The sequence below is a fragment of the Vipera ursinii genome (genome assembly GCF_947247035.1).
Source record: "Vipera ursinii genome assembly, chromosome: 2".
NCBI classification, from domain to species: domain Eukaryota; kingdom Metazoa; phylum Chordata; class Lepidosauria; order Squamata; family Viperidae; genus Vipera; species Vipera ursinii.
In genome coordinates, this window is record NC_139513.1 from 265802598 (window position 1) to 266012092 (window position 209495).

The following is a 209495-nucleotide window of genomic DNA, read 5'->3' on the forward strand; positions in this document are numbered from 1 at the left end:
ACCAGCTTACATTTCAGATATTTTTGGCACAACTGTCTGATGGATTTCAGCCAAGAGATCATATGGACATTTTATTCCTGGAATGTTAGGCTAGGCTAGGGAATGCATTCATCGAACAGGCTATCTCAGCTTCCTTAAGATAGATTTCATGTTTCCCAAACTTTCCCCAGAAAGGTTTTAAAGTGTCTGCTTTAAGTCAGTTTGGTATATTAAACCTACTGAACAAACATATGACCCAGCTTAGCTTATTTAGTGAGAGTTGCTATTTTTTATACTTACTTGAAAATTCTGTTATTTAAGAGGCACTGAAACATTCTCCTAAAAGACACTATAGGTGTTCCTTGACTTATGACTGGTTGCTTAACAACAGTTCAAAATTATAAACTACCTGAAAAAGGGCAAATATCAGCTGACCCTTGCAGTCATGTGATTTCACTTCGGGCACTAGACAACACAGCTGCGTTTATGAATGTTTGCAGTGTCATACAATCATGTAACTGCATTTTACTATTGTTTTGGTGAAAACCAGTACTACTGGTTTTTGACAAAACTGTGCCATAGTAAATAATGAGTCGCTTAACTGCCACCAAAAACCTCATAAAATTGAATTGGTCACATGACCAACCTGTTTTATGACCAAAATGATTTACAGCCATAATGGGCAAGCTCCATTTTGGTCATAATTCAAAGTAAATACTTCACCATGCAGTAAACAAACATGCAAGTAACACGTGCAAGTAAGTTGATCCATCAGTTAAGGAATATAATAATCTAGGAATCCCTTTATTAATAGTTGTAATAAATTAGCTGATATTTGATTTTCAACATTTCTTGAAAAATAATCTTTTCTTCCTTCCAAATTCAGCCTGAAGAGTTTTAATATGAAAGTTTAGTCACCTTTTTGTTCTTTTTAATTCAAACTTAACAAAGGTATGGTTCTACTATCATGTGTAGCAGAAAAATATCAAGCTTTTTTCTGTTTAATATTTGACTAAAGATAACTCATTATGAGAAGTAATTAGTTTTTTTTGAAGTAATTGACCTGTGGCTAAAGCATACCAGATAAACAATCTGGAAAGGTCTACATTCTACTTCCAAAATTAAGGTAGAAATAGCACTAGCAATAGCACTTAGACTTATGTACCACTCCACAGTGCTTTACAGAATCAGCATATTGTCCCCAACATTCTGGGCCCTTATTTTATCAACCTCGGAAGGATGGAAGGCTGAGTCAACCTTGATGCCGTTAGGATCAAACTCCAGGCTGTCAGCAGAGTTAGCCTGCAATACTGCATTCTAACCACTGTGCCACCCAGGCTCCTAAATAGTATGTAAAAAATTCTTTTCCACTACTACAGTTTCCCTGGAGTCTCCATATATTATCTAGTGTTTCCATATTATCTCAGAGAAGAGATTACAAAGAGATTTCCAATTTTAACAGAATGGAAAAGGAAATTGAAAGGAAAACCAAATGCAAACCATTCTGATATTCTTTTCAGATTAAGAGCAAAATCTGTGCTTAATTCAATATTTGAAATTCTGTTGTTAGGTGCATTAGTCCTTCTGGTGGAAAAGTAAGTTCTGACCAGTCTAACTTTCTGTTCTCTGCTGTTTAGATATCTGTTTCAAAGATGTATTTCCTATTAAGCCTAGTGTTTATGAAAACCCCACGTGTTCTTACTCTTAGCTGGCACATACGCTGTCAGCAGATCTTTTGAGGGAGGGGTTGATCAGTACTTGAAATACCACTCAGCACAATGGAGTGCAGACGAGGAGAAACGACACACAACCTGCTTGGCTAGCAGCCCATAATCAACTCACTACTAATGTACCTTGAATGCATCAAACAATCCTTTACAGTGCACAGGTAGTCTGTATCAAACAGGTTGGAATTTCTCTTTAGCCTCCCTAGAAAGAGTTCCCTATATGACAATATACTTGTTTCATCATATGGTATGATAAATATGAGTATATTTCTCACTGTGCTATCTTTGCTGTATTTGAGTGTTTCAATCTGAATTTTGTGATTGTGTAGAATTTTTCTATGAGCAAAAATAATGACTCATAATCAAGCATCAATTTAAAGAAAGAAGACTATTTGGTTATATTATTACACATTGGTTAGTTGCCGACACAGCAAGAAGTTCAGGGACAGAAATGGGTGATCTAGGGCCTTTGGATTATTTTCAAAAGCCATTTTGAAGCAATCTGTTCCAACATCTGGCATGAAAAAACTCTCCCTCTTACTCAGCAGCCACAGGGTAGAGAGAAAAAAGAGGAGGAGGAAGAAGAAAAGGAGGAGAAAGGGAAACAATGGTCAAAATGGAACTCAACAGCCACATTTTTGGAGCAGAGAACTTACTGAAGATTTAAGTTTCATATATCCCAAGTAGGACCTTAAAATACAACTTAAAAAAACAAAATTAATATTTATAATTTATTTAATTTTATTGTGTCTGTATAGAAAAGGATTGTCTAGAAAAGCATTTTGTTGGAGGTTAATAAGGACAGTGGTTCCTTAAAACACATGTTTTTACAATATCCGGTACTTGCTAAATTTTGGGAGAAAACAATAGACAAGATAAATGTGGCTGGGTGACAATAGCTAAAAGTTGTAGAAAATATTCTCTTGAATTACATACCTAGTGTCAAAACTCGTCCTGCAACAAGCAGGGCTGGTGCCGAACACAGGAACGAGAGACTTCTGCTGCAGTCTAGAAGCACTTTATTCTTCAGAGCAATAGCCGCAACGAGAAACAAAGCCAGCGTTGGCTGCTATCTGCAACCAACGCTGCTATATACACATCCAAAAACCCCACCCAAACTCCACCCAAACATGCCTCCGCCCTCCCATTCCCTATAACTTCCCCACCCCTCCCCTACAAGGCCTTTCGCCCGTCGCTCAGGCAGGTAAGGCCCCCCCAACGTGTCGCCACCACCGTGCCCTTTTCCCTCACCCACTCCCTGCTGCACCCACCCCCGAAGCCCCTTGTCACCCAGCCACCCGGACACCGTAGGGGGGAGGGACCCATCCCCTAACAGCGTTGCCACACAGTCCCGCGCAGGCATGGCGTCGGAGTCTGACGCAGCCCACCGTGAGGCCGCAGCTCCCGAATCCTCCCAGGCCGCAGAGACATTGAGCCGGCTCAGGCCTCCACCGGGCAGGCCGCAGGCCGGGGTCCGTTGCTCAAGCTTGCCGCCGGCCGAGCACAGCAGCCGCGGCGCATTCCGAGGGAGCAGAAGCCGCGGCGCAGATCCCGGAGCCGTCCGAGCCGGGGAGCCGCGCGCAGACGCGCCGCCGGGCGAGGCCGGCAGCCGCAGCGCGTCCGGAAGCACCAGGAGAGGCGACGCGGGCCCCGGAGCCGTCCGAGCCGGGGAGCCGCGCGCAGACGCGTCGCCAGGCGAGGGCTGCAGCTGCGGCGCGTCCGGAAGCGCCAGAAGAGAAGGCTCGGGACTCGGAGCCTTCCACGCCGGGGAGCCGCTTAACGATGCGCCGCCGGGCGAAGAAAGCAGCGGAGGTGGCGGGAGGGGCGTCGCGGGCCTCCGGTCTCTCCGGGCCGCGCTGGAACCAGGTGGGGTCGGTGGGAGGGAAGCCGGGTGTGCCGGGGGGGTGGAGGGGCCCCCCCTCGTGTGCCGGGCTGCCGAGGCCCGACATGCTGCCCCCTCTACCAGGGGCCCACCTGGAATGCAAGGAGAGAGAGGTGAGCAATCCGTAACATGATCAACTGTCCCCCCCGGGGTCTCCCCCGGCTTCCCCGGGTGTTTCCGGTGGAAAGCACGGAGAAGGCGTGGTGCACACACATCCTCATCCCACACCCAGGTGGCCTCCTCCATGGGGTACCCCTTCCAGAGCACCAAGTATTGCACCCGTCCCCTTCGTTTCCGGGAGTCCAGGATCTCCTGTACCTCATAGTGACTGCCCTGTACAGGTCCTGGGCCGCCCTCCCCTGCCGCCGCAGAGGCGGTCGTAGCAGGCTTCAGCAGGCTGCTGTGGAATACGGGGTGTATCTTTCCAAGTAGGGGAGGTAGCCGGAGTCTGACGGTGACGGGATTTACTACCTGTATAACTCGGAAGGGTCCGAGATATTTGGGTCCTAGCTTTCTACATGGCACCTGCAGCCGCAGGTATTTTGTAGAGAGGTAGACGAGATCACCTACTTTGGGAGGTGCAAACGGCCGTCTTTTCCTGTCCGCCTGCTCTTTGTATGACTCTGCTGCTCGCTCTAACGCCTTCTTAGCTACCCCCCACGCCTCCTCCAACCGGTGCATCCACGCCCCAGGTGTGCAGGATGCCGGGGCCCCCTGATCGCACCCTGCGATAGGAACGAACTCGTAACCAGATACCACTTTAAAGGGGGAGAACCCAGTGCTGCTATGCACTGCGTTGTTGTAGGCTACTTCCGCGAAGGATAACAAGTCCACCCATTCGGACTGTTGGTATGACACATAACAACGCAGGTATCGCTCCACCGCCGCGTTCGCACGTTCCGCGGCTCCATTCGTGCTTGGGTGGTACGCCGAGCTCAGACCCTGTGTTGCTCCAATATAACGCACGAACTCTCGCCAGAACCGGGCCGTGAACTGTACCCCACGGTCGGAGATGATACGTCGTGGCACCCCGTGGAGACGATAGATATGTTGGACAAACAGCCATGCCAGCCGACGGGCCGAGGGCAATCCCTTACAGGGGATGAAGTGGGCTTGTTTCGAGAACAAGTCTACTACTGTCCACAAAACGTTATATCCCCTGCTTTCCGGTAGCTCAACCACGAAGTCCATTGCAATGTCCTGCCAAGGTCGTACGGGGTCTGCCACCTGTTGCAGGAGGCCTGCCGGTTTCTTGGTAGAGGGCTTAGTGGTGGCGCAAACGCGGCACTTCTGCACATAGCTTTCAATGTCCCGTCTCATGGTTGGCCACCAGAACTGGCGGCGGGCCAGATGCAGGGTTTTCACGTACCCGTAGTGACCTGCCTGCCTAGCGTCATGGCATTGGTAGAGTGCCTGATCTCGTGCCGCTGCAGGCACATACAACCTGGCCCCGTGCCAAGCTAAACCATCCCGCAACGAGAGGGTGTCGGGGTGCGCCCGCATCCAGTCGTCAGTCGCCAACGCTCCCTTACATGTCCGCAGGAAATCGTCTGTCACGGTGTTGGCCCTGTGCTCCGTCTCCTCCACCGGGCGGGGCGGCGGTACCAGTGCCTGCACTACCTCCTCCTTCCGGCAATCGTACTGCGGTAGCCGAGACAAGGCGTCCGCCAGGAAATTCCTACCCCCAGGCACATACTTGAGGCGAAACCGGAAGCGTTGGAAGTACTGGGCCCACCGTACGTGTTTCGGGGACAGTCGGCGGGGTGTTTGCAGGGCTTCCAGGTTTTTATGGTCTGTCCAAACCTCGAACTCCTGGCTAGCCCCCTCCAGAAGGTGTCTCCAAGTCCCCAGGGCCCAGCGGACCGCGAAGGCCTCTTTCTCCCAGATAGCCCAAGCCCTCTCCGCGGTCGTTAGCTTCTTGGAGGCGTACGCGCAGGGCCGCAATCCTCCCTTCGCATGCCGTTGCAGAAGAACAGCTCCAACAGCCACGTCGCTTGCATCAGCCTGTACTACGTAGGGCAGGTCAGGGTTCGGGTGTTGCAGAACGGGCTCCCTGGCAAACTGCGCCTTGAGCGCCTCAAAAGCCCGCTGGCATATAGTGGTCCACGCAAGCTTCTGCCCTGGCCGTGGCGACGTTGCCATCTGTTTAGTCCGCAGTAGGTCCGTGAGCGGCAGGGCGATGGAAGCGAAATGTGGAATAAATTGTCGATAAAAGTTAGCGAAGCCTAGAAAACTCTGCAACTGTTTCCGGGTCCGTGGGGCTTGCCACTGTTGGATAGCCTCCACTTTCCCCGGGTCCATCTCCACCCCGCTGGAGGACACCCGATATCCCAAATAGTCCAGCCGGGGCTTGTGAAACTCACATTTAGAAAGCTTCACATATAACCGGGCGTCCCTCAACTTGGTCAGCACACTCCGCACTAAGGCGACATGCTCCTCCAGCGTAGACGTATATATGAGGATGTCATCAAGATAGACAAGGACCCCCCGGTACAAATGGTCATGCAGGACTTGGTTAATCAACTGCATGAATACCGCGGGGGCTCCTTGCAGGCCAAACGGCATTACCCTAAACTGAAAGCTCCCCAACGGGCAGTTGAAAGCCGTCTTCCATTCATCACCAGCTTTTATCCGGACACGGTAGTACGCCTCCCTTAGGTCTAACTTGGTGAACACCCGGCCCGTAGCCAAATGAGCTAAAAGGTCCTTCACCAAAGGGAGGGGGTACAAGTGCTCCACACATACCGCGTTGACCCCCCGATAATCAACGCACAGTCTTAGGGTCCCGTCTTTCTTCTCTCTGAACAAGACAGGGGCCGCCATCCTAGACCGAGCGGGCTGGATGAACCCCCTCCGCAGGTTCTTGTCTATGTATTGACAGAGCTCCTGCATCTCCCGGGGTGCCATTGCGTACATGCGGGGTTTCGGCAATTTTGCCCCTGGCTCCAGTTCAATAGCGCAGTCCGTGGGGCGGTGGGGTGGCAAGGCGTCACACTCCTTCTCATCGAAGACATCTGCGAGATCGCTGTACTCCCGTGGTACCTGTATCTCAAGCCCGGTACCCACCCCTGCGGCCCCCTCTGGCCCACCAATCCCCTCCGGACCCAAGAAGGAATGCTTTTCAGGAGGCTGGGGCCCTGTCCCGAGGCGGAGGTGTCGGCATCCCCCCTCCCACCAAACCGTGGGGCCCCACCTGTCCAACCACGTAAGCCCCAGGATGACTGCCTCCGTCATAGACGGCACCACGACAAACCGGAGAGTCTCCCAGTGTGTACCCAATTCCATCCTCACCGGTGCCGTTACATGCGTAATGGGTGCTCCACCCAAAAGAGACCCGTCTACCTGCTGAAATCGGATAGGTTTGGGGAGCCGCTGAAGGGGAATACCGGCCTCCCTTGCCATCATCAGGCTAATAAGGCAGCGTGTGCTGCCTGTATCAATCAGAGCCTTACACTCCCTCCTCTCACCCGTTCGTGGGCTTATCAACACCACGGGCAGCACAAAAGGGCACACCGGAGCGCTTACCATCGGGTCCTCCTCGTACTCGTGATCCTCAGAGCCGTCGGACGTGTCCGTTCGTCCATCCGCCGGGCCCACTGGACGTATCGGTGTCGACGTTCGGGGTGTCTTGTCGGCCACCTGGTACGCTGTTCTGGAGCGTTCTGCAGCTCTTCTGGGGGTCGGGACCCGCGCCTCCGGGGGGTTGGGACCCGGTCGCGGCGGAGGTAACGGGCAGTCCACCGCCCGATGGCCCGGTTGGTCGCAGCGGAAGCAGCGGATTGTTGGACGGGGCGCCGGTGGGGGGCCGGGTTGTGTCGCCGCCGCCACGGGCTTCCGGCTCTCTGTCTTCGGCCCCTCCGGGGTCCTCCAGGCTCCAGGGGCCGCTACTGGTCTGCCCCGGGTGTCCTGCAACCCAATGTCCAGCTCCACCGCCACCCGGAACCAGTCCTGAAGCCGTGCAGGAACCCCCCGCACCACACATGCCCGCCGGAGAGCTCCATCAAGACCGGCCCGGAAGTGGTGCACCAGCAAGCGCTCGGGCCACGAGCGTAACCTGCCCGCAACCCTGCGGAACTCGAGCACGTACTCCTCTGCCGGTCGTCCTCGCTGCCTGATGGCTAACACTTCCGCTTCCGCGCGATGTAAGCAGGATACATCCTCGAAGTGGACGCGTAGGGCTTCCAAGAACAGCCCCACGTCCCCGAGCTCGCGGGCGTGGTCACTGTAGAGGTCCGCTGCCCAGGTTGCAGCCTCTCCCTGAAGGCACGCGGTGACCGCCACCACCATCGCCCACTGTGAAGGATAGGCATGGGCGTACCCATCCAGATGGTTAATCACCTGCCCTAGGAACATAGCCAGGCGGTCGGGATGCCCATCATAGGTTGTAGTGAGCGGTGGGGGTCCCCACACCACGCCCGGTCCCCAATGCCCAACAGGTGGACGGGTCTGAGCCTGGGACACCCCCACCGACCTGGGTGCAGGACGTCCAGGGCCCCGATCAGGCGTTGGCCAAGCTTCACGCCCCCCTTGTGCTCGTGTGGATGGGCCCCGAACGCCTCCCTCCCCAGGCACCTTGAACTTTGGGCTAGCCAGTCGGAAACGGGACGTTGCTGACTGACTGGGTGCCCCCCCAAGAGACCACTGTCCCGTGTCTTCTTCAGGGGCCATGGCTCCCCAGGAACCGCCGTCACGTGCCCCGACTTCTCCGAACCTTTCGCGCAGCACGTCCATAGTTTGGCTCCCGGGTGCAGTTGAATAGCTGTATTCCTCGCCATCATCATCGGTAAGCCGACGCTCCCTCCAACCCAGTGGAGCCCCACCGGGCCGGGCCGTTCATCCTTGCTCGAGCCCCGTGCGCCCCAGGATCGAGCTCAGCCACCACTCCCCCCCCTGGGTTTGGCTACTAGCGCCCTGGGACTCCACCGCAGGGTCTGTTGGTTGCACGTCCCGCACTTTGGGCCTCACAACAGGTTGGACGTCCTCCACGTCCCTCTCCACAGGGGTTGTCACCTCCGCCCCGGCCACGCCAGCCTCCTCCGAAGCAGTCTCCAACACGGCCCCTTGCACACCCTCCGCCATGGCGCACAAACGGAACACAGCTGAAAGGCAGTAGGGCCGCAATGCTAGTGCAACGCTGGCTTTCTGTCAAAACTCGTCCTGCAACAAGCAGGGCTGGTGCCGAACACAGGAACGAGAGACTTCTGCTGCAGTCTAGAAGCACTTTATTCTTCAGAGCAATAGCCGCAACGAGAAACAAAGCCAGCGTTGGCTGCTATCTGCAACCAACGCTGCTATATACACATCCAAAAACCCCACCCAAACTCCACCCAAACATGCCTCCGCCCTCCCATTCCCTATAACTTCCCCACCCCTCCCCTACAAGGCCTTTCGCCCGTCGCTCAGGCAGGTAAGGCCCCCCCAACGTGTCGCCACCACCGTGCCCTTTTCCCTCACCCACTCCCTGCTGCACCCACCCCCGAAGCCCCTTGTCACCCAGCCACCCGGACACCGTAGGGGGGAGGGACCCATCCCCTAACAGCGTTGCCACACAGTCCCGCGCAGGCATGGCGTCGGAGTCTGACGCAGCCCACCGTGAGGCCGCAGCTCCCGAATCCTCCCAGGCCGCAGAGACATTGAGCCGGCTCAGGCCTCCACCGGGCAGGCCGCAGGCCGGGGTCCGTTGCTCAAGCTTGCCGCCGGCCGAGCACAGCAGCCGCGGCGCATTCCGAGGGAGCAGAAGCCGCGGCGCAGATCCCGGAGCCGTCCGAGCCGGGGAGCCGCGCGCAGACGCGCCGCCGGGCGAGGCCGGCAGCCGCAGCGCGTCCGGAAGCACCAGGAGAGGCGACGCGGGCCCCGGAGCCGTCCGAGCCGGGGAGCCGCGCGCAGACGCGTCGCCAGGCGAGGGCTGCAGCTGCGGCACGTCCGGAAGCGCCAGAAGAGAAGGCTCGGGACTCGGAGCCTTCCACGCCGGGGAGCCGCTTAACGATGCGCCGCCGGGCGAAGAAAGCAGCCGCGGTGCGTCCGGAGGCGGCGGGAGGGGCGTCGCGGGCCTCCGGTCTCTCCGGGCCGCGCTGGAACCAGGTGGGGTCGGTGGGAGGGAAGCCGGGTGTGCCGGGGGGGTGGAGGGGCCCCCCCTCATGTGCCGGGCTGCCGAGGCCCGACACCTAGTACATGGAATTTGACAACTAGACAAAGTAAGTGGATTTTCTGTGCCCTTATTGTAGCTAAAAATTGACACTGCAACATTGGAAAGATAAATGTATGGTCCCATTTACTCAGTGGATTGAAGAGTTGGTTATACTTGCTACCTATGAGCCGATTGCCTACAACAGGGGTAGGCAACCTTGGCTCTTTTATGACTCGTGGACTTCAACTCCCAGCACAGCTGGCTCAGGAATTCTGGAAGGTGAAGTCCAGGAGTCATAAAAGAGCCAAGGTTGCCTACCCCTGGCCTAGAAGATGTAGACTTTGTATGGCTAATTATAATGAAATATGGGACTCATTTATATAAAATACAGTAATTTTTAATTGCTACACATATGCAAAATATTTGCATTAGACAATTACATATAGAATTGCAACTGTTCACTGTTGTAACAACCTACTGTACTCAATATTTTTTCTGTTCTATTTTTCCATTTTTAAACATTGTTATGTATCTCTTTAAATAATGCCTATATCTCTGTGTTTTGTTCCTGTTTTGTTATTATTTTAAAAGCAATTAAAAATGTATATAAAAACACATGTGCCAAGTAGTACCTAAGTGGAAGCTGTTGGTTCTTGAGGGGAAGACACAACTTATGGACTTGTTAGGATAGTCTGGTTTATATGCACTGTAGCACTCAGCAGCAATTTCTTGATTCAAGCAGCTGAGGAGCATGTGGTTTATCAAATCACATTGCTCATCTCAAAGGAGGGGGGCATATAAGAGGAGGAGGAGGAGGCAAGAGGCAGGAGCTCTGTTCCAAGTCCCATAAAGCAGTTTGGGACTGAATGGGGCTGAGGCCATTGTATCAAATTACTGAATTATTTTGTCAAACATGCAGTATGCTTCAAGAAATGGGAAGGGGGCAATAGGATACATGGAATCCTCTATAGATTTCCTGCAATAGCTGATCAAGGACATCTGATTCCCATTTATTGTATCACAGCAGTTAACATGGGCTATTTGCTGCTGAAAACAGGGTAACCAGAAGTGTGATTTTAGTGTGAAAGTATTGTGAACCTAATTATAGGACACATCACAAAAAACCTTTTGCTAACCCTTTACCAATTTTTTGCTCATCCATATTTTTATTTTGCACTTGGGTTATTTCCAGATTTAAGTATTCTTTTTTTAGTGCTTACAGAAATACAATGCCACACCCATCATTATATTAAATGTTTAGTGGAAAGAAATTTGCAATATCCAGTCTACATCCATGTGCTTGCATTACAGCCTTTCCCTCACAACATGCACAAATTCACCCTTAGGCATTTCCTTATTAACTGTGTAGGTTTTTCTAGCAGCCTTTTCAGCTGAGGAACAGTATAGATATGTTTTAAATAAATTATATTGCAACACATAACAGACATCACATGATGGAACAATTACAGTATTGGGCTGGACTTTGAATCCCCACTCATCCAGGTACTTTACTGGGGACTTTGGCCTGCCGTCTTTTCTTGGGCTAAGGGTTCCTTTAGGATTCTTGCAACCCTAAATAACATCTATGAATCTAGGGAACTGTGGTGAACAAGATATAACTAGGGACTCCTACAAAAAGTTAAAATGGGTGGTCCCAGTATTACAGCATTCCCATTCCCATAGAATTCATTGCCTTCTTCATCCTGGAAGGCTGATATGCTGGCATCACAAAAGAGCATGTTGTCTTCAATAGCACTACAGATGTAACATTAGCTATCCACATTCACTGTCTACAGTTTTGTCATACATATTATGAGCTTCCAAAACAGGCTCCCCAGCAGTACTGAAAATCATGAGTGGATGAGATCAATGCTAATCTAAGAAGACACAATAAGCCATGGCTCAAAAAAAGGCAGGGTGCAACCCATTAAGCTGCTATCCTCAATGTCAAATTCTTTTAAGAGTGATACATCTGAAAACATGCAGCCTTAGAACTGAAGAAATTGAGACCATTGTTGGAAAACCTATTTTGAAAGGGAGAAAAGAAGGAGTGAATATATACAGAAAGAGATCCATTTCTTACCATGCAAGTAGCATAAGAAGCCAGGGCAACAAAACTGAACAAAAGAGGGCATGAAGAAGCAGGGTGGTGATCTAGCATTACATGTAACTTCTAAATTCAGTTCTTTCAGCAGTACAAGGATTTTCTTCATAGCTTTCTGGGAATTTTGATGATATCACTGACGCAGTCTATGGGAAAAATTGTTCCAGAGCTCCAGTAAACAGCTAGCTGATTCATACTGACATCATATCAAGCCTACCATTTACTTCCCATTGTTTATGTTATAAAATGTAATGTAGAGCTCATGGTCCATTAATGCTTAATTATATTAAAAAGTGCCCACTCCATTTTATGTACTGTATATACTTGCAATAATACGTAAAGAAATGCAAATATTTACCCTGCATCTCCTATGTATCCATGATAATACATTGTAAAAAACTAAGGTGGGATGGGGGAATGATTCATAGTAAACAGTCCAAGGATATCTTATGAACTTTACAACTGAGGAAGGATGGGTAGCCCTCCATACACAGCTAATCTAATTCTTTGACTTTACAACAGTCAGAACAAAGACACTGTTATATTTGCTGGACATAAATGATTTAATTAAGAACTCCATCAGACTTCTACCTATTGTAAATCTAATTCAGAACTTTGATCATTTTATTATTATTATTATTATTATTATTATTATTATTATTATTATTATTATATAATTTAATACAATAATATAATATATAATTTATATGTTTGCCCTGTTCACCACCCTGAGTCCTTTGGGAGAAGGGTGGTATATAAATAAAATTATTATTATTAATAATTATTATTAATATATAATTATATAATTACAATATGTGCAGCAGCCAAAAAAGACAATGCAGTCCTAGGCTACATTAACAGAGGATAGAGTCATGCAAAGCAGTACTGCTTTATAATACCATGGTAAGATCACATCTGGAATACTGTATCCAGTTTGGGTCAACACAATACAAAAAAAATGTTGCATCTAGAAAGAGTGCAGAGAAGAGCAACAAAAATGAGGGAGATTAGGGTGCTGGAGGCTAAAACATATGAATGGTTGTAGGAACTGGGTATGTCTAGTCTAAGGAAGAGAAGGACTAGGGGTAACATGATAGCAGTGTTCCAATATTTGAAGGGCTGCCACAAAGAAGAGGAAGCCAACTTATTCTCCAAATAAGGCAGGACAAGGAGCAACAGATGGAAACTTATCAAGGAGTGATCCAAGCTAGAAATAAGGAGAAATTTCCTTAGAAGAGTTAATCAGTGGAACAGCTTGCCTCTGGAAGGTGGGTACTCCATTGCTGGAGGTTTTTAAGAAGAGATTGGACAGTCATTTGTCTGAAATAGTATAGGGTCTCCTACTTGAACAGGAGGTTGGACTAGAAGACTTCCAAGATCCCTTCCAACTCTCTTACTCTGTTATTCTTTCATTATTTGTTGAAGAGAAAAAGATAGGTAGTCCTTGACTTACAACCATCATTCCAGGCTCAATTATGGTTGTAAATCATAGTGATAACTAAGTGGGTCCGTGGTCCTCTGCAAACAGCCCTAAATACAAGCTGGCTGCCAAGCACCCAAAATCCAATCATGTGACTGCATGTGTGCGGGGGGCGGGAATGCAGACATTGGAATTTCACAAAGTAACTTTGAATGGTGGCTAAGCAATGAATGTTACAGTAAGCAAGGACTACCTGTACTGCTTTGCAAAGCAAAGCAAAGAAACTAATAGACAATCCCAGCAAAATGTTGTCCATTGGGTCATGAAGAATCAAAAGCAACCAAACAACTGAATAATATATAATAATAAGATAGAGAAAGCATGTAAAACATAGTTTATGCAACTGTTTATGTACGTTGGCCACAGGAAACATCTGAATGTTTGCCTATAACAAAAGAACATGTTATAGCTCTAGAGGTGCTTCTGTTGTATGTATGAAGGCAGACAAAGGTGGATAATACAGTATATGTTATATACTCTGGGTATACTCTGCATCACACATCCAGGAATGGCACAGCTAGGAACATTCTGAGCCATTGACCGAATGCCTGTCCCAGCAGGCTGAGCTGTTGAAACTTTCTCTGGAAAGTTTTTCTCCACCACCACTCCTGGTCAGAGAGAACCCATTTTCAGATGAGACTTTTCGTTTGCCAGCTTCTCCTCATGCACCAAATTCTGATCCCATTCTGTCCAGTTGAGGGAGAATTCAAAAGAGAAAATACCTGTCCCTTTTACAGTACATATTTCTTTTTCAGAATTCTGGGAAAAATAAACCAAGTGTTAAAGTTGTGCAGACCCTGGCTCCTGAAATTCTTTCCAAGCCTTAAAAATATTTTCGTTCTGGGACCTGCGACCAGGAAGAAGACAAAGGATGGCTTAGAATGGAGAAGTCAGCATTTGGAACTGCTGCCCAATTGCTTTTGCTATAGACAGAGGGTAATTTTTTAATATATTTTTTATTCTTTGCAGCACCAGCTGAATCTTTCCTCATGTCAACTTTCACTTTTTTTTAGAAGTTTATCCCTCTCCCCCTCAGCATGCACACACCCTAAATGTGATCCTGTTTGGCTCGGGTTGCTTAAAGCGAACCTACTGATGGAGAATTAGAGTCCTGAGTCCCCTTATATATATTTTTTTTCTAACACTCCTCTAGGCTGGAAAGAATGAGAAGGCCATGTTGCAACTTGGAAACTGCATTTCTGCACAAGCCAATGATAGATGATTGGAAGGAAATATAATAAGGACTTAGTTATAGAATTCTAAGTGGTTCGGCTCTTTTGTTGGGGGCCCTTTTAAATTTTTGTTCCTGTCACAGATACTAAGATCTATCCTCACCTGATAAAAATCTCTTTTCACCTCCCTTTCTGCAGCCTATTATGCATTATAGAGCTTCTTTTATTAGTGGAAATTTCCATAGGGCATCACTAAGCTACAGTGCCGTGCTCCTAATGAGACTGTTTTACAGTCTCATTCCTTTTTTGAAAAATTTGCCCTCTTTAGAGGACAAAAATCAGGATAATTTTCCAATTCAAACAACCCTCCCTTTAACCTTTCTCTTGCAACTAAAACCATAGAGAAAGCCAGAAAAATTTGGTGGTATCCATCATGAAGAAGAGTTGTAGGAGAGGCTAACATTCAACCATCCTTAATTGTTCCTGAATGGGAGATTATCGGGATATCTCAGAGCTTCAGTTTAAACAGACAAGTTAAAAAAAAATCCATACCCATGAAAGAAGGCAGTGGCCAACAACTTCGCAGAAATTAAAAAGCAAAAGTACATTTTGACTGCTTAGAGATTGTCTGTAAAATGTAAAACCATTTGAGATGGTTCTGTAGGACAGCTACTAAATAACAAGCTTCTGTATCCAACCAACCAGGGCATTGGGGCAATTTGAAAGGCAAACAAGCAGGTTACCCAATGGAATATTACTGTAGTTTGAGGAGTATTTTCCTAACCAGACACATCCACTTTTAAATGGCATTGTGAATTGCACTGCAGGGTTATTACTTCAATAAAATGATAGTGAGCTAAATTGTACCACTAGGCAGTTATTACCCAACTATAATAAAACAAAAGTGGATTCAAAGTGGATTTACTGGAATGTGTGTTGACGGGTCACTCTATTTTGGTTTGCTTTAAAAATAAATATACCCTCATTCCTATTGGCAAGATATATTTTGAAGTAGCATCTAATACAAACCTGGAATTTCTTTTTCCAGTAATGACATAGCTTACTTTATGAGGTCCCTTGTGATGTTCACTGGAATACTCAAGTAGAGAAATTCCAGTAATGATCCCTAAGAGGAATGCAGAATCACAATTATGTTCATTTTAGAGTAAGATAATTAATTTCCAAACAATTTTTTAAATACCAAACTTATATTTTAATGTTGTGCATCAGGATAAATAATAAATAAATAAATAAATAAATATCACATGAATACTTTTTAACAATGTAGTGTTTGAGCAATGTGACACTTTTGCCAAATTTAAAATATATTTCTACTTATTTATGAAGATTCCTATTATATTACGGTAGTATGCCAGATTATTTTTAAATATAAAATCATATATGCTGAATCTGCATAACACACCCTACTGTTTGTCACTACAAGAAAAAAATGTTTTAAAATTGCCTCAAAGAAAGTGTGTTCTATCAATGGAAAAACCAGGTCAAACTATTTTAGTCTCCAGTCATAGCATTGTTTTGGATTTTTATTTTCTCTTCTAGATAACTGGAGGCAATCTGAGCAGAATTTGCATTATGTAAGCTAGTTTCACACCAGTAAGATCAGATTCATCTATCATGCTCCAGTAGGGGTTATAATTTTCACTTATTTTCTGCCACTCTGCAAAAAAACCTGCTGCATGCTATTAAACAGTACTTGCAAAAAATTTGGCTTCTACAGTCACCAGATATAAGAAGCAGATGCTCAATTACCACTAATGAAGGCCAGGCTTAAAATTCAATGTGTTATGTGATCCTATAAAACAAATCATATTTTTCTTGCTTCAGTATGGGTGATTTAGTTATTCTGGAATTCTTCTGAACAACTGTCAAGTCATTCAGAATTTTTATTCCTGAGCGGAATCCCCTGAACAACTGCTGTATTTTATTTTTAATCAACCTTATATAAAAAGGTAAAGGTTCCCCCGCACATGCGTGCTAGTCGTTTCCGACTCTAGGGGGCGGTGCTCATCTCCGTTTCAAAGCCGAAGAGCTAGCGCTTGTCCGAGGACGTCTTCGTGGTCATGTGGCCGGCATGACTAGACGCCAAAGGCACACGGAACACTGTTACCTTCCCACCGTAGTGGTCCCTATTTTTCTACTTGCATTTTTACATGCTTTTTAACTGCTAGGTTGGCAGAAGCTGGGACGAGTAACAGGCGCTCACTCTGTTACGCGGCACTCGGGATTTGATCCACCAAACTGCCGACCTTCTGATCGACAAGCTCAGTGTCCTAACCCACTGAGCCACCGCGTCCCTTATACAACCTTATATAGCTGCCCCTAAATCTGATTTTTTTTCAAAAAATAAATTCAAAACACAAAACATGAAGATTAGCCTTTGAAACATGGCTCAAGTAAAATATTTGAATAAAACCAGCCAAACAACAAGCAATTCTTCACCTTATCCCCCATTCCCCCCAAAAAAGTCTTCTTGAAGTTTAGAAATCTTTGAGAAATCCCGGTTCTCAACCATAAGGGAGCCTTCCTATCAGAGTTGTGATCTGTGACAGTCATAAATCAGATTGTCATATGACTGGACACATTTTACAAGCTTTTTTGTGCTAGTCGTTAAACACTGCAGTAGTTAAGTGAACCAATGGTTTGCTGTGGGCCAGTTTTCAACAACAAAAAATAATAAGACACTTAAATGACCGTGGGATGCTGCAAATGGCTGCAGATGTGGGCCAATTGCCAAAGTTCAGTCATGTGACCTAGGGAGTAAAACCAGCCATCATAATTTCAGCACAGAATATAAGTGTCCTTAGAGGGGTCTGATGTAACTTTGAATGGTCACTGAGCAACTGGTTGTAAGTTGACAACCACTTGCAATATATTTCAGTTTCAGTGACAGCTTACTCTAAAGCACTCTGATTAAAGCTAGTTAAAGTGGTTTTACTTAGCATGATGGTTCAGTGGTTCAGAGTACTCAAAAGGACTTATCAATGATTCCTTATCAAACTGGAAGGAGGAGTTAATCAGGAAAATACAGGTTTTAATTCTAAATTTCTCAATATTTTTATAATTACCTTGGATTAAAAAATAGAGAAAATCCTTATCAAATCTACAAATGACTCAAAATGTAGAGGCATTGCTAATATTTTAGAAAGCCAAGAGAATTAAAATTGTAAGAGGTAAAAGAAGAATTAAGAATTCTTAAGAATTAACATTAAGAATTAAGATTCTTCACTTATGGTACAGAAATCAAACACATTGGCATAGGATGGGGGGATTCTCTGGACTGTGAATAGTACTATGGAAAGGATTTTTAGTATATTTGATGAATGTGAATGTGAGCACTGTGGTTTGGTTGCAAAAAATGTAAATGTGGTTGTTCAACATTTGCAGGATTTTATATTTTTTTATATGATTTCTTTTGTGGGTGTTAAGTCATGGGCTCTGGTGAGCAGGAATGAAGACACAAGGCTGAGTACATAGAAACTCATTATTTTATTCTTGCTGGAACTGTACTTGGGCCACTCCCAGCCAAAATATATAGCCAAACCCTATGGTAGCAGCCAATAGGATTGAACCCGCACTTGCCGCCTGGGGCCGACCAATTGCAGGACCAGAGACGGCCTGTCTGGGTTGCTGGAGAGCTGTTAGCTCTCCAGCAATGCACGTGGTGTGGTACCCCAAAGCCCAGTACACAGTGGCGTAGCGTGGGGGGTGCAGGGGGGGCCGGCCGCACCGGGCGCAACATCTGGGGGGGCGCGCTCACACTGAGCTGCTCAGGGAGCCCCAAGGGCTGCACAGAGTTGGCTTGGCTCCGCTCTCGAGCTGCTCTTTCTTGCAAAGCGAAATGAGTCCGGCAGGTGAGATGGGCGGCCACATAAACTGAATAAATAGAAGCGGCCAACTCTCCGCCCAGGCTCAGGCCAACCGCAAGCGCCCCACAGGCGCCCTGGCAGGTTTGGCCGAGCGAAGACGGACCCGCTGGCCGGCCGGCCTAGCTTCGTGCGCATGCGTGGCTTTATTTAGCGGGGCTCACGTGCGAGCTTGAATGCAGCGGCTCTTGCAGGTCGGAGCCCCGCCCAGCCGCCCTCGAGAGGGACCTGGAAGCATCCCGCATGCGCGCGACTCTTCTTGGAAAGTCTACGCCGCTGCGGGGCGCGTCTTTTCAGCAGTGCCGTGACGTCACCGCCCGCCCGCCCCTCTATTTCCGCTTTCGGTTGCCTTGCCCCGGGTGCTGACAACCCACGCTACGCCACTGCCAGTACATAACACCCCTCCCTCCTAAGATAAGGCTATAATCCCCTTAATAAACTTGACATCAGTCAAGACTTATGAATCACTCCCAACAACCAAAATACACAATAACAAAATAATAAAAAAAAAATAAAAAATAATGCTTATGAATTCAAGGTGGCTAGAATGACATTACGTGACCTTTACAGATGTGCCATTGCAGTAGGGACTACAATAAGATTAAACAACAGCTAAACGGCTTGCCAATGCAGTAAGGTCTACAAAGAGATTAAACAACGTCTCAATGAACATGCTTATAGGCAGTTTCAAAATGCCCCAATTTCTGTAGGTAGTGGTACAATTGTCACAACACTATGCATCACTTTATTTTACAATATAGTCTGTGAGATATGCTGGAGGTTTGTGTGGCCTGGAGGAATGCCTTGGAGTTCTTCTCACTTTGTGGTCTACCAGCTTACCCGGTGGGCTGGGTAGACCCATGTCCCCTTGGATTGAAATGCTCCGGCTGGCCTCACCAGGTTGGCCCACCCCAGAGTCAGTCTGTTCTGCAGAGTAGGCACAGCAGTTGCTGATATTCGGCTGGTTTGCCTGTTCAGAGGTCCCATGTTGCACTTCCGAGCTTCCTGGTTCTTCCTTGGAATCAACTTCTGCTGCGAAGGGGAAACCCTGGTGGTTCTGGTGTGGGCTGGTTTGGGTGCCAGTTTGAGGACCTCGGGAGGGACTTATGCCACAGTCCTCACTTAGTGACCAATCTGGAAACCTCTTTCTAAGTTGGTCGATGTGTCTTCTGACCAGTCACCCTCCCTCCAACCCCACTTCGTAAGATAGGGGTCCGGATGCCTTGGTCACCTGACCAGGAACACACAGATTTCCAGGCCCATAGTTTCTGGCCCAAACCCAATCACCCATTTGCAGCCCCCTTGGGGGTTTTGGTCTAGAGTCTTCTGATGCCACTCTGTCTGGATGCAACCTGTCCAGTTTAGTAATTAAACGTCTTCCCCAACGAAGCTCAGCAGGACTTTTACCTGTAGCAGTGCAGGGCGTAGAATGCTGGCAGAGCAAAAAATCTGCCAATCTGTGATGCCAGTCACCTGTGATAATACGCCTGAGTGCCTCCTTTGCTGTCCTCACCATGTGTTCGTCTTGTCCATTCGAAGAAGGATGAAACGGTGCAGACGTAGCATGTCTGATGAGGTTAGCTCTAAGAAAAGCCTGAAACTCAGCAGCAGTGAATTGAGCCCCATTATCAGAAACTAAAACATCAGGCAACCCATGTGTTGCAAAGAATTTTCTTAGCACCTGGATGGTCCTAGCAGTAGTTATATTAGGGACTGGAACTACTTTCAGCCATTTTGAGTGGCTATCCACTACTACCATAAAAAGCTGTCCTTGGAAAGGCCCAGCATAGTCTATATGAACCCTGGACCAGGGGGTATGCATTTCTTCCCACCTGTGAACTGGGGCCTGAGGCATTTCAGGCCTAGATTGCTGGCAATTACAGCAACCACGAACTTGATCCTCTATAGCCTTATCCAGGCCAGGCCACCAAAGGTAGCTTCTAGCTAAGGCTTTCATTCTTACAATGCCTGGATGGCCTTCATGTAAAGAGTGTAAGACTCTGTCCCTCAATGAAGTGGGGATAATGATAGTTGCCCCATAAAATACAGCCCTTGTGTGTAGACAACTCATGTCTCCTGACAAAATAACTTTGAAATTCAGAACCTGGACTTTTTTTCAACCAGCCCGTGTATACCCATGACAGCACTCTGCTCAGAATTTTATATGTGGCATTTTCAGCAGCAATATCCCCTGCGTGGAGGGGAAACTCAGGTAAGTCCTGAATGGACAATATTTTAGCAGCAGGAGCTGGATCAGGATCCATTAGTGGCAGTGGTAGTCTGCTGAGGCCATCCGCATGGCCTATTTCCTTTCCTGGTTTATGAATTAACTTAAAATTGTATGCAGACAAAAATATAGACCATCTCAGCATTCTTGGAGATAGTATGTGGGAGTTTCAATCTTTGAAGGTTTGGTGGGCTGCACTGTCTGCACTGCACCCCCAGCGGCTTCGTTGGCCATGACTTCGTCCTGTGCCTTGGAGAATGTGAGATTGGGTCTAGCAAACAGTCTCTGCTGGAGGGTTCTGTCTCAAAGGCCACAGACGAGTCGGTCTCTCAGTTGTTCCTCTAAGTTCGAGAACTTGCAAAGGCGTGTGGCCTGCCTTAGGCCCGCGATAAACTCTGAAGCTGTCTCACCAGTTAGCTGCACACTTTGGTCGAATTTAAAACGCCACGCCATCTCCAACATCTTGGGCTGAAAATGCCCGGTCAGTTTCTTCTTAAGGTCTGCGAACAATACTGCTTCTATGGGCGTCAGCACGAAAAGGTTTTCTGCTAGGTTGAAAGTTGCTGGTCCACACACAGACAGCAACGTGGTGGCTTTTAGGCCTTCCTCTGCAATTTAGTTTGCCCGTAGATAGTTCTCCACTTGCGAGAGGTAAGACAGCCATTCTTCTGGATGTTTTACATTGAACTCTCTGAGCTTGCCGACCTTTGGCATCTTCCTTCAATTCCTGCATTCTTGGATCCTGCTTCTTAGGCTCAGGGAATGCATCCACTGAGCACGCGGCCACTAGTGTGGCTTTACTAGCCGGCCTAGAGAGGAGGGGGAAATGCCTCTTCCCTCCAGTGCGTATTGCTGACCCCTCGTTAACTTCAACCCTTTTAAATTGTGAAGCAGGATCCCACCTTCGTCGTCACTGTTAAGTTGTGGGCTCTGGTGAGCAGGAATGAAGACACAAGGCTGAGTACATAGAAACTCATTCTTTTATTCTTGCTGGAACTGTACTTGAGCTTGGGCCACTCCCAGCCACAATATATAGCCAAACCCTATGGTAGCAGCCAATAGGATTGAACCCGCACTTGCCGCCTGGGGCTGACCAATTGCAGGACCGGAGACAGCCTGTCTGGGTTGCTGGAGAGCCGTTAGCTCTCCAGCAACACACGTGGTGTGGTACCCAAAAGCCCAGTAATAACAGTGGGCATATATAATCCGTTCACTTTGTTGTTTCTCATTTTTATAGTATAAATCTCCCAGAGTCATTTAGAGTTGAGTGATCTTTAAATTGAGTAAACAAGCAAAGTCATTCATAGCTAACCCAGGCTAAGTTGGAAGTGCCATAAAAAGCATTAACCAGTGGCTTGAGGCTGTCAGGATCTGCATAAGTAAAACAAGCTTAGATTAAAATCCACCATGACTAAACTGTAAGAAAGCATTTCAACTTAATGCCAGACAAAGTTCACTAGATTGAGTAGCCAATGTTGGTAATATACATGCAATTCTTAAGGGGGAAAATAAGATTTTTTCTCCTTGTATTTGCAGTATTTTTATAGTGTCAGAAAAGAGAGAATACAGTACCAAGTCTAGTAGTATCTTTGTCTCTGGAAGATCTTCAGTCTCATTTAACCCAGTCTAATATAATACATCAGAGTCTTTTCTTTATTTGTTCCAAGACTATTGAGTCAGACTGGATCTCATCTATCAGTTATGATTAAAGAGAGGCAGAAATTGTGGCTCTCTGCATACCCGTAACTCAGCTGAGATCATAAGGCTGTCATGCAATACTTAACGCAACAAAACAATCCATAGCAAGACACTATAACAATAGGAAGAGTACACAAATACATATATTCTGTACAATTGTTTTACATAGTGAAGGGAAGTGTTCTAAGTTCCTGCTATGTATCTGATTTCCTTGGACAACTGACATTTTGATAGCAAAATGAGCCAATATGGCTAACATATTTCCCACCATTCCCTCTCCACGCAGGTCCAAGTGAACCAGAGCAAAGCATTTATTTTCCAATTTGTATCACTGATTTTTCTATATGGAAGTTAGAAGTGTATGTTCAAAATGAGATTTTAATTGCTGCTTTACCCCACCCCACTCCCCACTTTGAGTCATTGTTGACTCGATGACTGCTTGGCTAGTCCTTGTGCAAGGTCACCAGCTGGCTTTATGCCAAAGGCGGGACTAGAATTCACAGTATCCCAGTGTCTTAACCACTATATCAAAGTGCCCTCATTTCTTCTCATTTTATTCTTATTTACAACCGTAAAAGATATGTTATACAGCAGTATTCAAGCAGTCTAAATATGATCCACATTCTATGCATTCTGTATCTATTAAAAAAGAAGTATTAAATAAATCTATTCAAAAACTAAAACCCTCCCTAGTGCATTCTGCTTCTTCATGACATCATATCTTTCCACCTTCAGTAAGGAAGCTGTACCAAAGAAGAAAGAGAGTTACCACATTTTTCCTCCTCTTATTCAAAGGAAAGGCTACCAAAAAACATGACTTCTGCTCTGAGGTAGGTTTTCCCTCCCCAGAATTTCACTCCTTCACGCACCCAGAGAAGTTTGAAGAAGAGTATTTGGCTCTCAGACTGCGTGCAGTTGTCCAAAGACTGTATCATGGGCCACACATGTGTGTTAAATAGTGAGAAAATGAACATATTTCTTTTCAATGCTGATGATCTAAGAAGCCCAGAGCCAAATCTATTCAATCCAGTATTGCCAAGAAGCATTTTCTCAGCTTTGTTATCTCATATCCATTGAGTTTTAAAGGGCATAATATGAGTCACTGATATTTCACAACATGCTCTGTTACTCAGCTCTTGCCCTTCCCCAGAGTACATGAAAGTTACCAAATCATAAGTTATTTTTAGAACAGAAAGAGTTGATGACATTTATGACAGATCAGACATATGGGAGATAAAATTTAGGTTTAAGTCACAGAAATAAGAGGCTGAGATTCGACGTTTCTCTGTTATGAAAGTAAATATGACAAAGGTGATCTGCTGCAGATTCTCCACCAATTGTAACTATTTAGGAGAAACCCAGTTTAATTACCATATTTATTATGCATACTCTATAGAGGTAGTCCTCAACTTACAATCACAATTGGAACCAGTTTCCATTGCTAAACAAGGTGGTTTTTAAGTGAGTCACATTTATTTTATGATCTTTTGGCATGGTTGTTAAGCAAATCACTGCAGTTGTTAATGAATCATATTGTTCTTAAATGAATCCGGCTTCCCCAATTGACTTTGCTTATTAGAAGTCAGTTAGATAGGTCTCAAATGGCAATCATGTGACCCTGAGGCTCTGCAACTGTTGTAAATACTTGCCCATTGCCAGGTGCCTGATTTTTTATCATGTGTCTGTGAGGATGCTGTGAAGCTTGTAAATGCAAGGACTGGTAAGTAAGTCACTATTTAAGTCACTATTTTGAGAGCTATTGTAACTTTGAATGGTTGCTAACCAATGTTGTAAGGTGAGGGCTTCCTGTATTATATGTAATTATAAATATTAAGTACATAGGTAACCTAAATAGGAGTGCAATGAAAGTATAGAGACACAAAGTTTGACCATGGAACACTGCAACTGGCCATAAAAGTGAGCTGGTTGCCAAGCATACAAAATGGGGCTGTGTGATCATGGAAGGAGGGGGTGTTGTTCGAATTCTGGAACTGGGTCATGTCCATCAAAACTTACCTAAGTGAAGACTACCTGTACTCTAACTTCTTGAAGCTGACAGTGATGACCATGTTACTTATATAGCATTTATATAGTTTTATCCCCAGTTTTAAATGGCCAGGAAGGAAGAGGAGCCATTTAACAAATATTTGCATGAAGACTTGCAATTATTTACTCAGGTATAGGCAAATTAACTAAAAATCAAAGGCAAAATAACTATACTTTGTTGGTCTCTTTCCAAAGGTGTAAATCTTTAGCACAAAGCATTAAGTCTTTGAGATCCTAATTTATATAACTGATAAAGATTTGTATCTTAGGCTGAGCAGCCTATTCATGAGAGCACCTACCTTTTTGCCTCTATCATGGAGTCATCTGGATTTTTCTTGCTATAGCAGTCCAAATATCTATATAAGATTGTCTTTTAAAATCTCCTATGGAGGTTCTCTGCAACTCAGAAACATCTAAGCTATATTTTGTTGTGATATAGAAAATGCTTTTTTTTGCTCCCAAACCAACATTAAGGAAATTTATTTTCTAATTCTCACCCTGTTTACTTCCACTTTGAAAGGATATTTACATTCAGTACTATATTCTGTTGCATACTAATTTTAATTTCCTTATCTGCCATTTGTTCTTTTTGTTTATTATAATACAAACATACACACACACCTGCCAATCCCATCTCTCAAAATCCCTTTAGTGAAAAAGTCATATAGGTTTTAATGTAAATAAGCCATCAGATGTTCCTACATGAAGAATTTTTGCTGCAGTTCCATTTCCTTTAATGAAATGAGAAATTACATTAAAAGTGTAGTAGGAGGAACAATTTTAGCAGCAAGGTAAAAACTATATCCCTAATAATTTGTTTAATTGACTTGGCTTGGCACAGGCAACATTACTGCCAAGAAGCTTATTCCTAAGTAAGGCATTCACTTTTACTTTAATACTGCAGGTTTTTTTTATCATGAGGACAAAGGCTGCAGATTTGCAAGGGAATACATTCTCATCATAAGGAAATAAGATATTCTGGTGTATTTTATTCAAAAGAATGGATATTAATTTTAAATTTGTAATAAACTTACTGTTTTATTGGTCAGAAATTGGCAGCGATAAATTTGAAAATTATGAAATATATTCATATTCACTCTGATATATCACTGTTATCAGAAATGTCTTGATTTAAAGAATGATGGCTGTTTTTCCCCATGTTTTCTGTATGTAGAAAGGTATAATGTGTTCCTTTAAAGACCAGGCTATGGGAATATCTTATGTAATCATTGCCTCCTTTTTAGTAGAATTCTGGAGTAAATACTCGTTCATTACATGTGTGATAATGCCATGTGAGGCACAACTGTGTCCCATTCTGAACTCAGGAAAATTTATATCTATAAAAAATTGAAGTAATTTCCACAATGTCAATAATACTTAGACTAATTTTATATAATTCTTGGGCCACTCTAGTAATAATCCTTCAGGTGACTCATACTGTATATTTAAAGTGACAAGACCATCCCATGTAATTTTATACACTATGCCACTTGAGGTGACTTCAAGATGATTATACGTATACACACAGATATAAGTCCATTCCATTGAAGACATTTTACTTTAAAATATATTATCTCAAAATAAATTTTAGGATTTCTGTTGGATATGCATTACGTTCTGTCAAGTGCACATGTCTAAAGCTAAAGGCAGATGACATGCCAATAAATAATACATTATTCTTCCTAGATGCTGAGAAGAAAAAGGGACAACAACCCAATAGTTCACTGGAAAAGCAATTGCAGAATGTCTAGGTTCAACCCAAACCGAGGTCCTATAGCTGAAGATCCTTCACCAGCTTCAGCGTGACATTATATATCCAACTTCGTTTCTAGGGTTTCATTTTGGCTTAGGTGATTGGACAAGGTGGTGATGGCCTTTTTGACCCTTAGAAACAAAATATTGCAGGTAAGAAAAATATTGGGTAACGGGAAGCCAGAAGTAGAACAACTGCACAATATCAACATAAATGCACATGTGAGAACAGAATGGGGTATGGTAGGAGGATGTTGTGGCATTTCCAAACCTTTGGTAATTTTGCAGAAAGTGAGGAAAAGCAGATATAGACCCCAAAAAATTGGACAATCCAGAGAACTTTGAAGAAATAGTCAACAGTAAGTAACAGTTACCTATGCTCTGCAAAAGAATTTAATATCCAGAAGGTATGGCATTATTTTTTTGCTGTCTTTACTATCTTTTATTTTACCAATAATGGATTCAACACTTTTTCACTGTTTGCCCCCCAAAATTAAATGCTGGCTATACAATGTGGTCACCCAAGCAATCTGTCTATAATTGTGTGCATGTGTGTCTGCACTCTGACATTTCAAAAATACACAAATTAGTCTGTGATGGAATCCTATTATAGAATGACTATGTCAATGCTGCTAACATCGGATGTTCTTGCTTTGACAATAAATGGAAATGGAGCCATTTTTCCTCTGTCACTTTTAGAGTTAGTTGATGCTGGGAGGGGGAATGTGGATGAGAGTCCAGCTAGTCATAACAATAATAGTCATAACAACTCTGCCGTGGGAACCCAAGGTTATTAGGTCCAAAGCTGATAGAGATTTGGTGGGCTGGAGAACTGGGGAGAAAGCCTGCACTACAAGTTAATTGGGGAATGTGATTTTTCCTGGTCTTACTAACCTTTTGGAATCTAGTCTGTCACAGACAAATGTGATCCTTGGCCTAAAAAAATGGTACATACTTAAGTGCCCTGTTTGCCAAAAATGTGGAATGTTGAAAAACTTGTATTTCCTTGGATTAGGTGGAATGAGGAGAAAGGGTTCTTCAGAGAACCATTTTCTGAAGATAACCAAAGTACATAGCCCAAAAAACATTGTGCTCTAAGCACTCTGTACCTTATTGCCCTGAACTACAAATGGAAGGTTTCTAATTGGGATGATTCTGAAAAGCAAAGGAATATTCAGAGATTTGGCTGTCCAAAGCCCATAGATCCACAGATACCCTGTCCTTGATAGTGGGGATCACCATGCTATGGTGTCTTTTTTAATGAATGTAAAAAAACATTGACAACACAGACTCTTTTGTAATATACTAGCGGGTAGTATGTTTCTTTCTGCTTTTACAAAAACATTTTCCTTTTTTTAGTGCATTGACTACACCAAATACATGTATCAGTTGTTTTGACCCTCTTGAAAGAGGATTGATGGCTACATGTTAACAAAGAAAGTAGCTGTCATTAATCTGCAGACATTGAATAAAGATCTATTACTAGAAAATATTGGGTGGCATATATTTGACTGACTTTTTGATGTGCAAGTGCATTTCTGGAATCTAAAGAGCTGATCTGAACATGTGGTCTAATTGATTTGACTTTAAATTTGCAAACTTATCAGATGTTCAAGAAATATGAGATTTAAATTGTTTCAGTTTTTATATAACTTCTTGGTTACTGTTTTGGATGGATGGATCTGAGGATATGAGCATATGATACTCTCAATCCTGGTAAGTGGGTCCCCATAACAAATTACATACGGGATCTTAAATCTCTCCTTCCAAACCTGGAGTTAGGCTGGCAGACAGATATGTATCTCCCATCCTTATCTGTTCATAGCGGGACAGAGCCAGCCCTATGAACTCAACAGGTAGCAGAAGCTGGCCAAATCAGGGTAAACTGAGCACCGGCTGGATAACATCTATTGTGAAATTGTTGTATTTTCCTACTCTAATTGCAGTACAAGCCTTTTCTGTTCCATTTCTTTTGCATCTGCTGCTTCCTTTTATCAGGGGTGTCAAATTTGCAATGTCATGTGACGTGTCATGATGTATCGTGACTTTTTCCCCATTGCCAGCAATGGGGTGGGCGTGGTTTCGGCCCAGGGGCCAGAAGTTTGACACCCATTTTAGGGGACTGTGATTAGTAGTACCGAAACATGGGACTTATACGGGCGGTCTTGTCGATTTAATCTGGGAAGAGTTCGATCCTGTTACCCCTGAAGAAGTGGACAAGATCATGGGGAAGCTGAGCTCCACCACGTGTTTGTTGGACCCGTGCCCCTCCTGGCTGACTTATGCAGCCCAGGATGGGACACGAGGCTGGCTCCAGGCAGTGATTACTGCTTCTTTGAGTCAGGGTAGTTTTCCCGCCGCCTTGAAGGAGGCGGTGGTGAGACCCCTCCTCAAGAAGCCGGCCTTGGACCCAGCAATTTTAAACAACTATCGTCCGGTCTCCAACCTTCGGTTTTTGGCGAAGGTTGTTGAGAGCGTGGTGGCGCATCAGCTCCCTTTGTTCTTGGAGGAAGCTGACTACCTAGACCCGTACCAATCGGGTTTCAGGCCCGGGTACAGCACGGAGACGGCATTGGTCGCGCTGGTGAATGATCTCTGGCGGGCTCGGGACAGGGGTTGTTCCTCTGTCCTAGTCCTTTTAGACCTCTCAGCGGCTTTTGATACCATCGACCATGGTATCCTGCTGCGACGTCTCAGGGGGTTAGGAGTGGGAGGCACGGTTCTCCAGTGGTTCTCCTCTTACCTCCTGGGACGTTCGCAGTCGGTGTTGGCAGGGGGGCAGAGATCGACCCTGAGACCTCTCATTTGTGGAGTTCCTCAGGGATCGGTTCTCTCGCCTCTCCTGTTCAACATCTATATGAAGCCGCTGGGTGAGATCATTCGTGGTTTTGGAGTTGGGTATCACCAATATGCTGATGATACCCAACTTTTTATTTCCACCCCAAACCACCCCAGCGCTGCCCTCGACGTGATGTCCCGTTGCCTGGAGGCGGTCCGGGTCTGGATGGGGAGGAACAGGCTTCGACTCAACCCTGACAAGACTGAGTGGCTGTTCGTGCCGGCATTCCGGGAAATTCCGATTATCCCATCATTGGCCATGGGGGGTGAGCTATTACCCCCCGTAGATAGGGCTCGCAACTTGGGGGTCCTTCTAGATTCACAGCTCTCTTTGGAAGAGCATATTGGAGCTGTGACTAGGGGGGCCTTTGCCCAGGTTCGCCTGGTGCGCCAGTTGCGGCCCTATCTAGACCGGGATGCCTTGCGCACAGTCACTCATGCGCTCGTGACCTCTCGTCTAGACTACTGTAATGCTCTCTACATGGGGCTGCCCTTGAGGTCCACCCGGAGACTCCAGCTGGTGCAGAATGCAGCCGCGCGAGTTGTCTTGGGAGTTTCCCGATACTCCCATGTTACACCTCTGCTCCGTGAGCTGCATTGGCTACCGGTTGCTCTCCGGGTGAGGTTCAAGGTGTTAGTTATGACGTACAAAGCCCTTCATGGCATGGGTCCGGATTACCTACGGCAACACCTGCGACCGGCGTCAACGTCCCTCCGTCCAGTGCGCTCCCACAGAGAGGGCCTCCTCAGGGTGCCGCCGATCAAAGAATGCCGATTGGCGACCCCCAGGGGGAGAGCGTTCTCTGTGGGCGCGCCAGACCTTTGGAACAGCTTACCGGTTGAGCTCCGGACGGCCCCCGACCTTCGCTCCTTCCGGCGCGATCTTAAAACATTCCTTTTCAAAAAAGCTGGCCTGGTCTGACGGGGTGGGGTTGGGTTTTTTAAAATTAGTTTTTAACTTAATATGTATTGATTTTATGGGCATGATGTTTAATTGGTTTTTAATGGTTTTTTAATTTTTGTATCTGATTTTTATTGTGTATTGCCCTGTTCACCGCCCTGAGTCCTTCGGGAGAAGGGCGGTATAGAAATCAAATTATTAAATTAAATTAATTAATTCTAAAATAAGGATTGCAATTGAGGCTCATAACAATTGTAGACTTATCAAGTATTTTAGACATCGCTATTATCTTTAACACCTGCACACTGAAAGCTTCACTTGCAATTTGTTTTATATAAGGGTACAGAACTCAGAACTAAGTCCCCAGAGATGAGCTAAAACTATCACCATCCAATAAATCTTAATACTAAACAAGCACAAAACAAGAAACAAAATATTGGGAACCAGTAACTTAAGATCCTAATATTATCCAAAGGCTACACATTACATCTTAAGATATATTAATATATGGCATATAATAAATGAATTAGACATATGTAAAATAGGCTATTTTCTAGCCTATTGGAGATGTTCCAGAGACACTAGGACTTTGTTGCCATATTATTATAAGAATACAAACATGAGTTGCTTAATGTGCAGATAAATTATTTGTAGGATAATGATGAGAAAAAGTCTGAGCAAAAAAAGAAGAGCCCTATTGTCAGCCTAAATAGGAGGACATTACTTCCCTACTTCTGATATAGAGTCAGCTAGCTAGGGAATTCTGGGACTTGAAGTCCACAAATCTACAAGTTCCTATGGTTGAGAAACACTATACCAAAGGTAAACAAAATCCTCAAGCTTTCTTTCATCCAGTACCACAAACCTGCAATAGTTCTATAAACAAGCAGATGTGACCTCTTCCCAGTTGCCTCTCTCCAGCTAAGATACAGAATAATACAATGAATCGAAATAACCACCTGTGGCAAATCTGGCTATATTTGGCCAGAAGTGTCACAAGTTCCATGCCCAAAATTATTCCTAGCTCTCATAGATTCAGACTATTATGAAGAATTAACACTTTATTGAAACAACACTGAATGAACAATACAGGATATGCTATTAATTTTTACAAAGGTACATCAACAAAGTTTGTTGCAAGTATTGGCAGCATCTTCTTTTCTTCCATATTAACACTCTTCTCTTTTCCTTCTTTTCTCACTCAAATCTTTCTCTTCTAATTTGTCCTTCAACATCCTTTTTCTTCTCTTTATGTAGAATTGTAGACAAATAAAATGTTTGTCTATTGTTTTGTCATATTGCTTATTTATGAGAAATCTAAAATGGGACTGAGAAAGACTGCTCAGAATAAGAACAGTAGGGAAAATAATTTAAAACAGCAATGCTTCTATTGCTGAGGGAGTCATTTTTGTCCTCTCTTATCCCAGAGTTATTATTGTTTTTATGCTATTTACTACTGTGACTTTTTATATTTTTATCAGTTTTATTTGGGCTATTGTATGTTGTCCAGTTCCCCAGAACAGTAGGGAAAATAATTTAAAACAGCAATGCTTCTATTGCTGAGGGAGTCATTTTTGTCCTCTCTTATCCCAGAGTTATTGTTTTTATGCTATTTACTACTGTGACTTTTTATATTTTTATCAGTTTTATTTGGGCTATTGTATGTTGTCCAGTTTCTTTTGGGGATGTTGTTGTTGTTGTTAGCTGCGAAGTCGTGTCCGACCCATCGCGACCCTATGGACAATGTTCCTCCAGGCCTTCCTGTCCTCTACCATCTTCTGGAGTCCATTTAAGCTCACGCCTACTGCTTCAGTGACTCCATCCAGCCACCTCATTCTCTGTCTTCCCATTCTTCTATTGCCCTCAATCTTTCCCAGCATTAGGCTCTTCTCCAGTGAGTCCTTCCTTCTCATTAGGTGGCCAAAGTATTTGAGTTTTAGCTTCAGGATCTGGCCTTCTAAAGAGCAGTCAGGGTTGATCTCCTCTAGGACTGACCGGTTTGATCGCCTTGCAGTCCAAGGGACTTGCAGGAGTCTTCTCCAACACCATAGTTCAAAGGCTTCAATTCTTTGGCGCTCAGCCCTTATGGTCCAACTTTCACTGCCATACATTGCAACTGGGAAGACCATAGCCTTGACTATACGCACTTTTGTTAACAAGGTGATGTCTCTGTTTTTTAGTGTGATGTCTAGATTTGTCATGGCTTTCCTCCCGAGGAGCAAGCGTCTTTTAATTTCTTGGCTACAGTCCCCATCTGCAGTGCTCTTTGGGGATGTGGATGACTATATATAATTACTAAGCCTGTGGTTTGAACGACTGGCTTTGTCATAGGAATGTATGGCTTGCCTTCTGAGACACTATACAAATACCTGATTTATTGGTGGTTTATAAATTTCACTTGCCTGTTGTCCTGGCTCATTCTTTCTGTTTTGGTGCCCTGTCTGAACTCTTCACCAGGCTACAATTGACTGGGAGAGAATTGGCTAGAAAATGAAACTATGCTCCTGGCTAAGAATTGCTCACTGGCACTTTTCCAAAAATCATTCTAATTTGGCTTGGCAAAAGTTTCTCTTTTTTTCTGCCTGGGTTTCCTTCTCACAAACTTTCTCTCTCAAGACATCCTGTGGAGCTTCTTGGCTGCTATTTTTCAAGAAAAGTAAAACTCAAAGGGGCTGTTGCTTCTTTACTCAAGCACCCTGTTGAAAGTAATCTTAAAATTTTGCAAATAATTTTAGTACAGTATACCACTACAGAATGAAATATGATCAACTCTCCAATTGTTTTATTTTGTTCCAATGCTAGGAATTTTTGTGTTCATGAAGTATTTCATTAGTTTGCTTGCAATATTCCACAAGTGCTGATCATAAGTGTGGCCACTGGGGAAAAAACAAACTATGGCAAATTGGATCACAAATCCATCTATTTTAGTCAAGCAACAGGTAGTTTTTTCTCACACTCCCTGGACGTGGCAGATGTTGAACCCAGCACCTTTTGCATGTATTCGCTTACAGCTCAGCAAGTTCCAGGACACACAGCAAACTGTTACCTGGTATATTTTTATTTTAATTTGCCTTTTAATTAAACTTGTGTAGTGTTCATGATGGCATACATGTTAGGGAAACTGGGTCACAATTTTGCATTTCTTCACAGAATGCCACAGGAAACTATACAAGACATGACATGTATGCATTCATATAAAATTACTGAAAAGGGTTTCCCAACCTTGGCAACTTTAAGATTCAAGGATATGAAATCCCAGAATGACATAATGAAGTTTAACTCAATTTTTTTTTCTATATTTAAGAAAGAGAAGTCAAATACATATGTACTGGAATAATATATGCATATGTTTGTGTCTTTTTTAATGCACATTTTAATATCTTTGGTTTTTTGTTCATTTCTATACGTTTTTCTCAGTTTTGTATTTTAATTTTTTGAATAAAATAAAAAAATAATAAAGAAAAATTTCTGCCTATGCATATAGTTAATTAGAAGCTGGACAGTCCCATATAACTGGATTCTTGCATTGAAGAGAAGATTGGACTCAACAGCCCTTTTCCGTTCAATGTTTGTATGCTTCTATCCTCCAAGCATCCCTTAAACGATGCCAACCATTCTACAATACACAGGTCTAATAAGATAAATAATATAGAGGTGACTGTGGAATGGAATGGGGAAGCAATGCCTGTCATTTTTTCTTGTCTAATGGAGATAAATTTCTGGGATAATAATTAACTGGAAAAAGCATAATATTTATTTAGAAAAAAACAAATTGTTATAAAGCTTTTTCAAGCTAGATATTTAAAAACAATGATTGAGGAAGGGAAGAGATAGGGGCAAAAATCTACTAAAGAGGAATGCTTGCTCATTTGTCCACATTTATTTGGATGTAATGAGAAATAACCACTCTTGCACTTTAATTCTTAAAAATATTTAACTATTATGGTTGCTTTTAATGGTTAAGGTAAAAGAGGGTGTTGCAGCTTTTCTAATAGCATGGGTTGTGGTGATTCTTGTGATCAATATGAAAGAAAGCATTTTATTCAAACTTACTGCATTAATTTAGTAAAATGTACTAATTTTTTCCAAACATTAGCCCCATCAATTTTCTATCAGCATCTTTTTGTCTGCTATTCCTCTAGTCCAGGGGTAGGCAACCTCGGCTTTTATAACTCATGGACTTCAACTCCCAGAATTCCTGAGCCAATTCTGGGAGTTGAAGTCCATGAGTCATAAAAGAGCCGAGGTTGCATACCCCTGTTCTAGCCAGACATGTCAAACTTGCGACGTCATGTGACGTCGCATGTGTTGTAGCTTTTTCCCCATTGCTGGCAATGGGGTGGGTGTGGTTTCGTGATGCGTCTGGCCCGCGGGCTGGCAGTTGGACACTCGTGGTCTAGCCCAAATACATTCTCTTCATGGAAAGGTTTCCCTCCTTTGGAAGCTTATTTAAATTTAAGAAAAAAAAACAATATCATCATACACCACACAGTTTGTAGAGAAGCCTAGTCCCTTTGTCCATGATGGTTGAGGAGGACATTTGGGAAAGGCTGTGTTGTAGGAGAGGAAAAATGATTATTGCTAAATTTTTATTAGAGGTTTTAATATATCTTGAGACATTGTAAAGATTAACTGTAAGTCCTTTCAACAGTTCCAAGTCTTCACACCCATTTGCACTACTCAGGTGAACCTGGAGACACAGATAAGACTCGCTAAAAGAATGCAAATTAGCAGCTGTCTGCAGGAGTAAATCTTTCCATTCCCCACCATCCACTCAGAGCTAAAAAAGCTTCTTGGATGAGAAGCAAAACGTCTTCAAAGAAAAACAAGTAAGTCCAGTTACCTCATGAAAAAAGCATCTTTGGGATAACTATGATATGGATGGCTGAGAACCTCCATAGATGATTAACTATAAGATTAATATTCATCAGATGAGTATGTATTTGCCAAAATAGTGACCAACCAGATGTAAACAAGTATGCCCAGGATCACATGTAACCACTTTATCATGGATACATTCTTAATTAAGGTAGGCCAGAGGTTGAATAGAAAACTGTTAATACTAATTATGAACACATACCATTTTATTACTTTGTCACAGCTAAATTCAACAATTCTTCAACTCTGAAGCCATATCTCAAGGCAAATATAATATTATGAACTTAACCAATCTATTTCCTTCTTTCTCAAGCCAGTTTTTTACACGGTGATTATCCTGCTCTCTTTAATATTCCCTTGCCTGGTAATCCAGAACCTGAACCACATGGAGTTTGCTCTGGCACTGCCTAAAATCCAAAGCTATGTTTGCCTTCTGTTGGCTCTTTTTGAAGATTCTTCTTTGGTTTCAGCTGCATCAGGCTCCTTCCTGGTTCTTCTCTAGGCCATGGATCATCTGGCACATCTGCTCCACTTTCCCGCCTTCTTATCTGCTGAAGGTTCTTTAAAACCTACAGTCTGAGTTAGCTTATAGTGATTCTAAGGAGTTTTACACACACACACACACACACACACACACACACACACACTCTTTCTCTGCAAGCATTTAAGACAGTTGACAGTCAAAAACTTTACCTTTGAAAATCATGTGTAATTTTTTTGTTCTTTCTTCCACAATTCTGCAGTTTATCTTCTATGTAAAAAGGCCCATAATAAAAGTATAGAAAGGCAGGTGACAGGCTACAATAAGTTCTTGGCACAATGACAAAGAACATGGAACAGGCTGGCTTCAGTTCCCATGAGGAACACATATTATAGCAAAAAGAAATTTCTTTACATTGGAATAGCAGTGTGTGAGGAGGAAAATATCCCGTGCTTAGGAAATTGAACCCAGTTTCAACTCTGGAAAAGCATCTATCTCTTCACCCAGTACTTTTGTTTTAATGTAATATCCTTGGATTCTGTATTGCTGATCACATCATAATTGAAAAGAAGCATTTTGGAAGTTGTTTCTGTGACTTTGAGCCTGTGTCCATGGAAAATAATTGAGTATGTCAGGATCTGATGAGTCCTTCAGGACAGTAGGATAGAGTTCTTTAGATTTCAAAAAGAGAATAAAAACGTTTTGATAAAATGTGCTATGAAGGCTGAAATGTAGTGATTATTTTGTTATTCAAATCTAAAAATGTACAAAAGCTTAATCTTATGGCTCTTTTAACACACCTACCATGTAAAATTACAATATTTTTCTTTAGATTCAACACTGTGCACAAATATTGCTAACAAGTAAAAAAAAAAACCACGGTATCATGATTCTGTGTGAAGTCTGAGATGAAAATGAGAATTATAATTTTGAAAACTGGTAAAAAACATTTAAAATCCCAAACAGACTTTCCTAACAAAGTCTTTTTTAATTTTCATGATAGTATTTTAAGATGGTCTCCTAGGTGACATCTTTTGCCAAAGAACTCATAGTTTTACTAAGTACATAATCCTTTACTCAATAAAAATGCTTTTTGGTTTGGCTTACGACCTAAAAAGTTTTGGAGCATGTCCATCCCATCTAATGAGCCTCCAGGCTTCAAGATAAGATTTTTGTATTTCATTCCAGCCTAAAACAATAAAAATAAAATGAGAAGGTTAACGTTTATATGAATTTTCTAAATGTACAAAAAGTAAAGAAAAAGGAAATCTGCCTGCATGGCAACAGTTTGTAGCTCTCTCATGATTCTATTCTATTCTATTCTATTCTATTCTATTCTATTCTATTCTATTCTATTCTATTCTATTCTATTCTATTCTATTCTATTCTATTCTATTCTATTCTCATTCTCATTCTCATTGTCTTCTTATACAAGCTATTTTTTTCTACTGCAATCCAGAATGCCATTCCACAATGTGACTGGCATGGACATGATGAAGTCTCCCATGCTCATAAGTTTCCAGGTGACAAGATAATCTTTTAAAAGCATCTTATACTGACAAAGAAGATCAATGGACATTTGGCTGTCTGAGAAGAACAAATGAATGTTTTTATCACAGTCTCATTTTGTGGCCACGTTTTATACTTAGCAGAGTTCACAGTGCACAGAAATCTCTCCTGATCATTTATTACAAAAAATTACCTGGCACTCAGTCAATCTCTGCCTCTACTTCCCCAGGGTTCTCTGTTACATAATTATGGGAATATGCTTTGTGTTTCTATAATCCTTTTGGAAGATTGTTTTCCTTTGGCATGTTTTCATAGTCAGGGATTGTTGCAATAAAAAAATCCAAAACTATCTATGGCACCTAAAAAAATCTAACAGATTTAACAGTATAAAATTTCATAGACAAGTCCCTGCTTCACTAAGGCAGATTGTTATCTTCTAATGGCAGTGTATATTTATTCATCTTTGCCAGTTGAAAGTTTTAACCGCAAGATGTTATGAGGAAGAGGGAAGCTTTATATGATTACATGTACTGAGCCCTGTCTTTGTGGCTGGGCACGGGGTAGAATCTATCCCAGAAACCCACATATTAACATGATTACCTATCTTGAAACCTCAGTAGCTAAGATAAAGGGTTTGTCACTATAGTCAACCTATACTATACTGTACTGTACTGTACTGTACTGTACTGTACTATACTATACTATACTATACTATACTATACTATACTATACTATACTATACTATACTATACTATACTATACTATACTATGGATTCAGCAGCAGGCTTTACTACCCAATGATAGTCTTTCATGAAGGGAGGGGCATGAAAGGAAGCTAATGGGTTTGGGTATTTTCCTTAATAGTACATCTCCATTGCATTCCCAGTATCTTTCCACTACATATACAAATATCTGAAAGTGTTCTTCCATTCATCCAAACCTTGGAAATCGCTTTCATGTGGTATTTTGCTGTTATCTACCTTCCTCTGAAGACTAACCCATTTGAAATAATAGAAAATACTTGTAGCTCAGGTTTTAGAGTTTGGCAGCGGTTTGCTCTCCAAGCTTATTTCAATTTAGTTTCTGAACATTTCATTACCAGACTAGGTAACATCATCAGCAGATTTTCTTGTCTTATTCCTCTTTAGCTTATATATGTCTTGTGCCAGTGGCAAACAAGATATATATGAGCTAAAGAAGAATAAGACAAGAAAATCTTGCTGATGATGTTACCTAGTCTGGTAACGAAATGTTCAGAAACGAAAATGAAACAAGCTTGGAGAACAAATCATTGCCAAAAAGTAACCTATTTTACAGATAATTTTCATACCAGTCCTGAATATTCCTGGAGGCATCTAATGGCGATAAAGATAAGATTCCATATAACTGGTAAAATTCAATTCATACTCAAGCTTCATGAAGATAGCTGGGCGTGAAATAATGAAATTATTATAATAGCCCTATTACTGGTTTTCCAATATATCACTGATACTTTGCAAATTAGCTCTACAGTTTTATCCATAATTATGACCTTGTTAGTCCTCTTTTAGCTAAACCAAACATTACTTCTATTTCTCCATGACTCCTTCTGCTTTTCTGGCGGTACTAGAATTTACTTATTGCCTCATGTATTAGTAGAATCTAGTCCTTCCAGCTCTTCAAGAAATCTTTAAAGATTTGTCTATTATTCCTCCATTATTTTCCTTTAGCATTTCCTCTTTCTCATCTGTCTAAACTTCTAAATCTTCAGTTCTGTTTCAGTTATTTTCCATCTGGCACTATACATACCGAATTTCATAAGAAGCCAAGAAAGCTAATAAAGATATTTTATTAGTATTACTTACAGGAACTACTGTTTATTTAAATATATAGTTCATCAGGACTGAGCAGCTCTCACAATTAAAACAATAAAAAAGTAAAGCATATTAAATTTTAATCAAATATTAAAATATCTCAATATAAACTTTATGATTTATTATAAAAGTAAGGCCTTGGAACAAACATAGCAGCAAATGCATGGCTTTAATAAAAATGCCAAGATTGTCTTTAGCTATTTTATATTAAACAAGCCAGATGCAATCTTGAAATAGACAAAATATGTTTTGTTAATTCCTTTCTGCTATCATATTGTCTTCCTATACTTAGAAACGGGTGGGGACGAAAAGGATAAGCAAGAATAAAACTAGCTTCTTACCTTGGGGTTCATTATCCCTTCACATTTAAAGCAACTGTAAAAAATATCCATAGAAAACACTTCACTCCAAAGGTATCCATAATATTGACCATCATACCCACTTGCCAAATGACCAAAGGTAGCTGGCATATTTGTACCTTAAAAGAAACAAGTAATAATTCTGTACAGCTTGTGTGAAATAAAACACTACAGAGAACAATCTGAAGATGTTTAATTATGTTACTGAAATTCTTATTATGTTTCAGACTGGCTAGAATCAATGTACGTATTGACAAGAATGCCATGTGCATCTGGAAATACAGTATATCCTCTTTATGTTCTATGGCTTGAAGCTCACTGAACTGAATCCAAACATGCCTTAAACTTAAAGCATTTTCATCTGAGGTTTTCTCAGTCTAAACTATTTTATAAGCATTGTGTTCTTTTAAAAAAGAATGCCATTATGTATTTATCAACAAGCACACTTCTCTTGATTAGTGACAAGGAGTAGATAAAAGTTTTGAATTTCCATACCAGGAGTTGCAGGTATGCCCAAAATTTCTTCACAGAATTTGGCATATTCTTCAGCAGGATCAGCAGAAGACTGTGTATGAAGAGACTGATCAACCTTGCTCAAAACAATCTGACGAAGAGTCAGAAGACCTAGTTAAATAAGAACACCAAAAGGAATATCAGTAGATTTTGTTTTTACAACTGTAACTATGAAAGCTGCTCTGGGTTCAGTATCTAGCATCTCAAGTCAAGGTTAGCAGAGAATCTTCCCTGTAGTCATTTAGAGGTGCTACCAGTTACCTTTGATCATTCTGAAGTAGGTTGAACAACTTTGTTTCAATGTAAGGTAGCGTTCTACGATTCCAAGTTAAGCATTTCTTTGGGATTCAATAATGCATTCAGTGCTCATTAAACTCTTTTACTATCTAAGTACGGTATAATGCAAATCACAGAAGATAACCTTGACTGATCATGAAAAAGCTAAGTTAGCCTGGTTTTTAGATGGGAAACTACTAGGAGAATCCAAGATTAGTCTGGAAAGTAAGACATTCAGGAATGGTAAACTACTTCTATACTGTTAGCAAAGAAGCAACATGAAAATATTGACCTCAGCTTGAGGGAGAATTAATCTTTGGATGTTTCAAGATATATTTCTTAGATTTCATTCATAAATAATCTCATTTAAATAATATTAAACAAACTATATACGGTATATTCTCTCCAAGTGGGCTTCAATCTTTTCTCCTTTTTGGGAGAATAAAGAATATATTCTTTATTATTCTGCTTGACTCAGATTACAACAATTCTTTCTTAAAACTATCAAAATCAAATTAATTAAAAAAAAATAAGGAAAATACCTGTATTGGCTAGCCTAGAAGCTACTAGTTTCTCAAGGAGATCATCAGGGACTTGACTTCCATCTTTATAGTGTCTGGACATTTGTTGTAGAGGTTCTTTTTCCCAAACCCAGTTTTCAAACATTTGTGAAGGTACTTCTACAAAATCTGTTTCCACATTAGTTCCACTAAACCTAGCAAAATCAGTCTATGAAAGATGACAACAATATAAATAACAAAAATTTATGTGAATCAATATAAATGATAAAACTTTAAATTGTAGCATAGCTTGAAAAGTAAACATTCAATATTCTTTACCATAGTTTCAATGGTTAGGAAAGGTTTGGGCAATTCCTAAACAGAAATGCAGCAAATTTCCCAAAAGAGCCTAGATATTTGCATCTACATTCTATTGTTGCTGTCTGTTATACAATGGGTTGGCATTGTCCAGGCCCCATCATTTAAAAATGCCATCTCATGTGAATCAAGAGTCATGCATTTTTTGATATCATGCCTATCCTATGGAACAGCGTCCCTCCTGAAATACAGATGGCCCTAATCTTGCTAAAGAAAGCCTTGAAGACTTGGTTCTTTCCTCACAATATTGGATGAACTTGTCTTAGATTATGTCATGGGAGTTACAAGCCCCCAATGCAATTTATTTTTATTGATATATTACTGCAATTTTTAACCTTCTCTTAACTAGCTCAGCTAAAATCACATGGAATGAATGAATGAAACAGACAAGTAAAGTCTGTTATCAGCTGCAAAATGTGTAGCATGGAATCCACCAGCATACTATTTGCAGTCTCAGAATAGACAGGGACAATAATTTCAGCAATTTGGGTAAATGGTTGGAATTTTAAATGGATGTAAGCAATACAAATGGGTGACATCTACTTTAAGACATCAATTTAACCCTTTGAAACTTATGACAATCCACTTTTGGAGTACATCCCTGAACATGTTGTACCCTTGACCTGATACTATGGCTCACGTACATGAAATAAAATTGTTCAATCACTATTTACCTTCTGGGAACTAACTGACAATTTTGTTCAACACAAATTGACTATGTAAATCAATTTACCAAACCTACCATAGCTCATACCAGACTTTTCAGGTAACATTCAAGCTGGTCCAGTTTAATATTCTAAAGTACTAATGAATCAGGATCAAAAGTAGACTTTATGAGTACAAATAGGCTGACTCTAAATGGCTCAATCAACAAATGCACAAGCAGGTTTAATCCTCCAAGGAACAGTTCCTAAGTTAACAAATTAAACTGTAATGTATGCTTATGGATTAGCATATTGGGAACCATCATATTTGAAGAAGTAAAGTTTAGAGTTTAGCTTGTAAGAACAGAACAAATAATGGATTTAGTGAACACTGTTAAATAAACTATAACTTAGCACAATGTGTTAATTCAATCAGTATCTGCTAAAATCACTGACAAGTCTCACTGACTTTTATAAAATCAGGGTTAAAGGAACTATTTTAATTATATTTCAGTTGAAGAAATTTGCCATGCAATTCTTTACTGCTGTTCCCTTTAAGCACAGAAGTTACATAGCTATAGTAGAAGAATTTCAGAATAAGGCAAGTACTTACCTGAGCGCATATCTGATGCATTACATGCCCAAACTCATGGAAGTAAATTTTCACTTCATTATGCTGCAGCAGTGATGGGCGATCTAAGGTTGGTTTTGTGAAATTAGTTACAAGAGCTGCTACTGACATCATTCTGCTGCTGTCAGAAAGAAGGCAGCCAGGCTGGAGACCAAAGCATGCAGCATGCCCATACTTTCCTTCTCTGAGTATTAAAATAAAATAGATCAAAACAGGAAAACATCACAAAGAAAGAAAGTGAATCGTTTGGCACTTCTTAATTAATATCTACATGAATGACTCATCCTTTTCCTGGAATAGTCAGGAACAATACATTTGTCTAAAATTTCATAATGAGCTTGCTTTTGGGGTTGTATCACTGTAGTAGTCAGATGTATTTATTTATTTATTTATGTATTAATGGGACTTATATCCTGCCCTATCTCCCGAAGGACTCAGGGCGGCTAACAACAATAACATATAACAGAAATTATATGTATGTATGCATTGCATCTTTTAAAAAAATCTTAATGCTAAACAGTTTCCTTTTTAAAAAAATCAGTACAACTCTTTTTGAGAGAGAGAGAGAGAAAAAAAAGAATGTTTTTGTGAGATGGTTTGACTGGGCGCTATGTTAAGTCACAGCAATTACACAACAGTTATTCTATTGCTTTCTACCAAGCTTTTGGAACTGGGAAGTAAAATAAGGACAGCAAATGGTATCACTCCATCTCACCATATTTTTGACTACCACACTTGCACTAAACCAGTCTTTTTCAATCTTGGCAACTTCAATTGGAGTGGAGTGGACTTCAATTCCCAGAATTCCCTAGCTACAAAAAAGTAGTAAAAGTAGATGTGATCACATAATAGCCTGCTTAATTAGTGATTTATGACTGTAATTCCAGGCTCAATTAAGTTCTTGCTAGTCAAGGACTACCAATAAATACCTCTTTTGTCGGATATAAGCAACTGTGTATTGTTTAGATGGCAGTGTGTGAATGCTTTGAGTAAAACAGCTTTGCTTGTACTTCCGGCATATTAGCCAAATAAAATAAAATGAACCAGTACTCTCCATACCATTGCCAAGGAATGTTGCATCTACCTCAGAGATTAAGTCTGGTAACTCAGTCAACCTGTTCCTTCTTTTACTAGAAAGTATTGTTTCAAGTGACCATAGCCACCAATGACAAAGGAAATCAATATCGGTGAGTCTGTCTGGTGATAACAATGCTATATGAAAGGTGGTGACTTGGAACGTGAAGGGAATACACGGTAAATCACACGAATTCAGCAGGTTTCTGAAACTAGGTGAATGGGGGAAAAGATAGTGGGTGTAAATGGTTGGGATCTGATGATGTTGTGGAGAGAATAAACACATGCATAGAAATGCAGATGCAGATTTAAGCTAAAATGTGTGTCTGGCAGAAAGTATGAATTCTGCCTTTTAAACCGGTATGTGCATATACAATCACAGAGTTGGAAGGAACTTTAGAAATCATCTAATCAAGGATCTTGCTCAGTATAGGATCCTTTGCACCACCTCTGACAAATGACTATCTATTTTATTTATTTATTTTATTTTATTACATTTATATACCGCCCTTTCCCGAAGGACTCAGGACGGTTTACAGGGTGATTAAAAACAAAAATGCAAAAGTTAAAAACAATTAAAAAAAATTATATCCGTCCCTGAACAAATAAAACCCGTTAAAATTAAAATTAAAATTGCTGAGAAAAAATCAACAACCTCGGTTATGCTGATGGTGCCACTTTAGTATCTGAAAGCAGACCAGAATTAAGGAAATTCTTGTTGAAGGCAAAAGAAGATAGTCAAAGGCCAATTCTGCTATTCCAATATTTTGGGGAAAAATATGATTATATAAGTCAAGACCAGTTTTCCTACTTGTAGTGTATAAAGGCTAGATGATCAAAAAGGCTGAATGAAATGTCAAGGGAACTCATCATTTCATGTGATGTCTGTTCTTGTTGAGTACATTAAATGTAACAAGATCCTTCAATTAGTTTCAAGTCCCCTTATCATCTTAGTACTCACCCACCCCAGAACCTACCAAAATTTGGTTTTGCCTTTCTGAACAACAGTGCCCAGAACTGGACACTGTATTCCAAGTGAGCTCTAACCAGGATAGGATAAAGTGAAACAATTACTAATCAAGGAGAGAAACAATCTAGAACTAAAGAGAAACTTCCTAATAGTGAGAACAATTAATTAGTATAACGGTTTGCCACCAAAGGTTGTGGGGGCTTCATCACTGGAGGTTTTTAAGAAGAGATTGGACAATCATCTGTCTGGAATGGTATAGGGTCTCCTGCTTGAGCAGGGGGCTGGACTAGATGACCTCCAAGGTCCCTTCCAGCTGTGTTATTCTGTGTTTTCTTATTAGACTTGTTTTAGCAGTTCCATCATGCTGCTGGCTCAAAATCAATAAGGACATCCAGATCATTTTTAGTAGTATTACCAAACAAGATGTACCTCATTCTTTTATCTGTGCCTTTCATTTCCCTACCCATATGGAGAATTTTGCATTTCTCTCTGTTGAATCCCTTCTCTTTTCAGGCCATGACAGTCATATCTGACTTATCTTTCTGAATCGTGAATAGCACAAAGAACAGGATATTGTGAAGATCTCTGACACTCTACTTGATACTTTCCTGCAAGCTGAAGTGGAATTATTAATGAGCATTCTTTGGTTGCAATCATTCAGCCAATTCTGAGGTCATCTAATCTAACAGTAGTGTTATCAGTTCATGTAACCGTATCATAATGTAGGATAGTTCATCTGGATGTGCTTGTCTGGATTATCTAGCAAGGCTCACAATGGAAAAGGATTACAATACAGATCAATCTACTAAAAGAATGAATGGAAAGGGAAAGGAAAGAAATAGGAATGAATTCTGATGCAAACTATCACAGAAATTAAGGGCTTATACTAACTGGAAGTAGAAAAAGGCATGCTTGATGGAATAAGGAAGAGGTTGTAGATGAAAAAATGCAGGTAAGAGAAATTATTGCTGCAAAATGAGAATGAGAAAAAAGAAATACAATAAAATGTATATGCACAAAAGCACAGCTGTACAGGGCTTTTTCAAAGACAGCAAAGAGCATTTCATTTCACAGAACCAGAGGAAATACACATGAATTTTGATTCAATTGTAGAAGTGAATTAAGAAGGTTAAACCAAGAATCTCTAACTCTTTTTCTAACTGAAAAGGATTAAAAATGAAAAAAATGAAATGATTTGGGAGAAAACCTAAGGTAAGGATATGCTGTAAAATATATTTTAGAGATTTCTGTGGGACTAATAAATTGAAAACTAGAATTAGAAAGCCATAAAAATAACATCTAAGGAAAAACAATAAAAAGAAAAGAAATGTGAGAATTTTGAAAAAGTTAAAGAGTGCAGGTGATGAGAGTGTAACTGGAGAAATGTTATAGAATGTTTGTGTTTGAAGTCTCTAATCTGTGTTCCCTTATACAAAAGGAACAGTAACAAAAGTGATGAAAAATCTATAGAGGGGTTACCTTAAACCATCCTGGAAAAGTGTCTGGCAGAATTCTGACTGAAAAGGTATGAGAGATGACAAGCAAATTTGGAGAAGTGCATCCATAAGCTGAATGGAGGAGAAAGAAGATTCACTGGATTCTTGTTGATTTAGAGAAAACATGATAAAGCGAATCTCTTTGAATTATGGAATATTCTGTATGAATATGGAACCAACGGTTGGCTGCTTAGTGCAATAAGAACGTTATAAACAAACAAACAAGTGAGAATAAATGGAATGCTGAATGAATGGGTGAAGTAAAGGTAAGTCTGTATGATGCAGCAAGAAATATATATCTGAAAATTAATGTATTAAAGACCAAGATAACTATTTTGATTAAAATATAGAATGAATGTCTGAAAATATATTTCAGTAATAATAAGGGACAAATAAATAGATGAATTTGTGTACCTTGGTAGAATGTTTACCAATGATGAGAAAGTGGATGAAAAAAGATGTTTAAAGGGTAGAAAAGCTAAGGAGGTCTTCTGTGCTCTGTGTCATCACCAGTCAGGCAGCTATTAAATGCCTGACAATACAGGCAGTCCTCAACTTACAACCCCAACTGGGACCGGAATTTCAGCCATAAATTGTTGTGATCATAAGTCAAGGCTCCCATGTAGCTGGATCTGATTTTGAAAGTGTTTTTACAGTAGTCATGAAGCGAATTACATGGTCGTAGGTCTGAATCACACGACCATTAAGTGAATCTACAGACATGTTACCATGGGATGCTGCAGCTCAGTGCAAGTGTGAGCCAGTTGTCAAATGCCTGAAATGCAGTAATGTGACCAGAGTTTGTGTGTGTTGCCTGGCAGTGTGATGTTTTATGATGACCAGAATTGCTTTACAGACAGTAAAACACCCTTTCTGAGGCCATTATAATTTTGAATGGTTGTTAAACGACTGTTGTAAGTCAAGGACTACCTGTATTAAAACTTACACATTACTTATCACAATCAACAGAAGCAGTGTGATTTAACAATTAGAGATGTACCATAACTAGGATGCTCAGAAAACTACTGTTATTTCCCAAAAACATATTGTTTGGAAAGATGCGAAAAACATTGTTGTGGAATAATTCTTATTCAAATCTTCACTGATTCTCACTGGATGACCTTGCATCAGTGCCCATCTTTCAGTCTAACCCTACAGGGCTATTATGGGAATACAATCAGACTTGAATCATGTCTACTGAAAGAGTTCCTTGGATAAAGAGAAAGATACAAATGTAATCTTTGAAAAAGTGTGTTACCTTGGGTATAGGTCTAAATAGAACTGCCCCAGAATTTCTCCTGTTGAACTGTCCTTTACTGTGTAAAGAGTAACGCTCTCATGCCAAACATGAGCATCTTCCACTCGTTCAAATACAAGTCCCAACAGCTGCTGATAAATTTTCAGCAAGCCTTCTGTGACTGCTTCAATAGGAAAATACTCCTTCAGCTTCTCTTGGTCTACAGAATATTTGAGCTCTTCTGTCTGATTCATGTAATAATGTAGATCCCATGCATTAATCTTGCCATCATATTCAACACCTATTTCTTCACATTCCTTTTTCTTCAGATTTAAAATAAATGCTCTCTCTTCTTTACCCAAAAGTTTTAGCTTATTACTTAGATCATCTGCAAAACAGAAATTAAAAATTACTTTGAGCGCTTGTTACATACCATTTCAGATTACATTCAAGATTAAAAGAGAAATACTTCTCATGATCTAATTATTGGATGCTAAAACAAGATACAGTTTTCAAAAATATTTTCCAACTGCTTGTACTGCTGTTTCCTGATTTGCTCTATATATCATATAATCCCAAAACAAATGTATTCAATTACAGCTTAGCATTATGAGCACTGGGCCTCTTATGTGAGTGATACTGATTGATAAAGGAGTCAATGTTTCAACATTTGATTGATTCTTCCATAACTAAAAGCTAATATTAATGATACTGAAGAAGCAATTTCACTGAAAACAATAGTGAGAGTAACTTTGTGCAAAACAATTCACTCTTTTCCAAATATTATACATCAATTGGACCAAACCAGTTTGGAATTATATGATCTTGATAAGATTTTATTAGGTTCAAAGTATACATTTTAGAACTGGTAGAATGGGATTCCATAGTCTAAATCAGGGGTGTCAAACTCAATTTCATTGAGGGCCGCATCAGCATTGTGGTTGCCCTCGGGGGGCCGGGTGGGTATGGCCAGGGTGGGCGTGGCCTACTGGGTGGGCATGGCTAGAGTGCATATGGCCTACTGGGTGGGCGTGGCCAGCTCTACATCGTTGGCATCAAGGGTGCCTATGGGGGCCTGGGCAGGAGTGGGACAGATCTGAGGGTCTCTGGCAGAAGGAGGGTCTCTGGGCCAGGGCCAAGGCAGTGGGGGCCGTTCCCTCACTGTTTCCAGGATGGCTTCGCGGGCCACACGAAAACACTTCGCGGGCCGGATCCGGCCCCCGGGCCTTGTGTTTGACATGTCTGGTCTAAATCATATAACACTGGAAAGTTTTATAATGTGTAAAATTCAGGAATATTAAGTTCATGTTCTGGCAATTACTCTAGTAGTTTACAAACTAAAAATAATGAGTTCAATTTTGAATCACTCTTCTTAAATTTCATGCATTATTAAATACACAAAAATGTGAAATCATAGCTGCCAGCTCTTTAGCTGGTATTCGTCTCCATATACATCAAGTTGTTTCCTTAATACAATATTATCATAATATTATCTCTAAATGAACATACAATTACTACTATTTTTTTTAAAAAAAATGAAATACTGTACTTCAGATTCATCTTGTCCCTGGCAAAAAGCTCTGTTATTTTCATTATAAATATTTTACTATGACTTAAATTACTCTGATAATATTTTACATGTTAAATGAAAACTGACCTAAGAACGTTGTAACATTGTTTGTTATTTTTGCAGTGTTCATTTCAAGAACAAAACTTGTATGTGTGCTATACCCCAGAAGTTCTGCTAGTTTTGCCCTCAAAAGAAGAAGCTGTCGAAGAATGTCAGCATTTTCCTAGGAAAACACATTTATTTTCAGTCATTAAATATAATTAAATATAATATAAAAACTTAATTAAATATAATATATAAATATAATATAAAAATATAATTAAATATAATATAAAAACATAAACTCAAGTATATTACAAATGTAATTGAAAACTGCATATTCAAATTTTGAATGCAACCAAACTTAATTCTTGCCTGAAATAACAGATTTTTAAAAAGTTTAAAGTTCCCTTTTATTTTGTAACAAAGAATTTATGAGGAATATTTGCACTATTTAGGAAAGATTTTCAGATCAAATGTCTGGATTGTATGCCAAAGGTTTCAGTTCCAATTCTGGCATCTCTAGAAAAAAGACAGCAGCAGGATAATACTGAACAAAATGACTTAACTTAATACAAAGCAAACCATTGCTTGCATGCATTATTCTGGAAATGGTATGAGTACGTATGCAACAAATAGAACATTTCATAAGTTTTCTGAAGAGAGGGGAAATGAATCAAATAAATTTAGTATGAAGTTGGTATTAATTAGTCTGGCTTGTCATTTATATTAGGATAATTATGTTACTCAGTTCCGGAAATGTTATAATGTCCTGGAATTTTAAGAATTATCAACATACCACATTAGAAATGTAAAATGACAATACCATAATTTTCTTGTGACATAACTGCTTTAACAATGTATCTTTTCCAAGCAAACCTATCCATCTGTTTTACTCACTCATTGTTCAGCCTGTAATTAATAACTTGAATTTTATTCAGCTACATCTGAGAAATTTAGACCCAACATATCCAGAAGGAATCAAATTTGGAAGGCTAGTATAAAATACATTCGACTGCTTATATGACAAATGTAATTAAATATATCAGCAGTAACGTTTATGAAATTCTGCTTCTGGAAATAAAACCCCTCAATTACAGACAGAACTTATGCAAAGATGAGAAAGCCATATTGGTATCTTTCATGCCCAAGAATACATATGGCTATAGAATTTATTTATTTTGAACACTTGTATTTTCTTTCAAGGGGCTTTATAACATCCTGCTCCAAAGTCTCAATCTGTAATACTTCTGTCAATTTTAAATATTTTCATATTTGTATTTAAATTAACAAAAGCTAACTGTTCATAGACAGAATGGAAATAGCTGAAACTCACATTGTGCTTTCACATTTTTATACCACACTGCTGTTTTATTTTTCATTGTATGATGTCTACATGATACATTTTTAAAATAATCCACAAGTTTGCCTTGGAGACCTCCAGTTACAGAATTGCTAATATTTTCTATGTTGTATTTGTGGCAGACTGGCAAAAGCAGAACTGAAAACAGGCAAAACTTCCTTGCATTATATATTTTTTTCAAGCAAAGAAACATTTATCATTGTTTATAATGGGTGATAAGGTAAGAATTTTTTGTAGAGGACGGTGTACTGGAAAGGCTGACCCAGTAGAGAAACATGAAGGTTAGTGGCTTCAAACCCAAGGACCCTTTCTTCTTATTTTAATTTTAATTTAATTTAATAACATTTATATACCGCCCTTCTCCCTGAGGACTCAGGGCGGTTCACAGGGCAGAATAAAATAGCAAATACAAACATTAAAAAAAGATTAAACAATTGCCCTAGTTAAAAACAATATAAATACAACGCTAAAAACCCCCAGCAAAATTAAAAAACGAAAGATAAAACAACCCCAACACTCCCCCTCAGGCTAGGCCGGCTTGTACAAACAGAAATGTCTTGAGATCGCGACGAAAGGAGCGAAGATCGGGCGCCGTCCGGAGCTCTACCGGTAGCTGATTCCACAGCTCCGGAGCGCCCACAGAGAAGGATCTCCCCCTGGGGGCCACCAATCGACATTCTCTGATCGGTGGCACCCTGAGGAGGCCCTCTCTGTGGGAACGCACAGGGCGCAGGGAGCTTGATGCCGGCAGCAGATGTTCCCTGAGGTACTCCGGCCCCATGCCATGGAGTGCTTTGAATACCGTTACCAGTACCTTGAATCTCACCCGGAAGACAACTGGCAACCAATGCAGCTCACGGAGCAGAGGTGTAACGTGGGAGTATCGGGAGACTCCCAACACCACTCTCGCGGCTGCATTCTGTACCAGTTGGAGCTTCCGAGTGGTCCTCAAGGGCAGCCCCATGTAGAGAGCGTTGCAGTAGTCCAGACGAGAGGACACGAGCGCATGAGTGACCGTGCATAGATCATCCCGGCTAAGATAGGGCCGCAACTGACGCACCAGGCGAACCTGTGCGAAGGCCCCCCTAGTCACGGCTCCTATATGATCTTCCAAGGTGAGCCGTGAATCTAGGAGGACCCCCAAGTTGCGAGCCCTATCTACGGGGGGTAATAATTCACCCCCCATAGCTAGAGGTGGAATGTCCGAATAAACCCGGGATGAAGGTATGCAAAGCCACTCAGTCTTGTCGGGGTTGAGTTGAAGTCTGTTCCTCCCCATCCAGACCCGAACCGCCTCCAGGCAACGGGACATCACGTTGAGGGCATCACTGGGGTGGTTTGGGGTCGAAAAGAAAAGTTGGGTATCATCAGCGTACTGATGATACCCAACTCCAAAGCCACGAATGATCTCACCCAGCGGCTTCATGTAGATGTTGAACAGGAGAGGCGAGAGGACCGACCCCTGAGGAACTCCACAAATGAGAGACCTCGCGGTCGACCTCTGCCCCCCTGCCAACACCGACTGCGAACGTCCCAAGAGATAGGAGGAGAACCACTGTAAAACTGTGCCTCCCACTCCCAATCCCCTGAGACGCCGCAGCAAGATACCATGGTCGATGGTATCGAAAGCCGCCGAGAGGTCTAATAGGACTAGGACAGAGGAATGCCCCCTGTCCCGAGCCCTCCAGAGATCATTCACCAGCGCGACCAATGCCGTCTCCGTGCTGTGCCCGGGCCTGAAACCCGATTGGTACGGGTCTAGATAATCCGCTTCATCCAGGACCAGAGGGAGCTGATGCGCCACCACACTCTCAACAACCTTCGCAAGAAAGCGAAGGTTGGAGACAGGACGAAAGTTGTTCAATACAGCCGGGTCCAGGGCAGGCTTCTTGAGGAGAGGCCTCACCACCGCCTCCTTCAAGACGGCGGGGAAGATACCCTCACTCAAAGAAGCCGATATAACTGCCTGGAACCAGCTGCGTGTCCTCTCCCGGGCTGCATAAACCAGCCAGGAAGGGCATGGGTCCAGTAAACATGTGGTGGTGCTCAGCCTCCCCATGATCCTGTCCACTTCCTCCGGAGTCACAGAATCAAACTCCTCCCAGATGATATCGACAAGACCACCCGTGTCCTGATCGTCAGACTCTGCCCAGTCAGAGTCCAAACCGGTCCGAATCCGAGCGATTTTGTCCGACAGATGTTGGTTAAACTCCTCGGCACGTCCCTGCAAGGGATCCTCCCTCACCTCCTGATTTAGGAGGGAGCGAGTCACCCTAAACAGGGCAGCCGGGCGATTATCTGCGGACGCAATAAGGGTGGCGAAGTGGTTAGACCTCGCCTCCCTAATTGCAGCGAGATAAGACCTAATATAGGCTCTTAGTCGCAATCGGTCGGGTTCGGATCGGCTGGACCTCCAACCGCTCTCTAGGCCCCGTCTCCGACGCTTCATCTCCCGGAGCTCCGCAGAAAACCATGGAGCCCGGCGGGATCTGCACCGGGTCAGGGGCCGCAAGGGTACAACTCGGTCAAGGGCCTCAGTGGCCGTCCTTTCCCAGGCTTCCACTAAGGCCTCGGCCGAGCTGTGAGCGAGGGAGGCAGGTGGGGACCCCAGCGCCGCCTGGAACCTCTGGGGATCCATTAAGCGTCTGGGGCGGTACCATTTGAGTGGTTCCAAACACCCACGGCGGGGGGTGGCAAAACGGAAGACCAGCCGCAGGAGATGATGATCGGTCCATGACAGGGGCATAATAATTGGAGAGCCCCCACCAAGATCATCTAACCACCGTCCAGACAAGAAAACAAGGTCAAGGGTGTGGCCTCCTTCATGAGTCGGTCCCGTAATTACTTGCGTCAGGTCCATGGCCGTCATGGAAGCCATGAACTCCCGAGCCAACTCAGATGATCCTCCCAGCGATGGTAGGTTGAAGTCCCCCAAAACTATAAGTTTCGGGAACTCAACCACCAGCCCAGAGAGGACATCGAGCAGCTCAGGCAGGGCTGCTGCTGCGTGACTAGGCGAAAGGTACACCAGCAGCAAGCCCAACTGCGCACCAGGGCCGCATCTCAAAAAGAGAGACTCACACCCGACTGTCTGGGGAACGGTGGCCTCCCGTGGACACAAGGTCTCCCTCACAACAACAGCCACTCCCCCACCCCTACCCTGAGCCCGAGGCCGGTGCAGCACCCGGAAACCTGGTGGGCAAAGATCAACCAGAGGAACACCGCCCTCTGGGCCCAACCAGGTCTCCGTGATGCAAGCCAGGTCAGCCTGCTCACCCTCGACCAAGTCTCGAACGAGAGGAGCCTTATTAACGACCGACCTGGCATTCAAATACACCAGCCGGAGCTCAGGAGGCTGCACATCCTCACTCCCGGGACCTCGGGGCGGAACCAGAGGGTCGGAGTGCCTCACCGCTTGTAAGCAGCGGAGAGGCCTTCCCTGAGACCGATACGGCCCTCTGTTCCTACACCTGCTGCCATTCCCTATCGTCGTGGGAATGGACAATCCCACGACTGGCCCTGGAGCCCCAGAAGCAGCCGACCCCCGCTCCTCCCCACCGCGATCAGCCTCAGCACTAGCCTGAACAAAGGTAGTTGGACTGCCCCCCTCGTCCAAACAACCAAAAAAAGAACCCTCCCTCCTCCCTAACCCCCAAAAAAATTTTGACAAAAAACAAATCAAGGACTTCCTGTTAGGTTTACGTCGGAGGCCCATAACCGTGCCCGGCCATCTCTCAGGATCCCAATAGATGGGACCTTCCTCGAGATTATACTCGGCTGGAAAGGCGGGCCGCCTCCAGGAAGGGGGAGCACCCCTGAGGGCGAGCAAGTCCGTAGAGGAGTACCTAAAACAAGGCATAAAGCAGTCCAGATATAGGCAGTCCATAATCAGTTGATTTAAGGAGGAACCAAACAGAGAGCAAATAGATGTCCCGAGCCTCCACCCAGCCACTGCCACTCAGCTGGGTGTCACCCCAGGACAGGCCAACCACCGCCCTCTCACGACAGTTGGAAAGCCTATACCAGGGGGGAATAGTCCGAAACATCCATCCTGGGTACAGCATGTCCCCTAGAGCTCTCACCTCTAGGGGCAGCAGATGTAAGTTCAGGCCACCCTCTCACTGTGGCCAGTACCCAGGGAACTCTGAATCCTTTGGGGCCGATATGTGAATGGCAATAGAGAACAGTCCGAAGGCAGGGATGAGATAGTGTATTACATCATCAAAGTCTGCACTACTAGGTGGCCAAATCCTCCGCTGCTCTGTCCTTCGAAAAAGTTGATAATGGCCAATTCTGCAATCATTGGGGTCTTCCAAATTATCTAGTTCTTTTAGGTCCACAAATCCAATGGCACCAACCAGAGTCACAACTGGTGTCACGGGAAACATAGATCTTTCAAGGGACCACTGGGCTCCACTGGGATCCACCGGCATTAACCGGCTAGCCCAGGAACCCTCGAGGCCACCAACAGCAGCAAGAGTACCAGGCCATCCAGAAAGAGCAAAGCAAGCAGAGGAAACAATAAGTTGATTACAGCGTCGCCGCTGAGCCACCAGGGCTATTTGCTATTTCTACAATAACAGTTTTAAGCGCCATTAAGCTACAATCTTCAAAAGCTGGTTAAGAAATCAGGAAAAGTAATTTAAATTCCATTCTCCTGAGATGGGAGTTTCTCCCCAATTTTGGAATGGCAATCCAGGTAATCATAAGTTTCCTAAAGTTTTCTCTTATCATTCATTTTGTGGTTGAGATGGGCTAAAATTAATGTAATAAACAAAACAAATATTAATAAATTAAATAAAATTTAACACAAACAATTGTATTATCCTAATTTGTTTCATCTTCATGTTATAACTTTTAAGACTGTTTGAACATGTAATTACATATGATGATGTATTTATCACAGGAAGTATATTATAATTATTTTACATAATATTAAAATAGGACATAAATCTGGAACATTCAACTTAGAAAGCATGTTTCCGAATTTACCACAGCCCTTCACATATCTAGCTTTGTTAGTACAGTCCTTATATTTTATTTTGACATATTATGAATGGGAGAATTTTTTCATACCTCTCTGCACCTGCTGTTAAAAGAAGCTTCCATTTTTCGTCTGGTATCTGGAATGCTGCACTTCTTCATAACAGGAAAATAGTGGGGATATTTTAAGGTAACTTTATACTTGTCAGCTTCAATCTTCTCTAAACTACTGATAAAATCCTCAGGCAGGGCACCTGAGAAACACATTTCACTACAGGATTAATATAAGGATACATTTTTTCGGGCATGTCTTTTAACAAATCATTTTATACGTTTAGTGGTCAATAGATTTCTACAGACAAAAGGCATTTAAGGAACTTTACCTCTGAAATATAAGTTAAAACTGCCTGTACATACAAATGAGTAAGCAATGGTTTTATCAGTTAATTGCCATATTAAAGTAATCATGCTTATTTTATTATTAACGAAGAGCAAAATTCTAATATCTATTTAAATGCATTGTTGTGATAACAATAGAAATTTAAGCAGGCATTTATTTTCTGGAGTTAAATAATAAAGTATTTAAAATCAAAGTAGAACCTTGTCGAGAACACAGGAACAAGTAGCCAAAACCTGTCAAAGCAGTTAAAGTTGATCACCGTATGAAACAATTTCAATATAGCATGAACACTTTCTGTATTGTAGTGTTTACTAATATGATGGTATTATTTGAAATATAGACATATCTCAAAAATAGCAAACAGAAATACTCACGAAGTTCATTTTGAGAAAATATCAGAAATGTGTTATCTTCATTGAGATTTTTGCTGAAATCTATACATAATTCACTCAGCTTCTGCTTGATTGACTTGATTTCCTAAATTTCAATTCATATATAAAAAGCAAAATGTTACATTAAAGCAGACATGTCAAACACAAGGCCCGGGGGCCAGATCTGGCCCGCGAAGTGGTTTCATGTGGCCCGCGAAGCCATCCTGGAAACAGTGAGGGAACAGCCCCCACTGCCTTGGCCCTGGCCCAGAGACCCTCCTCCTGCCAGAGACCCTCAGATCTGTCCCACTCCTGCCCAGACCCCCATAGGCACCCTTGATGCGAAGGATGTAGAGCTGGCCACGCCCACCCAGTAGGCCATACACACTCTAGCCACGCCCACCCAGTAGGCCATGCCCACCCAGTAGGCCACACCCACCCGGCCCCCTGAGGGCAACCGCCATGCTGATGCGGCCCTCAATGAAATTGTGTTTGACACCCCTGCATTAAAGGTATCACTGTTCATTACTGACGTTGTACAGAACATTCAAAACAAGTGCTTCTCAAAGTGTGCTGTCCCTAATGTTCTGCATGAACATGGAACAGTCTATGAAGAAGATGCTATGTGCTTCCTATGAGACACAAATGACTTAATGTTTCAAAGAGAGATGCTTTCCTTATGCTAACATGCTTTGTGAACAACCTCCTTCCATTGTTTTGCTTTCAAGGACATGGCCCAGCTTTATTCTTATTATTCTCATCTTTGGCACACAGTTTAAAGGGAACAAGAATAAGGAAACTACTATCTTTTAAGCACTTTTCTGAACTATGGTGCCATAGTTGGATAAGGCAGATAAAAAAATAAACTTCTTTATTAAAGTATACAAAAAATTCCCAGTATTCATTTAATACGTATTCATAAATTCAGAATATAACACAAAAAAATGAAGGTACAGTTAGACCATAAAATTATATCACTTGAAATAGTCTTTATCACTTATTCTACAGAATTTGCAATCTTAGAGTAAGTAGGAAACCAAGGGCACTTTTGTATAGGATTTCAATGTGTTATTTGTAAGCCTTATTTTTTAATTTTTCCCTTTTAAAAAGTATTGAATTATGCTACACTTACATTCTGGACTTCTGCAGGAAGGTGAAGCCCATTCCTTTCCCCCATTTTTATTGACTTCTCTAAGTATCTTTTAGCTTCTGGTCTTAAAGTCTCTGGGTTACACGTTTGCTGTAATGTAAAGAAATAATAACATATAATATATTCAAAGTTCAGTATTAATACATGAGTCATATTTCTATATAAAACATGAAATATTTTGCCTGGTATCAGAACAGTTTGAATTTTTCTATTCAGTGATGCATGCCTATTCAACAGCAAAAAACAGTTTTGGCAGAACAGATTCCTTATCCTCCGAATTCCTCTTATTTCCTAAAGTGGATTAAGAGCGCCTTTTCCAAAAAAAATAATATTACTTAAGAGAGAACTTTTACAAAATGTTTTATAGGTGGCACTTAGATCCTAAAAAATTAGCAAGTATGTATCCGAACTGCCAGCCCAAATGTTGGAGGTGTGGTTGTGAGGATGCAATGTATTTTCATATATGGTGGATTTGTAAAAGGGTTAAAGCTTTTTGGATTAAAATTTGGTGGAATATGCAAAAAATATTCAAGAAAAGGATAAAGTTTTGTCTGCAACTGTTTTTATTGGGTATTATCACAGATACTACCGTTGTGGACACTAAGTTGATGTTGAATTTAATTACGGCAGCGAGACTTTTAGTAGCGCAATATTGGAAGAAGGAAGAACTGCCGACAATAGAAGAATGGACTTTAAAAGTTTCCAATTTGGCGGAAATGGCGAAGATTTCAGCGTATTTGAAAGACCAATCGCAACAGAGATATATTGTGGAGTGGAGAAGATGGACTGATTATATCCAGAATAAATATGGGACTAAAAAGTTTCACTTAGCATTTGAATAAGTAGTGGATTTATATGATGTATAACTAGCTTGTAGTTATTTTATTAAGAGTTAAAGTGCGATAGAATTTAATATTTTATTGTTGTTTGCATATTTTAGATTATGTTTGTTTGCATTTTTATACCCTGTATTTAGCTCTGGGAAGTCGGGGAGGGGAGGGGAGAGTTGGGGAGGTTTGGGGAGAGGGGAGGGGGATGGGTGGGGTTTTGTATTCAAAAATGTACTGTAAAACTTTTCAATTTAAAAAATAATAATATGTGGTATAAAGTTGGTGTTAAACAGCTTTAATTGTATACTAATAACAGTCTCATAAACCTGAAGACTAGATGTATAGATTACAGCTAGAAACCAAGAGTAAGCTTGCCTTAAATCACCTAGTAATTTGTGCAGATGGGGACTGTAGCCAAGAAATTAAAAGACGCTTGCTCCTGGGGAGGAAAGCCATGGCAAATCTAGACAGCACACTAAAAAGCAGAGACATCACCCTGTCAACAAAAGATTGCCGGAAGAAATATCAACAACCTAAATACGCAGATGATACCACTCTAATGGCAGAAAGTGAAGAAGAACTAAAGAGCCTCTTGTTGCAGGTGAAGAAGGAGAGTTCAAAACTTGGGTTGAAACTTAACATTAAGAAAACCAAGATCATGGCATCTGGCCCTCTCAATTCCTGGCAAATAGATGGGGAAGAAATGGAGGTAGTGACAGATTTTATTTTCCTGGGCTCCAAGATCACTGCAGATGGGGACTGTAGCCAAGAAATTAAAAGACGCTTGCTCCTGGGGAGGAAAGCCATGGCAAATCTAGACAGCACACTAAAAAGCAGAGACATCACCCTGTCAACAAAAGACTGCCGGAAGAAATATCAACAACCTAAGATACGCAGATGATACCACTCTAATGGCAGAAAGTGAAGAAGAACTAAAGAGCCTCTTGTTGCAGGTGAAGAAGGAGAGTTCAAAACTTGGGTTGAAACTTAACATTAAGAAAACCAAGATCATGGCATCTGGCCCTCTCAATTCCTGGCAAATAGATGGGGAAGAAATGGAGGTAGTGACAGATTTTATTTTCCTGGGCTCCAAGATCACTGCAGATGGGGACTGTAGCCAAGAAATTAAAAGACGCTTGCTCCTGGGGAGGAAAGCCATGGCAAATCTAGACAGCACACTAAAAAGCAGAGACATCACCCTGTCAACAAAAGTGTGTATAGTCAAGGCTATGGTCTTCCCAGTTGCAATGTATGGCAGTGAAAGTTGGACCATAAGAAAGGCTGAGCGCCAAAGAATTGAGGCCTTTGAACTGTGGTGCTGGAGAAGACTCCTGCGAGTCCCTTGGACTGCAAGGCGATCAAACCGGTCAGTCCTAGAGGAGATCAACCCTGACTGCTCTTTAGAAGGCCAGATCCTGAAGCTAAAACTCAAGTACTTTGGCCACCTAATGAGAAGGAAGGACTCACTGGAGAAGAGCCTAATGCTGGGAAAGATTGAGGGCAATAGAAGAAGGGGACGACAGAGAATGAGGTGGCTGGATGGAGTCACTGAAGCAGTAGGCGTGAGCTTAAATGGACTCCAGAAGATGGTAGAGGACAGAAAGGCCTGGAGGAATGTTGTCCATGGGGTCGCGATGGCTCGGACACGACTTCGCAGCTAACAACAACAAATCTGTGCCAGACTGGAAAAGGAGCTGATCTGTCTCTTATTTGAAATAGTGAACTAATTAAGCCAGCTAGCCATTTTCTATTGGTATAAACATCTTAATTTGTGCCCATATGTCTCACAAATATGCATGGAATTGGTGCCAGGTGAGAAAATTTAGCTAATACAGAACTCCTATTTATCAATTAATATTCTTTCAGAAGTATAAAAGGTAAAGGTAAAAAGGTAAAGGTTCTCCCGCACATGCGTGCTAGTCATTTTCAACTCTAGGGGCCGGTGCTCATCTCCGTTTCAAAGCCGAAGAGCTTGTCCGAGGACGTCTCCATGGTCATGTGGCCGGCATGTCTAGACGCCAAAGGCGCACGGAATGCTGTTACCTTCCCACTGGAGTGGTCCCTATTTTTCTACTTCCCTTTTTACGTGCTTTCGAACTGCTAGGTTGAAAGAAGCTGGGACGAGTAACAGGCGCTCAGTCTGCTTACTATCAAAATAATGTAAACAAACATTAAAAGAAAACATTACATAATATATAAGACAGTATATTATGAGGATCCATAGACTTTTTTAAAAAAACAAACAGATTTGTCTCAGTTAATTTGCCATTTATAGATATTACATGAAACTACTGTCAGCTGAGGAGTAATATCAAACCACTTTAACTCAGGATGCTGTAAAGTGACTAAGAACAAAGAAGATTTATGCTTTTAAAAATATCCCATCCTTGTTTTGTTTAAACTTGTACCTACCATCCTTCCACATTCATTTAAATTCAAAATTTGCCACTAAACTTTACTTGACATGTCTCACAATATAGGCTAGCTCTAACACATCAAATTAGCAGCATCTTTGGGAGGAGATTGTCCCCCTATTTTCATCTAGCTTTGGTTGAAATGCCCTTTATTCTACCTCCTGAGGAATTATATGTCCAAAATCTGAACATATTGATGTATGCATAATAATAATAATGGAGCAGACTTTCTCCCAAGATGGCTGCTGAATGGTAGGAATTTTTCTTTTTCCTTCCAAAGATCTGCTGATTTTGCTGCCAAAGCTGGTTCTTTGGCAGTGTTGTTTCCTGGATTTGACCGGGAGTACTTAGGAAAGACCAAAGATGGCTTTCAGTTGGCTGCGGACCCACCTAGGAAGGGGAGCCTTGAAGATTCCAGTTCCCCATGGGAGTAGTTGGAAAGTCACTGGTCATCCATCTCCTTCTCAGCAGTTCATTTTCTTAAGCATGTCTGGGTTTTAATTTCACTTTTGAATCTTTTGATTCACTTTGCTTTTTATCTTTAAAAGTTGACCGGTTGGCTGAATGCTGATTTATTTTAACTTCTGATTTTTTTTCTTTATGTTATTTTGCATAACTTTTGCTTTTCCGTAAGGAAACATGGTGGTTCTAGGATAGTGAAAGTGCTTTTTTGTTTGATTGATAGAATAAGAACTCTGTTGGTTCGAATATGAAACAGCATATATTACGGGGGAAAGAGAGGGAATTAGTTGTTGTAATACTTTGAGATTTGTATTGATGATATTTAAATTTAATGGAATTATTGTACTCAGCTGCCATGTTACTTTTCAAATATGTAAATGTAATATTGGAAAATTAATAAAAAAACCTTGAAAAAATAAAAAAGTGCTTTCATTTGATTTACATCCAATATTGTACTTTCACCACAGGGTTTCTGCATTTTATTAATTTGCAAAATATTTGGAATTTAGTTTTTAATTTTTTCTTTTAATTTTGGATCGAAATATCCAGAAAATATCTTCCCTACTTCTTTATTTCACTTAGCTTCAGCATTCTTTGTTCCTGGCTGTTACACAGCAACAGTGTATCAGATTACAAGACAAACAAATGTGACTGATATATTTGAAAAGAAATTTTTTGGCAACATGCATTATTTAGTTGAAAGCTTTTTTTAAAAAGTTTGATGACAATTTCATCCTCTTTAGCACCGGTGGTTGGGACATAGACTTGGATTACCATGATATTGAATGGTTTGCCTTGAATTTGCTCTGAGATCATTCTGTCATTTTTGGATTGTATCCCAGTATTGCTTTTCCTACTCTTTTAGTGACTATGAAGGCAACTCCATTTCTTCTGAGGGATTCTTGCCCACAGTAGTATACCTGATGGTCATTTGAATTAAATTCACCCATTCCTGTCCATTTTAGTTTGCTGATTCCTAAGATGTTGATGTTCAGTCTTGTCATCTCTTGTTTGACCACGTCCAGCTTGCCTTGATTCATGGATCTTACATTCCAGGTTCCTATGGAGAATAAATCTTTACAGCATCGGACTTTCCTTTCACCACCAGATGCATCCACAGCTGAGCATCCTTTCGGCTTTGGCCCAGTTGCTTCATTCTTTCTGGCACTACTAGTACTAGCCCTCTGCTCTTCCCCAGTAGCATATTGGACACCTTCCGACCTGAGGGGCTCATCTTCCAGCATCATATCTTTTTGCCTTTTGGTACTGTCCATGGGGTTTTCATGGCAAAGATACTGGAGTGGTTTGCCATTTCCTTCTCCAGTGGAGCACATTTTGTCAGAACTCTCTGCTATGACCTGTCTGTCTTGGGTGGCCCTGCACGGCATAGCTCATACTTCATTGAGTTACGCAAGCCCCTTTGCCGCGACAAGGCAGTAATCCATAAAGGGGGGTTGGTGGGTAGAGGAGTTAAACTATTTCCAACCATAACAGATCAGGAGTGTTGTTTCTCTGCAGCTTTGAAGGTAGGAGGGAGATTTCTTTTCAGCTATCCACCCTGGAAAGCTTAATGAAGACCAAGACTAACAGGCTGCCTTCAACAAACGCTTATAAACACACCCTGGTTTTGGAACTGCTTCTCTATACCTAATTATGCTCTTCTTTATAAATGATGCTTTTTATGTGCACATTTGACATCTGAAATTCACCCCCATTTGAGAAAGTGTTTTCATCCAGTAGACAGAATATTTAGGGTTATTCTGTGGCCATATAACAGCATCAAATGCTGCAATTCTCAATGAATGTGCTTTTTGGACATGTGATGGAGCAGTTCAGAATATGGAAGGACTGATTCAGAAGATGTGTGCTAAGCAAAGTTATATCCAGGTCTTCCTCAGTGTATGAACTCTTGCCTATTTCTTGGATTGTATTATTACATCACTCTTTAGAATATGTCCCTGGATAGAATATAGCCCTATAGAATATAACCCTGAATAGACTTTATCTTTAATTTTTGTGTGGTGCATTAAGGCTTAAAGTGATGGACAAATGAACCCACTGGATCACTCCAAAAATACGGAGAAATGTTGGTAGAAGATGATATGTAAAAGGACTTTTCACCATTCCTTTCTGTTCCTTACAACCTCAAGGTTTTTTTTTAAATGTTTTGAGACATGCGAGTTCAGAAATGGAATGCATTGTGGCAGAGAATCACATGAACTGAGTGGAGGCATTTTCTTTGAGCAGAACTTTCATTCAACAAAGAGAGGCTGAATTCATTAGCTGTACAGGCCAAGCCGGATGCTTCTTTTCTGTTCATCAGCAAAAATGGAATCAAATTGCAGGGCAACACCTCTAGGCAACTGAGTGTCTTCTATTGAAAATCATCAATTTTAGAGACAGGCTTCCTGACGGAGCATTGTTTATACATATAAAAGGGAAAAACAAGGCTCCAATGAACAGCAAAGGAATGTGCCACAGAAGTAATTCAGCTGTCATCAAGACTTGAAGAAGCCATTTAATTGGCTGTCCTTTTATGTACAAAAACAATCATACAATAATCGTCAGACAAGTAACCAAAGAAGAATAGATTCTATGGAAAATGTTAGACATGGAATAAAGGTTTTATACTAGTGAAGATCATTAGGTAGTTTTACAAATTTAGTTTAAAGATAAATTGAAACAAAAAAGTAAGATTCTTGTTGGCTTATTAATTAATAGTTTCCTCAGTGTACAGATGCAGGTGAAAGTATTAATATCCATCCGCCTTTCCCTCCCCCAAAATCCCAATTTCCTGTTAAATAAAGTTGAAACTGATATAAGGTAGTGACATCCACTATTCTTATTCCAGTGTCCATACAGCAGACACTTTGCTTTTGATGTATGACTTCATATATTCTTGTAAATAATAAAACAAATGAAAATGGTATTTCTGAGAAAATAAAATCATTATTGGATGCTAGTGATCTCTCAAGCAGGCTGTTTTCTTTAATTAGTATCATAGATATTTTCAATGTCATAATAAGTCACTGATTATGTATAAAAATAATCAGGCATTTTGGGTCATTATGTGCAGTATAGTGAATATGGACAAGAAAAAGAAAAGCAGAAGGTTTTCTGAGGAGGAAAGGAAGAAGACAAGGATCAAGACTACAAAACTATTTCCATAGAAGTTCATATTCCTAAAGCACAACTGCTAGTATCAAAAAGTTTAAAGTCCACAGGACCATAGCCAACCTCCCTAGACGTGGCCACAAGTGGAAAGCTGACCCCAGACTGAACAGAAGGATGGTTTGAATGGTATACAAAGAACCAATGAAATGTTTCAAAGAGATATTGTCTGACATTCAAAGATCAAGATACAACAATATCAATTTGCACCATCCATCATCTCACTAAAAGAGGCCTCCATGAGAGAAGACCAAGGAAGATTCCACTTCTAAAAGGCAGACATAAAAAAAGCCAGTCTGGAGTTTGCTAAAATGAATGTTGACAAGTCACATTTTCTAAGAGAATACCCTCTGGAAAGATGAAAACAAATTACAACTTTTTGCTAAGTCACAGCATCTATAAGTTCACAGAAGAAAAAGTGATGCTATTAAAGAAAAGAACACCATTGTTTACTGGGTACTTTGAATTTGCTGGAGTACAAAGAAATCAGGAAATTGTTAGGACATTCTGGAGCGAAATGCAATGCCCACTGTTAGAAAACTCAGTTACAAGAATGAAACTGTAATCTATACATTGTAAAGAATGGGACTGCATCTGTAAATGGGACTGCATGATTTGTATAAGGTTACCTGATTTATTCTCAGTTTGATTTCCTCTTACATGTTTAAATCATAGAACTATAGGCAAAGAATCGGGCCTCAAGTCATTAAGCGCTCATGTCCATTTAGGTATTGGCCACCAGTGCAGAGTTTTCACTATAAATTGTATAATTTATAAACTCCCAGCTTCACTTTCTGGGCATAGCCTGACAAGAATGAAAGAACCATCATATACTATGCCCAAATTACCCCTACCAAGTGATCCAGAAGGATACCACAGATGTTAATGCTGCAATCCAGAAGAATTAGCAGAGATGCACTTTCCTTATCCAGTTTCATCAATTCACCCATCAACTAAAGTTGTTTCAGAATCGTAATCTGGTTGAAACAGAGGAGTGAAATAGAAGAAATCAGTATAGGTAATCCTTGAGTTACAACAGCAGTTGGGACTAGACTAAGCAATGAGGTTGTAAAGCATAATGCTACATGACCACATCACATAGTGAGGGCAATCCTGGCAGTCCCAGTTGCTTTTATAACCCCCAGGACTACATGGGTTATTGTGGGAAAAAGCTGGGGTCCCAGCTAAGGAGCATGGGGGAGTGAGTGGTTGTGGGCAGGTGCCTATGACTGCAGACAGGCCAGCAGGGGTTGCAGGCCAGTGCTATGGTATGCACGGTGCCAGCAACGACCATGGGTAGGGAAGGGAGTGCAGATGCACACACACTAAGAGTAGATAGGAGGTGCTATGCAGTACACAAAAATCCTGGGATCTTGTACTCCGTAGTATGGCTCCTTGGTAGAAAAAGTAGCAAGATAAAACTTTTAGCAAAGAGTTGTGACTTTCCCTGTCAGCTTTCCCATTGTCTTTGCTTGTGAGAAGCCAAAGGGAAGGTCACAAATGACACTCACATGACTGTGGGATGCTGCAACTATCAGAACTGTGAGGCAATTGCTAAGCGGCTAAACTGCATTCATGTGACTGCAGGATTGTTGCAATGACTGCAACTTCATTGACCAATCATAAGTACCTCTTGTTCAGCACCAACTTTGAATAGCAAAAGAAATAGCACTTAACACCACTTCATAGTGCTTTACAGTATACACTAAATGGTTTACAGAGTCAGCATATTGCTGTTTGATAATAATATGAACTGTTGGTGGATTTCTTTGTTAGTTTTATTTCCCTCAACAATCTGGGTCCTCATTTTACCGACCTCAGAAGGATGAAAGGCTGAGTCAATCCTGACCCGGTCAGGATCAAACTCCTGGCAGTGGGCAGAGTTCTAACCACTGCACCACCATGGCCTTTGAATGGTTGCTGAATGAGTGTCATATATCAAGGACTACCTGCATCAGTTAAATCCATTTGGAATTGTCAGGGCATGTTCTTAATGATTTGTCCCAGAAATGTAAAGTTTGCAACTGGCCTACAATTGCACAAATTTTCCAATTTGAAATACCTCTTTAGGCAACTTGGGAGTATATCTCTTCTGTAAGGAAGCAATGATTAGTTTCTTTAACTCTGCAGCTTGTGCCAGGAGGGGCAAAGGTTGAAAAAATAGGCAACGATGCTAATTTATTCATATGCACACATTCTTGAACTGTATAAGCTGGAAAGGATCCAAAATTACGGGACAAGTGACTGCTGAAGTTACATCCCAAAGATGGAGTCTAAATCAAGGCAAATCTAATCAATTATGTTCATAAAGAATGGTATAAATTGTTGAAAGCATGCCATCAATTATTCTGGCTCATATTGCATATTATGGGAGACCAATGCCAGTCTGTTCCAGGCAGCACAATGGAGAGAAAGAGAAGTGTTCCTAACTGCCTCCTCTGTCATAGAATAGAAATTTAAATGGGCATTGACATGACTCCCACATTCTATATAATCTGATCCATCCATTTGTTTTACCCCATTCAACTAGAACAAGTAGGATTACTATAATTTGGCTTTATAAAGGTACTCTTTAGAAGCAATTGTAGCCACATTCCACAGGTTAACCAGGCATGAGCACTATCACAATGTAGGAAGTATCTATTTCCACTAACTTATTCACATCTACCAGACATTTAGGTTGAACATTTAAGTATACAATCTCCCACCCCTGAAGACTGAAGACATTTATATGAACTGTCAGTCTAAAACTGACTAAAGAATGATTTGACACAATGACAAGCACATACTAGGCCTTCCATCTTATAATTTCTAGTTCTATGCAAACTAAAAAGCAGTGCTCCCATCTATCTCAGACCTGCAATTCTTTAAATCCCAGACCTAGGTGATGCAATCTTAAGTAAATTGACGTTGTTGGAAGCAAACAGTGAAAGGTCTGATAGCGAAGAAAGAAAAAAAAAACACTTCTCTACAGGAAACAAACAGACTGACAGATGCATTTTCCTTTTCCCTCACTGTCTGCTTGGGCTTAGCAGTGGTGGTCATCTCAATTTCTATTCACAAGGAAGGTTGCTGATGCGGCTGCATACTGGCTGGCCATCACCATCAGGCGAAGAGGAACAAATTTTTGCCTTAGCAGAATATATATGTGTGTGTGTGTGTGTGTGTGTGTGTATGTATATGTATATATATATATATGTGTGTGTGTGTGTATATATATATGTGTGTGTGTATATGTATATATGTGTGTATATACATACATACATATACATATACATACATGTATGTATGTTTGTGTGTATATGTATATATATGTGTGTGTGTATACACACACACACTGTATGTATGTATGTATACACACACACACACACACACACACACACACACACACACACACACACATACTGCTCACAGAAAAGCAAATTTCTCTGTTATAGGTGTATACCAACCAAATACAATATATCTCTAAGCAGCAACATAAAGGATCAGATTGGGAAGCAAACTGAAATCTGGGCAGTAAGCTATCTGATTTTATTGTAAGGAGTAAAAAAAAGTAGCCCAGCCCAGCATGATATGCTGGTTGTGGCTGCAGGTTGAAATGACATCTCTGCATTTTAAAAGGGCTGCATGGAAACGACCAAGGTGGCTGCTGCCAGCTCAAATGGTGCCTCCCTGACCTTCCCAAAGTTGTGTAGGAAAAAAGGAACTATCCAGCTGGGAAAGTTATATAGAAGAGTCCTGTATCCCCTGTCAGTATTTCCAGATGGCTGTTTGACCACATGCAGCCTTGAATTCTTCTATGATGTGACTCATTTGCCTAACCTGAGAACTAAAGTTAAAGGCAGAGCCAGGCGTGGAGGAAGGGTGGGAAACAGAAAGACAGCTAAGGAAGGTTCTGACAGCAGAAAAAAAGCCAACAAAGGAGTCCACCAACAGTTCTTACTATTATCAGACAGCAAGGCTTATCAGGATCAAGTATCATAGAAAAGCGGAAGAGAAACGCCTGCTTGACGTCTTTCTCCGTAACGGCTATCCCAAAAACTTCATATTCCAACACACAGCACCCAAACCACAACATTCCACCCAGCCAACCACCACACAAAAACTAACCTTCCCATACACAAAAGGAGTGTCGGAAATGACAGCCAGAATTCTCCAACACCTAGGAATAGCAATAGTCCATAAACCCACAGCCACACTCTGACAGGAATTATCCAGAACCAAAGAGAAGATACAGAAGGATGAAAGAAACAATGTAATTTACAAAATCAACTGTAAGCATTGCAACCAATTATAAGTGGGAAAAACATCATGCCAATTAAAAACCAGGATCCATGAACACCGGCTGGCAGTCAAATGCCACAATCCCAAATCCTTAATGTCTACCCACAACGACCCCAAACAACACCAGTTCAACTGGAGTAGATCCCAAATCCTTAAACTCTACCCACACCGACCCCAAACAACACCAGGTCAATTGGAGTAACACAAAAATCATTGCCCATGCTACTACCCACCACACTCGTGAGTTCATCGAAGCCTGGCACTCCACAAGCAATTCCATCAACAGACACATTAACCTACAACCAGTCTACGAACCCCTCTGAATCCAAATCAACTGCACACCCAACCAGAGACAGCACTGACCTTCAACCAGCCCATGCAAGTTCTAGGTAAAGGGACCTAGAGCCTTGTATCAGGTACATGCTCAAACACAATAAAGTGCTTAAAAAAACACCTTCACCCAATCTTTCTCTACGTCACCTATAATGGCCAAAAGAACTCACTCAAAATAGAATTAAGAAATCCAATCTACTTTAGAAAAGTCCACAATTTTCCAGAAATTATATTGATAGCTTTGGAGGGTTTTTGAATGTGACTTTGCTTCTGATGATCACATGGCAGTAGTCATTGAGTGCATTTTTTATCAATTCTATTAACAATTTTACCCAGTTTTGTGGTGGCTTTTTTTTTTTAGGAATGCTAGCCCTAGCTAACTCACTTATGACATACACACCCCTTCATTTTGTTACCAAAAACTAACTAAATAAGCTAATGGAGACCAGAACCATTAACAATTAATTTTGTTGGACACACGTGAGTTCCTGAATTATAGACTGTGTACTGTAAAAAACAAATCTAGGACCACTGTTCCCCTATTGTCAGCATGTTTTATGAACTTTAAGAATGTACCTATGCAGCTATTATATAGTTTTATGTGGATTTTAAACCTAATACTGAAAGGCTCTTATGTTTTTCAACTTGGTAACTTCCCCAGGTATTTAATAATATTACTGTAGTGCCTGTTCTGTCATTTTTAAAGAGATAGCAATTGACAAAGATGATGAAAACACTGACTATCCAAACTGCAATGGTTTTCATTATAAGGAGTTCTGCAAATATCCAGTAATCTTTATTTCTATTTACCTGTAAATGGACAATCCTTTGGAACACATCCTTTCTCATGCTCATCTCAACATCAAAGTGAGAAAGCTTTTTATCAGCTTCGGTACTTGCCGCACGGACATCGTTATCAGGGGATACGTGTTGTGGGAAATCCAATATGCTTCTTTCCACTATCAGAAGAAGGAAACAAAAACTTTCAAAGAAAATTTAACAAATAACATAGATTGATTAACTTTAAGTATTTGAAGGGAGAGAGTTTCTCATTACAAATATATCATTTAAAGTTTTTAAGCTATGGTTACTAAGACATCTATTAAATAAACACTGGAGACTTTTGTAGGATATTGAGTTGCTACAAAGACAAATACATATTTAATAAACAAATGAGTTATGAGAACAAGAGAAGCAAGAATAAAAAGGCTTTAATTTATGAAAAATGCCATACAAAGTAGTCAGCATTTAATATACGGTATCTAATTTAAAATCAGTAATGGCACTAGAGTAGAGAAATGGTGAAAAACGAGTATCCTTCCACCTAATGAACTACAACCCCCAGCATCTTTCCTCACTGGCCTTGCTGCCTAAGTTTAGGGTAAGTTTAGCGTTGAGCAGCTTCTAGAGCACAATAGTTTCCCATCTTTAGAAGACAATTTTTCAAAATGTTAAATCATTTTTTTAACATTTTTGGTACATTTTTTTTTACTGAATAACCTGAGAAGTGTGAGAAAGGGAAAATATCTACCTGCAGGGAGTTATTTCCAATTACTTTATATGAAGTAGATAATGAAAATAATGAAAATAATGAAATTCAATGGTGAAAAAAGTAAGGTTCTACATTTAGGCACAGGTATAGTATAGGTCAGGGGTAGGCAACCTCGGCTCTTTTATGAGTCATGGACTTCAACTCTCAGAATTCCTGAGCCAGAATTCCTGAGTCAACTTCTGGAAGTTGAAGTCCATGAGTCATAAAAGAGCCGAGGTTGCCTACCCCTGGTATAGGTGGTACCTTGCTCAACAGTAGCAACTGTGAAAGGGATCTTGGGGTCCTAGTGGACAATCACTTAAATATGTGCCAGCAGTGTGCTGCAGCTGCCAAAAAAGCCAACATAGTGCTAGACTGCATTAACAGAGGGACAGAATCAAGATCACTTGAAAAGTGTCAATACCACTTTATAATGCCTTGGTAAGGCCACACTTGGAATACTGCATCCAGTTTTGGTCACCGCAATGTAAAAAAGATGTTGAGACTCTAGAAAGACTAGAGAGAAGAGCAACAAAGATAATCAGGGGACTGGAGGCTAAAATATATAAGGAACAGTTGCTGGAATTGGGTATGTCTAGTCTAATGAAGAGAAAGACAATGGGTGACATGATAGCAGTGCTCCAATATCTCAGGGATTGCCATAAAGAAGAGGGAGTCAAGCTATTCTCCAAAGCTCCTGAAGGCAGGACAAGAAGCAATGGATGGAAACTAATCAAGGAGAGAAGCAACCTAGAACTAAGGAGAAACTTCCTGACAGTTAGAACAATTAACCAGTGGAACAACCTGCCTCCAGAAGCTGTGAATGCTCCAACACTGGAAGTATTTAAGACTGGACAGCCATTTGTGTGAAATGGTATAGGGTTTCCTGCTTGAGCAGGGGGTTGGACTAAATGACCTCCAAGGTCCCTTCCAACTTTTATTATTATTATTATTGTTGTTGTTGTAACACTAAAATATAAATATCTATTTTATCTGTCCCCTACCATCATCCAAATGTTCTCAAGCACTGCTTAATGAACTCTTTCTTTTTTTAACTTTAACAACCTTGTGAGGCAAGGTGGAATAAGATGAAACAAAGTGACTTTAGACTTCTAGGCAAATTTTCAAGGCTGATCAGTTTTTTTAAAATGCCAAAAAAATCACATGATTGTTTGGTTCTATATGTGATCAGACCAATCTTTTGTCATAAGTACTTTTACTGTAAAATTACATTACACAATTTTTTCTTCTGATAATTTTCTTCTGATGAAGCCAATTAAGACTGATACCAGTTATCAGTCTAACTATACTGATTATTATACATACCTGAATATTCCATTTCTAAATCTGCTAGCGCCTGTACGGTATTCTCATAAGTGATTTCTTGCATATCAAGTATGCCAACACTGTCATAAACCTGCTTTGCTTTCTTGATAAGTTCTTCAGTTCTTGTTCTAATCTGCTCTGGTGAGAGATCCCATTTCAGGAAATTTTGGTCAGCTCTGCTGTAAGAAGACACCCTGAAAAATGATGCAATCTCTGTTCCTAATGTCATTTTGAGTAAAATCCTTGGGCTTCTAGCTCTGCAATTTAAAATAAAAGGATAAAACAAAAAATTAATACTGCAAGAAACACAATTACAAAAGACCAAAGATGAAAACAGAGAAAACAGATGTAACTGTCCATTAAGGGGAGATGAAAGATCATGGTATTTTACGGATAATTATTTTGCTAAGAAATTATATTCAAAATAAAAAAGGAAAATAGGTATTCAGACAATATATCCAGAAGAATGTTACAGATGAAACTAAAAAAGAAAAAAAAATCAATTTGAGGAACTAAAGTACAAAAAAGAGAGAGAATAATTGAGTTCACAAATCCTTTTATTAGCTACTATTTTTGACTATGAGACAATTTGCCAAGAATGAATGAATGAATGAACTTTTATTGTCAAAGTACAACCATGTATACATTGAGATTGGCTGAGCCTCCCTTCGTGCCCCCCACCACAACTCACAGTGGCAACAAATCCACCATCTTATTAAACCATGTGAGCTAACTGCACACAAGACACCGGCCTCATAAGTCAATCATACATAAAGTTATTTCCCGTTCAACAGCCTGACAGCCCATGGATAGAAGCTGTTCTTCAGCCTGTTGGTACGGCTGGCTATACTCCTGTATCTCCCACCCAATGGTAGGAGAGTAAAGAGGTACCAACCAGGGTGTGAGTCGTCCCTGAGAATTTTCCTCACTCTTCCAAGGCAGTGAGCCCTGGGGATGTTATCCAGTGGTGTCCCACGATGTTTTGTGCTGTGCTCACCACCCTCTGTAATATCTTCCTATCCACGGCTGTCAGGCCAGGATACCAAACCGCAATACAGTGCAAGAGGACGCTCTCTATAGTAGACCGGTAAAAGAAGGTCATTAGCCGTTGTTCTACCCTGTTCTTCCGCAAGACCCTGAGGAAGTAGAGTCTCTGTTGGGCCTTTCTGGCTAGCTGGGTTGTATTGACTTTCCAGGTAAGATCTTCACAGAGGTAGACTTCCAGGAATTTAAAGGAGGAAACTCTCTCGACACAGCTCCTCCCGATGTAAAGTGGGGCAGGTTCCTCTCTTTTCCTCTGGAAAAGAGTCTTGGGCATCCACAGAAGCTTCTTGCTCTTATCAAAATGATGAAAACAATGTTGTGATGCAAACTCAACTATTCAACTGGTTTCCTGTGGGACCACTCTTTCTCTGCAAACCCAGCTTCTGTTGGCTGGGAAAGAAATCAAAATCCCAGCTTCTGCAATCACGTTTTATTTTAATGAGTTGTGAAATGGTCAACCTAGTGCAAAGCTTTGAAATTACATTAATTTTTAATGCATATAATAGAACATTTCATCAAAAAAACCATGCTCTTCTACAGCTTGACAGCAAGAAATTTCCTTCTCTGTGGCTGCTGTTGTCCTGAATTTCTTAACAACACTTTATCCAATAGCTGCATGTCACCTATGCAAATTATCATGATCACTAGGTGGCAGCCAAGTGATACAATAATCTTTAGCTCTTTTCTGCCATCTAGTGACTAAAAAAGGCTACTTGTTGATCTACAGTTTACAAAGCATTAATGCTGATGAGCTCATTCCTGGTTTAATTCCAATTATGAACATGCCATTGAAAGGACTTGTTGCTGCTATTCTATCACTAGTGTAGTTGGGAATTCCCTTCCCAGTGGCTGCTGCTCCCAGAAGAGTCTTGGCTTCTTGCTTCCTTTCTCCACAATGTGTCCTTAAGCATGTTTACAGCTTCTCCTTCACTCTCTATGGCTAAACCCTTTTCTCAAACTCTGAAGTGTACTTTTCCACTTGCTGCATCATGGCTGCACAAGCCATTAAATGGCAATCAATTTGCCATTTTTTAAAAAAAGGGACAACAGGGCAGCATAGAATCCATTCCACATGTCCATTAAGAATGTGCAGTGGGGATTGAATGATTTAGAGTGAGATTATTTCCTCTCAGGTCTACAATGGGGTGGGAGGATAAAAATGTAGCTGTGTGGACATAGCCACAGACACGTTTTCTGTAGGACAGAATGGTAACTGACATGGGCAGATGGTCTACGTTTCATTCTTTTTTTTTCTAGGAAGCATTCTTTGTTAAACAAAACAAAACACAGCCTATTGGGCAAGACCTCAAAATGGTTTGCTATGTGCCCCATCCATCAGGGTCCCAGATTCTCTAAATAGGTGTGAGAGAAAAATGAGAAGTCGCCTTTCAAAAAGGTGAACCCAACATAATGTATTTAAGATGGGAATAAAAAATAATAATGGAAGCCAGGGGAAGATCTTAGATAATTATATCATATGAAGCAAGTCTGAATTCAACAATAAGCCTCTTGACAGACAGCATGATAAGCCATGATTGCTTTCTTCCCTAAAATAACCAGCTGGCTTCATACAATAACTTCCCTATAAAACAGTTAACAAATCACAATTGCTGGTTAGCATGAAAGTTTATGGTAAAACCAAACATATCACATTAGGCTTAGTTTATAATGTGAACCAGATTATTTGTTGGTATGAAATTCTGGAACTGAAATCCTGCTGCAAGCTAGTTTCTTAATATTCTGGCTGGGGAGCTATTTGATAAAAGCAGAAAGCTTTCTAAAATACTATATTCTGCTATTTAAAAAAGTCTTTTCTCTCTCTTCATTGTATTCTTGATCTCTTGTTCGGTCTCAACATACTAAGTCGAAATACTTTACAAACTCTTTTCAGAATTTTCCTTGAAGTGGCCTTTATTTGAGATGAAGAAAAAGTGCCCAGATATTTCATAGGGGGCACTTTTTTCTTTTTCCAGAGTATAAAATTCTTCTTCTAATTGCAAGACAAAAAACATCATCTGAACAAAGCATGCTGTAAGGGTGGAATGCCAGGGAATATTTCCCTATCTGCTAACCATTAGAAGACCACACCAAAGAAATACAGTCATGGTTGGAATTCTGACAACATCAGAGAAACATAATAGTGCTAAGCTTTATTCTTGTCTTCAAAAGAAATGCTGGAGTCCTGGCATGCCTAAGACACAAATGATTTTTTTCCTATTACTGTATCCCACATAACATAACAGACCAAAGCCATTTAAAGCCAAATTCTCTGGCATAAATTTCTCAAGCTGACATAGCTTTAACTCAGCCTTCAAAGGCAAACATAAGAAGAATCTTCTTCCTGTCTAATGTCCATTAATCAGGCAACGAATCCTCCTGAGATTTTCATTAAGGAATAAATGAAATCCGAAGGTACTCTCAAGAGGCTCTATGAGCATACATCATGGTAGCAGAATTTGTTCAAACAAGGATGCCAAACTATAAACCCTCTATTTTCAAACCATAGTGGCTTAATGCATTGTGAAATTGCACTTCATATAAAAAGCTTTTATCCATTTATCAGCTCAAAAGTAAGTATGAGAAGTAAACAAGAACATGCAGTTAGATAAATGATTATTGGCTTTAATTCTGCACCATTTGCAAATAAAGTTACACATTAAGTAATGGAACTGTTTCTATAATTAAGCTTGAATATCATTACTCTTCTGCTTACTTTAAAAGATCCAGCTAAATGTTTCTATGTGAATGCATTTAACATTAGTAATAATAGAACTTATTTCTGTTATTTTCCAGCAGTAACCAACAATATGGATTAGTAATACAGTTTTTAAGATATAGTGGTAATATTACTTTCCAGACACTAAGCAGTGCAAAATCCATTGATCTGGGAATGGAGTGTTACAGAGAAGAATGGCATGTCATACCTCCCTCTCAGACTACATCTTTCCATGGAAGTTGAGCAATTTTCATAAATAAGTCCTCAAACCAGAAGCAGGTGCTAAAATAGCACAGTCCAGAAGCAAGTTCAGCATGCACTGGACAAAAATAGAATGTTCCTGGGTTTTCCACATTTTATTCCATGTATCTGTTCCATTTTATACTTTAGGTGTTTTGCAGAAATCAAATGTCAACTAGGGATCAAACTCAAGGATTTTCTGATTTTATATGTTTTCCTATAATATACTCATATCAGACATTTATCAGACATTCAGCTTGTAGCTATCAACAATTTGCTGCTGGATATTAAGCAGATATATAAATGTAGATGAATTTAAGCTTGGTAAAAATTATGCTAATGTTTTACCAATATTATCTGTGAAGGTAGCAAAATTGATAAATTCTGTCTGGGCTCTGAAGCTAAGCTGGGTCAATACCTGAATGGGAATCATTCAAAAAATACTTTGCAGGAATAACTTCCCTGAAGAAGTCCAGTTGGCACCCATTGTAGGGTCATTCCAATTGGCCATCATAATCAAACTTTTCTATTGGGCCTTTGAAGTTTACTTACTGCTAAGTTAATTGAGTCTAATATCTATCATTTTTATTTTATTGCTTTACTTTTGTATTTTGGTTTCATCTATTTATTTATTTTTTAATCCCATTTATATCCCGCCCTTCTCCAAAGACTCAGGGCGGCTTACAATCTAAGGCACAAATCAATGTGCTTAGCAATAGCCTTCATCCTATGTATATGCCTGCTTATTAGGGCTTTCGCCCCCCCCCCAAGTGGCATTATTACAAAGTCAGCTTATTGCCCCCAACAATCTGGGTCCTTTATAAGCAATTGTGAGTTGATCTGATGCAGTGGTACACAAATATTGATCAAGTGCCATTAAATTGGTGTTGACTCTCAGTGACCATACAGATTTTCTCCAGGAAGATCTGTCCCCAGTCTGGTACTGTAAATTTCCCCACAGTGCACCCTTCACTGCTGTAATTCAGTCCATGTACTTGCTACTGATACTTCTTTTTGTCTTTTCTTTCATCCTTCCCAGCATTACAGACTTCTCCAAAGAGCTAGATTTTTTTGTAATGTGTCTGAAATATTTGATCCTGGTAGTTTGTGCCTCGATTGAATTGTTCATTATTTGTTTGTTTCCTTGGCTATCCATGGAATTCTTAGGAGTCTTCACCAACACCAAGTATCAAAAGCATCAATATTCTTTCGATCCTACTTCTCCAACACACAACCTTCACTACCTAGAGTGTCATATAAAATACCATTGTCTGCATGATTCTCATCTTCATGAGCATAAATATATCCTAGCATCTAGGTATCTTGCAAAGCCTTTATTGCTACTCCAGCAAATACTAGCCTGCAGTGTATTTTTTGACTGCTGGTTCTTTTACTGATGATAGTCGATCCTAAAAGACAGAAGCTATTTACCACTTCAATATCTTCAACATCTAATGAAGGTGTATCTGTTGTAATAGAGTAATAGAGCTGGAAGGGACCTTGGAGGTCTTCTAGTCCAGCCCCCCAAGTGACTGTCCAGTGACTGTCCAGTCTCTTCTTAAAAACCTCCAGTGATGGAAACCCATGATTTCTGAAGGCAAGCTGTTCCACTGGTTAATTGTCCTCACTGTTGGGAACTTTCTTCCTTAATTCCAGGTTGCTTCTCTCTTTGATCAGTTTCCAACCATTGTTTCTTGTCTATATACGTACATACATACATACATACACACATACACATTTAAAAATGTAATAAATAAAATATAAAATTTTCACCATGCTCCTTGACTTTTATTACTAGAGTGTGCAAATCCTGTGCCTTTTCAACAGAATAGTATTATGACCATAGCACAGGTTATTTGATGTTACTACCATTTTCCAATACAGCCTTCCTCAATGTATATTCTACGTATAGGTTAAATAATGTACAAATATAAGCATCAAATATGGAAAGCAAACAGTTACAGTCCTGAAGAAGACACCGGTAAACTAATTTTTTATAAAAAAAAATTATAAATTTTTTATGTAGAGGAGTAACTCTGAGCAGCATATAACAAACTACTTATATTATGGCCAAGAAATTACATGAATGTGTGCACGAAGACAGCAGATTTCCAGCAAAAATCAATTTGAGATATTTATTTTACTTTTTATCAGCATGCCCATGGATTCTTGAAATAAAATAGGATTTTGGTTGGTTTCCCATCCTAAATAAGACAGAATATTAAGTTTGAATCTGGCTTATTGTATTGAGGTATCCAACCTATATCCAAAAACAAGTACCTTCATTTCAATTAAAATTTAAAACATTAAATTTATATGCACACAGAAAAACAGCTGGGGTATATATACCAATTATTTAATCTTTTTTACCTTTACCATTGCCTTAATAATATACCACTTATAATTATCAATAGATAACTTATTCTTGTGACTATTTTAGCTGTGAAAAATCACTTCTTGAAACAGCCAAATATCTTTAGTTTAGAAAAAAGCTTTTTAAATGACCTTATCAATTACTATTGGCTATTTTATTCTTTGTCACTGATCTGAATCTTGATGATCAAAACTGTATGATAAAATAAATTATTATAGCTTAAAAAACAATTTTAGTTTGAATTACTTTAGATGCCATGCAACTCCAATCTTCCAACTGCAATGCAATACACATTGATTTGAGAGGCATGGATTTAATAAAATATTTAATAAAAATTTATTGCAACAGAAACAAGTACTGGGTTTCTTAAATTAATTGAATATCTGTTGTAATGTTTACTGCCTAATGTCACAAGAGATGACATCCAACATTATGAAGCTGCAGAATATTGTCTGCATAATTCTTTCATTTTCTAGAAAATCAAAGCTTTTTTTGCATATTAATAGCGACATCCAAGTTCTGTTGACAACACAGTACCCATCAGAAAACTAATCAATATATTTCACAGGGAATAAAAAAGACAAGTTATAATTCTTGCTGTGGATTAACACCATTGATCATTATTACGGCTTGGGGATTGCCCCATCCCCCCGAATTAATTGACAGGAGGAAATCCAGGTGCCGAACAGTGTTTAAAAGGCGACAAGCCTGTTCACCTTCTTGGCAATAGGCGACATTTCACGCAGAGAGGGATTTACAAAACTGTTTCATACAAAGCTACCTGAGTCCGGCCTAGCCATTTTTAACGCCTCTCCTTTTGCTAACGCAAGCTGCTGCTTTAGGGAATCGAGGGAAGATGCAGATGATCTCACACTGCAGGCGTCGGAGGGCCACTTTGTGCGATCCCACCTGAATCTGTATCTGGGCGACAAATTCCGTGCTGGTGAAACGGGTGTGTCTTGCACAGAATACCTGCTCAAGCTTCGGCCCGCCGAAATGGCCAAGGACAGCATAGAGCGAGGAAAAGGAGAACGGACAACCGCGTTCCGACCGGCCCGAAGACAGACAACCGCTCCCCACGAGCCTTCGCAACCGCCACGGCGGCTTCCCCCCACGTGCAGCCAAGGAGCCTGGCCGGCGACTCCGGGGAAGGAGCGGCAGAGTCACTTCCGCCCAGCTGAGCCTCGGCGTCGCGCGCCCTCTACAGACTCTCGCGCGCGCTGCTCACGTTGCCCTCCCTCCCTCCCGCTTCCGAGAACGCCACGGGAGCCCGCGAGCCAGAGGCAGGGAGAAGTTTGCTGCGCCCGGACGCCCCGCGCGAGTCGGCGAAGGAAAGCAAGCAGCCCGCCCGTCTGACCAGCCATTACCTCCTCTCCTGTTGTCACGGTAAGCGACTGCCGCTGGCTTCCCTGGGCGCGGACGGTTGCTGTCCGCTGTGCGGCAGAATAGGAGCCCTGGCCGTGGCGCTGCAAGAAGCCGCCGCCTTTACCTATAAACGCTGAGTGGAACCCGCATCTGGCTCCGGGGTTTGTTTGTGCGAGAGCCATCTCTAGTGACTGGCCACCGTCAAGGCAAAGCACCTGGCTTGCCTGCTTCCCCGCCGCCCCGCCCGGCCGTCATCTTTCCCTCTCCAGCATCCTTGAGAGGACTCAGGGATGCTGGAGCCCGCGTCTGGTTGCGTTTGAGGATTCAGGGGATGGGATGTGAAAGATGGACGAGCGGATGCTGTTTGGGCCAGCATTTGTTTTGGAGTGCTGCCTGGCTGGTGTTCTCCGTGTAAAAAAAAAATAAATACGATCGCTCTCATTTTACGTGCTCGGACCATTAAAGATGCCCATCTGCCGCTGATTGCCTAGTGTGGGTCCCAAGGTGTGACATTTCAAAGATCAGATTGTCCAGTTATATAACCCCATAAAGCATATCGCTGGGGTTGAATCGCGCTGTATCTTCGAATGGGTTGTACCATCATTCGGACAAAACATGCTTTAATATCATTATGTGGCCACAGCTTCTGCCTCCAGTGGGCTATGCCCCTGTTAAAGAAAAATATGCTGATATAGCCACACTTGCATTTCCCTTCTTGAAAATCTCCAATCACTGCTTCACCACAAAAACCCTTGTAGTCTTTTCAGCAATAATTTCAAGATGTGTAAAACTTATTTTTCAGGATAAAATGTGAAAAAAATGTCATAAGAAAATTGAGAACCTTGGGAGTTGGGCTAAAATACTTTCTTTAAGTTATATATAATTCTAATAGGCACAGGAGATGTTGAATGTAAATTAAGCTCTGACTCAGCATGTGGCACTAATCACAAGTTGGCATTGAGGTCACAATGTTCTAGATTTCATTATAAATTGATGTTTTATGAAAAGTTGGACTGCTTATAAGTCAAATGGAAAATAATACATTTTCATGGGTGCTCATAAAGGGGTGGTAAATAATGCACCATGACTTCATTGTGGAAATGACGAGAGTTTATAGTTTGTGTCATTTTTGTTAGTATAAATAAGATGTCATCTTGCCTTCTTTGGGATATCTTCAGAATTTTTTTGTTTTTTCTAAATACATTGTTAAAATTAAACCACATAATTCAGTTTAGATGACACTGAAGCCAATTCTGAATTTGCAATCACAATTACAAAGAATAAGGAGACAGAAACCTATTTGGAGAAGTATAGTTCATCCATTGTAATAGAATATGCTTTTGGTTCAGTAATAGGGCTGGCAAGGGCATGGTTTTAGTTTTAAAGTTTATTAAACATTTAGATTGTACAGATTATAGTGCACAAATATCTAAGTGCTATATTGTATGCCATACAGCAAATTACTTAGCATTTGACATCACAAAATGCTAAATGGTTCTTAGCTATGTATTTACTGTTATGGCTTTCTGTATAATGTGCAAATGGGAATAGTTACTAACTTTATATCCTGCCTTTACTATTTTTATAAATAACTTAAGGCAGTGAATATACACAATACTTCTTCCTCCTACTATTTTCCCTACCATAACAACTTTGTCAGGTGAATTGAGCTGAGAGTGATTGGCCGAAAGTCATCCAGCCAGCTTTTATGCCTAAGGGAAGACAAACGGGGATTTGGTCAAGAAGCTACATAAAATTTTCTTCCAGCAAGATTACTGTACTCTGTTTCACACTGTCGGTTGTGGATTGTTTGTGTGATATTCAATAAATCACATTTGCTAGACTCATGCAGTATGATGAGTTTTTTGTCTGAGTTCATGGAAAAATTGCCACTGAGTTGTTGTTCAACAAATCATTGTGTATATAAAGTGGGACTTTGAGATAATGAAGAACCCAAGTAGAAGCAAAAAGAAAATCTTTTTGATGATTATGTTTATTTTGTAAATTTCTAGTCAGAAGTGTAGCTGTTGAATTTAGTAGGGTTTACTCTCAAGTAAGCATTTTAGGATTGCAGCCTTAAATTTCCTAGATTATTGGGCCCAAAATGTCAAAGAAAATGGGTTTGGAAGGAAACAAGACAATGTATTCAGGGAGAAAATTGCAGCATAAGGAGCAAGCATGGGAAGGGGAGAGGAAGGATGGGGAGGGAAGAGGAAGGATGATGATTGATATTTGAGGGAACTGAAAACTTTGTATGACTGCCAATGATAGAACTGGATATATGCAAAGATACATCTTGGATAGAGAAAAATAAGAGGCAGGATTTGTGTCACAAGTACATAAAGCTAAGGAGTTTATCCTAGATTGATATTATCCACACATTGGCAGCTTGTATGTTTGAAACTGGCAAGTTTCCTGTTGTAGATTTAATTCCTTTTTCCCTTTCTGCCCATTGCCAGTATGCAATGAACCTGAAGCCTGACTAGAATGTAAAGATGAACTGGGTTAATTTGGCAGAGGAGTTGAATTGTGAACCAGAAGCTAAACTGTGAGAAACAATCTTTTGAAAAGAAATCCTGTCCACTTTGGATTAAGACATCTAATAGCATTCTAAGTATGGCAGAGATAAAGAAATCATAAACGGTTTCTATATTTTAGAATAAGGGAAAGAAATTGGGGAAGGAGGAAATCAGACCTAGAAACAAGCAAGTGGCACAAAGAAAAGACTACTCACAAAATAAAACAATGACAGTACAACCAGCAGATCACTCAAATTACCTCTCTCTCTGCTGTTCTGCATTACAGTGCACCATTCATGTGTATTGGTTTTGTTATGATTCATTGGAAGGAACCACTTAGGTCTGCCTCAGCATAAGATGGATCCAGATATATTTAATTCTGAGTGATTGGCAGTAGATTGCTTACAGCTAATGTTATGATAATTGTGTTTCCCAAATTATGAGATTGCAGGAAGAAAGCTTGGAAGAACCAAGAGTGGATTTTGAGTCCTAGTACTCAAAATACATTTTTTTGTGCTTAAATTCTTTGAGATCTGACACTTTTCATCTTAGGTATATGCATTTTACAACAGGTGATGAATTTGTGAATTTTAGTAAAAAGCAAATCAAATTTTAGTAAATTTTAGTAAAAAGCAAATTTTAGTAAAAAGCAAATCAAATCATGCATGCCTCAAGTGTGCCCAACCCTGGTTTGGGTAATGATATATAATCAGAAATTCAAACAGACAAGTTTGGTGCCAATGTAAGACAGGAAGCTAGGATCAGGAAGGAATAAAATAATAATAATCCAGGATGGATATTAATGTATTAATTGACTTTTAAAAGTAAAAAAAAAGATAACCCCTCAAACTTTTGTACTACATTAGAAATTGAAAAGAACTTGATAGATAGTGGTATAATGTAGGCTGGAAATTAGCATTCTTTAAAGGATAACTGACAACCACAATATTTTTAAAGCAACAGAGAAGAAAGGATATGGTAGAACATAGGAATAAAGTAACAAAATAACAACAACAACAACAACAACAATAACAATAATAGAGTTGGAAGACACCTTGGAGGTCTTCTAGTCCAACCCCCTGCTCAGGCAGGAATCCCTATACCATTTCAGACAAATGGTTGTCCAGTCTCTTCTTAAATACTTCCAGTGTTGGAGCATTCACAACTTCTGGAGGCAGGTTGTTCCATTGATTAATTGTTTTAACTGTCAAGAAATTTCTTAGTTCTAGGTTGCTTCTCTCTTTGATTAGTTTCCATCCATTGCTTCTTGTCCTGCCTTCAGGTGCTTTGGAAAATAGCTTGACTCCCTCTTCTTTGTGGTAGCCCCTGAGATACTGGAAGTTATGAAATAACATTTAATTTTTTAATTAATAGAATATTTAATATTATCAAAGAGTGACACAGATTAGTGTGAGGGCTGAAGCTGATGAGTAAAACAAGAATTCTCAGGCTTTGTCAGAATTGTTGAATAAACATTGAACAGATGTTTGCCAATCTCAAGGCTGGGAAGAAAACAGCCCAATGTCCTTTTATTCAAAAATTGGGAGGAAAAAATATGATTTAAATTTTGAAACAAACATACATTGTATTTAATGCCTGATCCTTCTGCATTAAGTAGATCTTTTACGTATACATGATTTCTCTTGTCTGCAATAAAACAATTATACAAAACTGTAGTGTGCCAGTGAGCAGAAGCAAATTCCTGATTATGGATTTAATGTCTGGCAAGTCAAATTTTATTGCCATACCTGACAAGAAGTTTGACAATCATAATAAAAGAAACATTAGAATATATAGATTGGGGAACTTTTGCTTCTCTTATAAGCCAGCCTTTTACGATTTCCCAAGGTACATAAACCGGAAGACCATCTAAAAATGGCTTTTTATCTTAATGCTACTTTGATATTTGAATCATTAGCATTAGATTGTACTCTACTGCTTTAGTGAAGAGCATCATTGCTTATGTAAAAGATTTAACACCCTCACCCCAAATTTTAACACAGTAGGACATGGCTGATGAATATAAAATAAAACAGGTTTGGAGAAAGAAGACAGGGAAGAGCTTTTCTCTTACTCTCAAAACATTGGGACCATCCAGTGAGGCTGGTAGAAAATTTTAAACAGAGAAAAGGAAGCAATTTTTCATACAGTGTGTAATTTACCTGTGGAATTCATTGTATGGGTGATTGCTACCAATCTGAATAGTTTTGAAGGGCATTGGAGTTATTCTCACAATGCTTAGCCACATGCAAATGGTCAGCCATTTGTTGCATATCTGAGTATTTGTGTCATCGGTGTGATGTCTGCTGCAGTTTGTCATCTCTCCCAGGTAAATCAGACAGGAAACATGATCAAAGTGGATGAATTAATTCTACTTTTTTGTAAGGCCATGTTAACAGAATTTTGCAAGCCTAGAAGTACGAACCTCCTGCTGCCACTTTCAACTGCTTCATCCATTAGGATGGGTCCTTCCTAAGTTTCTTTCTCTGATTGTTCAGCCACTGAGGGCTCCTGTCTTTCTTGTCTGATTATTTCCTAAGTAGCATCTCTTTCCTTCGTTCCCCAAGGTCATCCACACATTTCATAACAACTTAGTCCTAAGCCTACAGTTTACTACTATATAGTTGACTTCGAAGTGGTGCCATTTCTTGTAATTTGTCTAAATCCAACAACACATCAACTGATAAACACCTTACTTTTCTATAAGTTAGTTTGGGTGTATAATACAATTGAGCTTTTTTTAAAAATCAATTTGATATTTATGGATTTTCACTAGGGTTGTGTTCTAGCTCCCATTTTGTTTAATGTGTGTATTAATTCCCTCATCAAAATATATAGCTATTTTGGCTCTCTAACTGGGGAATCGACATCTCCAATTGTAGATGATGCTGTCATTCTAAACATATACTGGTCATAAAAGAGCTATCATTGCTTTGGTCCAGCTTTACCCTAAAAAGCATTTGATGGTTTATTAAAAAAAACCACAAAATGTTAGTCAGTCATTAATGGTTACCAGATAGAACATGTTCAATATTTATATATCTTGGGTTTAATTCACGTCACATGCTAGATGAGGCTTTGATGCTGGTTATGTTATTGATTTGGCTCAAAGAACTACCACAGCAATTTTACAGTATTATTATTCATAAGGAAATAGATATTTATCTGGAACTATTAAACTTTGCTGACAAAGGCTTAGTACAATAACTGTTTGAGGTAACTGTAATCTAATTTTCTAGCCTACTGAGATCACTTCAATCTAGATTTCTCAGGTTTATTTTTGGTACTCCCAAATGTGGTTCAGATGTGGCTCAAGCTAGAAACAAGGCTGATTAGAATAGAAACAAAGCTTAGGAATATTTAATTAGTGGCTTAAATGTATTAATTAGCCTATTTGGGCTTCTCTATTGTGTTTTAAATGAGTCCTTTCAATCTGCTTTAAGAAGTCTCTTAATCAGATACTACTTTCACATAGTCTTTTTGAGACCATTTTATGTAATGCTGATCTTAGGCAAAATAATTCATTGCCCAATCATTATTTGGAATTGAATTGCAGTATAATTTAAACAGATTGTCCAGCTTTTGATTGATGCAAAAAAAAAATCAGAAAGGCTGGCTCTCCATCTAACTCACTTACCCAAACTATCAGTGGACCTTTACTAAGGGTGCTGTAATGCACTTACTACAACATTGTCAAAGAGAAAATATTGCAGTGTTCATGGTTCACTGTCACTGCCCAAGTTGCACAGAAAAAGTAGGTACAATCAATTACTTATCTGCTTTTACATTGTAAGTGTGATGCAACTTTGAGCTAAAATTATTTTTCCCATTTTAGGAGCAAATCAATTTATGCACAGATCTAGCTACTTCAGCACCCAGATGGCAGGAATGTCAAAGGGCGGATCCATTTGTGTATTAAGAGAATGTTATGAAACTTCTAGCAGTTTGTTAACTATATAAACAGAATCCCAGGACGAAAGACTATTTGCTTTAGACTCCATTTCTTATTCTAACTGTTGAAGATGAAGAAATGGGAAATAAAGTTTGTTAATCAAATTGGTGATTTAAACAATATCTTTAATTACATTTTTCTTTGAATTATTCTTTCTATTCTATTAATAGGTTAATAGGAGTAAAATAATATTTAAAATTTTTTTGTCCTTCTTGTCCTTTTCGAAGAACTGAGCCATGATGTTTAAAAGTGACTGAAAGGTTTTCCTTAAGAAAGATTCTCAGATAAAAATCTAATTCAAAATACAACTCCTCATTTGTCCATTTCTTCAGTGCAATAGAAGAAATGGACATGTTAACTTCATTAACAGTGTTTTGATTGTCTGTTTTTATGATTTAGGAAAGCTGCGCTAAATTTGAGAATGTCTTCAGTGAAACACCTTGTTTATGCTATCATCCATTTCCTGAGAGAACAGAGTCAGATGGATACTTTCACATCCGATGAACAAGAAAGCTTGGAAGGTGTGTTGAGATGGGGCAATTTGGTATTTAAATGAAATATTGCTGTTAAGAAGTGAATGCTTTATTGATTGTATTTCATAAACATATTTTAAAACTGACGATCGTTAGAGTCCCTTTACCTCGGTCATTCAGGGTCCGACTCATGGGGGAGGACACACTCTCGACCTAGTTTTCTTATCTGGGCAGTGGTTTGATGATCTGGGGGGGGGCTCGCCAACTATTGTCCCCCTGTCATGGTCCGATCATCACCTCCTGCGGTTGGTCTTCCACTATGCCACCCCCCGCTGCTGGGCTGCGGAACCGACCAGGTTGTTCTGCCCCAGACACCTAATGGATCCGGAACGGTTCCAGACGGTGCTTGGGTCTATACCTATCCCCCTCGCTCACAGCCCGGCCAACACCTTGGTGGATGCCTGGGAAAGGGCTGCCACCGAGGCGCTCGACCGTGTTGTACCCTTGCGACCCCTGACCCGGCGCAGATCCCGGTGGGCTCCATGGTTTTCTGTGGAGCTCCGGGAGATGAAGCGTCGGAGACGAGGTCTAGAGAGCTGTTGGAGATCCAGCCGGTCTGAGTCTGACCGGTTGCAGTTAAGAACCTTTACGAGGTCTTATCTCACGGCGATGAGGACAGCGAAGTCTAATTACTTCGCTGCCCTCATCGCGTCCACAGATAATCGCCCGGCCGCCCTGTTTAGGGTGACTCACTCCCTCCTTAATTAGGAGGTGAAGGAGGAGCCCTTGCAGGGGCAAGCCAAGGAGTTTAGCTATCATCTGACGGACAAAATCGCTCAGATTCGAGCCGGTTTGGATTCTGACTGGGCAGAGACTGACAGGGAGGAATCGAGCGGTCAAGAGAATGTTACCTGGAGTGAATTCGATCCTGTGACCCCAGATGAGGTGGACAGGATCATGAGGAGACTGAGGTCTGCCACGTGTTTATTGGACCCGTGCCCCTCCTGGCTGGTATGTGCAGCCCGGGAGGAGACACGAGGCTGGTTCCAGGCAGTCATAACTGCTTCTTTGAGGGAGGGTACCTTCCCTGCCACCTTGAAGGAGGCGGTGGTGAGGCCCCTCCTCAAGAAGCCTGCCCTGGACCCGGCTATTTTGAACAACTATTGTCTGGTCTCCAACCTTCGCTTTCTTGCGAAGGTGGTTGAGAGCGTGGTGGCACTTCAGCTCCCTCTGTTCCTGGAGCAAACTGATTATCTGGACCCATACCAATCGGGCTTCAGGACCGGGTACAGCACAGAGACGGCATTGGTTGCGCTGGTGAATGATCTCTGCCGGGCTCGGGACAGGGGTTGTTCCTCTGTCCTAGTCCTATTAGACCTCTCAGCGGCTTTTGATACCATCGACCATGGTATCCTACTATGGCGTTTCAGGGGGTTGGGAGTGGGGGGCACTGTTTTACAGTGGTTCTCCTCCTACCTCCTGGGCCGCTCGCAGTCAGTGTTGACGGGAGGGCAGAGGTCCACCCCGAGGCCTCTCGTTTGTGGAGTTCCTCAGGGGTCGGTCCTCCTCTCTTGTTCAACATCTATATGAAGCCGCTGGGTGAGCTCATTCGTGGTTTCGGGGTGGGGTATCATCAGTATGCTGATACCCAGCTTTTTCTTTCCACCCCGAACCAACCCAGTGATGCCCTTGACGTGATGTCCCGTTGCCTGGAGGTGGTCCGGGTTTGGATGGGGAGAAACAGGCTTCGTCTCAATCCTGCCAAGACTGAGTGGCTGTGCATACCGGCATCTCAGACTAACCAATCTTTTCCATCGTTAACTATGGGGGGTGAGGTGTTACCCCCCGTTGATAGGGCCTGCAACTTGGGCGTCCTCCTGGATTCACGGCTCAGTTTGGAAGATCATATAGGAGCCGTGGCCAGGGGGGCTTTTGCCCAGGTTCGCCTGGTGCGCCAGTTACGGCCCTATCTGGACCAAGATGCCCTACACACAGTCACCCATGCGCTCGTGACCTCCCGGCTAGACTACTGCAATGCTCTTTACATGGGGCTGCCCCTGAGGACCACTCGGAGGCTTCAGCTGGTGCAGAATGCAGCTGCGCGAGTTGTGATGGGAGTCTCCCGATACTCCCATGTAACACCTCTTCTCCGTGAGCTGCATTGGCTTCCAGTTGCCCTCCGGGTGAGATTCAAGGTGCTGGTGATGACATATAAAGCCCTAAATGGCATGGGCCCGGATTATCTAAGGGAGCACTTCTGCCAGCGTCAATTTCCCATTGTCCTGTGGGCTCCCACAGGGAGGGCCTCCTCAGGGTACCACCGGTCAAAGATTGCCGACGGGCGATCCCCAGGGGGAGGGCGTTCTCTGTGGGCGCGCCTGCCCTATGGAATCAACTGCCAATGGAACTCCGGACTGCCCCCGACCTTCGTTCATTTTGCCGGGACCTAAAAACCTGGCTCTTTGAGCTATCTGGTCTGGACTGAGGGGTTTAATGTTTTTAAATTGTGATTTTAATTTATGCGGCTAGACTTAATTTAATTTCATTTTAATTTTATATTGTATTGTTTTTAAATTTTGCCTTGTAAACCGCCCTGAGTCCTTTGGGAGTAGGGCGGTATATAAACCGAATTAATAAATAAATAATAAATAATAAAAAAGTAAAAGAGAATTAGAAACATTTTTCAACACAGTCAGTTTTCTCTTTCAGTGCATAGTCATAGACATAGAGGAATGTTTGGTATTCTAGAATGTGCACCCAGTTCACATGGAGAATTATGGTGGCAGGCAAGAATTCACAAACTTAGAGTAAATTTCATAAGTAGGCTTTATTTAGTAACTGGTAATGTTTAGCTTTCTATTTAATAAAAGGAAAGATACCATACATTGTTTTCTGCTGTATGTTAGACCAATCCTAATATGATTGCCCTTTGAATGCATCTTGATAGTAAGTTCCAGAATTAACCACCAGTATGAAGATACTTTGTGATGATAAAAGGTTTATCTATTAGTTGTTTTTTAATTCCATGTCCCAAGGAATTATAATAATTATATAGAAACATCCACGTAGTTTTCTTGATGGTAATAATGAAATATTTTGCCTTTATCTTCTTCAGAGCTTCCCCCCCCACTTCCCAAATTATTTATTTATAAAATTTACTGGCTGCCCATCTTACCACAGAGAAACTAGTCTGTAGTCCTACAATGCTGCAATAAGTACTTTCTCAACCCTGCTTATTTTTTGAAACCAGCTGGATGCTACCATCTCCTTAGCAGAGATTGCAAGATTATTATAGCATCCATTTTAATGAAATTGTTATAAAACAATTTTAATCATTAAGAGTTTTTTGTGTCAAGTTGAACTGGTGAATATATGGACAGCATGATCATGATGCTGCTAGCTGTAGGCTAACAATTGTGCTGATTTGTTAAATATATTTTTCCTACCATATGTTAAGTTATTCTTGCCGGCCAGGCTGTAGGTATTTGGGAATGTAGGCATATGATTGAGATTGTGAAGCTTATGTCTGAACAAATTTTGTTTACTGTTAAATCTAGATAACTGAATCTAATTTTAGAATATTCAAATAAAATTACATTTAGAGGCATTGTTGGTTGAAGTAATAAGTGTACTTTGAAATATTTTGAGATTTTCTATATATCAATAAAATGTTGATTTTTTTAAGAAACATATTTAATTAGGAAAGTATTTTGATATATTCTTAAAATAATTTTAAAAGGTATTATAAAACACTTGCTTCAAATCAAATGATAAAAATATTTCACTCTTTAGTGATTAAGAGAATTAAAATTCTAATCCATTATCATAACTTAGAGACTTACTGAATATCTTACAGAAATCATGCAACCTCACTTTTTATTTAATTTTTATTTGTAAACATAACTCCAATGTAGTAATTGAAACTACTGTAGTTTCCTACAATATATACCAAAATCAGTTTAGACTAAAGCTACTATAATCTGGATTTACATATGCTAAGCCACATTGTGGTTTCTTTGATTTAAGTTTAGCATAAAGTATGAGCCCAGCTAAATATAGCTTATTCTTTAAAACTGTAGCTAAACCTATGGCTTAGTGAAATGTGGAAATCCAGTGTTAATCCAAAGGAAATCAATTCCCTTACTCAGGAGAAAGTTTAATTAAAATTATGGAATTTCTGTATAAATAAACACAAAGCTTCTTTGCACTATCTTCCTTCCTTCCTTCCTTCCTTCCTTCCTTCCTTCCTTCCTTCCTTCCTTCCTTCCTTCCTTCCTTCCTTCCTTCCTTCCTTCCTTCTGCTTCTCTTCTGATGACTTTCTGATGACATTTAATTTATTTAGGAGAGGACAAACACCTTAGTAGCAATTTACTAGGTGAGTAGAATATGTTAACTAGAAAGGTAGGAATTAATTCCCTAGGAACACTCCACAGAAATGAGGTAGGAAAGAGATAAACAGATCTGCCAAATAAATCACTATCAAGGAGAACATGGGGAATATTGTATAGCAGTGAAATTTTTGAGATCTACTAGGGGAAGAGTGTACTTCATGTAGAAGAGGAAGAATTAGTGACCATTTAAGAAGACATGGTACAACAGGGAGTAAATAATCTACTTGGCAATGTAGATTAGGATGGATTACTGAAACTTCCTTTTGGATTTATTTTTTTACATCTCTTATGCATATATATGAAAATTTAGAGTTGCCTAATGCAGATTTTAAAACATAACAATTCCTAGGGTTTGCAGTAGTTTGGTGCAGCATTGTAAATGGAGACTATGTATGTGGATGAGTGTTCTCTTGCCATATTGTGATTTATTTGTTTTTCTGTTGAGCTTTCTGGTAAGAGATTATATATATTTTGCATATATCATAGGTTGTTAAAAATATGATTAGTTCCATGTTGAGTCTGGAAGTCAGGAATCATCCAAGAAATATAAAGATAATTGTTTGCTTAGTTAGCAATTTCTATAAAGTAACACAAATTTATAGAATTTTATAAAGTGGGTTAGTCTTGAAACTAATTCTAGACTTAAAAGTTTTCTTTCCCAAAATTTAAAATTAATATAGAATTGTAAAGTTAGCACGTTTTATTTAATCACAGTTGAAATCTTCATTCAATAATAAGTCTTAATAATGTTACTATCGAAAAAATAAAAAAAGGAAAAAAGATAGGGAAGATAAGTTTTCAAAGTTTAGCTTTTAAATATAGTATTAAATCTTCACTGCACAGACTAATATTGATCAGTCGTTATAACAGTTGAAAGCCGGTTCATAAGCAGATTATCAGTCTAACTCTAAATGTGGAATGAAGCTATTTTCCATTGGAACAGTGGTATAAATAAATAAAATTCTACATAAATTGTTTCAGATTTCCAGGATGTTTAACAACATGTTTAAATTTTATTAAAGATACACATTTTTTTAAAAAAATACAAATATTTGTCCAAAATAAAACAATAGTAATAGAAGCTCATAACATAGCTGTAAGAGTCTATCATTTTATCCATTCAGCATAATGAAGGTATCAGCTTTTTTCTGAAATGTCCAGTAAGCATGAAAACATTGTTGAGTTAGCATCATATTAATGTCACAAGAAAGATACAGCATTTATATACTGATTCAGGCTTTCATGATCAGTCAAATGGTGATGAGCTTCTGGTCTAATAGGCCACAGTCCAATTTTTTGGTATCCTTACTATGGCAACTATGGCTGCCATCTTCAGAGGCAAAGAAATAAAGTTGTTGCTTTCTTACGTTGAGATGGTTACAGATTGAAGTGGAAAACATCCGGAGAAGCTCAACTTAAATATGATTTACAAACTTACAAGAAAAATTCAAAAAAAAAATTTGATCCCCTAAGGATGGCAGAAATCCATTTTCATCATCAGAATATATCATACACTGTAGGCTTCTGAGAGACATATTGTGGAATTATAAAATGTTTCATTAACACTTGACTAAAAGAATATGAAAGTTATTGTTTGTTGGAATAACTTTGTTCAATCAGCAGTAACTCAACATGAAGATATAAATTCCATTTAAAGGAACACAAAAACTAGCAAATGTCAGATCATCATACACAACTGCATAAAGAAATGTTTGAGATTTCTACTGTAAATACTGTATACTATATTTACAGTATGAATCTCAACAATTTTGAGTTTGTGTGAAAATTAACAAAGACCATATTGGCAGGTTAAGGGCGATGCTTTATTACCGGTAACTTTTTTTCTCATTGTTGGCCTAGATTTATTGTCCGACACTCTTCTTGGATTTCTTGCAGATTCATATCTTTCTGAACTTAATTTAGGTACTGCCTATCTCCAAACTGACTCTAAACAGGTATAACAACAACAACAACAACAACAACAACAACAACAACAACACAGTAGATGGGAACTAATTGCATAAAAACATGAAGAAAAAATATAGCTAACAAGGGGCTTCATCCATCCTACATTCCAATCTTATTCCAGTTTATGGTCATCAGATGTTATTTGATAGCTGTGCATTATGGAAGTTAAATTCCCTTTAGGTTATCGGAATCAGAAACCCAGGTTATTGGTTTTTGGGTTTAAGATCAGATAACAATTATGGTATGATATTTACATTGTACATAATGATAAACATCACGTTATTTTTTAAAAATAATTTATTTCTCTCTAGTGGCAATTCAGTGTTTGGAGACAGTCTTCAAAATTAATCTAGAGGATACCCGTCTTGCAGTACCTTCACGTTTGATAGAAATATTTGCAGATTCCTGTCATAAGGTACAAATGAATTAATTTTTGTGTTATTGTATCTATATAGAGATTCAAACATTTAATAGAGTACACTTTTATATAGATAATTCTAAGTCCAGTTTGCTACCAAAGAATTGTAAGAATGTCTTTCTTATAGGTGATATTTATGAAATGTTATGATACTTTTGTTAGCTTGGCCCAAAGATTTTTATTCAGCTTATAGATTTTATCTTCATCCCTTTTTTTTGCAACTTCTGATAAATTTTGTTTTCATATAGATCAAGAACTATTGATAGATTATTGACAGACTATTATTGACAACATGTCACAATTTAAAAATATGGTTTGAAATGTATTTGAGATCCTGATTTGTTCAAAAAATGATAATTGTACAGTTGTAAATAGAATAGCTTAATTAGAAACGTACATTTTATTAGATATACCAATCAGAAAATAAATGTTTATAATTTAGTTTTGTATACCTTGATACAAACTTTCTGACATCAGATATCTTAGTTACACACTGCTGATTAATATTTAAACTAGGTTTAATTGGCATATTTCCTACATTCAGATCTGAATATATATAAAGAGAATGAGAAATGTTTCAAAAGAAGGCAATCAGATCCACTTCCTTTACATATAGAAGTAAGAAATGGACTCAGAGCTGACTGAATATGGTGAAATCCAGCATAGATCGGTGCATTGCTTATCCTAGTGCTTGTGTTCAAAATTAATATAGTAAATGGAACTCAAGAATGAAAGAGCAGACTTGAGTACTCCCAGATTACTATTTTGGATAGTGTCTCTGCTCTGACATACTGTGCACTAAAATAAAATTACTTTACAACATTGATTTCTTCCTGATATTACATTACTGATATTTATTGCAGAATAGGCCCCTCGTGGCTTGTTTAAGATCAGTGATATAAATGACCCTAAATAAAGGGATATAGAAAATAATATTTCTCTTTCTCTAAAATACCATAGAATGAGATTCTGCCTCTCTCAGATTCTTTGCCAGAGGACCTTGAAAAAGCTGATCAGCTCAAGGATGAAGGTAGGAAACTGAAAAGAAATTGAAAAAAAGAATCCTTTCTGCCATTGATAATGTAGTTTATTTGTTGGTCATGATGAGAGATAAGTGCATGAATGAATTACAGATGCTCAGATAGTGTTTAATAGATGATGTTGTATGGAATGAACAGCTGTTTAAAGTATAATGTCTCCTGGCTGCTGTGGAAGAATAAAAAAACACAAGAACGTAAAATGTACAGCAAATCAGTTTAAATGCTAATTCGGATTTAGGACTGGAAAGTTATATTGCATTTAAATCATATATCACATTAGCATAGTATGGCTTTAATTTTGGTCTAGTGTATAGACTAATTTAAAACTTTGTGGTTTGCAGCCTGTGGTTTATAGCATGTTGTATTGGTTATGGGGGGTGAACTGTTACCCCCCGTAGATAGGGCCCGCAACTTGGGGGTCCTCCTAGATTCACGGCTCACTTTGGAAGACCATATAGGAGCCGTGACTAGGGGGGCCTTCGCACAGGTTCGCCTGGTGCGTCAGTTGCGGCCCTATCTTAGCCGGGACGATTTATGCACGGTCACTCATGCGCTCGTGTCCTCTCGTCTGGACTACTGCAACGCTCTCTACATGGGGCTGCCCTTGAGGACTACTCGGAAGCTCCAACTGGTACAGAATGCAGCCGCGAGAGTGGTGTTGGGAGTCTCCCGATACTCCCACGTTACGCCTCTGCTCCGTGAGCTGCATTGGTTGCCAGTTGTCTTCCGGGTAAGATTCAAGGTACTGGTAACGGTATTTAAAGCACTCCATGGCATGGGGCCGGAGTACCTCAGGGAACATCTGCTGCCGGCATCAAGCTCCCTGCGCCCTGTGCGTTCCCACAGAGAGGGTCTCCTCAGGGTGCCACCGATCAGAGAATGTCGATTGGTGGCCCCCAGGGGGAGATCCTTCTCTGTGGGCGCTCCGGAGCTGTGGAATCAGCTACCGGTTGAGCTCCGGATGGCGCCCGATCTTCGCTCCTTTCGTCGCGATCTTAAGACATTTCTGTTTGTACAAGCCGGCCTAGCCTGAGGGGGAGTGTTGGGGTTATTTTATTTTTTGTTTTTTAACTTTTCTTGGGGTTTTTAGTGTTGTATTTATATTGTTTTTAACTAGGGCAATTTGTTTAATCTCTTTTTTAATGTTTGTATTCACTATTTTATTCTGCCCTGTGAACCGCCCTGAGTCCTCAGGGAGAAGGGCGGTATATAAATGTTATTAAATTAAATTAAAATTAAATTAAGCTAAAATTCCTTAGAGTTTCTTGTTTCATGAATCAGGCCTTTATTTGCATCTTCTATCATTGTCAGCTTCGTTTTAGTAACATGATTTGTTTCTTTTCAGATCATAATATACTGTATATTCAGTGACTCCCATACAAAAGAATACAATCTCATAAGTGGTTTATTAGAATGCAAGCAGTAACTATTTTTGTTGCTACTCCAATTAGCAACTCCCTGCTCAAATTAAAGCATTTTTGACAGATGGCTATCCATCTTCTGGCTGGTGCTTCATTCAAACACATTCCATTTCTGAGATTATTGGTAATTGGTTCCACTGTAAACTATTCTTTATAGTTCTATAACTATAATTTAAATCTGTTATTGTTCTATGGGTTAAATCTATTATTGTTTTTCCTGTGTTCTAAGGTAATTATTATTACCAACTTAAGTTAAAGGACATCCAAAATTGCCATCATTCATGACATGGCATCTGGACACAAAGGTTTTCATTTCAGCTATGATACTCTAGCTGTTGAACTGTAATGGATCACTAATTTGAGCCAGTTTTTCAAGGAATGTGCCACCTTGTGTGGTTTATTTTATAGCACTCCTATTGTTCAAAACAGCATTTCATCATTTAAATTATTCATGACCATTTTATTATGATGATTTATTTTAGGTAATAATCACATGAAAGAAGACAATTATGCAGCTGCTGTGGATTGTTACACCAGGGCTATAGAATTAGATCCAAATAATGCGGTCTATTACTGCAACAGGTGAAGTTCATATAAAGCATGTGAATATTTATTTCTGAATTATATTTATACTTCTCTCGGTCTATATTACCACTCTTCGGCAGAATGCTATGCCAAACTTTTGTTTTTGTTTTGGTCATTACATTTCACTGCTGTATTTATTTTCCTTCCTTAATTAGGCTCAGTCATCAACCATCTTCTTATTTGAAATTTAAGGCCCAGTAGAGATCAATGGAACTTCTTTTGAAAAAAACTTTAGTAGAGTTAGATGGGCAAGTCTTAGTATTAGGAATGTGCAGCTCTTCAGTTCTGAAGCAGGACAAATACTTTGGAAGGCATGTGTGTATTCTTGTAAGAAGCTGTTTCTTTTCCTGTCCTTGCATAGTAACTACATGATCCCAGGAAACGATATGTTTGAGTTAAGGAGACATTGAAGAGTTAGCAACATGATGCAACAATGATATTGTTATTGCTATTTGAGGACCCGACTCTCTTGCATGGTTTCTGTCTGTCTGGTAAGATCAGGCAGAGGTGATTGTTTCAGGTTGTAGCCATTTAAATCAATGTTTCTCAACTTCAGCAATTTTAAGATGTGTAGACTTCAGCTTCCAGAATTCTGTAACCACTATGCTGGCAGAGGAATTCTAGACTTCCACACGTTAAAATTATTGAATTTGAGAAACATTGCGTTCAACCATACCATCTGTCAGGACCTAGGAATTGTGCCTTCTCTGACACAGCACTGTCCTCTGGGAATAGCCTTCTGATGTTGTAGAAGTATTTAAAAACCTGGTTCTTCTCCCAGGCCTGGAGATTTGTTTATTAATAAATTCTAGAGTAGTGGGTTTTTTTGTATAGATTTTATTAGTTTTATAGGGTTAGGAATAAGGTGGGGTCAGGGTTGGGGTTGGGATTTGGTTTAGGGCTAGGGTTGGGGTTTTTCCAAATAACATTCTCAATATTTAGCGAACAGCATAATGTCTGGGTTCATGTGTTTAACAAACAATAATAGATAATAGTTAATTATCATAAACAATATGTTAATTAATCACTCAATAGCCTTCTTGCTAATATATATTCAAAATTACATATCACATTCCTTTCTCTCTAACTTGTTTTTCTAGCCATTGATAGAAATTATCCCATGTTCTAAAGTACACTGAATTTTCTTTCTCTTTTATCTTCAAAGTCAATCTATCCATTTCTGCACACTTTAAATCTAATATTTTTATATACTTTTGGTAAAATTGTTCTTGTTTATCATTTGGTGCATATATTGCTACCATCAGTATCTGTTTTTGATCCATCATTATTTCCACCATTAATATTCTCCCCTCTTCATCCATGTAGATTTGTTTGGGTTCATCATTTCTTTAATGTATAAAGCTTTCTTGTGAAGTGCTAATGCAAAGTGAAGTTTACCAATTTTCGGTTGTTCTAACAACTTGTAATGTTGTCTTTTAATATGTGTTTCTTGAAGACAAATTATATCCATTTTTAATTTTTGTAATCGTGTAAAGATTTTTCTCCTTTTTGAAGGAGAATTTAGTCCATTTATATTCATTGACAAAATCCCACTGTCTTCCATCTCTTTCCATTATATCTAGGTCTTAATCTTTTAGTCGATCTTATCTGTCTCTGATCTCTTGGTCTTGCTCCTTCTTCTGTATATGTGTTTTTAATTTCTTCCTCTTCTCTTGGATTGACTGCTCCTTCTACTGCCATTTCTTCCTGTTTCTTTGTTTCTCTCTTTGTACCGGATTCAGGGTCACCTCTTTCCAAAAATGTTCTATGGTTGTCGAAGAATTCCATTGCTTTAAGTGGCGTGTCCAGTCTACTGTATATCTTTTCATATCCCAGTAAATTAAAATCCCTTCTGGAATCAGCCATCTGAAATTCACTCCTTTTTCAATTAATTTCCTAGTTATAATGGTATTCTCTTCAGGATTCTCTTATTCTCCTAGGGATTTGTTTGAGGACTACAATTTCTTTTTCTTTGTATTTCAAAGGTTCGTCTCTTACTCTTCTCAAAATCTCACCTTTTGTAGATCTTTTAAGAAATCTAACATGTACTTCCCTAGGGACTTTATTTCTTCTAGCATAGTTTAAGTTGACTTGATAGATCTGGTCTAATTTCTTTCCATTTGCTGTTTCCCAGTTCCTAATGCATCTGCCAATAATTCAGTTATCAAGCCTAGGAGATCCTCTTCCTTATCTTCTATTATATTTTGAAATCTTAAAAAGTATGAGGCTCTCTCCATCTCCATCCCAGCTATCAAGTCTTCTAGTTCCTCATTTATTTGGATCAATTTCTGATTTTCATCTTTTAAAACTTCTAGTTTCTGGTCAACCTCAGTAGATTTATCTTCTATTTTTTGAATTCTTTGTTGATTATCTGTGATCATCTGTTTAAAATTTTCAAATTGAGAATCCATATTGTTAATTTTTTGATTCATTTTATCGAAATCACTTTTCAACTCCTCATGGTTTCTCAATGTGACCACCGTGTGAGTAGCAATTGCCTCTTGAATTGTTTGTAGGGTCGCTTGAGTGTCCTTTTGGAAGGTATTAGCCTTTTCTTGTTGAAGCATTGTATCAATTGATCTCCGATAGACTGGACTTGCAGAAGCCAAAGAGGGAGCAGAAGATCCTTTTTTCCCAACTTTAGATAAGTTAGATAGTGTTTTTAAAGTGTGGTCTGAGGACCCCTGGGACCCCTCAGAGATCCAAAAATCAAAATTATTTGCTAGACAAGATCACTCTTCTCATTATTAATTTTATTTAATTAAAAATATAACATTTTTCATGAAAAATATTTATGTTAATATCTAATGGGTATAATATTGTTATTTTGACATGAATCAATACATATTCTATGAATGCATCAACACACACACACACACACACACACACACACACACACACACACACACACATATATATATATATATATATATATATATATATATATATATATATATATATATATATATTTGTTTTCGTAGATTTTCACGTATACATACACACACACACACAGGGCTTTTTTTCTCATAGAACGCTCAGAACAGCGTTCCGGCCCTTGGCTCTTTTTTATGACTCATGGACTTCAACTCCCAGAAATCCTGAGCCAGCCATGCTGAGGGGAAAGAGAGAGGTTTCCAAGTTGAGCCATGTTGGCTCAGGAATTCTGGGAGTTGAAGTCCTTGAGTCATAAAAGAGCCAAGGTTCCCTACCCTGCACTAGAGGAGGACATTAAAATTATTTACAAGGTTACTTCTTTAGGAACTAAACTTTTAGAATCTAAAACAGCTAATTCAAAAAGGCCAACAGGAAAGAACCTCGCATTTTTCATCTGCTTCTGTCTTTTGGAAGGTAAAATTAGATAACAAAATAATCTATTTCCTATGTTAACATCTCTGCAATGAAATCAATAAAGGTAACAGGAAAGAAATGAAAAACGTTTTTCTCAATGTAATATGTCTAATTTAGCTGATGCTAGAAAAAAATAGTATCTTTTGTAAATACTCTTGAAAACTATTTTAAATCTATAACCATCTATTACAACTAAACCACTTTAAACAATTCTTAATGAAATATTCTTAATTTGGACTTTACTTTTACTGTTTGGACTGTTGTGTGTTTTGAAAAATAGATTATTTAGGATCTAGTTATGTTGCACTTCAGTCTTTAAATAATTAACCTAATATATACATAACAATATATGATGTTTTCCATGGTGAGCTTAACATCAATAACAACATTTATTAAAAAGGCTAAAATAATTTCTGGTGGTATTATCTGTACATTAAAATTTTGTTTAGTCACAATCTTTCAATTTTCACATTCTGGACAAGCAGTGGTCATGTATCCTAGCAAAAGATGTTACATATGTGCATAAGCGTAGTCAGTAGCATATACCTTTTTAAAAATATCAAAAATGCAATGAAACAAAAATAAGTCCAAAATATCTGTATTACATCCAGAAATGCCAACTTTGCAACCAATATTTCTCATCCATAACTATGGCACCCTAAGGATACCTGCATATATGCAAATGCTTCTCTGGGATCAGTAACGCAGCAGGGATTGCTTTTTCCTTCCAGTAACAGATTGCTGGGAAATATCAAACATGGCATTGAGAATTCCAATGGTTGTTACATATTTTTCTGGATTTGGTTGGAAAGAGGCCTACAAATGCCAGCACAAATACATCACACTTGTTGAATGTGCACACGCAACTAATTACAATCTTCAATTATATGTGATACATCTAAAATGAGATGGGCTGTCTCAACTGCAACTTGCAAACCATTCCGTTTTGCAGCAAAACAATCCAGGACAAGCTGATCAGCAGAGCTTAGAGAGGACTCATTAACACAATTTTTGGGAAGGAAAGAAAGAGTGCCGGTGCTGGAGGCCATCAACTGTTTGGTGCCGGAGACCACTGCCACGAGGAACACAGCTCTGGGTCGGGGTTCAGAGCAGCTCCGGGTGGGAGCTCAGGACGGGCCGCAGCATGGCAACTGCAGGGAGGGGAATCCCCGCGGCATGTGGCTGTGAGCCGCAGGGGCGGGGGTGCAAAGGACGGGCGGCAATGCCGTAGCAAGACACCAGCATCACTCCCAGTGACAGCACCTCTGAGTTCCGGCACCTTTTTTTTTTTTAGAAAACAAGCTGTGTGTGTGTGTGTGTGTGTGTGTCTTACAAAAAGAGGCACTTTTGGGGTCCTCCATAATTTTTAAAGGTGGGAAGGGTCCCAGAGCAAAAAGTATAAGAACACAGCTCTGAAAGTATTCTTAATATTTGTTATAAGAATGTGTTTTTTGACAAAACATAGAAAGTGACTTTGGTAGATCTTTTTTCTCGATATTCTTTTTATTCAAAAAACATGAAATTGGTGGGTGGAAAAACAATCTACAGCTTTTTTTTTCAAAGTGAGACAACATGATAAGTGTATTAATGGTTGGTGTTCAGATGGAGATCAGTTTGTTGACTTTTATATTTTTTGAGCTTTGCTCTTTTTTCACACCGTAGAGCTGCTGCTCAAAGTAAACTGAACAATCACAGTGAAGCAATAAAAGACTGTGAGAGAGCAATTGCAATAGATCCAAAATACAGCAAAGCATATGGAAGAATGGGGTAAGCAAATTAATGTTATATCTTGCATTTCTGGACCACTCATCTCCTTCAAAAAGGGACTTGTTCTATTTTTTGTTATATTTGCTATGATGTCATTCTCTGACACTCTTTCATTTCTTTTCCCCCTCCATATTCTTCTTTGTCTTGTTCTTTCTTTCCCTTCTTTCCCTTGTTCTCTATTGTTCTCCACACTTTCTAATCTCTGTGGTATTCTTCTTCCTCTATCTCCTTTTCTATTTTCTCACAAAAGGAGGAATATGAACCTCATCCTAGTAGTCTGAACCATGTTCTCTAAAATGGAAAAGCTCTAAATGTTTAAAATATTTGCCAGCACCTCAAATTACTAAATCTTTCTACCTGACTACCAAGAAACTAAAAGATTAATTTGAATTCATTAATCTGAATAACAATAATTTAATCAATTTAATTAATCTAAGCTCTTCAAATTAATACCCCCAAAATGAAAGGACTGTCTGGGTTACTGCATGACTTCATTCTGAAGTCATTATTTTAATTCAATTCAAAACCAAATAAATTAATTTTGAGGTTTTACCTCTTGGATTAATGAGACTTGTGGTGTCTCAGACAATTTCATGTATGTTAATCAATGCATTTTTAAAACATTTTTTACTTTCTATTCTTCTATCTTATAACTGAAAAATCAGCAAAAGCCAAATCAAGAAAGTTTTTCTTTGTACAAAATCCTTCCTTCCTTCCTTCCTTCCTTCCTTCCTTCCTTCCTTCCTTCCTTCCTTCTTTATTTTCATTATTTTCAAGATAAGCAAGATTTGAGCTTCTTAAAAGTAAGGTTTGATCTTACTGTGGGAAATGATCTTTGGTTTTAGAACCTGATGATTATTTTGTGTAACAAATCTATAAGCTACCGAAAACTATCTTGCAAATAGAAAAATGCTGTACTTTACATTCTTTTTCAAATGCTGTGTACCATTTACTAAGTGAGAAGTTAGTGTAATATGCATATAACCATATGATAAGCCGACTTCTCATGGTATCCTGTTACACAGAACTGAAATTATATACCACTCCCTATTTTCTAAATGTATGCAAATTGTAATAAAATTCTCCTTGTATGTGGTGTGGTACTGTTAGCTATACATTTACTATATTATATCATTACAAATTTATATATATGGTCCATGCTTTTAAAAGTATTTCTTGTAACTTTCCTTAGTCACAGAATTTGCATACAAAACTGTCAGATGCAAAGAATCAGACCATTTGTATAGGTTGCAGCATAAATGATTTATTTACTATATACAGCCTATAGCCTATATACAATAGCCTATACACAAGAATCTGGGCAACTAACGATCAACACTAAATTGGCAGTAGATAAGTGGCAAAGGAAGTCAAGGAGGGGCTAGGTTTGGATCACTTGTGATAATGCAAGGACTCCAAAATGATGATGTGTTTTATTCTGCCCCTATCCCCAGCTCTGGCTGCTCTTCTCCTACAAAAACACCTCAGCATGGATGAGTAACAATTCTACAGGTTGTGGGGATAAGGGGCAGAGGGAAGCTGGTATGAAATTGCAGTAAAACATTACTACTAGACTCTAGATAAACTGAACAATAAAGTAACAAATATAAATATTTGGTGAATGCTGTTTTAAAATAAAGCTATAGAGCTAGGAATATATTAACCTTTTTATTACTGTGTGGCATACTTTTAATGTATATAAATCGAAACAAACAAATAAATAAATAATGGATTTGAGCCCATTCTTTTCTCTACAATTTAAACTGTATTTATATTGTTAAAGAATAGATTTTTAAAAATAGAAATATTTGTTCAGATTGTCTTCCTGTTGGCTCCCTTTGTTCATATTAGATTGGCTCTGACTTCAATGAATAAATATCAAGAGGCAATTAACAGTTACCAAAAGGCACTGGATCTTGATCCAGAAAATGATTCTTACAAATCAAATCTGAAAATAGCTGAACAGAAATCAAGAGACATGTCCAGTCCTGTAAGTTAGCTTTCAAACCATTTGTAATAATACATTGTTTAAATGTTTTTGTTATCCAATGCTTCTTTACTTATAATTGACATGTATTTATTTTCAGACTGGAACTGGTCTGAGTTTTGATATGGCAAGTTTGATAAACAATCCTGCCTTCATTAGCATGGTAAGTGCACTTCAAAATTATTTTTTTTGTTCTTGGGTTCTACTGTTTCTCATATTGGCTAACTATTCCTTACTCATAATATTTTCATTGTTTATAAAGATGATGATGTTGATGATGTCACTAATTAAAATTAAATCCTGCCTTTCCCCTTATTCAAAACACCTTGTAACTGGAAAGCAAAATACAAAAACTCAGCAATCAAACCAATACAATTAAAATCAATGGAGACATGCAATTTTCTTAACACCAGGACGATTAAAACTGTTTGAATAGTTAAAAGCCTGGTGAAAGAGTGTTTTTGATATTTTGCTAAAACTTGGGAGACTGAGGGTGGGGTAAAGATATACTCTCTGGAAAAGTATTTCATAGCTTGGTCCCACGCTAGAAAAGATTAGATAGCTGAGCTTCTGACAGTTGGGGCATCTTCAAAAACCCCCACATATTACTTATATAAGTAGCCAGACTCATAATAGGGCTGTATTGAGATACCATAGTCTATAGATTTTAAGATTAATTAAATACCAAGAAAGTTTGACTTTGAAAGTGTACCATTACTCACAGTACTACTGGCCAATGAAACTATCCTGCCTAATTTTGGCTTCATCGTGGATGAAATTATTTCATCTATTTCAGGCAGCAAGTTTAATGCAGAATCCTCAAGTCCAGCAACTGTAAGTATCAACACAGGCCACCTGTGTTGTCATAGAGGTGACAAAGCAAGCATAACATAGAGGATTAGGGTGAGCACACATCACTTTCAGGAAACACACTTAGTACTGAAATCTCACTGAACAATTTTCTTTCTAGCAATGATTTTTCCATTTGTTAGGGTAGGATGAAGAAGGGATTATAGCTCTGCTTTTGAACTCAAGAAGAAAATCTGGCAGTGGAATCTGTTCTTCGATGGGTTCAAAGAAAATTCATGAGTTTCTGAAATTCAAAACCTAATACAATGAGTACATGTGTGTTATGTGACATCCAGTGCTTTTTTTGTAAAAGAAAAAGGTGCCGGAACTCACACATGTCATACAGACCGCCTTGCCTATCCTACAAGGTTCCATCCAAAAAAGGTGCCAGAACTCCATTCTGAGCATTCTATGAGAAAAAAAGCCCTGGTGACATCGTTTATATTCCACCACACTTTTAGATTCTAGGTGACTCATAATACTAATAGAGTAGAAAATATAAAGCTTGTAAGTAGTGTTGAGAGGTAGCCTTGAGCAGTATGTGATAAAGAGAGCATCAGTGACTATTGAGCAGAATATGCTGCTTGAAAAATTGTCACTCTGGTGCAGGGGTGTCAAACTGCCGGCCCATAGGCCGGTTTCATCATACAGAGGCTCTGGCAATGCCAAAAAAGTTGTGATACGTCATGACACGTCATGTGACGTGGTGAGTTTGACACCCGGGCTCTGGTGCATCAACTAAAGCTGAGTAAAGTTTTACTGACTAAACCTCCATCTGCTGTTCAGGATGTGTCAATAGTTTTGAATGTTGCTGAGAGGCCCAATAGAGCAAGAAACACTCCACTCTATCCATCTAGGTGATGATCAGGATGTTTTGATCACATGCCCAGGTTAAAATCCACTTCATCCAGGATGCTTTCGAGCCAAATCCTCATTACATTCTCAGCTTTTATGTAGAAAGGGATCACTTCTTCAAGGTAATTGATATTGTAGTCCCTTCCCTAAAAGAAGTATTATCCATCCCTCAAACCCAGTTGCCTGTTTCTTCCTTGTCTGCTTATATAAGTCCAGGAAGAAAAAAAAACTACTCCAAAAGTTTCCGCAGAGAAAACAGTTCGAGAACCTTACAAGTCATTGCATCAGCTACGTCATTGAATTCTGCCTTTAATTATGTGTCCAACTTGCAAATTAAAAATGCCTTAAAAACAAGTAGCAGCCTGAAGTTCTTTTCATCTATCATCCCCCAACAGCATGCCAGTCCATCTAAACAGAGCTGTGAGATGCACAGACATAATAAGGGTACAAATATACAGTAACTATTTCACATCTTAACCAGCAAAGTAAATGTTTAACATTGTAAGCCACCCAGAGTTGCCCTGTGGTAAGATGAATAAATTTGATAGATAGACAGACACAGACATCCAAAACTAGGCTCATGCCAGTATTCAGTGATATTTATTCTTCATTTTTTACTACCTAGAATCTGTAGAATCTACATTTAATTTCCTTGAGCTGTTCGCAAGTGATAGCAACCTTCATGGTAAATAGGCAACTGTGCGTTTAAAAAACTCACATTGTTCTTATTTGAATTTATACAAGTGGAAATTGTTTGTATTAATATACCTCATTCTCAATGTATATAGACTTATGAGAGCTTTACATTCACCTGTAGTCTCTTAAAGAAAAACAGTATAGCATGAGAGTTAATAACAGTGGAGTTGAAAATCTGTATTTCTCTCTATCAGTGTCGTATCTATTCCCTTTAGAATGTCAGGAATGATGACAAATGCTATTGGTGGTCCTGCTGCAGGTGTTGGTGGTCTCACTGATCTCTCAAGCTTAATTCACGCGTGAGTATATATGATTTAATCCATTTAGTTAGCACTTGAGAAAACGTTAGGCTTTAAGAGGTTTAAGATGTTGTATAGATATTTCTGGCTGTCAAAATGACTAGAAATTCTAGAAATAATTTAATGAAGGATTTGTAATTACAGTGAGTAAAAGTAGTATGGTGTTTGTTTTACTTTGTTTTGTTTAATTCTTTGAGTTGTTCTTGTCAACTGCCTGGACAAGTCCCTGCAGTTTTCTTGGCAATATTTCAGAAATGGTGTGCCATTGCCTCCCTCTTAGGGCTGAGAGAAAGTGACTGGTCCAGCTGGATTCATGGGTCCAAAGTTGAAAAGAGCTCCTTTAGTTTGGGTGTTGGCATGTGCTTATTGTATATATATGTTGCATGTATCTCCTTAAATAAGGCATTTTTTTCACCAACTTGCACAGTGCCATTTCTATAGTGCAGCGTGCCTGGCTGAGGAATTCTGGGAGTTGAAGTCCAAAAGTCATAAAAGGGCCAAGTTTGAAGACCCCTGCTATAGTGCGTGCTAACTCCCAGAAAGAAAACCTCTTTTTGGTTTTTACTTTTTCACCTTATTGTCCCTCATACTCATTCCATTAGTTCACTACTTTGAGAGTTCATTTGATATAGTATATTGTTGCAAATACTACTTGTAGTAAAAATATGTTAGACTTCCTGAAAGAAATTCAGCAATTCTTACCAAGGCTGAATTCACATACTGCTCTAAACCATATACGTAGTTTTATCCCCACGACTAGTTCATCAGGCATAGTTTGCTCTCACGCATATCAAATGTGGCTGAGTTTAGATACTGAATTAAGCCAAAGCCAACCAAAACACATTATGGCTTAATGTAGTGTAAACCTAAATCTTAAAAAAAAATTAGAAAATATAATGTACATTGACATATAACACAGAAATAAAGATTATTCTTTGTTGTTTTTATCACTTTTTATATTGTTTAACATAATAATCCTCGACTTATGACCAGTCACTTAGCAACCATTTGAACTTATGATGGACCCTTCCAAAATACCCTGGTTCTGACAGCAGCACCCGCCCCCCCTTGTTACATGACATTTCAGATGCATTCCAACTGGCCCACATTTACAGCCATTTTCAGCATCCCAAAGTTATGTGACTGTAATTTATGTTTTTGTCAAAAACCAGAATTTACTTTCAGTTTCCAGCAAAACACCTTATAGCAATGGGTTTGCTTAATGACAGTGGATTCACTTAATTACCATGATAATAATGACGGCTGCTAAAAAGGTAAAATAAAGTTGGTCATGTGCTGACCCGCTTTTCGGCCATCACAATTTATGACCATAATGGGCAGGCTTCATTAGTGTCACATAAGTTAAGGACAACCTGTACATCCTTAAATTAACATTAAGTTAGAGAAAATTTTCAAGTGCTTATGTATTTTTCTCTTAGGGTAAACAGAGTAACTTCTGTTTGAATAATATTATTTTTTACATCTTTGAATATTGCACAATATTGACTGTCTTTTTTTATCTTTGTTTTAAAAAATACACATTTTGTACAGGGGACAACAATTTGCCCAGCAGATCCAGCAACAAAATCCAGAACTCATAGAGCAACTGCGAAACCATATTCGAAGCAGATCCTTCAGTGGTAGCACTGAAGAACATTCTTGATTCAAGAAACATCAGTCAAAATATTGTTCCACTAACTCCAAAAGGCATATTGTAGCTTGTAGCAAATATCACCATTGTAATTCTTCTCAGACATGAGATAGAAAATTATTTGTGTGTATTCCTTATTGTCTGTTGAAAACAGATCATTGCACACAGATTTGAACATATCATGTATGTTTAGTGATGCCTTTGTACATGGACAATAATTAGAACTGTTGACTTATTACAATCTCTATGTCAGGGGAGCATCTTTATATTAATAAGCAACAGCATGTGGATTTTTCATTCTGAGAGAATGGATTTTTGCAGCATACTGTGCACTGAAAAACAGCTGGTACATGTCAGAGGAATAGAAGATGGGCTATCACTCTTGTATAAAGGTTATGTATAAATTATATTTGATAAGGTTGTTTCTTGCCCTCTAATACAAGGCTGTAGGGTACATATACAATTATGCATGTCTAATTGGCAATAAACATAAAGAGTTCACTTTTGACAAAGTATGGTTGATTATTGGAATTGTTGAAAGAAAAGACAGCCTGTTTGAATTGTTTCAGGATAAGATAATATGGCAGGAGAAAGAAAAGCTGAGTGAACAGAAGGTGGGGGAAAGATGGATAGGTGTGGTTATAGAAAGTGGACCAGAGATATTAAGCTGCATTTATAATGTAAGAGGGCAGCTAAAGCCAAATCAATTTGTAGAGTGATTGCTATTGATTAAGTGCAAAATTTGAAAAGAAGATATAGAGAAATGCTTGTTCTTCTGTATTGTTTAAAAAAAGATTAGCATCCAAATCTTCCATACTATGGGGATGGGAGAATACAATTGTGAATTCCATCTTTAAGAGGTATAATTAAGTAATGGAGTCTTCACATAACTTGCATTCAATGGTTAGTAGAAGGATGAAGTTAGAATGGATGTCCAGAAGTGGTACATAAAGGAATGTTAAAGAGAACACTCCAGAGAATATGGAATGGGGAGAATCTGCATATGGAAACTTTAAAGACCTTTCTTATGAAATGATACCATGTTCTATATTAATATAATTTTATATGCATGGTATCAACTGTATTTGTCATCTACCTGCTTGCATAGTCCTGGAAGGTTGACTGTACATTACAGATACATTTAAGAATTTGAGATGGCATACATAAGTACGGTACATTGTTTTAAACACTGACTAATATATAAAACTGCATTCATCATAGTTTTATCCCTCTACTATGAATCTGATTGCACCCCCGCACTATTATTTTTTCCTTGTTTCTTCCTTCCATTTTTTCTAATACAGAACAGAATTACTTAAATCATTTCTGCAGGAATAGAACGGTTCATTCAGGAGAAAGCTTTCAGTGTCACAGTATGTTATATTTAGAAAACCTTTCATGGGAGGATAGCCTGGAATATTGATTGGGTGGAAGAACACTGACAACCTTCTGCTTCCAAACAATTGGTTAAACATTTATTCTAAATATATGTGGAGAACCATCCTGACTGTTTCATAAACTTTCCTCCCGTCTGTATTTAACAAGTTTTGTTGGCACTAGAACAGACTAAACTCACTGCAGTAAGTGTATACTCTAAAAGTGGGAGGAACTGCTAACAAATAGTAATTTAGAATAGGTTTGTAGTTCAGATGTTAATAATGAACTCTAAAAACTGTTCTAAATTATACTATGTGTAATTAATGTTCTGAAATCATTTGGTAAATTTACTCCAGTGCTAACTTAATAATTGCTGCTATAGTGCTTACTGTTGCTAGTCTAATTCTAAAATGAAGGTTCCATGTTTTTCTTAGCTACCCCATCCCTTATATAAGCATGTGTTAAAATGTCCTGTGTATCCTGATTCATTGTCTTTCAAATTCAAAAAGGTAGGTGTATAATACAGCACTAACATTTCATATTCACAGTGGAGTATTTGCCAAATGAATGCGTATTTCAGAAAGTAACATTTAAATAACTATTCACATTCCACTCTATTCCTTATCTCAATTTTTCAAGGACATATACTGGATCAGTCCTCTGTTATTTGGAATAAGTTTAATAAAACAAATATGCCGTTTTCATATACAATTTGTCTGCAGTGATTTTTTTTATTCTTTATTTCAGTTAAAAGTCTATTCTCATGTCTCAAGCTTTTTTAAACCAGGGATATTTGTAAAGGTAACTGCACTTATAGTTACATATTCTATTTAGAAATTTAGCCGTAGCAGTTCGAAAGCACATAAAAATGCAAGTAGAAAAATAGGGACCACTACGGTGGGAAGGTAACAGCGTTCCGTGCGCCTTTGGCGTCTAGTCATGCCGGCCACATGACCACAGAGTCGTCCTCGGACAAGCGCTGGCTCTTCGGCTTTGAAACGGAGATGAGCACCGGCCCCTAGAGTCGGAAACGACTAGCACGCATGTGCGGGGGAACCTTTACCTTTACCTTATTAAGTGACAGACTTCTTCTTAAGTTTAATATAACTTGTTTCTTAAGTAAAGATTGCCATTAGGAGTAAAAAAAAATCCTATTTCATGTTAAGCTTTCATAACAAATGCCAACAATTGTGGCAACTACCAAAAATTACCACAGAAAACAGTATCTGATATAATTATATTAGTATCTGATATAATTAAATTTTCTTGTTATTCCCAGCTCTTTATACCCTTTATTTGGTCTACAAATCTCGTAAAGGTAAAGGTTCCCCCGCACATGCATGCTAGTTGTTTCCAACTCTAGGGGCCGGTGCTCATCTCCGTTTCAAAGCCAAAGAGCCAGTGCTTCTGCTTTTCTTTTTCTTGTCCATATTCACTATACTGCACATAATGACCCAAAATGCCTGATTATTTTTATCCATAATCAGTGACTTATTATGAGATTGAAAATATGATACTAATTAAAGAAAACAGCCTGCTTGAGAGATCACTAGCATCCAATAATGATACCATTTTCATTTGTTTTATTATTTACAAGAATATATGAAGTCATACATCAAAAGCAAAGTGTCTGCTCTATGGACACTGGAATAAGAATAGTGGATATCACTACCTTATATTAGTTTCAACTTTATTTAACAGGAAATTGGGATTTTGGGGAAGGCAAAGGTGGATGAATATTAATACTTTCACCTGCATCTGTACACTGAGGAAACAATAAGCCAACAAGAATCTTACCTTTTTGTTTCAATTTATCTTTAAACTAAATTTGTAAAACTACCTAATGATCTTCACTAGTATAAAAACTTTATTCCATGTCTAACACTTTCCATAGAATCTATTCTTCTTTGGTTACTTGTCTGACGATTATTGTATGATTGTTTTTGTACATAAGTAAAGGTAAAGATTCCCCCGCACATGCGTGCTAGTCGTTTCCAACTCTAGGGGCCGGTGCTCATCTCTGTTTCAAAGCCGAAGAGCCAGCGCTTGTCCGAGGACGTCTCCGTGGTCATGTGGCTGGCATGACTAGACGCCAAAGGCGCACGGAATGCTGTTACCTTCCCACCGTAGTGGTCCCTATTTTTCTACTTGCATTTTTACATGCTTTCGAACTGCTAGATTGGCAGAAGCTGGGATGAGTAACAGGCGCTCACTCTGCTACGCGGCACTTGGGATTCAACCCGCCAAACTTCTGATCGACAAGCTCAGCGTCCTAACCCACTGAGCCACCGTGTCCCTTAGACAGTTCCCTTACAGCTAAGCTAATTTGCATATATAGTGGAATTAAAACTTCTGTGCACTATTGGTTGAATAATAGTGGCTCAAAATTAAATGGCTAAAACTTCTGTTTTCCAGAAAGTTGATTTAATTGCTAAAGTAATAGTCTGGAGCACCCTGACCTGTTTCTGAAAGGCTTCAATGGATTCCAGTTTCCTCTAAGTATACATTATAGCTGGTGGCAATAACATTAATCTTTTATTGAAACTTGCTTCAATTCATTTTAGTGACTACAATCCTCTTATGTACTTTTTGCTGAAAAAAATTATTAGAAAGGGTAGATTATGAAAGAAGGAAACTTGAACGCAACACTATAAAATATATTTTTATAACTGCTGTTAAGAAGACCAGAAACCCCTTCCTCAATATTTTTTCTTTTTCCTCTTCTACCTCTTCACTTTTCTATTACTTTTATCTAATTCAAAATTTGAATCACAGCATACATATGTTGCATTTAAACCCAAAATTTAATTACCTATCAAAGTTTTCTAGTAATTTGTTGACAAATATAGGGACAAATGGAGGTTGGAAGGTATTTCTTGTCTCAGAGTTGTATAAATAAATTTAGCTGTGAAATGTGAAACAAATCTTGAGACTGCCAACTTCATCTAGTATTAAGAAAAACTAGGAACATGGAGCAGAACTTACCATGCCTAAAGATACTGGAAACATTCATGGGCTCACTTGAATTAACCTAGGTAAAGGTTAGAGAACCTGTGGTCCTTCGGTTGTTTTTGCACTATAGTTTCCAGCATCTTTCATCAATAGCTACAGAAGTCATGGTAGCTCAATTATATTTAAGAGTCACCTGGATTCTCCTAGTTTCATATACTAAGGACGAACAACCTAACATGAAAGAATTCCTACAAAATACCTTGCAACAGAATGTCTAATCAGTCTTAAAGGGCAAATAGATTACTATTCATCAAGAAGCCATCTAGTTCATAGGCAGTAGCTTTATTCACGCATAACCCTAAGCCATTATATGATGCATCTTGTTTTGAGTTAAAGCTACATATGCATCCATATTACAATTTAGACATTGTGATTTGTTTAGCAAACCTTAGTTATCCTTTCGTTAGCATCAGATGTAAACTCTTCCTGTATGCCGGTACATATGTACAGTTCCTAAGAAATAACAATGAGAACCTGTCTATTAATTTCAAGCATCCCTTGACTCCCAGAGACATCTGGTTACTTATTGGAAAAGAGAATGGTATATTAGATAGAAGTTTAATCAGATTCAGAATTTACTTTATTCAAATCTACATATTTGTTTCTTTCCCAAATCAATTTTTTTCCCAAACCACCTATTTCTCCAACTCTAGGTTCATATGTACAGTTGCAGGTTCACATATAAAGTTAGAGTCATGGAGTATATGTTGTATAATTCTATATAACATGGTTCAAACCACTAATCCTTTAATCTTAAAATATCATCTATAAATCATATGTTCCTACATTTATAGAATCCTGTTTTTTCCAATGAAGACTGGGAAAATTTTTCCAGTTCCCTTCCCATGTACAGAATTATTTCTCTAAGAATTACAAATCATACTGCAAGTATTAGAAAATGATCTGTACAAAAATGTAACACAAATAGTTGTGTAAGTTGCCTAAGTCTTTATTTTCAAATAGATTAAAATACACATCATTGGTTGACCCTTAGCAGCTATTTTTAAATGTTCCAAAAGTGTCATGTTCATTTATAGGAGGATTATTAAAGAAGAGCATCATTTTTTTTCTCTTGATACAGTTAGATGTACTCTGGATTCATTAGATTGTTGTCAGAGAATTGGTCCAGAAATCTTAAGTTTTTAAAAAAGATTTTCTTAGTTTTATTTCATTTTGAAGAAACCACACAGACTTGAGCGATATCATCATATTCATATGTTCTTTTCAAAAAGGTATCTGTTAATCTTAAGCCAGAGACACTCTAAAATGGAAAGAAAGGATAGACACAGTGATTAAAGTGATTGGAGAGAGAATAAGGCTAAAACCAGAGCCACTTTAATATCTTACTTGTAGTCCCTGCACTGATGATAGCAGCGTAAGTGTCAAATATAGAGATGAAGTAGGATGCAGTTTGCCCAGTTGTCTTCCTGACACACCACACCAGTGAATTGAATTAGTATTGCACATTTCCAAAACCAGATCCATGGTCCTTTCACTGCTAGATAAAATGTATACATATAATTTAATACAAATACCAGTTTTTTAAAGATCCAGTTCATATCACTTTTCTTACTATACCAGTTTTTCTTTTTGGCAATTTTAGAAGGTACACATCATGATTCATTCATCTTATGCACACATTTCTATGGTGTTGAATTTCAAATACAGGGGCAAAGATTGAAAATTTCCTTTTGAGAAGTCTTTTCTGGGAATCACTTTACAGTTGGGCAAGTGCCGCTAGATTCTCTTATGCATATTGGCCTTTCATAAATAATATTGACCTAATAATTCATACCCATCCATCTATACCTCAGAAATTCTGGTTTTTTTGGTTATGAAATTATAAATGGCATTACAATTGAAGAAAGATAGGATGCAGATGAATTAGAGATTCCCCAGCTTGGTTTATATGATATTCAGTAGTGAATTTTAGAAAATTTTAATTTTAATTGATTTAAATATGAAGTATTAAAGCAAGGTACAGAATGTCTTAGTTCATACAAAATGCTACTCTTGTTAACAGAATACATGTCACATATACATATTATGTCTGTGAAAGCTTGGTTCACGAAACGTGTCTAGATTCCTACAGCATACTAACCTACAAATATCCCTATCTTAGTTAATGGGTTGTACAAATCAAGTTCTAAATATTTATAATGGAAAGTTCAGCAAAAATACACATACCAACCTTCTTTATATTATGCTAAATCATACTGTGGTTTGTTTATTTTTCGCTTGTGTGTGCACCTAGCCACTATGTGCATATGTGGTGTGTGCACCTAGCCACTGTGGCTTATTAAACAATGAACCACAGTTAAACAAATGACTTGGTACAGTTTATTAGATAAGGTACAATCGCACTAGCTATGTTAAAAACTAAAGTTATCACATTAAACTGTAATTTTGAATCCAGTCAATAATTAAAACTAGAATACAACTTTATCCTTTCTTATTAATACATACACCTCAAATGTTGTGAAATAAATCACTTTTGATTCTAAATCTCAGTGATTGAAGGTAGGATTACTGGCAATCTATTTGTAAAAATATTTCTAAGAGCCAATTGCTTCAACAAAATAAATTTAACCATAATATTATGAATCTATTTTGTGAATTTCATATTAACATTAATATTTTAGTACAAACAACCCTCGCTTAACAATAGCCTTGTTTAGCAACTGTTCAAATTTACAATGGCACTGAAAAAGTAACTTTGGCCAGTCCTCACACTTACGACCATTGTAGGGTCATGTGATCGAGATTCAGATGCTTTGCCACCAGCAGGTATTTACAAACTCCACAGCATCCCATGGTCATGATAGCCATTTGTGCACTTTACTGCTGGCTTTTGACAGACAGTCAATGGAGAACCTGGCAGTAAAATCACAAGTCATGGACATGTGATATCTGATTAACTAGTCAATTGATTAGTGATAGACTTCTGGTTCTAATTGTGATCATTAGGTGAGGACTACCTGTGCATCTAAAAATAATGATCAAAACTTACTGAGTGAGCCATCTCTACAGAGCTTTTCCTTTGATTGAAAATAAAGATTCCATTCTGAAAATCCAAATGAGCAAGGGAAAGTATTGCATTACCTGCAGTTTGTTATTTTACAAGTGATGTTGAAAGGCTCTTCCAGGCTGACTGTGTCGGGTATTGTCTCCAATGAAAGCCTCACATCACCGTAACCTGGAGCCTAAGGAGTATTAAAAGCTTAGCAAAGCATGACTGATCATTCTTACAGTATGTGCCATCAAGTCATTTTCAACTCCTAGCAAAAACAAAGCAACATAAGAATATCTTTGTGCACCTTGTCTAACCTCAATGTACAAAGGATGAAAGTGTAAGCAATTAAATTAACCTTTCAAATGTCATTGAGAGACCATAATATCTTCCTTTGGCTAGGTATAAGCAGGAGGAATCTTCATGAGATTCTTTCTTTTTTTTAAAAAATACTTAGAATCATATATATTCATGAAATAGTGCATTAGTCACCAGTTGCAAGCTATACATTCTTACAAAGGGAGACATCCAATATAATATTTACAAATTTTATATTTTCTATTTATTTTAATGGCATCCTCCAGCTGCTATTATTCCTCATGGACTATGTTTTAAAGACAACATTTTTAATATTCTTTTTAAGGATATTAAGAGCCTTGGTGGAGCAGTGGGCTAATGCCTCCTTAAGTAACACCAGCTGCCTGCAATTAGTGCAGGTTCGCATCCCACCAGGCTCAAGGTTGACTCAGCCTTCCATCCTTCCGAGATAGGTAAAATGAGGACCCAGATTGTTGGGGGCAATAAGCTGACGTTGTAATAATGCCGCTTGGTGTGTGTGTGTGTGAAAGCCCTAACAAGCAGGCATATACATAGAATGAAGGCTACTGCTAAGCTTGTAAGCCGCCCTGAGTCTTCGGAGAAGGGCGGGATATAAATGTAATAAAAATAAATAAAAATAAATATAAATGGAATTAAAATTAAAAAATTAAAATTAAAAATATTGTACTGCCATTTGCATGAGACCACAAAAACATTCCTATTTCAAGGATGATTTCAATGGACTGGGAAACGTTAGGTTATCTAATGGTTTCTGGGAAACCTGCAAGCAAGGCACAAAGGTGATAGCTTTCTCCTACTAGCTGCCTCCTAGCATCTGATATTGATTCTATATACAGAGGCTCCGCTGAGACATCCATGCTATTACAGACTGATAATTCTATGCTTCATTAATCTGTCTAATCCCTTTTAAAGGCACTTAAGCAAATGGCCATCATCCTACAGGGCCATCTTGTGGAATGAAAGCAATGATATAATGAAGAATAAGGGATATGTTCATTCCAACTCTTTTAACAACAGATGACAAATGTAAAAAACCCACATATAACTTGGCTTTTTGGTACTTCTGAAAATTGTTCCTAAAAAGGTGTTTTCTGAAAAAAATATAGGTAAATATTAAGACACTAATTTATCATGTACAACATTCATCATGCTCAGTGTGAATTGTCAGCAGACAGATTCTTCACTATTTTTCCTTTTGTTCACAGCAAAGAAAATGCAGCTTAGCTTTCTTCAAAGAACATCATAAAAAAGGACTTGCCATTCTTTGAAGTTGGCTGGTTTGCAATCTTCCCTTTTCACCCAAATTTGTCTTCCATACGATATCGAGCTTCCCAATAACTGTTACACCTTTAATAACACCAACTTTTTCTGAAAATTCCTGCTTGGGTTTCAGACAATATAAATACTGGCGTGTATCCATTGGTTGTAAGTATGTTCTTGTACCAAATGTTGACACACTGGAGGGAAAGTAAAAGTTCACCTTAGTTTATACTTCAGATTTGGATTTCTAGCTAATTCATTTAAGAATCGGTCTACAATTATGGCAAATAAATTGACACAAAGAGAAGGAAAACAAAATCACTCAAAATTAAATTTGAAGCCCTTGTGCTTTAGGGGTTAAATTTTTGGGTTGGCATGAAGAAACCAAGGTTCTCCAGCCTAATCATGGAAGGTCACCGAATGACTTCAGGCTGGTCACTCTCATCCCAACTGTAAAGGTAAGTGAAAGTGCCTTGGGAGAAGTGGGACGGGACAAGGGGAGAAGAGATGCTGCCTACTAGGAAATGATAAGAAAGGGCATAGCCCACAGCCACATAATAGGTGGAGAATAAGGCTCAAAAGGAATCTTCCCCTTTCAGACTTGCTAGTTTCTGTTAAAGTAACCTTATAGTACAGCCTTACAAAAAGGAACATTACGTCATCTGGTCCTGTTTCATGTCTGTTCTACCTCAAAAAGCTAACACCAACCTATCTCAGAAAGGGTTGCTGAGAGAAAAAAATAGGAAGATGGAATGTTGTATAGTGTTGTGCTCCTGAATGAAAGGTAAGATAGGACGCTGAGCTTGTCGATCAGAAGGTCGGCAGTTTGGCGGCTCGAATCCCGAGTGCCGCGTAACAGAGTGAGCGTCTGTTACTCGTCCCAGCTTCTGCCAACCTAGCAGTTCGAAAGCACCTAAAAATGCAAGTACAAAAATAGGGACCACTACAGTGGGAAGGTAACAGCGTTCCATGTGCCTTTGGCGTCTAGTCATGCCGGCCACATGACCACGAAGACGTGCTGGCTCTTCGGCTTTGAAACGGAGATGAGCACCAGCCCCTAGAGTCGGAAATGACTAGCACACATGTGCAGGGGAACCTTTACCTATATATAACTATATATATAGGTATATATAGTTATGTACTACAATCTATGTGGCAATTAAGAAGTTTTTAAAAAGAATTCCAAGTTTTAAAAAAAATTTAAAAATCTTTAAAATACTAGTTTTCCCTCACATGTTAACAGATGCAGAATATTCAGACATAAAGTTTATTCAATTTCTGAATGAGGTACTGTAATCCAAAGAACAGTACTACTAATAAACTTTGTATCACATCATACACAGATAAAAAACTTAATGCTTAGGAATATAAAACACATTTCTATTTCTGTTACCAGTGAGAGACACTCTTCATCTTGCAAAAGCTTTTAATTAAATAAGCGGTTAGGGTTTTTACATAACAGTCCATTTTACGTAGAGCAATATCTTTTATAATCTAAGTTCTTCATAACTGCAAACCTAGGTGAGTGGGTGCCAAAAAATCACAACCATAACATTTGTGATTCTTAGCTCATAACCTAAGAAGGTTAACCTAGGGAAAGGAAGAAAATCTAAAGAAGAAATAGACAATTTGATGCTAAACTGCCCTCAGTACTCCTAATATAGGGAGGCACAGTACACAGAGCCTATGTATAGAAACAGTTCCAATTGGATACACATATTTTTGCTTTCTATGGGTAGATGTAAATACAGCATTCTCAAATAAGACTGGCTACAAACAAGTCTCTTACCTGTCCCTATCTTGACTGACTGCATTTAATTCTGCTACATTGTACATAATAGACGGTTCTAAGGATACCTTCTCCATAAACATTGGAGAGCTTGTGATATTCTGAATCTGAGCTTCCAAAAACACTTCATCAGTCTGAAAAATCAAGAAAAATGCTTAAATAAAAAATAGTCTGAACTGAGAAAAGTTCCAGCCCTTTAAAGGTTTGAAAAACATTCAACCACATACACAGTTAGTTTCATGCCTGAAAAATCAAGGTCACAGTAATTAAATGCGAGAAAAGTCTTCATCCCAAAGGAGAGCAATAGAAGCAAAAAAAGTTAGTCAACTGGAATTGTGCTGAACAATGGGTGTGGGGCAATTTCTTACATTATCCTGCCTTAGGATAAGGTCTGCATATTGATCTACAATCACATCAATTCAGAATTCGTCAAAAAAGGAAAGTATGTTTAAGAAATGAGAAGTGACTGCAATGCATATGTACACATGCCATGCCAGTGATATATCGGACTACATACAAAGAAAATATGGGATTATTAATGGGGAGCTTTGCTACTGTTTCTGACAGTATGCCAACTATCCAAGAAGCTCTGGCACAGTAAATGCTAGAATCGCTATTTACTGTTACATTTTATTCCTACGAATTTCTTATGAAGCTCTTACACGTTAATATTATCACATAGGTTAATTTTCTTATTATCTCAGTTATTTCTTGCTCTAAGACTTCCAGTAATAAGCATGTGATCTTACTTTTATTTTCATGACTGAACAGTTTGACAGTGGACTCTGCCAAAATAACTAATTTAGCAAAAGATTAGTTGTCATGTATTTTAAAAGCCCACGCTTGTCCTCACCTTTCACAAAGATTTACAGACAAAGACATACTATAAAAACCATGCAGCAGATGCAGTCTTTATGTGTGTGAACTCAACTGGATCTAATTTCAATTAAATCAACTCCCTAGGTAAATGTGCAGAGGGTATTAGCCTGAGTGGTTATTTTTTTCACAGACAGAATGCAAAAGTACCTGAGTAGCACTAATGTAATCTAGTACATCTCCATATATTAATTAGTTCAGATATTAATATCTTTAATTAAGTTCATTAATAGAGTTAATGAACATACTTCATCAATAAATTATATCATTTCAATTATATGTCAAAACTTGAAGTAAAAGACACAGAAGGAGCATAATGAAAACAAGCAAAAACTATTCATCTTCAGGACTGAAATATTTATAAATCATTAAGTGTCAAGTAAAAGTGAGTCAATGTTTTAAAAATAATTATCATAATTTAGCAGTATGCAGAGATTTATGGATGTTTGCATGTGAACTGCATGATTCCTCTTAGCAGCAAAATAATTCTTTATGTTTTCATTCTCTCCAAGAGCTTAGTGCTGCAAAGCAAAATAAAGAAGCTAGTTTTTTCAAGCAGAAATCAAAACCTGTTGATGATTAAAGAGGCTAGCATGGTAGAGATGAAAACAGCTACTTGATCAAGTCTCCTAATCACACCCTGCTCTTCAAAACATATGCAAGGAAAATTTCACAGCATGTTTTCTATTGCTAGGCAAATCTTTTTTTTTAAAAAAGGCCTTTGAAATCTGCAGTAACCCTTCTCACATGGCTGCTTCATAAGATGCTTCTGGTTGTCTCTGCACATATGTAAAAAAAGACTACATTGCTTTGAGGATTCAAAAAAGAGGTTCATATGCGCTCCCATGCATTGCAAAACATCTCTTTTAAAGGATTTGTGCAGTCCTAATGTGTAAAAACATGTTGAATAATTGTAGCAAACTGCACAATAAATTTTAGACTATTATATCCCTGGATGAACATGAATATGGACAAACTCCAGGAGACGGGGGGGGGGGGGAGAAGGGAGCCCAGCATGTATGGTCCATGGAGTCGAAAAGAGTCAGATATCATTTAGCAACTGAACAACAACAAATATTCCTGGATATTGACGAGATCAGCAAAAAAAAAATAGACTCAGTTTGGATGTTAATACTTAATCCCAATATAACATTATTAAAACTATTGCAGGGCATATGGTACTGGGACTGCAAACCCCTTCCATTCAGGTGCACCTTAAAAATGTTCAGAGCTCTTCTTCCCATTTTAGATTAGCACACAATCCATGTGTTTTCTGAGTTCTGCAATACTTCAAATTAATTACAATTATGAGAATCAATTTAATTTTACACCACTAATTATGGCTTACTTGCATTACCCATAGTTAAGATAGATAAAGATTTCGATGCCATACTAAAATGTGGTCAATTCTGTCCCCTTCCTAAACACACTGGAAGAATTCAAGGAATTCAAAAGGTCATGAAGATAATAAAAATGTAGAGCTATGTTTGAATGCAGCCTTTGTCAAGCAAAACACCAGTGACAAATTCAGTTATCTTGCTTCTTAAGCATTTGAGCTTAATTGCTCCCACATTTTCCAGTATCTGATATTCAAAACGTTCTACTATTCTGCAATAATATCTTATAAATCCACTAAATCTAATCTCTGGGGTTTCCATATATCCCTCTAGTAGGTTTAAAAAAGAATCCATTAACAAAAAATTAGCAATAGTTCAGTTGAATGAAGAAAGCAAAATCAAGTAATATAATGAAAAAGCAAAGTAGAATACAATGAAGCGAGAACTGATTAATCTTAGTAGTAATTTTATTAGAGCAATATGTTTCATAGGAAATTTGTAGATTCCACTATATATATATATATATATATATATATATATATATATATATATATATATATATATATATATATATATGTATTTATAAATTTGAAATAAAATCACATTGCACTAATGTTATAGTAAACATTGCCACATGCATTTAGGATTGGAAAGCAGCATAAGCATGTGAAGAAAAATGCAACAGTTCTTAGACTCTCTCCTCCAATCCAGTGTCTTCACAAAAAAGTAGGTAACAGAAACCTAATCATGATGTAATATGATATAAGTCTATATGAAGGGCTGCATATACTTCATGCTACTCAAAAAACAAAACACACCTTTTCCCTCAAGCCATCCAAACTGAGAGAAACTACTAGATATATACATAAAAGAAATTTGAATACTTGGCTGGATACAAAAAATTACAAGAGGAAGTAAAATGGCTGACAGATTTCTGTTTAAAAACACCTTCTGCTTGACACAATGCTCTAAATATGTTTCATAGCAGTTTGTAGGTTTCAATTTGTCCCAAACTTTTGTAACTGGGGGAGGGGAAAAAACCTTTAGTGAAAAACCTGCACAAAGCAAACGTTCTAGTTTTGTCAGCAGAAAAATATTTGCTAATGTTTTCCACACAATCCTTTTGATTTTACATACTTTCTTTATCATTTTGCATAATTTATGCTGGCTTTGTTAGTCATGAGAGAGGGCCATGTAAAATATAAGACCAGTAGTTTTTACTATCAAACAGCAAAAAAAATATTCAAATTCCTGTTTGGCTTCAGAATTTTTCAGACAGCTTTTGGACATTTTCCAATGTTACTATATTTTAAAACTATGAAAGCATATACTGTATTCCCTAGAATGCAAATTTATTTCCAATTAAAAATTGTGTTTTTTTCCATGTTACACAAACAGCCTTATGTATATAATCTTGTAGTAGTGAAATGTACCTTGAGAATATCATGTGTTGCTCTATGTTCAAGCAAAAAAAAAAAGGAAATTGTTTGTTTTTGAGAGCATGTTACTGAAAACTAATGAAAGCAATGGATAACAAGGAAAGAGCTAATGCATATGGAGAGCTGTTTTTCCCCTACCCTCACCCAATATTTTTGAACAAAAAAAAAGCAAAAGGCAATATTTATGGTCAGTACAGCAAACATTGCTTTTCCATTATATTTGAACAAAATGTTAGTAACAGGCAGAAAGACAAACAGAAGACAAGCATACATACATATTTATAAATAATAAATAAAAATTACCACAGAACTGAGGTCACTCTAATGGGAAAATAAAAAGAAAAACATTAGAGAATTTAGGGTTAAATGTTAAAGAAAAAGGAGGATAACCACGTTTCAAATAAAATGCATATTTTTGCATTTTTTTGTGTATTTAAACAAGACAGCATTAGTAAGAGAAAAATGTACACTGCAGTAAAATGAAAAGGATCACTAATAAGACATTTGACTTCTAAATAAGACTTGTGCCAGCAAATGGTATAACAAAGGAAAAATTATGTGGAATGATAAAGACAGTAATTGCACAATGAACACACTGGTAAACTAGTACATGCTCAGGAAAGAGGTTCTACATGGAAAATATCTGGGTTTCTTTTCTTTTAGGGTTTCATCTTGTATACTGTCTCTCAACATGGAAGATTTCCATAAGAGAAACCAAATCTGTTTACTTGGCATACAACCAAGTCCAAAGTTACACCGCCCTGAGTCCTTCGGGAGAAGGGCGGTATACAAATTAAATTAAATAAATAAATAAATAAAAGCACTGTTGAGGAAATATAATTTTAAAAATGCATCCTCCACTCAATTACATACATTGAAACATGAAACTGGCTTCAATTTCTCAACTTACTTTAATTTGTTGAGGCATATTTTCTTTTTCTGTATGCAGCTGTTATTTAGCCTTCTGTTTGTTCATTCGTTCGTTCATTCATTCATTCATTCATTCATTCCATATTCTGCAAATATTGTGCAGAAGACCTATGAAAATCAAATTAACTGTCCATTTTCTGCCTCCTGTCACAGTTTTTTTTCCTCTCTTTAATTTGGCAGGTGCAGGAGAGGCAGCAATGCTATGGAGCAGGCAAGAGTTGGGAAAAATCACAGAAATTTTATTTCTTGCTTGCTAAGACCATTCTTCTCTAAGTAATACTTCTGAATACAGGTCCACCTTTGGGGAGAAATATTGAGTAAAAATACTCAATACTTTCAACATTTCCCCCATGTCAAAACATATAGCAATTATAAATGAGTAGATTAAAAAGGGAGTAAATTGTATTTACTCAGCAATTTTTGCTCAGTTATAAATAGGGATACACCCTTCCATGCGCACCCTCACACTCACTCAGATATTCCATTGTCACAGAACCTCTTAGGTAGCTATTTTATATCCCCAACATATCTAAATGTATTGTCAGGATTGACATCCGCATTTTGCACATCTTTCATGCATGCAACATCATACCAAGGTCCCCAAAGGCTCCATTGTGCCATAGACACATTTGATGTCCCATGTTGTATTGATTATTTAGATTCTTTCGATTTAAATTAAATTATTTAGATTCTTTAATGTAAAAAAGTGAGTAAGCTAATTTGTTATTTACAGGAATGTTTGGATTGTATGATTGTATGTACAGGAATGAATGGATTTGTATACACACAGAAGCATTCTAAAAATGGGGCAAAAATGGGCTGAAAAAGGCAGGGGAAAAAACTAAGGTAGTAAAGAGTATCTTTCAAGGTATCAGCCTGTACACCATAGTTAGGACCTGAATCATTTAATCAAGTTTAAAAGAAGGTAATAATTTCTGATACATATATTTACAGAAGAAAAGTAAGCAAGACTTAATAAAACAACTCCAGTGATTGCTGGTTTCAAAAGCACAACATTCAAATCCTTTATATTTCCTTCTCTGAAGATGCTCAAGAAAAACCTCAGCCACATGGATATTTTATCACTGGGCATGGCCACCACACTCTCATCATTTTGTGAGAGTGATATGGTGTGCTATCAAACTTCAAAATGTGCTATTTGGGCCAAAAATGGCTGGGGATATCTGACACAGATTTAAACAAAATAAGCTCTATTTAAATGAACTGTTCTTTCAATTACTTTTAAAACCATTCTTTTACTTTTCTTTTTGTTTGATTTTCTTCTTAGTTTTGTGATATTCTCTTTTTTATATTCTCTTAATCCATAAAAATTATCATACTCAAAAGATCCTTACTATCCTTATTATATGAAGAAGATACCCAAGTACAGGCAGAAGCTGGCTAAACAGTCATGTTGATAAAAAAGCTGGGCTTATTAGTTTATCTCAGGCAGGAGATACACAAAAAATCCTGACACCTGGCTAAATATAACACTTTCCATTAAAGGCATCAATTTTTACTACTTACCTCAGCATTGTAGAATTTAGTTTTAACATCTAGTGGTTTAAGGACCTGCAGAAAAAAATAATAAACACTAACAGAAGATTTACTAGATTCCTTCACTGGTATTAATTTTACTGGCTTTTGTTTTTCTAAGTCCAACTGTATATCTGAGTCAAACAGAAGATACCATTAAGACTGTTGCCTGGAGGCTGTAAGAATCTGGATGGAGAAGAACAGTTTAAAATACAATTCTAGCAAGAGTGAATAGCTGTGACTTTGGATGTCATTTGAGGCCAATTATTTTCTCTTTTAATTTTGGAAAGGGTTGTGCTCTCTCATGCTTAACTGGTATGCAGTTTGGAAATTTTCCTGAACTCATAGCTGCTTGTCAAAGAGCAAAATTCAGACAATTACATCTTGTGTACCAAATGCAATTTTTCCTAGATCAGAAGGCCCTCCCCACAGTCAATCATGCCTTGATCATCTTATGAGTACGGTACTATTAGTTCTTACAGAAAGGGATATCCTTCAGAACCATTTGGAAGTTACAGTTAATCCAGAATGCACTACAGGTTCTATATTATCTTCCCATGTGACATCTCTAGTGTTGTACTAGTTACCAATTGACTTTTGGTGCAATTCAAGGTACTGATTTTATCCTTTAAAGCCCTCTATGGCTCAGGATCCAGGATTTTCAAGGCTGTCTTCTATCATTAATATCTGCTCTTTCAATAAGAGGTAGGACGGAAAAAAAATCCTCCATGTCCCTACACTTAAGAAGGGCTTCATCAGGGACCTTTTTCTGCCAGTGCTCCCTTCCTCAGCATTCTTACAAAGCTCAAGCTGTCCCCAGTTCTATTACAATTCCAAAAAGTTATGAAGATTTATACAAAGATGAAGCATTTTTATCCATGTGGGTTCAATACGATTTGTTTCAAGTAAGCCCAGCTTTCCATGAAACTTTCATGTCATAAACTGGGCTTATCTGAAAAAAGTACCAGTATGGATAGAAGTTTTCAATCATCTTCAGAAAATATTATGCTATTTCTGTAGTGTCAGTTACACAATCTAGAGATTTCCTAAACTTGGTGTTATTAAGTCTCAATGGATGGTTGCATCTTCCAGCCTTAAATGAGTAGACTCTAGAATACGAGAGAAGAGAACATATGCAATTTTGCTTTAGTTTTTATTAAATGTAATCTAATTTTGTTCTATCTTCATCTATTTTTAAGTAGTGATTAAAATGTAATATTTAGTTTGAAAAACTAGCCCATATGTATGAGTTTTACAGAGTGAATAACACAGTGATGAAAACTACTTAGCATCCCACCAGCACAATCATGGATCTTTGGTCCAGCGCTGCATACTCCTCTGGATCCCCCTCCTTATGTGCATCAAACCCTTTTCCAGGTAGTTTATTTTAGGAGTGATATATTGTAGCACAAACAAGTCCAATATTAAATACAACCTAAACATTCTCCCCTCCCAGATTTATCTTATAAACATTCAATATTTGGGGAATAAAGAGATGCTCCTGACAGTTAGTGTCAAGCCCTAGCTTGCATTTTCAATACCTGGAACTTGAAGAACTTTCGGAAGTACATCTTTTCACCAGTCTGTGTGGTATAGTTTACGGCACATACCAAACTGAAAGACACAAATAGTTCAGTGGATTTTAACTATTTGGGATAGGGACAATGTATATCTGTTATGTATCTGTCTGTCTGCCTATCTATTACAAAGTATAAATGATGAGTATGTGCTTACGAATATAAGAAAATATAAATGTCTCACATGTGTGTCCCTATTTCCTTTACTTCATGATGGATTACATCATCAATGCAACAGTCCTGCTTCAGTTCTGCCACTGCAGCACTAGAGGCGGAAAGGTTTAAGCGCTGTGAACTTGTCTGTAGGTCAGCCTTGGAAGTTGGAACAAGAGCAAAAAAAAAATCTCATTAAATAAAAGAGTAAATAAATTTTGGAAGACACCCATAGAAATGAATGGCGTTATATCAGAATTATAGAGTGGCTCAGAGAATAACAGAAGTCAATACTGTTCTATTAGAAAATTCTCATCTTCACATTTTACAGATGGAACAAGACATACTCAACAGCATTCTACTAAGGTCATATTTATAAGTATGACTTGCTTACATTATGTAACCTGACTTTTCCTGGCCTAAAAACAAACTGGCATTTGGTGGTCACGAGCTGTATTTCTGCAAATGGCTGGCAGGTGGCCCATCACCTGTTGGCAGGGCTGGATTTATGGGATAGTTTGGTGGCATTTCTTTGTTTTTAATTGCAGTATGTCTATTTTACAGTTTACAGCACAGCTATCGTGCATTTAGTACTCCTTTGAAAATGTCAGGAAATTATGCTGTTAATTTTTTAGCATTCGGAATTAGCAAAACAAGGAGAGACATGGGACACAAATAATCCCTGAACTGTAGTTTGCCCGGTTTGCTTTAGTAGTAAAACTGACATATATCTACTATATAGTTTACATTAATTCTGGCTAATACATTTAAGTTGGTCATAGTTAAGCCGGAACTGGTGAGATATAGGGATTAAGGTGCTGGAAGACCACCAGGGAGACCAGACTTAAGTTCGCACTCAGCCACAGAAATTTCCTAAGTGACCTTGGGGAAGCCCCTTTCCTCCCCTGAAAAATAAGTGGAAAGAATGGTAAGTATGCTGCCTTGAATTCATGAAAGAAAAGTGTCCATAAATCTAAATAATATATAAACTCAAAATCCAGACATTCACTAAGTAAAAAATTTTCATTCAAAGTTGAGAAGAATTCCAACAATAACTGATTATTAAGATTATTAAACTGTTAGCATTTTACATAACAGTTTACCCATAAGTAAATTCTTGGGCAAAATGTACTGGAAAGATCTGCTACAAAAGCATCACTGAGGCCAACTTTTTATTACACAAAAAGTTTGCAAGGTAGAACTTCCAATGGATTACATTTTTAAAGAAAGAAAAAAAAAGTGCAGAACAAAGGTATTTTCCAGGTTTTCTTTAAAAATCCTCCTACTAAAAGAAAAAAGAAAACATGCCTTTATATTTTCTCACATTTGTGGACTAAATAATCTTACAACTTACAAATAGAAGAATTTTAATGTATTAAGAGTGATTATAGAAAATGAAGCATACCTTTACCAAAATGTCTTTTACAACTTGGTGACTGTCATTATGAACGCTAATGTAGCTGGAAAATGTTTCTCCTAAGAATATATTTCTGTTCAAACAGGAAGGGGAAAAAGATAATAAAGTTAAAAAATATTTTTTTTCTTTCTCTAGCTCTGATTCATTTTTACATTCAGGCATTAGACAGTCTACCCTTGAAAGATTTCCAAAGTTTCTGTAAGACATCTCCCAGGTCAGTGACCTCCAGATATGTTGTTCTGTAACACTACAGAGTTCTCAAATAAGGTCATTGATTAGTGCACGGGTGTCAAGCTCGCCGTGTCACGTGACGTGTCGCTACGTATCGTGACTTTTTTTGCATTGCCGGAGCTGGGGTGGGCGCAATCTCCATATGATGCAACCGGTCCACGGGCCAGCAGTTTGACTCCCCTGGATTAGAGATTCTGACACTTAACGTCTAACAACCTGACGATGGCTATGCTCATGCTGTTAGTACTGATGAAATTGATTAAACCTGTAATTAATTATGAACCTGTGTCTTATATAGATTTTAGCTATAGCAGTTTGTTGTATGACAAAACCAGCAGAAAATAAATTAAGAAAAAGCAGAATTAATAAAAACTGACAATGTGGAAAATGTGTAAGAATGTAACATAGAAGTTAAAAAAAATTAAACATGCACAGAAAATAAAAGCCAATAATCACACTCTTGCCCATGCATACTAGTTGCTAGGAAACAATATAAGGAAAAAGCTATTTATATCATATCCATCATACCATAAGTTATAAATAGTTTTTGAACTTCCAAGCTGCAACTGGTGGACCACTGTGGGAAACAAGATGCAGGATGTTTCCCACAGTGGTCAATGCTTTCAAATATAAAAATGTTTGAATATTTCAAGAGTCTCACTGCACTACTAAAAATGAATATAAGGATTTCATTTCATTCTAGAAAACAGTTGTAACAAAGAAAAAGAGAAACCTTAAAAGCCTAAATTTATTATTGCAGGAGATTTTATCATTTTATCATTATAGACAGAATATTATATGTACACACAGCTATGTTGTGGGCAGCGAGGGAAAAGAAATTTACAGGTAGTCCTTGGGTTACAACCACTCATTTAGTGTCTTTCAAAGTTGCAATAGTGCTGAATGAGAGGGACTTACAACCAGCCATCAAAGTTTCAATCATCACAGCATCCCCACAGCCATGTGATCATGATATGGGTTTTCGGTGCCCAGCTTGCAATTATGATGTCACTGGTTATGTGATTGTGATTTCTGACATTCCCTGCCAATTTCCCACAAGCACTGTCAACGGGGAAGCCAGAAGTTGGAAGCTGCTCCTGCTCCCACCACTTTTTTGCCTGCGCACATTCTGTAGCACCTGCCTGCAGCTTTCCATGCTCCCTGGCAGCATCCTATAGCTGCCCATGCCTTATAGTGCCTGCCTGCAGCACTGCTGCCCTGGACAGTCTGCTTGCCTGGGACAGGTGCTTCTTCCCTACTGTTGACCTGTTCAACCTTTGGCCTACAACAATAACCAGGACTCATTGCTAAGTGATCCGGTCATGTGATGTTGCACTTTATGACTGCATTATTTAGTGATGGAAATTCCAGTCATAACTGCCATCATAACTTGAAGACTACTTGTATGAAGAGAATTAGATGTTTCTGATGCATTTTTTCCTTTTTTTGCTCATTACTGTTGTTGTTGCTTCCCATTGAGTATATTTATTTTGAATAAAGATAATAAACTCAAGAAAAGGAAAAAGAGGGAGGGAAGACAGAGGGGAAACAAAAAAAATTGTTCTTATATTAACCAGAAATAAAGCAGATATTCTTGTGCTGAAAAGTTAGTAACATACATAGTCTTTGAAAAATAGTATTTGAATTAGTTTATGAGATTTCTCCTCTCAAAAATACAACTAAGTATGTAGTCAGACAGCATACGGTAATTAACTCAATAAATCTAAATCTATGTACAAATTCTTACCCAAAATTCTGAGGCAATGTCAACATTTCTCCAAGCATTAATGTTTCTGCTCCTTTTACAGTAGAAGGATCATCTTTCATTAATTGATTAAATAGATCACCTGAAGAATACAGAATTATGTCAAGTCAGCCCTATTTAAAATGCAAATTAATTAAAGAATATATCTATGTATATCTATATCTATATATCAGAATATCTGCAGCTCAGAATTGATCTGTGGAGTCCTTGGTGCTTTCTGAGCTTGATTGTTTTTTTTTTTTGGGGGGGGGGGGCTTGCAGACATTCCATTACCCAACTAGGTAACATCATTAGTGTGAGTATGCATTAAAGCTATGAAACACACAGGCTATATGAAAAGGATAACACTATCATACATTAAAGAAACCATCATATGTAGTACAGACAGCAGAAGACTAGCAGAGCACATTCATGAATACCAACTAGCAGAAGACACAATGAAATATTAATTTCACAACATATGAACAACCTTAGCCAGTTTCAGGCAGGAAGCTGTCGGTACTCTAGATCCAAAAATGCTAGGAAATTCCTGGAACCTTGGTATTCAGACAAATGAACCACCAATAGACACATAGAAATAAAGCATATTTACACACTTTTCAAAAAAGACAATAAAAAAACTAAGAATGAAATTAAGAAGATTAGAACACATATTTTCAAGCAGCTAACACCCAATATCCAAACAAGCAGAGATTAACACCAGGCAAAAAATAAAGCAGAAAATACCAAAATCAAAAAACTACGGTACCAAGAAGAACCCTCCCAACATTGGCAGGGCAAGTTACTACATATAAAGAGGGAGCAAACCCTATATACTCACTAACACTCATGATGTTACCTAATTGGCTAATGAAATGACTTCAAGCAAACAGCTAAGCTCAGAAAGTACCAAGGACTCCACATATATTCCCACACACATACACACACTTCACACATAGCATTAATTGTATAAGTCAACGTTTAAACCAAAAGAGCCAACACCAGAGTGATTTCATATCTGATAGATGGAAAAGCTGTCTCAATTATCCAGGTCATGGTTGTGCCAAAGGTGCTTTTCAAAAGGCAACTGGACTTTCTTGTTTTTTCCTCCCAAAACCCTTTTGTTTATCTTTATTTTATTTATTACAGATATTTATATATAATCTAACTCAAAACTGACACTTACGTTAAATTTATTTTAGAAAAGATATTTGCACTTTTTTGTTAAAAAAAACCAGTAGGATAATTTACCCTGGGGAATGAATATTACTTGCTTTGCCTATTATTCCCTGTCCACCCACCCACTCCCTACTCATCTGTAGTAGCAGGGGTGACAAGAAGACAACATATTCCAGCAGAGCCTAAGAAAACTTACTGCTTTAAAATAAAAGCCAAACCACTTTTCCCGAATGTAAGTACCTACCTAGTGTATAAGTAAGAACAATTAAACAATTAAAAACAATTTTAGCTATTTTTAAACATAACTTTATTTACCTGGCAGATCTCTTTCTTCACAAGTCACTGGTATATTGGTGAATAATGTAGGCTTGGTCAATCTCATTACTGTGAATGTAAAAAGCAAATTCAATTTAATATAGACTATAAATATTATAGGAACCTTAATCTTCAAAAAAATATAATACTTATCAGTCATTGCCCTTGGCATTTTATAGACTAGGGCTAGAGTTAGAAAATTATGTATAGATACTGTGTTTAATTAATGATGGCCGTTTCCCTGCTAAGTAATTTCTACAATGAACTAAATAGAAAAGGTATAAAACAAAATCCAAGAATATATATGGAAAAAAGCATATATAAAAATATGTGGCAGTTTTCTGACTGTTCCATTTTTTCATATAAAAATCTATCTGTAACGATTCTATTTTTCTGAATAATATTCAAAGCCAGTCAATAACAAATGAATATATTAACAAATATAAAAGGCAGCATAATTTCTTAAACATTAAGACAACAAAATTGTCTTTACTGTTAATAACATTTTATCAATTAGAGCCCTGGTGGCTCAGTGGTTAGAATGCAGTATTGCAGGCTAATTCTGCTGACGGCCGATTGCCAGCAGTTCGGCAGTTCGAGTCTCACCTGCTCAAGGTTGACTCAGCCTTCCATCCTTCCGAGGTTGATAAAATGAGGACCCAGATTGTTGGGGGGCAATATGCCGATTCTGTAAACTGCTTAGAGCGGGCTGTAAAACACTATGGAGCAGTATATAAGTCTAAGTGCTATTGCTATTGTTACTTCTTTGTTCCCAGATTACAATTATGTAAATGGGGAAAGTAGGTTGTAATTGAAGCTCTAAGAATGTCTAATGTTTCTTAGCTTTCTTCATTGAAGTTGGTGATGACTAACACAAGGAGTTATCATGAGTTGGTTCTGATTCATGGTTGCATCAATATATACATCGGATTCATTTTCTTTCAATATCTTGTCATCATAATGAGATTTGGAAGATTTTATTTTTCTACAAATCCTACCCTTTGTAAATTAGAACACCTTAAAACACTTGATGTATTTTTAACAGAGATCATCCAAGGAGCAGCAGTACACATTTCTATAATCAAAACACAGAAAGAATAACATTTTGACAGGTTTCAGTTTCTGCCTAATATTGGTACCAAGTTGAAGAAAGAAGGAAACTGAATACAGTACAAGCATACAGGTAAGTCCTCAATTTACAACCATAACTGAACCCAAAATTTATGTTGCTAAGTGAGAAATTTTGCCCCATTTTATGGCTTTTCTTGCCACAGTTGTTAAGTGAATCATTGCAGTTAAGTTTCTAGGAAGAAAACTACATATATCAGTGATACCTGTTCTGTGGTCTAAAATAGTGCTTCTGGAATTTGAAGATTAAACTGGATATAGGGAGGAAATTATATTCTTCTGACATATTATTTGTTGCAAAAATCAACAAACTGCATCACTGTCTGGTTTGGTGGCAGCAGTGCCTCAGATAGAAAGTCCATACAGAGAATGGTAAGGACAGCCGAGAAGATCATAGGAAGCTCGCTTCCTGGTATTCAGGATGCTGCTTATAAGTGCTATGCGCTTAGAGCTCAAAGCATTGTTAGAGACCTCACACGTCCACTTTACGGTCTGTTTCTGTTGCTCCCCTCTGGGAGGAGGTTTCAAAGTATTTCTAGCAGGACTACCAGATCCTGTAACAGCTTTGTTCCTATGCCATCCATCTGGTAAACTCGCAAAATTTGTTTTTCTCGCCATGCATATATATATATAACTCGAACTAGACTGTTGTTTCTCTGTGTCATATAATATATGTGGGTATATGCACAATTCTATATTTATTTATTTTTGTCATATTTATGTAGTATCAGAGGTGGTGATGCTGTATGTAACGAAATTTCATTTTAATGTCTGCCAATTAGTGTACATTCAAAGTGACAATAAAGTTATTATTCTATTCTATTCTATTCTATTCTATTCTATTCTATTCTATTCTATTCTATTCTATTCTATTCTGTTCTTATCGTGCAATTTACTATATAGAACACAACTAGGTCGTTTCTTATAATTGTGGCTCTTATTAATAGTACTGCCAGTCTTTTTAGTAACACTTTATTTGATCTTTAGATATGTCACTAATGAAAATCTAAAATTAGAAGTTCAAGTGAATCAAATCCAAATTTGCTAGTTATTTTATTTGCTCATATAGGGCTTAACATGGCTCAGACTGGGCTGTTCTCATTAGTATCATCTGACAATTATAGATCAAAATTGTAAAAGAGCACTGCAAACAAACCTCTCTTCTACAAACTCTAATCTGTGTATCTATTATCATTTCCCAATGACAGTAAAGAAAATGTAATCCAACAATGGGCATTTTCTTGAGCTCATCTTAATGTTCTACTAACATCTCAGCTCCCTAGAGGTTCCACTAAACAACTCAAGTAAGACTGAGCTGTCCATGATTTATGCTGAAATTTTTTTTATAGATAGGCCTTGATAAAGGCCTTTATTAAAGTTAACTACTAGACTACTCAAAAGAAATTTTAAATCCAGTACCTATTAGCATACAGAGATTCCAAAAGTATGTATCAGGTTGCAAAATTTTGTTTAACAGCTAGAGACACAAAGCACTCTTATAACTTCTGCAGGACTTACATGAATTAGTCATGTGAACTTTTGACTTACATGTCGCCTTATTATTCTATTACAATCATTTATTAATCTGTGTTATATACCATGTTAGCTTGTATTTTAAATTGCAGTGAAGTATTCATTCAGACTAATTGTACATTTTGTTAAAAAAGGTCAATAAAATGCTTGAGCCAAGGAAGAGGAAACATACTAATGTTCAATCAATTGAGGCAGACTCCTTTTTAAAATGTATAAAAATATCAAATTTCTCCATTAGTAATTGGAACTCAAAATGAACATTCAAGGAAACTCAAAGAAGACATTACAGCATATAACTCTGTCCTCCCTCAATCAACTGCCAACTGTATTGCCTAAGGTACTTACTTATCCTAATAGTACTGTACTCTAATAATAATCCAATACCAGGGTCAAGTATATTGCGAACAATATTTTTAAAACTCAAAATTTAAAACTTCAAATTTTAAAAAAATATTGACACAGATCGCCTTTGTATTTATTATTTAATATTTATACACAAATACTTTAATGATCTAGTAACAAAGATTCTAAACGTAATTATTCACATGCAGAATAATTCTTCCTAATGTCACCTTCTGAAATAACTGTACATTTTTTGGAAAACCTATAGTACAATACGTCTTGTAAAAATCAATTCATTTGCAAATACAAAATGAATCATATTAAGAAAATCATTTAAACAGTAAATTCAGAAATGATATGAGGGACAATCATAAGGATTTCTACTAAACAAAATATGGGTATTTTTGATCCTACAGAACTAGAAAAAATTAACATAGACATTCTTGTTTTTGCCTGTTATCATTTATAAGAAAGTATTAAATCCATAAATTCCATTTAGAGTTTATTTAGCATTATATTTAAACAGACAGACCTTGCTTGTTGCCTGCACAAACATTTAGGATTTAGATTTTAGCTTCATAGAGAATAGAAGAAATAGATCGCTTTGGGCCTAATACTCAACTAACCATCTGTATATGCTATCTACCATTTAGCCCTTTGTTGGTGAATGGAAGAGTGTGATTGGGAAATATACAGTAGAAAATATGCTCATTTTGGTTTATCAGATTCCAAGTTTTGCCTTGCTTTAGCTAAAAATTAGAAACTATGTATAATCCCATATTTGTGAACAAGCAGATTCATCTTTCCTTTAATGTTTAATTTTTTTCTAAGGCTGTTTGCAACATGTTCACAGTATAATATATCACAAAAAATCAAAATCTGGTTTTCATGTCTCTGGATTGTAGCATTACAAGATGGAAGTTCATTGTGTTTGATCATGCCATTAAGATTTACCCAAATATCCTCCAAAACCTGGTTGTTACAAATGGATGGTTCTATTATCCACCATGCTCTATAGAATACATGCAGCTTTAATTTTTTTAAAGTTCTCTGCAGTTCTAGAGATAACGGAAGAATGCTGCCTTTACGTTTTGAGCTGGGTAGAGAAACACTCCAAGTTCTCCTTAACTTGAATCTGTCATGTCCTGGTAGCTTTCCCAAATTGGTCAAGTCAGTTTCTCCATGCTCAGTGTGTAAAGTCTGTTCAGCTTTTATATTAGGTTGAAATTCCTTAAGCCCTTCTGTACAGTTATAACATAAGGAAGTGTTGCAAATAGTTTCTGAAGTAGCAATGTATTGTTTCACTTGTTCTATTTCTCTAACAGAAATAACTGGAGGAGCATTTTTTGGTTTAAGAGGCAGTTTACATAAAGTGTTTGGAAACCAGGGTATGAAGAATGGCAGCTGCCGCCTAGGAAATTTCTTCAAGGCTTCTTCTGCAATGTTTTGCAATGCTGCAGGGTCCTTTTCCCAAGCTCGGTAGTGCAGAACCATTTCCATCCTTGTACAATGGGAATCCATGTCTTATTTTAAAAGTTTTCTATATTGCTCAAAAGAATCTTATTCTGTGTGTTGTGTAGCTCAGAACAGGACCTAGAGCAGAAGTAATAAGATACTCTAGCAACTTTACCATCAAATTCACTGAGATTTTGTTAGACAATATTGTATTATTCTAATACAACATAAATGTATACCTTTGGAAAAATGCCTCCAATGGTATATGACACCATCAGTTTTATTAACAGCTTCTTCACAGTTCTGTTATTGTCACTGAGACCACAAGAGTTTTTATGATACCGATATGAAACAAGTGAGTTGGAATTATAGCATCTTTCGTTTTCAGTGCGAACAAATTTTGATCACATGACCATGGGGATGCTGCAATGGTTGTAAGTGTGAAACAGTCATAAATCACTTTTTTCAGTGCCGCTAGATCGCTAAACGAAAGGTTGTAGATCGAGGATTATCTACATTTGCTTTACAGAACAGAGTTACCAAGTTCTTTATTTGGGGTTTCTTTTCCATATTCCCTAAAAAGTCAATTTATTAGGAGAACCAGCCAAGAAGATACAAAATAGCTGGCTTTATTTTCATAAACTAACCATAGTATAATTGCTTATCAGACTTCCTGTACGGCTAAATGAGAATAAGAACCAGGAACCAACTTCTGCCTCGTCTGCAGAAAACTCACAGCCACATAGGAAGCATGGTTCTTCCCTCTGATCAAATTGAAGGGAGGGGATGAAACGCGTTCAATGAATTGCGCCTCACACACCTCCCATTTTTTACCAAATCATCCCTGCCACCCTGACCGAATAAGATATCGTAAAAAGCGGGAGGAAGCGCGTTACTTCTGCCCTTGCCGTACAAGAGAAAAACCGATCCCGCTTTTGTAGGATACCGTTTTTCTACCAAGCTTAGGCTTTTTTTCCCCTAAACCAGATGAAAATGACGATAAGCACCAGGTGAGGGGAATAGCTTAATACAAGGAGTCGAAAAACTAGTACCTTTCAAGGCCAAGAGATGTTCTTGTTTGGCTTGGGTCACATCCATTGCCTCAACCACGCCACTTGGCTCTTCCCTCCTTCAGTCAGGATCAGAAGCGGGCCGGCGCATCACTGCCCATCCGCCCTATAAAAAGAAAAAAACCCGCCCGCTTCTGGCCCGTTGTTTTCAGTCAATAGCGTTTCCCGGAAGACAGGTCACTACCGTACTTTCTTCCGAAACTACAATTCCCAACGATTCTTGCGATATGTTGCGCGGTTCGCCTTCCGCAATATATATATATACATACATACATATATTAAATGGCTACCGAGAACAACACGGACTGTCAACATATTGCATTCTGGTAGCTGTAGTTCCGCTGAACTTTGACTTTTTATATGGCGTTCCGTAGCATACTGAGAAGAAACAGACATGCGTAGTGGTAAGAAACCTATAGGCCCAAGTTAAACGCCTTTTTTGCACGTCTGTATAGTAGACCTGCCTCCGGCTCTCTTTAGTGACGTTTCCGCGCAATCCTGTCCCTCCTCCGTCTCCAGGGGGACCTCCGTTGTGGGTCCATAGTGGAGTCCGCTTCTCTCGGTCGTTCTCCTTCCTCGTCCAAGATGGCAACACTAAGTGTGAACAAAATCGGGTCTGGCTCTGGGATGGATGCCGGGAACAGACACAGCCGAAGTCCGGCGGGGCCTGTTGTGAAGGTGAGTCCAGTGAACCTGAGAAGGCGGGCCCTTGATTTTGGCTTCTTCAGGGACCGAGCGATGGAAAACTGAGAGGATCCGTCGTCCCTTTAGCCCGCTAGCGCTTCTCTCTTTTCTCTCTCCCAGCATCCCCCGAGAATCACTGGGGTTTCTCTGGGTAGATTCTCGCAGGCCGCGTTGGAGCAAAAGGGGGTAGTTCCAATGGCCTGCCTTGCCTAAGCCATCAGATCAGAATTGTTCACATTCTTTCTCCCATCCTGATAAAACGAGTGCTTTAAAGTAATAGAATCTCCCACAGATATTTTGATATTTACATTTTTCCTCATACGTCTATGGAGATTCTCAGTCATGGTTGTCTCAAAGGTGCTTTTTCAAAAGGCAACTGGACTGTGTTGTTTTTTTTTTCCTTGAGGAAGAAGACATTTCACTGCTCATCCAAGAAGCTTCATCAGTTCTTCATATTTTCTTCATAGACTGAATAAGGAAAAAACGATGAGTATTCTTGCCACCAGGGAAGGATCCTGTGCTTTCAGGATAAAATATTGGATACAATTTAAATGAGCGAAACACTTCAGGAAGATGTAGCTGTGCTGACAGTAACATAATCAGCCCTTTTCAGTTTGAATTATTCTTGGCATGTAATTCTTGAAAAAGTCTCTCCCCTCACAAAGGTAGTAAATAAAGTCCTTATCTCAAGTCATTGGAACTATGAATATATGAAGAGAAAAAATCTCCTTAGTAAATTGAGATTTTTCTCTTTGTAGAATAACAATCTTTAAAACCTAGATATTATTCCACTCCAAAAGGCAGTAGATTTATATTTCTTTTTTTAAAGAGGTCCCTTATGATTTTTTTTGGTTTAAGGGAAAAGTGAACTGAGATTGTTTTTCCTGGAACTAAGCTCCATGTAAAATTGCTTCTGAAGGGACATACGGGTTCTCAGTCTAAGGTTGTTGAGAAAACACTTGAACCAGATCTGTTGATCAAGGCACTTTATATGATATGCTCTAGGACAGTGATGGCGAACCTTTTAGAGAACAAGTGGCCAAACTGCAACCCAAAACCCACTTATGTATCGTCGTGTGTCGGGTGGGCGTGGCCCATTGGGTGGGTGTGGCCCATTGGGTGGCCGTGGCTGCGGTGGTAAAGGCAGACTGGGTAGGACTAAAAAGTTCAATCAATTCCAACTTTGCGAGATCTTTTTTTCCCCGCGAGAAGTTGAAATTGATTGATTGAACCTTTTTTTTTCTTTTTGCATATGGTGGCGGAGGCCTAAAGTGAAAAGGTTTTATAAAACCCAGCTGAAGGCCTAGGACTGGGGCAATGGTGCACGTGCCCACAGTGGCACACATGCCATAGGTTCGCCACCACAGCTCTAGGATGTGAGCTGTAAAGACTATCACCCAGACTGATTGATGTACAGAATAGTTGTTGCAGTTTGACATTGAATTATATCATCTAAACTAAGAAGAAATTGGTGATGTCTTCATTTTCCACTCTTAATTGCATCTTTAAACCACATAGATATCCTTAATCATTGAAAATTGACCTTTTTCTCCCTTCCATTTAATTATGTCCAATTATTTTCTGTTAATTATAGGTTTTGGAATGTGGAGTCTGTGAAGATGTGTTTTCATTGCAAGGAGACAAAGTTCCCAGACTTCTTTTATGTGGTCATACTGTCTGTCATGACTGTCTTACTCGACTTCCTCTCCATGGCAGAGCAGTTCGGTGTCCTTTTGATCGACAAGTTACTGAACTAGGTAAGGTATTTTTAAACCTTGATACATAGTTAAGATTTTGCTGTTTAGTAAGTGGAAGAGTAAGTTGAACTCAACTATTTTATTCAGATACTATATATTCATATGTATGCCGGTGTATATAATAGCCATAAAAGCCAGCTGGGTGACTTTGGGCCACTCATTATGTCTCAGTCCAACTCACCTCACAGGGAATATACATACAATAATATACATAGAGAAGCACATGCATGCATAATAAAATCTCCACTTAATAGATAATGTAGGGAAGGTATCTGTGAAATCATTTGTAAGATGAGGACTAACTGTATTGCATGTGCCAAGCTGGGTTAATGAAAAGCCAAGGAGCTTTTTTGCCTATTGTTTGATCAGAATGAAACAAAGTTTTAGTAAGAATCCAAGATACTAGGCCTATAAGACCTATACAAAGTATATTTTGGTCCAGGATGGGAAAATATGTGATGAAGCATTGATTTCACTACTACTGATGCTGGTGTGATGAGAAAGAATTGCATTTGAAACAAAGAGGGGATTTGGAATAGGTTCCTAAGAAAACTGGTCTGAACTCTCTAGAGAAGTGTTTCTCAGCCTTGACAATTTTAAAATTCCTCAGCCAGCCATGCTGGAAAAAAAATACAAATACTTGATTTGTCATTTGTACTTCCTTTTTAAATTTTAAAGCCTCCACCAGTTTTACTGGTAGATCCAGTGAAACATTCTTTTCTAGTAATTCTCTTTCTGCAGTTGCAAATCCACTTTTGATATCATTTCTATGGATAAAATTTGTTCTGAATCTGTCATTATTTGGATAATTAGCATAGAAGGAAAAAATTCTATAAATCGTTTTTGTTTTAGCATAAGGGTCAGGAGTTTAATGAGATTGATATGCATTTATCAATGATTTGTGCTGTATTGTTCATTTGTCTTCATTTGTCCTTCATTTTTAAACCAATGGTATCGCGAGATGGTTGACTATTTGAAGTAAGTAAGTAAGTAAATAACTAAATAAATAATTCAGTGACAACATGTGATGATTTTTGTCTTTTTTCCCAAATAGGTGATTCTGGTGTGTGGGGATTGAAAAAAAACTTTGCTTTGTTGGAACTCCTGGAGCGATTGCAGAATGGATTAGGTGGTCAATGTGGAACAATTGAAGAAAGTATTGGCCTATCTGGAGAGGTAATAATAATTCATTTTATTTATTTTATTGTCATATTCAGAATGTAAGCAAGTGATGAAATTCTGAGAATTATAGCTCAGCAAAATTTGGATGATCACAAGTTCTTTACCCTATTTAAATTGAACAAATGGCTTTGGAGGCACATATTTTATACAAAGCAATCCTGCTCATGTTTTTCTTAAGTTAATGTCAGGTGGTCTACTCTTATATAATCGTTAGAATAGCTAGATCGGTGAGAATGAAAGACAGGAATTTTTTTTACTAATGGCCTCTCAGTTTCTTTCTCTCTGCATCTCTCTACATATAATACATCTGGTATAGATCTTTAAGAAAGTTTTTGGGGAAAAAAATTGACCTGGACTTTCTTAGCTATATTTGTAGGGGTTCATCTCTAAAAAATAAGATATAAAAATTTAGATATTTTTTTTTAAAAAAATAGCTGTTGTTTTCTTTATTTTTAGTGCATCATCCGATGTGATGAAGATGACACTCATCTGGCTTCTGTGTACTGCACTGTTTGTGCTACCCACCTGTGTACAGACTGTTCCCACCTTACACATTCTACAAAAACACTAGCAAAACACAGACGTGTGCCCCTTGCTGATAAGCCACATGAAAAGACGATGTGTTCTCAACACCAAGTGCATGCCATTGAATTTGTGTGCTTGGAAGAAGGTTGTCAGGCCAATCCTCTTATGTGTTGTGTTTGCAAAGAATACGGAAAACACCAGGGTCATAAAGTAGGTTTCATTCTTGATTTCCATCTGTGTTAATACATGACTGACTGAGTGGGTAAGATGTATCTGCATTCCAATAACATTACTTTAAAGCTGCTTGTCTGCAGTAATAGGGTAGGATGCCTACACATGAATGTTTCTAATTTTATTGGAAATGCCATTTGTATACCGTGCTTAAGTTTTACTCTCTGTAATATTTTAGAAGCAACTAATCTGTATAAACTTTGTCCTTTTTCAAGCTTCAAGTCAAAATCAGAAAACTTTTAGAAAAGTAGTTTTATTTTTTCAATTTACCATCTCCCTTTTTGTTATTTTCAATCCAATGGAATATTGGAAATAATTCATGAAAAGGCTTTGAGATTCTTTCTGTCTCTTGACAGGATCACACTTCAGAAACTAAATAGAATGAGACCAAATTTGGTTTGGGAGGAGAAAACAACAAAAGATTGAACTGGCAAATACAGGGAAAATTACAGAAGTCATTTCCCCAGTGCAGTCATTCAGGAAAGGCAGTTGGTAAAAGCTTGAAAGGTCTCTGGCTGTTCCATTCTAAGCCCCCCTCTCTCTTCGTCCTTCATGATCTAGAGTGGAACATATGCAGCTCCCCCTGTGCTTCCCAGTGTGCCATATCCCCAAACGTAGCTACAACACGAAGGGGAGAACAGAAACACCCAAATACAGAATATAATTAAACAAAAGATATAGATTCCTGTAATGGCCAATGCTGTTAAAGAATTTGGAAAGTATGCTTTCCCATATCTGTTGCATTCTATGTTTTTGTAGCAGAATGTCCAACATTCTGTTTCCAGTTTTATAATGGGTGACAAATGGAATGCAGATCAGAAGAACTTCAGGAAAGGATGTTCATTGTTTTGTTTGTTTGTTTTTCCTTTAGCACAGTATATTGGAACCAGAAGCAAATCAGATCCGTGCTTCCATTTTAGATATGGCTCACTGTATAAGAACTTTCACAGAAGAAATCTCAGATTATTCTCGGAAACTAGATGGAATTGTACAACAAATAGAAGGAGGAGAACAGATCTTTGAAGATGGTATAGGAATGACCCATACAGAACATGTAAGCAATTTTCTAGTTTCTTCAGTTTATGTATAATCTTTATAATAAATTTCTTAATTTTAGATTTCTTTTGGAAGTACTGATATATCACATACTACAGTATTTACATTTTATGAACTTTTTTGCAATAAATAAACACTAACCATGGCAGACTCACACAAAGTTGATAATGTTCTTACATTTATCCTACATTTTATCTGTAGGATAAAACAGATGTCAAGAACATTAAGGAGATGATTGATTCTGGAGAATTTGGAAACATGATAATGAAAAATGTCAGGGATGCAGAGAACTCTTTTAAAACTAGAGCAAAGGCATATTCAGCGGGAGTTTCATTCATATCTTTAAACAAACTTTTAAAAACACCTTTTTGTGCAGAATGAATGACAGCAATTTTTTTATTTTTCTGATTTCATTCTGTGCTTATGTCGATCTAATGTTTCAGCATTTTTAACATTGGAGATACAATACATTGTGAAATCTGAAAGTCATGCATTTTGACTTTTGTAATACTGCTGTTCTTATTATTTCATTTTTTTCCTCCCGATAAAGCAGGATGGTCACATTAAAAATGAATACTCTGTGTATATGATTGAGCTTACATCAGAGAGAAATACTATTCAAAACAAAATTTGTTTTAGTATAATCAAAATGCCTCTGCAGCCTCTCGATTTTATAATCCCACTTCAGGTTCCAGGCACTGCAGAGAATGCTCGGTCATGTGTCAGAGCCTATTTTTCTGACCTTCACGAGACACTTTGCCGCCAAGAAGAAATGGCACTTAGTGTGGTGGATGCACATGTGCGAGAAAAATTGATCTGGCTTAGGCAACAACAAGAAGATATGACTATCCTGTTATCACAGGTTTCAACAGCATGTCTTCACTGTGAAAAGACTTTACAGCAGGTAGGGGATCATTATTATAACCAAAATCAGTATTGGGACAGATGTGGATATATATGTCTTGAAATGCCAACTCTCAGGTACAAATATTGTACAATTTGTAAATAATCAATATTGGACAACCTGTTACAGATTCTTAGTGGATTATAACCTGGCTTTACTGAAATACTGACCTCATAAATAGCAGTGGGAGACAGAATCCTCCAGACAAAAAGCATAACAAAATGTCAAGGTAACCAACAATATCATAAGCAACTGGTTGAAGTCAAATTCAGATTAAAACTTGAGTTTCATTCATGGTTTATTGTTTATTAAAATGTTGAGACCCCATTTCTGAAAAGCAGTATAAATTAAGAAAACATTAGATCTGGCTTCGAGGTATAAGCATCAGTATCTGCAGTACATTACAGTTATGTTGGATGCAAATACATAGATTGTGGTATTTGTGTGATGATCTCATTATACCATTTTGTCATTTGCCTCTTTGTGGATTCCATGGGTAAAAGTGTTTATGGAGGATATTAAACTTGATTATTAAAACATGTAATTATTAAACAAACTTTAAATCCTATTGTGTCCAAAATATATAACAGAAGTAAACTAAAACTGATTGGTTTTGTTTTCTGTTTAACCTTTTAGAAATTAGTTTAAATACATTTTTAATATTGATGAGCAATTAACTTGTATTATTTCATCTGAATAAAATATAACTTGTTTTCTTGTTTCTAGTGTGATGCTGCTCTGATCTTTAAGAGACAAAAGTTTTTATGAACAATGTACTGACTTTGTAGGTTGTTTATATTAATGAGTTATGAAACAGTTGTATTTATTTCTGTTGCAAAATAATTTTAATCTAAATCTGCTAGAGTTGAAGTTCCATTTTTTAAATATTTCTTAACCAGTTTTGGAATGGCATACAATTTTTTTTAATTTTGTTACAGTAATCTAATCCATCAGAAAAGTGTATAAATATATACAACATCATTAAATAATCAAATATAATCTCAAAATGAATAAGTATAGCTGTGAGTTATATGACTTTGGTGATACATGGAAAGAAGGGAAGGAGAACTACTTATAAGCAAAGCAATTTCAAAAACTTAGTGTCACTTGAAAGTCTTTTTGATAAACTGGCCACGAAGAAAAGTCTGATTCAGATGTTGACAACTAATGCATATGAGTAATCTGTTGCTGCAAATCATGACAGATTTCTCCTTCTATGTTGTATAAGTTCTGTGTTATATTAACCCATAAAATTAAATTTTTGGGGACAGCTTGTATGTTCAGAGGTAGGCAATATTTCAACAATTGAGACACTACCTTCCAAAGACCTTCTTCTCACCTATTGATTGTGACTCACATCTCATTATCACAAGAGTAGATCACTGCAGTGCTCTTTATAATGAATACCTGAATAACTATTCAGAAACTACAGTTGATGCAGAATGCAGCAGCCTGCACAGGTAGGTGAGAGCCACTGCAGCTGTTTAATACTAGAATTTTGATTGCTGCATGGACCTCTGATAGGTTTATAGTAGAATTGAAAGTGGCCTTTAAAGAACTGTGTGGTTTGATTTCCAGATGTTCAGGACCACCTTTCTCAAGAGACCTGATTTATTTTATAACATCTTGGCTCTAAGATGCCTAGTTACCAGCATGTGGGAAGTAAGAATAGTATGGGCCCAGAAATCATGCTTTTCTTGTGGTGGTATCTTGTACAATAGCATCCCACCAGAGATTTGATCAGCATTTAACTTGGAATTGTTATGTAATTGTGTTGTTATTAAGTTGGCTTTGGCATTGGATTTCATTTTTACTGCTGTTCTTGTTGGTTGTTTTTTTAATACCCTAATTTGTAGTTTTCTTAAATAGATCATTTTTATTGTATTGTTTTATTATTTTCCCTCCTTCATCATCATCATCTCCTTACCAGGATGAGTAAAAATGAGTTTTCCACTTATTTTAGGATAGGAATGTAACTAAAATTCAACCATTCTGTTGGCAAATGTTGGCAAAATGATTTGGGCCAAAAGTAGGTTAGTGCAAGGACTGTGAATTCACCCATCTTGGTGTAATTTCTCATTCTGTTATATGTTGAAAAGGATAATATTTAGATGATTCTGTGCTTACTACACTAAATTTAGCTTCCCTTTTTAGGATGACTGTAGAGTTGTTTTGGCTAAACAGGAAATTACAAGGCTTTTAGAAACATTGCAGAAACAACAACAACAATTTACAGAACTTGCAGACCACATTCAACTTGATGCTAGCATTCCAGTTACTTTTACAAAGGTATAGTTCTTTTAATCTCTAGGTTAAAGATTCAAAACATGAGTTTGGTTCTTATTCTTTTCCCACTAACAATTTGGGCAACTTTGAAATAATCTGCTGTATGGTACAAGAATCTGTTTGGGTTAAAATGAAAACTACAATTAAAAGGTTAATTTGGTTCATGATCTGTAGCTAAAAGTGGAAGCTGGAACGTTGAGATCCATTCATTCCTTCTGTTTATGTTCTATCCCAGATGGAACAAAGAGCTGTATTTAGTTAAACAGTTATCTGCCAATGAAAGATTGCACAGCTTTTCATTTGTATAGGCCTGACAGTGGGTATATTCATTGACTTCAATACACATTGACCTATCTATTTAAATTAATACCAGAAAGCAAAATATTAGTTTGATTTCCAGTGTTGTAATATATCAAATATGGAATCTTCAACATTAATCACCTTTTACAAGTAATCTTTGTAACATATGTTACAAGCTCAGGATAGATAACCTTTTGCGTGGAAGACTTCAGTAGTCGCTGGAGAATTCTTCAGGATAGCACTGAAGGGAAAGGTAATTGTAGTCAGGATCATACACATAAAAATGCCCAGTTATTTTTCCCTTGGTATAGGTGCATACAGAATTCCATACTCAAGTGGGTTTTAAGAATATTGCACTCTATCCTTTACTTAACAAATGCTTAAATGCATAACTATATGCCCATATATGTATGCATATTCACCCCACCACTACCAAAGTTGTATTACAGCCTCTTTTCCCTTCTCTAACGAAGATGATTGGTGCCGTAATTTTAAAAATTGTTCATATCTACCACAATCTGAGCACCAGAGCTTAGTATATTTCTAAAACTGGAGATTTGTATAATACTGGTCAATGTTGCTTACTAAAACTAAGGTCTGAGGGTGTTGACAAGATATTTAAATTACTTTCTCAATCCTCAATTTATGACTTCTATTAAAAAAAGGAAAAATTATTTGACTGACATGTAAAAATGCCTTTGAATGTTAGCTTCTAAAATGAACAACCCTTTTTTCTCTACTGAAGGACAATAGAGTACACATTGGACCAAAAATGGAGATTAGAGTGGTGACCCTTGGATTAGACGGAGCAGGCAAAACTACCATTTTATTTAAATTAAAACAAGATGAGTTCATGCAACCCATTCCAACCATAGGTAAGTAACAGAGATTTCAAAAAATGTGATTTTCTTGGGTATGTTTTGTTAGGAATGTATAATTAAAGTTCTTTTACTCCCTTAGGTTTTAATGTTGAGACAGTAGAATATAAAAACCTGAAATTCACTATTTGGGATGTAGGTGGCAAACACAAACTGAGGCCTTTATGGAAACATTATTACCTCAATACACAAGGTAAAAATACAATGCTTTGTGCCTTAATTACTTTAAATATAATTGTATCTCTCATCCAAACATTTGGTAGTAGTTAATGTGAAAATAACTCCCATGGAAATTCATTTACCGTAATTTCAAAGTATAAATATTTAAGATGTAGATAACATTTACATTTGCTTATAATTTCTGAGGGATTTGCAAAAATCTCTAAATAACGATGAGATTGTTGTTTAATTAATTTTAAAAATTATACCCCAAGTATCCTTCACAGAAATCTATGCAACTAATAGCAAATAATAGTAAAAGCATTTCTCTGAAAAGCAGAAACATAAAAGACAATACAGCAGCAGCAACAAAAACATTAAGAAAGATGATATACTAAAGATCCTCCTCAGAAGGAAGAGTTCTCACTTACTTGTGAGGGAGGAAGTAAGAGAGGCCTTCATTGTAATGAAGTTTGAGAATCTATGTGCAATCACTGAAAGACTTTTCTCTAGACCCTAATCATGTAAGGCATACCAGAAGGGCCTCCAGAAATGATCTTGGTAGTCAGGTAGTTTCATGAAGAAGAAGGTAGTCCTTCTTGATCCTATCTTGATATCTTGATCTTATGCCATTCAAGGCTTTGAAAGTCATTGTTAATATTTTGCATTGTTTTGAGAAATTAGAATTTAGTACCACTGTTTTATATGTTCCTTATATGAAGTTCCTATGAACAGATGAGCTGCAATATTCTGAACTAAGTATTCCAGTACGTTTCATAAACAGTCCTATAGACAGCTGCAATTAGCCACATTACAGTTTCAATTACAAGTAGCCCTTGATTAACAATAGTAACTGGGTATGTAATTTCCATCACTTAAGTGATGTAGTTGTAAAGCATGACATAAAATGACCATATTACTTAGCTATGGCAGTTCCAGCAGTCCCAGTTACTGTTGTTAAGTAAAGACTATGGATTGTTATGTGAAGATCTCATGTGATCCCAATTTCTTACTTCCTGCCTGTTTCCCCATCGATTTTACTTGTAGGAAGCTGGAAGCTGATCATATGACTAAAGAACTCTGTTAGAACTTTTGAGAAACAGTTATAACTACCATTCGTTCAGCACCATTGCAAATTTGATCACTGAACAAGTGTTGTTAAATGAGGACCATCTGTAACACTTGAAACATTGGGTTTGATCCATGGTTACTTCTCCATGAATTTAAGTTTCTTCTCATGGCTGGACTTAGCAGCGTCTCCTGTCTCTACTATTGCCACATACACAGTGGAATAGGGAAATATAGATATTTTCACTGATTCTTTCATCCTCTTCTTAGTGCTATCTTATTTGGAGCAGATTTTGTTAGATTGGATGAGCAGTTCATTAAAAACCACTTCCTTGCATTCCATTTGCTGGTTCTTCAACTAATAGTTTACTTCTGCGTAACCCTGAAAGCTATTTCTAAAGTTTTCTGGTGTTGCAGAGGATGCATTTTTTTGTGTACTATAAGAGTCTGCTTCAAGTAGATGCCAGTGTCAAATTTTGTACTATTCCCTAGCTTTCAAATTGAATTTAAAATTTAATTCTCTTTCTGACCTCAAAAAATAAAATTTTAGTAGGATGAAACAAATTCATAACAAATGTAACTGCATAATTGTTCTTTTCTGTAGCTGTGGTCTTTGTGATTGATAGCAGCCATAGAGACAGAGTCAGCGAGGCACACAGCGAACTTGCCAAACTATTAACAGAGAAGGAACTACGTGATGCTTTGTTACTGATTTTTGCCAACAAACAGGTATTACAGCCCATTTTTTTCCTCTGTTTAATTTCCATTCTTTTCATTTTGGCAGTATAAAATGGGAGAAAATACAGAATATATCAAATATCGTTGTAATTTAAGTGACAGTCCTTAAAAACACATTAGTAAATCAATCAAAATAAAATAAATATTATTCTATTAAAAATAATCTTTTTGCCACTATTATTTTATCTGCAGCTTTCATTGAAAACTCGGTCTTCACTTCCATTCCTTCTCTACATGACTGGCTAAATGGAATGCCATCCACAAGAAGGATGGCTTTCTGTTTTCCTTCTCTCTCTCTCTCTCTCTCTTCAGTCCATCAGAAGATGGACTGAGAGCAAAATAGCTCTTGGGTAGGGCAGAACAAAAAGGAAATTCTGTCCTATGTTCATTCACTGAATACCAAGTGCTGGTCCTTGTGTTACTTGTTACATTATCAATAAACCATGCTAAAGGCTGATGTGAACCTATGTTAGCCGGTAATTAGTAAAGCTAAAAGTAAATGTTGCTTTCTAACACTAGTTTTTTGGCCTACACCTTTGTAGTTACCTGTGTCTGGTTTCTTGGGTTGACTTTATTTCTTCCAATTATTTCTGCAAATGGTTGGAACTTAATGCAGGATCTTAGTTGAAAGTTAATTGGAAGGACCTCTCCCTTAGAAAGAATCTTGTTATATATCACATAATTTGAATGCAGTTACAGAAACAGTTTAAATGATTTGTGGTGTTGCTATCTCTTCCAAGAGTTACAGGTAGGCTGGATTAAGCATTTATTATATACAATTTGTAGCAATATTTTTATAATAAAAGTTGTAGTCTGTCTTTTCTCTCCTGCTCAGTGTCCTAAATGCATTTCCCCTCCCCATTGGCTACATGTCCAAACTGTAAAAAAATACCGTATTCTTAAATAAGAACATTTACTTTTAAAGTACTATCTGTCTGCATATTAATATTATGGGGTTTTTTTTACAGGATGTGCCAGGGGCACTTTCAGTAGAAGCAATCACAGAATTACTGAATCTCCACAAACTTTGCTGTGGTCGTAGCTGGTACATTCAAGGTTGCGATGCCCGAAGTGGCATGGGACTTTACGAAGGACTGGATTGGCTTTCAAGGCATCTGGTAGCTGCAGGTGTACTGGATGTGGCTTAAGAGAGCTAGTAAGCATAAAGATCAGTTATTTATTTATGTGAATTGATATGGTCAGATGTGAACTTCATCTAAACCTGTTACTCCTTAAAAAGGTTTTGTTGGAATGCTAGACTGAAGCACAGTGGAGGTATATCTTGTGTGAATTACAGTAACCAAATAGAGTGATATAACGTATTTGTGGGAAAGGTGCCTTAATTTCTTTTAAAGAAATTTGAACTGAGGATCTTCAGCCTTCCCTATTAAACATCCTTCTCTCAGGATTTAGCATCTATTTAATTTCACTTCTTTCTATGATGGCCTTGCTGCATCCACTTGTTCTCTCAGATTTGGGTGCATGTATAACCTTTGTTTCACATTACCAACATAGTTTACTATATATTAAAGTGAAGCAGGAACTGAACTGCACAAAAGCTTGGTCCTGGTTAATAGCTCTTGCTCTTAAAACAAAATTCAAGCCCATATCTATACTGTTGTGCTAATCAGAGACTTACTTATTACTGTTATTATTCTGCAAATGTGGCTTACAAAGTATATATAATAATGCTGCCTCTAAAATGGCATTAATATAACATACATGTTCATGTTAATTTTCAGGTACATTTAGAAAACAAATGTCTAATGTACAAATGTTCCATCCATTCAAAGTTGATATTTAAAACATTAAGTTTAATATCTGACAGATTGAAGCTGTTATATAAGCTGTTTATCAGGTCAAATTTATTTACAAATATATTGTGTGCTTTAATTACAATCTGTTGACTTTATAACTTGTTGAAATTATATAGCCTATTTAACTGGTTATTTTTTATGCACACATTGCTTGTTACTGATGTGCTTTCGATAAATTATGATTAGCCTTGAACATGCAGAAAAAATAACAGTAGTGAAATAGGACCTCAACTAATGTAGTTGAGATGAGAAGTTTAAAAATTAATAGTGCAGGTTGTAGTAAAAATTAAGTATTCAGCAAACCATTTGTTCAACTCTAGAAAGGACAGGAAATTTTTGCCCAGAAAAAAATTGCATTCTAATAAAAATGGAGAGGAAAATGAAGGTGGCCTCTTGAATATTAAAATGATAAAGTAGCATTTCTCAACTTATTTACAAAGATGTCAAAGTTACACATTATTGCTGTGAATTGTGGGAAATATACCAGCCCACCCAAATATCATCAGCTTAGATAAAGTGTCCTGACTGCTTCATTTGCCTTTTCCATTTAATGTAGCCTGCTTCTGCCATATGCTTTCTTGCTTCTTTCTCTCTTCACACTATTTTTCACCAAAATTCTCTGTAGGGGTTGGGTTTTTACATTTTTGACATTCCTTGTCATAAAAACTCATGAAAAGCAAACCCCTATCCACAGATTGTTGTCTTCCACTTTTCTTATCTCAGTTGGAATGTTGTTGGAGTAAAGAACAGCGTTGTCTTACAGAAAAACTACTAGTTAAACATATGGCAGATATTATTTCAAATTATGTAACAAATCCTTCAGAATTTACAATTATTTGCCTAAATTGGTACATGGAAAACAGACTTTCTTTAAAAGACAATGTGCCCTTGTCTTAGCATTTTTTTAGTTGAGATTGCATGCCTGAATCCCTTCTCATTTTCCTATCATGTTAAACCTTATCAGAATTTGGGAGTTGTGTTATCCTTTGCAGTTCCTTCTAATCTGATGATACGTGACTATGTCCCTCTCCCCTTTAAGATCAGGTTTGGCTTCTCTTTTAATATTAAATTATTCAAAATCTTATTTAGCAGGAAATCTTGGAAAGTTGAAGATCCTTTAGTTTCCATATATATGTACGGTGAGGGAAAAATTATTTGATCCCCTGCTGATTTTTTTTTTAATCCCATTTATATCCCGCCCTTCTCCGAAGACTCAGGGCGGCTTACAATCTAAAGCACAAATCAATGTGCTTAGCAATTTTGTACATTTGCACACTGAAAAAGAAATGATCAGTCTATAATTTTAATGGTAGGTTTATTTTAACAGAGAGACACACACAATAAGAACTAAAAAATCCAGAAAAAATGCATTTCAAAAGTTATAAACTGATTTGCATTTTAATAAGTGAAATAGGTATTTAACCCCTTCACAAAACATGACTTAGTACTTGGTAGCAAACCTCTTGTTGGAAGTCACAGAGGTCAGACGTTTCTTGTAATTGGCCGCCAGGTTTGCACAGATCTCAGGAGGGATTTTGTCCCATTCCTCTTTGCAGATACTCTCCACATCATTAAGGTTTTGAGACTGATGTTTGGCAGCTCGAATCTTCAGCTCCCTCCATAATTTCCTATGGGATTAAGATCTGGAGACTGGCTAGGCCACTCCAGGACCTTAATGTTCCTCTTGAGCCAATCCTTTGTTGCCTTGGCCGTGTATTGTGGGTGATTGTCATGCTGGAATACCCATCCATGACCCATTTTCAATGCCCTGGCTGAGGGAAGGAGGTTCTCACCCAAAATATGATGGTACGTAGTCCTGACTATTGTCCCTTTGATGTGGTAAAGTTGTCCTGTCCCCTTAGCAGAAAAACACTCCCCAAGCAGAATGTTTCCACTTCTGCATTTGACGGTGGGGATGGTGTTTTTGGGGTCACAGGCAGCATTCCTCCTCCTCCAAACACTGCGAGTTGAGTTGGTCAAAGAGCTCGATTTTGGTCTCATCTGACCACAACACTTTCACCCAGTTCTCCTCTGAATCATTCAGATGTTCATTGGCAAACTTCAGATGGGCCTGTACATGTGCTTTCTTGAGCAAGGGGATATTGTGGGCATTGCAGGATTTCAGTCCTTCATCGCGTAGTGTGTTACCAATTGTTTTCTTGGTGACTATGTCTCAGCTGCTTTGAGATTATTGACAAGATCCTCTCATGTAGTTCTGGGCTGATTCCTCTGTTCTCATGATCATTGAATCTCCGTAAGGTGAGATCTTGCATGGAGCCCCAGACCAAGGGAGATTGAGTTATTTTGCATTTCTTCCATTTGCAAATAATCACATCAACTGCAGTCACCTTTCGCACCAAGCTGCTTGGCGATAGTCTTGTAGCCCATTCCAGCCTTGTGTAGATTTACAATCTTGTCCCTGACATCCTTGGACAGCTCTTTGGTCTTGGCCATGGTGGAGAGTTTGGAATCTGATTGATTGATTGCTTCTGTGGACAGCTATCTTTTATACAGGTAACAAACTGAGATTAGGAGCACTCCCTTTAAGAGAGCACTCCTAATCTCAGCTCATTACCTATATAAAAGACACCTGGGAGCCAGAAATCTTGCTGATTGATAGGGGATCAAATACTTATTTCACTCATTAAAATGCAAATCAATTTATAACTTTTTTGAAATGCGTTTTCTGGATTTTTGTTGTTGTTATTCTTTCACTGTTAAAATAAATCTACCATTACAATTATAGCCTTTGTCAGTGGACAAATGTACAAAATCAGCAGATCAAATAATTTTTTCCCTCACTGTAGGACATGGAAGCACACTATCTCCCTAATGCCACAGACTGCACATTTATTTCTACTTTAGTTTGAACTGAGATTCATTTTCAGATTAAAGCTTCTTTTTTACTGTGATTCTATAAAGATAATTCTGCATTTCCCCCTTGATATTGGTTGGCTTATTGATAGGGAAAGTTCTATGAAATGGTAATTTTGATGTTTAATATTGTTTAATTCTTTGACTGTTGTATCGAGTGACACACATTTTAAAGGTCATGCTTTACCATGGTTAATAATTTCATGTTAATACTTGAATCCATTCATTTTGACATGCACTAACTTTTAAGGCAGAATTAGCTTGATAGAGTAACTAGACTAGACCAGTTCTAGACTGTAAATTTGAGAAATCTAGGAGTGCATATTTGTAATGCCTGCTAATTTTCTTGTTGAAGAGACTCTTAGTTAGTTTATGCATAAATGTTCACTCAGAATTCTGATTGAATGCTGCAATCAGTAGTTCTGTGTTTTAAGACTGCAAAGGGTGAAGCTATAGATATAATTATTGATGCTATCCTAAGAATTAGAATGACCTTAGTAGAATGTTTCTTACCAAAGCAATAGTTCTTCCCCAATTAAAACAGGATTTAGATAGGAAATATGTAAACATGCCCCATCATCAATAATAGATGAATCAACAAAAGACCTGTTTATCTCATTAAGAATGGAGCTGCTGAGAACAAGGAGTCCAGAAGCTGCAGAGTCAGAACCTGCCATGCACGAAGCTCAATCAGATTGCAAAAGGAGGCATTGTTACTGTTTTATACTGCGATTGACTTGAGAATTTGCTACTTGCTTCAGCAGTGCATGAGCTGCAGTGAAGGATCAGTCCAGAATTTGGATGCCCAATAATAAGATCCTTGTTGAATGGTATTCCAAAGTCTGTAGACTGTAAGTAATGGAAGTTGCAGTTATTTACAACCCAGTCCTGCTTAAATGCTGTTGCTTTCTCCTACTTTCCAATTAATACTATTTGGCACAAAGTGCGTCTGCCTCTTCAAAATATAATTGCTGAAGTGATTGAATCATGTTGTTATACAGCACAAGCATGTGTTTCTGTGTTGTGCTGTTCAGTGGAGCTTAATCCTAGATAACTTCCAGGATCATAGTTTTATCAACTTAGTGAAATATCAATTCATCTTTAAAACATAATCATTTCTGAAACAAGGTCAGTGAAAAATCTTTTAAACTAGCCATCACTTTTTTTCATATTGTATTGAAGTAGTAAGTAATGTTGCATATAATTGTTTTAAAAGTAAAAAAATGCTACCTATTTGAAATAAAATATTTTCCATTATGTGGTTCCCTCCCTTTGGATGACAGGCATGTTTCAGCGTTCTGTAGCATTTATGCATTAATTGAAATGTATTAAAATAATTGGCTATAGATAACTAAATATTATAAAAGTAGGGGTTATTGGTCAGAAACATCTGTTACCTGCTTCAACTCCTGTCAAAATACACTGCAAGTTTAGATGTTTGTGTGAAGTAATTTGAAAGGTTTTACTATATTTTAGTGAAGTCAGACTTCTGCTACTGTATTGCTTATTTTATTTCATTTTAATGCTATTAGAGTGCATGATACCACTTGATATGTAGCAGTTCAAAAGACTGAATGTAAATTGTTATATCAGTGGCTTTAAACGCTATCGCTTGCTTCATGTAAAACTGAAAGTGTTGATTTTAGGAGAATGTGCAAAAATAATTGTTCGTTAATATTGACAAAAGTTGAGCTCTGCTGCAAATATAGTGTACTTGTATAAAAGTATTATTTAACTGAAACTCACAAAAGTTACTGTGAATGTAACTATTATAGTTGTCTGAATTCAAGTTTTACTACATTTAGCATCTTGTTTGTACTGTATATAACTTGTTCAAGCAGAAATTAAAACTTGTTTCATACATCACTGACCTTTAATTCTCGTTAGTGTACTAATGGGTGCAAGTTTTTAAAATTGTTTCAGCTGCAAGGAAATTTTTAAGAGCTTCATATAAACTGTTTTAAGAGTGGACTGTATTTGATTAGCGATATCTTTGTAAAATAACTGATACTGTTGAATTTTGATTAAAATTAAATGCAGTGTTTAAAAATGATAAAGGCATCATATGGCATCACATACAAAGATAATAGCATATACAACAATATCCAATTACACTTTAGCTTGTAACTTTATGTCATGAGTTATTTTCTAATTACAAACAGAAATAGGTCAAAGGAACAGGAGTTATTGTATAAAAATAGCCACCTGCAACTGTAACAGATGTAAAATAGCTCACAAAATAAATATTTAACAGTTGTGATAGTGAATCATAATAATAAAATTATTTCATCAAAACTGTTTCTTTGAAGCTTATTCTTGTCAGAAATGTGAGTCTGTCTGTGTTTCTCTGTGTGGTTAAACTAATATCTGGTGAATTCTTTTAAAGCAGGTTAAAAATCCTACCATATACTGAGCTGATGTGGGATCTATCTGAATGATGGTGTAAGGGAAATATTCCTAAACTGAATGACTACTGTATATTAAAACTGCCATTTCCCTTTCTAGTTGTCATTAGGTCGTCAGAAGTTAAGCAGGATTAGACCTAATTAGTATTTAAATAAATCATGAATATGTACCTATAGACTTGAAATTGAATTTTTTTAAAAAAAATCTCAGAAAAAGAAAATGACAAACTCTTTCTATATTATTGGCAAGAAAATTTTATGGATGAGTGCCTGAAATTACCAGAAACTGCTTGATTCAAAAAGGAGATTATTTAATTTTCAAATATTGAGTCCACAATCAAATCATATTCTTTATTATAAAAATAAAAAGCAACAAAAGTCAGCATCAACATAATGAGGAAAAATAAGAGTAAGAAGTTGCTAAAAGAAATTAATATGTTGTAGAATAATAGTACAACATAAAATAATTATCATACTTTTTAAATTACAGAAATTTTACATTGCAGAATTTATTTTTCTTAAATTGATACACAAAATTATCTTTAGTCCCAGATTTTCCTATACTGTACCTATCATCAAAGTTTAATGTAATTTCACTTGGAATTTTGGCAATATTTGGAAAGCTTCCTAATAGATTTTACAGGATATTCTGTATCTAGATTAAATTTAACAGAACTGAACTCAAAATTGTCAATAGCATGATTCAGTCATGTTCTCTTCTTAACTGGCCAGTAGCTAGAGGTTTGTCAGATTTATCCTTAATGGAACACTACCTAACACTCAGTCAAAAACCATTGGAACCAAATTTTAATTTACTTAGCATGTGTATATATACAAACATTCAATATGCTTTCCATTCACTTCTCATTCTGAACTATAATGTTGTAATTTGGTTAGGTTTACAGTGGCATATGAACAGGTCCTGTTTTGTATCTAATATTTGCTTCAGAAAATTAAGAATGCTTACTTACACTGAGCCACTTTTTGGTCTCATCTTTTGTACATGCTTTGAAAATATAGGGTAATATCATTAGCCATAATATTTTTTCTATTAAGTCATTAATTGTACTGGGCTAATTCAAAGATCATAAAAATGTGCTAGCTTTTTAGTTTGCCCAATCTTTTCATTCCATAAAATGATATAATGGGTTATAGAAAGGAGAAAGCCGATACGATAGAACATTGAATATTGTTACATTTAAAATATAAATTATCCTTTACCCAATTTAATAAGTACACAGTGTTATTACTAAGACTGTTTTTTTTTAAAGTATTGATTTCAGATTTCCCAAAACTATAGTTTGGGCAACTGTGGATGAATCTGCATTTACTAACAATCCTGTCTGTAAAATATTTTTAATCAGATCTGGAATATCTAATTTTAATTTAATTTTTTTTATGAAGTCATCTACAAGAAGACTATTTCACAAGATGAGTTGCTGATAAACAAATCTTGGTAAAATGTTTTGTCCCCAACTGTAGATCATGCCAGTAATAGTAACATAACAATATGAAAATGGAATAGTACGTGCTTCCCATGCCAGCTTAGCCAAGTCATTCAAAAAAAAAGAAACAAAATATGATCATTTTAATATGGTTTGAGTTTTTTTACCTTTATTAAAAACATTAAAAATATTTTTCAGAGCATTTTGAAGAGATGATTGAAATCTGTTCTGAACTTTTTACACCAGAAATACTGATTTCCATATATCTGAAGTCCCTGAGGTGTTTTTTTAAATTAATATTACTATTATTTCACAGTGATATTAATAATGCTTACATCTTCATAGGGTTTATCTGTTTTGGGATTAACTTTCACATTTGAAATTCTCTGAACAACTTCCATTCCTTTAGTTACTCTTCCAAATACGCTGTGCTTATTATCCAGCCATGGCTGTATATGGTTGTAATTAGTTAACATGCGAAAATAAACAGAAAAACATTAAAATTGTAAGTAACAATATTGACAAATTGATCCTATAATCTGTAATTGAGGGAATATGCATAAAGATAAAAATGCCCTGGCATTCCAAGAGGCATGCATGCAGGCAAATATACATATATCCCAAACTATATATATATATAGGAATCAAGTAGAGAAAAAATTCTACTTAGCAGTTTATGTTTCTTTTCTAAATGGGTAGCAGGACAGAGGAAAAAAATAAATATGTCACCTTATGTTAAGGGAAATGATTCATTTTATTAACATAGATTCTATTTCTATTTCAATGGCCACATAAAACAGGCAACAATTCAATATAATACAATTATTTCACAAACAAATGTGAAAAAAGGCAACTGCTAACTTAGGCCACAGGCATCTCAGGATCTGACTCAATTCCAATCTTAAATTCTATGGAGAAATGCTTAGATTTCTTGTTGCTTTCATTTACCAGTAAACAGCAAATCTGTGTTTCAGTGGTTAGATTTTTCCTATTATAGTGTGAAGAAAACTGTCAGGACTGCACCTTAATCACACTTAGCAGATAAAATACAATTAAACTTTCTTAAAATTCCTGTTCAGATCCTCAACTATCTCAATCTTTCCTGTCACTCACACAGAGTTGTTTTCATTTCAGCTAGATTAAAGGTGAGCAATGAGGCCTCAGGGCCACATGCAGCAATCCAAGTCCTTTTTCTGTGATCGTCAAAAGAGCCAGCAAAAATGCTGGCAGAGTTGGGATGTCCCAAAGCAGCTTTTTCCAAAAAGCAATTGGACTTTCCTGGTTTTCTTCTTCTTTTTTTTCCTTTTCTTTTTTTGAAGAAGAAGCTCTTTGGATGAGAAGCAAAACATTTTCAAAGAAAAACCCAATAAAGTCCAGTTGCCTTTCAGAAAAAGCACATTTGGGAAAACCATGAGCTGGATGATTGAGAACTTCCACTGACATTTATTCCTGAGATGCAACAAAGTAACCCTTAATGTAAGGATAATTAGAAAATAAAACCCTGCCTCTATTGACTTTGCAACATCACAGTACCCATGGCAGCCTTTCATTCCACAAAACATAAATCTTCTGAACAGCTGACAAACAGATGACATGTTACTTACTGTTGGTACTACTGTTACAAAGAATTGTGAGCCATTGGTGTTTGGTCCTGCATTGGCCATACTAAGAGTATATGGCCTATCATGTCGTAAAGTTGCGTGGAACTCATCTTCAAATTCTCCACCCCAGATGCTTTCACCTCCCATGCCAGTGCCAGTAGGATCACCAGTCTGAATCATAAAACCCTGCATTGAGCAAAAAATATGATCTTAAGTTAACATTACCATTTTAATAATGTAATTAATAGCAGTCCTAGTGCCACAGTTTAATGCCCATTCTTCACCAACATGAACACTTTACTGATTAATAAGATCTCCCTGAGAAATTCTCAAGCAGAAAAAATAGGATTGAATCACTCTTTTGAGACCTAAGCAGTTGGCATTCAAGGAAGTACCATGATTACTAAGTGAGTGATATAACCTCTATAAAATCTCTCCAAATACTATGCTCTAGAGCAGGGGTAGGCAACCTGAGCTCTTTTATGAGTTGTGGACTTCAACTCCCAGAATTCCTGAGTCAGCATGGCTGGTTCAAGAATTCTGGGTATTGAAGTCCACAAGTCATAAAAGAGCCAGGGTTGCCTACCCCTGCTCTAGAGTTAACCACATATTGTCACTTAAATTTCACAACTATGTAATTTCATAAAAAATATATCTTTTAAGCCAATGTTTCTCAAACTCTGAAAGTTTAATGTCTGGACTTTTAACTCCCAGAATTCGCCAACCAGCTTAGTAGGAAATTCTGGGAGTTGAAGTCCATATATTTTTAAATTTGCAGAGTCTGAGAAACACTGTTTTAAGCAATCCTGGATACATTATCATTAATATAAAATATAACATTGAAAGAAGGAAAATATGCTTTGATTCCCTCATAGCGAGAATACTTTTAATTCCCTAATACAATATGTCATCTGTTAAGTATATTTCTAAACTAACTATACCAAATACTTTCGAGAGAGAAAATATATAGCTCAGGGCTTAACTGTGAAATCCTTGGTGCTCTCTGAGCTTGAGTGTTTGCTTGCAGAAGCTTCATTACCCAACGAGGCACTATCATCAGTGCCAGTTAGTGTGGGGTATAGCAGAGACTGTAATGCAGCATCTAGAAACCACAGATACCACTCCCACACATACAACCAAAAGAATGGATCCAGTATGCAGATGACACTTTTGTTGTAATAAAAAAGCGAGTTAGGGAAGACATATGAAACAACATCTTCAAAGGAATAACATTCGCAAGGTAAGTAGAAAACAATACACTACAGTTCCTTTATATCCTCCTCATCAGATGAAACTACAGCAAAACAGAAATATAAGTCTATTGAAAAACACCCTAACCTCCCACAAGTGGAGCTGTGTAACAATAAAGAAGTGCCTGACCACTTGACCTACTGCAGCACAACAACACAAGCTATGAAAAGAGTAACTACCATACATCAAAAATATCTAAAAAAAATTACAACTACAGTATGCAGCAACGCTGTAGAACAGGGTTTCCCAACCTCTGGGCTGCGGTCCACTACTAGGCAGTGGTCTATTCAGAACTGGGCCACGTGGGTGGCTGGCTGTAGTGCATATGCAACTCAACTTGTGCAAGAGTTGGGCCAGGCGGCAATCACACCTACCTGCTGCTTCAGTAAGGGCTGCATGCCCGTGCACGCTGGCCAGCCACTCACGCAGCCCAGTTCTCCATCTTAGCCAGGTTGCTAAGCTGCAAAGGTTGGGGACTGCTGCTGTAGTATGTAAACCCTCAAAGACATCTTAAGTAAACCAAAAGACTCAATAGCCCAACAAGAAAACACAGAACTCATACAGTGCAAGGACTGTAACACTATGTAGGGCAGACAACAGAAGACTTAGCAGAGCACATTTTGAACACCAACTAATAGTCAAAAGATATGATGAAAACTTAATCTCACAATCCATGGAGAGACTAACCATATTTCAACTGGGAAACTGAATCTCCTAGAACCAGCTAAATCCAAAAACCTAGAGAACTGCCAGAAGCCTAGCACCCAGATAAATCAGGCAGCAAATCTGTGCCATCATAGAAATAAAACATATTTACACCCGTTTGAAAGAGACAATAAAGCTAAGAAGAAAACAAAAATTCAAAAAGCATCCTCTTAAGCTGCCAGCACCCAGATAAGCAAGGGCTAACAGACAAATAATCAAGCAGAAAACAGTACCCCAATTAGTACCGAAAAAAACCATACCTCCATCAAGTAAGTTACTATATATAAACAGAGCAAATCCTGCATCACTTGCACTGAAGATGTTATCCAGTTGAGTAATGAAATGGCTTCCAGCAAACAACCAAGCTCAGAGAGCACCAAGGGCTGTATACACATTTAACCTGTGCACAAATATACATCTAACTTAAAATTGTTTGAATGTTTTCATTGCATGGGTAACACAGAATAATTTTTAAAAATGTATTTGTAAAAAAAAATTATCTCTTTAGCTAACAACTTGGTTCCCAAATTGGACACATCATAAAATAAAAACAACCTATCAACATGATAGAAACAATGTACGAACATTTTAAATGGTTTTTTTTCCTGTAACTTAAAAAATTGGCAGAGGTTTATTTAACTAGGTAAATCAAAGCTACAGCAACTTTGCTAATGTAAATAAAAGCATCTTAACTTGGCCATTTCACTGAACCAAGAGTATGAAAGTATATTATAAATGCTGAAAAGGATTACCTTTATGATCCGGTGAAAGGTATGGCCATTATAGTAACCATTCCTACTGTGTACACAGAAGTTTTCTACTGTTTTGGGGCATCTGCAGTCAAGAGAGTTTTCTGGTTAATACAATGTTTAGTAAAGTGTGGCAACCCAATGTTTTCACTTAGATATAAGAAGGGCCCTATTGAGCCAATATAATATAGGATTTTTTTTTCTTACAATGACCAATGCAATGTTAGTGGAAAAGCTGTAAACAGAACAGGAATGCAGTACCAACTCCTAATTTCTCAAAACTAATAGTCAGAGGCAATGCAATATCAGTCATCTTTATAACTAATATTTTCCTACATTAATGAGTTTAAAACCTTATTCTGTAAGTTTGTGTGTAATGAATAAGGAGAAATCAAATGCTAGAGAACCAGTGAGAAAAGGAAAAACTCATCTGCAAGGTCTGATTTTTTAGAAAAGGGTCCAGCTCTATTTTGTTGTCTTTTGCCCTTTTTCTCTCATAAGGGGATTAAGAGCATGTCTTCCTAGACCAGACATGTCAAACACAAGGCCCGGGGGCCGGATCCGGCCCACAAAGTGGTTTCATGTGGCCCGCGAAGCCATCCTGGAAACAGTGAGGGAACGGCCCCCACAGCCTTGGCCCTGGCCCAGAGACCCTCCTTCTGCCAGAGACCCTCAGATCTGTCCCACTCCTGCCCGGGCCCCCATAGGCACCTTTGATGCGAATGATGTAGAGCTGGCCACACCCACCCAGTAGGCCATACACACTCTAGCCACACCCACCCACTAGGCCACGCCCACCCTGGCCATACCCACCCGGCCCCCTGAAGGCAACCGCAATGCTGATGCAGCCCTCAATGAAATTGAGTTTGACACCCCTGTCCTAGACTGTCTTAAAGTCAGATAAATCAGCTGTTACAATCCCAGGTTAAAATGAGGATCAGAATTTTATTTTATGGAAGACAAATTATATCTGGGTGTTCTATTTATTTCTGTCTTCTGTGGGTATGTGTGCGTGCATGGATGCATCAAGTGCATATTTCTGAATGAAGGAAGAGCAACTGGAGATAATTATTGCATTCATTTTTTTCCGTTTTTTCTTTCACCTTTCCATTTCCATCTAATGATCCACGCAATACATACATCCTTATGCCACACCAGAAAACAGCTGTGGGGTTAGAACAAAAGGAACTAAAAACATCTCAACATATATCCACTATGTTGGTGAAGGGTCCAAGAATAAATTTAGAGTACCGGTAGTTTTCATATACATACTCAACAGGAAACAGCTTGACATGAATATCTCCCATGCTTGTGTGGATAATGGCACTGTCAGAAACTCTTTTGGGCCCTTCAGCTTGAGTGGCTGCCATGACTTCTTCTTTAGATGGTTTCTCATTGAACACATCTCTATCAGAATCTGCACTCTTGGTATCTTCTGGTTCACGTTTAGTAAACTGAAAGACAAGACAGATGAATCCCAGTTTTGCTTATTGTTCAAGTTTACAGAGCTAAATCTGTCGAGTTATGGGAAGACCTGTATCTCTGGAGGAGACTCTGTTGCTTGGAAAGGTAGAAGAAAAGGGAAGAGGACAGCCAACAGCAAGTTAATAAATATGGTTATAGTAGCAATGAGTTCACTATGGGAGGAGCTGAAGTATCAAAACAGACAGATCTCTCTCTCTCTCTCTCTCTCTCTCTCTCTCTCTCTCTCTCTCTCTCTCTCTCTCTCTCTCTCTCTCTCTCTCTCTCTCTCTGTTAAATAGCACATCATTAATATCATTATCACCACCAACATCACCTGGTATACAGATAATCTGTGATCCTTCAGATTTTGTTAAAGTAAAACTCCCCAAAAATACTCATTTCAGTTTGCTTGGAGTTACAGTGCAGCAAGATTCCTGGTATAAAATGCTATAGCTACAAATCTAAAAATAGCAAACTGTTGTGAATTTACAGTATTACTCTTGTTCTAAAAAAGCTGTACAAACAATTTGCTACTGAGTCCATTTCTACATGCTGGATTTGGCATGTAAAGCTCTACAATGATTGGGATCTAAATATCTGATGGATTGATTTCTGTCCTCTATAACATTAAGAACTATTAGCTAGATATATTTGGTGTCACATTTGCAAGAAATTTACTATGTGAAAACTCAAATGTACAGCAATACATAAACTTAAAAAAGGACTGCATCCTTAAAAATAGCAATAGCTAAGAGCTTCCATAACACCATCAAGAAAAGTGCATGAATGCAATCATCATAAGTCAGCTTTAAGTACACCTTAACTTTTAATGAAATGCCATTATTCTTGGTTTAAGAGAACATGGAACATATTACTGACATGACAAGTTCTTTGAATCTAGTGCAACTGTGTATGAAAATAGCTAGTTCACCTAGCTATAATGTCACCTAGAGTATCTAGCCCTAAGGAAACTCATAATTCAACATGGATGCATATACAAAAGTTGGAATTGGAACCATATCTTTAAGTACATAAGAGAACATATACTATTTTGGAGGGTAGTTGCTAATTCATTTGGAAGCTGTTTGGGTTTCAATGAGACAATACAGGTTGAAACAGAATGAAGATTGTTTTTTGGAGAGTGTCTGGCATATAGCTACAACTGTGTTGTGAGTTGTTCTTTATTGTATCAGGTAACTTTATCAATATGTAGAGGCAGTTTGGTGTAGTGGTTAAGATACCAGGCTAGAAATCAGGAGATTGTGATTTTTAGTCCCACATTAGACATAAAGCATGACTATAGACCAGCCCTAGGAAGAAAGCAACACAAACTACTTCTGAAAATCTTGCCAAGAAAATCATGAGGACTTGTCTAACAATCACCAGGAGTGAACATGGATTTGAGAATACATGACAGTGCTTATATTGTTATATTTCTGTTGTTAAGTCTCGGCTTTCCTTAGCAATTACAGCAACACATAAAGCAATAAATTAAAAAAATAAAACATACCACATAAAATCTATTCTTTTTAAAGGCAGTACAGATTATCATTGGATCTACTTGGATATTCTGGAGAACTGGATTGTCAGATGCTTTCATCTCAACGGTGACAGCAGCACGATGTTTCTTTGCCACTCCCTGGAACAGAGCCAGTTGCATAACTCTGATATTCTCCTGTTTACCTAGGATTCTCACACATCTATATTTAGAAAGTAAAATCTAGGATCACCATTAAGTTTCTAATTCATCATGCAATCTTTACTCTTGAATCAACAACATAACGCAAAATATTGCTTTAACTTAGGCCTGGCAGGAAGGCTGTGTTGTGGATCCCATTTATGAAGGAATTCATCTGAGAGCGCCCAGGAGGGGGCAGCCTTTCTGCAGGGGCACCCATACTTGTCATGAGATTCAAGGTGCTGGTGATGACCTATAAAGCCCTAAATGGCATGGGCCCGGATTATCTGAGGGAGCACCTGCTGCCAGCGTCAATTTCCCATCGTCCTGTGCGCTCCCACAGGGAAGGCCTCCTCAGGGTACCGCCGGTCAAGGACTGCCGATGGACAATCCCCAGGGGGAGGGCGTTCTCTGTGGGCGCGCTTGCCCTATGGAATCAACTGCCAATGGAACTCCGGACTGCCCCCGACCTTCGTTCATTTCGCCGGGACCTAAAAACCTGGCTCTTTGAGCTATCTGGTCTGGACTGAGGGGTTTTAATGTTTTTAAATTGTGATTTTAATTTTTGGGGGCTAGACTTAATTTAATTTTATTTTAATTTTATATTGTATTGTTTTTAAATTTTGCCTTGTAAACGGCCCTGAGTCCTTCGGGAGTAGGGCGGTATATAAACCGAATTAATAATAATAATAATACTTAATTCCCCCTAAGGTCAGATTGGCCCTGACTTTGATAACCTTCTAGAAAGACCTGAAAATATGGCTTTGCCATCTGCCTAGGTATCCAGTAATGTGAGTATAGAATCTGTAAGATGGTATATTGTTAGGGAAACTGCGCTTCTCTGCAAATGATATTTATGGTTTCAATGGTTTTGCTGCTTTTAATATTTTAATACTCTTATGTACTTTATTCTGCTATTCTTTAATAATTTCTTCACCGCCCAGACTAATATATGTCAGATGGGTGGCTATATAAATTTATCTAATTAATAAATAAATATTTCATAGTGTCCAGTGCCCTTTGAATAAAATCACAGTCTGATCCGATATCCATTTTGCCCCATGAATCTGCTTCTTCGCTACCTGCCCTCTCTCCAGCCTCTTCACATTGGATCCCCGAACCACTGACGGATACCTACACACCGACAGGCTTTGTTTTGTTTGTTTTTGGAAGAATGAGAAGTGCAATTCACCTTCCCCCATGAAAAAACTAAAAGAATAATACAAACACCCCCACCATTTTTCTCTAACTAAATTATGATTATCATATAAATAGATAGATATAATTCAGGTTTTAATTTTTGTGACTTTCAATTCATATATTTTGACTTCAAAATATTCTATGGAATGCAAGTGACCAAATAAAGAAGAGCATTTATGAGCAAGTTATTATATAGTTCTTTCGATAATATGGCAAGGATTTGGTTCTAATTTTAGCAATAGTTCTATTGCATTTTCTTCATTAAGGATTACCAGATATAACTGGAAAATTTGGGAGGGAAATGTAATTTCTAACTTTATTCATAAGACAAACATACATAAAATCCCAGTCTGAAAATTACAAATTCATCTATTTTCTAAGTCTTGGGCATATAGGAATATTAATATTTATTAATTTTCAATCTATGGAATTATTGCAAGAGGAATCTGATTACCTAATACCCGCTGACAGCAACTGTTTTATTCAGTTAATCTTTTGATTTTAAAATTTGATCCAATGCATTTGTACATCTAAAACTCCCAAATCACTGATGGCATTAAAATAGGTTTTAAATACTTCTGTCTACAATATTTTTATAAACAATTAAAGATTATTATTATGGTAGATATCAACTATTTACAACAACTCTGAAATCACTGAAATATACAATGTTTTAAAAATCAGTGGCGAAGGGTTTTAAACAATAAATTTCTTATTAATGTAAGATAAAACTAATTCAATAAAATATTGTCTTTCATGTTTATTCAATAACTCAAGAGATGGTTTAAAACTGGTTGGCTATCAATCTCATTACTTTAGAGATCATATAAGCTTGTCCAAATATTATTTCATTTTGCTTTAATTTTCACAGATTTGTAAATATGGTATCATGAAGATCACAACATTTTAAAGGTGTGAATACACATTGTAAGTGAAAGTACCTTATATATATATATATATATATATATATATATATATATATATATATATATATATATATATATATATATATATGAACTAAGGATTTATCAAGCAGGAGACACAGCAAAATACTACTTTTTAATGCTAGAAAGACAGTGCAACTATAAGAGTTATAAACAAATCTTAACTTAAGTCATGCTCTATTATCACTTTTGTGTTTATTAACCTGCTCTTTATCAATGTAATGAAAAGACTGATGTTATTCCAAAAGGTCAAGGTTTTTTAATACCGTAATAAATATTTAAAAACTTGGCTGAATAACTTTTTAACATGATATTTTTCCATTTTTTTTCTATTTTCTGTTGTGTTTTTGTTCTCGTTTAGTTTTTCCCCCCTATATCCTAAAATACTTATTTAAAATGTATATATGTTTGATAAGCCAACTTTCTCCAAAATTCTGATTTGCAATGTTTATGTGAGGCAATATTTATATCAAACAAACACAAATGTGATAAATAAAATAGGAATGCTAAGATTGAATGCTTTAAGTTCTCTGGAAAAATTTCCTAACTTTACAAAATCATGCTAGTTACAATTAAATAACTAGAATTTCAACTTACCGATTTGTTTCCACGTTGATAACTTTAATTCCCAACATTGTCCCATAGAGCACAAAATGTCCAGTTTCATCAAAAATAATGTTAATTAACCTTACAGCATCCACCTTTTCCAATTCCCTCTCCACAGCCATACGTCGTCCAAATTCCATATCAGGTAGTTGTTGTCTCATCTGCTGTAGCTCAGTAAACATCTACAAGATGACATTTAGCCATAAGGAAAAGATAACTACCTGAGCTTTATTATATTATCCATTTTATTAATTCCTAACACAATCAACGATACTGTATTGTTTACATCAACACTACAATAAAATGACTCAAAATCAATATAATTAAACAAGCTTTAATTATTAAATATTACTGTTAATTCAATACTCTCAATTCATTTATTCATTGCCATTAACTGCATGCTCAAACTGCCCTTGAAGCAGAAAATTTCAGTATGAGAGATAATATACATATATTTTATATTAAAAATAAATAAATAATATAGAATTATTTAATGTGAGACTTTTCATAACTGCACAATATGTGAGGCCCAGGGGGAAGGTTGATCCTCTTGTTTCTCAGTAGTGGCACCCACTTCATTAAACTAGCCTTCAAACTGAAGTCCAAATTGCTCCATTAGGCTTGCGTTTTAAGAAAGAATTTGAAAATGGAGTTGTTTGGAAAGACATTTAGTTAAGAACTATCATCAGTATGTTTACTACTATCATAGTAATAGCACTGTAACAGTACTGTTTTATTTTAATAATTTCTGGAGGGAGTTGACAGTTGGTAAAATTACTATTTCTATATTTTATTTTATTTTTTTATTTTAATTCCATTTGTATCCCGCCCTTCTCCGAAGACTCAGGGCGGCTTACAAGCTTAGCAGTAGCCTTCATTCTATGTATATGCCTGCTTATTAGGGCTTTCACACACACCCCAAGCGGCATTATTACAAAGTCAGCTTAATATTAGTTCTAATGATTTTTTTTATTGTATCTTGTTATGTATTAGCTCATAGACTGAACTATGTTAGCCTAGTTAATCAAAGAATTAAAGCTGTATTGCAGGGGGGAAAAATCCCTTAGAAAATAAATTAATCTTTTAAAGAAATTCTTTGCATAGATTTTGCACTGAGCTATGGGCTGGATTAAATGCCCACTAAGATTAGATCTAACTCAATGATTTTATAATCTAAACTTTCTGTAGAGTTTGTTCCAAAGTGTTAAATATAACAGCACCAGCTGTTAGAATCTTTTCTGCACTCTAGTAATACACACACTTCAAAAGTATGAAAAAGTATAGAAAAAGAAAACAGCCAAACGGTGGCATTTTCTTATTGACATACCGGTAATAAAAAATGCTACAGCCTAAACATGAAAATGAAAATTCATTTCTTACAAAAGAATTTTTATAATCAAATACAGATAACCTCATCACTGAAAGAATTAAAAGAAACTATTGGAAAGTAAATAAATATAAGAAAAAAAATACTTACACTCAGAGATTCATCAAAGATTCGCATAAGTTTCCCTGTTAAGAATCTGAAAATCCGGACTTTTCTGTCAGAGCCAATAGTAGCCATTTTTTTGCCATCAGGGGAAAAACTCATACTGGTTAGATAGGCTTTACATTTAGCAAATTCATATAAATCGGTGTCTGTTTTATACTCCCAGTTCACATTTTTAGGAAATTTATATTCATGAGAAGGACCAGTCCAATATTCAATCATTCCAGACTTGTCAGAAGATACTATGATTTTAAAAACAGAATTCAGTTGTATCTGAGTAAGAGGGGATGTATGTAGTTTATCAAAAACATGAAGTGGCTGGTTATTGCCTCGACCATCATATATAAATATTTTTCCAGTACTCTTCTCAGAGGCTGCAACTGAAGAGATAGCATCTCCTGGGCAGTAGACCCATTCACACTGGCCCGGATGGTAGCTAAAATGAGATGGACATAATATTAACATTCTTTTTAGCATTCCAAAACAAATTTTAAAAGCTATAAGGATCAAATGTACAGAAACATTAATGTATTTCTAAAGTACAGCACACTACAGCCTTATTAGTAATAATATTTATGAGTTATTAAACCATTCAATGTATATCCTGCTATTCATTTTATCCTTATAGCAGTCCAATTCTGGATATATTCAAAAGTGCTGGTAAGCTCACCAAAGTTAGCATCTTTACTTTTGATGGTCATTGTTTTCTAAAATGCACAACTATGTATAACTCTTTCCCTTCTATTGGCAGAAGCATGCAAACAATTAAACCTACCTTAATGTTTTGGCTACCATAAATGACTAATTAAATCCATAATAACATATTGCCTCTGATTTTGTGCAATCTGTCTTAAAATACACTGGAAAAATGTTAATTTATCACTTATCACAATTTATCACTTAGTCAATTTTAATGACATTTTAGGCAAATATATTATAAAACATTTGGCAATCAAACCAGTATAGTTGCAAATATTAAGTGATTTACCCAAGTTTCAACATGTTGATCATGTCAAAGTTCACCACATCAAAAACTTTCATTGCTTTATCATCCCCAACAGAGCAAAACAGCGCCCCTTCTGAGCTAGTTGCAATGCCTTCGATAACACCTATTGTGGATAAACCAAAAGTATTTGAAAGAAAGAAAGTATTCTCTAGCAAAAAACCCACACATTCATTTGAGAAAATGTTTGAATAAACTCACATAAATGATTAAAAGTAAGTTTTATCATAAACACTCAAAGATGGCTATAACTCTATAAAAACTATCTCAGAACTCTTCCTATTAAATTTCTGAATAGATCTGTGTAGGATATTGATGTGTGGCAGATATCCAAAGATCACAATACATGGAGACCTGAGGGCTAATTAAATTTTCTGATATCACAGCATGGCTTCAAATCCAGTCCTGAAAAGCCAATTTTCAGAATTGTTATGATTCTGAGACATTCAAAAGAAAATTCTCAGAGGTCTGTATTTTGCAGAATGTAATTTTGCAGAATGAAATCTTTCCAATGTCTACGGAGATTCTCAGTCATCCAGGTCATAGTTATACCAAAGATGCTTTCTCATGAGGCAACTGGACTTTGTTTTTCTATGAAGATGTTTCACTTCTCATCCAAGAAGCTTCTTCAGCTCTGAAGAAATCCTTTAGAACAGAGGTCCCCAACCTTTTGGGCACCAGGGACCAGTTCCATGGAGAGAGATTTTTTCACGGACCGGAGCATGTGTGGTTTTGTGTGCTGCCTGCATCTCGCGGATGGGGCTTTGCTTGTTTGTAGGGCCCAGTTGCTAGCAAGCCGCGGCCTGGTACTGGTCCACGGACCAGGGGTTGGGAACCTCTGCCTTAGAAAACAGGAAAGTCCAGTTGCCTCGTGCAAATGCACCTTTGGGATAATCTTTCCAATCCCTTACTAGAACTGCCATATTAATTTTTGCCTACTTCTGCTGAGTAATGTAAATCAAAGGAAAGACTGTTATCCAACAAAAAGCTTAAAGTTGGTTAACACTGACACATATCTCTATAGTAACAATTTAATATAGAAAATTTATATTTAATAGGGTGAGAACACAGGTAAAAGAAAGAAAAATAGACAATATAAAAATTATACTATGCAGATACACAATAATTTACCTAAATGGCTACGAAAATGTTTAACAAATTCAATTCCTTCTTCTACCTTCTTCCAGAATTTGACATGTCCATCATGGCTGGCTGTTATTATGAAATCTGTTCTGCAAATACAATCATATAAAAGAAATAAAGGCCTAGATCTAAAGATTCTAATGCACTAAAAGGTGTTGTACTTCCCTAGTTTTACATACTGATATTTTAAAAATGTTTCAAATCTCACTATGATAAAACTGTAAAACCTGAGCAAGGTTCTAGAGCAGACACGTCAAACTCGCGATGTCACATGACGTTGACACCCCTGATCTAGAACAAAAAGGAAGGAGTGCAAAGTACCAGGCTGAATTTTGAGGGAAGCCTTGCCATTTTACACCAAACATCCCAAGATCATTAATTCTTTCAGAATATGTCACACAATTTGGATTAAGCCTTTTACTTAGTTTGGAACTTTGGATTATGATGTGGATTTACCCCAAGTAAGTACTCTAGAGTGCAATTCAGAAAACCTTTCCATAGAATTTGAAGCAGGATTCAGCTAAACATACTGAAGTTAAATTCTACATCTAAAGTAACTTTTAAGCAAAAACACTTTCTGAAAGAGATATCCAATGCAATATTACATTGGTAAAAAATATTAGACTTACTTAGAACATACTACATGAGTGATGACGTCTCTGTGCATATAACTACGCTCATACATTGAAGCACTGGGAAGATTATCAAGGTAGACATGTTCAAACTCAAGAACTATGAAGAAAGTAAGAAATATTTTTAATGAAAATGCTTTACTTAGATTTGATTTAAAGTCAGAGCAATACAAATATCAATAATCTCAATAACTATGTGCCCTAGAGGTATGCATAATTTAATCCTAGTACACAACAATGAAATATGTGTAAGATCATATGGCTGAAATCCTTTCATTCTAAATCATTTTTAGGATGATGATTATATTTTTATTTCACCTTTTAAAAAATGCATTTTGGTCAATTCGAGGTAGCAAACATACCCAACGTTCCTATTTTTTCACAATAACTCTGATGGGACCCACAAAGTGAGTTGCTCTGTCACAATTCCTTTGGAAAAACATTCCTCCAGAGATTTATGACCCCCAACTGACCTATTAAAATGAAGTTTTAAAACCTGCCTTTTCCTTCAGGCTTTGGATTAGGTTGCATGGTGAGTCTCTGGTGGATATATCGTATGTTAGGGTGTGTTAATTTCATTTTGTTTAGAAGGCTTAGTATTTTTTTTCATTACTGTTAATTTATTTTTAAGATTGTACACCACGTAAGTTGCTATGAAGTCTGAGGACCTTACAAATTTGATAAATAAGCAAATAAACTTTTATAAGAAAAATACTGATAAGTTTGGGTTCTCTGGTAATTAATTTAACAATCTGCAGTTAAAAAAGGGAAATGGTAAGTAGGAGTAATATAAATTGTCTTATTATGACATGTAGAAGAACTAGTAAGTAGCATGTTGGAATTTCACAGTGAACAAGTTAACCACATAGAGTGGTGGGGCATTCTCAATATACAATAAGCTACAAAAAAAATCTAAACAAGTCCTAAAACCAATCAAGTGTTGGCCCATTTACTAACAAACCAAATAATACATCCAATCAGTGGGGAAAAATTACCCCAAACTGTAAATAGTAATCTTGATAACAGTACTAATACTGACAAATGCCACAGTATGTGTGGGTCTAAGTGTGTATGAATGCACAAATACTATAGGTGGATTAAATCATGTGAAACCCAAAGGTTTATAGATACAGGTATACAGATACAGGCTTGCCACTTCCAGGAAATATACATCAACTTAATTCACAGATTTGAAGACTGCTCTAAATCAATGAGTGCAGAGTGGGAACTTGTGATTTAAAGATAATGACAATGAAACCCAGCTGGATTAGACTTAGGTTGCAATCTTGCAACTCTGTACTTGGCATTACCTAACATTAAACGCAGGATTCCACGAGAAAAAAATGTCTGGAATCACAAGTGTCAGGATTGATGGCGCTATAGGTACTACCCCACTCTTGATCATCTGGATTAATTTTTTTATTTATAATTTATTAGATTTTTATCCCATCATTATTACTTTATATTTATTTACTGATTCAATTTTTATAGCCCAGGGGTCTTCAAACTTGGCCCTTTTATGACTTGTGGACTTCAACTCCCAGAATTCCTCAGCGCCTGGCTGAGGAATCCTGGGAGTTGAAGTCCACAAGTCATAAAAGGGCCAAGTTTGAAGACCCCTGCTATAGCCACTCAACTCAACCAAGTGACTTAGTCCCTATTCCTCCCTTACCTCTTCTCTTTTTCGCCCGCACCGCCTCCCCTGGTAGGGGCCCAACCCAACGCTCTTGGTCTTTGTCTCCTTCCTCCTCAGACCGTTCATGTTTTTCAGCCACCTCCTTCTCCTCTTCTTCTTTCTCCTCCTCTTCTTCTTCTCGAGCCCTTCTTTTGCGAACACATTCCACAGACGCCATGTTGTCTTACGTCATCTTCTGACGACAAGTCGCCGAGGGCCATCCGCGAGCCATCCCGTAATGACGCAATACGCATTCCCACGCTAACCTTTCGACCGGCCAATGAGAACGCAGCCCGCGCGGATTTGGACGCGAGAAAACCTCCTCGATGTCGGAGTTCCAGGTGAGGCGAAAAGGGAAGAAGGAGGGAGCAGAGCTATTGCTATGGTAATGTCGGCTGGGAGGCGGTGCATCTCCGGGTAGAATAGCAACGGTAGAAGCGGCACGAACGCTTCCATCCGTTTCACTTGAAAAGGTTGCAACAGAATGTCTGGTTTCTGAGAAACGGTAGTCTGTCCGGGAAGGTTAGGGGAACGTGTGGTCTTCCAGATGTTGCTGAACCACATCTGGCAGCCCTGGTCACTTGGGATAAGGCTGCGGGGAGCTATGATTCAACAACAGTAGAAGGCCTTAGGTGCTCTAAAGGACTGCAGCAGTACTGTTTATAATTATATTTTTCTTTGTCGTATCTTCTTTAACGCTTTTTTTGCACTTGGTTTTTTTTTAAAAAATAAAGTAAATATATACTTTGGTATCAACTGTTGATGTGGATGCTGGTTTTGCTTAAACTGTTTTATGCTCTGCTTTTAGTTACAAACTCCTTTTATGTCAACAATATATACAAATAATACTGTTCCTAGGCTGAGAAACCTGCCAACAACTTTTCTTCAGATAAGCAAGATGTGTGTTCAAGATCACCTAGCATGTTGTTAGAGTCAGAAGATTCCAAAGAACAACTCTTAGAAGAATGTGAAGAAATATGGAAACAAGTGGAGGAGGTAATAAGCAATAATTGCAAGTATTTATGAGATAAATGAAGCTATGCATCTGAAAGTTTGCTGTTAATTTCCTTCTTTCTTCCTCAGCCTAAGCAGAAAGATGAACTTTACCATCATTACAAAAAAATCATTAACTTTAAGATACAAATAAACATTCCAAAAAAAACCTTTTGGAAAAACTAATCAAAGTGTTAATTCTCACATTATTTTTAACATAATGGCTATGGAATAAATTATAAATAAAAGTTGATTGTATCTTAAAGTTATTTTAATATTAGGAATATTTTTAAAACTAAGCATTATATAATATAAATCTATTTAATAAATAGATAATTCTTAGACATGATTATTTTAAAAATGTTTTGTATTTAATCTCAATAGGAGTTAAATTATTGATCAAACATCTGTATCTTAAATAATAAACCTTTTAAAGTAGATTTAAGAATATGCGTTATTACTATAAGCTTACATTTAATTTTTTATATCCCTTTCTCCTTTAAAGTGCCATACCAAATTATCTCTTCAAAGTGTTGAACCTCTTCCAGTTTCAGATCTCAAGGTAAGAGTGAAGTTTCAGAAGTAAGTTTTCTAAGCAATGAAACCTTGTCAAAAGACTAATTGGGGAAATGGGATTTGTGTTACTCAAGAATGTCAGAAAATAGGACAATATGGATTGAATATATCATTGATGCAAATTGGTAGATTACTGTGGAAATTTTGCAAAATTTGTTTCATTGGTTAAAATGTAGCTTCACAGTATAATGCATTGATAGCATGGTATGATAGCAAAGGTGTTGGACTACCAGTAGAAAGTTTTGGTCCATTGTCATCCACAAAAGTAGTTGTCATGGGGAAAAAGCAAAAAGAGGGAGTACTATATATGCTATCTTGAGCTCCGGCATGAAAGGTAGAATATAGATCAAGTAAACTTTTAACAAAAGAATAAATTGCCATATACATAAATTATAATTATTATTTTTTATAAAAACACCTGTCTTCTGGAATACAATAGTTCCAGGTTAAAAGCAAACATTATCTTTTTATGAAGTAGGGAACCTAAGCACTGCTAGAATTTGCTGTATACAGAGAAATAACTAGGTACCAAACAGTTGGCAGCTATCTGTTGGAGATTATTTAATTTGTATTCTAGGTCTGAGCGTAGGATTTGACTTGGTGACCTGAATGGCCCCTTCTAATTCTATGATTTTGCTGAGTTACCAACGTCATATTGATATGCTGCTGAAACTATAGTTTAGCAATACATGAGCAGCTGTAAAGGTCATACAAGTATATTTTAACTTTGTTCTGAGAGCATAAATTTTGCCTGAACATGAATATTATGGGGGGAATTATGCTTCTTAGTCTCATGCTTCACCTGGGATAGTTTTGAAACTTTATTTCAAGCACTGTATATAAAAATAGTCACCCAAATTTGCTTGATAGAGAGAAGGGTGACCTACAAAATGCATAAATAAATAAAAAATAAATACATATTGTGATAATGTTTAAATTTGCTATATTTGACAGCTTTCATTGTTAACGAAACGATTCAAGGCTCTGTCAGCTGAATTTAACCAATGGCAAAAAAGAGAGCCAGAAAGTAAGGTTTTTTTTTATTTGGATTGAATTATATACAAAGTTATAAAATCTGAAGTATAGAATATACAACTGTACCTTCTATAGAATATATCATAATTGTACTAAATTAGTGCCACAGCTTTTATCTGTTGTATCATATTGTGTAATATGTTGGCCAATAAATTTAATAAATAAAATAGGTATTGTACCATATTGTATCGTATATATTCTCTTTATTTTAGGCCTCCTTTTCTCTTTGATGAGCAAATTTAAGACACTACAGTATTCCTTATTCTTAGTTCCTTTGGAAATCCAATTCTTCTCTATTTTTGTCTTTGTTTTTGTTAGCAATGAAATAGTACATTAACATTGACACTCTCAGTAATAATCTCCTTCCCCCAGTCATGCCTTGTATTCAGTGACCTGCTCTGTACTAAAGTGGAAGATGTTTCATTTTTTGTGCTATTTTTGATAGCATTTAACTATTTTGACATCTTGTTTTTGAGTTTTAAGTAATCTGTAATCAATGAGAGAATTTAAATTGAGCAGTTGGATTTCTTTCCGTTCATGTCCTGTCAAACAAGTAAATGTGTAAAACAGATTACAATATTTTTTATTTAGAATATTTATATAGCTGCCTATCTCATAAACATGTGACTCAGTTAAGAACTCTGTAATAAATACAAACAATAAAAAATAAAATAAATGTAAACATTAAATAAATAATCAAATAAAACCCAAGAAAGCAAGAGAACAAACATTATTTAATCGCATCTAGCTACTTTGCAGGTTCTCCCTGGGAACCCAAGGCTGGTGAAAAAAACATGTTTTAAGGGCCTTCTGGTATGGAAGGCTAACAAAGATAGGGCTAATCTCACCTTCCAGGAAAGGCAGGCCACCTGGGCCCTGTCATGGAGCTCTTTTGGGGTCTCTCAGTATGTTCGCCCCTATCTGACTAATGGGACAGATAAATGTAATTGGGAAGGGGTGACCCTTCAAATAATCTGGTCCTGTGCCATTATAGAACTTTAAAATCAAACCAGCACCTTGAATTTTATTCAACAAATTGGTAATCAATGCAGCTTGTGGAATGGAAGATAATAGCTTGAGATGTTTCCAAACAAATAGTCACTGTTATCAGAACTTTCTGGCAAGTATAGCAAGATCTGTGAATAATAACAAGGAGTGATCGTAGATGATTGATTGCCTGTTTCTTCCACTTGACTCTTTCCAAGCTTTTGACAGAAAGAAAAATCCTCTTTTAGATGATGTTTCCTAACAACAGTATCTTTTTTTCATAATCAATCCTGAAAGAAAATAATAGGTAATAAAACACTTCCCCTAAATGGTGTTTCATATTTACTTAAAATTATAGTGAGTTATACATACTCTGCCTATACTAATAACTGTGTTTCAAAATGCAGAAACGTTAAGAATTTTTGATCTGATTTTCTTTAATTGATTTATTCTATTGTTTTGTTCAACTGATTTTCCATAAATATAAATACATAAATTCATCTTTAATTGAATAACTATTTTATGTAGGTACTAATGCAACAAAGAGTTATTGATTCAATCAGATAATAATGTGTTAGAGAGCCAGTTTGGTAGAATGATTAAGACATCAGAGTAGAAATCAGTTTTAGTCCCACTTTAGGCACAAAGCCAGCTGGCCCACCTTAGAGAAGTCACTCGCTCTCATCCATATAAAGCAAGGGTGTCAAACTCAATTTCATTGAGGGCCGCATCAGCATTGCGGTTGCCCTCCGGGGGCCGGGTGGGCGTGGCTAGAGTGTGAATGGCCTACTGGGTTGGCGTGGCCAGCTCTACATCGTTTGCATCAAGAGTGCCTATGGGGGCCTGGGGAGGAGTGGGACAGATCTGAGGGTCTCTGGCAGAAGGAGGGTCTCTGGGCCAGGGCCAAGGCAGTGGGGGCCGTTCCCTCACTGTTTCCAGGATGGCTTCGCGGGCCACATGAAACCACTTCGTGGGCCGCATCCGGCCCCCAGGCCTTGTGTTTGACATGTCTGATATAAAGCAAGCAATAGCAAGCCACTTCCACAAAAATCTTGCTAAGAAAACTATAGGAACTTGTACAGGCAGTCACAGGAGTCAACACTGACTTAATGGATGGATGGACAGACGGGCAGACAGACAAATAAAATAAGTTTCAAAAACATTTTTTAAAAAATCTGACATATTCTCTTTTTCAGTAATTACTACAAATCCAGATGTCCTAGTAGCATTAGGAAGAGACCAGGTATGTATGTTAAAGAGATGGCTGCAACTTTGTAAAATTATTATTTTAGGAGTAATTATAGGAACCTATAGCCAAGTCTCCCTAAGAAGAAGTCCATTGTAGACTCTTGTTTAAACAAATATGCTGTATACTATGTGATATGGTAGAAAAATCAATTAGAATTAAGTAGTTGGAGTGTGTTAAGATGGATCTAGAAAATTTTGATCATCTTAAAGTAGGATTGTAGATAAAGTCCACCATATCTGGAAGGCACCAGGTTAAGAAATTGTAATTATGATTAAAGTCAGGATGTTGAATTTGAAATAAAATTCTAATTTTTGTTGCCCACCTGAAGCAACTGTTTACATTGCTGACTAGGATGTCACATTAAGAAAAGTTGCAGTGATGCAAAGTTATTTGTACAACAATTTAAAATCCATGCTATCTTTTCACTGTGCTGGGCAATCAGTTATTAATCCACAAAAAAGATTCTAATCTCACTGATCTGGTTCTTTGAGTCTTCTGCCAAGAGAAGAGCTAAAATTGTGAAATGTGTGTGTATGTTTGTGTGTGTTGTATATATGTGTGTGTGTGTGTGTGTGTGTGTGTGTGAGAGAGAGAGAGAGAGAGAGAGAGAGAGAGAGAGAGAGAGAGAGAGAATGACTCACCATTGCCTCGTTCAGAGAAGCCTGATAGGTAGCAACAATCAAGCTGAACAACTGCTGGTGGCTCAACATATCTGTTCTGAAAGTAAAGCTTGGTGCTGCTCCTGATTTGTCAGTTCAAATACCTAGAGCAGGGGTGTCAAAGTGACGTGACATATCCTGTCTTTTCCCCCATTGCCGGCAATGGGGTGGGCACGGTTTCGGCATGACACATCCAGCCCATGGGCCGGCAGTTTCACAGCCCTGACATAGAGAGACTTGTATCCCTTCTAGTCTCAGCAAACCAAGTTAGCCCATTGTTCTCCAACAAAGTCCAATAATTAGCACCTCTAGGTTAGCTGACGTAGCATTCAGCTTATAAATAAGCTCTAGGAGTAGATGGTATGTAGACAACAGACTTGCTCTTCAGTCAATAACTCTACCTTCCACTTCCATTATGTCCATTGCTTTTTACAGTTATCATGATGGTTCTGCCGCCTCTCAGTCCCTCATTCAGGAAATAGCAGAAAGAGTTGGCTATGGTATCATTGTTATGTTATTGTTCATCGTTTCATTTCGCTATGGATTCATAAAATAAAAATCACAATATTTTATCCTGAATTAAATCAAAGTATTTACATTAAAAACTAATAATGTATCCCAGAATACTGGATAGCAATAGTTTTTTTAAAAATATCCATTCTCTATACGGATATAATTTTTTCCATTTTTAATTTAGAATCTGCAAATTTGAAGTATAAGCCTAATATATTTCACACAGCTTATCTAAGCAAATAATTCTATACTGGAAAAACAATGATTTTGATAGCATGATAATTTGAATATACATTTCTTTTGTTTTTAGTTGCAGAAATTAAACCACGAACTTGAAATGGTGCTATCAACAGTTAATGCAAAGAACAAAAAACTAAAGGAAGATTTTATAAGGTATAGATTGTGCTGAAACTGTTTTGCAATTCTGAAAAATCTGAACTAGCTATTTATGCTTCTCATATTATCTTCAAAGGGAACAAAAATGGTTGGAGGAGCAGGAACAGCTTATAGAATGTCTCAACCAAACAGTGGAAAGAATGAGCAATCACGTAGTAGATTTTTCTGAAAAAAGGTATTCCAACTTAATTTAAAATGAATCAAACTGCAGTATCAATTTCTTTGGATAATTGAGTATTAACATCCATGCCACTAATAAGTGACTGTCATTCAAACCCAAATTTAATCTAGAATTATGCTTTTGGCAAAGCTTTATCACCCTAATCTATAAGCATGGGTTATTCTTAATATTTTTGTTCCTAAGATATCTTTGTGAGTTATTATTGAGCACTCAAGTAATGTGTTGGGCTATTTCTACAGTGTTATTTTGCTATGATGTTTGGACTTTCATCTTCCATATTAATTTGAATGTAGAGAAGTTGATACACCTACATGCTGTTAATTAATGTTTATTTAATTGCATTGTGATTTATTTATTAAATTTCCATGCTACCTATCTCACTAATACAGCAACTCTGTTTTATTTATTTATTTGTTTGTTTGTTTGTTTGTTTGTTATAAGCACATTTATAAATTGTTACCACTATTTTTTTTAAAAAGTCCATAATCTTTTTTTTTTTCATATCTTAGAGCCTTTCAGGAACTGAAAAGTAAAATGCTGAAAATAAGAGCTTATAAGGAAGATATTTTGAATGCTTTAGGAGATTTCCTTGATGAGCATTTCCCACTTCCTGAAGATAGCGGAACTGCAAAAAAGAAAAGGGCAGGTTTATTGCATTTTCATATTAAAATCTTGGTTTTGATATTTATGAATTTATTTATTTATGACAGTCATACCTTTTCAATTCCAGTAGACCTGAAGTAGCGCACATAGCATAAAAATAGAATAATATAATGTATAATAAACTTAATATCACAATACAATAGTACAGTAGATGGCGCCATATTCCTAACTTAACTCTTTATTCTACAGTATTCTCTAAAATCCTAAGGCAATTTTAACAATCTCATGGAAAATTGCGGGGAAAGGTGCCATTTTCACTTTTGAATGCAGGTTGTTCCAAAAAATGGGACCTCCTATAGAGAATTCTCTCTTCTGTTGCACATCTTAATTGGGAGGGAAACTCATCCATCACTCCTTGTGCATGAAAAATATTTGCAGATTCTACACAAAACAGGCAATCTCAAAGATACTAAGATACTATATGGCTCCAAGCCACATAGAATTTATGGTGATAACCAGGACTTTGAACTGCATCTGAACATATTGGTAACCAATGCAACTCCTAGTATGTTAATGTTATATATCAATAGCGACTGTTACAGGCTATCAAAATGAGTAGCCGGGTTAGCACTATTTGTCATTAGGAATATGCATTGTAGATTCAGAGGTTTGTCACAGAGCTGAGCAAATTTCTATTCAAACCCAGTCTGGCATAAGTCTGATACGCACAGGCTCAGAATCTATATCAGATGTACTTAGGCAGAAGCAAATTTCTACAATATTTTGAGAGAGAATTATAATTGTTGAAAACTAATCTTTGAATTTTTGTTTTTTAAACTGTATAGCTTTCTTTTGTAATTTATTGTATGACTGTTACCGTGTTTCCCTGAAAGTAAGACCCGGTCTTCTATTATTTTTGCATCCAAAAGAGGCATTAGGTCTTATTTTCAGAAGGTGTCTTATATTTTTTGTGATATTTACGTCGCAGCAGCAGCAGCACCAACAACCCCATCCAGCAGTAGACTGCATGACTGCTGGCCCACTCTGCACAGCACATCGGACCGCTGCCACAATGAGACGAAGCAGGTGGGGGAGAGGGTGGAGCTGTCCCATGTGCCCCGCACCCACTTCCTCCAGGCCCCCCCCCCAGCCAGGCCATTCCTTGTTAGGCGACCTTCCTTTCACTCCCCTCCTGAGCCAGACTGCCATGCTACGGAGGATGGGCAGGGTAGGCGCAGTCCCCCACCATTTCGGACCCGATGGCGAAAGACTCCACTGCACCATTGGAGGGGCTTTCATCACGCTTTGCACCACAGTTCACCTCACCGGTGGCACCCGCCACCTTCTCCCCTAACTCTCCCATGGCTTGCGCCATAACTGGGCGGCACAAGCGTCCCCCACCGCCTCCCTCCATGGCCGCCACTGAAGAAAACAGGGAGCGGAGCGGCTCCACACAGCGATGCAGACAAGAGCACTTGCTTGCCACCCTGCATCGCCCCTTGTTTCCCTTCTCCATTCTTGCTGCTTCTCCTGAAAGCAAAAAGTTCAACACTAACCTGCTTTCCAGCTCTGGCAGGTTTCTCCTGCTGCAGGGAAACAGAGTTTGTGAGACTAAAAAAAGTTCAGTCAGACTTTCCAACTTCTCTCAAAAAAAAAATATCTCGCCAGCAAGGAATGGCCTGGCTAGGGGAGACCCTGAAGGAAGCAAATGTGGGGCGCATGGGGCAGCTCCACCCCCTCCCCCATCTGCCCCATTGCGGCAGTGACATGGGATGAAGTGGGCGGGGTCCTAATTAGGGTTTATTTTGGGGGGTTAAGGCTTATATTAGGCCCAGTCCCAAAAATGAGGATAGGTCTTTTTTTTTCAGAATGGGCTTATTTTCGGGGAAACAGAAAGCTATAGGTAAATTTATATTTTCTTTGACAGACATGCTGTATGGTCAATAAAACATCCAGGTATCCTATAGAACAGGGGTGTCAAACTGCTGGCCCGCAGGCTGGATGCATCATCAGTAAGCCACGCCCACCCCATTGCCGGCAATGGCAAAAAAGCTCCGATATGTTGCGTGACATCACGTGATGTCGTGAGTTTGACATGTCTGCTATAGAAGTATTAAATATTGATGGGGAAAAATAGGGCCAGTACAGTGCAAAGAGCCTTTTTCTCAATCCATTAATTCTGGCAAGACTACCAGTACATCTTTAAATAATTATCAGAAATAAAAGTTTAATGTTCCTAAATGATGGTTCATATTCAAAACTTCCTTGTATGTTAAAAGCTGGCATTGTCAAGGATTCCTCCTTGGGTAAGATATATCCTCAAATACCAGCGAATCTGGACAAGACTGTACTTGGGCAATCTCTAGCTGAATTTTACCAAGATAAGAAACCACATCGAATTTTGATAACAACTCAGATTTGGAGTTGGATAGAAAAGAGATAGATGAATGTTTAAATGGGGACGATGATTTATTTGTATTTCTATTGTCCAACAGAATACAGAAGCAGTATATAGATTTCCCAGCATGTGATCTCAGATCTCTTTGTATTGAATCTTTGAATCCCAGCTCTTCAGACCTGAAAGTGAAGCAAAGTAGCTATGTGCATGCAGAGATGGCCAAGAACTGTTCCCAATAGACAATTTCCATCTATTGCAAAGCACCCCTTTCAAATATTTTGTACAGTATAAGTTATGTGACCATATGAAAGGATATCTTCTTCATACAATATTCTTTGAAATGTGGCACACATTCCTATCTATATTCTGGTATTACTAGCTGTAGATAAATACAAGTTTAAGTCTAAAGATAAACAAATGCATTCTAAACATAAATTCATATCTATCATTGAAATGCTGTTTTACATTGTAAATGTGTTTTTACATATAAAAACATGTAGTCTTTTACTTACTTTAGCATTCATCAAAAGAGGAAGACGTGCAGTTCATATCATTACATGAAATTTTAGAGGTAAGAAAGTTAGACTGTACTGACTAACAGTGCTAATAACTATGGTTCAGCATAGCTGAGTTCTAGATTAATGATTACTATCTTAGAAAGTTGAGTTTTTGTATCCAAAACTTACTGTGGAATCCCAATTGCATGCTTCCTTATAATTTCTTTTCATTTCAAACAGGGATAAGCAACTCGTTCCTCATACTTACTAGTACACCTATAGATAACTTGTTTGGTGCTCATTAATGCTTTTCAGGAATAAATGTGCTATTGCATATAGTGTATTTGAAGTAGGTTATTAAATTTAATTCCAATTGAAAATGGGATTACATTTGGAAACTTACTAGCTAAACTGAAGCTTTAAATGGACCCAATTTAGAGATACATCTTTTTACATTTTTATCATGCATTGCCTATTTCAAGCTAAAATGTTTACTATTTTGGCATTTGCATCTGTTTTAAAAGCTCTCCTAGTTTTGAATGACAAATAATTGAGCTACTGTTGAAATGTCTCACATCAAAATATTATGAAAAATAACATTAATTTGGTGTTACTGGTAAAGTAGGACTAGCCATTACCATGCTACAGGAATCTTCAAGATAGGACTGGTCATTTAATGGCTGTTCAAAGTTATAACAGATGCCCCCTCCCCCAAGAAGCTATATGCCATCCTGTGTCAAAGTAATGGCCACTACAACACCCCCCCATTGTCATTCACCCTTATGACTGATCACAGGGACACTACTGTGTCTTCCTCCCACCTCACAGGGATCATATGTGCCTGCTTCCCACACACCCCTCACCCATTACACACTTATGTTTTGAAGATCTATGGACCTCAAGTAGGGCTGGTTTCTCTCAAATCGAGCAAGAACAGGAGGGGCTTGTAGTCTCTTGATTGCCAGCTGATCAGGGCAGAAAGCAGCCGCCATTTCTTCAAGGAATTGTTGGCTCATGAAAAATGGCAGTCACTTCCGGGAACCAGCCACGCAGGCGTGGCTGGTTCCCGGAAGTGACTGCCATTTTTCATGAGCCAACAATTCCTTGAAGAAATGGCGGCTGCTTTCTGCCCTGATCAGCTGGCAATCAAGAGACTACAAGCCCCTCCTGTTCTTGCTCGATTTGAGAGAAACCAACCCCCTGCGAGCAAAGCAGCAGCTCCAGGACAATCTTCCCTAAATCTTTTCTTTCCTTAGCTCCTTCCTCCCAAACCCACATTTCTACAGTGAAGAAAAAAGAATTAGAAAAAAAGAGCTTGGTGGGATAGACTTGTTGCTTTTTCTCCCTTCTTCTCCCTCCAATCAGATGCTGAAACTAAACTCACCATCTCTGCCTTCCAATCTCCCATTTAACCACCTCATTTGGTAAATTTATCACATGCCTGAAATGAGAGTGATAAAATCTGTAAGTTACTTACGTTAATGAGGCTATCTCACTTCATGACCATCACAACTTGCAACCTTAATGGGTAGGCTCCATTCTAGGACCACCTGTATTTCTATGGCATATGGGATAGTTGTTCCTACATCCTAAAATTGTAACGCTTAGCTGTTTCTATCTATGGTAGCAGCAATGTGAAGGTGGATGGAACTATGAAAACTTAGTTTATTCAAAGAGGGGTGATCCTTGCTTCTGGAGGGAAACGGCTGCATGTCCCTTAAGAGCCCTTTTCTGGACCTAACTGCACTGGACAAATTTTCTTCAATCTTCTGCCTCCTCTGTTTAGGGAATGTGGTTGAGATTGTGGTTGGGCTGCCGTTTTAGAGCTCTTTGGAGGAAATTATCTAGATCACCTTCAGTCAGGTTTCAGGCCAAAACACAATAGCGAAACAGCTTTGGTTCTACTCTTTAATGGTCTTTGGTGCAGGTAGAATGGGAGTAGTGCAGGGGTGTCAAACTCAATTTCATTGAGGGCCGCATCAGCATTGCGGTTGCCCTCAGGGGGCCGGGTGGGTGTGGCCTGGGTGGGTGTGGCCTACTGGGTGGGCATGGCTAGAGTGCGTATGGCCTGCTGGGTGGGCATGGCCAGCTCTACATCGTTCGCATCAAGGGTGCCTATGGGGGCCTGGGCAGGAGTGGGACAGATCTGAGGGTCTCTGGCAGAAGGAGGGTCTCTGGGCCAGGGCCAAGGCAGCGGGGGCCATTCCCTCACTGTTTCCAGGATGGCTTCGCGGGCCAGATGAAACCACTTTGCGGGCCGGATCCGGCCCCCGGGCCTTGTGTTTGACATGTCTGGAGTAGTGCTTCACGACCATCAAAATGTTCCCCTGATAAGACTTAGTGACTGTAGATGTTTGAATAGCTCTCAACATGGGATATGTTTCATCTTTAGTTTTGAATGGGATACCATTTTCCCCTTTGGGATTTGCTGATTCCATGTGATTGTAGAAGTCTATTGGTGGTTTCTGAAGTATTCTTGATGTGATTATATTAAGAAATGTAAAACAGGTTCGTTCTATACAATATAAATTGGAAAATATAGTTATGTTTTTTGAAATTTTTCATCTCAATTTCATATTTTGAGGACTAAAATCTGACATATTGCAACACATTCTCTTTCCAGAGTCTCATCAATAAACTGGTAAACATTCCACATGATCCATATATAACAATCAGTGATTCATTTTGGTCACCTTACATTGAGCTTCTGCTGAGATATGGGATTGCATTGAGACACCCGGAAGATCCAAACAAGATACGTCTGGAAAATTTTCACCAATAGCAAGATATTTTAAGATGAAGGTTGATCAGCAGAACAGAGTTAACTAAAAAAAACTTTAATCGGAGAATATTAACTGGAAATACTTCATGTTTTTCAGGCAGAATCCTACAATATTTTTGTAAACTAGTATCTACAGATTCTTTTTAAAAGTTTGTGATTGTCACAATTCCTTTTTATGTTTTATTGCTGTTAGTAAATAATGTTTGTATTCTAAAAACTATTGGCTTTCTTAAGAGATCAGATTAAAGGGTTATTTTAGATAAGTAGTTTGACTAGCTTTCCATTAATTCTATAATCAAACGTCAAACCTGAGCATCTGTTCAAAAGAAACGAAATGGTGGGAGAAACAAAACATTGACTTCTAAATAAGATTATACATGCATGATTTTGTAAGAAAATATATGAAAGAACAATCCTGCAGTGAATCATGTGGTCATTAAGGAAATTTGGCTTCCCCCATTGACTTTGACTTTGCTGGCTGGGAAGGTTACAAATGGTAATTGCATGAGTCCTGGACAGTGCAACTGTCATAAATACATGACAGTTGCCAACTGCCCAGATTTTGATCATGTGACTATGGGGATGCTGCAACAGTTGAAAGTGTGAAAACCAGTCATATTTTTTTTCAATTTTGTAACTTTGAACCGTCACTAAACAAGTGGATGTAAGTCAGGAACTACCTGTACCAATATCAAAAGCAGTGTTTCTCACCTTCAGCAAATTTTAGATAGTTTTAGTTGAAGTCTACATATCTTAACGCTGATAAGGTTGAGAAACACTGATCTGAATTGTCTGAGGGAAAAGAATGTTTTAAAAAACATACTCCATGGCTCATTTTAGTATATTCTCATTAAACAAAGTGCAACTTATTTCAAATGTTTTGTCATACAGAACAGAGATGCAAAGGAGCAATGTTTCCTTGGTTTTATCCCATGACATAAAAATAGATAATATAGTCTGCTACCTATAATTCATATTAAAAGAAAATTGGATTAGGAGACTATTTAAGCAGCAGTAGATCTACTTTGGTGCAACCCACATTGTTATGAATACAACTAAAGGTAAAAGGTAAAGGTTCCCCCGCACATGCGTGCTAGTCGTTTCCGACTCTAGGGGCCGGTGCTTATCTCCGTTTCAAAGCCGAAGAGCCAGCGCTTGTCCGAGGACGTCTCCGTGGTCATGTGGCCGGCATGACTAGACGCCAAAGGCGCACGGAACGCTGTTACCTTCCCACCGTAGTGGTCCCTATTTTTCTACTTGCATTTTTACGTGCTTTCGAACTGCTAGGTGGGCAGAAGCTGGGACGAGTAACAGGAGCTCACTGTAAAGCACAAGCACAGGATACATTTTTTGCATTTAACAGCCCATCTTAAAGAAAGCACAACTTAAAGAGACCATAGGAATAGTAATATAAGCTGTGAATTACCTTTGAACTACTTGCCCTGTAATGAGTTTTAAAAAGCAGTATAATTTTCTGATGTCTGAAACAATAAGTGCCATTACTAAAAAATGTCTAACTGATTCCGTCCCGTCTATCCTTCAGCTAGTTTCAGCCAACATCAGGAATGGAACTATTTGCTATTATCTAATATATTCTTAAGACATTATGCTGGTTGATTTGTTTTTTATAAATAAAGACACTTGGAACATTTCAAACAATACTGGTAATGACCTATAAAACCCTAAATGGCTTGGGTCCGGACTATCTAAGGCAGGGGTCTTCAAACTTGGCCCTTTTATGAGTCGTGGACTTCAACTCCCAGAATTCCTCAGCCAGCATGCCTGGCTGAGGAATTCTGGGAGTTGAAGTCCACGAGTCATAAAAGGGCTGAGTTTGAAGATCCCTGATCTAAGGGAACACCTGCTGCTGGCATCACCTTCCCATCATCCTGTGCGCTCCCACAGGGAGGGCCTTCTCAGGGTACCGCCGGTTAATGAATGCCAGCTGGTTATTCCCAGGGGAAGGGTGTTGTCTGTGGGTGCGCCTGCCCTATGGAACCAACTACCCACGGAACATAGGGCTGCCCCTGACCTTCGCTCATTTCGCCGGGACCTGAAAACTTGGCTCTTTGAGCTGTTTGGCCCAGACTGTGGGGTTTTTAATTTAATTGGGTTTTAGATTTACTTTTGGGGCTTGAATTTAATTTAATTGTTTTAATTGATTTTAATTTTTTGTATTTCATGGTTTTAACTGCCCTGTAAACCGCCCTGAGTCCTACGGGAATAGGGCGGTATACAAATTCAATTAAATAAATAAATAAATAAATACAACAGTATATTCATACTTCTTGTTTTCGTCCCAAACTCCAGGCAAAGTACTGGAATGTAGAATATTTTGACCTAAATTTCTTCATATATTGAATATGGGTATAGCAGTGATTTTAATGAAGCCCAGTACTAACCAATCTGTGATTTCTGATGAAAATTGATTTTCACTTTAATATGATCCTGTTCTAAATAATTCTGTCAATTATTTAGGATATGCCTGTAATTTTGATCCTGTTTAATCCTATGATCCTGTTCTAAATAATTCTGCCAATTATTTCATTATTTGGGATATGCCTGTAATTTTCACATCATACAGTATTTATGATAGAAATGTGTAAGACCGAAAGATTCACTCCTAATTCTGCTCAACATCCAAGAAAATCAGTGCCTTTAAAGAAAGGGCATCTTCATTACAAAAAGAACTTTCTTGGCCTATACCTGAAATTTGGGATGGATATTTTGTACTTTGGAGATGTTGACTTCAAATTTCAACACGTTTAATACTCTCTTCCAGAGCAAGAAGTTTACAGATCATTTTTAATCAGTCAGATTTCAATAAAACTGATTTTTGTTGACATAGTTTCAATGAAACTGATTTCAATGTTGCTGAAAAACAAAAAAGGAACAACTATTTGTTTTTCTCCTATACTAGACAGAAGTATTTACCCATATTTACAAATCTTGCTCTGAAGTTGAATAAATTAAAGGAAAATTGTTCAGTCTAAACTGATAGAAGTTCTGAATTAGACCATTCCCAAATCTAATTTTGTAGTCAATACACATATCTTCTGATAAAGCAACAATAGTGAAAAATTAGAATCTATAAACAATCAAAGAATGGAAAATCAGAAGCTAGACAATATATAGTAGAATAAGCAAGGATATAATGTCATTTTAGCTGTAACTCGAGAACATTGCTGCTTTTCAGCTGGTTTAAGCTTGATAGTATTTTAAGGCTTGATCACTTTTAAAAGTATTTCTATCAATATGTAGTTCAGCAAATCCATTATTGTATAATCCCCATTTCCATAGAATATTATTTCTTTGTTAGCTTTATATCGTATATTATATATGAAGTAATATTTTATGCATTGTGTATACGTTAAAATTCTTGCAATACACTTCAGCCCAGATAATGTATTAATAATGTCTTAATAGGTAATGTATTCCAGTAGTGTACAGAGTCTTTTTTTCCCAAGCAACCCATGCTATAAAGGCCACACACTTCAAGAAAGCTCTAGCATTAAAGTGGGGCCTTGGAATTTACCGGGTTCTGGTTATGTAAAACAAGATATTTTAGTCCTTTTTTTAATATAGTAAACTTTTAAATCTACTTTCCATCAGGTTATCTCTGGCTTCATCTTTCCTATGATGCTTGTTATGTGATCTTGATCAGGTTATGATCAGTAGCAGTTTAATCATAGCTCCAGGTCACCCAAGGTAACTGAAACATTAGTTAAAATAGCCAAGCACAGCACTCTTCAGATGCATGCACTATAACAAAACTTGATGAGGAAGATTAAATCTGTAATCCAACAGATTCTGACAAAATACACATTTCAGAAATGACCATTAAAGCTCCAGGTGAGTTGGATTTGAACCATTCTGAATGAGCATTTCCTCAAATAATCCGTCTACCTGCAGCTGCCACATCCATCTGATGTCAGGGTAAAGCTGCTACTGATCTCCCTTTTGAGCTAATTTTAATATCTTATGGCCTTGCTAACTTTTATAAATTTATAAACCAGATAGAGTATGTGATTGACAGAATAGACAGGTAAATAATAATTTGGAGGCACCAGATAGATTTTTGATTTGTGCAAATGAAACAATAAATGGACTGATTAAAACTTCAGCATGATTACTGAGCAGGGAAGATTTAACTTTCAATCATATCAGCTATGGCACGGAGGATTATTACCTGAAGAATATTACTTGTGTGCCATACCTTCATTTATTTCTTCATCGCTACCATTTCTTACAGACAAATTAATTTGAATCCTTTTAGTGGTAGAACTCTTATTTCTGCAACTGATCATAACTTTGTGTTTTGTTACTGAAACCCAGCTGAGTAATTCATTGTTTAAAACACTGTACTTGCCTCTCTTCTAATCTCAGATAACTTTAGTATTCTGTCTTAGTTCAAATTGTTTCCAGATTAAATAAATAACATTCCAAGGACCCTCGGCAGGCAGATCTACCCATAATTATAATCAGCCATAGTTCCAGAAACTTTTGTTTATAAAACTTTTCAAATTCTGTATTTTACAAAATATATTATGTCAAATGAAATTTAATCTGGCCTTCTCTTTTTGGCAAGGAATACAATTTGCAGGTGCTTCCAAATGAGCTTTAAGATTACAGTAAGCCAAGAAAAATGTAATTTTGGTGGTATTTCTATTGTAATTTAGCACTCATTTAAACAGTTCTGGAAGCTGTTTCTTACAGACATACTTTAAATGCAAATTAATCTAGATGACTGTTGAGATTCTTGATATATATGAGCAGCAACTTGAGACCTTTACTATTTATAATAAATCATTTCCTTTTCAATCAATTCCTCATGTTTCTCCAATGTTATAATATCCTTTCTTATGCTAAAAGAACACAGGGGAATTCTGGCTGGCTGGCAAGGAGTTAAGCTGTTAGCCATTTGGTGAAAAGATCATCCAGCAATGTCACTGCCAAAATTCTAAATAAGTCACAAAATCATTCACATTCAGAAAAATAATCCCCATGAATTGATACTTAATGGGAGACATATTTTTCCCTTATCTTCTAATTTCTTCAGCACTACCTGCTTTCTTTTGTGGCTTTTGTATAATTTCTGAAATCTGTACTGCTAAATTGTTTCATTATCACCATACATTCAAATTATGTGTATATTATGAATGCAAATCTATTCATTCTGGATCCTTTTGTGAATATGTAACTGAATGCTCTTGAGAAAACAAAACCCATTGACTAAGCCCAGTGTTGCTGGCCAGGGAATTCTGGGAAGCCCAAACCTCTTAGAGTTGCCAAGGTTGAGAAATACTGGCTAAGCCTACAAGTATGGGAGAGGGACATCAGCTAGTTTTTTAAACAGCTGTGTGCCAATGACTAAGTTCCAATTTGAAATTGAAGTTTGATTTATATTATTACACTAAATCCTTTAATGGACTAATAGGCAGAAGAGATGTCCATTAAATCAGGAACTCCGTTAACATACAGTCTTTCAAGGGGAGTACAATCCTGTTCAAAACAACTGGAGCTCAATCCCTGAGTCCAGTTTTACTTTTAGCAATATAACCTCTGTCTGAATATAATTTCAGCTCATTTCTTCCCATGTAACCTATCATCAGACCTGGACAGCATTCAAGGGTACAGACTGATTCCTTGATCCCTTAGTCCCCCCTTATAAGTCCCTCAGCTTTAAAAGATTGAATCCCACCAGATACGCCAGAGGTTGAAGGCATAAGCTACTGAGAAGTTCAGGAAACCAATAGAATTATATTCTGCTGTTCCCTAACCCCCACCTACTCTCCTATCCTCTGCCCTGCAGCCAGTATAGGTCACTAAGATGACAAAACAGTTTCTGCATTATTTCTTGGCCGGAAACCAAGATGAAACAGATCCAGAAAATCACTTATCATTCATATTTGAAAGCAAACAGCCACTTTTTAAATCACTTTCCCCAAAAATAGAACATTTGAGGCTGGACTAAAATTGTACAGTTTATCTGAAGGGAGAAATATGGAACATGTGGAGGTTTTGATCACCACCCTTAATCAGGGTGGCATTCACACTCTGGGTAATTTAATCAGCCAGAAGGAGCACAGAATAGCCACACAAACTGTGGCTACCAGCTCTTTACCCATCCAAATTACATTTTGAGATCTATAAACTCAAGGTTCATAGGAACCACGTAATAGGTTTCCTTAGTGACAGCTGTCATGGAGCAGTCTTCCCCCAGAGGTGTGGATAGCCCTCACTCTGTTGGTATCTTGTAAACAAACTAACTTAAGGGACGTGGTGGCTCAGTGGGTTAGGACGCTGAGCTTGTCGATCAGAAGGTTGGCAGTTTGGCGGGTCAAATCCCAAGTGCCGCTTAAAAGAGTGAGCGCCTGTTACTCGTCCCAGCTTCTGCCAACCTAGCAGTTCAAAAGCACGTAAAAATGCAAGTAGAAAAATAAGGACCATGACAGTGGGAAGGTAACAGCATTCCATGCGCCTTAGGCGTCTAGTCATGCCGGCCACATGACCACGGAGACGTCCTTGGACAAGCGCTGGCTCTTCGGCTTTGAAACGGAGATAAGCACCGGCCCCTAGAGTTGGAAACGACTAGCATGCATGTGCGGGGGAACCTTTACCTTTTTACTAAACAAACTAAAGCAGTTTTGTTCCAGAAAACATTTAGCCCTTGAGGTAGTTTCATTTACTTTTTAAGGTGCTTTTGATATTTATTGATGGATTTTAATTATATTTCTTTAATTATTTTAAACAATTTCTTTAAATTTGCAGATTCTATTAAAATTGAAGATGCTGTAAACTAAGTAATTTTAAGAATCTGAAATGATAGGTTAGCAACCTTTGGGTTGCTCCTACCGCTGCCAGGTGAGGTCTTCAAGTGGATCTTCACATGGATTATTCCATATATACCTGATACATGTGGGTCCTTGGTGCTCTCAGAGCTTGATTATTTTCTTGCAGATGTTTCATTACCCAAATGACAACATCCAAGCACTCAGAGAATACAAAGGACCCCATAGTTCAATCCTGAGCTACAAATATTCTATCGATCCCGATCCATCTTGAGTTATGCTAACCCCATTTTTCTCCATCCCTCTTAGATCCCTTGTAAACTAAAAGGCTGATTGGCTCCTAAATATTAAAGGGGGTACATGCCTGAAAAAGTAAAAAGCTGCAGCATCTAAAACACACACAGAGACACACAGAGAAGTTGGTTGCTTCCTATTTGTCTCCATTGAAAAAGCTCTTATCTTTATATCTATTCAGGGACAGGTGGAGTTGCTTTAATATATTTTCATCTGTGTTTCAATGGGTTGGCAAAACATCATCCATGGCCAAAATTTTCTCAAGAACATTTTCCTAAGAGACTGTTCTTTCTCAAAATATTCATCCATTTGGTCAGTCACTAATACATTTTTGTTCCACTTTTCAGCACTTCACCTAGAACTCAAAGATAGTTCCTTGGATTGATTAAAACATATATATAAAACTCTCAGGGCTGAATTAGAAAGTGCGCAGGAAACCACATTTTAAAATAAAAATAGGGGAAAAATTAAATGAAAGAAGTAATGCAACAAAAAGATGTTAGCAGTATACCAATAAAATCCTCCCCCCCCCAAAAAACCAAATCAATTTGCAAAGTTGATATTATAAGTCTTAGATGTAATAAATTATGTGATTACCTAATTTATTATTTATTTAATGAGTTTCTATTTTACTTTTCAGGCCACATATCCCATGACAGCACAGAAAAACAATAAAAAGCACATAGTGTAGCATATAATAAACAGAAGCCAACACTGCAAATAGCATCAAAAGCTAATAACCACACGGGAATCTACACTAGGAGTCTCCATATGGAGGGAGATAAATCAGGTTTAGTATAGTATCATTGGCTGAAATAGTAATCTACAAAGTAAAAATCATAATATAGCAACCAAGCCATTCCATCTGGACTTTAAATTATGTTTCATCTGGAGACTTGCTTTTCCTTTTGCTTTATCTCTTTTGTATTTTTTGGATTATTACTGTAAATTGAATAAATTTCACAAACTAAAGTGAATCAAGCTATTACAAGAACTTTTTTAACTTGTTTATATCAAAGATACAGTATGTATTTGCTTCATGGTATGCCATCCATTTGGCTTTGGAAAGGTTCATTCAGTCAAGTCAGCAGCTTCCTAGTCAGGTTTAGCATAAAATGAGTTGTCACTAGCTTTGTTTAGTATAATTTCTTCTTTGTTTCTTGTTTATATATTAATCTCATTACAAATTAAATTAAAAAGGAGCAAAGCATTTTCCAATATGCACATTAATTAACTATATTAACTTAAAATGAAGATTTCTCAAAAGTAATCATCAAGATGGTTTTTAAAAATATTGAAAGAGAACTGCATATGGGGAGTTCCCCCCCCAAAATATGGATTAATTAATGGATTAACCAAAAATAGCCTTTCCATTACATCCTTTTTATGAGGATGTATTCTAATCAGATAATGTGCCAAAATGTTATGGGTTATATTTATTGATCACTTGGTCCATTGATTTATATTTTGAAGTTTATTGCAAAACAATACTATATGTTCTTATTCTGTTACTTTTAGTTTTTGAACAGCCTCATTAAATTTTAAAGAGAGATGGGTCTATAAATAATTTTGCAACAACAAAACGTGACTGATTTTTCTGGGCTCAGTTTGTAAATAATGAACTGTCTGTTATTTTTCTTTTATCAATATGTTTAAGCAACCAGTTCATTCATCTAAAAAGTTGGTCCCTCGTCCATAAACACTCATAAAATAATATATTTTAATAATATGCAGTATGTAGCAACAATTGTGTATCTAATGCATTCCACACTTGCCTTAACGGTAGCAATATGGAATACTTTCCAGTTCCATGATGGAAGTATTTTACTTTTATAAAAAATATGGGGAAGGTTTTTCTATGCTCTGCATTCATGCATTGCCAGCTGGCTGATAAATCCAATAACTATAGTTCAGTATAGAGAGCATTGTAATGTAGTGGGTCCGACGCAAGGAAGAGACGCCAGCTGGAGTACGTGTTTAGCTCTTTATTTGAAGGGGGTAGCGTACTGAGGAATGAGGGTTACCTGGCCTCCTTAAATACCTAGCCAGGTAAGCGGACAGCCAATGGGGTTGGTCCTAGGTTTCCCGCCGAAAACTGGGTTTCCCGCCAAAACTGTTCAGGCCAACGCCCCCTGGTGGCTGTTGCTATGCAGGTGCCTGCATACATAACAAGCATCATGTTGGAGATGCCAAAGGAAGTTTGATTTAAGCCATTATTTTATCCTGCCAGGCACTTTGAGTCTATCTGCCAAATGACAATGATTCGGAACAGAACAGAACAGAATAACAGAGTTAGGAGGGACCTTGAAGGTCTTTTAGTCCAAGCCCCTACTCAAGCATGAGACCCTATACCAGGGTTAGGCAACCTTGGCTCTTTTATGACTCGTGACTTCAACTCCCAGAATTCCTGAGCTATGCTGGCTCAGGAATTCTGGGAGTTGAAGTCCACAAGTCATAAAAGAGCCAAGGTTGCCTACCCCTGCCCTATACCATTCTAGACATGTGGTTCTCCAGTCTCTTCTTAAAAACCTCCAGTGATGGAAGACCTAGAAGGCTGTATTTGAAGTTATGCAAAATCATTATTCTCATTTTATTGCAGAATCTTGTTTGAAGAGAGGTGGTTTGGGTCAGATATAATCAAGATGTTATAAATGATTGCTTTTGAAAGAGATCCATATTTTTGCTGAAATCTAATCTAAAATAACTTGAGAGGTATTTAAAAGTTAGTAGTTTTCAAATATTTGGGCTAAATATAAGTCCCTAACAATCCTTAGAATTTTTTTGTGGTAAAGTATTTTCTTACAATGTTCTTACAGCAAATTGCAGGGGAGCTTTTTGTTTATTTTTTTAGAAGTGTCTACAACATTTCAAGACTCCTTTTGCTGTCAAATAAAATTAAAAGCAGGCACTGATATTGTAAAACCCCACAATTCTATATTTTAAGACAAACCCCTATTTTATCTCAAATTAGTAATTGTTCCTTCCAATATGTGGACAATAGCAACAACAAAACAAATCAGCAAGAGGATCTTAGCTCTACATACTTTACAGCAGTGTTTCTCAACCTTAGCAACTTTAAGATGGGTGGACTTCAACTCTCGGAATTCCCACTGCTGGCTAGGAAATTGTGGAAGTGGAAGTTCATCCATCTTAAAGTTGCTATTGTGTCCTTTTCTGCGCATGAAATAAAAAGAAAAAAAATGCAATGGCACATCTAACTGGGAAGAAACAGGCCACAATTTTATTATTGCTATTGGGATTTACTTGGAACCAACAGGAAGTTGACAAAAAGAACTATTATCACAACAAATGCTTAGGCATCCTCTCTACTCGCCAGTCCTGGAGAAAAACTTGGTGGTTATTAAGAGTCAGCACCGACTTAATCAATCAACCTGCCAGTCATAAGATTCACAACTGTGTACTTGCAGATACACAAACTGAGGATGGCTGAATCTATATGGCAACAGCCATTTTATAACCCTCCTACCTCCTGTGAGAGTTGGGAAGCTACTTCTTGCCTGTTCTTAAAATGCAATGAAAAGAGTAAGAAAAAAATCCACAATGGCATAGCCTAGGATCTGTGACTCTATATACATAGTCAAGAAAAGTGTTTACCCATTCTCCACCTGGTGGTTTATTACCCATGTTGTATAGTGGGTTCTCTGGTGCAGGAATGAAGACGAGGCAAGTGAGTTCAGGAAAACTCATGTTTATTTGCTTGCAGAATCTGAACTTAGAATTGGGCTATAACTAGCTGCAATATATAGTCTAGCCCCTAGGTGGCAGCCAATAGGTTTGAAGCAACCATTGCCACCTAGGGATAGCTAATAGCTGCACTGGAGACTTGTAGTCTGGGTTGCTGGAGAGCCGTTAGCTGCTCCAGCAACCCACATGGTATTACTATTGAGCCCAATACATACCCCTCCCCTCTTAGATCAGACAATATTATAGCATACGTTAGTCTTAATACAATTATCAAGACTCATTATCAAAACAATCTTACATAATAATAATAGAAAAACAACTCATATATGTTACAAGGTTAACTTACAGCATCTGAATGAATAGGCTTCATTGACAGCACACTAGACAGTTAACATCATAACGCCAGTTTCTGTAGTACAGTGGCAAGTTGCAATACAACAACATTATAGATCTTTATTTTACAACGTAATCAGCAAGTTATGAAGGAGGCTTGTGAGCCCTAGTGGAAGGTCTCGGAGTTCCAGTCACTTTGTGGTCTACCAGCTTACCCAGTGGGTTGGGTAGACCTGTGTCCCTTGGTGCTCCTGAGTCAAGGGGATTAGATGCTCTCTGGCTGGCCTCTCCAGGTTGGCCCACCCCAGAGTCAGACTGATCAGCAGAGTAGGCACAGTGGTTGCTGAAGTCTGGTTGGCTTGCTCCTTCAGGAGATCCATGTTGCATTCCTGGACTCCTCACTTCTCCATCTGGTTCCTCATTGGTTATGAATGAAAAGTCCTAAGAGTCCATGTGAGGACTGGCTTGGCCACCAGTTTGAGGACCTTGGGAGGGACTTATGATGCAGTCCTCACTTAGTGGCCATTCTGGAAACTATTTTCTGAGTTGATCAATGTGGCATCTGACAACTCGCCCTCCCTCCAGCCTCACTTCATAAGACGGGCCCGGATGCTTTGGTAATTTGACCAGGAACCCAGATTCCCATGACCATAGTTCCTGGCCCAAACCCAATCGCCCATTTGCAGCCCCCTCGGGGTTTTTGGTTGAGAGGCTTCTGCTGCCACTCTATCTGGATGCAACCTGTCCAGTTTAGTGATCAATCGCCTCCCCCAACACAGTTCTGCAGGATTTTTGCCTGTAGCAGTGCAGGGCGTAGAATGTTGGCAGAGTAGAAAATCTGCCAATCTGTGATGCCAGTCACCTGTTACAATGTACTTGAGTGATTCCTGTCTGTCATGAAAAGTCCCAACAGAGGTTTGTGGTCTGTAAAGACCCTGAAGTCCCTGCCATAGAAATAGTCATGGAATTTTTTTATTCCAGTAACAATGGCTAGGGCCTCTTTGTCAATCTGAGCATAGTTGCGCTCAGCAGAGGACAATGTCCTTGAGTAGAATGCTACAGGAACCTGTGTTCCATTTTTTTTCTAAGTGACTTAAAAGTGCCCCCACCCCATAGGGAGATGCACCACATGCAAGACATACAGGTTTAGACTCTTTGTAGTGAGTTACAGTGGACTTTTCTGACAATAGTGCTTTTAAGTTCTGGAAACTTTTTTCATGTCCATTTCCATGGAGCTTTCTTATCTAGAAGCCTGTGGAGGGGCTCTGCTATTGCTGCCTTATGAGGTAGAAATGTGTGATAGAAATTGAGGAGACCCAAGAATGCTTGTAGCTCTCCTTTAGATTTGGGCCTAGAAGGCATTTTAATGGCCTTCACTTTGGATTCAGCAGGGTGAATACCGTTAGCATCAATTCGGAAACCCAGGAATTCTGTTGAAGGGACCCCAATACTACACTTGCTCTTTTTTTAATTTGAGGCCTGCTTCGCGAAGCCTCTGTAAAACAGCCCTGAGCCTTTTGGCTAACACTTCTGGGGATTCCCCTGCAATAAGAACATCATCAAAATAAGGGCAGATGCCCTGAATGCCTTTAAGTGTGCATTCCATGATCCCCTGAAATATGCTTGGGGCAACACTGACTCCAAACTGTGGCCTCATCAACCAGCAATTGCTGATAGGCCTGTGCTAAATCTAGTTTAGCAAAAATAGTACCCCCTTGCAAGGAGGCTAAAATGTGGTTGACCACTGGAACCAGGTAACCATGTTGCTTGAGGGCTTTATTTAGAGTACATTTATAATCAGCACTAATGCGAATTTTCCCGTTGGCTTTAAGTGGGGTGACTATAGGAGTTTCCCACTCCCCTCCATCGACTGGCTGTAAAACGCCCTGCTCTACAAGCTTATCAATTTTATGTTTTAAGGCAAAGGGGATCCTTCGAGGTTTAACCCTGATTGGAACTACATTGGGATTTAGCTTAAATGAGATAGGAAGGCCTGTGTACATTCCTAAGGTTGAATCAAAAATGTCTGCATATTCCTCGCACACTGACGAGAGAACTGCAGTTTGTGTCCGGTTGATACCAGTAATCTGAATACCTAAGGCATCAAACCAATCGGGTCCAATGAAACTCGTTGTCTGGCCCCCTACTACTATGACATCCAGGTGCCCATAAAACCCCTTACATTTTACAGTCAAAGTGGCTTCTCCCTTAACTTTAACTTGAGCATTTTGAAAGTCAGTTAGAATTATGTCTGAGGGCCTGAGTTTGGCCCAATTGTTACTGCGCCTACACACGAAATCAAAAGTACCTTGAGAAATAATGGAGACTGCAGAGCCAGAGTCCAATTCCATTTTACAAGGAACTCCTTGTAGCTCTACCAGGAGTCTGAGTTTAGGTTTGAGGGGGCGTTGGGCCCCAGTGCGGCACACACTTCTACAGCTTCTGAAAAAACCCTGGGCCCCAGTACCTCTCCTAGTCAGTTTTTCTGACTGGTGTTTGGGTGGCCGGTCCCTCTGGCGGGCTCTGCAAACCGCTGTGATGTGGCCTGTCCTGCCACAAGCTCTGCACGTGTCTGATCGGAATCTGCAATCAGCGCGAACATGGTTGCCGCTGCACCCTTTACATCTAGGTAAGAGAACTGCCTTGTAAGTGTTCTCTTGCTGCTGGCTCTAGCGGTGTTGCGCGTTGGGTTGCTTTTGGAGTCTGTTGATTTTAGACTCTTCTTCCTGGGAAGACTCTTCGGGGTGATTGGCGTCTTCATGCTTTGTAGTTTTGGCAGGCTGTACTGTTTGAACTGCCCCCCCGGTGGCTTCGGCGGCCATTACTTCATCTTGTGCTTCTGAAAACATTAAGTTTGGTTTGGCAAAGAGTCTCTGTTGAAGTTTAGTTTAGTTTAGTTTAGTTTTATTAAATTTTTATACCGCCCTTCTCCCGAGGGACTCAGGGCGGTGAACAGGGCATATGATAAAAATACAAAACTACAAAAGTTAAAATAGAATTAAATTAATGCCCAAGATAAAACAATAAAATATACAAATATTTAAAACCCAAATTAACTCCCCATCAGGCCAGGCCAGCTTGTTCAAACAGGTGGGTCTTTAACCCGCGCCGGAAGGAGCGGAGATCCGGTGCCATCCGGAGCTCCACCGGCAGTTGATTCCACAAAGCCGGGGCGCCCACAGAGAAGGCCCTCCCCCTGGGGGCCACCAGCCGGCATTCTCTGACTGGAGGCACCCTGAGGAGGCCCTCTCTGTGGGAACGCACAGGGCGGAGGGGAGTTGACGCCGGCAGCAGGTGGTCCCCGAGGTATTCCGGACCCATGCCATGTAGGGACTTAAAAACCATCACTAAGACCTTGAACCTCACCCGGAAGACAACTGGTAACCAATGTAGCTCGCGGAGCAAAGGTGTAACATGGGAGTACCGGGAAACTCCCAAGACAACTCTCGCGGCCGCATTGTTCGGTTCCGTAGGCCACAGACAAGCCCGTCTCGTAGTCTCTCTTCTAAATTTGAAAATTTACAAAGGTGCGTGGCCTGCCTCAGGCCCGCGATGAATTCTGAAGCTGATTCACCGGGTTGCTGCACTCTCTGGTCAAACTTGAAATGCCATGCTATCTCAGACATCTTGGGCTGAAAATGTTCGGTTAGCTTCTTTCTGAGGTCTGCGTAGGAGACTGATTTTATCGGTGTCAGAGCGAAGAGGTTCTCGGCCAAATCAAAGGTTGCTGGGCCGCACAGGCAGAGTAGCGTTGCGGCCTTCAGTCCTTCTTCCGCAATCTGGTTTGCCCGGAAGTAGTTTTCTACCTGGGACAAATAGGATGGCCATTCCTCTGGGTGCTTCACGTCAAATTCTCGAAGTCTCCCTACCTTCGGCATTGGGTCTCTGCTGGTTCCTGCGGTTTCTTCCGATCCTGCTTCCCAGGCTCAGAGAATGAGTCCACTGAGCACGAGGTTGCTAGCGTAGCTTGCTAGCCGACCTTGAGGGAGGGGGGGAAATGCCTTTTCCCACCGGCGTGCGCTGCTTTCCCCTCATAGACTTCAGCTCTTTTTCAATGAAGCAGGATCCCACCTTCGTCGCCAGTGTAGTATAGCGGGTTCTCTGGCACAGGAATGAAGACGAGGCAAGTGAGTTCAGGAAAACTCATGTTTATTTGCTTGCAGAATCTGAACTGAGAATTGGGCTGTAACTAGCCGCAATATATAGTCTAGCCCCTAGGTGGCATCTAATAGGTTTGAAGCAACCATTGTCGCCTAGGGATAGGCAATAGCAGCACTGGAGACTTGTAGTCTGGGTTGCTGGAGAGCCGTTAGCTGCTCCAGCAACCCACGTGGTATTACTATTGAGCCTAATACATAACAACCTCCATCCTTTTGGGGCTTATTGGATGGATAAAATCCAAAACAGCCTTAAAGATATAGTGCCAGTAAAAGTGTGAGGCATCTCTAAGATTTCATCTTGATCTTAAGAAAATTAAGAATATTAAATCCCTATTTGTGATACCCATGATAAAGCTATATATATAAAGTGGACCCATGTAAGTTTGGAAAGTGGGCTTTGTATAACCCAGTTATCCAGCCCAAGCCAAAATGGCCACAGAAGGCTGTGCTATGCCAGCAGACATTATAGGGACCTATGCCTGAACAGCTTAAAGGGAAATGTGTTTGATTGTGGCCATGGCCACAAGAGAAGTAAAATACTTCTTTAACACTAGAGAAGTTAAAGTTGACTTGAAGCTAGACTGTGGGCTGAAAGTTAAACAAGATTTTAAGGGTATTATAAAAATATCATTAGGGCATATTCCTAAGGTGGGGAGAGAACATGAGGATGAAACTGGGATGTTGATGTAATTGCTGCCTCCTTGATCGCTGCACGTAGGCTGACCATGGAATTTTGTCCAGGAGAAGAATAATGTAAATTATTTATGCTCTGCTCATTATCTTTTATATACTTGATGCTCGCAGTTGATTAGGCCTCTTGAGTGCCATCTGTTGGCAAAAGATTGATTATAGACTATATGCATTAAATAAAGCAAGCAAACAAGCATATGGATAAATGAACAGTGTTCTCTATAATTCTACTCAAACATAGTTTCCCATATCCCTTGTTATAATCATTTATGAAATGTTAAATAAGACTTTGAATCATCTCAACTCTAATTATGGCTAGCATAGTTCCTGGCACAAAGTGAAGAATTTATCTTATACAAAAACAAACGTTTATTTTTTGAGGAAAGGTCTGTATATGTGTTCTCAGCAAGGGAAATGTTTGTAGCTGCAGTCAGGCCTGAATTCTTTACAGCAATGTTAAATCCAACAATGTAGAAAATGGAATGTGATTCTCCCTCCTGCACCCGAACCCCCGTCTGGCATCTTGAAAAGCAATATTTCAATCTGTCTTTCAGATATTTTGTAGCTGAATGCTATGCAAGTCAGTTTAGAACCACAACATTAACTTTTCATAAAGTTGAGAATTTGATCTCCCCCCCTGCTTCTATCATTTGTCTATTGACACATTTAAATCATTTAATGGCTATAGCAGAAACAGCAGCAGCTGAATCCAGGTCCACAACGCCCAGAATGTTGAAAACGTGATTCATTTAACTTTTTAAATATAAGATCTTATGTCTACTTAAAGGAGATCAGTAGGAAAGGAAGGAAATCTTCTGTTTCCAGCTAAGGTTGTCCCTATTACTTAGGTGTCTATAGAGTATGCTCAGAAAAGTCCAGATGACAGCTATAATAGTGCGATTGGAACTCTGTCCTTTTTACATGCATTACAAAGTAAAAAAAAACCAGGCAGAGTTTCAGCCATACTATCATGGCTGCCATGTGGACATTTTTTTTAATCCTACTCCATTGACACCCTTGCCTGCCACCCTCATCGTACCTCAGACAGTACCACAGGCCAGAATTCAAGAGGGAAATTTTATATTGGTAATTTAATAAAGTTGGAAGAAGATGTGTAAGGTTCTAAAATGGGAAATAAAAAACATCAATAATCTGTGATATACTGATGACACTGCTCTGATAGCCAAAAATTCAAAGCAAGTAGTAAAAGGCAAGGAGCACAATGAAAAAAATGGGACTGAAATTAAATATAAAGACCAGACTAATGATAAGTACAATAATCAGCCTTAGAATTGACAATGAAAATATCCAAGTGGTGGATAATTTCTATCTTTTAGGATTAACCATCAACAGTAAAGGAGGCAGCAGTCAAGAAAAATGCCACAAACTACCACTTGGTACAGCAGCCAGGATGGTCTTGGCATGTGTCTATACCTGCAAAATTAGTCATGCAGACAATGGTATCCCCTGTGACACTTTATGAAAATGAAAGTTGGGTGTTGAAAGTTGGGTGCCCCCACTTTCCCAATTTTTAAGGGAAAAAATTGAAATGAAATTGAAATGGGTCTAATTCAATTCTCTATCAGTGAAGAAAAGTGGTTATCCCTTCAGGCTTAATGCAACAGTCTCAGTCTATTTTATCTCTGTTTATAAAGCTCTAATGAAGGAGAGTTTACCACTTCTAAATGCTTATACTGCCAAGAAATTCTTCAAACATTCAGAATCCACTTTCTCTCTCCCTACAGTCTTCTCTTCTCCAGACTAAACATATCCAGTGTGTCTAACAATTCCTATTACATTTTTCCTTCCAGACCCTTACTATATTGGTTGCACTCTTTTGGACATTCTCAGGTAGACATGGTTTCCAGAATTGGATGAAACATTCCAGACACATGGTCTTACCTCTATTTATTAGGAAATAATGGAGATGGGTATGGAGAGTTGTGCTTTCGAACTGCTAGGTTGGCAGAAGCTGGGACCACTCTGGTGGGAAGGTAACAGTGTTCCGTGCGCCTTTGGCATCTAGTCATGCCGGCCACATGACCACGCAGATGTCCTCGGACAAGCGCTGGCTCTTCGGCTTTGAAATGGAGATAAGTACCAGCCCCTAGAGTCGGAAACGACTAGCATGCATCTGCGGGGGAACCTATGGAGAGTTGTAGCAAATGGATAAATCTGTATATGCCCTTGTGCCTGCTTTGCACCAATCTTCACGTTGGTTTTCTCCTGCTCTCCTTGGAGGTTCCTGTCTGGTAATGTTTATTTGCCAATCTGTCTAGCTCTGAGATAGAATATATATGAAAACAGTGGTAGTCCCAATGATGAGCTCTTCTCCTCGAGAAGCAAAATATCTGAGCCAGCATTGGATCTTGAAAAAGGGAATGAAATGGATAAAGGTCAAGGATTAGGGACTGGTGTTATTTTCAATTATCCAGCAATAATTCCCTTTTCTTAGGGTTAAGGTCAAAACTTCAGTTACCTATTGGATGTTACTTTATTAAGCTGATGAGTATGTATCAATTGATTATCTATCATCAAGTCAGGGTTGACTCTTAACAATCACATCAATAAATTTTCTCCACAGCAATTGTCTCCACCATGGTATTCAGGTCTTCCAATGGTGCATCCATTGGTACTCCATCACCTTCCTGTTGGTCACCTTTTCTCTTTCCTTCTACATTTCCCAGCATTAGAGGCTTCTCTGGAGAGCCAGACCGTCTCATAACTTGCCTGAAATACAGTAATCTGTGCTCTTAGTGCGAATTCTGGCTTCATTTATTCAATGATCCATTTGTTGAATATCTTGACTGTCCGAGGTATTCTCTGAGGCTTTTTCCAGAACAAAGATTTAAAAGCATCAATACTCTTCCTGTTCTGTTTCTTCTATTCTGTAGGGAGAGATAAAGTAGATTCTGAATGTTTGAAGAATTTCTTGGCATATAGAAGTGGTAAACTCTCCTTCATTAGAGCTTTATAAACAGAGAAAAAATAGACTGAGACTGTTGCATTAAGCCTGAAGGGATAACCACTTTTCTTCACTGATAGAGAATTGAATTAGACCCATTTCAATTTCATTTCAATTTTTTCTCTTAAAAATTGGGAAAGTGGGGGCAGATGGCAGAAACATTTTGGTTCTAACTGCAAGGCTGAAGCTCCTTGCTGATTTTTTTTACTTAGACAAGGAGCCCTCCATATACTGTAAAAAAAAGATTTCTCAGCCAAACATTGCTAATGATCTGTAGATTAGATACTGCAAATGATTGGTTCCTGCTAAAGACCGTACACTGTTCAAGATTTTTGTATTCCTTTTTTAAAATTTAAATTGAGGACAGTTGACCCACAAGCTGATTTATAAATATTTAAAATAAATAAGCAAATTGATGAAATAGAGTTTTCCACTATCTCTAGGCAGAGCAAACTTCCCTCTAAATGAAAAAAGGTTGAAAATTCCACTGTGGTCTTCCAGTAACTTAGTTAATGATCACATAATCACAGTTGAGCACAAAATGTCTGTTGCTATGTGAAACACGTGAGTTTTGCTCCATTTTATGACTTTTCTTGCCACAGTTGTTAAGTGAATCACTGCAATTGTCAAATAACACAGTTGTTAAGTGAATCTGGCTTTCCCCGTTGACTTTGCTTGTCAGAAGGTCGCAAAAGGTGATCACGTGACCCCAGGACATTGCAACCATCGTACCTATAAATCAGTCACCAAGCATGTGAATTTTAATCATGTGACCATGGGGATGCTGCAATGGCTGTTTGAAAAAGTCACAAGTCACTTTTTCAGTGCCATTTTAACTTTGAACGGTCACTAAACAAACTGTTGTAAGTCGAGGACTACCCGTATTTCCTAGAGCTGATGAAAAAAAATGTTCCATTTTTAATGTAATATTTTTGAAAGGTTACTTGAAATGGAGTAACATTCAGATAAATTGAATGAAAACTATTAAATGAGTTTTTTCTGGAAAAATAAGCAGGAAGTGAAGCAAAACGAGTATTAGTGCATGTTCTATTTTTTGGCAGTTCGTCCAAGCAAGCCCAAAACCCAAGCAAATTTTACAAGTAATGGGAATCTATCCAGAGGCCTTCCAGATATTTGGATTGCAATGCCCATCATGCTTCATAGGATCCTTGCTCCATGCAAGTGGCAGAGCTGGTTTCAAACCTAAGGAAAGACAGTATTTGCCCATTCCTGATTTAGTTCTATTTGTATACATCTTCCAGGGATGCACAATTTATATTAAGAAAAACACAGAGGACAGGCCGTCGCGGTTCATAATGAACATACAGGTGAAACTCGAAAAATTAGAATATCGTGCAAACGTTCATTTATTTCAGTAATGCAACTTAAAAGGGGAAACTAATATATGAGATAGACTCATTACATGCAAAGCAAGATAGTTCAAGCCATGATTTGTCACAATTGTGATGATTATGGCGTACAGCTCATGAAAACCCCAACTCCACAATCTCAGAAAATTAGAATATTACATGCAATCAATAAAACAAGGAGTGTACATAGAACAATATCGGACCTCTGGAAAGTATAAGCATGCATATGTACTCAGTACTTGGTTTGGGCCCCTTTTGCAGCAATTACTGCCTCAATGCGGCGTGGCATGGAAGCGATCAGCCTGTGGCACTGCTGAGGTGTTATGGAAGACCAGGATGCTTCAATAGCGGCCTTCAGCTCTTCTGCATTGTTCAGTCTCATGTCTCTGATCTATCTCTTGGCAATGCCCCATAGATTCTCTATGGGGTTCAGGTCAGGCGAGTTTGCTGGCCAATCAAGCACAGTAATCCCACGGTCATTGAACCAGGTTTTGGTGCTTTTGGCAGTGTGAGCAGGTGCCAAGTCCTGCTGGAAAATGAAGTCAGCATCCCCATAAAGCTCATATGCAGAAGGAAGCATGAAGTGCTCCAAAATCTCCTGGTAGACGGCTGCGTTGACCCTGGACTTAATGAAGCACAGTGGACCAACACCAGCAGATGACATGGTTCCCCAAATCAACACAGACTGTGGAAACTTCACACTGGACTTCAAGCATCTTGCAGTGTGTGCCTCTCCATTCTTCCTCCAGACTCTGGGTCCTTGGTTTCCAAATGAGATGCAAAAGTTGCTCTCATCAGAAAAGAGGACTTTGGACCACTGAGCAACAGACCAGGTCTGTTTTTCTTTAGCCCAGGTAAGACGCTTCTGACGTTGTTTGTTGTTCAGGAGCGGCTTGACAAGAGGAATATGACATTTGAAGCCCATGTCCAGGATCCGTCTGTGTGTGGTGGCTCTTGATCCACTGACTCCAGCCTCAGTCCACTCCTTGTGAAAGTCCCCAACACTTTTGAATGGCCTTTTCCTGACAATCCTCTCCAGACTGCGGTCATCCCTGCTGCTTGTGCACCTTTTTCTTCCACACTTTTCCCTTCCACATAACTTTCTATTAATGTGCTTTGATACAGCACTTTGGGAACATCCAACTTCTTTTGCAATTACCTTTTGAGGCTTTCCCTCCTTATGGAGGGTGTCGATGGTTTTCTGCACAACTGTCAGGTCAGCAGTCTTCCCCATGATTGTGATTCCTACTGAACCAGACTGAGAGACCATTTATTTATTTATTTATTTATTTATAATGAGACTTGTATGCCGCCCTATCTCCCGAAGGACTCAGGGCGGCTAACAACAATAAAATACAAATAAATACAAATATTAAAAAAGAATTAAATTGTGTCAAAGTCCCACTAAAACCAATAAAAACATTTAAAATCATAATTAAAAACCCCATTATCATCAGTCCAGGTTGACCTGTTGGAAAAGATATGTCTTAAGGTCACAGCGAAAGGACCGAAGGTCTGGGGCCATCCGGAGCTCCCGGGGGAGTTGATTCCACCAAGCAGGTGCCCCAACAGAGAAGGCCCTTCCCTTGCGGGTCGCCAGCCGACATTGTCTGGCCGACAGCACCCTGAGGAGGCCCTCTCTGTGTGAGCGCACAGGGCAATGGGAAAACGTTCCTGGCAGCAGACAGTCCTGCAAATATCCTGGGCCTAAGCCATGTAGGGCTTTATAGGTAAGAACCAGCTTAAAAGGCTCAGGAACCCTTTGTAGGTGTTATGGCTTAATTAGCTGATTAGAGTGGGACACTTTGAGCCTAGAATATTGCACCTTTTCACAATATTATAATTTTCTGAGATTTGTGTATTTGGGGTTTTCATGATCTGTAAGCCATAATCATCACAATTATGACAAATCACGGCTTGAACTATCTTGCTTTGCAGGTAATGAGCCTATCTCATATATTAGTTTCCCCTTTTAAGTTGCATTACTGAAATAAATGAACTTTTGCACGATATTCTAATTTTTCGAGTTTCACCCGTAGGCAGGCGAAACCGCAATTTCCATTCAACAAAATCCAGGTCCATCAACAACTACTAATCGAATTAAAATCGTTGTCCAGTTGCTCTTTACCGCCACTGGCCGCAGGATGGCGCTCCTCGAATAGGCAATAAGCATTTCTCAGCTTCGCTCGCTTCGTTTTTTTAAAAGGATGCATCCAGTCTCGTTCCCTTTTGTTGTTAACGCTTACGGAGGGTTTCGAAGCCAAGGGGTAGTAGGTTGTACGGTATGTCATATTTAGCAGCCGACCCAACGACTCCTCGAGTTTCCAATCTCGCCGAACCCAAGCCCAGGCGGAGAGGATTCCCTCCCGCCGACGCCCATTGTCTCGGAAACGCTTTAATGGCTAAACTTAAAAAATCGGGAAAACTTTTCTCCACATCTTAGCCTGCTCACGCCCCTCGTACGGGCCAGCCACAGACCGCATTTCTTTAGGCGTCCGCGAACGTGAAGCTGAGCCTCGCCGGGATCTCAGGGGTCGGAAGGTGGGGGGGGGGGAAACGTTGGTTCTCCCTTGTGCTGTGCAACAAACCAAAAGCCGCCAAGCTGAATCCTAAATTTGCATCAAGCCCGGGAGCGCTGGCGGGTTCCGCGGGAAAATCGCGCCTCCACAGGCGCAGAGTCATTAATGGGCCCAGCGAGACAAACCTCTGGGTACTTTGGAGGGCTGGGTGGTTTGTCCCACTCGTGCTCAGCTGAGCCCTCTTGTGGTGGGTGTGAAATTTTAAGGCGCTCATTCTACTTCCTCCCGGAGCCTCGCACACTTTCAGCTTGGAGGAAGGCTGAGGGTTGGTTTGTGCGACCCAGCTAATTCATTCACCCACTCTGCTCTCCGTGCCTAGCTTTGCTGCTTCTTTCTTTGGAGAAAGTAAGCCTGAGTTAACTGCCTCTTTCCACACGGATCCTCTCCGAGCAACTCTTTTTGTCTGTTCCTAGGTGTGAAGAGCAGTTTTAATGAAAGCCAAAGCGCTTTAGCATTTTTAGTCGGAATTTTGCGTGCCTTTCTCCCCCCCATCCACACCTCCAACTTGGTTTATGCATATCTGCAGAGAGCTTTTCCCCTCCTGGCTGCGACCGGCGCAGCGTGGCCATGAATATCCTCCTTGCAGGAAACTTTTGAGGAAAGGGAGGGAGAGAGAAAACCAAACCCGAGAATCGTGTCAACTACAGTTCCAAAGTCAGCTACTTTCTTGTTCCCATCTGGAAATAATGTGGGATAGAGAAGGGAAAAACAGAATCTCTTTCACAAGTCCGGATTAGTTCAGTGAACAGAAATGGGATAGGAGTGGAGGAGTATTTGTTGTTGCTTTTCAAAGTTCTTCTCATATCTTTACTATGTGGCTCACCATCCCAGAATGAGACAAGGTGGGATTATCAGCATAGTACAGAAATTGTCACCAAGAGTTGCTTCTTGCACAAGTTTACAAACACCTAAAATCAGAGATGTGAATGAGACCAATACATGTTTGGAAACCACTAAATAGGTGTGATATAGCATGCAAGCACCACCAGCTGCCTATGTCTCCTACCTGGGGGTACAGAATCTTGGTCTTGGGTGGTGGAATCCCATGTGTTCATCATCATCTTCATCCTGTGCATGTTACCATGTGGCTGCTTGGTCAGATGGACTCTCATGCATGTAAAGGGAACTGTGGTGACTTCATAAGGCGAATATGCTATCCTACCTGGACTTTAAACAAGAGTGGGTGGCCGTGACCTATTAAATTAGGCAATTAAAAGTCCCATAGCCCTAGTTTGCCACCAAGATACTACCTCCAATGATTCTTATTCTCCATGTTTTGCAGCGAACAGACTGGCTCTATGGATAAGGGGTAGGTGCTCCAATATAGTTTCTTTCTAGCCTGCAACTAAATGTCCAGATGGGCTCACACTTGGGCCCACGAGGCCAAAATATATTATTCTTCAGCAACGCTTAGGATTGAACTAATCTTGATGGAGGGA

The 209495-nt window shown here is 38.4% G+C and overlaps 6 protein-coding genes across 14 annotated transcripts; 3 read left to right on the forward strand and 3 right to left on the reverse strand.

The window, feature by feature from the left end:
• Window positions 1-34171: 34171 nt before the first annotated feature.
• On the reverse strand, window positions 34172-78350 carry NLN (neurolysin). 4 transcript variants are annotated; one of them, XM_083354059.1, is made up of 14 exons: window positions 78190-78350; window positions 70844-71100; window positions 68797-68945; window positions 56475-56582; window positions 55346-55448; window positions 54665-54825; window positions 48274-48409; window positions 46638-47004; window positions 41822-42023; window positions 40229-40415; window positions 39393-39521; window positions 38880-39016; window positions 36287-36365; window positions 34172-35847 (listed from the first exon to the last, which is right to left on the reverse strand). In XM_083354059.1, the coding sequence occupies exons 1-14, from the start codon at window positions 78228-78230 to the stop codon at window positions 35732-35734; spliced, it is 2172 nt and encodes a 723-aa protein (XP_083210185.1). In that variant the 5' UTR covers window positions 78231-78350; the 3' UTR covers window positions 34172-35731. The 4 variants fall into 4 exon arrangements, with proteins under 4 accessions (XP_083210185.1, XP_083210186.1, XP_083210188.1 ...); XM_083354060.1 differs by having other exon boundaries at window positions 34172-36365; XM_083354062.1 differs by lacking the exons at window positions 70844-71100; window positions 78190-78350 and adding an exon at window positions 64224-64346 and having other exon boundaries at window positions 68797-68816.
• A 125-nt stretch (window positions 78351-78475) lies between these two features.
• On the forward strand, window positions 78476-109045 carry SGTB (small glutamine rich tetratricopeptide repeat co-chaperone beta). Its single transcript, XM_083351671.1, has 11 exons — window positions 78476-78603; window positions 85453-85574; window positions 92198-92301; window positions 93265-93334; window positions 95248-95347; window positions 100361-100465; window positions 102317-102455; window positions 102553-102615; window positions 103249-103286; window positions 105068-105151; window positions 106703-109045. Exons 2-11 carry the CDS (start codon window positions 85475-85477, stop codon window positions 106812-106814), a joined length of 915 nt encoding a protein of 304 aa, XP_083207797.1. The 5' UTR covers window positions 78476-78603; window positions 85453-85474; the 3' UTR covers window positions 106815-109045.
• Window positions 109046-112119: 3074 nt separating this feature from the next.
• Window positions 112120-136119, reverse strand: LOC310634319 (trafficking protein particle complex subunit 13). Of its 3 annotated transcripts, XM_083352583.1 has the most exons (14): window positions 135834-136119; window positions 134193-134919; window positions 130324-130392; window positions 128833-128932; window positions 126843-126927; window positions 125469-125596; window positions 125249-125321; window positions 123699-123743; window positions 121545-121562; window positions 117590-117723; window positions 115799-115997; window positions 114294-114394; window positions 112539-112689; window positions 112120-112452 (listed from the first exon to the last, which is right to left on the reverse strand). In XM_083352583.1, the coding sequence occupies exons 2-14, from the start codon at window positions 134845-134847 to the stop codon at window positions 112360-112362; spliced, it is 1851 nt and encodes a 616-aa protein (XP_083208709.1). In that variant the 5' UTR covers window positions 134848-134919; window positions 135834-136119; the 3' UTR covers window positions 112120-112359. The 3 variants fall into 3 exon arrangements, with proteins under 3 accessions (XP_083208709.1, XP_083208708.1, XP_083208707.1); XM_083352582.1 differs by lacking the exon at window positions 134193-134919 and having other exon boundaries at window positions 112539-112686; window positions 135834-136113; XM_083352581.1 differs by lacking the exon at window positions 134193-134919 and having other exon boundaries at window positions 135834-136112.
• Window positions 136120-136269: 150 nt separating this feature from the next.
• TRIM23 (tripartite motif containing 23) lies at window positions 136270-153019 on the forward strand. 2 transcript variants are annotated; one of them, XM_083357293.1, is made up of 12 exons: window positions 136270-136529; window positions 138130-138292; window positions 139347-139468; window positions 139931-140209; window positions 141102-141284; window positions 141975-142190; window positions 144345-144479; window positions 145522-145651; window positions 145737-145847; window positions 147486-147610; window positions 148588-148775; window positions 152934-153019. In XM_083357293.1, the coding sequence occupies exons 1-11, from the start codon at window positions 136437-136439 to the stop codon at window positions 148765-148767; spliced, it is 1737 nt and encodes a 578-aa protein (XP_083213419.1). In that variant the 5' UTR covers window positions 136270-136436; the 3' UTR covers window positions 148768-148775; window positions 152934-153019. The 2 variants fall into 2 exon arrangements, with proteins under 2 accessions (XP_083213419.1, XP_083213418.1); XM_083357292.1 differs by lacking the exon at window positions 152934-153019 and having other exon boundaries at window positions 148588-150613.
• Window positions 153020-155051: 2032 nt separating this feature from the next.
• Window positions 155052-172480, reverse strand: PPWD1 (peptidylprolyl isomerase domain and WD repeat containing 1). Of its 3 annotated transcripts, none has more exons than XM_083357290.1 (11): window positions 172298-172480; window positions 170623-170725; window positions 169982-170082; window positions 168836-168956; window positions 167836-168283; window positions 166454-166540; window positions 163441-163569; window positions 161739-161920; window positions 160470-160551; window positions 157765-157947; window positions 155052-156609 (listed from the first exon to the last, which is right to left on the reverse strand). In XM_083357290.1, exons 1-11 carry the CDS (start codon window positions 172476-172478, stop codon window positions 156466-156468), a joined length of 1761 nt encoding a protein of 586 aa, XP_083213416.1. In that variant the 5' UTR covers window positions 172479-172480; the 3' UTR covers window positions 155052-156465. The 3 variants fall into 3 exon arrangements, with proteins under 3 accessions (XP_083213416.1, XP_083213415.1, XP_083213417.1); XM_083357289.1 differs by having other exon boundaries at window positions 163441-163630; window positions 166350-166540; XM_083357291.1 differs by lacking the exon at window positions 170623-170725 and having other exon boundaries at window positions 155056-156609; window positions 163441-163630; window positions 166350-166540; window positions 172298-172416.
• Window positions 172481-172626: 146 nt separating this feature from the next.
• On the forward strand, window positions 172627-185295 carry CENPK (centromere protein K; the record flags this gene model as incomplete). The annotated part of the gene is made up of 10 exons (XM_083351172.1): window positions 172627-172641; window positions 173159-173296; window positions 173799-173855; window positions 174824-174896; window positions 177088-177134; window positions 178623-178705; window positions 178785-178883; window positions 179399-179531; window positions 182408-182461; window positions 185011-185295. 10 exons carry the CDS (start codon window positions 172627-172629, stop codon window positions 185167-185169), a joined length of 858 nt encoding a protein of 285 aa, XP_083207298.1. The 3' UTR covers window positions 185170-185295.
• Between the last annotated feature and the right edge of the window lie 24200 nt (window positions 185296-209495).

Excerpts from the sequence above, each read along its gene's own strand:
- NLN (XM_083354059.1), bottom strand. The coding sequence starts at position 78,230 with ATGCTGTCCTTGGCCATTTCGGCGGGCCGAAGCTTGAGCAG. Across the intron at positions 54,826-55,345 it reads ATTTTCTCAAAATGAACTTC|GTGCCCTGCCTGAGGATTTT; the intron begins GTGAGTATTTCT and ends TGTGTTTCTCAG. Across the intron at positions 35,848-36,286 it reads CATGCTCCAAAACTTTTTAG|AACTCTATCCTACTGTCCTG; the intron begins GTCGTAAGCCAA and ends TGAAATCTAAAG.
- SGTB (XM_083351671.1), top strand. The coding sequence starts at position 85,475 with ATGTCTTCAGTGAAACACCTTGTTTATGCTATCATCCATTTCCTGAGA. Across the intron at positions 102,616-103,248 it reads ATCCTGCCTTCATTAGCATG|GCAGCAAGTTTAATGCAGAA; the intron begins GTAAGTGCACTT and ends CATCTATTTCAG. Across the intron at positions 105,152-106,702 it reads CTCTCAAGCTTAATTCACGC|GGGACAACAATTTGCCCAGC; the intron begins GTGAGTATATAT and ends CATTTTGTACAG.
- PPWD1 (XM_083357289.1), bottom strand. The coding sequence starts at position 172,478 with ATGGCGTCTGTGGAATGTGTTCGCAAAAGAAGGGCTCGAGAAGAAGAA. Across the intron at positions 168,957-169,981 it reads ACATTTTCGTAGCCATTTAG|GTGTTATCGAAGGCATTGCA; the intron begins GTAAATTATTGT and ends TATCCACAATAG. Across the intron at positions 157,948-160,469 it reads CCTTTCACCGGATCATAAAG|GGTTTTATGATTCAGACTGG; the intron begins GTAATCCTTTTC and ends TGCTCAATGCAG.
- LOC310634319 (XM_083352583.1), bottom strand. The coding sequence starts at position 134,847 with ATGGATTCCCATTGTACAAGGATGGAAATGGTTCTGCACTACCGAGCT. Across the intron at positions 125,597-126,842 it reads TAAAAGACATTTTGGTAAAG|GCTGACCTACAGACAAGTTC; the intron begins GTATGCTTCATT and ends CCAACTTCCAAG. Across the intron at positions 114,395-115,798 it reads CCAGCCAACTTCAAAGAATG|GCTCCAGGTTACGGTGATGT; the intron begins GCAAGTCCTTTT and ends AATACTCCTTAG.
- TRIM23 (XM_083357293.1), top strand. The coding sequence starts at position 136,437 with ATGGCAACACTAAGTGTGAACAAAATCGGGTCTGGCTCTGGGATGGAT. Across the intron at positions 142,191-144,344 it reads GTGAAAAGACTTTACAGCAG|GATGACTGTAGAGTTGTTTT; the intron begins GTAGGGGATCAT and ends TTCCCTTTTTAG. Across the intron at positions 144,480-145,521 it reads TTCCAGTTACTTTTACAAAG|GACAATAGAGTACACATTGG; the intron begins GTATAGTTCTTT and ends TCTCTACTGAAG.